Source organism: Metopolophium dirhodum, chromosome 6, assembly GCF_019925205.1.
Source record: "Metopolophium dirhodum isolate CAU chromosome 6, ASM1992520v1, whole genome shotgun sequence".
In the NCBI taxonomy this organism is placed as follows: domain Eukaryota; kingdom Metazoa; phylum Arthropoda; class Insecta; order Hemiptera; family Aphididae; genus Metopolophium; species Metopolophium dirhodum.
In genome coordinates, this window is record NC_083565.1 from 10,002,209 (window position 1) to 10,267,626 (window position 265,418).

Consider the following 265,418-nt stretch of genomic DNA (forward strand, 5'->3'; position numbering starts at 1 on the left):
ATTGATAAATGATAATCTGTTCAAAAAAATGAGCAATAATAACATATTTGCTTGCAACAATGGTTTAATAAAAAATAAAAATATTTTTACTTTATACATCACTTGACAAGCAAATATCAAAATATGACATACAAATAGCGTGCATTCAAATATGATTAAGGTTACAAAAAATATGTTATTGCCACTTGCCAGTAATAATATTATATTACATTTTACAAATTACTCTGATAATTTCTTTTCTTGGGTCTTAACCTACGGAGTTACTACGAAAGATTAAAAAAAATACCAAAAAAATAGACCTAAAAATATAAAGCGGGTAGAACACTGTTATTCATTTTAAATTGTTAAATAATATAATATTACATTTAAAAATTTTTATGCAGATAAATAACATTTTAAAAAGAATAATAATTGGCTTGTGAAAAATTCGTTAAATTTTAATAAAACTAAACACCTCATAATACTTAAAAATATAGAAATATATTATGATAGGGGTAATTGGAAACAATATTTTTTAAATTCCCAAATTGTATACAAATATTTGTTGTCAAAACAATTGTTGACGATATCTACTTTCTATTTTATTTATTAGAATATGTTGGTAATACAATAAACAATATACATTTTAATAAATATACATACTAAATGTATATTAAATGACACCATATCTAAAGATAATATTATAATATTATAGGTATTCTATATATTTAACTGGTTATACAATTTTGTATACAGGTCATAATTTTATTATAACAAATATATTTTATACATTTGTATACATCTTACTAATAAGAATTTACGCACCTATTAAGGCTTATAATGTAATGTATGTATATTATGATGGATATATTTAAATTATATACCTAATCATATTTATTTATAGGCGAATAAAAAGTTGAACCTGAATGTATATTTGAAGCCTTTCAAGCTATTCGATAGCTTTAATTAAAAAGTTGTTTTTTATAAGTAATAATCTATGTTGAGTTGACCAATAGAAGCATATAATGTGTGATAGTTGAATAAAAAGCATGACATTAAATAACTGAGAAAAGTAATGAAAGAAGCCATTCATTGATGACACTATCTGTTATGTAGTTAATTAATCATTATACTAGTTATAAATAATATAATAACTATAACATCGAATACGATTTAAGGTAAAGAGTACAATATTTAAGTACCTATTCAGTATTCTAATGACTTAATTTCTATTGATAGTGAACAGTACTGAGATAGAGATAAATTATTTTAGGCCGTGGGTGATATTGTGTTATGTATAATATAGCCGTGAAAAGGGGAAATAACGTGTTAATTAACGAAGAAAGATCAGAAAGAAATTTGGAATGATTTCTATGTACTATTAAAGGTATCATCCAAAATGCAATAATCGTCAAACGAATTTTGGTATCGAAAAAAAAAACCACGATATCCGAGCGAGCATGTCAGACAGACCTTTATTCATGTAGCGGGTCAACAATGAACTGAGTTTAAAAGTTAAGCAACTCATTTAACTATTACAATTTATCAATCCTTGAAAATGTATTATTTAAAACTAAAATAAATAATATTCTATCAAAAAGCGTAACTCCGTTGCTATATATAAAATAAAAATTAAATGAACAAACACTACAACGCTACTTTTTATCTAATGAACATTATTATTTGAATAATATTATTTTATTTATTACATAATAATATTATGTTAGCTTTAATTTTCAACTATTTATAAAATTGTTAAATTTAATGTTTATGATATAAAAATTCTACATGCCTAATATTATTATAATTTTCTGATGATTGCAGCATTGTGAAAAAATTAAACAGTACCAAGTCGTGTTTAAATAATTTGAACATTTGATTAAAATGGTATTTCAAAACAATATAGCTAGATATTATAACTATATTATACGTGTCACCACTCACCATGTTATGGTATATTCAATTTTAATGAATATAAATGTACTCCCTTTTGATATTTGATAGTACGAACGTATAAATATAATATAATAATATAGTACCTATACGCTCAACATTCTGGATCACAGTCAACAAATATCAAAAGCATGTAAGCCCATATAATATTAATTGACTGACGTTTTAAAGCAACACACTGCGTCGCATAGTTTGTGTAAGCATAAAATGTAATACGTACAATGTACATGCTGTACGTATATTTGTAATAAAATTATAACCATATAAAACGCATAGGTATAATTTATGATAGACTTTTTGTGTTGCAAGGTACATTCATGTTGTGATAATATTGGGTACATTGTAAAATATAATTATGATGGACCATGTAGTGAACAAATATAAAACACACCGTTTCGGTGAAATTTTTCTGGAATGCATTACAATTCATACTTATGACATTGCCTACAATACCCTACTATCATCATTATAAGGCATTGCGTATTGCGATATAGTTATAAATTAATTATTTCATTCACATTTTTTTTTTCATCCAAACAAAAATTGAGATTTCACACCGGGTGGGAAATTATTAAACCAATATCACATTTAATATACCTACCTAGCTTAGGTATCGATTATAACAATATGGTACAAACTATGTAATATGTATATATATTATATTTTTTGATACATAATATTAATCGATGTTTGCCGTCAAGATATTATTAAATAATATTGATTTACGTTTAAAATTAATTGTTTAGTTTTTTTTGGTTGTTGACAGTGTATAAGATACAGAGTACCTCTTACTTAAACATTTTTGTTGAAAATGTATACCTATAATTGTCATTTTGAATATAATATTATGAATATTGAATAATAATATTATTCTTGTAACGTTATTTGGACATGAAAAGTAATATTTCTAGAAATAATAAATAATTCAACCCATTATAATTAATAATAAGACCAGGTTACAATGCTTGACATGATTACATATTATTATTATTAATTTAATTTAATTCGATTATACAATTTTGAAAAAGGTAGTTTGTTTCAAGAAAATATTTCTCTGCTATATAAAATAAATTACTTTATTTAAGTAAACGTTATTGAGTTATAAATCATATAATTTTTATAGGTATGGATATTTTAATATTAATTTCATTCTACATATTATTATTATCTAAAACTTTGTTACCTCGATCAAATGATTAAAATAATCGATTCATATGACACATTTTTTAGGAGGTATACATATTATATAAATGTTTTGATTTGTTTTATTATCTATTCCTTGTCAAAAAAAAAAACAATTTATCAATTTATTATGGTGCATTTTTAGTACTTATATTATGTTCAATTATGCATAATTATTATTATCTACTATTAAATGTAAATTTTTTTATTAGAACTGATGAATCGTATAAAAAAGGTTAAGCTACAGGTTCTGAGTTTTTAAATATTATTCCATAAAGTTTACTGCGAAATCTAAAGCGAAAAAAATAATGATACGTTTCATAACAATATAATATGACGTTACAATAACACATATTGTATACATGAGTACATCTAATGTCTTATAGTGAATACAGGGTGATTATTTTATAATAAACACTCAATATCTCGATAAGTATAAATGTATTTAAAAAAATATTTTTTTTAACAGAATAGTTTTTTTTATAGTGTATTTGTTTTTTATAATGTTTTGAGATTTTGTTGTCATTTAAAAATTGATAACGATACAAAAAATATAATTTTTTACATTTTTTTGTATTAACTGTTCGTTGTGTAAAATGTATACTTTCAAAAACGTTAATATCTGATACAAGATAATGAAAGTTTACAGTTTAAATAGATATTACCCCAGTGTACTAAATTCCGTTAAGGAATCTTGTTAGTAGAATTTTTTGATTTTTTCCATATTAAACCCTTTTTTATTCAATTTTTTTCTCCACACGATACTACATTCTAATATAAGATACTTTTTTTTAATATGTAACATAACTGATTCTCTTTTCAATTTATTTAGTTGGTTGTATATTATTATATATTTAAACTTTTTTTCTTTTATTTTCAGCGAACGAGTAGTTTTTTTTATACGCAAATATTTATTTTATTTCACTTTCATATATTTTAAACAGTCGCTTTTATTTAATCAGGATTTTTTTTATATTCATTCAAACCAAATTACAGCAAGTGACGTACCTACATAATAGTGAAAACCCTAACCTAATCTATGGTGAATGATGAATAGATACTTATACGCCACACCATTACACTTTTTACTTATTGACTTCCACAAAATACGCCAGACAAGCACCAGAGAGACCCTACACGTCTTATAATATTATCGCACGACATTTATTATCACACGGTCATCAGTTAAGTCGTAGTCAAGACTGTAGTGAAGAAGAGTTAAATTTGTTTAGGACTGAATTCTTTAAAATTTGTTTAAAATAATATAACACTTTATAGCTGATGATGTTACGTTATAAACTTTATAAAATTAATTAATATTATATACGATTTGAGAAACAGTTATTACTTAAGAGTACCACGGCTATGTCACTGATTGAAAGGCAACCAGCCTAGAGGTAAGTATGACTATATTATTTTGTAAAAACAAATAGGTACTATCTACTCTTATTTATATGTTTTGATGGAAGCGATGTTAAAAGTGGTATGTGATGGTGTTTTGACTGTTTAGGTCTGATAATATGTTAAGTTAATTTATGCTGCATAGTGATATGTCGATAATATTATGTTAGTGCCACCGAAAATAATAATACAATTTATTTAATTGATGTTAATTATTTAACTATGTTGTTAAACCGTCCTTTATTTACTAGAATGATAATTATAATAATAATAATAACTTAAAATCGACGGACACATATAAACACACTGATTATTACCTATATTTATAGGTTTACCATACTAATTTGACGCTATAATATAAATTCTTTACGTAACATAATAATATAATTACTATTCATTAAAAAAACATTATATTTCGACACCATAATAATGTTATACATTTAAAACAATTATATTATTTTTTTCACAGGCTATAGATCATATTTAATCCTTGCACCTACTAGTTATTACACAATAATATTGTGAGTGTAATAATTTATATTACACTCACGTGTAGAATCGTGTTCCAAGTATATTATATTATAATATAGTAGGTATTAAATATTTAAATCTCCATCGCACCTACTTTGAATATTTACCTATATGTAACGTAGGTATTTTTATTATGGTAGAAACTTATTGTACCTATTTGCTTCAATAAATTAATTTGGTTTTGGCTGGAAATGTGATAACTGATATTGCAATAATATTAAATATACCTACATGATATCTGAATATGACGTTGATACCCTTAATAATTGATTTCAAATATTTATCTCAGTGTACATTTTCTTCGTCCATATATTAAGTTACATTTTGAAAGTATTGCCTTGGTAAAATGTACAAAATAGACTGTTTAGTTTCATTGAATAAGTTTTTCCAAAAGCATTTGAAGGATTGCAATGGTCTAACAGAGGATAAATCAATAAATTACGAATATGTTAAAAAAATTAATGTAAACGTAAACTAAACAAAATGTTATCAAACTAACTAATAAGCCAAACTCACATACATGTTTCAACAATTTTATAATATGTAAGGTTAAAAAAATTCTAAGACTAAGAAACAACAATCTCCGAAAGTTACTACCAAGTTTCAATATTATGATATGACAGTGATATTCTGTTTTAAATAAGTTAGGTCAATATTTGCATTTTGCACCAATACTAAAAATTCTAATTTGTTGAAATACTACTGTTCAAATTATACACTGTAATTATATTTTTGACGCGTAGACCAGATTGATAGTCTAATTAGTAATTTAATTTAAGTTTTAGTCTTGAAGACGTCTATAGTGGAGAAGCCCTTTATACAGATAATAATTGCAATTGTTTATTGAATAAAATGGGTTGAAAGAGACCATACATAAATTTAAATTAAAAAAGTAATTCCATCTTAAATACAATCATCCAGACTCATAAATATTCTCCTAATACAATATAAAATACTCCCTTTTTGTTTTTTCTCTTAACTTATCAGCCAATTTTACCAAATTACCATAAGCACTTCAAACCTATCATAAAACAATGAAGTATTTAAATTAATGATTAAAATTCTCTCTTATTTACTCATTTTATTCAACCAACTGAGTTTACAGAAATACGAATTAAAGTAGGTAATTTTCAATAACTAGTTACACCTTAAAAACATTCTTTGGACTTGAGAATTCCCTACTTTCCATAGTCTTGGATGACTACCGTGGTACCCGAAGTCCGTAATCATTTCATCTTAAACTAAGTAACTAAATATTTTGTTTTATTACAGCGGCCAATAATGGACTTTTGCAATAAAATTCACGTATTTTCGTACGCAGCAGATATATGCGAAACACGTTTACGATGTAGTTACACCCACAGCAAAGTGTCTTCAAAACGCTTTCGATGTATACTAAGTCGTATGGCTTTAGGTATTTGAAACGTCTTATGTCTTCAGAGTTGTTCAAGCAGTTGATTGGAAATTTAATTTACTCCTTCCCTGCATGTTGTTTTTCATATTTGCATACAAACTTGTGAATGTTATCTGTTACTAAAGATTAGTGTAGTGTATATAAACCCGTTGTGTTCCATCCTTTTCGACCTACCACCAATCAGATTTACTAAAGTTTGTTCAAGATTGATTTAAACTTGTGTCATATTATTATGCAATATAAAATATAGAGGAATCTGATCACCATGCCTGATTATAATATATACATAAAATATAAATACTGGGATATTATTTATTTATGAAAACAAATTGAAAAATAATTTTCTCAATAGGTACATCTGTTTTATTTCAATTGTCAACGTCCATAATAATATATTGACTCTAGTTAAATAAAGTGTACCATTAAACTTCATAACATTTGGTCGTGTTCTAGCAAACGTATTTTTTTTTTTTATTCAGAAATATTTAAAATACAGGAATATTAATTTTTTAATACTCGTCCGGATCATTTTACAGCCACGAAAAATACATGAAACTGTGCATTAAAACAAATGCCTCACATAAGCAGTACCGTTGTCGAATACACGAACGCTCTTAACTACGTCTTACAAAACACGACGTATTATTGTTACTATTATGTCCGAAAAATAAATTCTATTAAAAAAAAATAGCTGGCAACAAGTGGTTAATCGAGATCGTTTCTCACGGTAGTCGTAACTGCACGCAGTGACGGCATCGCGCGATTAAATAGAACACAAACCAGGTACATGCGCTGAGAAAACAACGAGTTTTAAAAGAAACAAACACGGTTTTGGATATATTTTCTTTTCTCGGACGTCCGTTTAAACTCAAATTGTTTTCATTTTGTTTGAGTTTTGTTTTAAACTGTTTTATCGTTGCTGCCGAAATCCAAAGAATTTAATTAAAACGTATTAATATCGGCCGCCCGATCATCGCGTTGCTATTTAAACGTGCCTATATCTACCTACGTATACCCAGTACCGCCGACAGATTGTCGTCAGCTTTCATTGGATAATAAATCGTTGAGTAAGTACACGCACATTGTTGCTATAAATTCATTATGTACAACCGCGAGGAATGTTTGCAAAACTTGTGCTCCGGCGGCGGCGGCGGCGGCGGCGGAGGCGGTGTTTTCGTCGTATACTTTAAGGCCCGATAAAACTTCCCGACGACAAATTCTAAACACGTTTAAAAATTAAGTTCGTTTATTATGTTGATTAAAACAAATTTGTTGTTTCGCTCGCGGTCGATGACATGTGTATTTCTGTATGTATGTGTCACTGAAATATTTAATATGGAATGCGAAGTAGCCGTATTATGCATTTCGAACTCGGGAAAACACGATGAAATGTTAATACTTAATATATTATATGTTATCCATGAAAACTGTTATCATCATCATAATATTAATGTTATTAAAATAAAACTGAAATGCATACGGCGGCTGACGTTTATAGGCACATCTTACGTATATTATGATAATTTATTTACATAGGACGTCCGGATTTCATAGTTCAGTGGTGTGTGTGAGTGTGTGCGCACGCGCATAAATTATACTCGCTCGGAGGACGGACGGAAGGGACAATAGTAAATAAATAGAAAAATAACCGAACGACGCGTCGAGGTGGTTATGGCTAGGGGTGTGGTGGACGCGATGTACCATATTATATATTTTGTACTTTGCGAGAGGAAAAACGGCGATAAACCATCGGTCTGAGAGGCGCACAGCCGTGCAGTGATGACGATGACGAGGAAGAGGAGGCGTGGGACGGGTTGGCGCATGCGTGCACAACCGCGTCCACCGCCTACTCCGGCAATGATCAAACGCCGCCGCCACCGCCGCCGCCAGCGAGAGACGCGAAGAGGGAATCGATCAATCGGCCCGGCGCGTTTTTCCGCTTCGATCGGCGACGTGTGGAAAATAATGCCGCCACTGAATATCTTCGACTGCCGCCACTGGCTAGGAGAGATAAATAATCAAGCCTAGTTTTTAATTGAGTTAAGTTAAGTTGATAGAAAATATTTTTAAAAGTTATTTATTTTTTTTTAACTCAGTTAAATTAAGAGTTATATGGAAACTTAAAATTAACATATTAATTTAAGTTAAGTTATTTATTTATTTATTAAATATAGCTAGTAGTATGGTTTAAAATAATAAAAAGTAAATGTTTATGCAACATTATTACATCAATAATAATATTGTATTATATTTATTATTTAATTATTTATAAATTATCCTAACTTAGATTTGATTAAATGTAACTCATTATTTATTTAGTTTATATCAATGAAAATCTGTCAAGTTAAAAATTAAGTTAATGAAAATTAAATTTTTAAAAGTTAAGTTAAAAAGTTAAAACAATTGAAACATATTGACTTAACTTTTAACCTGACTGCAACTTATTATTTTTTAACTCGGTCGTGACCCAGGCTTGAGGAGAATGCATTCATTATAATTTCACTGCCATGGGGCACACACGGAGCCTCCTCATTCACTTTCAACCATCGTCGTCGCGTCGCACGATCATTCTCGCATAATATTTCATTCTTTGTTTGAATATTAATTACGATGAGCATACATTCGACGCCCTAGGTATTTATTATTATACAATTTCGATTTCGTTCGTTTTTACCTGAGGTGGGAGTCTATCCAGCGATAAACCCACGTTATTCTACATTTACAGTGGACTGAAAACTCCATAGTATTGTAAACATTAAACATACATTAACAAATTGCAAACTTCATAATATTAGAAAATCGTATTTCCATCGAACCGTATTAAACACAAACGTGTAGGATGATGTTCTAAACGAATACAATATTTTATAAAACAACAAATCGCAGAATCTAAAAAACATATATTAATCCTTAAATATTATTCGTAAAATAATATATTATATTATTAATATTGTTGTTATTATTATTATATTCCGTTTGGAAGTGATTAACGATATTACGATAACCATTATTATATTATACCTTTGCAGCATATCCATGTATGATGTATATTTATTTATTTACCAAATAGTTTATAAAGCCGAGAATCCATACCTTGAATTGAACCGTCTATTTGATGCGTTTTGTTTATACCACTTTTTTTCACGAATTTCATGTTCAAAAATATTATTCTATGCTATAAATATTACGATTAACTCGACATTCGTTTTAATTACATTTTTCTGCATTTCATTAGTCACTGCTAAATTGTTCACTTTTAAATACGAATACATTGATTTGGCTAGTATAGCAGTAATATATCTGGTGATTTCATGATTTATTACTACACAAAGTGGCTGGAGGGTGTTGAATTACTGACGTGAAACAGTCTTTTTACCCATCAACCGCTAATCAACAAACAGGCCAAAACTAATTTACACTTAGCAACGAACGAATCACTTATTAACATCGCGTAGACGTATAGATTTTAGAGCTGAAAATACTCGTAGGACTAAAATTCGATACCTATATACTGTGTCCTCACACGTGCATCTCTATATGTGCTATTACGAGATTACTATTACCAAGAATCCACCTTATATAGATGGACTAGGTTGTAAAAATGTCCACAACCACTCCCGATTCTGTCACTGATTAGCTCTCCTCTCACAGCGACGAATCGAAAGGTCTCGTGGTGCAGGCATATTAATTTCTATGTTTACATATTAACAAACTATACTTATTACCAATTAGTATATTCAAGACGTATACTTATTTACAAATTGATTTATTTAAGTATAACTAGCGAATATAGAAATGGCTTATACATCCCGAGGCATTACCGATAAATATTTTTCTTTAATATCGGTAATTGGGGAACTACAACGGTGTACAGATAGTATTTGTTTGTATGAAAAAAATTTAATAGTAAATAAGGAAAGATACATAAAAAATTATATTGTTATTCATAAAAGTAAATAACTTAACTTAAGATAAAAAGGATAAAAAAAATAGTAAAAATGTTTTGTAACGAGAAATAAATGTATTATAATTTTAAGACGTTTATGGTTTTTAAATTAATGAATTTTCTTTGATAAAAAATAAGCTCTCTGTACATTTATATGTATATTTTAAGTTTTAGTAATACATAGGTTTAAGTGCTCACAACACTCCATCCAACTGGGTAAAAGCCAGTGGAAGTTTTGCGTGGTTCGTCTTACGATACGTTCAGAAATTACAGCGAGAAAATCGACTTCAGAGTTCAACTTTACTCGAACTCACACACACAGAATATGTAGTAGGTATGAGTTGTTGGAGTACGCCATTTATCGCGACCGATGCTCGGGGGCAATTAAATACTTCGTACGATATAGCCATCCGAGTACCCGAAAACTTGTTTCGTAAAAAAAAAAAATACTGAAACTGCAATATTACGGATAAGTTCAATTCGAGTTTCGGCCGACGTAAAAACGCATTAAAATGTAATTGTCTGGATACAATCGACGCATACATGCATTGTGCATAATATATAACGTATTTCAATAATAGGTGTAAAAAAAGTTTTTTTTTTAAATTATGCAGTGTTTTCTAATTTCAGTGACAAAAAATAAAAAAATAAATACTGTACTTAGATATATTATAAAGTATGAAAAGTATTTTCGACAAAACATCAGAGGAGATCAGAAAAACTGGGGGTGAAGAAGCTTATTGTGAATATAGAAATATAGACATAAAAAGGACTTCAGGACAGTCAATATTTCTGATGAAATGTATAAATCGAATCTTAAACAACGTTGTTACAGTATTCTAAGATATTTAAAATAGTTAAGCAAGTACGAATAATGTGGTTCCCTAGCCCCAAAGTATGGAACATTTAGATAAAAAAAAACGTAAACATTTTTTTTTAATTTCTTAAATTGCTTCTAATTTACATTTATGACCTAATTGAGATGGAGAACATAATAATATATTATTATTATTGAATTATAATTACAAATAGAATGCTCCAAAGTGCAATATAAGGATTTTAATGTATTTTTATCGATAAAGCAAGCACATGATAAAACATTAGATTTTGATTTGATATGTTAACGATGTTATTTAAGTTACATTTAAGTTTAAGTATAGAATCAAAAAAATACCTGGGTATTATATTAGAACCCAAAGTCCAATACTTCACCAATTATGACGTATTATAATAAAAGTTTGAAACCACTCTAGTTTTGGAAAATGTCACTATCAAACATATTGTTATTACACCATTCATAGACAGTATTTTTTATCGAATTAAATTTGCGTCTACTTGACAGGTCACTTGACAGAATATTTTGATATCATCGACAAACATTAATTTAGTGCGATTTAGAAAAATCATTTCATTAAGTAAAATAATAAATAATACTGGTGTTGAAGGCGAATTTTCGATCGACCGTTGAATCCGATCACCACCCCCTTCCCCTCCCCCACCATGAACGCCAAAACAACCGTTGGTTAAGGTTGTGCGTGTCTGTGCGTACAGATTTTACGCCGTACATTATTATTTATTGCCACCGGCACCGAAATCTGTATGGAATTCGCGTGCGAGAATAATATTATATACATAATATATATATATATATATATATATATATACACACAGAGTGAGAGAAACGAATAACAGCGATGGACGTGCATGTACGATCCCGACGATTGCAATGGACTTCACGCATACGGATCAATTTCAACAAAGCGTTTTGTCGATCGGTGATATAATATGCGTATAATAATATTATTATGTTACTACAATGCATAACGTTTTACCCGACATACTATATTATCGTGCACAACCCCCCGCCCCTCCCCCCTTTCGAAGATTAAATTATTTAAAGCTACAAGGGTTTGAGGATATAATGTATAAGAAATTAACAAGAAAAACACAGAGTGAGTGAGAGAGAGAGAGAGAGAGAGAGAGACATACACACACAGACAGACAGTGAGAGACAGCCAGACAGAGAGTGGAGAGAGAGTGAGTAAGTGAGTGAGAGAGATAGAGAGAGAGAGAGAGAGAGAGAGATAATATGTAAGAAGATGTACGATATTTTATAGTCAGGTCGATTTGTTAACGTGAGGCGTTTCTTGCCTTGTTGTCTGTACTGTATAGATATAGTTTGAGATACAGAACTGATGTGTGCTTTTATTTCTAAATTTTTTTCACAAAACAAATATAGTTTTTACACTTTCTTATCATTTTCCGAATGGGGTCAGGGGAATACTATATATAAATGGTTAAGCATCGTGTTCTGTGTAAAAATATTTATCTTGATATCTTCACTTATACGAAAACATTGAACCAATTAGTTTTGTTTTTGGAATATGTTGTACGCTGAAAAGGATAAATATAATAGTCACAAAAAATTAAGTGAGCATATTCTTATTGCCACATATAAACACAATGACTAACATAATATTGTGTTATTATATATTTGATATTTATATGTATACATCATACTCAAGAACACATAATTTGATCCTTTTGAATTGTATCCTCTTAATATTTGAAAACAATTTACATTATCATGCCAATATTGGGGGGGGGCGGAGTGGCCGAGTGGACTAAGGCGTCGGTTGTGACGTACACCGGCGCTGGTTCAAACCTCGATTCATGGGTGGCATTTTTCTTCGGGCAAGTCACGGTGTCCGGAGAACAAGTGCCGCCATCCCCCCACCCGGACTGGCAGATATCTACGGGTGCCCACTTGAAATTCTGCCAAAACTACACACACGTGTTTACCAACCAACAGTATCCTCCCCTACAAACAAACAAACAGCTAATGGCCATAGTTGGCGAGCTCGATGATCAATAATAATAATAATAAAAAAAAAAATATAATGCCAATATTGCATCATTTTTAACAAACTATTCTGTTAAATCTAAAAGAAAAAATTAAGAAATATGATTGATAAGAATACAAGACAGCTAGTGAGACACTGATCCTTTTGATACTGAAATTGAGAAAAACATTTTTGCCATAATGTTATAATTAGATTTATTTAAAATTAATTTTTAAGCGACAAAAAGAATAATTACGTGATTATAATTATTATTTATTCAAATACCTTTTATGAGATTCGTCCTAATCAAATTTATTGAATCTGTTGGCTGATTGTTGTTTTATTTTTAGTAACTGTCACAACCAAAATATGGAAACTATTATACAATAAGGCGTCCAAATTTAAACATTGTTCAAAATACACACGTTTTTTGAGATAAGTGGTTTATCAAAATAAAGTTAAACGTTTACCGATATAATACGATAACATTATTATTATATTATTATAAGAAAATAACGTATACGTTTTGCACGGCGTTTTGAATTGGCAATTTAGGGGCATTCGTGTGTAGAATGCAAATCTTTTGTATCATATTATATTATGTTGGATAGTAAGTAAGTTATTAAAATAATATTATTATGATATTATTTTCAATAGGAACTAAAAAATATGAACATTATAAAATATATAACAGTTTATATATTTTATATTTTTAATAAAAAAAAATCAATTTTGTATGGTTAAAAAAAAACTATTTCCCTCAAAATCAAATTGACCTTTATTTAATATTACCTAAAGTATTAAAATGTAATTTGTATGCCAAATCCCTAACCACAGTTATAAAACAGTTAACAAGACAAGTTCTAAGTGTAGCACCAAGTCAGTTATTAAAATCATGACACTTAACAATGAGGGTATAATTTATGAACGGGTCGTTAAGAAATTCGTTTTATATTCCGATAACTGCGTATATACTACACGTTGGACATTGGCGGGGGGTAGTTTGAGATTTTGTCACAGGGGGGGGGGGCGTAATAAAAAAGTTAAGACCCCCCCCCAAAAAAAAAAATAAATAAAATTGACATAATATGTACGTGATAACAACACAATTTTATTTACATAAGTACATAACAAAATCTAAATTACCTAAGGACGTAGATAAGATAAGAGTTAGTATGAAGTGATTAATAAGAAGACATGCGTGTGGACTGTAAAACGTAGTACAAAAAGTGTATGTCAGGAGAGCATCAACTGAAATGAAAAAGTTCAGCATTTTTTGTACTCTATATTATTAAAAAAGCATAGTAATTAAGCAATTTAAAGAATTTTTTTGTGGAGCCTTACAATAATGTATAAAAATCTAAAATTTGGTATTTGATACTCTACTCAATCTAATTCATACCAATTTAAAGCGTGAAAAATCTGCATTATAAATGCATTTTTTATACCTATAGGCAATAACAATAATTCAAATTTGTACACATTTATCGGCCCTCATTGGCCTGGAACTAAGTATGGAACAGTATGTTAATTAATTGGGAAGTAAATAGCTCCAATTCAAAATTTAATGCAGATATTCTAGTGCAGTTTTTGTTTAATGTAATATATGACTAATAGCCTCCATTTTACCAGCGCTAAACAAAACATTTTTAAAAATTCGAAAATAGCTTTTTTTATAGTTAGTTATTTATAATATAGAGACAAAAAATTATTTTGATATTTGTTGAATTTATAATGAATGAAGGCAACTTATATTTTCAAAAACACAACATAATATCGTAAGAATATATCGTTTTCAAACTTTAATAATTAATACTAATCCATTTGACTAGGATAAGCATTAATTCCGTTACAAAGATCACGGCCTTATAAAACTGACTTGTTGTACGTAGTAGTTCACAGTGGATATATTAAACAGTATAATAAAACAAAAATATAACATAAAAATAAAAATATTACACACAATTTCAACGAGTAGGTAGCGTGTTCTTTATTATACCTATTGAATAACCATTAGCATTAGTTATCAATGTGTGAAAACCAAACAATCTTACAATATTATGCTTAATTTTTTTAAATATCAATTACTTTCATTCATTTAAATTTCAATCAATTTCAAAATTGTTATTTTTCTCCATATTATATTAAAAAAAATAATTTTGAAAATGTCGTTAAACATTAATATACTTGTTAGATATGGAGGCAGCCAATGGAAACGCCTTTGCTATATCATATTCCACACAACAAAGCCAAACGTCGTATATGTATATTGACAATTTTTATTAGCTTTTATTTTCTTTCAGATCAAAGTAAAATTTGGTTCTTTTTTAAGTAACTCAACTTTCAAGATAGATTCATTATGGCAAACGTTTACAATAGCAAGAAGATAAGACTAAAACTGATTACGACATGGTTGTAAATTATATTTTTGCTTCCAAAATCAAAGGCCAATGTAAAAAATATTAAAGTTTATTGCTATTAAAAAAGAAAATAATATGGCGGTGAGCATGCTTGTTAAATCACCCTTGTATACTCCTGTATTTAATTATTTGGCACAGTTTTATTTACTTGCAACATTAAAACGTACTCCATACATAGTATTAACCATATCAACCATATTAAAACGTATATAGTTTCCATGACAATGGTCAATCACTGTTAAAATAACATCCGTCTTTCGTTTCACAAATGTTTAAAGATTGCTTACAGATTATTGTCTGAATTGATTACAAATAATATAATATGTTTATGATGAAAAATTCAATATCGGTTTCTATTTGACGTATTATTAATATAGAACGCCTTAATAGAATTGAAAAAACTACTAAGCCCCGCTATTGTATATATTTTAGAAAACGATTCTCACTAATTAATCTGTTTTTAAAACACTGTTTGATAAGAAGCCAGCGAACTAGGAAAATTTTAACAATAAAATGATTGATTTCTAAAATAGTTCAACTTTATCAAAGTAAAAATTTTTTTGAAAAAGGTGGGCAAGTGGTTGTCACTTTGCTGTGTAAGTTACAAGTTGGTCACTGTTATGGATGGTGTTAAATTTGAAATCAATGATATAATATCGTTGTATAAGAAAAACGATTCTGAGCGAAGACAATCATTCAGCCCATGATATTATATTGATGATGTTATTGTGAGTAAGTTAATTTATATATAACAAAATTAAGTGGAACCTTATTTTAAAGTTTCAATCCTTAGCTATAAAAATTTAACATTTTATAAATTTCTAACTACAAAATAATTTTTTAATTTTGTAATAATACTTAAAGTGCTTGTAAAAATAAATTGTGCGTATGTATTTTTAATATTTTTCAACTGCTACATTAACAATATATCAGGAGCATTGTATTACATTTTCACACTTTTTGACCCAACAAATAAAATTCCATTGACAATTTAGAAAAAAATATTAAGGAAATTTAAAATTGAAAATGTTCGCCAACGTTTTGTCGTCGCCGTGAAAATAATCCATAAAAGTTTCCGTTGTAATTATCGAGTTCAGATTAAATTGTATTTGACTTAACGGTATGTTCACAATATCAATATAATTGCGGGTGCATTGTACGACATCACGTGTGGTATATATTATAATCTCTTTCTGCACTCTCATTGTTTTGAGTTTTGGATATTATTTTTTATCCTGACATTGTTATTACCACATTTTTAAAGTTTCAACCATTGACATGACCTTCATGCCTTTTCAACGGTTAATTAAAATATAGTTTTTACCTCAAAAATTAATATTTAATAATATAATATATTAATATTTAATTTTAATAATATAATCATCAACAATCGATATGAATGAATTTTATTTATAAAGTATATTATAATCATTAGGTTTCTATATCTATTATTTCAATAGAACGAATTAAAGTTATGTATATTATTTTAACTCTGCTAGAATTCCGAAAATGATATTTTTGCAAGTCAAATTAATATTAATTGCGTTTGTTTATCCAAACGGTTTAGAATTAAAGTTGATACTGTTATAATAAAGTACTATTTCTCTGAAGTACCATCTTGTGTTAAAATATTTTGGCAATCTATACATGTAAGCAGCTGAATAGATTTTCTCGTCGAGGAACCACTTTTTCTACTCGTAAGACGTAATAACGTTGCAGACAACAATTGAATTTCACATATCTCCGTAACGTCTTCCTCAGTATACTCGGAATTTGAAATTGTCGTCTCACAACCAAAATGATAATAATATATGAATGAATACCCAACGATTGTGTCTAGACACTTATTTTTTGGGTATTTTTTCATTTCTAGTGTATGACTTAGAATGTCCGTTCGTTGGAAAAGAAGAGATCATATCAAATCGAATCGAGTTCAGTATTTTTGAAATAAAATAATTGAATATTCATTTGAACTGTCTGTATCTATCACAATGTGTAGCGCAGACAGTCACCACTGTAGGCGACGATGCCTATCGGACAATCAATTTTCGTATCCCAAGTAAACATTTGACCACAAACCCATAAATTATAATTATTATGATTGAATATGCGTGCGTAGAATAGTGCACCATCGTCACTATTATATTATAGGTATATGCAGTAGTCGTAGGTAAACTGTCTATCAAAAACTGTGACAAAAATAGTGAATAAATAACACTGTACGGCTACGTCAATAATATCGGTAAGTCATCAACTAAACGACCTCGTAATTCTAATTCGTTTTAGTTTATTTTCAGTAAAAATAAAAACAATCAATGTTTACTTAATGAAAAATAAATTATATTCAAAATACGCCATTGTAATATATTATATGACTTATAAAATTGACGCTCCGACTATTCTTGTATGATAAAACGTGACGACGGTAGCGCGACCCGGCGATCGTTTCCGAACTAGAGTTGTGTTTTCCGAGGAGATTATAAGAGAAAATTACAATTACAATAAAAAAATTCCCTAGCGACGGCTGTTAAACATAACGCGCATTATCACGCACCCGTTATCGTTTTACCAAATTCGATTCCGATAAACATTTTGCGCTTTTTTAATTTCTGACTGTTTTTCGGTTGAATTTAACTTTCAAATCGAACAATAGTTAACGAGCGAATATATTTATTTCCGAGAAAAATTCGTAAGAATCTTGTTGCTCTGGACAGCAAAATAATATAGTGTTATATAGTGATTGAAACATAATAATTTATAACATTAATGATTGAAACATAATAATTTATAACATATTATAGTTTGTCTGTAACAATTTAATAACTCCGTATCGTTATTATACAACGGCACAACGGAGAACAAATAACTCACTTTTACAATTTATTTATGAGGCTTCTGCAAATTTTGACTTTATATTATATACTTTCTGTTTTTTTTTTTTTGTATAGACATTTAAAGAAAACAAATCGCCTTTTGGGACATTAAAACTACTTCAATTTTCTTCAACAGCATTTTTCCTGGTAGAAAAGTGAGTCTAGTATCAAATAAAATTCAACAATGATATAATCTTTAAACGTGCCGTTTCTCCATATTGATAAGCGCAATATCTGAGCTTTGGGCCCATTGTACATTGTGCACTATATTATATCCTCTGTAATATGTCGTATTTGTATCTAATAAATAATAATAATTATAATAGCAGGGGTGCAAAATTTATTTACTTAGCGCCCCCCCCCCCCAGTATTAAATTCAGCGCCCTTATAATTTATTCCGTTTATGGTTAATTAGTACATGTTTTATTTTAATACATTAATAATAGTGTATACTGTTGTACAAATAGCCATTAATAATTATTAAATATTTTGTGATTATTGAGTGGTGGACGAAGTCGGTAGTTGAGCTTTAGACTTAGTGATATAAATGAGGGATTCAGCACAGCACTCCCAATTTTTCCAGTAAAATCTATTTTTGTCCATACCTAAGCCACGAGTCACTGTATACACATTACACGACGATCCTGGTCGGTTCATTTTTTTGTATATTATTACCAGTAAATATTCAATCACTAACCAATCAATTACAATCATAATCAAATAAGTCCGACCTGTCTGTTGCTACTGGTGGTACATTAAACAAAAAGTTATTCGTTTAAATCAATGATTTTCTGTCAAATTTGTTATTTTTATACATAAAAAAAAATAAAAATGATGATTCCTTCGAACATGAAACAGGTAGTGCACTACTGCCAATTTTTTATGGAGTATCCTTTGTCACTTAAATATCCACTCACAAAAATAACTATTACTTCAATATTTAATACTTTAACTGTGCACAAACAATTCAGTAAGATTGTTAATTTGGCTCTTGTGTCTATTAAATATCAAAACAAATGTTAGTCGACATAAAAAAATGTAACTTAAACCATAAGAATAAATTATTGCATTAAGTATAAAAATATAATTCCAAACTTTTTTTTTTGCTTGAAATCATATGCATGTAGTGAAAAAAGTTATCATTGCAGCTGTAGTAATAATGATGTATGTCCTAAAGGAAGCTTATTATACTTGTTGTTGCATATGGGTCTGATACTAAAAAACTTCTAACAACGGAGACAATAGTAGTCCGATAGTGTCGATCATACATGGCCATATTTTATTTTTCTGTCATTCCGAGAACTACATGTCGATTATTGGGACTTATCAGAGGAACTGGGAATCTCAATGAATGATTTTTACTGCTTTGCTTCCAGAGAGGAAAACAATAATTTTGGTTCCGGTGTGAGAATTAGAAAAATTAGAAAAACCAACAATTATATTTCGGTGAGTACCTATTTATGACTTTATGAGTACAGATTTTAACCAGTATTCGATGTACACGCGTCACTAGAAAACCAAATCAAATCAAAACGCCCAAAGTCATATGTTGAAATACCTTTACTGCTATCGACATTCAGTCTTCAGATTCTAAATTAATTAAATAAGGATTCCAGCTCCGATATTTTTAGTTCCAAAAGCTGTTTTATTCCGATTTTTTTACAATGTTTAAAATATCAAAAAACAATACGCTTATTTTATACCAATCGTGATGTTTGCCTTTTATCTATATGGAGTTTTCTCACAGCCAACAATTCAATGATATTTTATATTTGTGGATCGTAGCAATAACTGACATAAAGAGTCAGTTCCAAAATTGTAATTTTATTTCTCAGAAAAGAAAATCGTGTCTGAAGCGCGTTTAATATTTCATTGGTAAAAATCATAATGGTCAAGCGAGGCGGTAAAGTGCATCCGTTCGAATAATACATGAGTACTATTGTAATTTGTTTTATTATTGTATTTTAGACATTTTAATACCCACTGACAGCGCCTGATTTAGACATTTTGAGGCCCGGGACAAAAGAAAAAAAATGGACCTATTTTATAAATTTTAAATAAAGAGATAATTAGTAAATTAAATAATATTTGAATGTAGGTTGTAGACTGTACCTAGGTATAATACTATCAAATCTTATCTTTTTTTTTATAATTTCTTCTTACAATTTTTCTAGCCTTTTTGTTCTGAAAATACATCAATAACATTCTCGAAATTAATGTTCGCAGTGATGTAGTTTTTAATGGATAAGATTCCTAAAGGATCTAATATTATTTTCAACTTTTTAAATTTTTTAATTCTTCCTTCTTTTTTATTTTAATTTGCTTTTAGCTGAGCCACTGAAGTATTTTTAAGTATTATTATTTAAATGAAAATTACATCAATGTGACAATGTACTAACTAATAAAATAAATTAGGTACAAAAAAGCGGGCAAGTGGGTACGCTCTGCCAGTGGCGTGGCGAACTTCATTAACTTATGAGGCACAATAATTTATATTAGTAATTATAAATACTTATATATAAATAATTACTTATTTACGTAAATGGTAACTGAGAATGATTGGCTCAGTCTTACTGTCTTAGTGTATACTTAATAAATTATTTACTATATTTGAAATGCTCCTAGTCACCAGGAGGATACCCACCACCCTTAAAGCTGAGGCACGTGCCTCAAATAAAGTCCTTGGTCACGCCACTGCGCTCTGCTGTACATTGCGTGTATAGAAAAGTAACCACAAATCGTAAAGGATGTGTTAAATTTGAGTTCAATGATATAAAATAATTGTTTACGAAAAATGATTCCGAGCAAAGATGGTCAGTATATTTTATAATATTATTGTGATTAAAGTAATTTATCTTGCTATTAGGTAATAAAGGTAGCCATTAATGAATAATTTTAACAGCTCAAAAAAATTGTATTTGACTTTCCGGTAAACTTTTTTTTTTGATAATACGTAGGAAATAAGGTATAATTAACTTAAATTTTCAAATCTTTGATATTCATATAAAACATTTTTATTTACGCTCAATTTTTTTAATTTCCTCTTGCAACAATTCATGAGAACCTTGTATTACATTTTTAATTTGTACATGTTTGTTATTACAGCTCAGTAAAAAGTTTTTTTTTTATCAGTTAGTTGAACAAAACATATGCACTACCTGACTATTTTATACATAATAAATATATATATATGTATGTATTATAGTATCAATGTGACAATGTATGTATATGATCATAAATTATATATATATATATTATATATATATCTGTGTAAATCACGTTCAATCGATGATATTAAACACCTGTATCGTAAAATAATAGACCATCTTAATTTAAGTTTTTCTATCTTATATCTACACTTTTATACGACAGTGAAAATATAATTTATATATTTGTATTTTTGAATGCGTATACTTTTTTTGGTGTTATTCAAATTTAAGGATTATTTAAAATTAATAGAATTAAATCCAGTAGGTGGGCCCCCGATTCGCGTGGGCCCTGGACAAATATCCACAATGCCCTCGTGCAAATAAGGCCCTGCCCATTGAACCTTAGGTCGTTGGTATCTAAATATAATAATATGTATTATTGTCCGGGGCACAATGGGTAAGAGGTTTTGACGAAAAGTGGCCGTGACGTTTGTCGTATCAACAATTCGGACATTATGCTAATGTAGTAAGCAAAATATATTATAATATGGTATATATAATAACGAGGTCTATCAGTGTTTGTGACACATACGAACGTCGTCCGTCCGACTTGCCGTTACGTCAGCCGTACAGTAATATTATTATTATTATAACGAAATCATTGGAATTAATCCATTTCGGGGCGTATTATACGAATATAATATAATAGTGCCTACTTACCTGCGTAGCGGCTGTCCCCTGTGCGTTCTTCATCAGCTTGCTACGTCTAATGCCATCCAGTAACCAGGCTAATATAGTGAACATAACATTATTATATTATACGAGTGCGTCTCATCTCTGAAGCCTGACCAGCTGACTACGAAAACCACCACCGCTGACGCCACAACCACCATAGCGACCACCCCCATCGCCACAGTCACCGCCATTGCCACCACAATTGAATTATCGAAACTCTCGTCTTGTAGATCGGTGGTGCACAATCTATTTAGTACGCCACGACCCTCAACATCATTTTACGATAAATATATCGCGACCCCACTATTTATATCTTAATAATTTAATTTAATTTTTGGCAAACCCTCACTAACATTTCGCGACCTCCGGGCAGCACACAGTTGATGAAAAATACAATGACGGCTCAGCCTCAATATTGGTCATTTTTCGACCAGTATCATTATTAAAAATGTCGGTCACGTCTGTTGAAAACGAATCGAAATTCGTTCGGATCGATCAAGTGAACACGATAAAAAAAAGCAATGATAGTAGTTTTTAAAACAAAATAATAACCGTCCATTATGGATATTACCCGAAATAATGCTACGATGATAATTTATTCTGAAATGAACGATAATGTTTTATTAACGAACATTCTGTTTGTAACAATAAATGCCGATCGAAGCAAAATGCGATGCAGAGATAAAAAAAAAAAAGGAAAAAACAAACTTTCATAACCATTTATTATAATATGGGGAATATTATGTTGGTCTCAGTAGTTAGTTATCATACTATGTAACTGCATTAATGCGAGATTATGCACAATAATAAAAACGTTTGGTAATAAAAAACAAAAATATGGATACATTCCATACATTAGATACATTTCCGTTTTTTTCAATCGCAGTCACAAATAAAAATAAAAAAAAAATGGTGAACAATATTACACGTCATCTCTGTTAGGATTGTAGTAACGATGTTCCGGGTGAGTAAGTATCTTCAGAGATGGTTATCGGTGAAGGCACAAAATTATTTAAAGTGGCTAAGTTTGTGTGTGTGAGTGTGTGTGTGCCAAAATTAAATGAATGTTAAATAAATTAGTGCCATAGTAGTACAGGATTATGCTGCTAAACTTTAAGAGTACCTAAACAAGGCTCGTTAGTAACCTATTTTAGTTATATTATAACCATAGTATTAATTAAATGCGAATCGATAGCAATCTATATATATATACATTTTCGTTTCGAGTTTAAAAAGTTAATTATTATATCTTTTGAATAATTGAATGGCACATTATTATATATAAATAAAATGGGTCCAAATTTAAAGGTTTCACTAAATATTTTTATGGGAATGACCTAGTACAGTAAAAAAATGTAATCCCCAAATTTTCCTTGGTAATATGAAGTTCTAGCTTTTATAATTTAAAATTATTGGTATAATACTTAAAGATATTTTATATATTTACATTTTATCTAACTCATGGTAGGTACCTACTTGCTAATGAGTGACACATTGCGTTACAACCTTATTTCATTTAAATGAGAACCCCTTTTCTACTATAAATTTATGCCACCAATTGTCACTACTTAAATAGTTAAAAATTCCAAAAAAAAATAATTTGAACAAGTTCATTATTATATGGGGGGGCGGGGGGGGGGATAATGATTATCCATGGTTTTTGTGAATGTTCACCCTGTATACATAAATAAATGATAATATGCAATAATATAAATATTTAACATAACTTATATATTGTTTAAATTTATAATTAAATATTATTGCCTAATCACATATTTACATTGTAAATCTAATATCATTAATATTTAACCTTTTTGTTTTGTGTTCATATTGATAATAACATTACAAAATTTATTTTAATTTTTAGAAAAATTTAAGATAACAATATTTCTATATACTTATGTAAACTTTTTTTTACATTGAATAATCCCGATGTTGTTAACGTTTTGATTTTAGTTAAATTATAATAATTTCGAAATTGTGTACTGCAGGCTGCCTAGTTTTCATAAAGTGTATTGGATTTACTGTCGTAAAACAAGAATAATTACATTTATTGGTCAGAGTGATATGTATATTATGTTTTAATGCAGGCGGAAACAATATCAATATTTAAATTATCACAACATCGAGTCGACGGATTATTTTAGTTTTCAAACATGTATAACGATTGGATGTATCGTATAACATATTTTAAACACGATTTCGGAATTAAAAATAACGGTGGCCATTTTGAATTTTAAAATAAATATTGGGTACAAATTGTGCTTGATGAATGGTAACTAACAGTTTTTTTTTTTTATCACCATTGTTTCAAACTGCACATAGTACACAAATCCTATTTACATTGTTTTGTAGACGTTTGTACAATTTATCGAAACGAATAGATGAGAGTGATAAAAACATAATAATGTTAGGACAAACATTAAAACCTGCAATACATAAAATATGTTACTCGTCCGTATAATGTCCAGCGATAAAGTAAGTTTATATCGACTCTCGTCTGATAATATTAACACTGTTTAAGAGGCCATAACGAACGCCGTCGAATACTGTGCGCAGATAGTTTTATGGATGAGAATTTCAACCAAAAACAGTTAAACAACTCGCCGATTCCAATGTCCACCAAATTTACGACGTACGTTGGAAATCGCGTTGAAAAAATTTCGCACCAGTTCCAAGTATCAACATTTGATTGAGTGTCGAATCCCACTATCCTGGTGTAGATACTTGATCGAAAGTTATGTGTCGCATATTTTAATCTGTAACAAATAAATAAAAATTACAATACAGTATTATTTCAGAGGAAATCGTATCGTTATTAATTCAACACACAACAATAAACAGACGACGCTCTACGCACTACGGTATTAGTTTATAATAGTAGATTCATAATCTGCATTTTGAATTGAATGGCTGTTAATATTTTCTAGTTGATTCGAACATTATAATAAAATGTCAATGGTTTGTGCAAGTCGGTTGGTATACCGCAATAACGATTGTCTGCCACAAATACTACAATCGTTTTGTATTCCATCGTACATTTTGACACGACAAGACGACAACGCAAAATGCCCATCTTAAAGCCAACGCAGTTCAAATAAATTACGACTGAATGGAATTATCGTTTTCAGCGTGTAAATAATATAATAGGTAGTATTGTTTCACCGCGATATTAAGTGCAATTTAAGTGCATCGACTTGATTATTGGTACATTGTAGTAGCGATTTGTTGGTTCCCTCACGATGATTTGATTTCGAATTTAGAAAAAAAAATACATTGAGATGGATATTATAATAAAACATCTCAAATAATATTAATCATAATATTACTACCGTGGTTGACAGGGACACATTTGACTGTCACCATAATATGGACGTGACCAATACTCAAAATGCATGATATCTTTATTCACAAGTCACAACAGTTGGATATTTTCACTAAACTTTATTTGAAATTAGGAAATTACAGTTTTGAAAAAAAAAATAGATTACTAATTATTATTCCGTAATTCCTCTGATCCACCCCAATTTACTATACTGTCCAAAGCCCAGTGAATCACCTCGCCGTAGTTTCGACGTACCGATGATAATAATATACCTATTGTCACGTAATCATTATCGTACACAATTAAGATAACGAACGAAGAGATAAGATACGTTGATCGGGCCTATAACATGGTGTGTGTGTGTGTGTGTGTGTGGTGGGGGGGGGAGTCGTGGCCCGCGAGTGCGTAAACGAATTTTCGAGCGGGTTTTCCGGGGCTCGGAGGCGAGTTGAAGCACAGTGGAGGGGAGGAGTTGGTAGTTTGGGAAACTGCGTGTACGGCCGGAGGGCGCGATGGTGGCCGAGTACGGGTCTGCGCGCAGTCGGCACGACCCGCGGCGGCGGATCCTCAAAGTTTTCCCGCGCCCCTCTGCACCCACCCGCGACCGGGTGGCGCACACTGTACCCCTGCAGCCGCCTCGCGCTCTCGCGGCACCTGTTGACAACCCTCGGCGACACGCAAGGCCGCCGCTGGTGCTGGTGCTGCTGCCGCTGGTGCTGGTGCTGGTGCTGCCGCCGCTACCGCTGGTGCCACACTCCAGAGCCGCGGTTCCTGGCGAGTGGTGGTGATCCGTACGCGTGCCCACGCCACCGCAGCCGACGCACACGCGCACACACGTACAGGTGTCGTCGCCTATAACACTGGTGACGCGCACAAGCGCACGCCGTGCACCGCTATCGAGTCCGAAGTTCGCGTCCGACACCCCGTCGACCAGTGCCGCCGTCACGATTTCACAGAGGTAAGAGCACAGTTTTTTTTTTTTTTTTAAATATCGTTGCGCTCCGTCGGCAGTGGTTGTTTACTTCGACTGATGATGGCGCGTATATTTATTTTATTTTTTCGGGGGGGGGGGGGGGGGGGGGAGGTTGAAAATTGAACCATCATCTCACCACCTTTTGATTGATACACACACACACACACACATAATCATCGTCCACGCAGTATAGGTGCCGCGCGGTAAACCAAACAGCGTATCGTTCAAACGAAAATAAATCGAAAAGATGATTAGTTTCACGCGTCACCCCATTTCACTTGTCTAATGTCGAGAATTTATTTATATATGATGAAAAGGGGTGTTAGATACGCGAAATTGAACTGACCGGTCAATATCTATTTATCCCTTGTGACGAATCTGAATAATCGTGTTCATCTCGGTGTTTTTTTATTTTTATTTAAGCACTCAATTTCGGAACGGACTTTAGACAGCCCAATCATGTATGTACATGTGTATACAGTATAATAGTATGTAAAGTCAGTCATACATTGTGCATTGGAAACATGGAAAGTAATATCTACAATACTTACTGCAAAATGCAGGTTTATGACTGTTATTAACCCCGAATTACTTTTAGTATACCTAGTATTCAATGCAAAAAACTGACTTAAGTATATTATTATGAAAATATATTATTATTTTTTTTTTTTTTTGCTATTCAATACGTCGTTCTATATATGACGTATCAACAGAAAAAAAAAATAATATTTAAATAACTCATCGGCTAACAACAGTTTCTGTCAATGAAAGTGTATTATGAGCACAGTGAATGGTCCGATTCGTGGAAACATACTGTATATAAAGTTAAATTAATCATTTTGGAAATTGATTGAAATATATATTTCATTGTAGGTATAAGCTCGAGTAAGGAGTTAACAAAAAAAATATTATATACATACTGGTAACACACAATTAATAGTCACTAGTTACTAGTAAATGCATTCGAATACATTTGTCCAACCGCATAAATAATTGTTCGTTAATTTGCAATATGTGTCATAAAATATTGATATTGTCACACAGCTTATGTTTTTTTTAGTGTGGAACCTAACTGTCAAGTGAAAATTGTATGATGTAGCTGAAATAATTAAAAACGAGTTTGATTGTACTCCGTCATTTTTTGTTCTGCCCGAAATGGAATTGAAAAATAAAAACGACAACTAAAGAAAATAATAATAAACGAAAAAAATATTATAGCTATTTACTATTGTGATAATAATGTATTATTCATATAGCAATATATTATGTATATGTTTGTGAACAAGGTGATTCCTTATTAAACGCACTGCACACAGTTTCTCAATGAATTTAATGGGTTTTTTTTTTTTGTATACAGCAAAGTTCTTAATGCACTACGTTTTTGTATGAAGAAAGCGAGTATTGCTTTATCTCAAGGGAGTATTCTTAAGTTTTATATTTTCTTCCAATTGTATGCCAAATAATTACTTTTTTTTTTACAAAATAAAAATATGAAAAAAATAAATACATTTTCAATTTAAGATGCAAACCAGTCTTCAAGCCAGTCTTCTGTTTTTTGACCATAAATTTATTTACACTCATGGTGTGATTCTATATTTACAAGAAATTAAGTTGTATTAAAAAAAAAAAAATACTTCATTAATTATTACCTAATAACTTTTATTGGATATACCTAACCTATATATACCATACACCTAACTTTTCTTTTGTATACCAAACGTTCACGTTTACACAAAACCCATATTAGTGTTACAATTTACTGAACATGTAATCAAATTTAATGTTGCTATTCACCGTAACAGTATAGTTATCGTGACAAAATGAAACGGCCCGTAATACAATAATAATTATAAAGACAAAATTATCAATAGTTATTTGCATAATCAAGTTTTGGATATATTTCCGTGCTGCATTGATCACGCAACTTGTGTTTCCTCGTTAAATAATACTTAATATATTGCATAATATTTAATTTAAAAACTAAATTCAAACACGCGGGAATTTCATACTTATGGATTTAATATTTTAATGACTTATCATTATGGTAATTTATTTAAACAACAAGTTTTAGAAATTCACTAGGATAAACTAGCGCACCACGAAAGTAGTACCGATTGGTTGGTGCTAGTAAATCAACGCGGGTATACCCTTCCCATAAGTTATTATTTACGGCAAATAAATGTAATAATAAATAAAAAAAAAGGGGAAATATCAGTTTTTGGGTAAAGACAAACGCCATGCGCTGTATTTATCGACTGTGGTCCGAAAAAATGTAAGCCAGCGTGTAATAAATCTGTTATGGACATTGAATTCCTTAAGAGTTAAGACTAATCCTATTTACTTTTTAAGGAGAAATCTATAATAGTTTGCGATGAAGAATTTTTTGTATATTACTCTGTATATAGTTGTATAGAAAAGTTAAGGTCCCACAAAATATTTAGTACCTTTATATTTTATATTATATTTTATATTCATAAACATTTCACATAACGTTAACGCTCACGAAAGGTACCTAACCGTCTTTCGTCACCATAATGACATAATAATGATTTTTATACTCAGACATGATTTTTGCGACCTACCAATACCTTGTTTACTGTTGAAATACATGATAAATGAACGCGATTCCTTACGTTTAAATGTACACGTAGTTTACAAATCAAATCAGAATAGTGGAATAGTCACAAACTTTATGATAGTATCAACAAAAGCTAAGCAATATTGTTTAAAGATAATAATAATGTATCGTAATAATAACTGTTGAAATAATGAAATGGTAAAATACTTGTTGTATGCGGTATGCATACTATTGTAAATTGTGCAGTTTGTATGAACAATTAATTAATTGACATGTTATTCTGGTAAATATATTATATTTTAATGGAACTATTTATATTTTTTATATAACATAAAACTACCTAAACGCTATGTTAAAATAAAATAGAACTCCCCTTCCTGTAAATTTAAATTTCTACATAAAGAATACTTTGGACCTAAGCCCGAGTATGGGATGCATGAATTAATCTAATACATTTCAACCATTTCTCTGATCCGATCGTACAAAAATTTTAATCCACTTATACATTGAAACCTGCGTTGTATTCACGCATTTCAATTGACAATTTTCAGTAAATTGAATATGGCTTCAACTTTAATTAATATATCAAACTAAATAATTTTCCATAGGTACAACAATATATTATAAATGTGGTTATTAATTATTTCATTATGTTGTGTATGGAATTATAGTACGTACCATTATTCGCCTGGTTTGTGGCTTTTAGCGCAGTAACGCTTAAATTATGATTATATACATTGTGGTAGTATATTATTTTTTATTATTATATGCGTTAAGTTTTAAAAAATTATTTCAATTTATTTTAAATGTCATAATTTATGGTTGGAATAGTAAAAATACATTGGTATTTTAATCATACGTTACTGATATTATTAAAATAATGTTCGTTTCAAAATCGAGTAAAAATGAGTTATGATTAAAACTCGTATTAAAAAATTGCGTAATACCCTTCCACAATAACATCCAAGATGTATAAAATTATCGTAAAACGTTATAGTTTAATAATGACTCACATTTTTAGTGCTTCAATAAAGGGATGAAAGAAGTAGAAAGGTAGCATAATAATTATTTGTACCTATTTTAAATTTTTTTCGCATTCATTTTTTTTGATTACAATCTATTTTAATACATTTAGTGGCCAAGCAAAATAAAATATATAAACAGTTCGTGGTCGGCCAAGATTTTCTCGATCAACGCTTATAGAATTTGTTTATAGAAAATGCTGTTTTAGCGGTACTGTATAGTGCACGTCAGCCACTACGGTATTTTTTAGCCATAAAAAAAAATTAAAACAAAGTTTAGTACAATATATATATGAGTGACCATGTTTAATCGGACCTATTACGTACAGTTAGGTACCCATCTTCTGATTTCTGATACGTGACGACGTGCACGACTCGTATCTCTCTTTACGAGCTATGCATTTAGTATAATAATATTATATGTATATACTATGTGTGGACTAAATTGCGATTTAAAGATAAAACAACATTCGTTAGTTTTTAAAAACAAAATTTTAAATGTTTTACTTGCCTTATTTATATAAAATATTTGTATCTATTCACCAAACCAGCAGACGTGAGTCTGTTGCCTGTATGCCGTTTATAACAAGTATGAAATAATATTATATCAAAATAAATAAATCATGTATATAATATGTTTACATATGAATATAATTTTGGGCTGGATACGCGTTTTTTGTTTTACTGACCAATATTGTTCGTAAGGTTTTCGGTGTCGTGGTTAATTATTAACAAAAATATTATATTTATAATAATTCATAGAATTTCCTTGCAGAGGAAAAATGTTTAGTAGCGTGCTATGGTTATTTTTTATCTATGTCTCACCAATACTTCATATTATTATGAAACATGAATATTGAATGTACCTACTTGTTTTATATGCAGTGGTCAATGCGCATTAAGTTATTAAGCATTAATACCTGACTCACATGCATCTAATAGTAAGTAATGGTTTACAGCCAAACTTTATTAGAACATTTTTTATTCTACATGCTATTATTATAAGATATCATTCATGATCAAAACAGACATCATCCTATAGTTATTTATCCTAGTTTACCCGCTGGATTCTTTACTCCCATTAAGCTGTTTATATGCATTTGTTAATCCAGGCGATAGTGTTAATTCGATTTCATCAATCAAATTAAATAGTTAATGCGCGTCAGCCTAATGTGAATTAAAAAGGCGTTATATGCGCACCTGAATTCCGAATTAACTTAATGCACATTGATTTTAATGCGCAATGACGAGTGCAATAGTGCATTATAGTAGGTGCACTGTAATTTGTAGGTCAGTAGGTGGCAAGTATTGTAGTTTTGCATAAGAAATAAAAAAATAATAGACAATTATTAGTTAGGGTTTTTAAAAAAAAATTTTATATAAAAAATTCAAATAAAAATATAGAAAATAGAACGATAGCAAAATTAATGTTGTGCGTTAAAATAATAATCATAATATTGTAATTTTATTCGTTCGTATGTATGTGTATCCATAAAACACGTCATACTCATATTATGTAGTTTACAAAATATTATGCAGAACAATTTCATTAACCGAATTCATAAACTTTGTGGTGTTTCACAGAGTGTTATACACAACTTTTGATGCAAACTTAAAAAATAAACGTTATTCCACAAGTATAAAGTTTATGCGATTAAGTTTAGAATCCAAAAATCATAACGACAAGTATGCGATTTTATTACAAAACCATTCATTCCCCAATTTCTTGTACTACGCGTTTACACAGCAACAGCATTTTGTGACCATTCGGGCGTACTACAAATATCATGATGCATACAATCTAATTAAGTTAAATATAATTATTATTGGTAAAATTATAATACGTATGCTTGTGTTTTTCGTATCAAGCAGTTTTTTAAAAATAATGGTGTTGAAACCACGAAGAAATTATTGACAGACATTTATTTATAATGGTTTTTTGAACGAAGATAATATGATTTTCATCTCAAACCATCAGTTTTATTTAATTGTTTTTTTTTTCAAATCGTATTACCTACCTAAGGTACTTTAAAACAATTAAAAATTCTACTATGCAGTAATTCTGTTCCAAAGAAATGTTTACAGTAGAAATACGCATTTGTATTTTCTAATGGAGTTTAAAGAATGAATATAATTTTCTCCATGGCATATTTTATTCATTTTTCTAAGAATTTAACTGTCGCTGTCAAATAAAATAATAATATTAAACGGCGTTTATTTTTGAAAATGTGATACTTTTAAGCCGCACGTACGCAGTCGCGTGTCAATTGAAATACCATTCTCGTAAGAAAAAAAAACTGTGTAAACGCATTTATCATCGGTCTGAATAATATTAAAGACTTGGATAGGGAAATCTAATTTGTCTTAATGTCAAGCTGATTTACTGCACCATGGGCGAATAGGACTTCACAAGATGTGCGTGTGTGTGTGTGTGTGTGTGTGTGTGTGTTGTATAGTTCTAAAAATACGAATTCAACTTGAGCCTTGAGGTAATGTTCTATTTATCTATTTCTATTTCTTACAATTTTCATCTTGTCGTCTTCTCTATGTAATGATTGTTTTCTTTCCAATATTTTTCAAATATTTCACCCAATATTATATTCAACGAAAAGACACTATAAATAATTTAAGATTTACACACAAACATCGCAAACGGCAAGTTTATGTTAGGTAGGTGGTAATCAAGTAGCATGGTGTCATTATATATTATATACTTGGATTGTTTCGCACTTTTTAAATTAAATTACACTTTAAAATGCCCTACAGATCAACAAGTCCATTGAATCTACTGTCGTTGTAAAGTGCCATCTTGAATGCCATTGTTAGAACATTACTCTCGTATTCTATTATAAAATATAAAAACACACGGTAGGTTGGTATTTGAGGACCAGCTAATAAAGTAATGTCGATGTTCATTTCTTCATTCATCATAAGCTGCGTAGTACGCCATGGCTTTGAAATCTAACACGTATGTGAAAAAGTCCAAATTATTACGAAATGTTTGCCAAACAGAACTTTACAATCTGTCATGATACATTGGCAAAATATATAGTTGCATAACGTTTTTGTATATAAATACAATATTACTATATACTACAATGGTGTATGCGAATATTCTTAACTTTTAATAAGTCTCATTAGTCATTACGAATGTATGGTTCAGTACAAACCAGAAATGCATTTTTGCATAGCTATAACAATAATATTTGTAATTGCTGTTACAAAAACATTACCTAGTCGATAACAATAATAATATGAACAAAACGTGAAGATACGTAGGTATTCCTATAGGTATAGGCTTGACAACGTTTCAATAATCGTCCAGAAATGTTTGAATAAACAATATAAAATTTTAATAAATAATACAGCTAAAAAAAAAAAAAAAAATTAATGTCTCACATATCGCGACATATCGTTCGTATACATCCACACTGGTGATACACTATACGCAATGATAATCAATATTCCGTAAGTAATAAATTCAAAGTTTATTACGTCATGTTATATTTACATTTTGAGGTTTAGGTATATTTCGTCATCAACATAATAATAGCTTGTTAAAAACTGATTTCAAAACGTTTGGGCTTGCGACTTCGTTCGCGGTACCTATTGAGTATGTCTACCTGTAATTATTATAAAATTTTGTCAGCGCGGCTAAATCCACAGGAAGTATATTATAATAATAATATATTTATTATTCCGCCGCGCCGTACCGAAACATCACTGGGTCGATACAATTTCATATTAATTATTGCCGTTTTTATTTGCTATTGTTATTGTTTTATATTCTTCTTTTAATCATACAACAGTTATTATTTCCATTTCGCAGTGGTACCGTTTGCAGCGGTCGCGATGTTAGGGCGGTGCACAATAATTAGTCGTCGTCATGCCTTACGGGGGGGGGGGGGGGGGGGGGGTGTACCGCTGCAGATTGCGTCGTCGCGCGAACGTTTTCCGACAGTTTTCCGACAAGCTGCTGCTAGCATAGTACCTAACAACGCATCGGCACCTCCGAAAAATATTAATATTATCCCCAATGCTCGGTTTAATGTGCCCGACAATATTTCGCGTGAAAAAAACCTCCGTTACGTATATTATGGCACTCTGCTTAATGAGACCGCCCGGCGCAATGGCCGGTTTCCGAAAGTAAACGACGCGATATTATGTTAGGTATATATATTGTCGTATTATATATAGGTAGGTTATAATATTATAGTCGGCCGGGTAGGTGGGTGTATTATGCGATATCGGTCACGTCGCCGAATACGCTGGCCGGTTTTGGTTTCAATAACGATTCGTCGTCCCAAGACCCCTTTCGAAAAAAAATAAAAAACAAAAAATGTTGTTTTCGTGTTCAAAGCAAATATTGACTGTCAACCATTCAAATGGAGGCCTTCAATTACATCGGATGAATACGAAATACGTATATAACATAATATACATCGTTCCCATTCATGCATCAGAATCACGGGGGACTAACCGATGTTTCGATGTTCGGATTTGATGTACATATAAAAGAGCTTTGCGTACAAATAGTGTTGCAATTTGTTTTATCGAACACAACGAAGTTCGGTCTATAAATACAGGTTATTCGGGACGGCATAATAATTCGAAACGTTTTCGAAGAGCGGTTCGCGTTTTTTTATTGTTTTTTTTTTTTTTTTCATTATAACAGAACAAATCGTGTTTGATCGGTACAGTAAGTTTGTCGTGTTTGTTGTCGAATGGATTTAGTGTTCTTTTTGGAAAATAGAAAAATAATAATTTGTGCCTACTAATGTATATTTTGCTATGCATTTATTTTATGAGCTATATTATTATTTGTATAATATTATGATATAATTATCTGTTATAGATGAAAAAAAAACGCATGTTATCTTGCTGTGAGCTAAGCGTATCTAGCTTTAACAGTTCTTGGATAAATCAGGTTATAGGTACTAAAATAAACGTAAAATAATTAGAAGAAAAATTACATCTTTTTAGTACGAACATTACCTATTATTTATAAAGTTAATGATATAGTTAATATTAACTACTCTAAAAATGGTTACCATTGTAGAAAGTTAGTTTTTTAAACTTACTTTGTAAACATTTGGCAAACGATTCTGAAAACGTCTATTAACATAGTGGTATATTTTATGATTCTATTAACGATAACAAATTATACACAATAATGAACAAGTTATAATTTTAATTTTCTATTACTATTCATTCAAACTTCCTTTTCAAAGAGAAACAACTCTGGCTAAAGAGTCTCTAAAACTCTTCATTGGCTTTATTTCGGAATTCGAGCTACGTTTTTAACGATTTGAAACTTTTAATGAAAAGTTTAAACGCGTGTACGGAGATCCGATGAAATGCAGCGAAATTTCTACGAGCGCATTTAATTAATGGAATTTGGGACAGTACTATGTCAAAAACATTTCGAATTGTTGCCCAAATGTTCGATACTAAACAGTACAAATCCGTGTCAAATACGGACAGGTGTATTTCGTGCTTCCATTACGTACATAATACACGCGTTTATAAAAAGAATAACAATTGTAAATAACAAATCTAAATTTAATTAAACTCCGGTTTAGTGTTGTGTCCCTTCTGCTCTGGAGACCGGAAGAGAACCAATTAATTCGTCGGTTCACATGTCCTGGCTGACGGAAGACCCTTCGCTGGCAAATTGTGATTTTAATACTGTAGCACGAGGATTTTCTTTCCGGATAAGGTTAATTATTGCCATGTCCAAACTGATGGAAGGTCACACACATATATATATATATATAAATATAGTGTATAATATGTATACATGGTGTATGGGTTTTTAGTTTCTGGGAAACGATCGCGGACACGCAACTCCCTTTGGCCCAGTTTCTGAAATGTACACCAACTAATTACTCACGTAACCGGAACGGACAAAAGGGGTCAAATAATATACTTAAATTTTCTTATCTCGGATATTACATGTTTTGTTGATAAGCCTACCAAAGTCCAAAACCAACGATTTTTTTATATGACATTATCATTTGATCGGTTATTATGGAGTACCTAGGCATTCAGACTGCAATAACCATCATCAATCGGAATTTTAACTTGTGCGTGTTGGATTTTTTTTTTTTGAACAAATTGTTACTGTTTGCAATCATAATCGGTAGCCCGTGTGATTATTTTTGCTCGCATATAAGTCCCTCAACTACTTGTTTTTAACGAGACAACTTTTGACTATATTATACCAGATACCTACCACGCATGAATTGCATATTGTACATTTCGTTGTTCCGCATGAACACATATGGTTTTGTACAAATACACGAATATTGATGAAGGAGGTTGATGAATAAAAGGGAAAAGGGCTAAGGAGCGTTCGAAAATGACGTCATAAAAGGTCTTTGATGTCAAATCAATCTCTAACATACTTGTGTCTTACATAGGAACCCTTTTGTTTTCAATTTTCAGAAATGAACAAAGTATAAACATTGGTTATCCTCACAATGAATAGGCACCAAATTCATTTCTGGTAGAATTTGATAAAAATTATACGTTCTTATATCTGAAAAATATTTGTCAGTACATTTCGAGTTATGCAAGTTTATAAAATATTTACATTTTAAATAGTTAAATATAATATTTTGTAGGTACACAAAATAGTCAACAATTTCAGAATGGTGTAATTTTACGCTACACGTATTTATTTTTTTTTAAACTTTTAAAAGAAAAAAAGTTTAAAAGAAAAAAAAACTCAAGTTTTGCGTTTATTGAAAATGAATGTTTTTCCAGGGATTTGCGTCCCTATAAAATAACAATATAATAATCAGAAACAAGAGAACGTTAACATTTTAGATTTTGAGTGGGATGAATATTGGTGTTTTACAATGATGTTTTTTCATTATTTCATTTTTTTCGGTAGGAAGTGTACAAATTTCACGTTTCACATTTTCAGATATACGGTTGGTTTTTTTTTATAGATAAACGTTTACATAATAATATATAGTAATTATTCGTTTGGACTATGAAATTACTGAATAGACATTTTGAAGCTTTTCAGATTTTTCAATAACTTCTATATCGTTAAGACGGTCATCTGGTAGTGGTTACCGACCACCTCGAACCCAATAAAATGTCGCTTTAACGAGTGAAACTGACGTTCCGATTGATTGCATTTGTGGTGGTATTTACAATGGCAGGCCTTGCTGTAGTTTTACTTTTTATTTTTAATTATCATATCGTTGAAGATTGTTGGACTAACCATTACATCGTTTTTGGTTGGAGTTAAACTGTATTTATTTTTCATAATATATACTTAAGAATTATTTTGTTACCTAGCTAAAAATGTATTTAATTGTCTGCATAAAACAATGACGTACAAAGTGTACCTAATAAAAAACTTTGAGGTGTAAAATTTTGTTTACATTGATTTAGTAACATGATAATAGTTGGATATAGTTTACAGTTAATGTTTAAAATTCTGTAGTCAATGGCATGTTATTAGGGGCATATTATTATGATCTATAACGGTGTAGATATTATTTAATTACATGTTATTCTAAATAACCGGTATGGTTATCACACAATATTAAACAACATGGTATGTTCTTCGTGTGGCCATACATCAAGCAAATTAACTTATAACCTAAAAATATTAATTGTCCAACGAATATTAATAAAAATAATATGTATTACGTTTCATAAAAGAACACTTTAAATAGGAACACCTACTGTAATTTTGTACCGGACAAATCGGAGTGAATTAATATTATAGTTGCGTTATCTTCATATTAATCGCCCTTTTCTGCGCTTTAAATTAATACAACACAAAGTTTTGTTATTTTAAAAATAATCTTTAGCCTAATAAATCCTATTAATTGACATAAATTAATATCGTTTTATCCACACAAAGTTTTATCTTTAAGTATAATATGTTAGTACGGCGCTTATTCGGGCACCATGATTAACCATGAAACCGCCAAATGAATCGTCGGTATCCGTTATAAATGCCACGCATTATTTCCGTGCTTAAATATTTAGAACGCACGGCAATAACCATTACGGTTTTCGGTTCTAAGGTATTATACACAATAATACTATATCCGAGAGGTTTGACAACGATAAATTTGATATCTATGATAATTTGATCATGCGGCGCAATGACCGCGTGTACTATCGAATGGACACCAAGAATATTTTTCAAACATTAAAAATGGAAGATTAGTCGGTAAAATTTTGTTCGAGTTGATTTCTTCATCACGTCGTCGGATTTCACGACGGCAGCCGCTCTTTATATTTTCTAAATGGTACGTACTAACGATTTATTTTTCTCTCGACTGGTCGTAAATTAGCTGAAGCTGTAAAATATTCGGTTAACAATTATTTTGGTCACGGTCGTCTCGGATGTGCTTCGAATACACGTCTCGACCGGACGAGGATGGTCGTTGACAACGTTCGCATGATCTAAAATGAAAAATAAAAAATATAAACTAAATAAAAATTCAAATTTATTTTAATCGCTAAATCGAATAAGGCACGTCTTAAAGGGATATCATATTGGGTTTTCGTAATTTATTGATAGTCCAACGACATTCTACATAATATGATGTTACACAGTCTTATGAAATGGTTGGCTTACGGAAAAATACGCGATCCAAGATTATATTATAATATACGTTATTTATATATGTCGTTTAGCCCGTGGCGACCGAGGCGTAAACTCGAGTGAGTGAACTGTTATACAATTTGGGAAATCATTTTATATATTTTCATCTTCTTGCTGCAAATACTGTGAGCCAAATGTTTTCATTTATACGCAATATTATATATAGTATTACATTTGACAGCGCTTACCAGAATCGTATCCCAATATTGGTTTGTGTACGACGTCGCGATTACCAAACCGAAACAGTTCATCAAAATGAAATTCCACTACCTATTATATTATATTGGTAACACGTATATATTATTCGATATAAATAATTGATTTACTGTAAGTTTCCGTAATGTATCATAATATATCATAGTTTTAATTCACTCGACGTGTTTACTCGCTAAGGGTTAAACTGAAAAACGAGTAACTGTAAGTGATATGTACGCAGAGATAAAGTCCAATCAGTAATAAATTACCTCTTTCATCGTGTGACATAATAATATTATACTCAATGCGTATTGGAAATCGCTGTCATGCTGTAATAATAAGGGTTTCCTCTAATATCGACACCTTAAAATCGGCCGTGTTTGTGGCACGCGATCAAGAGTCGTTTTAAAATACTAATTGTTATTTTTTCATATGGAAAGGCGTTACACAACTACGTAACATACCTTCAATTGTGTATTTTCGGTTTATACCATCAATAAAAAAAATAAGTAATATTTCTTACGAGGAAAGTTGTATGTAACTGAACATATTGGATGCCATCAAAGATAGAACGTTGTTGTATCATATTACATTTTTTAATCGTTTCATGAATACTTTATATGAAAAAACTTGCAGAGTGGATGTTTAATTTAAGTTTCATAAAACATTAAAATAGTTGAGCGCAAAATCTTTTAATAACTATGAGTTGCATTTAAGTTCAAACGTTATGGCTTACGTTCAAAAGATATTTTAAATAGTTTACACTTAATTATTTTGATGTTTTGTTCCTTGATAACTACCTCTATTCGGAAAAGAGTAAAAACAACCGAAACTCGGACATTTTGAAAAATGATCTACCTCTACTGTAAAGCGATATTAAAACATAAAATAAAACTATATTACATCGAAAAGCCATTAAGTTTCACCCTCAACTCATAATGTACAACACGAATGACTCCGATGATTTTAAAATATAATTATAGTCACATAGGTTTTTGATTTTTAATTAAACACTGTTACACTACCTACATTAATTTGGATTATAATTTAATATAATATAAGTTATAAGTACACTCTACACACGTAATATTACAATGCAATGAAATTATTCAACTCAGCGTTTTGCGTTTGTGCCCACTTTTGGTGCTCTTTTAGTGAGCTAAAACTTTATAAACTCCCTCGATTCCTCTGGTGACAATATAGTTTTCTATACATAATGTTCCCTCATCATCACTTATCATCACCCATAAACGGGGCACAACCTTCTATAATTTCGACTGCTCTTGAATGAGATCGGTATGAAGTCATCCCGGCCCATTTACCTGTCGAAATAAGTCAAATTCATTTTTATTCCAAAATAATAATTTAGTTCACCGAATGCGATATAATTGTAATAGTATGAAGTCCTAGTATTGTACACTATTTTACAAATCGTGAATCGCAAATAATGTTTTCCACTTATAAAGACTTTAATATAATCATTAGGTTGGTAATGGGTATCGTGTTATATTATACAGTTTAAGTTTAAAATTTAAGGTTGTAGGGATGTCCAGGCACATGTGTTTTTGGAAGAATAGCTTAATTAATTTTCAATGAACATGTATTAAGTGCGGGAAATGGATTTAATTACATTTGGAACTCATATAAAGGATAAAACCCATTGTTTGAAATTAAAACTGTAAATACTATATTAATAGGTATATATTATATAAAAAAAAACATTTTGTTGTCTGCAGACAAAATTGCAATATATTCAGTACGAATAATAACTTTTGATCAAAAGGTTTAATACGGATAACTCGTTTATACATTTTTGTTATTTAATTTTTGAATTTCAAGTCAAATACAAATTCTTATTTATTCGTAAATATAAATGTTTGAAACTTAATAATGAAAAAGGTTAGGTAACGTTTTGAAGAGAAAGTCAATAGTGTGGAAAATATGACTATACTGTCATTAATCATCTAAAATGTTTGTTTTAATGTTTTAAATGGTATGGGTACTTTAAATTATGTTCCTGCACCCAAACTATACTTCGTTGTTTATATTTTAACCAATTACACCATATTAAAAATAGAATTTAACTGTCATCGATTGAATTATTTTATTTAGTAATTAAATATTCATACACACACACACACATCATTTAAAAATATAGATCGATAAACCATTATCGCTCAAAACTGTTTTTTATAATGAGCTATCGTTCAATTCAAAACATTAATCTGTATGCTTATTGTTGTTTAATTTTTTAGACGGTTGATTGTTAAAAAAAGGCTTACGTGTTTCATTGATTGCAAATTTGACATAGAGATTATACTTAAAATATGTCATTTTTAATATTGTCTACTCTTATATTTTTTCGAAGTACTTATTTTTTAATGTTTTAAAATATTTTTTATTTCACGTGTCAATTATTACAGATAACAATGTGTTATACAATGTATTATTATTAACTGTACAACATGTTTGGATAGCGCCAAGATATAATACTTTGTGGAACAACATTCAATGAATCAGGTTTATTTTGTATGTTCAAATTACCTACAATACGTCAATACGTCAATACGACAATACCTACTGACTTTTATATGCTTTATGTTTCCTAATGATGTATGTATGTGTTGTAATATTTTACTTTTATTAAAGATTGCGTATGACCGAATTATAACATAATATAGTGTACAATATTTTATAAATTCAGGGTTTTCAGTGTAACTATCTTCGCAGATAAGTTTTAGTTACAGCCAAAATATAATATGCTCATTAGTATTGGATAAATCGATAATAATATATTATATATGACGGTGAAAGAATCATTTGATTTAGAGACGTCAAAATGCTCCGATGAGTTCAGATAAATATAAAAATACCGTAGATCAGTATTTCAGTTAATTATTTTTATTTCACTGATCGGGTAGTGCGATATTTCGCCCGATGGGTAAGCGATAGAAATAAATCCAGAAAAACGAGTATTTGCACTCTCCTCTTGGAGCTTGGAAATAAATTCATTCTCAAATCATGGCGCATCAATCTTTCGATGGGTTGGACTAGAAAAAAATCCAATCGTCAGACACCCCTCAACCTTTATCCAACAACCAAACCCCAAAGGCACTGTTGTCCGATAGATTACAATTTATTTATATTGATGGCTAGGTATTTTTTAAGAATTTCAACAGCAAAAGTAATAAGAAAAAGCTTATTTTTCAAACTATCAATGGGCAATCAATTAGCAATAGCAAAATGGTATAGAAGATATTTGTATCGGTCATTCATTATTTCGAACAGCATCGAAACATGTTACAACAGTACACCACGTTAAATCTTAAAATGTAAGTACTAGGTACATTATCGGAGTGTACGTATGAATTTCGATTTCTGTAACTGAACGGAGAGGACGTGAATGTATTGGTTGTACCCAGTGTCAGGACTTATCTAGATAAATTATCCAGATAATAATTTTCTTATCTTTTATCTTATCTAGATAAATAAATATAAGTTATCTAAGTATTAATTTTAGATAAAAATTTAACTTATCTAGATAAATTTACAAGATAAATTTTTTGGAGAAAATTAGCTAGATCTGTTCGAAAATGTTTTATTTTTATTCTCATTATCTGAGGTACAACTTGTACGTAAAATAACATCCAGGGCTAAAAATATATGACGTTATTCTGAAAAGACTATAAATTATTCCTATTTAGTACTTATTACTTATTAGTAATTAATATTCTGTGCTCGGTTAATAATATATAATGTAATATACTAATTAATTTATGCAATTAGCCTATATTAGTATATTACTGTCGCAACAAATATGTCAAATTCCCAGAATTTTATAAATATTTTTAAACTATAATTAAAATACGAATAATAGAACAGATGGCAAGTTATAACCACCGCCGTCCCAAACAAAATTCCATAGAACATAATATTATTCATTGAGAAATAAAGATAAACCAGCCGTCTATTCTTTCCGTATTTGCAATGCGTCTGAAATTAATGACAATTGATAAGTCTGACGAGCAATACATGAGATGCTATTTATATATTTCGGGTTTTATGTTTTATATTATAAATCTATGGACTATAACCAATTTTAGTTGCACATGCCTTATAATAATAATTCACATTATTTCGTATACACAAATACACAATACTCGTAAATATCTTTTCAATGTTGTTAATTAATAATAGTACGTGACACGAAAAGTGACCACCTCACCACCCGCCCGGAAAGAACGGCCGTTAGCCATGGGTTCTCTTGTGTGTGTATTATTTTGTGTACTTACATGAAGGTATATATATTTTTTTAAATTAGTTGTTTTAATTTTAATTTCTAAAATTATCTGTTATTTAAATATTTATATAATTTTCTAGATAAAATATTTTTATCTTTTATCTTTTTGTTAGATGAATTTGATTTGTTTATATCTTCTATCTGTATCTTAGATAAAATTTAGCGTTGTTAATATCTTTATCTTTATCTAGATGATTTTTTTGTTATCTGTTCCTAACACTGGTTGTACCGTGCATTTCAACACCACACGGAGCTTTAAAATTGCGTCAATTTTCAACTTTGATGGTTAGGTGGTTTTGATGGTTTGGTGGTTTCTTTTAGAAAATTGGATATAGTTGGTAGACTTTCAGGAAGTCAAAAGTTTTAAATTCCCAGTACTTTTTAAAATAATACCCATGTTTTCTGCTACACTGGTTTTCGACTAATGTTTTTTTGTTGTAATTCAAAAACAAACAACCCCTGACAAATGAAACGTTAATAATATATTTTTATAGAATTTAAAAAGACATGAGATAATTTAAAAAAAAAAATTGGCTCTTTTATTTTTAGATATTTGAAATTGTCCATTTATTATTATTCTTTTTACGATTTTTTACGAAATCTTGGAAATGTAATAAACATTTTCTAACAAATTATTTTTACAGTAGTTTAAAGACTTCAAAAAAAAAAATCCACAGTTACAATTTTTTATAGATGTTTGAAGTTAGAAGAATTATAAATTATTTTATAGTTAAAAATTCATAGAATTGTAATATACTTGACATGTTATACAAGATTCGTCATAAGTTGTCTTAATTAAAAACTTATCTTTAATAACTAAAGCCAAATCCTTAGAAATAGAGACATAAATCTTTTTTTACATATTCAATGTTTTATCATTTAAATTAAATTTAACACACACACTATATTTACCTACACAATGACGATGTAAACTTTAACTTACTGTATTGCAGAACTATTTTCATGTTTTTTAAAAACATAATTTATTGTGTGATTCCTAGCATATTAAATATTTTATTTTTAAAAACGCACATATGGTACAAAGTAGAGACATTGACAGCTACATTATATAATGCATGGGATTTAAATTTTTCTCTGATAAACTTTACATTTTTTCACCTAAATTTATTAAAATAATAATACAGTAAAATGTTAATTATATTATATTTTCAATCCTCAATAGTTTATTATTTTATATAGTGTTATATATTTATGACCAAATACTGTTAACGATTTGTATTCAAATTGCTGAAATCATGCGCAGGAAATATAATTTATGTGAGATTGTAAAGCTGTACAATATACTATGCCATTATGGACAAGCATAAAATTATTATGCTTGAAATTTCTGTTTGTGTTTATTATAATTTACATATTCGTGCGTTTTATTTTTTATTTTCAAAACTCTAAATAATTCATAATAACAATAATAATAATAAATAAAACGTTCACAACTATTCAATCCGAACAATACAATATTATAAAATGTTTTATGTTCAAAATATAAGCACATAATACATTAGTACATTGCACTGTTCGTACCTATCGACGCTTTTTCTCCTGTAGAAATTAAACGAAAAACAATTAAAAAAGACAGAATCTACAGAAAGATATATTTATATTATATCTTGTCGCGACAATCTCTTGAATGACGCTCCATAATAGAATATTCATTTTGAATACAGTTTTCTGTTATTGTGCGTGTAAAAAAAATTGAACTTACTTTTTTCGAAAAGCTCATCATTACTTCGTATTTAAAATTGTTTTTGAGTCGTACCGCTGCCGTCCGCTGTGTCGTCCACTGCACCACAATATCATGGCTGTAATTAAATCGTATTTAACTGTCCCGGTGCACAATCGCCGACGCATAATGTCACGGGGACATTGCAGGGAACGCGGCCTTTGAAATAAAATACTTAAGGTGTGATAACGATTAATCGTAAACTATCGCCTCCAGACAACTCGTGAGACAATGGTAAGACGCGTTTTTATGGCAGACGCTTGTCCGTCGCTCATAATCTCGCGGTTAAACGTCTGTGCGATAAGCACCTATTGTTGTGATAATATATCCTTCCAGGCGACGTTTTCCCAAAATGCTAAATTTTAATCTCTGTCGTGTATACCATAAACATAATATTATAATCATATCGCGTAATATATTATAGCGACAACCACATCATTGTATTTTAATAAAAATATAACAACATGCACTTTTTCTTCGACTCGTAAAGACGATTTTCTTTCACGGTTACGATTGCCAGTTAAGGTAACATTATATTATATTGTGTGTTTCTCCAATAAAATGATATCATTAACTATCCGAACGTAATTTTTTTAATTGAATACTTCTTAGTGGCTTATGGAAAATGCGGAACCCAAGCAATTGGATTTAATTAATAACTTATTTTAGTTATTATATGAAAGGAAAACCTTATCTAACGATGATCTACTCCAAAACGTAATTTGTTTTGATAATATTATTGATTCAACCATGCATCACACAATTAAAATCATAAACAACGATTATAATCTACAACAATTAGGTCAAGTAAGTAGATTAAGAAACTTGAATAGAAGTTATAGAACCATGCAACCCCGCCTGACTCTGGGCCATGATCTATAAGATTAGCCCAACTAAATTATCTTGTGTTTTAAAGGATAGAACAGTAAAACAGCGATTATTCTTTATTAAAAATAAATAATATTTGAACTTTGAAGACATTCTTAAACAATAGGTTAGCATTACATTATGTACCTACTGCTTATTATGCTAAGGTAAAGTCAATAGATATTATATAAAAAAAAATATGTTTTTATAGTAAATTTGCAATATATTATTTTATAATGTATAAGTATAACATATATGCAATTATACAGTTTAAACATAAATTAATATGTTCTTACGAATTCGTCAATACTTACAAGTACAAATATTCTTAATCATTGACAGTTGAAATTTAAATCAACAAAAATCTTTGTTTCATGCGTCAGTGATCAACATAATACGTTTTTACTTGAACATTCGTTTTTTTGTTTTCGATGTATATTATATATATATATTGTCAGTTCCTCTGTTGAATTTATTTATAAAAGCTATCATGTACTATTAAAGACTTTGTAGTGAACAAGAGCATCTCTGAACATTCTGAAAAATACGATACATCACACCACCATTCGTGGTAATAATGACATTTTCCTGATCCACTCACACCGCAACGCATACCTACAACACCTTTATCCCAGAGTAAATGAAAAAAAATATTTATATATTTTTAATATGTATATTCATATATTTATTAATATTTGACTTTAGTCAACAATCTTTCCATCTATGAACAAATTTATTGCATCCGTAAATTATACAGAAGTGACGGCAGCTATTGTGGAGTATCAAATAGTTTGGTTATAGCTAGTTATTAGATAATAATACTCGTTTCAAAACAATAAAATATATTATATTATATTACAGAGATATTAAAATAGTAATATAATATACATGATTTTTTATTTTTTATTTCCTTGGAAAAAAGAAATCAATTTTATTTTAAATACAGTTATCATATGTACCTAGCTATAATTTAAGTGAAAATAAAAATGTGCAGTTTTTTAGAATTATCAATTATTTATTTATTTTTAATTCTGATAAAAATAGGAACATATTTTAAACAACGCTTGCATAACAAATATAACATTATGATGATACATTTTGCATTTAAAATAAATGCTGTAAAATATAATATATTATGTAAGATAGTAAAATAATGTTTTAGACATAAAAACAATCTTAAATTGTTAACGATATTAATTTTGGATATTAATTATTTTGGTCGATATAATTCATGGAGTAATTAATAATAATATAATAAAGCACTTAAGACGCATACATTTAATTTTAAAGTTAATGCAATGAAGTATTTTGTAGTTCAGCGCGAAACGTAATATCGTAAAGTATTAATAGTTGTAACTTCGGCGTGGTCCATCTGAGAAATAAAATCGTTATTACTATATAGATAATATCTGGATTAATGTCTGGCGGTAATCTTACCTCGAAACCTCACACATTAACGGTCTGTTGGTTAAACTACAACTGTGCAGCTACTCGGCGCTTCTCGAACAGAAGGTTTTCCTCGTTTTTTCATAGGGCGTTTATTGTTATTTCGTCGAGATTCCAATATCACCTCCATGTCATATTGCGTGTTTACCGTTTCGTCACACGCCACTCGTAACTAACGATAGGTTTTTCGCAGGAAAACAATATTGCATTTCGACCAATGGTATCATTTTCGATATTCGATTTCCCGCTGCGCGTTCGTATATTATGATAATGCAAGTATAGGGTACGCATTTTCGACAGACAAATTACGGAGTCGCGACGACCGTTACGACGCGGACATTTTTCCCAATACATTATACTTCGGGTCCCCCATTTGGAATTCTGTCAAACATGCAAGTGAATAATACGAAACGGATTCCCGAATAAATGTATTCCGTTTCGTTTTCCGTATATTATTATACCTCTCCATAATGATATAACACGCTGTACACTACTCGTGCGCACGCGCGTCACGTCCGAACCGACCGCCGTCGTCACGTCCGACCGACCGCCGTTGGCACCAGACGTAATATTATCTCGTCGAAACCATGTTCGTATTACATAATATTACAACAGCAGAATATAGTATAATATACAAAGTATTCGGACCCGAAACGAATAGCCCCCCGCCCCCCCCCCCCCCCCCCGTCATGGTGTACTCCCACCCCGCGGAGCTGCAGTGCGACTCGATTTTTGCACGACTAAATTATTATGACGTCATCGCGCCCTGTAATGATATAATATCATTACTATATGATAAGGGCTGGAAATTCGACGAGCCAAAACAAAAAAAAACCTATGAAGGTTCCCTATAAAAATTGCATTAATGTCCCATAAATGTAAAACAATTCGTGTACTTACTTATGAATATTAATGCTCTCACGAGAAACTATGATTATCAATAATCCGTACCGAAACGAACATCGTATAGCTAGAAAGTACCACCAGCAAAAAACAAAACGTGTAAACTGCGTTGAAATCCCACCCCTAATATTATGATAAACGATTTCGTGTTAGTTAAAAGGACAAAATGCACGCACGTCTCACACGTAGAGTCATCTTCGTTTTGTGCACGGCGATATTATTAATACGATAAAATTATCAAAGCGATATTATCTACAACCTATATGTTACGACAATTTATTATCATCATGTTAGATGGTCCGTGAGCTGCTTTTAAATTTTCTGGTAAATATCTCATGGAACACGATGGAATGATAACAATTATATTAAAATAATAATTATAATAATAAATGTAGTCGTTTAGTTCGTTTTGGTTCATCGTTCACGTGAATTGTATAACCGTATTATTAGTATTATAGTTATGTATTTTTTTTTTCGTCAAGACGTATTTCTCGCTAAACAATTGTTTATGAAACGATAGTGACCGTTTTTTTCGATGGGTAAAATTTAATTAAAAGTATACTTTATCTAAGCATAGAATTTAGTATTTAAATTAATTTGAAATAGATATTAGAATATTAGATAATAGTACAATACATTGTAAGAATTTTAACATATTTTAATAATTTAATGCTAATCTAAAACGTTTGATAAGATGAAAATTATCATTCTCTTCGTAGGGTTCCGCAATATAATAATTGGATGGGGTAAACCTCCTATTATAAACCATAAGATACATTTAGCTAAAATTATTTTAATTTCTAGAACGTTTAATTTATGTAAACTGTATTCAAAACATTTAAATTCAAGAGGATGAATTTTCTTTTAAAACAATTTATAAGTTTAAGGTACTAATTTTATTTCTTCAAATAAATTAACGCATTCAAAAACAGTGAGTTTTTATTTAGAGTTAACATCGAAAAATTACCACACTAAGTATGAAATGATCGTATCTCGGCATAATTTATTTTAATGCCAAATGTCAAAAATGTATAATATTTATATTGTTTTTGTTTACGCAGTGAGTGCATATTTTATAGTTTATACCGATCATAATCAAAATAAGAATATTGTATAATACATTAAGTTGTTATTCGAGTTTCAAAAACATAAATTAAAAATGTTGTCTATATCTATATAATTAATCGGTATGAAAACTGAAGAGTAACACGTAAGATAATTTTATACTATGCGTCCTAACGGAATTATTTAAATGAATTGTAACAAACGTACAGCAAAGTATTCAAAATTCCGAAATAAATAGTTCCTAAGTAGAATGTGTAGTAATTTTCAAGTGCCAGTAATCACCGTGCTGTACAAACGAAATTTGTATTTTTCACATCAATCAATTTATTATGAGAACGATAATATTGTTCATACGACCATTAATCCACCATGGCCGCATACGAATGGAATATTGTAAAAGTATCGTAGACCGATCATTTAGATATCTCTCTGAAACAGCGGCGCTGCCGGTTGTACAATAATTATTATATTTCTAACAAAATAATTCCGAATAGCAAATTATACAAAAACATACTCGTGAAATTGGTGGTGTTCAGCTTGTTAATTAATGCAATTGAAATGAAAACCAAATACATTTTTTATTTATAATTCTGAACATAATACGCTTTTTCGTGGGCGTTGATTGTAAACAAAAAAATAATTTTAAATACATAATATATTGTAAAAGCCATACATTTGTGGTTATTGCGACCAGACGTTTTATTGTGTTACATTTTACGTCCGTTATAAATGTTAAATTTTGATAAATCAAATCATAAAATATTAGTTTGAATATTTGAGACCATGTAGGTAATTTTATATTTATACCCACGTCAAACGAAACCGCTGTGGAACAAGTGTTTTGGACACGGGTTTGAGATTGATTGAAATGTTGGTGTTTGTCAGTGGTGGTTTGGGTTACACAAACATAAGTGCAAATGCCAAATGGGCCATTTCAAACCAATTAATCTTTGATCAAATGTGAACTTGGTGCTATTATTAGCATTTTGGGTATCTATTAATTGGCAATAATATTTTATATACTATTTATTTTGGAAATCGAAAAAATAGTCTGACTTGTATTCCTCTCGTCACATCAAAATACTAAAACTATTTAATATTATTTGTATTGATAACATTTTGCATAAATCGGATTGAGTCACTGGTGCGAAAACGTGCATTTTTTTTTCGATAAATTGAATATAATATTTTGTTTATCGAGAGAAAAAAACATTTTCACTGACCATTATAATAAAATAGTATAATATAATATACTCAATGATATTATGTAATGGTCTACGAAAACGGTATTTAATATAATTTTAGATTTAATGGGAAAAATAATATGTAAAGGTATTACAATGTTTTACGATTTTCACATGGTTTTAAAATAATTTTAAATTCCATTTGGCAACAGACCGGCATACCTAGACTATTCTTAAAGCTTTTAAAAAAAAAGATATACGCGAAACAATAACTGAGCGCATCAAACACCGGTGGCAAAATTCAAAATTTCAAACACGCGATGCGATCGCATCACATAATTAAAATAAAGAAAACAAAAAAATTACGTTCGTAATATTAATTGTGTATAATAATAATATGTAAAAACCGGAATGATTTAAAACCTTCTCCGCAACATTAACCATTCATGATGCAGTGCAGTATAATAATAATAATAATAATAATAATAGGAGATATAAAAATCACGGACATTATTATTTTGTATGTGTACATTATCATATCTCAGTATAATGCTGCAGAGTATATATAATATTATATCGACTATTTAAAGCATGATGTATATAGATTTGTGGAATTTGAATGAAATTCAGAACACAAAAGCTTTTTCTCTCCCTCTCGGTCGTCATCGACCACCACTTTATAGCGCCCATTGCATGATGTCATCATAATAATATTTGAATTCTAATACACCGTGTTAGCTGTAATAAAAATCATTGCATAATATTATAATAATAATACACGAGCCGTAAAAAATCAAAACACTCGCGATAATTAGTTGAATAGTTTGGAATTATTCGTGTCGCAGTCTATAATTTATTTATTATGGAACGTTTCTAAACGATCGTCAAATGCGCCATAAGACACTTGCGAAATGTTAGGTAAGTACCGCTTAAACAATGAAAATATGCAAATTCAGCCATAATAATTTATATACATAGTTTATGTTTTGGACATAAACATAATATATTATACTAGGTATGTGCAGTCGCGGGTTCGTGAATAAAAAAGGGTGCGCTGGACACGATAAATCGTTTTCGTGTAGCTATATTATTTGGAAAAAAAAAAAGCTCTACATTTATTTTGTTAAATATTGTCGACTCTACCTGCCTTCATGTTTGTATTCAACAGTGCGAATTTTAATATTTAATAATGACGACAAGGTGTAGTATACATATTATTATGACTGTTATATCAGACGTATCCATTAATGCTAATATATACACCGCATTCGACTTCGTCTTCCTGCTCGGTGCACGCACAAAAATGAGTCCGTCATTTACTCTATAACCCACAAATAATATAACGATTAATATAATATAGAAAATAGGGATTTCCCTGTATAACATAATATTCAACACTGCGGCTAAGCAGTAACCCCACGGAATCGAACGTGTTCGACCCGTTGCAGACTTCGTACAGTCCTCGTGGCACGGCAATGATGAATATATTATTATGTCAACGTTCTCAGCACTAAAAAAATTTTCATCGGTAAACCGTGGGTAGTGTGGGAAATAAGTTGCGGAAAAATGTATTTATTACGAACGAAAAAAACAAAATGGTGACAACGATTCCCATCACTGCAGCGCGTAAAAATAAAATACACAGCGACGAATAGCGAGTAGACTGAGGACACACTCCCTTTGTTGAATCATTTTAATGTTCATTTCACATTTCAAAAAAAAATAAATAATTAAACGTTTTATAAACAAAATACATTAAGCATATTATTATTAAAACATCATAAAACATTATACCTATATAATTTTTACTCAACACAACTTGTTATTATGTTTCAGGTTTTTGAAACATTGTACTTGACAGATTTATCAAGTTTATACTTCATTAGGTAAGTTTGTAAAACGAAATACAAAAATACACTTGTAATTAAAACTGATGTTATGGTAAAATCCAAGATGATTTAAATGACAAAGAAAATATTTTTTCCTGTTTTATTCAATAATTTGGCATTATTTTAATGTACATTTCTGCTTAAATATCTCAAAATTAATGATATCATTATAATAACATTAATAAATTATTAAATGCACAAGTTTGGTTATAATCAAAATTAAAATGTTTATTTTTCTCTGTAAAATTAAAAGTATGAAATACAAATCAGGAAACACTCTCTGCTGTATTTTAGGATTTCACTGTAGTTAGTAAGTCACTGTAATGGATTTGTTAAATTTAAATTCACCGATGATTAAATTTAAATGATAAAATTAATCACAGTGATTAAGAGAGGTGGTGTATAAAAAAGAAATTTTGCATAATATGTATATTCCCATATTTATAAATGGCTGTATTGTTGTATGACAAACTTATGATAAGAACCTTAAAACATACAATTACAATACATTTTCAAGTACCGCAGGTAATTAAAATTGAAAATTGTATGCATTTTTATTTGAAAAATAATTGCGAATAATTGCGAATTTGTATTCACACCAGAATAGATTTCTTCAACGTTGAAGCTCAAAGCAAATTAAACGTTACATCAGCCACACACACAAATTAAATGAATCGCGCATCGTTGTAAGACCAATACTACCTTCACTTAGAACATATTATTATTAATATTAAATAAAAATCAATAATATTTCCACAAAAAAAAAAACCCATAAAGATTAATTTTTAAATCGTATTATTTACACAATTATTTATGCGATATGGAATATATTTTATATTATATTATTTTGAAAATGTTAAAATGACCGTTTAATTTACCACAGACCGAAAATTTCAATTCAAACAATAATATTTTATCTCCTTGCAACCTATCATACATACGTAGACAATTTAGAATTAATTAACCCGTTGTGTATACGAGTAGGTATTTTTAGTAATGAATCTTTTTAATTTCCATTACTCCATGCAAATGTTATCTATTAATTAAATGTCATATTCTACTGAAGCTAATTCAATTAAAGTTTGACATTTAAATTACTTCTTTCTGGATTACATTTACATTTTAAATTAATAAAGTTCACAAACCTTACGGATTTTAGTGGATGATTAAATATTTATTTTTTTATATAATAGCATATTCGAACGCAAAAAAAAATAACGTAATATTGTAACGTCAAGTCGTATTACGTGGTTTATTATATATATATTATATATATATTTTTTTTTTTTATTAAATTATAAATATTCGCGGGTTTTTATATGTACACATATAATGAAGCCACAAACATTGTATTATAATGTTATAGCACAAGTCGTTAAAAAATTGTGTTATACTGTTATTACTTATTATTATTATTCAAAGGCAGCGTCCATTTATTATTTTTATAATAATTTTCTCTCTCTTGGAAACCCACACCCCATATAAGTACTACAAATTACAATTTAATATAAAATTATATTATTACAGTCGAATGCAGTCCAAATCGTGTAAGTGTATTCGATGGACTTTCTGATATTATATATTATATATTTTGTTTTGTATTTAAACGTGTGCCTGACCGTTTTTTTACTTTTTTTAATAATACAGTGTGTTTGTGAGATTTTATTGTGTTTGAATGAACATTTAAAAACAATTTGTTACACGTCGTCGTCTGTCTGTCGTATATCGTGATTTTTCCGTTTTGTGCAGCAGTGCACCGGTCTACGGCGACACACTATAATAATATATATTCGCACACGTACAGGTGTGTGTGTGTGTGTGTGTGTGTGTGTGTGTGTGTGTGTGTGTGTGTGTGTGTGAGTGAGCATGTGAAAAAAACCGAATTAATCTCCGCCATCTTTTGACCCGGAACCTTTAATGCGTTCGCGTCAGTTTCTGTCAGCCAAAATTTATGATGTCTTACCTCGTTCAGTCGGATACCGCGAAGGAAATGACGTTTTCTTATAAATGTCTCTGTCACCCCGTGTATATATACATTTTATACGTACCTACATCCTGGTTCGTATCCGTTTATCCTCCGGGCACGACTGCTCAACTATTACGTCTACAACGGTACTATACTATACATTATGTAGACGGCACACATAGCTACTGTAGGTGGCTACATACTGCACTGTGTTTCCGGACGTTTCGTCTTAACTTTAAAAAATAATTGATTTTTTAACTTTTTTTTTATTTCAACTAATTCAATTCAGTGACTGCTACTGAACAACCGTTTGTTTAATATCACGAATTCGAGATTAATATTGAATTGAGCTTACCCTGCAGATCACGTTACTGGTAAGCGGCGGTAAGTCTTGAAATTATAATTTCAATGAATAACGGATTTCCCTTAGATACCCGAAACTCCCGTTTTAATGTTTCACTGTAGTTGATTCCTGCTTAGCTTCCGTCTTCAGAATAAGTAACAAGATAGGTTTCTATTCCACTCCCTATCATTGTAACTAACATAGTTAGAGGTTTCTACGGAAAACCCATGAACTGTATTAGGGGTTATGGGTCGTCCCGGATGGAATCGTTCTGAATTTTGATGATTCTAAATAACGGCGTATATCTGATGGTGGAAATGGAAACATGTAATGCTCAATGTATAGATACCACACTATCGGTGACATGATAACAATATTATAGCCGTTTAAACTCAACAGATGATAATATTATAATAATGTAGTAGCAGACATTGTTTAATAGGAAAAAAAACTATTCTATTCCATTTGTCCGAAATAGCTTTGACAATTAATAATATAAATTATTATTTTAAACATTATAGCTTTCCGGGTGTGGGCATCCGTTCCCGGGTCTGTGTGCAATGTGTGCATATCATGGCGTGTATATTATGTAATAATGGACTGTTATGGGTAGAGTATTCTGACAACAATACTAGTATTATACCCGTATTACACGCATTTGATTGTGTGTTCGCGTGTTTTAACTGAAAAAAAATAATAATAAATATAATGCACAATATACATTATATACTTATAATATGCATTTTTAATGATAATTTTGACGTATACGTTAAGAGTTTGGAAATGATTTATGCTTTGCATTTAGGGGGTGTGAAGGGTAAACTGAGTATTTTATTTAAAATAATAAGGTTTAGTAGTGAATAACTATACGTTAAAAAAGTTGTTTTTTCAAAAAAAAAAATACAAAAAAAACCCTACTCTGTGAGTAAAATTTACTTAAGTGTCTTTATTTTTCATTTTAGTATTATTAAAATGCAGTTAGTGTACTCAGCGATTTAATAAATAACTTTTGTAAATAATACAGTTTGACATTCGAAACCAAAAAATCAGTGTACCGAAAATAGCATCAAGCACTTTAGATGGTTTTTTTTTATGATGAGTATCATACTATTATAAGCGGTCATATAATAGTACCTATACCTATTTGTACCAACTTCTAAGGCGAACTCTGTCTGCAGTTTGTGTTATCACATAGGTAGTTATTATCTACTTATACAGATTCAAGGAACAATTACCGCACGCATTTCGGCGATGAACTTTGGTCGTATAATAATTGTATTACCTAGGTAGATAAAATATGATATTGGTATTCTTAAATGCCGAATGCGCTCACTACAACTACAATAAATTACAATGTAACGTTAGGATTCTTCCGGGTGCCGATAGTCAGATATTTTACTTATTTTCACGACTTATTGACGTCAACCGAACGAATTGCGACGCGTTCGTTGGGCCATTCTCCTTAAAATGTTTGGCTCAACAACACCACCGACGTATGTGATTCGACCAGTGCGAACGCGCAGGGCTGGATCTAGACTTTCAGATGCCCGGGGCAAATGTTTTTTAGAAGTCTCTAGCAGTAAACAAAACCCAGTATCTAAGTAATTAAGGAAAAAAATAAAAAAAAGTTGCCAACTTGCACGTTATAACTACCCATATATCTACCTAAAAGTGTTTGCTTCAAGTGTGAAATACCGTTGTGGCGCTGTATACCTATCACAACTTTCAACATTAATTTAATGATATTAATATTATAATAAAAGTATTAAACCCTTGTAATTTAAAGAGTAAAGGTAAGTATATTAATCTCATAACATTTTATTTATTAAGTTTTTAAAATTAAACCTTCACACTGTTACATTAATAATAAATTATAATCACAGTTTAATTAAATTTATTACTTTCGATATACAGTAAATAGTACAATCGAAATGAGTTAAATCAAATTTGTTAAATATAAATACATTTTTATAAATTTGGTACTTTTCTTGATTTTTTCACTGCAAAGTCGTTTATAATTTCAACAAATGATAGAAAAAATCCGGTACATAACTTCATTAATATTTTTTTTTTAGATACAATTCCGGCATCCGGATGCTCCTCGAATATCAGCTGCCCGGGGCAAGTGCTTTTAGAGCCCTCCGTCAAATCTGACCTCGTTCGTGTATTATGAGCATAATATATTATCACGCTATCGTGTTATGTATATAATATTATAATTATATTATACATTTGTTCTTAAATTTATAATATTTTTAAATTTTGATTGTATATATAATATATTTTATTAAAATATACGGCTAGGGTGTGTTCATGGTATGCGTCTCGCGCCATGTTTTCGGTTTCCCCCAAAGAGATTTCCCGGGAAAACGCGGTACCTCGTCCCGTGCATTGTGTCATAATAATAAATTACAATGCACAATTTAGTGATTCGTCTTGGGCGCCATTTTGTCAAGGTGAATTTTTTGTATACATCCTAATATCAACTTAGTAATTTATATAATACATGACTCGTACGTTAAATAACGACTGGTTAGTGACTCGTATGTTGCGCGTGCGTAATATTACTGTTGTTCCTCGGTGCTTGAACTTAATATTATTATCTGCACGGACGGTGTTAGCCGAAGGAAATCGTTTTCCCAATAAAACAACTCTATGCTAATATCATCATGTTTATATTATTATTATTATTATTGTGATAGTGTTATAGTGTTGAATGTTCGGCCGCGTTTACCGATTATGTTTCCGAGTGCTCGATATTATATTGCTCGGGGGGCAACTATTTATACTACATAGCGGAGATTCGCGTATTTTAAAATTATTTTACACAATGTATATTTTGTTCTTGCCGACATTTATTATTGCTTGCCCGTTGTATTACTCGGTGTGTTTCGGTGCTTTCGAATGAATATCCACCACTAGGGCGTTTAAACTGTTAGCGCAAACGTTTTATTTCCCTTTAATTTTCGGTATTTTCAGCCGTCTGCCTTCCGAGTATCCGTTTCTGTTTGTCGAGCCAAACACATCATTTTCACAGTCGCCAAAAACATCACATGCCTATTGTATTCGAGGAATCATCTCTATTGTTTATGACATTCAGATTATATAGTTACTCTATGATATTATATTATTTATAGCACTGTCTATCATATTAATTTATATAAACCCGCAGGTGCCTATCGCGAATCAAATATAATATGCTTGATAATATGAAGTATAATAATATGTTTGGCATAGTGCCGAGTTGATATTATTTAACTGATAAAAATTATTAAACTATGAGTTGTGACTAATGTATTCATGTGTTCATAATATTTTTAACACAAATTATTATAATTAGTTAGGTACTGTATAAATATGTACCTAATAATATGTTTATTTTTGTATACTTGTGTACTGAGTTACGTCAATAATAAGTCCAACTTTTATTTATTAGTTTATTCAGTACCTAAGTTAATATTTTTGTTTGTAACAAATCGAGTAAATTGTCTCCACTCCGAATACAAATTTCATATATTGTAACAACTCGGAAAATTAAAATATTATATTTAGTACGTATTGGGTTTAAAATAATGCATTTTAATTCGCAACAGAATTTAGCGTCCATAATTTATTTATTGTATGTATTTTTTAAAAGAGAGCAAAAGTGCATATTATAATAATATTATATTATGCTGTTTGAAAACAAAGAAAACCACATTGTCTATATAATTTGTATTCAATCTGCTTATGTATATTATATTAAACTTTATACGACTAATGTTTAAATTATAATAATGACAATGTAATTTAAAATCATATATTATTATAATTTTTACTGAAACCAATAATAATAATAATAATAATATTTTTGTCATTATAAACTGAAAATGTATTTTTTGTAATCTGTCATTGGAGTTGTAATTGATTATTTTCATTAATAATTGTATCATATCGTTCAATTAATATTCTAGTATTGTGCAGATAACTTTGAGTTTTCATGTACCCTGTTTGGTATTAAAATAATAAATTATGACATGTAGGTATTAATTATTCTATATCATAAAATAAAATAAAACTATGTTTGAATTTGTTCATTAGTACCTATACATTGGATGTATTCCAGCGCAGTTTTATGTTGCATAATTATTGAAAACGTGTTTCATAGAACACCGAAATATGTTTAGATAATAATGGTATACGAGATAATTAATCATAGTAAATAATATTGTTGTTAACATAATATTTGTAATGATATTACAATATTGCATAATTAATAATGTCAAAGGTCTTAACATACAATAGAACCGTAGTTAGTGGGACATCAAAGCAGATTGAATACGGCTTATTATAATATAACATCACCCAGGTCTGACGACTATAATCAATTATGAGCGGCTGAACATTTAGCCGTGCCATTTGTCACCATAGCCCAATGATAGCGATACATTATAATGTGATGAACCCTTAAGATTGTAGCAGAGATAGCAGATAAAAACCTGGCGGCGACGATTTAAATAAATGTTAGAGTAGCTGATTACAATAATCTCAAAGTGTATACGCAACACTTAAATTGTTTACATGTAATTAATTAGTTGTTAAAACAATACATTTGAATCTTAAATCTATGCGTTCCAATATTCCTTTAACAGCTGCATTAAAAATACCATAGTGGGGCGTACGCGGAATAGTTATAAAATGTCATAAAATTATTGTTTTTAACGAGAATCTATACAAATATCTCATCCCATTCCCACTGCCAAGTGTCGAATATTATTTTTAAATTTCATATTTTTTTTTATATACTTATTTATACTGTACCTATACCTATCCGGCTATCTTGATTTTTAGAAGAAATACACTTTTTTTTTCAGAAATCTCAAAGCACTACAACTTTAATACGGAATCAGACCCGTATATTATATCGATCACCAACTTAACTTTTCTCGAAGCCATACCTACCCAGTACCCACCTACTTAAATATTTTATATTTCTTCGCGAATAACGTGATAAGCGTCTAGTATTGCACTACATATTTTTATAACATAATATTTATTATACATTTTATTAGTAATCTGGTATTATTGTTGACGTATTTGTATTAAATTCTTAAACGTTGATATTATAATACCGGATTATGTCCACTTTTCGATAACAATGCAGTCGAATCTCCACAATATTGTTGTGGCGCAAAATTTTTAAACGCCGATAGCTGATGCCTCCTGATACCCACTGATTAATTTACGACTGCGGTTTAACGATGATAATATTAATATGAAATTTCACGGATATATTTTGTAATACACATTAATATTACGGACAATGTTTTTTGGACAAAAGTTAAATTTATTTGTTAATACATACACTCGGTCATTGACAACGGACGTATGTTCAACAATTTGAAAACAACGATAACCATATATAATTTAGGGGAGGAAAAAAAGTAGCGTTCCAACAATATGGTGCGCCAGCGCGTACAAAACTTTGGTCCGGGGAATACCTAGTCCTTGGATTCCTGGGCTACTGTTTTGGTGCCTTGCTATTGAATGGCCTAAAAGATCAATAGATTTTCCACCACTTTACTTTTTCTCTGAGTTAATTTAAATAAAATAGTATACGAAACTCCAAGCCGAGGCATGAACATATTGAAACAATAAATATATAAAAATACTAAAAGTATCTTAGTCCCAATACCTATAGCTATTACTTATTTCAAAAAACAAAATGTAAATGTATTGAACGTTGTGCATTCGTTATTGAGTAATAATAAAAGTTCATTTATTTTTGATGATTAAAAAAAAAAATTAAGACAAAACTGTTTTAGAAAACTATTTCAATTTAACTCGTTGTTCAGTGTGACAAGACATTACCTATATAAGGTGTAAAAGAAAGACGTGACGAAAAAAAAAATATGGTACTTAAACGTATGACAAAAATTATTATAATTATATGATTAGTAAATAATTTAAGAAATATACTCATGTCAACAAATTCCCAAAAGAAATATTTTGAAAAAAGTTATTACGTTCCAAATTCATTTAATCAAAAAAATATTGATATTTTAAAAAATAAACTACTTGACTTAGATAAATGTTTTTACTATCAAAATTGTTCTTATAATCAGATTCACAAATTGGCTATTTTGAATATATCCAAAAAAATTTAAAACAAATTTAAAATTTTTTTTTTCAGTGTTAATAATTTTTTGTATGATAAATGTTAAGCGCAAATGACTATAAATTATACCTATATTATGTAAAAAAAAAAATTTGAAATATTGATTAGAACAAAAGTTATTCTAAAAGTTACATTTTGTATATTATCATATTAAAAATAATATTTATTATAATATTTATGTATTTATTAGTATATATTTAAAAAAAAAAAAACAGAAAAAAATACGTAAAAATGGACAATCGATAATTTACCTTCATCTTGTATAGTAATAAAAAATAAGCTTAGTTCGTGTATGGATAAAACGTATTACTGTGATAAATTGTACTTATCTGGTGCTTAATCAGATACCGGGTTTTTGTTTTTAAAATACTGTTGAGACAAATTAGATACTAATAAACTTAATTTGGTTTAGTAGCTTTAATTTAATTAATTAATTTACTTCAAGTAAGATCGTCGGAAGTAATAATAAATTAATTAAGCGAAATGTTCGAAAACAGTGAGAAATAAATATCACACTGATTCGATTTTAAAAATAGATTTTTGAATTAGAAAGAAAAAAATGTAAGTACATACATGAATTATTGGAGCGTTGTATAAATTTAAATTTTAAATTTAAAAAAAATAAAAATAGGTCATACGAACGAAAATCACGTGAGTATTCATTTATCAAGATTTACCTTTTTGTTCAAGGATAATTAAAAAAAAAAAACCCGGAGTTCAACAAAATAAGACTATTCAACTTTCCTAAAACCTAGTCATAAAGGTTTACGTGTATTGATGTGTCGACATATTAAAAATAATACAATACCAACGTTTCAAATGAGTTCTTATAGTTGATGCCTTGATGGTTCTACAAAAAGAATATTGTTATCTATGACCCATATTAAATATTTAGGTTTAATAGTAATTATTATTTTGTGCAATCCATACAATTAACGTTAAACTTTTACCTTGTATAATCTATCTATAATGTATAATCTTAGTTTTGATTTTCAACTAATATATGTTTTTTCAGAAAAAGAAAGGTCATTTTCTGAATACTTTAATGTAAAAACGCTGAACTATTAATTTGTTGTTAATAATCATTTATTATGTTTAGATAAGCAGTTATGTAGTGAGGACCCTCCCCCCTTCCACACAGTTGTATGTTGTCGTACTTCACTCTTCAACACTTCAAATGTCCATAAATATTATACTTAGTTCAATTATCGATACTAATGTATGAATATTTGCATAGACATATTCTACTTTAGTATGTAATAAAATCAAAATAGTGTTTGCAATTTAAAAATATGATAAAGCCGTAAATAAAAACATAGAAAAAACAACTAAGAAATCGATTTTGTTCTTTTTTTGTTGAACAAAATACATACCAACGAAGTACGTACTGTGACCTCATATTTTCAAATAGTTGTTGAATTAGTCAATTCCAAAGATTTAAAAATACTATAAACCAATAGATATCAAAAGTTTGATTTTTTTAAATTTTTTTTTTTTTATTAGGGTTAAGGCTTCGACTACTAGGTCATTAGCCTGTGGTATTGTAGGGGAGGGTACTGTTGATTTATTTACTCGTGTGTGTTTGTTTTGGCAGAATTTTTGATTTGGGCACCCGTAGGTATCTGCCATGCCCGGGTGGGGGATGGCGGCACTTGTTCTCCGGACACCGTGACTTGCCCGAAGAAAAATGCCGCCCGCGACCGAGGTATCGAACTCACCTCGGCCACTCCGTCCCCCCTTTTTTAATATTGTGTGGGTACATTTATTACATTTTAATTAATAACAAGATTTCTACAAAATATGATATCAACAAACCAAATTCCACTACAGTGTGTTATAACTTATAACTAAAACTTTTGTTAATTTAGACGGCGGAGTATTTGGGAATCGTTCGTTTTTACTAGAGCATAAACATCAAAAATATAAACGAGGAAGGATCTGTCACCAAATCTCCATCCCCTCCCCCCTAATACCCGTGTAAGGGTATACACTACTGATATTAGAACGGTAATAATGAAACATCGTATAATATAAAAGTATGTATTAGACTACTATAGAAAATATTACAGCAGCTATAATATATCGGTAATTTTTGTACTTCCCTATAAAATATACTATAATGCCCATTATAGTAAGATGACTGGATAACGAGTTGGTTGATGATTTGCAAAGTTCCTACTTTAGAACTAACACGTGAGAGTAACATTTTTTTTGCCCACTGTATGTGTTCTAAAATTATCTATAACTTACCCTACAGAATTACCGGGTTTGTTTATTATAATAATATAAAAACTATCATATTGGCAATATAATAATAAAATTACCATAATAAATTGATATTGTGTTTATTCATTTTAATCCACATCGATGAGGTCTGTTATACGCTTGTAAAAAGCGCGTCACCTCGTGTAAGGGAATAGTGTTGATTTGGGACGGATCAGCTTATAGAGTATAATCTATTGATTTGTTAGTTACAACATGTATACTATTCTGATTCTATTATTAATATTCAATAAACACCCTGGGTAAAACGGTATCTGTAAATCGTATACATTTAACAACACAATTTATTATTGATTGATTTGGTTGTTATTATTGATTATTATTGATATTTACTTCTTGTGTATAATATTATTCTTAATTCATACCAATCAACGAATGGGAAAAAAAAAGTACAATGCAATGCTAAGATGTTTGAATGATATGTAATTTTTCTATAAAAAATAATATAGTTGTTTTAAATTATAACATTTAACTAATACCCTTATACGCTTATAAGATTAATTTATTGCAAATCATTTAAATGAATACTTAATCGATAGATACCTAACCTACACGTCCCTATCTTTATTATGTAATACAAATTAAAAACATATTTTAATTCAAAATACAAATGTTTATAATAATTGCTATTGAAATGTTACAATATTGTAATCAAACATAATATCATATTTATATTAATGATTGTTTGTAATTGTTTAGTTACAACTTGTAGATACAACAGTTATTACGCATCTATTTTGAAAAAATAAGTGACTACAGACATATTAGAATTTAATGTCTTCCAAAAGTTATTAGCATTATACTTTTAATCATGTATAATTCAATTTATTTGTATTAAAATAAGGCCAAGTTTTGTTACAAGACATCCAAAATGATTTTAATTTCTTAACAAAATGTTAGTAAAACTATGTCATTAATCATGAAACCAATAAAATATTGAGAAAAGGTTAATACTCAGAAACCACAAGTATTAATTAATAACTTTATGTAGCTTATTAGTAAGTTATTAATTATTACGACGACAGTTCCCATATGTATAGCACAAATCGTAATAATCATTATTAATTTTATAGTTTTGTTACAATCAAGAACTATATAAAATGTATTTTATGCTAATTTTTTATTCACTTTTTATTTATATAAAAATCAAAGGCTACAGGTTACTTATGTGAAATGTATTAATTACTTCTATAATTAGTATTTATTAATTATAATATTAATAATAATTACTTTTATATAAATTAAAACACATTAAAGTACCTACCGACGATTCTATAAAAGATCCAAAAAACATCATTAAATGTATTTTATTTGTCAAATATAGGTAATGTAATATTTTCACATCAATTATTGTTTGTGTTTACAGTATAATAATATGAATGGCCAGTTTGAATATATATTATCACTTTTATCTTGATATCATTTGGTGTAATGATATTACTTTTATATTCATTTTAGATTTTGAGAATTACTTTAATCACAATAATATCATAAAATACTCTAAGTAATATTATAGACTGACAGAAACTTTTCGCTCAGAATCGTTTTTCGTACACAATGGTTTTATATAATTGAATTCAAATTTAGCACATTCATTACAGTGACTTGAGTGACTTCTCTAAAAACCTAATGTATGGCAGAGTGTTATCCACTTCCCGCTTTTTTTACTTTATACGTGTGTCCTAACCTAACCTTACCAAATATAAAGTCAAGATTTTACTTTATATGGTTTAAATAAACCATTTAGATATTAATTAGTAAATAAGTATATAGTTTTAAAAATAATATAAGTATTGTTATAATGTTGCCTATAAAAATTCTTCATTTCTACCGTAACTTTTTAGTGATTTAGGCTGAATGTTGATATAACGATTATTACATAGGTACAATTACCTAAATAATTATCTAAATCCAATGATTTTATTTTACATTAAACACCGCTCGTAAATGTGCCAAATACATTTTTTCTCTTCACAAATAAATCCAAACTATAGTAGATTAATAATTAACTAAGTAGGTACAACGTATTTAATTAATAAACATTTTATGAACTTAAGCTAAGTAAGATAATAGTTTAAAACTTTTGGCAAACCATTTTTATTATTTGTTCCTAAAAAACAGTACTCATTTTAACGAAAAGGTTATCATGCCCCCGACAGAGAATTGTTAATACATATACAATCCAATTTCTGTTTGTAACTTAAAAATGAATTTGGTTAATATTTGTAATGAAATCAGCTTTTTTTTGCTATAATATATTAAATAGTTTATTACCTAATTCATATCCCATACTATATTAATAACAAATATTGCATGCGTTATACGTAATAATTACTAAATAGTTATTATCAACAATAATAATTTAACATTTTTCAAATAATTTTAAATACATAATAAAAAACAAACATAATTTAATGTAGATTTTAATATAATTATATTGTTGGGTAATATTAAGTTATGAAAAATATAAATGAAAATCTGAAACACAAGAATGTAACTAACACATTGTGGTTTTTTTTATAATCTTATTGGAAACTTGGCATTTAAGTTATGTAGATAGAATAACTAGAAAATAAAACGAATTCATTTCAGAGAAAGAAACATAGAAAATGTTCTATAAATAGTTATTTAATTATTGTAAATTTTAAATAAATATTAACTACAAGCCAATAAATAATTATTAAATATTATTAAATATTAAAATACTTCAACAATACCTCAATCAATGTAATAACAACTAAATTAATGAAAATTATTGAAACCTAAACTATAGCACTTACACTAAATCATTGTGTTTAAAATATGTACCTATTCTTTAAAACAAGTTTTTCATTTTTATTATACATAAGTTATGTAACATAACAATTATAAACGTTCAAAACACTAAAAAAAAAATCTTTAGAATTCTTTAAATATTTGTATAATATTTTTAAATCAATACACTAGTGCAATTATTTTATGCCAGAAAAAAACGATTGAAAAATTATTTCAGTTTCTATAATACATATTATGTAAAATATAAGTATGTCAATCGGATCAACTAGTGTTGTGCTTATTATCGAAGAATTAATAACGTTGGTATATGTGATTGATATTTTTTCGCCGAAAAATGTCGTAAAACGTCACGAAAAAAAAGGTTATCAATTTGACGTAAAACATTTTTGGGATACCTGTAGCATGCCCAGAGAGGAAAGGGTAAATCGATTTTATAAGTCCGTCTTGGAATCGGGTGTTTTTGTACATTTTTTATTTCATTCGAGACATACGTCCTAACCATTACTGAGTACACAATGTTGGTTCGAAACGAAATAAAACTAATATGTATACGAAACACCGAAATATAGGTCATCGGACGGCCACATTGATAAGCGCGAATAAACATAAAATGGACTGTAAATTACATTTAACAACACACGCGCGTATTATAATACAGCTGTATAGATGCTTGCGTACCTACGAAAGTGAACCAACCGATTGTGTAGTTGTAGGAGGTCCGATTGTGACGCAGGTACCTACTATTATAATATCTATATTTATATGGTCATGATATATTAACTTTATTAAAACGGTATTATTGTGAAAGGCGAGTACGAAAATAAATCCAGCTAAATATATTTTCGTAAATTGCTCGGCTTCGGTGTTAGTATTAAAAAGCGGTTACCGAGCTGCACAACTATATCGATTCGATAACGCAAAATATATTTCATAATATGAAATTTGTTATTCGTCGATGTCATTTCTAGTACAAGGTCTCAATCCAAAGAAATATAAGAACAGTTTTGTGAATAGCATATTATATAACACGCTGAAGTAAACAAATAAACAACAATCAATTTAAAAATATAATTCTGACGAGTTTATGATGATTTTATTCACTATAAAACTATAATTTTTTCGAAAAGTCGTTGTTGACGTAATATTTTCGGATATCCTAGTCCTGCTGTCGTCAACTTTTTAACACTCAAAAATATGGACGACGATGTATACAACAATAATTGTCTTCTGTTATATTAATTATTCTATTGTACAGTTTAGTGGTGTTTATAATATTTACAATATTAAAACATTTAATTAATATTTTATTTTATTTAGCAGGTATACCTATTTAGTTAATTGTAATTTTATCGTTTCACGGTATTTTCTTTTATCGGTTTTTATTTTCTGGTCAATATAGTCTAAACTCTAAAGCACAATATTGTCTTTTTACGACCAAAATGAATCATTAAATGTATACGTAGGTACCTATACTAATGTACTTACTAAATGAATCACTAATTATTAAACACATTTATAAATTATAAGCAAACGGTTTCTTAACCAACCGTGGTAGAGATTATTAAGTGGTTCGCACAACGCGTGGAGGTATTCAATAAATTTATTTTAAATTACTATCGGAACTTTGATAACGACTCGTAATAAGAATAACTTACCGTAAAACCATGAATTAAAAACACGTCTACAAGTGATAAATGTTGTTTGAGTGCAGTGGGGTTATAAGTTTAATAGAGCAATTCCGTTATCCATTATCAGAAGTAAAACTCTAATCCATTTTCCGGGGCTCTAAAAACTTCTCAATCGCAAACCCTATTCCCATCACTAGGTCGCACTCGATCGGTATCTTGGCGCCTGGCTTTCACTTTTGCAATTGCTTTCTCGGCACCCATTATGGATACCTGAAAAATAGTTCTCAAGTCAAACGCACAAAGTGAAATTGTAACTATCGTCTTTTTTAACACTTTTCTTAAGTTTGGTTTCACGTCTGTCTGTGATCAAATCTTGCGCGCTCGATTTGAGGCACTTTTTGAAGATGAAAAATTCTGAAAATTGGTATAGACCTTGGTCTTGGATGACAATACAATAATCCGTTGTCATTTTGGGACATGGACCAAAAAAAAAAAAAAGGATTGTCCCCACGACGTCGCCGTAATATCTCTCGCAGATATTGAACTTGGGACAGAAACTATTCGTACAAGGTCAAGCGTACGTCATCATTAGTAGAGTTCGTAGCCTCGATGGACTACGTATCGAAGAATTGGACGCTTCAAAAATAACGGGCAAGACATTCTGTAACGTTGACGCTTTGGATGAAATCGACAGAATGAGACAACATCGTCCCAATATCTCGGAAGCAATTGTAAATGACGGACAATAAATTATAAGTACTGTCAAATAACAAAATATATAATACACATAATGGTCTCATAATGAAATTGTTAATATAAAAAAATTTCAATTGGTTGTGGCAAACAAAATAAATGTCTTGTCATTTCACGACCACATAAACTTATTTATTTATAAATAAATCATAATCACCAGTAGTTTGATTCTTTTTGTTTCACAAACATATTTCTTAAACGTTTAATAAAAATATTTACTTTCAACTAAAAAGTAGAAAATAAAAAATAAAAAAAAAAATTTTAAAAACACACTTTTCCATAAAAACATTTAAAAAAAAATTTTAAAAATTGCACTAAAAAGACAAAAATAATTCTCTGTACTTAAAAATAATGAAAAATTTATTGATGAAAAATTTAAAAGTGTGTGGTGCATCATACAAAACATTAAAAGCCGAGCTAAGTCTCACATACACTTCTTTGTTCAATCCTGTTTATAAGATAGTGACTGGCAGTATATGTCAAGTATAAGAGCAAAATAATGAAAAATTTACTGATGAAAAATTTAAAAGCCAAGGAAAGTCTCACATACACTTCTTTGTTCAATCATGTTTATAAGATAGTGACTGGGAATATATGTCAAGTGTATGAGCACCACACACTTTTAAATTTTTCATCAATAAATTTTTCATTATTTTTAAGTACAGAGAATTATTTTTGTCTTTTTAGTGCAATTTTTAAAATTTTTTTTTAAATGTTTTTATGGAAAAGTGTGTTTTTAAAATTTTTTTTTTTATTTTTTTTTAACACTTTTCTTAAGTTTGGTTTCACGTCTGTCTGTGATCAAATCTTGCGCGCTCGATTTGAGGCACTTTTTGAAGATGAAAAATTCTGAAAATTGGTATAGACCTTGGTCTTGGATGACAATACAATAATCCGTTGTCATTTTGGGACATGGACCAAAAAAAAAAAAAAGGATTGTCCCCACGACGTCGCCGTAATATCTCTCGCAGATATTGAACTTTCTCTCTTCCCCAAAAAAAACCGCAACCTCTTACGAAGCAAGTATAGGCGTGTCCTATCCATTATTATAATATCTATGGTAACAACGGTAATTATTACCAAATAACATTATACCGGTATTCTGATATAGGTACCGAAAACACCGGATACCGATATTCTTTAAACACTACAGTCAGCAGTGAAAATAAGAGCAACAGACTGTTCGTAACTTCATGTTCTTAATTATTTACTTTCAACTAAAAAGTAGAAAATAAAAAATAAAAAAAAAATTTTAAAAACACACTTTTCCATAAAAACATTTAAAAAAAAATTTTAAAAATTGCACTAAAAAGACAAAAATAATTCTCTGTACTTAAAAATAATGAAAAATTTATTGATGAAAAATTTAAAAGTGTGTGGTGCATCATACAAAACATTAAAAGCCGAGCTAAGTCTCACATACACTTCTTTGTTCAATCCTGTTTATAAGATAGTGACTGGGAATATATGTCAAGTGTATGAGCACCACACACTTTTAAATTTTTCATCAATAAATTTTTCATTATTTTTAAGTACAGAGAATTATTTTTGTCTTTTTAGTGCAATTTTTAAAATTTTTTTTTAAATGTTTTTATGGAAAAGTGTGTTTTTAAAATTTTTTTTTTATTTTTTATTCATATTATTGTCGCTGTATGAGGCAACACTTCTATCTCGTATTAACTAGAATATAAGTGTGATTTTGAATTATACAAACACAATGATTAAATTTATGATTATTGATTGCCAATGAATTAAAATATATATATTTATACATATTTCTTATCATTTTCTAAACTCGAAACTAAATATTTATTATTATTTGTATTTTGTAATGCATTACATTCAGTGTAAAACTCTCTCAAAACGTTTTACTTAGGTAATAAAATATTTAACAGTAAGAAACAATGAATATAATTTGAATTGATTCAAAATTCACATCAAACACAATATGGAAGATTATAATCACTATATATCCACTCCAAAACCAACGAGGGGGAGAACCTTACCCCTATGTCACCCCTTGCATACGCCACTGATTACATGGTTAGGTTTTTGGGCAAAACGATTAACGTTATAAATTATTCTAAAATATCTACTATAATGTGTCATTATATTTCTTGACAAAGATTCTATGGATTTTCATAAAACTTAAAAAAGTAATAATAACTAATAACGTATAATTTAAGTTTGAGTTTTAGATTACTTTACAACAAAGCTCAAACTTTACTATAGGAGCTCAAACATTGATGTTTGATTTATAAACATACATTTTAATTTTAATAATATAATAATTTTTAAAAGCTACTGATATTTTTTATCCTTTTAAAAATTCTATTTTAATCAATATAATATAATATTAATGATTACAGTTTTTAATAAAAGTGACTTGGTTTTAAAATACATAATTGATAATTTCTAGAGCCAGTGAAAAAAAAAGTTTAAGTATACTAAAAATAAAGTTGGTTTGATAAGAGTTCAACGCTAAGCGATTTGGACCGTGTTTTAAAGCATAAATTACACATTACACTTGATTGAAATCAATTATTTTAAAAACACATTTTAACGAACAGGATATAAAGTAATTTTTGGATAAATATTTTTTTAAATATAAACCATCATATTTACTTTAGCGAATATTTTATTTTCACAACGATGCCTTTTGGTCTTACTAGTGATGAAATGTTCATGAAAATTTTCAAAATGTTGAAAATTATGGAAATTTTATTATTTCTCATGTTAATTTCTTATCAAATAAATCCCTCGATTATGTTAAGAAAAATAAATCAAATCTTCAAGCTTACATCTCTAGGTCTCATCACCAGACATATTCATCTAAAACAGCTAACTAGGTATATTCATCGGTCAATTATACTCAGTCTTTTTTATATATAGAGTCGAATCTATACCTATATCAATTGCGTCGTGTTTATTACATAACTCTCTAATTCACAAATTAAAGAAAAAAAACAATTATTATCATTTAACTGACTCAAATTATACTATATCACATAATTGAATTGCATTTATCTTTTGACAATACCACACTATACAATGTCCCAGTTATCGATACCCTATTATAGGAGTTTTTTTTTTATTATTAGTTATTACTAATATAGAGTTTGCTTTTGTACTTAATAAAATTATATTAGAATTGATTTTGCTCTGAGAATCTCTTTAAATCACATGTTTTTTTATGTTTAATTAGTCAAATATTTAAAATTCCCTCAACAGTATACAATGTTATATTATTGTTCGATGGATGTTATTTTTATTTGAAATATTAATTAATGTAGTTTAAATAGTTTAATAGAAAAATTATGTCTATATTTAAATGTGACCTATGTTCTAATAATAAATAATGATACACATTAGGTAAACAGTTAACTAACTGAACTAACAATATTTATAATGTGTAAGTAGTAGTCCTAACAACATAGTGTGAAAAATAAAATTGCTCAACAAAAAATGTCAATATTGATTCTTTAACAACGTAGGTACCTATATATATATAGTATATATTTTCAGAACGTATGTAATCGGGATATACCGACGCAATATGCATACTTCGATGTATCATATATGTGAGATAGGTACCTACATAATATTCGAATTCAGTTTCCAATTCGTAAGCCACATCTGGTCGGATTCTTTCCAAAACTTTATTCCATCGAAACTCTTTACTGACTACACTGATATAATAAAATATTGGCATTAAGTGTAGGTATATACACGAAGTTTTTAATTTCGAACAAAAATATGTTTTGAAAATTAAAAGAGTTTACCGAAACCCCAGTTACGTATATTTTTCAATAATACAGTACCTACTCCATGAAATTTAAATTTCGTTTTAAAGTTTCTCGAATGTGTTATTTATGCTTGTTACTAAAAGTTAGAGATCGCTATTGCGTCATGATAATTATTTCTTTAAGGAGGTTACGTGACGTCTTACTTCAAATAAGAAAAAAAATAAACTGTAATACCTATAGGACACGAAAGTTTTTATGTGCACAAATGGAGAGTTATAACTTATAAACATAATATGCTTAGCAGAAAGTTCTTTAAAACATAATTTTACGATCATCAATATTACTATTGTTATTATTGTATACAAAATAATTTTTTGAATGAGAAAACAAAACTTTTTTTATACTTTCTTATTCATACAAAATAAGAAACAATAAATAAAATCTCGGTCTTAAAATTATACAGTTGGATAAATAAATATTGTATGTATCTTATAGATAGGTTTCGAGTAATATTATATTTTTTCGTACATACCTTACAGTATATAATATTACTCACCGATTGAAATGCGAAGGATAGTCTGCCAACTTTCCATTTCCTGAATAGTACCCCGAGGGATTGCTAAGGGTTTGATTCTTAAGCCACAGCGATTGACCTCCCATGTTTTCGTCGGCATGATCAATTTTATTACGTTTTTACTGGCGTACATAACCGAGGACCGAAGATAACAAATAATATTTTATTTATAGCCGACGAAAACAAGAAAACAATTTAATTCCTTTGTTTATAAAAATGCTCTTGGTCAGTTTTAGACAAATTTCCATTTACCCTTAGGAGCATTTCTCACGACGGTTTTATTTTTTTGTTGTTTTCTGTGAGTTAATTTAATCTCCGAATTTTTAAACGAGCGTTCAAGATGTTCCGTACTGAAACCGAACAAAATCAATAATACCCAAAGCGAATTACCGTTTTAATCCAGCTGATTAATGAATAACAAATGTAGCTATAAGTACATAATATTTATAAGTACTTTGTATTATGTTCATCTGGGATGAGTTTTTTCAAGTACGTATACCTAATGATTCATTAAAAATACGAAATGTATACATGTATTAATGTTCATCGGTAGGCGATGACAATATCATAAAATTATACAATATACTCGCTCTGATGACGATCGTTGATCTTTTCGTTGGCTTGGCCGCTTAGGCTTACATCTATTATAATATAACCAGAACCTTTGAATCGTGGGTAATGCGCGTGCATTTGCGGACGACAAATACATATATATAAATTGGTGACGATGAAAATTCGGCTTAGTCCAGACGTGGCGCCCAAAGTCCACCGTTTCGGTGAGATGCGGCGATAATATTACCTACCTACCTACCTACCTACCTACCATATATCATATTATTATAATACGATCATGATATTATCATACTGCAGATGGCGAGAAACATCGCGAGACGGAAGGGGCTGGAGTCGTAAATAATAGTATTACGGTCAGAATGATGTAATTATTCCGTCAGTGAAATAGTTGGTTTTATCTAAAGCGTGGTTCGGCCCCGAAACGTGTGGCGTTGGTCATTATTATAGAAGTCCGATAATAGTTGTCCGCGATACGAACCGCGTGCAGGTAGGTACCTAACCTACGTACGACGACGGTGGTTGTGGTGGTGTGGCGGACGAGGCCGGGCGGCATCTGCGGCTGTGCTCCCGGAAACGGACGTCATTCGGCCGAATTGATGTCCCGTCTCCGTTGCTAGTCCGCGATTCGACGTATCAGAGGTCGAGGAGCAGTCGTTATTAGTCTGTCGTTGAGCAATAGCGGTCTCGTAATGTTTTTTCTTATACACTCTCTCTCTCTCTCTCTCTCTCTTTAATTCTCTCTTTCTCTCTGCCTCGCCGGTCACGACGAAAAACCTTAATTTATTTCCAAATTAAAATACGGTTCTTTTAAAACGTAAATCGCGGTCGTTTCCGAGCCGCAACTATCAGCGTGCTATATATTATCAACGTTCTCGGTCCCGCCGTCCCTCACTCTCCCCTCTGGACACCCTGCACTCGGGATGCGAAACAATAATATTATACAGTGAATCGAGGAGATTGTCGCCCACCGGGATCAAGTCTCCGTTCGCAGTGATCGTTTAAGTACGATAAGACGTATACCGAAATAATAATATTATATGGTACGCAATCCTGACGACTGTTTAACTCACCGAAGGGCTATTTTCAGCTGGACACACGGTTCGGCGGCGGTGGCCCTGTGTTCAATATCTATTATTTTATACATTTTTCATGGCATGCGCTATATACAATATTATATTCGACTGTAGCCACCCATATACACCGACATATCATACTAATTGTTCGTACTTTTGTTTGACAAAACTGTTGCATGATTTGGGTTGCGTTATACTATTATTAAATTATTATTTATAACAGTTTCAATATAAAACGTCAATTTATAATTTAAGATATTAGAATATAGTATATTACACCTCGTTGTAGCGGCAGCTATTGGATATTTTTTTTAAGGCATGTCCAGAAACTATGGAGACTTTATTTTTTTTTTCTATAAATACAAATATTAATTAACAGACTATTGAAATTAATGCACTTTGAAATACTGCCACCCTGAAGCAATATAGATACACTGGTTCCAACTACAGTGTTGACATTTTTTGAAGCACCTCCGAATTTGTGTTTAAAATTATCGATTTGAGTTGTTCCCACATATTTTTTAATATTTTATTTATAACTTGGAATTTGTGTCAATCGACCATTATGTTTAGTATTTAGACGAAATAACATTAATAAATCACACGAAACCATGTCAGGTGAATCTGAAGAGGTGCAACAATCACTGTAATTTTTTTTATCCAAAATTTGAGCATTCTGCTCAGTTTTGTACTCCATTATTAAAATTTATATTAGATATAACGTGTTGATTTAAACGCCCATGATGATATACTGCAGTTTTATCTGTAATATTATCTTATATAATTTATACTTTATTTGGATATAAATTTAACGAATTTTTATAAATTGTGTATAAATTTAATAAGTACATAGGATCTCCATACTTTTTAAACACACCTCGTGTGATAATTCTTTAAAAATTGTTTATTTAACTAGAACAATCTTTCCTTTCCCTACATATTATAATCATCGATCCTATAAGGACTATACATAATTAGACACAATAACGTAAAACACACTATTTTTCCTATACTATTTTATGACCACCATTACGCGTAATCTTTGAAAATCTGTGATAATCTGTTTCAAAGTGTTATCTAAGTATATTTATTTCTATATGAAATAAAAATCACATTATTTCATTAGTATATCTACACATTTTCATCTGTAGGTACATGATTTTAGTTAAATGAAAAATTGATTGTGCCTGATATATGTTTCAAATAAACCAAAGTCGAATGACACATTTTCTATTATATACAATCATAATAATATATATACTAATGATGCAAAATGAAAATTATATAAAATTAATAAAGACCACTTGTATACTGTAATGTATACAAAGTATGTACTGTTTTGTATATATCCAACTATTTGAGCAAGGTACTTATAGAACCGTCGACTTATTAATAATCCGATTTAAAGGTCTAGAACTCTTCAATATAAATTGCTTATTAAGTTATACTCTACTGAACTCGGGGTTTGGTTTTATTGTAATTTGAATTTCAACATTACCTATACAAATGAATTATTCATTCACAATTTTATTGAACCATTATATTCTACAAATGTTTAATGTTTTTAAATTAAAATTTAGTTTGTAACTTAAGTTGTAACACGAAACTATTTTCCAAATAACTTACTATTTAAATAGTTAATTGTATCACGCATGCCTAACAAAACTGATCTATCATACTATCATAGTAATATACTTTATCAATAGCCATAATTATCGACGTCTAAGAAGTATTTACTATATAATTCAAGCAATAATTATACCTATGTATTTATCGGTTACTCGGCTCTAACAAACTTTTTCCTCGTCCTAACTTTTGCTAAAGTCTAAACGACGACGGAAGCGTCCAATACATTGAGATCGTTTTCTTTTAAGTGATTATTACCAGAATAATAGTGAAATCCTTTTAGCAAATTCTAAACGAATACACGCTCAATTATATTTACAAATCAAAAAAAAAACATTTTATTGCTGCTATTATATTATGTTTAAAAAAAAAATCAAATAATGTATGGCAAATTATGAGCTGCGCTTGACAGTGACTCCGCTTCGGATCGAACGACCTCCCCTCTACGCTGTAATTAGTAATTTTAAATCTCTTTGACTTTTGTACATGTTTTATACTAGTTTTAGTCGACCCTTTTATGTCGACCTAATCTCTCTATATTATTGTGTTTATATTTTCGTTTGTATAACTATGTCTGTGCATATTGTCTGATATCATTGTTCGTAATGTATATAATATACTACGCTATAATACGTATATAAACGTCAAGTCGCGTATTGGGGTTTTATAATACGTACAAACGCATAGACAATGAACATTGGCTTTGAAACTTTCTTGGTATTATTGTTGTCAATATAATCCCATTTAAATCGCACTTGTCTGTTTCGCATACATAATTATTATAGAGTTGCATCGCATTGTTTGATTTGCCTTTGCAAATGTATATTATTTTAACCGGATCAGTGTTTTCCGCTTTTGAGATTTATGAGTCCATTTCCAATTGGCAGTAGCTCACTTTGAAAATTTTTTTTTTTTATATTCATAGTTTTGAATGGTTAACACACTATTCGTCAAGTTTGTTTGCCTGTTAATGTTTTTTATAAATAAAGCACTGTAACTTCCTTGTTCAAAAATTAAAATCCTTTATGCGTGCCAGACGTGAAAGGTCGTTTGAAAACTTAAATTATGACGCAGCGAGGGAGAAAATGAAATTCCGTGTGGGAAGTCGGCGAAATATTTGAAAGCCTAGCTATTATCTTCTGAACGCCAAACTTTTTGTCGTATATATTTTATATATATATATATATTTAAATAATTCTGTTTCAGCTGAATAAAATTTCGATTTCTTTTAAGCCCAGACATTTAAATAAGACTGTATTTACATAAAATATTACATAGTATAAATCATGGATGCTTAACAAACATGTCGATAACAAATGATTTAAAGGCAACTTATGCACAAAATATGTTATAGTATAGTAGTTTTTTATCCGGAGTAGGTGGAAAATGGAAATACTCGTTTTAATCGTGGCCAATGAGATTAAGTATCGTGAAATAATTGCAACGTACATAGTTTAACGCAGATCTGAATAGATAAACAAGTAAGACTCAACTGTATATAGATACTAAAGTTTTAATTATATTGCACGGCGTTAGATTGCTAATTGGTTTCAAAAGTTAAGCTAACATCGCATGGCATAATAAATGTTAGTCCAATTTACGAGAATGTTAATTTGAAATGTATAAAAAAAAAATTGCTAGGTACACATACAGTTACGGAATGTTATCTTCTAATTACAACTTACATCTTATATAAGCGCGCTGCACACCATCTATCTCCTGATAAACTTTATATAACTGTTGGCTTTAGCTGCAGACGATAATTTTCTTATTGGGCGAACTTTTTAATAATATTTGGAATTCGCGTTATATAACTTTAATTTTTATATTTTTTACGGTAGAGTATTACTTCTTGGTATGCGGGAGCAGTGACAATATCATTATAAAAACTAAAGCGTATACAGATAAATCATACACTGTTCGCGGTGGAGCTAACTAAAAGTACCTATCCACGACAAATGATATTGGCCTAGTCGAGATAATAATTTGTGATGACAATAATTATTACAACGAAATGTTTTTATTTAAAAAAAAAACCGCAACTCCGTCTGTACAACAAACCACATTACAGCCATCGGACATTATTATATATAAGTGTTTCTTTATCGCGTAGCTGACAGCCGGAATGGTCGAGCGAATATTGGTCATATTATATTTCTAGTAATAAACGACGATGTTCGGATCGGGCTCATATTTTCGGGAATAATACCTTTACGCTTTGGTCGTTCAAGTACAGCCCGCGGCCGGAACAGGCGGAAACGTAAGTACACAAACGGCCAGAGTAAGTCGATCGGAACGAAACGGATATATTGTGACAGAAGTCGAAGGAAATCACATCGGGTTACGACGTTTATCGGAATAACAAGCCCCGCAAACACGAGTAATATATTTTTAACTCAGCGCGGAGTGAGTATACTATTAGTTTAACAACGATGTCGTGGTCTTTCGTTATACTGTATAATATATTGTATATATTTTTAGAGCGTGCAAACATGGGCGCTTGAAAAAATATCATTTTTTCGATCGCAAGGTTTCGAGTGCTCCAAATGTTTAACAATAATATTGTGCTCCGGTTCTACACAAATTGGATATCAAACACATTTCATACTACGCGTACGTAAATTGTTTTATTATATAATACGGTTGTAAGTTTCCCAGAAATTGTGAAATGCCGCAACAACGAAAAAAAAAAAAACGTTGACCAAGCGTGGAACTCGACGGTGGTGGTATTATATATTTATGGTTTGACGTCATATTATGTACATATATAGTGCTTCAAATGTTTTATAATAATGTTATGCCGCAATCCTATTCAATTTGGATATCAAAGACAATGTGTCATAATACGTTTACTTGTTGTAGGCCGTATACACACAGTTTTCATGGGATCCCAGAAATTGTGAAATACCACTGAAAAACATTGTCCAAGCGAGGAACTTGGCACGAGTATTATATTTTATGGGTTTGATGTCGGGGAGAGAATGAAGCCACCACATGCTATTCGTTGGTTGCTTTTATTTGTATTATTAATTCTAGTAAAGCCTTGGTAGTTTTCCCAGTAATCTGTAATTAAAATTCCCAATACTAGATTAATCAAAATTTATAGGATTCCAAGTATCACGGACTTAATTATTAGAATTAATATTTTAATGAGCATTCCCAGAGCTGCAACTAGGCATTTATCGGCCGTAGTACTTATAATTATATTATATTGTGGCCCAATCATACTTGAATTTTTAAATAATCAGTCTATTGTTGAAAGTTGTGGGCATAGGTATTAAAAATACAGCTGGACCCGTACAAATATTTCAGCAAATTAAATAGTAATACCTAATATTTTTTTTTTCAAAACCAAACTGTTTTGCACCACTAAGTATACTGTCGGAAGTCGTGGCACTGAGCATGCATTTTGAATTACAATGAAGTAATAAGGTGTAGGTATTTTCACGATTTTGTGATATGTACGAATCCTTGAAATATATTATTGTTTATGTTATATGTACCTACGAGGTGATATATTTATTGTAAGATACTCGTTGACTAAAGTTTTTGAAAATATCCCTTTTACATATTTTTAAATTGTTGCAAATCAATGTTTTCCACCAATTTTTAATTTATATCGTTATTATTTTAAAGTATTTAAATTACAACATACATTTTGATTTTATATTCTAAAGCAGAATAATATTTGGAATATTTTATTCTATAAAAATAAAATGTTGGACAAATAGTTAATTAGTTATAAGTATTTGCAGTTTTGATGAGCAAACTAGTAGACTATAACATTTCGCAGTGACCACTCCACTTCGCTCATCAAACTAAATATTTATAACTCATAAACTACTCATCCAAAATCGAATTTGTTATATCAAAGTACTCCAAAAAATATTCTGCTTTGAAAATGTATGTTGTCATTAAAATAAGTGAAACATTTTAGAAATTATAACGATGATAAAAGTAATAAATATAATGTTATTAAATACATTTTGTTTCTTAACAACATTTAACGTTGATATTTTTTGAAATAATGAGTGTGTTACGTTCAATAGACCACTTGGTATTGTAGGCATACTGCGGTGACTATTGGTAACACTGCTTGGTATCCCTCGCCGTCTTGACTGAGGACCTAATCTTTTTGTACTCACTCTCAGTTATGTCATGATTAAGTTATGTTATGTTATGATCATGTTATGTTGTGTAAAACAGTTAATTATGTTCAAACAATTACATTAATTATGATTTTATGCTTAAATATAAATCATTATATGATTAATGATTATTACTTCTTATAATAATCATGCCGAGAAAGAAGAAGCCTTCCTACAAACTCAGAAGTGGGATTCGAACCCACTATTAATATACCTAGTTTATTAATAAATTGTCTATAGTTATTTATTTTGACGAAGTATGACATTTCTTGGTTTAATACTTGACATTTTAATACGAGATTAGTACCATTACATTCTTCTTATTTTTTTAGTTTTTTTTTTTTAAATCCCGATAATCGTCAATCACATAATTTTGAGGTGTGTTCGAAGTGTGGAAAACGCGCCACATCAACACTCGAATAAACAGAGATCCGCTCAGAATCGTATTTCACACGCCATGATGGTTTATCATTGTTCTCGAACGTATAATAATAATAATAATACAAGTGCACTGGCTTTTACCGAGGTTAGCAAACCATGACAAGTGCCGACACTCTGCAGTCTCTGCAGAATCGCATTCATATACTTTTTTATTTTTTTTTTCGTACGCTTGAGAATATTTGATTCTCACTTCGGAAAGACAGAATAATAATAATATCGTCGTATAATAAAACAGCGAATAGTGTTTTGAAATCACACGATGGAATGCGTTATACACTACATAGCGTATAGTAAGCGAATGCAATGTATTTTGATTGTTTACCATATTATGTTTGGACGATTACGGTGCGATTAGATTTTCATTCAGAATCAATGGAGTAATTTTTTACCTTTAAATTATGCATGTATTTATGTAGGCAAACTACCGATGTGGTTTTGTAAAATAATACAATAAACACAACATAAATGATTTAACAAATCGACCTAAACATTTGTTTTAGTTGTATTATTTTCACGATACTCCTTAGTCCTTACGCATAATATTCAAAAATCATATACGTACGGAAAAATGAACTTAATATTGTTATAATATTATGAGATATTTAACGTCATCGAGGTATTCATTCTCGTTGGTTTAATAACCGTTGTAACGGCGACAACGAAAAAACTTTTGAATTGAATTATGAATTTAAATAAACCACCGACCCTTACCAAGTCATGAGATATGCGTATTCAACAGGTTGGCCGTAATAATAGTTTTGAAATGATAAATAATAATAATAATAGTGTTAGGCTCAGCATATTATTTCGTGTCTGTTTTGTTACTTGGGCATTCTTTGGAATTCAACGATGAATATCAACGGGCAACGGTTCATCGTGGGTTAAGACTTAAGAAACCAAAATGTGCGATCTTGATTCTTAAAAGTCCACTTTGTTATGCATATAGCCGTAAAGGTTAGGTAAATAATATGAATCTATAATTGAAGCACAAAACATTAATGCAGGTGTAATTTTATTAAAGAGCTAACAAGAAATAAAAGTTCTAAAATAAACACAATTTACAAAATGTATATTATTCTATAGTGCACTAAATAAACCTATACCCTATATAATTAATATAACCTATTGGTTCTTAATCATATATAGTGTCGCAACCTATGATAAAATAGTAATAACCAAGTTGTACTATCTCATAATATATATTTCATTGTGTCAATCGTGGGTACAATACTCATATGATAGTACAATATTATTAACACAAATATTGTCCATATATTAACAAAATAAATTATTTTATACACAATAGTAAAATCATAATATTGTTTTAGTATTAAAACCGCGTTACATCCCTCTTTTATATATCTGAATTTTGTTTCTCAGGTTAGAGAACAAAAAAGTTTTAACTAAGTAGAAGAAATATTATATTCACAACCAAAAGGTATTAACTGTAAATAAAATATATGGCTTAGTTTTCCTTAGTAAAAATTCAAGTTACAGCACTTAAAGCAGAACAACTTTGTTAATTTTTAGATTTGAAAATCAAAAAAATCTTTTTTCGCGGAATAATGTATAAGACTTTAAAATTCTATCATGAACAATTTGATATTTTGAGATTGCACCTTTTAGTTTTGAGCCCATGACATAATAATATAAAACTTCTGGTCGTTAATAAGACACACGTATTTAATAGTAACATATAGTCACGACTACGGTTTTACGGTGAAATTAGTTTTTCAAGAAAAAAAAAGAAAAACGTCGACGGTATCTAGTTTTCCGTGTACCCGACTCCCTCAACTATATGTCTATATCCGACAGTATTACATCCGATGACTTTCCGGAGGGCATTTCTGTCGTGCCCCGAAATCATATCTGATTTATGGCTCTCTGTGTATCTTACGACTTACGAGTGTTTTCGTCCATTTCACTAGCAGTCACTTTCATAATAATAATGCAATATCATAGTACCTCTCTTTTTCTAAGCGCCCCACCCCGCACGTCACTCACCACACTCGCCAAAAAAAACGAACTCTCCGGCCACGGGAAATCGTCACTGCACAAAAATAATAAATGTATAGACAAATGAATATAATACGCACATTCGGAGGTTTGCGTGGGAGTGATAATTAATAATTTGCATTCCGCAGTGACTTGGAAGGCGCAATTCCGGTCGTACCTACAAAGCCTTTTGAACAACGACGCTAAATGGTTACGTACTTATATACCAATGTGGTATAGCGTTCGCATACTATAATATTTTATACACAGCTATAGGTGCTCGCGTTCAAAGGTCGTTCAATAATTACCAAACAAAGCATTTGTCTGCAGATGATTAAACTGTTATTAGGTATCAACATAATATTATCACGCAAAGCGCTAATACGCATACAACAACTGTTATAATTATTAGTAGTAGTGTTTAATATTGATTAACACAATAACTACATACAGCAGCTTAATCTGGTCCGTTTCTGTAAATTACAAATCATTTTTATTCATAATCACAATAATTTATTAACGTTACCTACTTCATAGTCTTGTTAGGTGACGAGGCGAGGACCTAAATGAAGAATGAGGCCCAAAAATATTGATGTAGACACCTAATATCACGAATACATTATGTAATATTGGTCTAATATATAATTCTTGATATACTCTTGTATGTAGTATTATAGTCCAATAATAGTCTAAATCTATGTGATTATAGGCACGTATAGACTTAATACTAATTGTAGTAGTTATAATAATTGCAATGCTTTAGTTGCAATCACTGTCGTCCGCAGCGGTGACACGTACGAAGTCACATTGCAACGACCTCAATATATATATATAATCATATACTATTATATATTATATAGTTAAGTTATCCCACTTAAAATGCCCAAATTACATTTTAACACGTTTAATACTGTCATACAGCATTACGTTTCCAGTGTATTGTAAATAAGTAAGACATTAAATATTTTATTCAATGCGCATTTGACGCGTTCCGTGGTGCCATATCATTTTTTTTTTTTTTTTATTGATCTTAAGCCCGGCAACTGAGGCCATTAGCTATTTTTTTTTTTTTTATTGTAGGTTATTAAGTCGGTAGGGGGAACACGTGTGTGTTGGGTTTGGCAGAATTTTTGATTGGGCACCCGTAGGTATCTGCCATGCCCGGGTGGGGGATGGCGGCACTTGTTCTCCCGGACACCGTGACTTGCACGGAGAAAAATGCCACCCGGTGGTCGAGGATCGAACTCGGACCGGCTGTGCCGAATCCGTCGCGTTAGACCGCTCGGCCACCTCGTGCCCCGCCATATCATTTTATAATCCTACAAAAATACAAAATGTGTGTCGTTTTTACGCGAAAATAAAATCAGTAGAATAATCAATATAGTTTAAATTGTTCCACGCGTCCACGCGTCATATAAAATACATAAGGTACACCCACAATTTATCTACGATAATATATAGGTACTAACCATAAAAAAATCGTTTGGCATGCCCGAGTATTCATATTTTTACATGAAATCCGATCGAACCATGTTTGAGTCGTATTATATGATGTTTACTAATAATTACTAGAATACAATAAACTATAGTATGTACCTAGTTAACCAATAGGTAATTATAATATGATATAGTAATATTATAGACCATAGTAGATTTTATTTATTTTATTTTATTTCATAATTGTTATTCTAATCGCTGTTTTAGATTTGCTTAAAATACTGTCACTTACATAATTCCAAACAACTCCAATTGAATGGATATAATATTTTCCAATAAAAATTGATAAACTTAAAATAAAATCTATATGTACACACATCGACATATTGTTTTCAGTGAACTAATCGAATATAAAATTGTAAAATCTAGCTCTCTTTGAATAAATTACTACGTATTATTAACAAAAAACGATATTTATGATGAACGTGTAAAATATTTATTTATTGTTTTTTTATTTTAAATTAAGACTTGGACAACTGAGGTAATTAGCCTGTTACTGTAGGGGAGGGTACTCATGGTTTGAATACATATGTGTATGTGTGGCAAGGATTTACTGAAAATCCCGGAAAGTCACCCATCCGGGAACTAATGACAACGGCCGGTGCCGGTGCGTACACTCAGAGCACATTCGTGACTAAATGCAAATACCGAGCCACACTGCCACAGTAATACAGTAAAATATTTTATTTTCTCCCAAAATTTAAATATACGAGTAGTTGTAGAGCCACCACACAATAATTTACTGTGTTACAAATTATGACCGATTAGCAATAGTATTATGCTTATAAACTTATAACATTGTATGATATTATTTATTTATTTTTGAAAATATTAGTCGAATCCTATGGAAATTATTCATTGCACAATAATAATAATTATAGTTTGGATTTAATAATTCATTAAACCAAGTAAAACATTTTTTATTTTACGTTTGGGTTAAATTCGTATGGTTTTAAGAAAAAAATAATGTGACAACAAATAATCATTATTTTCCAGAGGTCTATAGAATTTGATTTAGACCACTATTTCTCAGTTCAGTCATATTATACTGGTTCGGGATTGTCATTGAAATGTGCACATATTTTGTGTGTATTGCAGTATACATGTGTATTGCATGCATATACGGATGATCTTCGGGATTCTATTCTTCGGGAATAGCGCCTCAAAAGAAGTGAATGCTTCAGACACTTTAAGTGTTGTTATTCTCGCATACAGATTTAAACAAAATAAACAAGGCTATTTTATTGTCTATTGTATGACATTTTTTCAGGTTTCCCTGAAATACCATTTTTTGCTACTTTGCATGCAATTGAAAACATTTTTGTTACTATACAGGGTCTCGGAGCTTATAATAGTATGTACATAGGTATGTACTACTACTACATACAAATAATATTGCTCGCGTTTAACTGTATGTCACTTTTGGGAATGTAGAAATTGTCCGTTTTCGAATTTTCTATAATAACACACTAAGAATTTGTTTTCCCCATTCTTCTTATTATTATTAATGTATATGTTAGCCGGATTTACCATCCAATTGTAGCAATATACCTACTGTTGTTGATTCATAATCTACAAAATATATTTCACAATAACCATAATATGCTATGCCCACCTATACATCCGTGTTCCGTAATATTATACTCATTCGAGTGTCAACTTAATTAAAATTTGAATTTAAATTATTTAGGTACTATAAGGTATTATTGTATTGTATTGTTTTGATTCCTCGACTTATAAACGTATAATAGGTATACTTTGTTTTTTCGTTTAACTTTAAATCAATGTCGTAACGTAATAGTGACAGCAAATTAAAACAAATCTAAAATCTTTCCGATCACGCGTTTTATGTTTTTAAGTGCAATTTTAATTCGATTGCATTTTTTTTCGGAGCTATCAGCTACGGACGGTTTTTAACACGCAGTTTATAATACGATTGTGTGATACTCATATTGATGAATATTACATTCACTTGTAAAAGCTCGGACTAGTAATAAATTTGATTAACGATCCACGTTCGTCATTTGTGATATTTTTTGCTGTTCACCAAATAAAATAAAATTGATTTGACATTTATTAAATATTTTTTTTTTTTGCGTTTGGAATTGTCAATTACTGACCGCAGTTTTTAGTTAAACCGAAACTCTTAATAAAAAATAATATACGCACGTGTTCAACAATACTTTAGACAACGAAAAAAACCTCTCTAACTTGGAGCCGTTCATCTATCACCAAACGTTAACGATTATTGATTTGATATACGTATGCCGGCAACCGTGCATTTAATGTAATTTTGTGGACACATGTAGGTATACTATAGTCATGAATAGATCTATAAACTAAATTTAATTCTGTAACCGTGCGTATAACACTGCAGTGTGTAACACATTATATCCATATTCGGTTAAGCTATATATGCTATTAAACAGAAATATATTGTATATTACGTAATGGGGCAGCGTCTACATGGATTGTATAAATACGCGTGTATACCTATATGTAACAGTTTTAGATAGTTACCTACTGTTGGCATATTTAAAATTTTAATTTAAATGTTCTTGAGTTATTATCCACGAAAAAAGAAATAAATCTTGATAAGAATAACAGTAATAAATAACGAGGTGAGCGTAAGACAGTTAAGAGTATTTTAATCCAATACCTACCTCGCTCCAACGTTGAACCAGGTCAAACAGTGTTTCATATGAAGGTATAAAATGTTTTAAACACAATTGAAACAAATGCACGTATATTTGTACTGTAGGTAGCTATAATAAATATAAACTCAAAATTGTTAAATCTACGGGAGTTGGAATTATTATGATTTCTACTTTTCATAGAGTGTTCTTAGACTATTATGATTACCTATACTCCTATATCAATAAATACATTTGTATAATATACTATAAGGTACACAATTATTTATTTATTATTTTGTATGGATTTTGTTAATTTGATCTTGCGGGCTATGTCCAGAATGTATTTAAAACGCCATAGAATAATATTTCTTTTAATTTTACTACGATATATTAATTAATAAAATATAGGTATATAAGCCACCTCCTATGCAATACGATAATACCATAACTACCTGTATACTAAACAAATAATGATATTTAAAATAATGTAGATGACTAAAGTTATGATTAAGGGCTTCGAAGCCGGTGAATTTTTTAGTACAAAAACTCGTCTTACAGGAAAAACTCTCACGCCCTATGTTTCATTAGCTTATTTTATTTAAAAGAAGAGAACATTTTGCAGGTTCTATAATCAAAGAAGCTACAATATGCATTTAAATAATGAACAATATTTGTTCTTTTTCAAACGTATTTTTGTACCACTATTTAAAGTAAAATGAAAATTCGGCCTTTGATCCGACCTAAAAATGTTTTCTTATTTTAAATAAAAAAAAAAAATTAACGAAATCCGACTACCCTACAGGGCGTGAGCGTTTTTCCTATGAAGTAATTTTCGTTGTTATAATACACCGTATCAACCTCCCTCCTCCTAAATAGGTATCGAACTGTAGATTAGAGGAGAAGTATTATAATAATACAATCAAATTAGTAACAAAATATAAATTTTCAAATTCTATAGAATTTCGGAAAATTGGAAAAACTCGCATCGACACCCTTTTAATAACCATTTTAAAGACGACTTCCGTTTTATTAATAATTAGAACATGGGCGAAAATATGTTTAACATTTAGTAGTATATGTTATCATTAACGAGGTTTGGTCTAAACTGAATTTTTTTTATCAAAATAAATATATGTGGGTGCTTGCAAATTGATTAGTATTACAACTGCAGTGTATAATAGTGATCGGGAAAAAGCCGGTGGTTATTTTCATGACAAAATAAAATAATTATCACACGTAGGTACCCATAAAGTTTGAAAGGTAAATTCTTAAGTATTCATGAGGCATCGTTTGTTGAGTTTCCTCTCCAAAAGTGATGCTTTCAAATTCATATCGATGATATTATTATATTAGTATATCTATTCCTAAGTGCATGGGTACCATCCTTTAATTCGTACTACAGTAGGTATTTTGGGACTTTTAGTTAGCTGTATAAAACGTATTGTTAAGCAACCGAGTAATATACGATTTCTTGACCATGGACGTAGGTTAGGTTAATAAAAATAAATAATAATTGTATTATGAATTTAAATATAAAATATTGTCACGATAAATTAGTAATTACCAAAGTCAATTTGAAATTTTAATTTATAAGCGTTCACATTTTTGAACATGACTTCTGTGTACATTTTAATCTGCTAACCAACAAAATGTGTACACCAAATTAGTAAATTAAATTGGTATTCATTGTATAGGAGTTACAAGTTAATAATTATAACGTAATTTTATTTATTTACTCACCAAATGTACAGAAAACGTGTGGCACAAATGCCATTAAAATTAATCAAGAATTTTCAGAATAATTGAGTACATGCAAAGCACTTTGCAGATTAATATTATATTATATATTATTAAACTCATATTTATTACATTAATATTAGAGATTAAATTAACCTATCTAAACTTTAAATAGTCTCATGTGTAAATCAAATTTCAAAGTTTTTAATCAGTTTGTTAAGCATTAGGTATACGTTTTAAAATGTAAAATAATACAACGCTGTATTCTTCAAAGTTTTAATTTATCTTTAAACCAGTAATTTATTATTACACATACAGGTATCTGGTATAGTCTTTATTATAAGAATGACGTTCCATAAAAATAATTTAATTTATCATCGTACAGTAATTAAATTAAGGTCAAATCAAATATTATTTATTTTATGCCAGTTTATATGAATAATTCAAACTCCTACGTCACTGACATTATGTAGGTTCTTGGAAAAACAGGTCATCAGCTGTGTAATTCATCAATTTATAAAATTATATAATATATATTTCTATGTTTACTAGTTCTTATTATTTCGATGGAAAACGTTATACATTCAAATTGTATTATTTTGCATTTTTATTGTACAGTTATTAATATGATTACAATAATTTACAATTCAATTTTAAATAAACAATTATACATTTTCAATTTTGTAATAACAATGGTGATTTATGGCATATGAAATAAAAAAACACTAAACTATGATAATTATCAGAATTCAATCTAAATGTAATAAAATCTTAAATGATAAATTATAAATAACTGACACTCATCTTGATATGTTTTGAATTTAATATATTATATTTTGATTGACTTTAAGCAATCGCTACTGAAGGATGCAAATTTTTAAAACTGTGGCTTCTACTTTCTATCATAAAGAAATTTTACAATCGGAAAATAGTGCATCTAGAATTATGAAGTTTATTACTGGAGGGAAGTTTTTCTGAGATCCGAAAATGATTGTTGGTAAAGTCTGTTTATGCTACTTGTATGAAAATCATAGTATATGTTTGCTAACATACAAATTGCTAATACAGATGTAATTAACGGTAGAGGAGAGGAAGGTTAACTTTGAACAACTGAATTATACACAATATAATATTATTGTACACGTCAATTAATATATTTTACTATACTAATTGTTAATCAAATATCTTACGGTTGAACAGCACATTTTATTTGATGAACGGGTAGGGGTAGGTGATTTCTCCGCTTGTATCCACCTTTGTTGCCATAGCTAAAAGGAGCAAATAGTTACAGATAATACTATAAAAACGGGTTGATACTTGATACTTTTTTAAAATTTAAAGTAATCATGTGAAAATATGGTTTGTCAAGAATTTTGGAATATTTTTTTTTTTTTTTTTTTTTTTTTTTTTTTTTTTTTTATTGGGTAACCCGCGGCAACATAGGCCATTGGGTGTGGGGAGGGCACTGTAGGTTTTATATTGGGTAGGTTTGGTAGGTTTTATATTGGGTAGGTTGGTACACGTGTGTGTTGTGTTTGGCAGAATTTCTAATGGGGCACCCGTAGGTTTCTGCCGTGCCCCGGGGTGGGGGGATGGCGGCACTTGTTCTCCGGACACCGTGACTTGCCCGAAGAAAAATGCCGCCCAGTGGCCGGGAGTCGAACCCGCGACTGCCAGCGCCGCAGTCGACGCGTTAGACCGCTCGGCCACCTCGTCCCCCTTGGAATATTTATATAAAAACAAATAGGTATTCATAAAGAGTACAATTATTACCTTGTGTTCTTTTTAAAACAAATTTAAAGTTACACATTTTTTCAAATGGGGTATACAAATATATTTATAATAATATAGTCGTATTTCATGGTAATGCCTACGCCTACCCAATTTTGACGTAATTCAAAGTTTAAATTGATGTCGTGTTACATTTTTAGAACTTGGCAATAAAAAATATTAACTGTCAACTCTATTATTATGTATGCCCAACACAAATCGATAAGCATTTCCCGTCTTTTAGATTAGTATTCTAAAATAAAATACCTATATTTTGACTATCTAGGTACTATTACTATTATCATTATGTAGGTATATTTATTCTTAGATGTATAAATACATTTTTCGCGAATAATAATTATAATGCTACCTATGTATTAAAAATATAAATCATGATAGGTATCCTCTATTTGATGTTTGAAGCAATTTATAGCACAAGAAAAATATTGAATTCGTTAAATAACCTTACGTCAGATGAAAATGCAATAACAGTTGTTATGCAGTTTTACTATTTATTATTAATTATTCGCGCGGCCATGTATTATTGAAATAAATGTTATATTAAATTATACACCTAATATGAAGAGGAGCGATGGTCATTGTTTTCATTATCCCAGCGGGAATCAAAAATATATCGGTAAACGGTGGTCCAAAGAGGCCGGGTGCAATATCGATTCAAAAACGGTTTAAATAGAACATTTCGTTACGACGGTCTGTTCTCGTGGGACTTAAACATCGCACACCTACATACACACGGCTATATCGTGCATTTTACATTTCGTACTGTACACATAGGCAGCCTACGTGTTTCGATATATATATATGAGCCGACATTGGCGTCTTGTACAACACAGCTGTTAAGACGCAAAACTTCGACGTTTTCTGCGGTGGTATATGGAACGAGATCGACCGAGATGGCCGCAGAAAGTTGTGCTCGCGCAACCGAACAATTATTTAACACCTCTCGAAGAAAATTCTTACCACTCCGCAAACGACTTGTCATTTCGCAAAGGTCGGTGACGCTCTCGGTAATTTATCCTCCGGAAAATAAATATATATTATGACGGAGGATCAACTCGCTCGGATCGTTCGTCATGGTAATATAATTCGTAGTGACTCGTTCAAGTGCATCGTTTTACACACAATATTTTATTTATGTATTTTTATTGTCGACATTTATTTTTACTCGAGCATTTTAATATTTTTTTTTTTCGCGTGAGTGCGTGACAAAACTATTGTTTTTTTTTTTATTTTTACACTAAAACCTTTTACCCTATAACTACCATGTGCTTTCGTTTTTTAATTTTTATTTATCACGTGTTTTTCTATCATAATACATTCTTTATTGTTATTTTTGTAACGATAAAATTCGTTTTGAAATTGTTTTTCCCAGCTTATGAAAAAAATTATTTTTACCTTTCGTAAATCATACCAAACTAATAATTATATAGAAGTTTAAAATGTTATATTTTTTAAGTCCAAGCATTAAATTACCCATTTTTTGGGTCACGAATTTTATCACCAAAAAGTTTTATTTTTTATTTTTACTTATTGTTCATTAAATAATAAATAACATACTTTGTTATAATATAGGTAGATACTTAATATGCATAAACAAACATGATATTATTTCAACACTTAAAATATTATTAAATTTAAATTACATAATACACCTCCAATTCAATAACTTGATTTATATGGTATTCGATTCGTTCTAAACAATTAGGAATTAGGATTCAAATTAGTATTTCCACCGTGATTTAAAAAACAGGGAGACGATCCTTATTGATTCTACTTATTTTTAGTTTTAATGCAAATATTCTTTATAGTCCCCTTTAGAAGGGTAGAATTATTAGTTCAATCAATGGTTTCAATCAACGTTGTTTGCATAATATATATAATATATTACTAATTCATTAAAAATATTTTGTTTATGTTTCCTATCAACGCTTTCCATTAAAATAATGTATTCTATTATTTGTTTTAATTTAATATATTCTCTTTTAAATTCGTTTATTTTTGAAATTTTAAATAGATATTAAATTCTAAATAATATTAACAGCTCAACTACATGTGTATTAATATTATTTAAATATTCTTAAAGAACACGTAGTCACAATAATACAATAAGTATTATAATTATTATAACAATACCATTGATTTAATTTATATTATCACTTTGAATTTTACACTGACCAAATATGTATTGAAGAAAAATAAGTCTTTTTTTTAAATTTTTCATTTACCTATTATAAATAAATTGTAATATTTGTAAAAATTGTGTTTGAACTCTATGCAATATATCTCTCGCAGACCCGTTATTGCACTTTGATGAGATGCGCCTACTTAAAGTGCCGGTATATGTTTTTGCAGAATCTCAAACGAGTAAACCGTAATATCATATCGTATTTTACCTCGTTAAAATGGTCATGAGATTCCGTTGGACTTCTTATTAAACGCTCAACGTAGAAAATTAAACGGTTTAAATAGGTAGACATCCACCGCCTGGGATTCGCAACAGTGTCTTGTACAACGTTCCTCTCCCCGAAACAATCTACATTAAATACGATGGGGTGGAAAAAAAATCGAGAAACAGTAAATTAAACGGCCTCGCGGGTATATAAAAAAAAAATCACGAAAAGTGTACTCGATTTATGTCCGTCTCGACTGATTTTCTTAGCATATAAACCCAAAACGTCGTGTAAAATAATAATCATACGTTCTTTCGAGAAACGTTTATTTAATATATGTACGTGGTCGTACTACGCGTGGGACGGGACGAGCGTCTGAGCTCGAGTGCAGTGCCTATCTATATACATACGTCTTATAAACAGTGTCGTTATAACGCGACGATAATCCGAAGGGCTGCAATTAAAACGCGCAAATTCGACGAGATTTTTGTTTTCGTCGTAGGTACTCACGAGAAAAACAGTAATATATAGACGATATTGCGTTTGAGCAACAGACCGTATCCGTTTCCGGTAATCGTTATCGTCGTAAACCATGTACATAATATTATTATGTCGATTGCCGACGCGATATTCAAATGATGTGTTCCCAACGGTATTGTGTAATAATAATAATGATAATAATATACTGTCGTTCGCACGTACCGACTCGGTGATGTCATGTGTAATTTAACCGCCGGTAAAATGTACACGTGTTGTACACACACCTAGGGTTCTAAATTTGAAATATTTCAAAATTGAAAATTTCACTGTTCTCGAAATATTTCAATGAAATTATGAAAAACATTTTTTCTTCTTTTAAACGTGTTCGGTTATAGATGATTAGAAACAATAAATTGATTACACGCTTAGAATTAAAGAAAAACATATTATTTTTATATTTGTATATTCTATATTATACAGTGCTGAAAAATATTCCTGGCATTATTTTGAGAATAAAAACATTTTTTTACATGAGTTATAAAATATTGTTGTATATCAGCGGTCCAAAAGATAATGGTTTGAAATAAAGTTGAAGTCAATTCCTACAATGAATAAAATAATAGTGTATTTTCAGTAATTATTATAAAGTGTACAATAGTCGTATAATATGTGTGTGCATGTGGCTGAGTGATGTGAAGGTGCTCTGGGCTCATTATTTAATACTTAGATCATATAGTATGTTATAACTTATAACTATCATAGATTTGTTAAACAACTTATAAATTATATGTAAATATGTTACATATAATAAACCAGCTTTTAAAAATATTCACTTAGAAGTTGACGACTAGGTATAAACTTTTAGGTATAATAAACATTTTATTTTTATTTTTCGTCAAAATAAAATATTTCATGAAATTTTAAAACCCTGCACACACCTATAGGATTCCACACCCTCCCGGCTGTATAACTACGCATTACATTTATTTGCGTGTATTATATTATGTCGACACGAGAATAATATTATACCACTAATCGGGGACTTCCAAATCAGCATACCCCCCTCCCCCACACACACACACATGCAGCATACGCGGTTTGCCGATAATTTCGCGGGATAACGTCACGAGCAGCTGCGGCGCCTGGCAGAAACGCTGTTACATAATATTTCTGCAGCAGACGATTATATTAATATTATAGTTGTTTGTAATAATTAATAACGATACGATATCAGCCGCGGTCGTATAATATAATATCAATTCATATGAGTGGTAGTCTTCGGTGTTTTAGCGGTGTTGCTGTGGGCGAGAATAGCGTGGTCGTTGTTCAATCGTACCTACAATTATTGTATAGTATCTACGAACGAAAAAAATGCGAATGTCTTCGAAATCCAGAGAAGTCTTATGCCCCGGCCCGATGACGGACGAATGCATCTTTCAACACCCCGGTTTCAATATAAATACCTAATTTATATTCTTCGAAAATTTAAGAATCTTCTTCCTCCAATAGTTATTTAGTATATTTTATAGGTGACCACAATAAACGACTGCTTTATTACAAGAATTTAACAACAGAAAATGTAAATAATATTTATTATTAGGAAGGTGCTGATAGGATAACGCAATAATGCAAATTTATAATCACTAACCTTAACAAACAATCATATGAAAATAACTGAACATATATTGTGGTTATACAATATGTCTTATTGTTACTTGTTGAATAAAATACACATATATGGTCTTATACTTACGATGATGTTAATAATATAAATTTAATAGAACGCAATTAAAAGCTCGGTATTTTTTAAATCCCAGGACTCAGATTTTAAAAAGCTCGGCCCCGGCTTATTAAAATAAAACCACGGTCGAGACCTTCAGTCAAATAATACTAAAATTCTCATTTAGACTTGTCCAAAAGTAAGTCTTAGTTTGATTTTTATGTGTCCGTTCTGACCCTAAGCACGTACTGGCTGGGTTCAGCCTTCGTAGGGGTCTTTTACAATATTATACAGTGGCGTAGTCGAGTGAACCGCACAATACAGTCGTCCCTGCGAGGTTGCTGAAATGTATTGTTTATTTTAACTTATGTTCGTCAACTACAGTATTGAGTGAATATACCAGAATAAACATTGCATTTGGCACAAACGCGATAATATTATGCTACAACAATAATAATATATAATATATTCACCAGTAGTTAATTAATATTGAAATCTATACACCGCCATTGCATTACGGTAAACAAAATATTATTATGTTATTTAAGTCATTCGCCCTTAAACGAACTACGAACGGGACGGCGAATAAGGGACGGGTTTTGCGGTGGTTGCCAAGGTTAGCTTATAATAGCACTTCCCTTGACACGTGTTGTTCTGTAAGAAATAATATTATTTACTGTCTGTTCAATCTGCGAAACTGCAATAATGATCCTATCACCTTCTATAATATGTACAGAGCCATTTACCAAATACGTCCATCCCTACACATTGTGAATTTCATTGTAAATGACAACCTCCCTTATTTACTGTAAAACGTTAAGTGGATGATTATTTTTGGAAATGTTGATGCATCCAAACCGTAAGTCGAACAAAAAAAAATATAGTATAGTTTCTGAGTTATTGACCTCGCGACCATATCTTAACTTTGGCGTACTCTGCAAACGTTTTTAAATAGTAAAATAACCGTTAAATGATTTTTAGAATATTACATACAATTATCTTGTTATAAAATATTAAATGTAGATATTGTAGCTACATACTGGATGGCCATCCTCCAATCGAATGTATTTAAACGTCATATTATTATAATTTAAAACCAAAAGTTCAATCTTATAGTAAAAAGTTGTGTCAATAACTAATCAATAACTATTTAGCAGGTACAGAGTGCAACTTCAGGCTGCAACAGATGATATTATTATCATACCACCTACTCCTGAAATGAATAATATAAGACATTGAAGAAAAGTAGGGAAATTATAACACTACGTGATAACTGTGCGAGTGTAACCGATTAGCTGTCCCAATACCACCGAGACCGCATGATGACAGATTGTACATCTGTACACGAAAATAAATAAATAATAATCAATAATCATTTCAGGAAAATTTAGGGACTATGCACAACAAACCATTAACCAATGGCTCAATATTGTTAGTGTTTACAAGACATTCCGTGTTTTTAATACCCGTACGTGTGCTTTACTGTCATCGTTACGGATTGGGCGGAAATGGTGCTCATAATGGTTGTCACCCGCCTATAACAAATAAAACTAAAAAACTTTAAATATCATACCTATCCGTACACGGGTATTACAATGTAAATATTAAATTTATGATTACGGTTTAAGTTCCGCGCACGGATCGGTCATTAATTTATATTTAGATATAGGTAATCATGCGATAACTTGATATAAAATATAATATAATGATTACACCGGATCCACTTTGCACGGCTTTACACAGCAGGCACCTGATTACTATAGGTTACCTACTGCATCGGTGACGACCACGGTGGTTTAACATTATGCTAATGGGTGTTCTAGTGTCGGAATAACATAAACCGTAAATGACGAACATCTATACGACTCCGCGCAGCGTGCTGTTGTTGTTGTTGTTGTTGTTGTTGTTTGGTTACCCTAAATGTTGCACATTGTTCGGCGGATACATCGTAAGCACCTATATATTATATAAAATATAAACTCGTAATAAAATATGTCTACCACGAAAATCATCGCTGAATTCATCCCAATAAAATTATTACAGAGTTTTCCCTCGGCTCGGTCTTTTATTGATGTTTTTGTTACATTTAAATAATTTCGTTTTCGTTTTCGTTTCGCCACAAAAACTTTCCCGTCGAAACTTTATCGTGAAAAATTAAGAGTTGATTGTTAAGCTTTTAATGTCACCGCCGCCGCCGTCACCGCCCCCGTTTACTTTCGACTGCGCCGGCGACAGTGTATATTAATTATTATATTAAATTGTTTTAAGCGCCCAAACGAAAATAGTTTTCGATTGTGCACAACTATTTAAATGCAACAGCGGTGTGACGATCCGAGGCCGATTGTTGGTTCTTAACAAGGATCACGGTCGTGCCGGTGTATCGGTTCTGAAGTTAGTTGGTTGCACTCGGGTGGTGTTAACATACTATAATATAGATACTGCGGTAAGAGTATAGATGGAAGAAAATCCAATCAGAGAAGGTACTATACAGAGCCCGGGTACCTAATGCGGTCAATGGACAATGAATATTAACACATATTTTGAAAAAAATCATCGATTCTTACCGCGACTTGTTTAATTTCATGGAAGGTTGAAAAACAATATTTGACTTGTGAATTATTATGAAAATTAATATTGATGTTGATTTTTGCAATAGTAAGAGTGTAAAGTAAGAGTGCGTCGTATAATATTTTCTCGTCGTATAATATTTTCTCGTCGTATTACATTTTTTCATCCCCAATGACGACTTGTCGGTTGAACGGTAAAAATGTAAAATATACGTCATATTAATATTACGAGTCTCGCATGTACGACTCGCTGAAATATTAAATTGACTTAGGTGCCTTTTTGTCGGTCGGAAAATCACCACTCTCGCCGAGCGGCACACTTCAGCCGCATAATTGGACCCCCGCCGTGACAGTTGTCGAATAACGCGCGCACAGTGTGTTCCGGGCACAAATTTTTCACTTCCGGAAACACTATAATATTTTATATCATATCATTATATTACGCTAGGCGGAAATGTTGTGCCGCCGCCGCCGCCACATTGACGTGCCACACGAGGTATATTGTTTCCGAGAGCCAACAGACTTGTCGCGTACACATCACGCCCCTGACCACGTTAGCGGTCGTAAAATGTCGTAAGTATATATGCGTCACAGCGCGTAGGTATATGTGCGTTTATTAAAGCGTATCAAAGACCCTATATTTTTTTACGGCTTATCTTGCGCGGCCTATTCTCCGCCGGGCTCGACCGAATATTTTATTACCACCCCCTACAATACGTACACCCCGCGCGACTAACTGTGCCTATCCATATATATCGCGCACACCGCTATATAATAATATATAGTGCTATATAATAATAATAAACAGTACGACTGCACTACACATACGCACCGGGCCGGCGTGCGGTTTTTATATTTTTTTTTTTTGTATCATCGCCATTGTTCAGACGCACATGTATACGTAATGCTAACGGCGGATAGAAATCTTGTGCGCCGTTGACCTCCATCGTGAAAATGTAGGTACCTATACTAAACTCGATGCGTATAACTTAACGCAGTCGTGTGTGCAAGCGTATTATATACGTATTATGTTTACGACGACACACTATACACGGGTGTCGACTGTATTACATAAGTACCCACACACACACACACTCACACATGCTGCGGACTTAATGTATATATGGATAAAACAGTCTTGCGGATTTCCGAGACGTGCACGGAGAGGACAACTGTACTGGGGACGTGACTCCTCCGGCAATAAATAATCCGTTAACTGCGGTGTGTTTGCCAAAAAGAAAAGGTTTTCCGAGACTTAGCCGCGCACTCAAATGTACCCGAATACATTTATAATATTATCACAATAGCTGTTGTACGGCCTTTCGGTTTTTTTAGTCACTATATCGAAACGACGTGCTTCAGTAGTGCAGTCGTTGGTCTGTTGGTTCTCGCCGTTCGTTCGGTAACGATCAGTGCACATTTTTCAAGCATCTACCCCATCAATATTAGTAAGCCCCAGTTAAATGCGTGCGAACCGTTCCGAACGCAATTTGTTTGTTGAACATGCCTAGTTTACATTAAGCTCATGAAATTATTGTGTATCAAGTTACAGCGAAGAAAATGATAAGTGAAACTCTTAAAAATTGACGAAAGACGATAGCTCAAAATCTTAGGGGAACCATTAAAGAACAGGGTAAGTTTAATTTTGAGAAAACGCAATATGAATCTTTAACTTGTAGTATAGGAATATGATAATATATGATACTTACATTCATTAGTACCCAGTAGGTGCAGTTGTAGGATCAACCCATTTAGAGACCCCTAGAGCTCTCTAGACATCTATACCCTAACCTTAGAGACACTCTAGAGACCAAGAATCATGCTCATATTATTGTTTTTTTCCCCATTTCAATAATATATTTTTAAGATAAATATTTGAAGTTCTAACTATATTTTATGTAACATTATGTTTATCATCAAGTATATATATATGTATGTCAAAACATTATACGATTTCGGATAAACTGAAAGATTGTTCATAGTACCTATTGTACTTGTTTTTCTCCATATCATTCTCAAAGCATCAATCTACAAATCTAAATTCTTTAAAGCATGGCCAGTCAATGGTCAAATATATTTTAGTAAAACCTGTCACAATCAGAACTTACCCTAGAATAAATAACACAATATTTTCTTAATATTCGTAGGTACCATAAACAACCTTTCTCAAAAACATTTGATAGTAATGAAGCGTAAATAATAATCGCTCCAAAATGTTGAATTCTTGTACAAATGTTTAAATTGCACATCTATTTTGTAAGCCCCAGTCATTTTATTTATTATATTTATAATATTATATATATATATGAGATATATACTAAAGTTCATTTTAAATTAAACAAGGACCTTCGTAATGGAAAGAACTTCTCTCGGTTTTCCTTTTATGTGTTACTTTAGGGATTAATAATATTTCCATTAATAAAATAACATGAATAGAATATTTATAATTCTGCGTAAGATGCTTATAGTTCAGAGCTTTTTATGAATTGAAATACAAAATTGACATTTCATAGTTAGTTGCCGAAAAATAAAAATAAAATATTTGAACATGATAATTTTATCTTTGCTTTGTCGCATTAATGAAGACGATACAAATAAATTGTATTTTATACTAATTTATTTCTCACTGCATTTAAAACAACGATTACGATTGCATTGTTTTCATAATAACGATATTACCTATCGTTATAATATTGTTGTACAGACTGTACAGACAGATATTTTATTGAAATACGAACATGATTGAAAATAATCTAAATGACGTATTATAGTTAAAATAGTAGGTTTATGGTAGAGGTGTTCCGGGTACCCGGCTATCGAGTCCAAACCGGGTACCCGGTATCATATTCAGTACCCGACTAATACTCGTTACCCGGCGAATTATTAAAAGATGACTTGGACAGTACCCGGTACCCGGTGTAAAGCTACATTTTTACCCTGGAATATACCCGGTACCCGGTTTAATAAAACCGGCACACCCGGGTTATTAATAAAAAAAAAAAATGTGTGCCCGCAATCGACCAAACGAAAATATTTTATAAAATTATAATAGTACTAGCCCCTCCGGCCACCATGCTAGTTGTTATGACTATAAATCGTTACGTAATTAATAATTATACGTTTACCGATAACGATTTAAAAATAGAGTTACCACGCACAGCGATTATAAATGTTGACAATTGACAATATTATCTTGTTTATCTAAAATCTACTATTTATAATCAATGGGTATAATATTATTAATATTTAATATTATATTGTTATGGGTTGTAGACTTGTAGCTTGTTAGTTGTTGCTTTATTTCTCAGTTGTCAGTTGGTTGTTCATACATAAATGTATAAAAGTGATTACTTCCTAGTGTCTACCTACGTCCTACTGGCTTACTGCTTATGAGTTGTGAGTGACGATTGATCACGAAAGTTGTATACAAGGTACGAAGTTCATACTATATAATATATAATTAATAATTATTATTTTAAAAAAAATTATTACCCGACTAGTACTCGAGACTCGGTTTTAATAAAAATTATTACTCGACCAGTACTCGAGACTAGGTTTTAACAGATATTGTTACTCGACAAATACTCGGTACCCGGTTTATAAGTAAAAACTGTACCCGGAACACCTCTAGTTTATGGTATGTATAGTGCCGCTGTCGGTATTCAATTCAATACAAAAGACAATATTTAGGAGTCATTGCAATATGTCATATCAATATCAATTGTATCGATATCGTTAAATACAACGACGGGGGAAAGTTTAAAACATAAATTCGGCGTGCCTGTCATGCGTGATCGAGGCGGTATAACCATTGCGGATTAATCGTTGATATTTTGATACTATAATAATATACTTGCACAGCTGAAACGCGAGTATAACGTAATATTTCAAACGTCAGTGCGTTAAGCCAGGGCTTTGTGCGAATGTATACACAGTGAGGGAAAACGAAAGAGTCGTGACAATAGAATGGGAGAAGATGATAGCCGCGCAATTATCTCGGTGCGAGACGCGAGTGGCATTGGCGGAGCGGGTAATATAATATAACGACTGTAATAGCAGTTTGAGATTAGCGAACAATACAGTTTTGGATTTTCCGTACGCGTATTGCAGGTGTACCTACGGAGTCCTAACTCCTAGGAGGAGATATTGACATTAAAACACCATCACTAAAAATAGTCTAGTCATGCCCGAGGCTTCCGCAGGGAAGTTTATAGAATATATAATGTTTTCTTTATTATACGGAAATAAACTCCAATTACGGTTTTTTTTTTTTTTTTTTGTTTAGAATCGTATTTCAATTTTAAATAAAATATAAATTCTAAATTTTAAGACTACAGACGTTTTATTGTTTCGAGAAAACGTTAAATCCTCTCGATACGCTCGTGTGTACTCTGTATACTGTGTTGTCTGTGTATGTCTACCTGCAAGACATAATATGGAGATAACTCGAGTTGTCTGTGAAATGGAAATTACCGACTGCGCAAAGGATAAAATACAATGTAATATTGTATGGAAACCAAAAGTATAACATTAACTTTGTCATAAAGTGGGTAGGAAAAAACTAATTTTACCAAGTACGATAAAATGTTGACACTGTAAGTACAATACTATCGTTAACTAAAAAAATGAGAAATTACGATTATTTTTAAATTGTCTTATTGTACAACGGCACTTGAACATTAAATATAGGTAGGTAAGCATAATAATATATTAAATTATCCACTAATCATATACATCGCGCTGAAAGGAAGTAAGGGTGGTACATTTTTTTCGGTTTTATTTAAACAAGTGATACTACGAGAAAAATGTCAACATTTTCTAACAGGACAGCAGGATGGTACTTTTTGAATCCATCGAAGAGGTTTTTCTACCTTTCTGAATTATTTATACTTGACTATTATTTAAAAATTGATGAATTTTAATTGCACGAAATAGATGAGTAAAATAATTATATACCTTAAATATATAGCCTAAACTGATTTTGCACGAGGGGCTAATAATTTATAGTTACGTCACGTGTCCACTACTTAAACCTGTATGCCTATAATATATTATTATGGTCATGCAACGTGTGGCTTGGGTTCTAAATTTTCAGTTTGCAACGCGGCAGGATAGGTGCGTGTCTGCAGCACTCGGCCAAAGAAGATGGGCGTGACCAAATTTTTTTCAGTATTCAATTAGTATTGTAATAAAAAAGGGCGTTATCCATTGTCAGTTTTTCATCGAAATTCTATAATTCCCATCACCGTCAGAACATTTTTTTTTTCGTAAAACGACTAAGATTTTTATGAAACGCAGAACGTATTGGGTAGGGTACTTATTGAGACTCTTAATGGTATGGATGTGGTATCACCGTTAACCGTAAAATGTTTTAATATATATTGTTAATAATTAATTTTTTTAAAGTGAAATTAACTTTCGGCGTGGCCGCTATAAAAGTCTGCTCTGTTTGCACTCGTGTGTCACCACGTCCTTCAATCCCTCCTACAGACACGATTGTAAGACATATACTTACGGCACTTTTAAATAGATACCGTATATCAATGACCTGTAGATGACAGACATCCGTCCAGAAAAAATCGTTTTAGTAAATAATTATTTCTAGGTCAAAGTGGGCAGCACGCGTGGTATCCATATACTTACCTATATATATATAAATATATATATATATTATGTAAAATGTACTTACGTTATATATAATACATACTATATATTATAGTATGTCGAACCGGAAGTACGGGGACGGGAATAATTCGCGTCAGACTTCCGGCTGCGGTGACGCGACATCGACGCGAACTTCCGGATTTGCGGAGACCTGCGTGGGCCTTGCGTCGTGGGGGCGATTTCCATTAGGATGTGCGACGGGAATTATAATGCCTTGTCCGAGGGGGTTCCCAGCGCGTGGCTTAGCACCACATACGGCAAAACGAGTGCAGAGCACGCATATTGTAGTGTTATTAAACGATTACGCAGCGGGAAAACGCTTTTACGGGAAATTTTCCGACAGACGGACTCGGCACATATTGTACTGACTAGCAAGCGGAAAATGTATAATGCGTCTTGTTACTGCGATAACGATGTATATTAGACGGGCCCGATGTAAGGAGCGATATTGTTGACCCCCCCTCCTATATTTTCACTTCCTCCTACGGGGGTAGAAAATAACCTACGATGATAAATTTGCCTCGGGCAAAGTTTTTTTGGGACGGAAAAAGTATCCTGGGCTTATCTTACCCCCGGGGATAGAAACATTTGAGGGTGGATATTAGAAACCTGCGGCGACACCACAGTATAGCAGCAGGAAACTCAGGTCTTTTTCTCGTCGAAGAACTAAATGACATTGCACGGCGCATAAACGATAAAGGGCATATTGACCGTCAGCTAAAGTTTCACAGAAAATAATAATAATAAAACGACCGGATCGGTTTAATTTGGACGAATATTATAGTGGCGTACCGATTAGCCGACAACTTGATTTAAAGACGGCCGATTTTCCAACACATTATAATATTATAGTTCAAAATTAACTATACCTACACTTACGTATTACTTAACAACTAAATTACAATTGAAAATGATGAATTTAATATTAGGTGGTCAATTATTTGTAAAAATCACGAGCACTAATCAAGTCAGATATCTTTGTCAAAAATTGTTTTAATCTCTTCTGCCGTGTTTCTGTTTCAAGGCGATCATCTTTCATCTAATATTAGATTCTAAACGGAGCGATAGATGTATTGATTTTACAATTACCTATTTGTTTATTTTTTAAATGTAATGCATAGTTCATCATAAGTTGTTGATAGCGGAATTAAAAAAAAAAGTAAACTGTAAATCTACAATAATTTTTATTAGTTTTTTAAATACTTTTTTTGATGAAATTAATTGCTAAAATTGATAAAATTTGCAAATTATTTTGTAGTTAGGAATTGATAATCATGGAAATTGTAATATTCATATACCTAAGGGCTTGGAAATTTAATACAAGGTCCTTCATATAAGTTGTTTTAGAAACTAAAAAAAAAGTTTAGCATAAAAGCACATACATTTTTTATGACTGATTGACTTTCGAATTCTTAAGACGTGTCATCCCTCAAGGTAGTCTTTGGTTCTTGCTCTGTCAGTACTCAGTACTATTGCAATTTCACATATTTTACATTATTTTAAATCATAACATTTCAAATTAAATATTATAAAGCACTCAACAAACTAACGGTGCAATGTTTACTAAGCAGGCACTAACTGAAAATAATATCATTGCGTTTTTTTCTTATTAACATATTGATTGCAGATTGTAACGTTGTAGATTTCCACACGAAAACGATTTCTGTGTCTATGTGATTACGATCTGTCGGCGAATCGGAACCTTTTTCACGTTGGCCAATGCCGCTGATTTATCAGGTGTCGGCGGATCGTTCCCAACCGAATATTATAACATTATATAAATATACGATGAAGTCGTCTTAACCCCCGTTGTATTATCATACGACCTATATAATATGTCACTGCGTTGCGTTGTGTACACACGTAATAATATACTATAATATCACTATTCACCATATTATAATATTATATAGCAATGGACGTAGTTGAGTTGTTAACATAGTGGCCTTCGTACAAAGTATAATGATATGTTGCGGATTCAAATTCGTGTGTGGATTTTGCACCTCGTGTACATAGTACAATATTATTGTTCTCGACTAGTTGCATAATATATTGCACTTTATTGTTGTACAGTAAACCCTTAATTATCCGAGGAATAGGGTGGTGCGGAATCCACGGATAGTCGAATTCCGCGGTTAACCCTCAAAACATGAATCGAAACAAAAATACTATTATTCTAATGATAAAACAATTATATTATGTAATATTACATAGTATTTAAAGACAATTAGATAAGTAGGTGCACACATAAGTAGTAACATTTACATTAATGTTTTTCTCGAATACATAATGTGTTGTACACAAACACTATTTGTAATACTGTATATAGTTCCGAGGTAAAAAATATGAGGTATAAATAGACCAAAAATCGAGAGTTGTTAAACTGAATGATACATTTAAATTAAAGATTCAATGTGTTTTACGAATATAATAATAATATAATGTTATAATATTACACTAATATTGAAGTTTTTCTGTCATACGTTTCTTCGTTAGAAATTTAAATACTATATAAGTTGTTATGATACTAAAAAAAACTTGCCTAAAAATGATTTAGTAAGAAGGGATACCCAGGAATTGGGCCACAATTAACCCTTTTTTAAAAAGGTATACGGAGTATTTGGGCCACCAAACTTGTATATTTCAAACAGGTATCCAGTGATTGGGACCACTATTTTAAACGACTTATTACTATTGAAATTTCGTTAGGCAGAAGAACTTCAAGCAAAATTGTATGTTAAAATAAGAAGTGTAAGAACATTATAAGCCAGGAAACTAACTTTAATTCGAAAGAATTATATCTCTAATGAAACTGCAAAATACGAATAACAGAAATAATTAAATCCGAACTTGTGAAATCTATATATCGCATCAAATAAAAACAACAATTGTATTTGTAAGTAATTGAAAAAAAAAAAATTAATAACTATTTGATTAATTGTGTGTAGGTTACTTAGTTTTATACATTTTTATATTAAAAAAAAAAAACAACAATTATAAAATAATATCGGTACTGTTATTAAATAAATGTTATACTACTTATACTTTATCCATACATTTTTGTTTTATACATTCATGGCCTATAACCTAAAAATATACAACATTTAATTTGTCGTCCTATACCTGTCAAAAAATGTAAACAAATATTGTATACGAAGCAGGTAGATTGTGGGGCCCAATTACCGACCGCCTGTAAAAACGCATGCAAAAAATAACACACAATAAAGTGATATATAATTTAGGAAAATTTTGGATGGTCATATGTCCTATCATAATATAACGATATACAAGTAATATTGGTATAATAATAGCACATATTATATTATTATTATGTTTACGGTATAATTCTACAATAAACAGGATTACTTCGATATGCGATAGTGGCGATGGTTTTTATATTCGTCGCCACTCGATACCGTGACAATATCACTATTGACACTTTTCAAACGCACCCTACATGAACACCGATGATTTCCCTAACATGTAATTATTGCAAATTACTATGTACGATTTTTGATTCCATTAAACGGTTTGAATTACTTTTGGAAAATAAAATAGCCGTGGAGAGTACCGTGGAGCCGTAGACCACCCTATAACCTTGTTCGTCCACCATTAAAATCAACGTAGGTACGCAGTTAATTATTTTGGTCGTAAATCTCCATTCACAAATTACAATACTTACTTTGACTGGTTGTAACCACAACTGATGTACACGGTGCTTACGGTTTTGTGCTTCAGCGTTTATACGGTAATTATTCGGCCGGGATATCAAGATATTTATTTGCTCGCTGCTATGTATTTCTTTACATTTACCCTGTTTACAATAATTGTAATTGTATTTATTTTTAAATTTCAACTACCATTGCTGCTATTTTTTTTTTAAAAAAAATACCAACGTCGTACAATTGAGTTTTAATCGAGAAATATATTAAGTAAATATAGCACAGACGTATTTACTGATATTTTATGCGCTGGTTAAATATTTGTTCATTTTTTCTGTAGTATTATACTGATAAATCATAATCGACGAAGCGTTTATTTTGGCGGAAAACAGTACATTTATTTTTTAAACATCAATACCGTATAAAATAATATTTTTAAACAAAACTGTCCAGGGTTAAAAATCGAATTACTGAAATTAAAATTGAATCGAACTCCGTTTGTTGACGATATATACACAATTAGTTTTATTACCTATTATTCCTAGCAAATGTTAATATTATTCATTTTGGTTCAGTCTTTATAATTAACAAATCGTTTGATAACAAATATGAAACAATTTTTTTGCAATAATCATATTATTTGCAATCTGTACGGAGTCTTTAATAAGAAAATTCGTTTATAGAAATCTAATAATAACCAGTTGGTAAAAATTATTTTATTTTATTCATTTTTATAAAAAACCATTTAAAATGTGATAAAAAGTAACACTAAACAAGTGGCCAAGAACACTTGAATGTTGATAGATTTTTCTGGTACAAACTTTCAAGTATCTAGTATTCTATAGTGCATATTTAGTTATTTAGTATTCTATAGTGCATATAAGTTATAAGTAATAAAGTCGTAAAATTTATTTTTCAATACAATAATATTCTTTTATATAAAAGTGTTCAGTTGTATTATTCTTGATATTATAAAAGGTTATCGTGACAAATGAATAGCAAAATAAGTACTTTTTTTATTTACAAAGTATTGATATAGAAATATAGTACATACCTATTGTAGGTTAAAAATTAATTTTAACATTAAAGAAGTTATAGGTTTCACGTAAATAGAGGAAAATGCATTAGTTCACGCGAAAATGACAATTTTATTTTATGGTTGACTTGTTTCAATTTCTTTAAAGTGTTCCTTTTTTCTCTTTTTTTATTCCAAACCTGCAGTGGGGTTCGCTTGACTTAATGGGACGAGGTGGTGATGAAACATTATAATTTAAACCCTAATTAGCTTTATTTTGTCCGAAGGGTTCACATGGTTTTGCAATAAACCCTATTTGTGTTAGGCAAACAATGTCGTACTTCACTATAATAGTAGTCTATTTTGTCAGACCTGTGGATTTATAAATTCCACTAAAAAGGATCATAGCCAAATAGGAATATTATTGTAGGATTGTCTTTTCTATTTAGGATGTCGTGCCCACACCTACGTTTTCTGCTGTCTCCATTGTCATCTCTGTCGTAGACAGGACAATAATATGCGTCTTTGTGATGGCTCGGGACTATTGAAGAAAGTACTTATAGCCCAAAGCTATATTTCTTGTTGCCTTAATGGACTACTGGCTTAATAATAATACTTCTTCTGTTTTTTTTTTTTTATTTCGATTCAATGTCCGTCAGTAAACCTTAGCAACATTACCAGAAAAAAAGAAACAATCAAGCCCTTTTTTTAAGATTTGTTCACGCTCTAATGGATTGACTTTTTAAATAAAAAAAAAAAAATCACAAGTTTAAAATATTAGCTACTCAATAGGACGCTGTTCTATATGTGATATGAATTTAAACGTCAGCACTTGCATCACACTCTTTTTAAAACAAACAGATTTTTTTTGTATACCCTATATATCAGAAAGACTGCTTTTTATTTCAACAACTATTAAACACTTAGACTTAATGAAAAATATTTTCAGAATAATCAATTTATCATTATTATAAAACAAATATTAACGTTTTAATATTTCTACTTGTCATTATAGCCCAGCATAATTATTTATGTTCTACTTATATGATTTCATCACAAACGTGGCGGTTGATAGTTGCTTTTACATAATATGTTTTGAGTTGCATTTTCATCGTTCGGAAAATATAATTATGCTATTCTTATTTTTATTGAAAATAAAATTATATTGAAAGTATAGTAGTCATTTACGAACTTCGCCTTTTGATCAATTTTAATTAATATTCAACTACCGTGGAGACTTTTTTTAAATTATAAAACTTATTAACACCAGAACAGGATGAAGTGCTAGCTTACTCCTAACGTAATAATTAATGGAAAATAAAACTGTGTTCATTAAATAAATATGTACTTTCTCACTATTATTTATTAAAATTCAATAAAAGTAAGAACGATCGTTCGTACATTTTGAAAGCTTAGTAGTTTGTACTGTGTAAGATGTGTCTTATACAATATTATATTATGGCCTCGGTCCGCGAGTCACACCATAAACCAATCGCTTAGACGCATAATCTGCCACTGATCGAACAGGCAAAAACGGAGATCCACATTAATAAAAGTCACACGAGAGTAATCCATTATAACAACTACTACAGAAACGGAGAGCACTAGAAAAATAAACTTTATATTAGATAATGTATATATACCTACGCATGCGCAATCCACATGTTAGTAGACAAAAACACGCAATAGGTATTAATAATGCATCACAGAGGACGGACTCATTATAATAGTTTAATAGTTGTTCACCTATATAACACCTATACAATAAATGTATTAATGTATCATGACGTTACAGCTGCCTCGGACATAATATTGAAAATATCGTAATTTATTGAGAGCATCTCTTCATTTTGTCGATCGTACATTCCTACATATTCAGAGCGTATTGTGTTCCGCAGCTAACTATCGTCAATATGTCATATTTTCGCTTTGTTTTTGTCAAACTGTACCTACTTGTTATGATGTAACATAAATGTGTTTCTAGTTCGATCCGACAGACAGTTACAGCATATCTGTCACCCCTCCTGGCCATAACGGTTCGAGTAAAACCAATATTGGTAATTCATTATTTTCAGTAAGCTTGTGCGTTTGTTTAAATATATTACTATCAGTTCGGGTTTTATTTTTTTCAATCCACAACGTCGTTCAGGTCGTACTATTCGAAGGTAGATTCGTGTGTAAATTATTTCAGCGTTGGTGTTTATAATGACATAATAATTGTTGATTATACAACAAAATAATATAATATACGTATAAGTAAATGTTCTGCGTTCGTAGGACTTATACACTCTCAATTTTTCAAGGACATAATAGTAAGTTATAGACTTTTTAAATTTTCAATTACTATTATGACGAGTTTAAATTATTTATTTTTTCTTCAACTATGTTCGTATTATATAAGATGTAAATAAATAAAAAAAACTGGAGAAAAGAAGTGACTGTAGAGGGTTTTCTATACATTTATTATGTAACCATCGAATTTAATTCGTTTTAGAGTAGGTCGCTGTAATGGATCTGTTAAATTTGAATTTAATAATTCAATATAGCATTGTTGCGATGAAAACCGTTTCTGAACATACACATTTTTTCACTACTTATGTCTATAAAATAAATATTCACTAAATTTTAAAATTCAATAATCTCACATTAAAAATTAATGTTGGTTTACGCTATACTTTTTTTATAAATTCTTCCAAGGAAAACTTAAGTGAAACTTTGTATTACATTTCATGTATAACAAATTATAACTTAATGCATTTTTACTACAAAATAATTATCAAATGTTTACAATATTGATGTATTTTGTCAACATTTGAAATCCAAACGCTTATAAAAAAAATTATGGTACAAGTTTAGTATTCTCGATATTTTTTTATTTCTATAGGAAAAACTTGTGATGACTCTTGTATTAAACTCTGTTAAGTTTTTACTAAAAAAAAATTGCTTTTTAGATATAACTCATAAATTATAAGCTAAAAAGTAGAAAATGTAAAATGTTTATAAATAGCTCAAAAAGATCCAATATTTTTTTACAATTGCAAAATGTGTATAAACAACAAATAAATATTTTTTGAACATTTCAAGAAAGTATTGGTTTTTTAATAACAAAAAACATAATTGATTTTGCGTAAATATTCCCGTTTTTCTTCTTTTTCCGATTATCTTGTTAAGTACTGGAAAATTTTTACTTTTGACCCCCTCCCGCCACCAAAACAAGTAATAACTATATAAAAATTTCTACCAGAAACCTCTCATAAAGTTGATGGATGGTGCATATGTTTTCAACTGTAAAATGTTTCTTCAAAAAAATCGATAAATGATACTTTGGTAACAAAATTTTCAAGAAAAATATGGACATTATCTGTAAAAAAAGGTGGTTAAAAATATTGATGTTTATTTTCTATACAAGACTTCCAAACAAAATAAAAAATATTTATACTGAACAACATAAGGCGTTTACCACACAATTATTAGTGGTTATGATAGAAGGGCGTTCAAGAATCTGAATTATAAAAGGGCGCGCACTACGACTACTATCACTTCAAATGATAATATAATTAACATATATTTAAGCATTTTAGTGATAAGCTTTATCAAATTATAAACATACCTACTATATGAATATAGAATATGAAGTTATATCCAGGATCAACCAATTTCGACGTTATAATTTTAAAAAAACACTATTTTGTTCCTCCTGAACAATTTAAATCGAAAATACACCAACCCATTTGCTCATCAGCAACATGATATTTGTGTTTACTTTCAATTTTAAATATTACGTTTCGGTATTGCTGAAATGATTCAATGGTACTATATATTATAATCACTTATCCACAATAGTATTGTTACTCCAAACTCGTATAAAATTACATACATTCTACTTTGATCGTAATATTTGTTTTTCCGTACATTCAGTACGCTTTGGAATTCGAATACACATTTGTTCAAGTCGAACTTGAATATATTTCATTATTTTACATCCAAGCGATGCCGTGATCATTACAAGTCGTATACTTAATACCTACTATTAAGACGTGTGACCTAGTTGAGACACTTTGTACTGAATTACATTCTAAGAGTACTTATACGTAATATTTCTATGTATTGCTCGTTTGATGGGATTCTGTGAAACCAACAAAATTGTTAATAATATTAATTAATACATTGTTACGAAAACATATTATTATACCTTCCGAAAATGTCGAGTAAAAATCTTAAATTCTCGAAGCTCCAAATATAATATGGCGTAACTATTGTTATAATATAATATAATATGGAGGTATTTGGCGGCTGTATGCGTCTTGTTGTTTTGTTTCGTCAGTATAGGTGGGTTAATAATATTATGTTGGTTTCGACGAAAATAATAATAATAGATCGCTGTCAATGCAAAAGTGTGTTAAACGATAATCCACACCGTGGAGTGCGCTGGTTAATTACCAGGTAGGTACTTCAGCCGTGCACGCAGTCAACATTGACGAGGTGAATTATTTTTCCAGGACCTCACGGGTCTTTGCTACGGGAAATATCGATTCGGAAAGGTTTTCGAAATATTATATGATAATATCATAATAAGCCATCTATAATAGCGTACGATCTCCGACCACCACATTTTAATGAATATCTAAATCATTACAACACGATCGATTTTGATTTGCATACATTCCATATTTTTCGTAACTCGCGTTTTTCACAATAATAATATTATTTGATTTGATGTATCGTTCTATATTTTTACGGCGACACACAATAATAATTGGTATATTAAATGACACAGTTAAACATATTAATATTATTGAAAATCCTTCGCGCTGAAATCGCACCAATCATATTTATAATCGCGGTAGGTAATTAATATCGATACAACTTATAGTGGGTACATACTGCGAAAGGAATAAAAGAAACGAACTTTGCAAAAAAAAAAAATGCCAAGCATAGGTATTCAATGCGTATAAACATCGGTGGTAATATATTTTTACGTTTCTTCGACACCCGCCAGGCCGCTTCTATGGTTCGTTCCGGTGGACCAAGGGTCAGCCGAAGACTCAAAAGCTCCGAGAGCTTACCGCGGGCGAGTGAAAATGCGTTAGTTTTGTAACGCACAAGGTCCTACGGAACTATATAATTATGGTCCGTCGATGCCGACCCGTCGGCCTTTGTAAGCGAACACATTTGTCGATCGCGGCTGTCGTTTTTAACGAAATAAAAAATAAGCCCACCGACACGGTCTGTTTATCATTATTACTTCTACCTATACATTCCAAGTACGTACAGACGTGTATAATTGAATCAGACACGTTGTACTGATTTCAAGTCATGTGAATAGTGGCGAACAGCTATACGCTTATGAGCTGCAATACTCTTGTTCTTTTATACACGGACATTTCGTTATTATATAATAAGTTTTCTAAGACCATAAACAATATTTACGGTGGGGATTTGCGGTGGCCGAATATAATATTTTTTTTGTTTTAAACGGCCAAAAATATCACTATCGCCCGGACCCCGGGAATCTTAAGTACGATTACCGTTCAATAACATAATTTAGGCCAGGGGTGCCCCAGCCTCTTCTATTCTAATTTTTTCCTGGATTGTAAAATAAAAATAAATTAAATAAATACAAATTTTTCTTCATGTTGACTGCCTATACGCCTCCCCAGAAATGTATACATCCCCCCCCCCCCCAGCACAGTGTGGGAAACACTGCTTTAGGCAATAGTCAGCCAGTATAGTGAATACGACCATAGAATATAATAGAGAAAAGACAGGCTGTAGGTAGGTACGGGCGACGTGCAGGTCTTGAATGCGATAATTTATTAGAGTTTGGCGACTTGTCTACATTTTAATCGTGTTCATGTTTTATACAGGTAAACGTAGAAACTATAGAAATCATATTATTATTTTCGCTTTTAATCGTTTGCGTACTCGCTTCGAAGACTCGGCGGGAAAGCGTACTTGACTATATTATTATATTTAAGGTTTTGACGTGGACGATTATGATTTTTCACCGACGACATCGTGACCATTTTTTACCTCGTAATCGAATATAATATTATGACGCACACCATTCGATCGAGCACACATACTTAGCACGTGATCATGGTGTATAGTGGATGTACACTGTATACTATTATATATTGTATAATATGCCTACTTCATGGTAAACGTTGTAAGCGGTTCACTGCGGTTGGCCAATAAAGTGCAATATTCATAATACACTTTAAATACAATTTACTTATTCACGTGAAAAAGGCGATTCGTACATAATTCAGTATAATATATTGCGTAACATAATATTCACGGTGCATTTTTGTCACGCATCCGTGCCTACCGACGGCATCGAAAGGTTCTTTTTACGACTTAGCCACGTGCTAATAATATTATATTTTGGTGCCTATGTATATTATTATGACAAACGCATAACAGTATAATACATTTATATAGAATTTACAACGGTCGGGTCGGTTGTAACGCCGATCGCCGCAGTTTTACTCTGTCGAAACGATTTTTTTGGAGAAACTTTTTTTTTTTTACACTATACGAACCTCGTTTCGGTGAACATTTTCGCATTTTAAACGCGCGTGGCGCGTCAGCCAGTCGAACCGCGGTGGTATATATTATGGTATATTATGGTTACAGGCCACCCGGCAATAGTGGTGAACGCTGATGTACGCCTCGTCGCGGTTCTCTATTACACAGTCGTACGGACCAGCCACCGCGAGGCAGACGTAATTTTGTACGTGTGAGGATGACGCGCACAACACACATGCGGTTTTATAGAGCGAAACTTCGATTTGCGGGGAAAAAAACGGCAGAATAAAGTCTAGCGGTTTTCATCCGTCCCCGTGTCGCGTGTCTCGTCGCGCGTGAGGCTGTTTAATAATAACACTCGGAAAACGTTTTCAGTGTGCAGAGTGTGCAGGTAATTATGCAAAATAGACGCCACCGGGTTGCGCATAATACGGACGGTAATAATAATTTTGTTTGCTCCGGATCGAGCCGAACCGTCGGTTATGGTAAAGGTATAATGGTGGGGGGGGGGGGGGGGAGCGGATTACGACGATAAAGTTTTGTGTGCGCGGTGGCGGCTACGAGAAAATTCTCCGTCACACTAAATAACCTGCATATACCTACTCTAGGTCAGTGTTTCTCAACCATTGTTCGGCGGCGCTAGAAGATTTGTTTCCATTTACACCTTTTTTTTTTTACAAAAAATAGTGTTCAAGTATTACACGGCACCCATGCTATATAGCTCTGAGCTACGGTATCCATCTTACATTTTCAAAACTGGTAAAGGAAATGTAACTTATCATAATGATAAACTATGCACAAAGAAAGGATAAAAAATAAGTTAGTAACCTGTCGACCGCGAAATAAATAAACATTGTTATTTAAAATGCTACGTTTTCGTTTATACTAAAATATGAAATTCTGTGAGTAATGTTATCAAGAAGAAAAACACGTTAGTGTCGAATAAGACGTCAAGAGTATTGGAAAACTCGGCTAGATGTAGACGTTGCACCTTTATGAAGTTGTCGAATGTGACTATATATAAAGGCATCCGGTGCTAATGTCATCTCAAAAATACACTCTCAGGGAATAATGATCCTGTCCTGCGGAATCAACTAAATATGTTGATTTTTTTTAAAATTAATAAACGGAAATTATTTACAAACATTATAATTTGTCTATAACAAAAAAAAAACAATTTTAGGCTTTTTTAAAAAATTATTTTATACCATTATTTGAAATTAAATAAAGTTCAATGCAGTCGCTGTAGAATGTAGAAAGTCTTCTTCTTTCAGATAGAACACAAAATTCCGATATCAAAATCCGACAAGTCTGGTGTTAGAGTTTTCCCTCCGAAGAATTGTTTGGTAGTAAAATACACCGTACCAACCCATGTAATGCCAAGGTATCGGGTAATAGATTAGCTATAGTAGAATAGTAGCATAAAATGAAGGTGGCTAACTAAAATATAATATCAAATTTTCAAATTGTATAGAATTTCGAGAAACCGCACCCGACTGTTTAAGCACTATATCGTTTCATAATATTATACTATTTTATGTATTCGTGTATAATATTATTGTATTCTGTTGTTGATTTGCATGCTATATACCTAATTTTAATATTCCGACGCACATTTTCCAAGAAATAACATAATACGTTAAACATAATTCTATGTATACATGCAAATATATTATTATATGCGATATGCCGATATGTATATTATGGTATACCGATGACTTGGCGTCGTACATGTTATCGCAATTTACAAAATTATTAGTATTATACAATTTAGGAAGATCGAACATAAAGACGTAAAGTTCCAATACTTGACTTTTTTTATTATAACAGTTTTATATATTTTAGAAACACGCCTATATAGGCTATAGCAGCTATTATAGGTACCTCCTATATTCGATAACAAATAGGATTCAATAAATATTTTGTTTTTGAAAAATATTGAATATTATTATATAAGTATGCACTGACTGATCCATCGGTATTATTTCTGTTTGTGTATGAAAAAAAAACAATTAACTGAACAGGCTATATCTATAAGCAATTGCGTATTTGAAACATTACGATATAATGACCCAAAATTACGAGTTGCGCACTTTATCAAATTTTTATGACTTTAAATAACGATTTGCATATTTTTTCTAAACTTGGTTCTTTATTCTTTGTTTAACCGATTGGTTTGATATTCTTGTACAAAGTAATAATATATTATGCTACGAATTCTTTCTCACGGTTCTCTAGAATTACATCGAAACGTTGCCAATTATTTTTGAGTATTAAGAGACTTTGTGTTCTATATTATTGTGTGTAATTTAACTTCAGAAAAAAACAAACTTTCCACTAAATTGTTGTATTAAACATGTCTCAGATAAGAACTTATTTTAATAATCTAATAATTAAATAATTCGTTTGACGTATGCGATGCAGACAATATTATTGCTGGCCTCCTTCAATTTGTTCGATCAAAACTCTCGAGTTGCAGTTCACTTTATCAATTAGCGTGCACCACATATTTTATAGGAAGTTTAATTTTGCAAAAACGTCATTATTGACCATCGGAGAAGATCAATCAAACATTTTTAATTATTATTACATAATTTTATTCGAGGCAAATTACTTACAACAAATGATTTAATTTAAACTTATAAGTATTACAATTTTATACTTTCATATTATTCTTTATGAAATATAGTACAATAAAACGACAGCTATAAGGGGTAAGAAACCATAAAAGCTTTGTTTGGTGATCGATTATCCGGGAAACCAAAAAGAAATTGTACCCATGGGCCATGACCAATTCACCGGATTTCAATTAATGCAAAATAATATTATACCTACCAAATTAAAAATTAAATAAATACATTTTGTTTTTATAAATTAAATATATATATTATGGTTGTATGTTTATATAATTTTATTAATCATTGATTCTATGCATCATCAAAATAGGGAAAACCTTAATATTTTAAACTGACTATGCATACGGACATTTATGTTTTAATATAAAAAAAACCGTTTTAACTAGAATACTCACTAATTTATAATTATTATTATCAAGACTTAAACATTCTTAAACGAAACAGCTTAAACAGTACGAGAGTTTTTAATTAGATACCTAGTAAACTAATGTAATTTAATATTTTCCGCTTTATTTATTCCGTGTAATATATTCATCGGATAATGCGAAAGAAGATGTTTGATTATGTGGTTTTTATAATTATCCGTACATCAAACAACTTGGTTGAACGGACTAAAAATTAATTGGGTACACATTTATAACACTATTATAGTTTGTATTCGGTGTTATACTATACTTACATAACACGCTAGTGTAAATACAAATAAGTACCTACCCATAAATATCAGAAAATATAATTCGTAATGTTAAGTTTGACACTTGACACTTTAATACAAGGTTACTCATCATAGCATAGTCACAACTGTATTTTATAAATATTCAAACTCATTAATCATTATTTATTTATATCAGTAAAAATATTTAAAAATGTTTAAATAGTTATATGATAAATCTCCGCTTAGAGTCGTAACTTTTAGGTTTATTTTTTGGGTGAGAAAATGTATCATAAAATTCAAATACACATAAAAAAAAAATAAACAATACATCACTATACTGCGCCTAAGCGAGCAAAACAGGATGGTAACCCCACACCTGGCCTGTATAGTAAAATCTGGTCCGGTTCCGGTTACCTATCTTGGTATAACATGCGAGAGCACATCTGCGAATAGTGAATACTCCACATAGTATTATTACTTATGTACGATGAGTTGGGTATTATTTTTTTTTTATTATCTCTTCTATAATATGCACTTTGTATTTACCATACTAAAACAACCCAAAACATAACAATAATTCTGGGATGGAAACGGTCTTAATGGACATAATTTTAAATATGTACTAACATTATACGTTATGTAGGTACCTATATACCCAATCGAATAGAATTATTTTACATTTGTTTTTTAAATAAAATATTAATTCAACACATCAATGAAACTCATAATCATGGAATTGTAAATGTTAAGTTCCATTGCCGGTCTTAGGCATAGATTTTTTTTTATTGTTCATGCGTTTAATTAATTATAGAGGGTAAGCATACACTCTTCACAACATAAATTGTTTTAAAATTACAGCCGACAAGATTTAATTTTGTAAACACTGTTATAACCGTATATGGGTGATTCATCTCGACCATAATTTGGCTAAAATAAATCAAGCGAAACAGCCCGGGTTGCGGTACAAGTTTTAAAATTGGTAAATATGTTTTATGCATTTTTATTGATTTCGATAGTAATTTCTACTACCATATTTATTCTGTATTTGAATCGATGAAGAAAAAAAAATTTATAAATATTTTATACATACTACAATATATATAATATCAATGAAAAAATAAAATAAAGTGTACGAAGATCAATAAAATATTTTTTAACAGAAAAGTTACATAAGTATGGTAATCTAAATAAATGGTTAAAACATAAGTTCACATTCAACTGGTAAAAACGTAAATTGTTTGTATTATGAGATTAAGAAATTGTTATAGATTATTAATTGGTGATAAAGAATAACAATTTAAATAATATATAATATTTATACCAAGGAATACGTGTTGATATTTCATCTATAAAAATGACTAGATATTAGAAATATGAAGTACCTAATATTACTATTAGATATAATATAATATATAAACATATATTGTACTCAAAATTATATTATATTTTACATTATTGTTGGGCGCTTGTACATATTTGGATAGTAGGTACGCTATCATTCCTACCAACTTCTAAATGTATTTGAATAACATTTATAGTTTGCAATTTTTTTCCATCATTTGGAGCTAAAAAAATATCTAATAATTCAATATTTGTCTGTTAAGCAAAAAATAAAGATAAAACAGATACTAAGGTTTTTAAAAATAAATATGTTTTATTTTGACGTTATTTATTTTTATTTTTTAAAACGCTGATGCAAGATGATTATTGCGAGTATGTTATATTTGTATACATTTTGATATTGAATTTTATACTAATAATAAATCATCGCATTCAAAAAATTGTTTTAATGTAACTACTATGTTTTTTCAAACAGATTTTGTAGTTTTTTTTTACACTTATAGAAACTTCTGGAGATATTAAATATTATGTTCTATTTAATGTACGAACCAGACTCGATTCAAAAACAGAATTGTTCCGTTTTCATTATTTTGTGTGATAATAAATTTTGTTTTTGGACAATTGAAAAGAAATTTTATAATTACAAATATAATATAAAAATGTAATTTTTTTGTGTGCTACGTTTATTACCAAATGCATTATCATTAAATATTAATTGTACTTTACAATTTATGTGTTTCTAAACATATAGTTTAATATTTTATCTTTGAGTGTTCTTTATATTTTAGATGTATTTATAATATATAACTTTAATGGTATTAGTTTATACTTAATATTAATTAACAATTATAAATTAACAATTAAGGTATTCAGATTTTTTTTTTTTGGGAGAATATTCAAATTGATTTTCAGGTTGTTACGAAGGGTATATCAAAATTGATTTTCGGATTAATACAAAAGATATACATCCTAAATAGTTCCTAGATTTTAAAATCTATTTCAATATTTCATCCAATTTTATACGGACTAGATATTGTTTACATTTTGTCAGTATATGGTTAAGCACTTGAACGTTGTCATTTTTACTATTTATCAGCAGAGATATTATTAGATAACCTGAACCAAGACGGAATTATAAAGTTGCATTTCCCCTATTTGTTTTACAAAAATTAAATTAACAACTCATTGAAATTTGAGATTTATTCAAAAAACTGTGGTACCAACCAATTTCGATCCGTATTATGTGCTAGTGTGCTACAAAAATATCTGGAATTGATTCGAATGTGTGCCACATAAAATATCGGGAACCAGAAGAGGAGTTTGTCTTCTTTTATGATATACAATTGGTAATAAAATATATACATTTTACCAATCACAAACCGTGATTTAAGTGTTATTATTTTTTCTATTATGGAGAAATGGAGAATGAATGAACAATATAATTATTATACAATTATTTAAAAATGAGAAAACATAATATTTAATCTTACCTAAAATAAAGAAAAGCCAGAGATAAGAAATATTTTATTTGTGTAAAAAAAAATTATACTCCCATTTACCCTATTAATTTAATAGTAAATCATATACATATTTTATATGTAATTTTTTAGATAATTGTTATTTCATATGAAAATGTGTTTTAGAACTGCTCAAAAAAACTTTTAAACCATATTTTAGATACCAACTAAAATAATTTAAAATGTATGAAAATTCATCACAAGTGTTTGTAATCTAATAAAATTCGTATTTGAAATTAATTTTCTCTTAAACATAAATAAATTATGAAGTACATATATATATTTTAATATTTCTATTATATTGGAATAATGTATTAATTATTATATAATCTAATTTCTAATTCACTTAAGTTTAAAGTAAAGTGAACATATAGTTCCAAAAAACGTTGAATTACAATATTAGTGCTTTCTAATTAAGTATTCGTATAAAACTTTATACTCACGGCTTATTTAATTAAAATTATAAATTAATATCTCAATTATTTGATTCGGTGTGCTAATCTCTTAATGAAATTTCCCCTTATTATGATTTCCTGTATTTATCGTACAAATGTATTTGTGATATTATTTGACTAAGTTGAAACAGTTATGATTGTAAATATGTGAAACTAGATTTGCTATTATCTATTATAGTTGTACACGACGTCTAGAGTACACAACATGTAAATAAAAATAACGAATAAATATCAACTATGCATTTCTTTTTTTCAGAATGAAGTGATACATACAAAATCGAACAAAATGAGCTTTTTTTCGTCCCTTCATCAAATAGTCACCAGTAGTGTGGCAAACTTGAACTTGAGTCCAAAGCGATTTTCGCTATCCAAAGAATCGGGACCAGATGGAGACGATGCGCCTGCAGCTGTGGTGGCTGCATCTACAGCCACGTCGAGTCGTTCAGCAAGTACAGGCAGCGTTAGCGGTATACCTCGAATCGTGACACCTCAAGGCAATGGTGGCAGTTGTGTCAGGTCATCGGGACCCAGGCGGACCGGGTCGTTCAGACAAATATCTCAGCCCAGGAATCCGATGGCTTTCTGCAGGCGTAGAAACTCGTGGCCAGAAATCGATCAAACCGCATCATCGGGGTAAGTGGTCAAAAAATATCAAATACAAAGCGCGTCATGATACCAACAACAAATGAAAGTATAATAATATTACAATGTATACATTTCAAACAAACGGTTCGATATGTCACTTCAAAAATGTTAACATTAAAAAATGAATTTGAAAAAACAGTGGGATACATATTTATATACTACCTTGGGTTGTTGTTGAAGTTTAATAGTATCAACATTTAAATAATTTATAGTATTATATTATGCGTACACGGTGTTCATCTTATAATCTCTAAATTCATTAGAATATTTTTATTTATTTTTACAACACGAGTCGAGAATACGAGAATATTACTGCCTATTGTCCATTTATTTTATTCTAAAATTAAATGTTTGTATTACGGTAATATTTTAAGGGTCGAATGCAATGTATTATTATATTATTACAATATATATATATGCGTAAAAGAATGTTACTCAAAATAATATTCAGTAGGTACAGAAATATGTTTAACAATAAATTACGTTTATTGATTAACCAAGAAAATGAATAGAAAGTGGATATGCGTTGAGTCTCGTTAGCCGACTCCACTGAATTATGTATTTCGTTCACCATTATTGTTTGTGTATGGAATACGTTTTTCGCATGTAACACATTATGACACGCATACAAAGATGAACGCAGTGAGTCGTTTTTAATGAATTTTTAATGTTATAGGTGTTTAATTGAAAAGTGTTTTGATACTCTCGCCCTATTTCTATTTCACTTTTATTGGGCGTTTGAATGTTTTCACGGCACAGATAATATATTATGTCAGGTTTTATTTCATTATGCGCATCGAATATATTATATCATCGATGTTTCTATGATTTACTATTTGGTTGGGTTGAATAAGATAATTTCAATGAAACCACTTTAAGATAATAATGATCTATTGAAATGTACACAACTGAAACAAACAGTCTTTGAGTGAATGATACATTACTACATTACCTATACGTTACCGACAGCCACGGACATTATAATCGCAATTCTCTGACACCATCTGAGTGAACCGTGATGTGAGACCGGTGATCTAAAATGTGTATTGATTTTATGAAAACAGCATAATATACCTTCTAGTTTTATGACACTTAGTTAACTCTTAGAGATTATACAACGATATGGATCGTGCTTTTCATTAATAATTGTTGAAGATTTTAGTCGATTTTTTTGAACTGATGATGCCACGTGGGACCGTCCAACTGTGTATTGTGTACATCGAGCCTGGTCAATATTTAGACGGTGATCACATAGATATCTGTAAATATAATAATTTAGTTTGCACTGCTAATTAAGTTTTTATGATACAATCGATGTACCGCCGATTAGTGTTTGCTTCTATATTTTATTTACGTACCCACTCGGCTACACGACTCTATAAATTAAAAACAATAAAAAAATGGTCTATTGTGGTTAGCTACATTATAATATACTCTCAATGTTGCAGATAAATTATAATATCTATAGGCATCAGTCATATTTTTATTCAAAATACTAGGGGAAACATCATCATTTCCAAAATAATCATCTGTCTTGATCACTTCACAACTTGGTGTAGGGTAGTGAAATATTCCACTTTTCCATACGTGAGACTTATCAAACACAAGTCAGTTAACCTGTCGGATGTGTTTGTATTATCAGTTTATACGTGGTATTGTATTTAATGGCATAGATGTTTATCATAATGTATGACATTTTGTTTTCAGGAATTCTATTTTCGTTAATGCCTTTAGTTTGATCAGATGTTTCTAAATGTTATTACAGTATGTGACAAGAGTAAGACGTTTACAAGCTCGAACAAAATAATATATTGAATATTATTTTTAATACGATATGTTGCATTTAATGTTGGATAGAGACTTCGAATATAGTTGAGTTTACGGAATGAATACAAAACTCATTCAATATTCACCCTATCAAATTACATATATACAATTGTTTAACATATTATGATTTTTATTTGATTATAATAACTATATAATAGTACTTAGCGTTATTTTTTTTCACCCAAGACCGATGGTTAAATCGATCTCGATAAAACGGTTTTATTTTATTTTTAATAAGCATTAATTATTATTTATTTCTCAAGGTATTCAAATGTCTAGAGGCTCATCTGTTTATAAGATTTCATTAAAAAGCTAGATATATTAGCTTTGTCAACCTTCTTAGAATATATATTGTTATTCGAGAATTTTTCCCGAATGTAATAAGTTAAATCTAACCTGAAGAATGTATCCTTTTATTTTAGACATTTAGAAGGTATTCATTATATTATTAACTTTAGCATATATTATTTGTTCCTCTTATTTTCTTATTCATTGTTTTAGTAATGTATGTGCAGCGACATTTTAGTCAAGTCGTTGTTGTAATTGAATTATTAGAACAAAAAATGTTGTCGGATGTATAAGTTTATTTATTTATTAAACTACCTCATAATATTATATTGAAGTAAGTTATAAAAATGTATATTCAGCACAGCCTACACATTATAACATTTGTACAACGTATGTGTTGACCAATAGTAAACAAATTATTTTGTATTTAGTTATATCTATTCATATATTTTGCAATAATTTATATTAGTATGTTTTGAAGTAAACGTATTTAATTGTATGTATTAAGAACAGAACACACATGTTATCTATCTTAGAAATTTGATTATTATTTTCTGTATAAGTATAATGACGTGATAATCGTTTAGAGTGTTTAGACAACGACGTATTTGTATTTTGTAGTTCTTTCAATTGCGTTCAATCAAGTAGAATATAATAAGTAAATGTTAAAAAATGCAAAGAGCTTTTGTTATAAATATAATGAAAACTAGCATTTTAAAATATGCCTAAAATGTACGAGCAAAATATTACTATAACTCCAATATTACTATTTACAAAGCAAGGCGTTAATACATTGCCTTGTGTAATTTTCAATGTTGACAAAGTCACTTTAAATTTTTAATACTTCACCCATTCACCACTTAGCCTTTTGTGTATTTAAAAATACATTCAACCAGTTAGTAAAAGTAAAGTTTAGTAATTACTGGATTAAATGTCATACTACAATTTAATGTAAAAAATAAAAACTATAACATTATTAAATCAACTAAAATACAAGTTTATATAAACCTATAAAGTACCAAGCACATTATTTGTGTTTAATTTGCAGTGTTAATAACTGTTATTTGATTTAATACTTCCATCTAACAGTGTTCATTATAATAACAATATTAAAATGAAAAATTATATATGTTTCAAAATATAATTTACATCATACCTGAGACTTTAATAATCAACATCACTCAAATTTTCTTCATTCTAGTTAGACAATACTTAATCTTCATTATAATTCCCTAGAACATCTACAAGGTGGTTTCAAATTCGTTATTATAAAGATTTTGATAAATGTGAATTATTTGAAAAATGGATGGAAACAAACGATTTATTTGAGTACAGAGAATTTGAATAACTTCTTTACGTGATATTGTTATACGGCATTACAACTTTAAACACCACTTCATGAAATCATATTTTATAAAAAAAAATATTAATTTTATTTCATCGCATTTCTACTAATTTAACTTGAATGTAATAAAAGTGATTTGAATAATATACATAAGTTAGTTCGTAATATTATGTAATTTCAGTAAACATATAACAAATAACAATTCTAAAACTTGATTTTTCTATACAGCAATTAATACAATACAAAATATGTAATATTTAATAAAACCATATTTTAAGTCATGACTTATTATGTTTTTATTACAAATCTATAATTCATAGAAATTTGAAACAATTTGCCATCATGTATATATTTATTCATATATACAATAACATTTAAAGAATATTTAGACTAATTGTGAGCTATTTATACTACAACCAAGTACCTATCACGTTTGTGTAACAACTCTTTGGTATTGAAGGTGTTAACTATTGATGATGAGGGTAAAAATATTTTGTATGAAATACTGAAATAGACCAGACATTTGACCTTATATTCATCAAGAAATATCCTAGGGATTTACACTGTTGAAATCAGAGACGCCTAAAAATGTCTAGAACAGCATCATGAATAATTTATTAAAGGGTAGTTCACGTATATTTCATTCTTATGAATTTTGACCTGGCCAGTATTAACTTTCATGAGTATGTTGTACATAACCGTTGGTAATCGAATGTACAAAAATATTATATAATATATAAATATAATTGACTTTTAATTTTTGAAGATTATAGACTATATACTATAGAGGAATATACCCAAATAATATAGATGGCAAATATGCCAATAATTACTTTTTCAAACGTTTCAAATTAGGCAACCTAACTATGAAGTTGAGTTCAAAAGTCATAGTCTTAATGTCGTTAATGAATTAAAGTAAAAACGTTTTTGTATACCTAAAAAAATTACCTACTTACCAAGTATTATGAAAAAAACATTAAAAAAAAATTAATTATGTCTTAGAAAATATCTGTAAGCAATATAGAACTAATTTCTGTTTTTGTTTTCATCATATTTTGCGTTTAATCATTTGTGTATTCTACTCGATCATATAGATTGAAATTGAAATTTTCCTATCATCATTTGTAGTTATTATAATTGATTCAATTTAAACCTTGATACCACGCACCTGTGAAAAGCGCAAAATATAAAAATGAGTTTATTTTATCGAAAAACTCGTTATTTGGAACAAAAATTACTTTCATAATCAGTGAGTTATTATCATTTAATATATTTAATTATTAGACAATGCACATTGCATACATATTACTCAAACTGCATATTCCTCCGGTAAAAAATAATATTGATGTCTTTCACTACTAAACTAAAAGTACGTGTATGCGTTTTAAGGTTTTAAAAGGTATCATAGAGTTTATCGACAGGAGAATTTATTTAAAAACAAAAGGATAGTTCGGAAAAAAAATATTTGTCAAAACGATTACATTGTTGCTTACTGTTTTTCGGCTTAGGAGGGAAGTATGACACTCGTAGTTGTCTATCCGTTCTACTTTTAAAACTATTCAATGTATTACTTCTCCTCTGAAAGGAAAAATGAAATAATTATGAATAGGTAGGCATATTTACTGTTTAGTTGTATAATAAATACAATGAATAATAAATTTGATTTATTATTTAAAAAGAATATAGAAGTTTTCAAATTATTTAAACTATGATTTTTATAAATCACAATTAATTTAATTTTAAATAAAACTAAAGAAGCATCATTATTAGTGTTTGCAAACTTAAAATTTTTAAATGTTTGTACCACTTTAGAAATGTCTTATGGTTATACAAACTTCTCTTTTTCAAACGAGTATTATATTATATTTTTTTTTTATAAATTTTTAAGCAATTTTTGTTTATGAAAATGTTGATGCACTAAATCGAAATTTGAAGGAGTAATTTCTAAGCTATTGAAATTTATGCACCGAGGATCATAGGAGCTGATAGCAATTAGTAGCTGATAGTAGTTTTAGAAAATATTGAGCTATAATGCTTTGGAAATTATAGAATTTATATAAATGCGAATGTCATAATTACTATATTTCATTTATTTTATTTATGATGTAAAACTGTCATTTATAATAATGTATTATTATCTTCAAACATAATATAGCCACATTTCTATTTAAAAACAAGTGAAGAGGGTAAAGGGAGTGTTTCCGTCGGTTTATACTTGAAGGTAAGAATTACCTACATAAGTAGGTACTTAGAATAGTTACTTATGAGCATTAGTTAGGTATATAAGTATAATATTATTATGCCTAGTTTGAGCGTTTTAAAGAATATTCTCGATTGTAAATTGTAATACAAATTACATGGGCAGTAAGAAATATATTTTTTAAAGACATTCTTAAAAACATATTATGTTTAAGATGAAATTTGTTCTTGTAGCTCAACTCGGATGGTAATTTATTTACTACATTGTACGTTTATATTTATAAAATGATTAAGATTCCACGAAATACTTTGACTAAAAGGAAAAATAAGTAAACTATTCAATACGAAATCAGTAATCTCTTTTATACTTTAGAAAAAATAAATATATTTTGTACATAAAAAAAATAGTGATTACCTGGGGTTCAGTTATAGAACCCTTGATATTATCTAGATTTTAATCGGCTAGGAAAAATTTAATTTATACTTAAAATTTAAATACAATCAGATAGTTATTATTAAAAAAAAATTAATTTCGTCTGGTTGGAAAAAAAGAATAAGAATAGTATAATAACGAGTTTTAATATCCACACAGAAATATGAAATCGATAGTGACGATATAAATGCACATTTCAATGTTGAAAATTCGAATATTACTTCCTGACGTTTAATTTCCTCAGCAGAAAAAGTACTTAAACATTTTAAATCTGATTCATTCGGAATTATTTGCAAAATAAGTGTCTAGAGAACAAATGAACTTCGTAATATTCGAAGTGGCACTTAAGCATTATTTGCACTTGCACATTTATGTTACCTACATTATTACTTAATCTTTCCACTATACTATTCATTTCTCCTGCAAACATGTAAGTATTTAATACTATTGTCTATATTTAATGAAAACTCGTTAGTTCTGTATAATATTCGACGAACACTTCATTTATTTTAAATCAATTGGAAAAAAAAAACTAAAAACATTAATACCAAAAAATTATTTAAAAAAATAAGAAAATTATACTTTTATTCAACTATAGTTATATTTCAACAGTGTATGTACCTATTTGTTTTATTTTTAATCCATTTTAATTCCTTGTTTGCAAAAAAAAGTATATTATATTGTGATGTGCCATCAATATTGACAACATAATACCGTATGTTTTTTATTTTATGAGACATTCATGTTATAATAAAATTTTTTTAAATTAAGCTGTGGTATTATTATTAATCATTATACTCTGATGTTTATATAGTAAATGTTAAGTGTATAAAGTGGAATACCTACGTCTCAAAACTCAAGACCCTGTACTTCATAAATCATATTTTTATTATTTAAAATTTGTTATTACAGACTTTTAAATTTCCTAAATTACGTATTTATGATGTAAATGTATATATTATTTTTATTATAATATACCTCGCATCGCATTACTGTTATTTTTCCATTGCCGTTTTTGTTGTCATTGTTTCTAATGCTGTTGTTTATTAATAAAAATATTTTTCTAAGTACCTACTCAGCGTTTTCAACGACTCCAGTTTTTAAATTAATTATTTCATAGTGAAGGGTATTATTTTTTGTTGTATGCAAAGTACAAATTATGCATATAAGAGTATAAAATAATGTAAAACGAGATTCTATTTACACAAATGTTTTGAAATTCCTTCCATAAAAAGTCCTTGCGATAAATGTATTCCTATAGGTATAAATATATTAATGATATTTATTTGACATCTTTCAATAAATATGATTGTTTCCGGGAGGGTGATGCTGGTGCTCCTCTTCGAATTACCGGTAAAGTTTGACGGAAATCACTATCTCAAACTACTTTTACCCATTGTGCAATAATTTCCTCCTAAATCTTTTAGCAAACTATTAAAAGTTTCAAGTTCTTTTGAATTTAAGACATTGCACACTCATCCAGTAACACTTTACATCATTGCAGTTCTTGACCGATAAATTCTACATTTCTTTGTTGTATCGTGAATTTGAAGTATTGCGCGACGGGCGTGCAATTTTCAACTGAGATTTTAATGTTCAGTCAGCTTAGCGACCATTCGTCTAATAATGAAAATACTATGCTCAATGGTACAATATTTAAATAAATTGTTCTTCAATCCAGAATTTCGGGCCAAAATACGAATATCAAAAGTATATTTCCAGCACCTGTCTGTTAATGGTTGAATGCTTCAGCTTAACGATCAATTTGTAAAAAATGTTACAGTTTACATTTTTAATTTAAAAATTATTTTTTATTTTCTAAACTAATAATAAATGGTTCGATTCAGCAAGTTTCATAATTTGAATTTACACTATGTGAATTTACAAGATTATTTCTACATTTTATTGAACTGAAGTATATTATATTAAAATAATATGCACATTTACTGTACCTATTTCATTACACGATTGTGTAGTAAATTTGTTATTTTTAAAGGTATTAAATTAAAAATAAATACATGAAGTAGGTACCTAGTACCTACCTAATTAATTATTTTCTATTTCTTTTTTTTTTTGTATTAATATATTATCAACTTTTGAATTTTGAACGACAATCTACATTTTAAATAATATTAAATATTGAAACGAAAATGTTTTTCTTAATTTTAAGCATACATTTAAATTTTAAATAAAGGGAGTTTAGTCAAGAGCCAACACGTGATATAAGCAACCTAATATAATTTAAAATGGTATATTGCATGTAGCAAGTAATAATACTATTTTAAATAATTATGAGTGTTCGTAGCAGCTATACGAATACATTGACACGAAAACATAAACATTAAATGATTGTATTTATAATACTGTTGCAATTATAAAAATAAAAATAAAAATGAATAATGTTACATAAACAATTGTTACGTGGTTTTGGGTTCCTTTAAATAAATACATTTTACTTTACGCAATTGTTTAGTAATAACCTTTTTCATTATTAGTTAATAAATATTATTAATTAAAATAATCCATTATATATCATTGTCTCAATAAAGAAAAATACATTCTAAACTTTTTGTTTGCAAACAAATTGTGTTATTACCTACCTGCAAAATATAATATTACATAATTGACAACTGTATATAATATAGTAAAGTAAATTATTTAACACAAATTGCATGTATATTAAAATTGATAAGTCGTAGATAAACAACATCTCACACATTTTATTTTTAAAATATTGCGTCATTAAATTATTTTTTATTCTGAAAGGTGTATACTGTATAGGCATAAATCAAATTTGGAATTGGTCCACTGAAACGGTATCATTTCGTAGTCTATTTTTAATTGTAACTAACTGTGTTTAGTTCCTAACTAAAATGCGTTTAAAATCTGTTTACACGAATTACAGATACAATTTCCACTCCAATAAAATTCAATGTGAAATCGTAACATATTATTATTATTAATAGTGCTCAAAAGTTTTCCTGACGAAAAAAAAAAATAATAATAATAATAATAAGTGCACGTCATTGTGGAAACCAATATTATACTGCCTTCGTTTCGTTCAGATTTTCCAACTATTATACATATGCATGATAATAAATCGCATTTGTAAATAAAAAAAAAACATACTGCATGCGTTCAAAAAAAGGAATACGATATTCACAATCATATGAACTCCTTTAAATAAATAAATAAATAAATCCCGTACCTCTATCAAATAAGTTTCTGGTCCCCGTGTCTAAAACATATAAGTACAGGGTGATATTTTAAGTTCGCTAAACACATTTGTATGATGTAAAGTTATGCAATCGTTCAGGTATTGATTTTCTAAATGTTAAGTATACCGACTTTAAGTCTACAAACATGGAATTTGATGACTTAAGATGTAACGTGACTATTTTATTGATTATTTTATGGAATCGTTGATTAGACGTTATTTATACGTATAATATACACAAATATAATATTACAACTTATACCATATTATGTATATATATATATAGAGAGAGAGAGAGGTTTGTAAAATTTAAGTTAAAGTTTAGTCACGTTATGATGCGGCTTCCGTCGGTTTTTGTGGGTATCTACATAATAAAAAATATGATTTAATAAATTTGTAATGCTATAATTTTACCGTGAAAAGTGGGTAAAAAAAATCACCCTATATATGTAAACTAAAAAAAAGTTTTATTATGTGAAACTTACAAGAGTTTGTTTAAAAAAAAAGATACACATTCAGTGACTGCAGTACCTCTATCGTTGCCATAAAAAAAAACACTACCTATACAATTATAGAATTTAGTTTAGGTACTTTTTACTACTAGCGTGCAGTTCGTATATGTAGATACATTTATCAGTGAAATCAGAGTTTTATTGCTATTACTCGTTTACACCTACAACTTGCGTATAATAATGTGTGCATGGTGCATGATCCTATAATATCACATTACAATAAATAATAATAATAATAATACTGTGGATTGGTGTGGCGCAGTGCGTACACTCAACTGCGGAAACGCACTGAGTGTACGTTAAGTCCGGCGTTGCTAGTTCCCGGATGGGTGACCAACCGGGATTTTTAGCAACGAATCCTTGACACACATACGAAAACGTGTTTTCAACCGTTCCTCCCCCTACTAACAACCTACAAACAAACAAAACAGCTAATGGCCTAATTTGCCGGCTCAAGCTCAATAAAAACAAATCAAAAAAAAAAAAATAATAATAATACTAATAGCAATCATCATCATCATCATAATAATAATAATGCATTAAACAAAAACCTCTGTGAATACCACAACAAACACTATGACATTATAATATTATACTAATTATTTGTTACTTATAAAGTTATAATATTAGCAAACCAACTAAATCTAAGTAAACATAATTATACTATTATAGATGTTACAAAATCAACGTACAGAATACAATTTGATGTAAAGTGAATTTCGGTCTTAATAGTTAACGTTTTATTAGATGTTGTTGCGTAAAACATTATTTTTTGATGAGTTTTTGAAATTTATAAGGTCATTAGTAATTAAATACCACTAGTGTTGTAGGTCCGTGGGTCCATGACATGTACGTCGGACACTACTGTTAAATACCTGTTAATAATCATCTGATGAATTATATATCCACCCTCATACTCACCCACGATGACTGACACCATTTCCATATCTATAACAATGTTATATTTCTTCTAGCTGCCTCCCAGTCACTTACGCCCTCGATGTATTGTTCTCCTCGTCTGCTTATAATCAAAATTGCCAGTATGAAACACCAGGGTTTAGTGATATGATGATATGTTCATTGTATTTCCTCGCTGAAGACGTTTAGTTGCAGATGCCGAGAAACGTAGTGTAAATAAGTACTAGATCTCGTTGCTGAAACAACATCCGTTTTGTTTCGATCTTATTTGCATATTCATGAGGGCCCTCTTCACTTCTCCATACCTATTATAATACACCCGCTGCTATTATATTATTGTTTGAACGTAATTATATCACCATTAACCTCAAGAAATAACCGGCGCTATACAATATTGACATAAACTCTGATCGTATTATTATAATTGTGATTTACGTTTTCAGTGATTAATACACGCTTCTATTATTTGGAGTCAGTATTCGACACAATACCTATACGATTACACAAACAATGGGAGAATTTCTCATGATTCCTATAAAATATTATAAAATATTATTATCAGTTAGTACTATTATTATCGTCGCTGTCGGCAATTTTAAAAAAAAGTTATGACGTCATTACGATATACACGATATAGTAAAAAATTGATAGTAGTAATAAAGAAAAAGAAAACCTAACAATATTCATGGACAATAAAATCATTTTTATACTATTCATAAAACCAACATAATAATAAAAGGTAATTTGAATTATATACAATTACAGTTGTAATTTTATGTATATATCATAAAAAAATAAAAAAAAAAATTTTAAAAACACACTTTTCCATAAAAACATTTAAAAAAAAATTTTAAAAATTGCACTAAAAAGACAAAAATAATTCTCTGTACTTAAAAATAATGAAAAATTTATTGATGAAAAATTTAAAAGTGTGTGGTGCTCATACACTTGACATATATTCCCAGTCACTATCTTATAAACATGATTGAACAAAGAAGTGTATGTGAGACTTTCCTTGGCTTTTAAATTTTTCATCAGTAAATTTTTCATTATTTTGCTCTTATACTTGACATATACTGCCAGTCACTATCTTATAAACAGGATTGAACAAAGAAGTGTATGTGAGACTTAGCTCGGCTTTTAATGTTTTGTATGATGCACCACACACTTTAAAATTTTTCATCAATAAATTTTTCATTATTTTTAAGTACAGAGAATTATTTTTGTCTTTTTAGTGCAATTTTTAAAATTTTTTTTTAAATGTTTTTATGGAAAAGTGTGTTTTTAAAATTTTTTTTTTTATTTTTTATTTTCTACTTTTTAGTTGAAAGTAATTTAAAAGCATGTATATCACCAAGCTCTCGATTTGTTTCAAGATTATTTTGAGAATTCCCAAGTACTTGTGAGCGTCGACCAAACTCTTCATAATATGCTTAGGTACTGTTTTGTAAAAGTTGGTTACCGATTTGTCGCATAACAGGTGCGACTCTTCTCTCTTCATTGTTTTTTGACCAAGCATAACTTAGCGGGTATTTGACTAACAGCCGGATTCATAGATGATACTTAGAATATTCTTAGATAAATCTAAGATATAAAATTAGATTCCTATTCATAGACATATTTTCTAAGAAAATTCTAAGAAAATTCTTAGAAAAAAGAAAATCTAAAATTCTAGATTTTTATTGGGTATTCATAGAATTTTCTAATAGCATAATTAATTTGAAACTAGGAAAATTCTAAGAAAATTCTTAGGTCAGTTGATAGCTACCTTGATGCTTATAATATATCAAATTTTTCGCATTTGAACTTCAAAAATCTAATAATTATTTAATAGTTAATAGTTAACTAATAACTGATATACATGTTCAATATGGATATGTACAATGATGACTTTTATTTTGATAATTTTTATATTGACAATTTTTATACTGTGCAAAAAATACCAAAAAGGTATATTAGAGACATGCAAAATCCCATTGAATTCTTTAACGACACACAGTTTTTTGAAAGGTTTCGATTTCCTAAATACATTGTTTTAGACATTTTATTGCCAATAGTGTTAAAAAATATAAAACCAGTAATCGATTTAAGAGGACTACCTATAAGTCCCATTATGAAACTTTTGACTGCACTAAGATTTTACGCTTCAGGATGTTATCAGGTATGACAAATCAATTTGAAATTATTACAATATTCTGCTAGTCCTGATACACTAATGTAGCTTTTTTAAATGAAGAGAGTGAATGGTGATATGTATGGAATAAGCCAACCTACTATAAGTCGCATAGTAAAAGAAATATCAACTGCACTGTGTCATTCACTACAAACCTGGGTTAAGTTTCCTAGCATTGAAAGTATTCCAGAAATAAAAAATCAATTTTATCAAATAGCCCAATTTCCTGGAGTTACAATGGTCATGGATTGTACACATATACAAATTAGCAGTCCAGGAGGTGAAAAATCAGAGTTTTATCGAAATAGAAAAGGCTGGATGTCCTTAAATGTCCAACTTATTGCAGGACCAAAGTTGCAAATTTTTGATGTTGTTGCTAGGTGGCCAGGATCAGCTCATGATTCTAGAATATTTGAAAATAGTAAAGCATGGAATATAATAAATCACGGGTGAGTTTTAAAATAATATATAATCATAGATATCAAACTAGTTAAATATGGTTTCAAGTATCTAGGATTATTCGTTATTGAATTATATTTCAAACATAGCTTAGCGATATATATATATATATATATATATATTTAAAACAGTTTTTTTAAACAATGCTGTAATAGTTAATATTAACTTCTATAAAATATCCTTTACAAATTACATTATAATTCATGAAAACATTATAGGTCTACTAATGGTAAATGTTTGGCTGATGGTGGTTATGCTCAAACAAGGTTTGTCTATACTCCACATCCGAATCCTCAAACAGCAGCAGAAAAAAAATATCAAAAATCTCATATTAAAACTAGGAATGTAATTGAAAGAGTCAATGGATTACTTAAGAGTCGGTTTCGATGCTTACAAAGGAAACTAGGAACACAGTTACAAACATCAACTAAAATAATTATTGCCTGTGTTATTTTGCATAATATTTGTATTCATTACAAATTTCAAAACATTATAGAAGACAATTTTGTTGAAAACCTTCAAACACCCACACAAATAAACTCCAATGATATAAGAGGTAGTTTAATCAGAGAAGAATTTATTGTTGGTAATTTTTCATAATGTCACAATATGATCATTATGATCAGTATTTTTAATTAAACAATTTAAAAGTAATATAACAACATGACCTATATTACAAAAGTATTTTTAAGAAATTAACATGTATGTTTTAATAAAATAATAAATATACAAATATGACTATCAGTCTTTTGAATTAAATAATATAAATTTAAACAATATAAACAATATAAAAGTAATATAGTGATATGACTTATATTATAAAAGTATGTTTAAGTAATTAACATGTATATTTTTAAAAAAGAATAATTAATATATAAACACGACTACCTGTCTTTTCTATTAAACAATATAAACTTAAACATTTTAAAAGTAATATAATAATATGACTTCTATTATAAAAGTATTTTTAAGTAACTAACATGACATATTTTTATAAATATAATCAGTTTTTTTAATTTTTATTATTATTAATTATCACAGTAAATCGTGGGAAATCATGTATAGGTACATTTATTTATTTTCATTAAGCTTCATTTTTTTATTTTTTATTTTTATGTCAAGTAATTCAAGTTTTTTTTCATAAACATTTACCTCTAAAGCATGAATTGTTTTATCTTGTTCAATTAAATTAATTTGTCTTTTAATCCTTAATTTAGCTTCATGGTTGAAACTTTCCAAACGTTTCTGTTCAAAGTCCTCTACAAAATACAGAATAATAATACAAATAATGATAGTTGGTCAATGGTCAGTGCTAGTATAGTTTATTATGGTTTTATATATCTAAGCCATCTAAGGTTTAAGCAGAAAGAACGTTATTGAATAAGTACTACTTTTCTAAAAAAACATAATATTTCAGGAAATATAATTTTAAATTTGTTGGATAGTTACTTAACAATAATATAATTACCATTTTTTTTCATCTTGTCACTATCCTTTTTTCCTGTTGAACATTCTTTTGGTAATGTAGGTGAAATGTTATTAGATGTTGAAGTGGTAGTTATAAAATAAACTGGTTGATCTGAAACTATTTTGTTTTCTATTGTTGTAGGTACACTGCAGTGTAATGGTATGTAATCACTATCCGGTGTGTCAATTAATTCAATATCAGTTATTTCATTTAAAAACTGGTCGGCTGGACAGTCATTAATAATTGGCTGACAAGATGGGCCTCCACCAGTTGTATATTGATGCCTTTTTGTGTCTCTTATTTCTGTCTTTCTACTTTGTTTGATATTGTCCCATTTTTTCTTAAGCTGGTCAGAAGAACGCTAAACATAAAATAAAATATCACATAATAGGAAAACTACTAAATAAATAAAATATTTGAAAAAATTATAGATGAATACAAATGTATCATATTATGATACTTACAGTAACATTTAATCCTGCGCTATTGAATTCATTAGCCAATGATTCCCAAGTATTTCTTTTGTCAGCTACTGTTGAATATTGTTTACCAACTTTTTCAAGTATAAATCTATGCTTATACACTAGCTCAGAAAGCAGTGACAATTCATCGGGTATAAAAGGTTTGTTTTTTGACTTTGACACGTCTTTTTCAGAAATACTTTTATCCATGTTTTAGTTAAAAGTATAAAGATTAAAGAATATAGGAACTAATAGTTAGGTAATAATAATAATTAATAATAATGTCAATTTATTGTCAAAATGTCAAATAACTGAAATAACATTTTAGGTGATAACAACAACAAATATGTTGATAACAATGCCATTGGCGTTTTCTTTTCCAAGTGATTAGTATATTCTTAATTAAAGTTTTTGAAACGACTTAGAAAAATCTAGACAAACATTTTAGCAGAGAATTATCTTTTTTTTTCTCTGAATACCTTCTTCAAAGATTATCTACGAATTTTCCTACAAAAGTTTTTTCTTAGAATTTACTAAGTACTTTCTATGAATCCGGCTGTAAGAGACCCCGGACCGAGGGGGATCTCAGCTTTTTAGGCCCCAGATGAATTTCCACCATTAGGGAACCAAAGCCCCCACCCCCCCACATTTTGAGTTAAGTATAAATCGGCGGGAATTCAAGTTAAAGACCTCGGGCTAAGGGGGAACGCCTCTTTAAGTTGAAGACTACAGTTTTCCGCTTTAGGGAACGGGGGCACCCCCTCCCCCCATTTTGGAAATTTTTTTTTGCTTGATTTAGGTCCGGGAGGCCACTACGATGTCCCCCGTCAAGGGGAAACTCTGGGTTTTGAGTTTTTGATAGGATTTAATGGGATTTTCTTAAATGTTGCTTTTTATTGATAAGGAGTTTGATAAGAAATTTAATTTACTTATTTTTCATTTTGGCAGCGGACAGATTGATCTAATCAACCACATCGGTAGAACATGAAGTTACGAACAGTCTGTTGCTCTTATTTTCACTGCTGACTGTAGTGTTTAAAGAATATCGGTATCCGGTGTTTTCGGTACCTATATCAGAATACCGGTATAATGTTATTTGGTAATAATTACCGTTGTTACCATAGATATTATAATAATGGATAGGACACGCCTATACTTGCTTCGTAAGAGGTTGCGGTTTTTTTTGGGGAAGAGAGAAAGTTCAATATCTGCGAGAGATATTACGGCGACGTCGTGGGGACAATCCTTTTTTTTTTTTTTTGGTCCATGTCCCAAAATGACAACGGATTATTGTATTGTCATCCAAGACCAAGGTCTATACCAATTTTCAGAATTATTCATCTTCAAAAAGTGCCTCAAATCGAGCGCGCAAGATTTGATCACAGACAGACGTGAAACCAAACTTAAGAAAAGTGTTAAAAAACCAACAGTATCTTTGTACTTGTAGATCATACTATTATTAATAAAATATCGTGTACTTTGTTAGCTACACATCTATGTATAGTTATCGCAGATTTATAATATGTGGAAACAAAATTATGTGGCATCTCAGAGATCTTTTATCTAGGTCGATAAAGAAAATTAGGTTGAAGTAGAATAATGTAGAAAATATACAAAAGCCAATGCGGTGCATATAAAATTTAAATACACCTTGATATAAAGTTTATATTATAAACAATACCGAATATGTACTGATAGTGAGATGAAGCTCTCTGCCTTGGGGGGAGGGCTTTAGTCTGCGTTTAGTCGATCCTTCTGGCTTCTGCAGTTGAGTGAAGTTTGATGTCGAATTTTTTATTAACCCTGATAAAAATAACTGATGCATTAAAACTATTTTATGATATGATAACGTAATCATTTTGTTAGAATGGAGAATGTTACAATTTTACACACACCTCTAACTGTATTATGAAATATCTAATATTTTTTTTTTTTTTTTTTAATTTATATTTTATCTCTGAAATATCTTTATATTTCTCCCCCATTGCAAGGGATGAAATAGTTAAATGAAAATTCGATCAAAAATTCTAAGCAAACGCTCATATTATATGTATAACCACGTATTTATACAAATCGTATAAGCCCCTTATAATACATGTATTGTATTCATGCTAAAACACGTATGTTAAATCATGTGACATTTTTCGTACCATCAATAAACTTAGACGTTGAATCATTTTACGTAAGTCGTTGTATGTGACGGGATTTTACAACTAGACACGTCACATTATGAGTATCTCGTTTTCCACGTAGAACGGCGTGATTATATAGCGTCCATACGTGTAGTATAAAATATGCTACAACACGTTTGATGAAAGCTTTCCACGGCCGTGATGCGCGTGTGATTACGACTGAGTATACCGTAACCTGGGTACGTCGTATTAGCAGTATGGTGTATGCACATATACTTCCGTACTGTAAGGCGTTTACGAAAATTAATATACCGTCACATTTCGTGCGATGGTGGATCGTTTTTCCGTCAAACACTGCGACATATTTTCACGTGTACCTTATACTACAACGGCGGCGTTAGTATAAGTCTTGGCATCTGACCAGCCACCCACCATTATTATTATTATTGTTAACTGTGCAGGCTCTATTACGCGGGGCAAAGTTTTAGTCGCCCGCGGTCGCGATAAACATATATTATTATCGTTATTATATACGCAACCGTCTTTGAACTATAACATTGTACGACGAGTCCATAAACGAGTGCGGTGGAAACAACGATATACTTCGTTCGGGGGCGATAAAGTTTTCTCGAGGATTTGGACGAGACGGTTCCGCCGTTTCGCGGGAAGGAATTCACGCCCGTCCCCACCTCGTCGCATCTCTCGGGGGGGGGGGGGGGGGCACGTTATATTATACTAGGTACGTATTGTGCAATGTACAATGCAAATAATGCAATACCATCATAGTGCATGTGTCTCCTCCGTCGCGAGAACCATTTACGCCGACGCGTTTAAATCGCGTTGTTTACAATAACGTTATATAGGTACCTACCATTAAACGGCGGCGGCTGTACTTCTTATGCACTTGTTGCAGCCGTGATCACATCGTCAACACCCAGCGCGGACGAGCGTTAACCGCGACGCCAATGATAATAATATTATTGTCGTTAATTAATAATATTAAACGAGGAATGGGAAATTTCGCAGACTGTACAATGGATTTCAAAGCACTGAAAAACATTGGAGAAATAAGCGTATAAAACAAGGTTAGAAATGACCTAAGCAATTATGCTTTTATTCGTCGCACTCGTGCATTGGACAATGATTTCGAGGGAAAAAAAAAGGTAGACAAATGTCAATCTCTTACCTGACAAAATTATATTCCGGTCACTTCTCCTTTCATATACATCCTAAAACCGTCGACCTGTTTGACCCGTGTTTTTAACCTTAACATTTGTCAAATTATATTATATCCAAAAAAGGTATGGCTTAACGAAAATTACATTTTTATCCAAAAAATAAAACTTAAATCAACTGAATTTAATAAATATTACAGTATGTAAACTTGAGTTGTTAGATAACTTAATTTGTATATTGTCTATATGGTATTATAATAGTACCGAATATTCGTCGTTTCAAATATTTGAAATACAGCGTTGAAGTAGATACCTACCTATATACTGTCGCATACAAGTGATTTATAATATGCATAGATAGTTTTATTAAAAGTCTATCTGGATATAAACTAAAATGTAAAAATTAGTTTTTCAGAACCTTTCCTTGTTTTGTATAACATCGTTGAGCGTAAATCCACAATAATTGTTTATGAGAGTTTGAAGTTAAAACTATGACGACATCGATCAACATCGTTAACATTATTGTATTCGTTTATTTATTATAAATTCACTTGTCAAGCCCTTTGTATAAATTATGAAACACATAACATAATACTTACAGATATACAAAATAATACTATTGAATACCTACTTAGTAACAAAATATATGAATATTTAAGAGTGGTCGATTGTGAATTTGAGCCTCTTTTTCCAATTTCATCATTCGCAAAACATGTTAATTACAATATTGTTGTATAATCTCCGGGATATTACGCGATTTGTAAAAAAAAAAATGAATAAGTATTCGCAACACGATATGACTTCTTGTTGACAGGAAGGCGTGTTGTAAACAGGAAAAAAAACAAAGTAGGTAGTCCATGATGCTGGAAAAAAAAGTGTGCTAAATTAAAAGTATGTATAAATAGTATATTAAAGTATGCATATCAACTTTAAAAGCTCAGCGAGTGTAATCCATTATTTTTTTACTGGGTACTAACTTCTAACTTAACAGCCATGCGTTCGATTACTGGAATTAATTATTTTCATTAACTTGCCCGACTTTGCCTATAGGTTAACCCACTCGATATGTATAGTTCCCACCTACCCGCCCACCTTATGCCGGCTTCGTTTCGGATACTCCGCCGACGGAGATTTGGTTTGGCGGAAGAGTCGCCATTGCGTACTCGGCAGTGGTGATAAACTTACCGTGGTACACAAACTGAATTCGTAATCGCCGAAATCCGGCTGTGCACAGTATATTATAATAGTTGTTTGGCGCGTGCGCGTTCATGGTGTCGCTAACAATGGAATACGTAATAATGTATAACAATTAAATACGAAATGATACAGACATAGAACGTGGATATACAATTCACACGTACGCGCATATTATTATTATACACAATATTAAGTCCCGACCTATTCGGTGCACACGCCACGCCCACAGACCGCAGACACGCGAGTACACTATATATATATATATATATAAACAAAGTGATATATATGTATACAAAGTTGGCGGGTGCGATGTAATATTTTACCCGCAAAGCTGACGGATGAAGACAAAGTATTAATACTCCGGCCTAATACTTCCAAACTCCTCTGCATCCCCTCCACGATACCGCCCTCGTCTATAATATTATACCGATCAATTCACCTGTATGCCGACGCAATTTTTTTTTTTTTTTAATAAAAGTCCATATAATATAATATTATGCTTACACAATATGATGTATGTTTAATACGCTGCAAGTATACCTATATAATATGCATTTATGACCGGCTTGCCAGTACACTCCGGTCAATATTATATACATACATACATACATATTATGACCGTGCACGTCGTATACTTGAGCGAACGTATAGTAGAAAATATATAATAATAAAATAATTATATTATAATCTAAAGATGATTATTATTATGGAAACGGTATAAAGGGGGCTTTTTCCCCGGCGAGACGTTCGCCGTGGGAGAAATCATTTCATTCTCGTCCGTCTCTCGTAGCGGTATCTAGACAATTACGATTTGCTCGGCATACACTAATATTCTCTGTCCGCGGTATTTGCAAACTTCATAATTTTATATAAAAGAAAACGACCAATATTACGCTATCGAGCGATTATACAAGAATAGCTGCTGTTGATAGTGGAGCCAGGCAATCGCAGAACTAAAACTCCGACGATATTCTGAATGCACAATAGAAAAAACAGACACTGACCTATACAACGTTTATATTTTCCATTATTCCGGTCGTCTTTTTACAGTTTATTCTGACCATGTTTTTTTATTTAAACTTATCGTTATTCAACTGTAGCCACTAGCTATAGTTAAATAAATAACAATTAATGTATATTACGGGGAAGCAGCAATCGGACCTCAGACCGATGTCATTAAGTTAATACGAATTTAAACAAAATGTTTTTTGAAAGGAAATAACAATATATTAAAACATATATTTATGTTATATTCGATAATAATGTGTAATTTGATGGGGGATAAGTATACAATGTCATATAGTTAATTTTTAAACTTTCAAAATAATGGTCAAGGTTTATTTCTGAGGTTATTTTTGGTTCATACTTCATGTCCATGTGAAAATAACCACTATAATATGTTTAAAGTTTACTATATAAGTTACCATTTTTAGATTCAAACTTTAAGAAGAGTCTATGGTTGACCAAATAGAATCCCTGCTCCCCCCCCCCTCAAGTTGTCAATAATTATAATATTTCCAACACACGTATTCCATGACGTGTTTATTACAAAATATATATAACAAATTAACTATATTATTATGTCACAACAAAATATGTATTTATTTTTGTTCACCATACACATAATGAACAGTACTCTAATGAATCAAATTCGACTTCTCTATGGTCGATGTAAACAACATTTTTGATATTTTTGAAATTACTGGAATAATTCAATGTTTATATTTTCAAACTAGGTTATTATTTTTACCATTTTTTAACGATCTTTAATTTTTCAACAGTGTACATGACACGGATGGTTCGTTTTTCGAGAAATATAGCAGCTTACAATGGAAATTGGATCAGAGACGATTGCAAATGATCAAAGACAGCCGGCAAGATGAGTGTCCTCCACCCGAACACAGCGTCGGAGTGATACCACCACCCGTTTCTAGTATTCAACCAAAAGAGGTAATTTGCTCATATATAACAATCGTATATTTTCATGCAAATCAAACAACTAGAGCGATAAGGGTTTGGTAAACTAAACAGTTTGTAGTATTAGTAGGGCTCTCAGGAATGTATAATATTCCAGTAAGAAAAAATTACGGTAAAAAAACACGATGTCGTATCGTATGTGCCAAAAGAGATGTTATATTCTTAAAAGAGCGTTACAATAATAACGGGTGCTCGTGGGTCAATATTTGTACAAACAACACAGACACGACGTGTTTTTGAGAGTGTTGATTTGAAATTGGCTGCAAATTGCAATGCACATTGATATTCGATACCAATAATAACAGCACGTCTTGGAAGCATTCAGGGCCTGTATTGGCTCTGGGGAAAAAAATGCGGTTTAAAAACGTGACGAAATTCTCTATACAAAACGTGAGTTGCCTTATTGTGCAAAACGTTAACATTGGATGTCTGTAGGAGCAACTACTTCAATACACATTAGGTTTTGTTTCGACAATTTGTTGTTCTGAACAATTAGCAAGCTACTGATAGGTACTAGCCGCTAGAAATAAAACGACTGTTTAAACGTAAAAAACAAACTCAAGTCCCCCATGGTCAAATAGGAATATGTTAATGTTGAAAGTAGGTACAAATTTAAAAAAAAAAATAAATACGAAAGACTATATTATTTTAGTGTATTACACATTTGTCAAAAATAAATGGGTACCCACCTCAAATAATATTTTATCGCTGAATCTCATCTTGGATAAATAAACAGCATGCAAAATGATTGTTATACTTTTATCTGTGTGTAGAAAAATATTTTTCTTATAAATCATTACTAGGTGGGTGCACATCTTAAAATGGCTAATGATCTACCGGATTAGTTAAAAGTTTTCTTCTTCGACGGATCAGAGGCGTTTCTCTGGATTTCACAAGAAAAAGCACTTTGGCGGGATCTGGTTTGACGTGTCGAAAAATATACACGAACGAATTAAAACGACGATGTGCTGTAAATGAAAAAATCTCTATTTTCACCATAATCACAATATACACGAATAACCTTATTTTGAGGTCTAGTACTTGAATATTACGAGTTAAGTGTGAACTATCCACTATAAACAACTTATAAAATGTGACAGTATTTTAAATCGCCTCTCATCTTTGGTTCCAGCGTGCAGATATGAGTTATTTTTATAACATATTTTCAGTTTTCACTGCAGCATTACGCATATATTAATACGTAGAATTACAGATAAATACATTTAAAATACAAGTTTTCTGGTGCTGAAATTAAACTAAACCATTGGGTACGAACAATTTAATATTTTCATTAACTTAATTAGTAGCAAGGTGATTTGAACTAAATTAATTATGACAACTAATGATTATGAAAAGAGTTTAAATTCCAACCTATATTAACAACCTTTTTCCTCTTCAACACTGCAGACTGCAGTTATTCAAAGTACGATTTTTTGAATTTTTAAATATATTTATACCTATTCAAAAACCATATTATATATTTAAAGAGAACATTTAAAATGCTTGAAATTTTTGTACTACTTAAAGAATGTCCTGACTCCTGATATAAACTTATATTTTTCAAATAATAACCTCTTTTACGTATTGTAAATTATCTATCGATTAATATTTCTGAAAGTCTTGACATATCAAAATCAAAATTCAAATTTGTAGTTTTTGAGTTTTTTTTTAATTATGGGTTCTAAAAAATTGGTCCATAGTAATTTGGGGGATATCGGGGCTATGCTGGGTTAAACATTTGAGTAACTAAAATTTATCTATCATCAATTCTAATTTGTAAAAATTGCACAAGTAGTACTTAAGAAGTATATAGAGTTTGAATAAATGGTATTTAAATACCTATATTTAAAAATTACAAAATTCAGAATGAGAATAGATTTGTTATTAAATGAAAAAATGAAGATGAGCAATGAGTTACTCAGTATATTATTTTCATCGTACATTAAAGTACTAAACAACAAATAAATATTGAATCTACTAAATATTTTATTCAGTTATTTTACGTTGTTACTAGTTTTAACAAACCAATATGATAAATTATTTTAATTATGTTTTCATCTAATTTACTATCTTGATTTACTGATAAGTACACATTATGTTTCTAATAATTTAAAACTTACTTATTCAAAAATCTATATTAACGTTTTATGCTTGTATATAAACCCAATCAGTTTCTAGTGAAAAATATGTACATTTTTTTTTTTTAATTTAACCGATTTAAAAAGTAAATGTTAAAGACATAAAATCTAAAACTTTTTTAACTATAAGATGCCGACTATAAATAATAATTAAAAACGATAAAAACAACACATTCAGGCAAACCCACAGACTGACATTTAACAGAAAATAATAAATCAAAAGTTTTGGTTCAATGTATTTGTGTTAGCTTTTGTTTATTGTTGTATAACTTAAAATTAAAGAAAATGTAAAATTAATTAGTTCAGTGGTATGAATGAAAGTTATTACATTTACTAGCATCTTAAAATTAAAAATTGAACACGAGTACCTAATGTTTTTTTTTGAATATTTTTTTTATTTAAACTTTGTGTGATAATACTAGTTTTGACAGTTAAAATATTAGGTTAAAAGTGAAATTTTGAAAATATAAATCATATACAATGGAAACCACTGTTTTTCGCAGTTTCGTTACCATATTGCACTGCAGTATATATACATATACATCGTTATGTATCATTGTATACCATCTTTTTGTATGTTTCACCATCGAATATTATTGTGAACATAATGTATACCAGTGCAACTATTACATAGTTGAAATACGTAGATATTATTTTGATTGCCAAAATATAACACACAAATTCAATTAAACTAACTACTGTCTTATTATTTGGTGTTTTATCATAGATGGAAAACTTATACATGGATGTTCTGTATACAATAAAGTACAAAGTTGGCGCTGATACAGAACTGAGTGCACATCGAGATCAACTATACGTTTACGCACAAAAAGCATTCGATGTCACACCCGAGCAGCATAGACGTTATATGGCCATCGTGCACGAGGAAAAAGTAATTTTTGTTTCTTTCTGCGTTATTTTGTTATTATTTTTGAATGGTATAACTTAACAATCGTGTTCGCGTTGAGAACACTAATTGCCACCGGAAAGTAGCACCCTACAGTCTGAACTTACTATCATTGACGAAATCTTCGATAAAAAAAAAAACCTCTGAAAACGAGGCATTTTAATTGGAGTGTAAAATGGGTACTAAATTCCCAAACGTACGTGCTTGGAATGGATTCCAAATTTTCTGAACAAAGCTTATAGTGCTTAAAAGCTTTTATTTTATTTTATGATTTAGTTCAAGACATTTATAAGGACTATTTGACGTTAGCTTTTTTATTGCATACACAAATTCATTACTATATACATTTCGTATGTAAAATAATTGATTTTATCCATAACAGTTATCGATTTTCGTTATTTTGTTTTATATTATAAGTTATAACTACATCGTATTAATCCATGTAGTAACATAATCTAATTAGCTATGGGGGGGGGGGTATACCCCGATTTTATCCAGTAGCCCCGCCTTTAAAGTTAGAGACCTTAAGTTAGGACTTAGGACTCCGAAAACTTTTGCATACTATATACAGCCTATGGGGGGATTGATCCCCTTGATCCCCCCCCCATAAATACGCCACTGCGTACACCTGTAACTATGTTAACTCTGCATTCAAATACCAAATTGGGCTGGACCACCTTCAAACAAAAACTACCTAAAATAATATTTAACGATTTACCTGCACGATTTTCGATTTGTCAATCAAACCACATCATATTTACTTAATGTATAACTTGTAAACTTTTGTTCAAAAAAAAAAAGAAGGAGTAAGGACAATATACCGGTCAGGGGGTTGATCATTAAGGCTATAGATTCACGGCTATAGTTCACGTTCATTTGTCACACCTAGTATTTTCAGCCCATGCCAAAATTATTTTAAATACCTACTTTTTTTAATCCACAATAGTTTATGCACCAATTAATACCTTTAATAGTAATAATTCTAAATATTTTTTTTTTCTTTTTTATTTGAAATAAGCAATTTGTACAATTTGCACAATAAGCTTATATGATATAAGTACATGATACGTGACAGGCGTGATTTAAGCAGCCACCCATTAGTGACTCTTGACTAATTGATTAATTATTTTAATTCATTTTTACTATAATTACATAATTTATATTATTTTTTTTGAGAGACGTTAGACATTAAAGTTTTGTAATAGGTCGCGGCATCACTTCCTTTTCAGTCTGCGGTTAGGATTTCCAGGTAATGTAAGGATAAAAAGATCGTTTATGAGAAGGTTAGGGTGTGAATGGAGTAATTCTAAATATGAATAATATACAATAAGTAACGATATTACAAAACAACATAAATACACAATTTGCTACTGTTATACGCGTCTCCATTATGATGTTTTTGACATTGTACATTACGTTGTTAGTTTGGTTGAGTACGTTTCTGTCAATATAATATTATAAATTTTCGAAAAACATATTTATACTTAAAATATTGTAGTAGGTATACTTTTAGTCATCACTCATCTGAAAAAGTAAATGTTGAACATTATTGCGTGATAGATGAATTGCCATCGTAATATCATAATCGTATTTATAGCAAGTTGTTTTCTTGGACTATAGAAGATTATTTGACAAGCTAGATAGGCCGTCCTGGGAATAAAAATATCAGTTTATACTATATAACATCACCTCGTTTGACCCTGACATTAATTGTTTAAATTTATGTGTTAATCCGTCCAAAATAATATTTTTGAATTTAAGGTTCTCGAAGCTCGAAATACAATAAAACTTATTATATAATTTTTTCCACAATAAATATAATACCACAGTAATAATATATGTGTAGGTACTTGCAATAATGTTATGATGTACCTATATTGTATATAATTTATTAAGCCAGGACAAGTGGGATGAAATTGCAATAATAATTGTGTATTTTTTTTATATGTGTTTGTATTATATTCGAATCAAAATATGCATTATACGCCTTTTCGAATTGATGGAACAGGAAACTGTCCACACGTAGTCTCTAGTATTTTATTGTAAGAGTCCGGTATATTTTGTACACGTTTAATGAGGGAATCTGAACTCCTGAGACACGAATCTTCAAATGTCCCCGTTTTCCCTATTATATAATATAGTATTATAGAGCTCAACACATCTCGTTATCGACTTTACGCGTTACCGCCACACCGTCAGAAAACCTTTTCGCCATCATTATTACGTTGAAAATGTACAAAAGATATTGTGTATTGTAATGACATTATTCTTATATTTTTCCTTTAACAATACATTTTGCTTTTTGTTCTTTAGCCTCCCATAGTGGTGCTTCATGTGACGGTGGTCGAAGCTGAAGGCCTGGAGGCGAAAGACGCTAATGGTAAGTTGGGAAATAAAAACTTAGATCGTATAACAGTACTCACCTTTCACGACCAAGTTGTTCCGGAAGTATGTTGATGACATAATGTGTGGATACACGCATGTGCGTGGTTCGGTGTACCCCATACCAGATACAATATGTCAGTATTGTGGAATGTGATTTAAAACAACAGACAGACATTAAAAATACGATTTAATTGCTAATTCAAATTCGGTTTGAATTACCTTTTTTTTTATTTTAATATTATCATAAGACGGCGCTTGGTTAGAAGACATCGGTACACGCCTAGTGTTTTTCAAATGCGTGACATGGAAATAGTATTCTTTCCGTAAAACTGAATTTCAATTAAAATGGTTTTTAGACATAATTTTACATTGATCCTTACATGTTCAATTACATTTTACATTAAAAAAGTATATTTATATACTATTTATATTTATATATTATATATTATATTTATATATATTTATACAGATAGGTAACGACATTTTAAATGTACCCCTTTGATCATCTGCTCACGAATTCAAAATATGTACAGCTCTATATTAAAGTCATTTAAATGTTATTTTTGTCACCTAAAATAAAAATATTTTCAGTATTTTCTTTTACAACCATATACAAAAATGGGCGTTGAAACGAGACTACTTGGAAAAATAATTTCCAGTTGGAATTTTGCTAAATAAGGGACATGGCTGTCTTATAATCATTATATTGTCCATATAATATAACTGTTATCATACACGTATGCGTATTCGAACTCGGAATATGCCTATTATATTATAAGGCAGTATTGGTATAAAAATTATAGAGTTTTCTAAAGAATAAATTAGTTAAGCCATTCTCGTCTGTGGTAAAAATACACTGTAACTGCATATACTACATCTACCATACAAACCACAAAAATAAATACTTAAAATTAGGTCATGTTTTGAACGATGCTATATTTAATATTCTTCATCCTAATCTCATTATGGTTTTAAGTTGTTATCAAACTTTCAAAGGAAGGGTTTGTTAGGATACCAACATTTAGCTCTTAGTTTACCTAACATATCATTAAATATAAAACTATTTAGAAGAAGCGAATTCCTAATATATATTTTACGCATACATTTGTTCTGCATCATGACGTCAATATTCGTAAAAAAATGTCTAGGTGATTCAGTGTTAATGATTAATTATTTTACGAACAAGATAACTTTTAAAAACCGTTTTATTAAAAAAAATTACTTCAATTAAAATAATTGTTTTATCGAATGCGATACTTAATCATTTTATTTCCAATTTATAAAAATAGTAATGTACTGATATTCTATGCAGTATTCCATGCATATATATTCTATGAGGTAAGCAAAGGAAGGTGGTCATATTATTCCTACCTGTATCTATATATCCTGTCAAGTTTTTAGATTCTGAGCGGAGCTATGAATATATTTGTTTTACAATAATGAGTATTTATTTATATTTTGTTTTCGGTCATCACATTTTGTAGGAGTAAAAAAGATGCAATCTTTAACTTTGATAGTAGTTTTCAGTAGAAAGTTTAGAAAATTAGATCTAGTTAGTAAGTTAAAAACTCCCAGTGCTTTTAAAAATAATCCAGAAAAACTAAAAAAGAATCATAGAAAAAAGAAATATTTACGCAACATCAGAGCTAAACTATATAATGCATTACCTAACATTTTTAGAATTTTTTTAGTTTTTCTAATATAAATGTTAAACAAAATTTCTTTAGTCAAAAAAGTTAACCACATTAGTTGAAATACTAAATGTTTATTTTGAAGCATTAAGTTTCAAGAGTAAGATTAATATTTTGTATATCCTTTGTCTGATGCAATGCCGTATAATATCAGTTTATCTCAATTCTAATTTTTGATGATAAATTATATTATATAAATTATAATAATATTTTCCTAATAAATAATTTTATTCTGAAATAATATTCACTTTTAAAATGACAGGTCGACTCACGGAATAACTTGGAGACCAGGATTTCCGATTTGTTGATTAAAATTTCACGACACTCACTTGGTATGAATGAAAGTTACAAAAAGTTTATCTGAGATAAATGAGTTAAAAAATAAAAGTGAAATGTAATGAGAAAAATTAACACAGTAAAAACCGTAATAAATGGGTTCGATCAAAAGCCAACGCAGTTTCATTGAAATAAAAGTCATGAAATTTAATTTTGTGTACAAGTGTATTTAGTAAAAAGGGGAAAATTTAATTTCCTGCATTTTTTGAAGCGTGTGATTAATGGACACTATCCCATTTCCTGTATAATCACAACTGTTACACGACTCCGGATCGAATTCTTACCTGATTAAATTCATCCAATTACAATAACAATTTATCTTTAATCTGTATGAGATAAATTTATATTGAGCCTCTTGTATAGTACAATTTATTCTACAAGAAAATATCTGGATAAGTTCGTTACACAAAAAATTATTTTGTAGAAGTTTTTTTAATACAAATATATTGTTATCTATTTATATTGTGTTATTTTTTTTTAGAAAAATGATCGTAAAATATTTTTTCGGCATAATATGTTATACTTAAAGCTATTTGTGATTTTTGAAATGTGTACCAATTTAAAAAAAAAAATTTTTATGATGCGAATATTGCTAAAAATTAAATTTGATAACATAAAAATTTAAAAGTTACAATCCAGCACGTGCAGTACCCACCCATGTACGATAAATCTTCAACAGTAATAAATTCACCTACAAAAAAATTGTTTTATTGATAACGTCCAAAACTATGATATAATAATAATAATAATAATAATAATAATATTATAGTAAGCATCCCATCAGTTTATATTAATTGTTGCCTGAAATGCATAACGTCTATTTTATAATATTATATTTGACGTCGGCGGTACATTGGTAAAAAGGTATTCACGAATTAAAATTGATTGATATTCCAATAAACTGTAATTCTTTTCACGCCGAAGGTCTAATACAATCTTGTATAATGCACGTCAAAAGATATCACCGCTCCGCTCCCCTCCCCTACCCCCCCCCCCCATCATTCCATATCACCACCCGTCGCCACTCCAACAGACTGACGATCTCATTTGCCAGGAATTCCATCTATACAGTTTTCTGCTACTTTAATATTTACGATGTAACGTACTTAACCGTTCCGCTCGAGCGTGATTGATTGACCCCAATGTCACGGCAGTGGCGTGGAAGGGACTTCAAGCATAGGTTGATAGAACACGCTAAACGCGTCTCGCCGTCAAGTCCGTGTTGACGTTTACGGTTTACGGTGACGGTGAAAACCGCTCACGATCAATTATTATTGGCATCATTTCCAACAGTGTTCTGTAATTATTTCAAGACGTGTGTGTGTGTGTGTACCTATATCTGAAAATTCTCGTCTCGTTAACAATGTGACGTATTATCGTTACTATTATTATTATTATTATTATTATTATTATAATTAATTACTCGAATCCCCGACAAAAATTATAGACATATCGTATTATGATTTAGGTATAAAAATAAACGTATTTATTGACAATGTTTACGTCATGGCGTGATTTTTAGTTAACACTTCACTCAAACATACACATTTTTCATAATCATAAAAAAATACAGTATAATACATTTGCATGTCATTTGTGTCGACGACTTGCCTACTATAAACATTATTTTATTGGGACATATTTCAAAGTCATCAGGACTCATGTGGAAACTTGTTCGTCTTATAAATAAAACAAAAATAAAGTGTTTGTTTTTCGAATTTGAAACATTTAAATAAATAGAGTTCACTGATCACATGTACAGAGAAATATACAAATGTAAACAATTGGCATTATACACCTCCATTTGTAAGGTCCTATGAATTGTTCCATATAAAACGATAACTGTCAAAAGGCCAATTATTTATTGCAATATTGTTCAGCGTCATTAGTCCCAATTATTTAAAGATATTTCATTCATATCTTTTCACAAACTTGAATGACAAGTTTTTAATTATTTCCAACTATGTTTATGCCTGCAATAAAAATACAATATTTTGATTAATTTTTAGTCTTAATGAAATACTTCCACTTTCCCTGAATCTAAATGTGTTGAATATTATTATACACTATACATAGGTAAACAATAAATAAATAACCTTAAAAGTTTTTTAAAACCAAACTATGAAACGCTGGTTAAAAAAATATATTATGTTCATAAAATAGTAAATATGTGGGAAACGTAAAATTAATAATAACTTTATGTTAATTTATATTAACTTTTAAAACTTTTAATGAGGATTTACATATTAAAATATAAAATCAACAAGATACCAATATCTACCTATATCTACTCATAATAATTATAATTTATATTGTAACCAAAATAGAGCCACATTGAGAACGGAAAAATGTATATTATGTTTATCATGTATTCCCTTCCTATCGTAGCCCCAATTTAATTTCCTTCTTAAAATCATCTAGCTTACTTATTTAACCACTTTTATAAATGATAAAATGTAAAATTATATATTACAGTTAACTGTTATGTATTAGTATTTTGTAATTTATTTTTATTTTTATTCATATGTTACAGATTCAACTGCTAAGGTTAACTATTAAACTTATCATTATTAACTCCAACTATTAGTTTACAAAAATGTTGTAACTATAATAAGGCAATTAAAAAAACAATTCATGTATTCATAAATATTTTTCTTAATATTCCGTCACTTGCATATTTTTTCAATGTTATATTTTTCTATAATGCTTGAGTACAGATATTTGTTGAGTAAATGCTTAACATACCAACATTCTCTAACAAATCAAACGAGACGGTTTTTACCCAAAAATGCTACTGCTATTGGTCGGTCGGTCGGTTATTCGATCGATATACACATATATTGTACATATTATATATTATAATAACATGTATACGTATATTTTAGTCGTTTTTGGATTGTATATTTTAAACATTCCACGAGACATCCGTTCCGGTCCAATGCAATAAACTATTTGATTTTCCATTATTCGGTCGTCGGTCGGTAATGTTCGGGGGAAGACGGAAAGAGATAAATAAATACAAACATAGAGGGGTAAAGACTGAAATGAAAAGTGGAATACAAAGTGAAAGAGAATGATAATAAAAAAAAATAATACTTATTTTGTTATATATTATATACGTTGCCACACTTTAAATCCAATAATTATGCATGCACAAGTACAGTACACAATATTTATTTAGGTGCCTAGCCAACATTAATACATTATACTATACTGTCGTGCATCTTGGTACATAATGTTAATTTATGATTGCGGAATTTCGTATTTTCAAACTCCTCATAGGCCAGCTATAGTTTATGGATATGGACAACGCGTATTATTGTAATGTTACCTGTATAATAATATAGATGCGTACACAATCACATTATTGCCTACATACTATTATAACCTGCTCCTTGTACGATAATATTATAATATGATTTGGGCTAGTTTGGTTGACCCGTTGGTTGTTGTCGTCAGGTTATAGCGATCCGTATTGTCTACTGGGACTGATGAGGAGAACAGACGAAACCGCCGCCCGGCTGGCCGAGGGTTCGGCTGAAGAATGTTCCACCGTACTATCGCCGGTCGCTCTCATGGCTGGCATTATCGGTGACGTACGATTTTTCAACGTGTCGCACACCACCGTCCGCCACCGCTCTGTGTAGTATAACTTAAGATCAAAATCTCAAAAATGACCCTGAGGTCTCTTTATCTCTCTCTCGTCGTCGTCCGCCCTTCCCATCCGTGTGTAAAATCCAAGCCATAACCCTCCCTCCCTCCCTCCCTCACCCCCCACCCCCCCCCCCCCCCCCGCCAACAATCCACGGATGAACCAATGTGCACCGAGTACAATAAGTTCGGAGCATACACCGGTGGTTTGTTTGATAGTTTTCCATCGTCTTCGCGTTATTTTTTTTAACATATTTTGATTTTTCGATTTTATATTTGACCAAAAAAAAAAAAAAAATCGCACACTCGTATACCCGATGTGTTAAAGCGATTTATCGGAACGCGCGAATTCGTTGGTTTAGGTCTGTTTGAAAAAGTGTGCATAACTATAGGTTGGACTTGACGAGACTTTTTGGAAAATTATACTCGGCGAATATTTTTTTCGAGTACCGTGATGTCCATGTATGTAGGTTAGGTTAGGTACCGCATCCCTTGCAATGTGCATTTAGATTACACGTGTACGTGTGGAAATTATTTTAACGAACTTTGAAATGGATGAAACAAAAATGCAGTCAAATTATGGATAAAAACGTTCGTGAAAACGCACCGGGAGTATAAAACAAAATGTAGGCACGTCGTACGTATACGTAGATATAAAACGAGTAATAATTTTTAAATTCTGAACAGGTGAATCATCCCAAGGGTTCTGTTTATGCATTTCAGTTGACCCTCGCGAATCGATTTTACTAATTTACAGGAATGTATACTACGTACGGTAATACATTTAAATAAAATACGTTTTAGATTTTCGGAAATAAAAATATCGCAGAACAATATGAATAAAGTTCAGAAAATAGTGATCGATAATAAGAGCATATCATTAATATGTATCTAATGTAAAAACATTTACTTCGAAAACTTTCTGGAAAAAAGTTATAACTTAACGACAAAATATAATATATTATGTCTATCAGCTTAAACTTTTCCAATAACTTATATTAATTATTACATCTTACTGTTTTTTGTTATTGACTTAACATTTCAGCTGACATCGCTTTATCGTTTGGATTTTATCCTTCGGGGATTTTAATTTTTAATTAGTTTTTTAGTTAACGATGACGTATTTTCTAGCATCAGTGTTTCGAAATCATTAATATTTAAGACCAAAGATGCAGTTTTTATCAACCTCGAGTATACAACCACAAAGTTTAGACAACTAAAAAAAAAAAAATTGTTTTTATAGATTTATCGGAAAATGAATATAACAATCTTATAGTATTGTATCCTTATAATACCAAAAAATCCTACAAATTTTAATCATAAACATGGTATTGTATTACAATATATTATCTTCAAGAAATTACTTTTATATATATTTTTAGTCGTTATTTTTAAATTGATTATACTTTAAATCACTCTGTCGTACAACACTTACATAAATCGATATAAATTAAAGTTTTCATTCAACGGGAATAAAATATAATGTAAATAGTAAATACAATATCGAAAGGTACGTTTTGATTAAACTTTCAAATGATTCTCGTACAGCGGTAGGTACAGCAACACAATTTCTGTGTTGAAATCTTGTATAAAAAATAAACTGAAATAACACTAATAAGTAACGACAATATGAAACTCGTTGGGTTACGGATTTCGAGATTTATTCGCGGATTGGCAGAGAACTGGGACGTACAAATTATAAGATGATAAAATCACAGGACGGTACTCTTGTAATATAATTAAATTCAACATTTTGAATTTGAATCGTCCTATGACTATAAATAAATGAGAGGTGCCGACGATTCACAAAATTTAATCATTCGTAAATAGAAGGTCGATGGTACGAAAGCGAGCGATGGGGGCGACGGCGATAATGATAATAATATAATTATAAATTATTCTATTGTCCACAACTCTCATACATTGGAGTAGTAGAACCTATAAAACTAAATATTTTGTTTTTTCGGTGTAGATGATATTATTATGATGGGGGCGGATGGAGATGAGAGGGCTAGAGAGTCTATAGAGACCGGAGGAGATAGGACGCGTAATTATTTACAATTCGCCACAAATCAGCGGAGGCACCGCCACCGGTGCTTAATGAATGATTTCGGGCGGCCGCAGATTATGCATCGGTGTTAATGGGTTTTCAATAGAATTGTGCCGTTAACGAGCACTCCGACGCAGCCGGCTTCGAAACGAATTTCGACTGATTAAATCCCCGGCGGACGGGGAAAACAAAAAAATAATAATAACAAAATAATAAAATTAATACAAACCTTCGTAAAATAAAAATGATCCATACACCTACACGGGGTTGAACGGACGATAGTATAGAATAATATTATTGTCGGAGCTCGTGACTGTCAAATTTCGGTTATTTATCGTCGAGCAACCAAAAATAAAAAATAAAAATGAATTGATTACAAAATGAAACAAAAAACTTTTTAAAAAAAAACTACACACAAACCGTTTATTGTTACCAATTCGCGATACGCACATTACACATTATACATATTTCATACTCGATTATAATAGCGTGTACGAATAAAATCATTTATTATTTCGTTTTCGAGTTACAATAATATAACTAATATACTAAAACAAATACATATGCTTTCAGCCGTGGCTGTTTCATAATGCTATAATATATCAATCGTATAGTGCAAGTCGAGTTTTAAACATTTTTATTACAAAAATAACCACGGACAAGCGCTGACTTTTTTTTCCAAGTAATTAGACGATATTGAACATGACGTATTAATTAGTTTCGTAAACACATCTTTCACAGTATAGTTATTTTCAATGCCATATTTGGGTGGATATTACCCCTGCATTGGGAGTTGGGTCTTGGTTTTTCATGTCTTTGTAAAATTGTATCTGCATAATAAACATAATAATTTATTAACAAATCATAATTCAATAAACTCAAGACTGGATGTTTTTATGAAAAAAAAAAAATTCAAGAACATATAATCATTTATTAGTTAATGCAGAGCTTTGGGGGGGGGGGGGGGGAAGGGAGATCCCTCTGTTCCGAGATGGTAACAAGTTGATATCAATTTATTTTGACCGCCCCTACCCCACCCTTGACCGCGATTCAGACACGGCCACTGCTACATTATACGATTTTTCTTTTTCGTCGTAATATTATGGTAAATATTTCATTTTGTTTTCTCATTGTCAAAAACACGCTACGCCGACAACAATAGATTATATTATTACTATATTATGATGTACGGACGAAGACAATGTTGCGCGTCACGACTCGCGAGTTACGAATATCATTGTCGTACTCAGATGACGTTATTCGTGGATCGGGGCCAGGCCACGCGGGTCGTGAGTTGTCTACTTGTCGTACTTTTCGATCGTTTGCTGTGGTGAAAAAAAAAAAAAATCGTTTACATACAGAATCAGAAGTTTGAAAACTTCCGCAGAGCACACAAAAGACGCCGCTCGCAAGTGAGTGTATTACGGTGATTTCTCCGTGTATGTACATTGCTGTGCACTGGCGCAGTCCTCTCCGCCGCGTTTCGTTCACATAATAATATTATGCCCTGTGAAGCTGGTCCGCGTCTGTGCGGCGCAAGCCAAATTGAATGAAAACTTTTCGGGAATGTCCGGACATTGTTCGGAAAACTATCAAACACCCGTGTTGTTATTTTCTCGCCACCGCAGTGTTTTCACACGAGTGTCGTCGTCGTCGTCGTATGTATTCGGGCGAGCTTATCACATGTTCGCCGACACATTGGTTCTCCCGGAGTATTGATTGGCGAGCCCCACCGCACGGTTAAACGTGGACAAGAATGATAACCGGAAACAAAAATACTCACCGCGAAATAACCATCGACCTCCTCCTCCTCTGGCCCGTATAGTAATAATATTATACGGTATCGTAATAATGCATTCGGCGTTGGTCGGATTAAATTGCCCGAAATATTTGCCCTCGCTCGTGGGCCAACAAATTACACTTGGTACCCAGGTATGGTCGCCACTTGCCAATCGTGGCGATTGAAATATTATTCCGGAATTCCCTCCCTTTTGAAATTCCAATCTCGTAACCAAGCGTCCCAGTGTTATAATAGGTACCTGTTTTTTTCCACACGATACACATTGCTATTGCAGTAATAAACAATATTGGAATATATTTTCATTGCGACGACTGCCCTGCAAGGCGTATAATATTATATTGTATGCAAATCAATACATGTATATTGTGTTATATTATCACCACCTGTTATAATAATGTGATTTTCGTAAGGAAGAAGAGCGGTTTCGGACGGAGGTAAGCAAAATAAAAAAATGCATCCCGTGGTGTAATGTTGTGGACTGTTGCAACTTCTCTACCTATAATTTTATATTTTCTATTTCTATCTCTCTATTTTTTATTATTTTACACATATTGTTATTTGTCATTGTATCATTTCTTCTTAATCGTCATTGTTGTTGTTATTTGTTTCACTACTTTTACGGCACTTTCTACTATAATATACCTATAGTTCAACAATAAACAAAATTAAAACGTTTATTCTTCTGATTTACTTCTTTACACTTGTTTTTGTGGTTTTTTCCTATACTATTCTATTTTATTTTATTATTGCTACATTTCTACTATTATTAATTTTACTTGATGAAAATTTGTATATTTTCTTCTTCTTCTTTTTGTAACATGCGTAGAGGCTATACGTATATGCCATATATGTATTTATTAAGTTTTTGCGTCTCTTTCTATTTTTCTATTATGATCATTAACATATAAAAACCTCGCTTTGTAGCACTCGCTCTTAAAAAAAAAAATTACCTTAACATATATACATATAATATATATTATATATAGATGAGCAGGAGTTTAATATTTTGTTTTGACGTGCGTGTGGATAGGGATTTTTACCGTAATTTTTTCCACTATATACTCCCCGCCGACATAAATTTAAACGTCAGGCGCTCGAAAGCCTGACTGGTTATTAACTTGTTTTTTTGATGATAAATGAGTTTTATTTTTATTTTTTGATGGTGATTAATTTAAAAAAAAATTGAACGTACACGACATCGCAGACAATATAATGGAAATTTACTTATAGTTAGTATCCTAATTAGTACAAATGTAGTGCAATCTACTTGGATATTAATTTCATTGCGAATAATATCATTATAATTTATAATCCGATTTAAAAACGATATTTTTTTCTTACCTTACGTACTTTTAAAACGAAAATTGAATTATGATGTTTTGGTGTTCTTAAAAATAAAACTTATGTTTGAAACGATATTTCAATTTTTCCAAAGTAAATATATTAAATGGTATATATTTTCTTTAGTAATTTGTTTCTGGACAAAAGTTTTATAAATTATTTTATTATTTTATTTACAACTTTCATCGTTTGGTAAAAATTTTTTTCCAAGCTACAGTCTTTCATTTATAACTGGTAAATAATTGTAATGCACTGTCAAAAATCACAAACATATAATTTAAAATCAATATATAATTGTACTTACGTAATTTTTATTAGATAGTGGGATTTTGACAATATAAATTATAAAATTTGATAGTTATCGCATATCATTTCGTTAGATGTTAGTTTTACATCATTCACAATAATATACGTTTCTTTAAAAATGTCTATTATAATATCATAATACTTGCATACAAGTGGATTTTTTAACAGTGTACTCTCGTTATTTAAAAAATATTTTTTTTAATTTACTTCCTGGAAAATTTAAGACACTTATACGGAATAGTTTATATTTCCCTTTTTTTTCTCGCCCTCAAACCAATATTTATTAAATATTTTAATCTGTAACAAAATATTTGTCTACAACTGTTGACACATTCGAGGATAGCTAGATTTCTTGGAGAGAATACAAAATACTTTTAAATACCTACAATCTACATAATAGGCACACCGTAATAAATAAACAAATTCCAAATAACACGTAAATTATACATTTTCATACGTTTTTTCATATGAAACCGTTGAAAATCAAACTGCTCTAACAGTTGTGTGTGTTTTAAACGATTTATAGTCTACTGTCATAGAAGTATCTGTCCAGGAAGGCAGGAATATTTGTGCAAACAATGCCGAACATAGAATATTGAACGTATAGTTTTTAATTAATAAACATTTAACTTTAAGGAAAAATGTAAAGATACCCGGTGAAGGCGTAAAATATATTATTGTAGTGCACCCGTCTAAACTTCAAACTCACCAATTTAAAATAACTTATTTAGATAAAAATTATTTTAAATTATATAAAATAATAATTTTTAATTCAGATATCTCATTTATACCCTAGAACATTTTTCTTATATAAGCACAACATTGCTTCACCATTTGGTCAAGGGTGAAATAATAAGGGAAATATAAAATATTAGAATTCGACTGCATCTTAAATTGTATAAGCGAGTTTTGAACAAATTAATACTTTTTGAAATAATGAGTAATTACTATTAAAACAATCGCCTTGCTGCATACTGCCACTAACTATAATAGCTTTAGACAAACATTGTTGAATAACACAATATTGTCTCCTTCCGCTATTTCTATTATTCATATTCTCTCGTCATCATAAAAACAACCATGTTTCTTATTCATTTTATTATTTATTTTTCAAATCATTATTTTTGGCACCCAGTTGCCCTCGCCGTATTGTTACTATTATTTCCTTTCAAACAATTTATCTATGGAAACATCATCATCCATCAGTCTTATGGTTTTACATGACATAGAAAATATAACATTTACAGGAGGTTGCAATCGTTGATGACAAAATCTCCACATTATACGTGGGAGGTGGGAAGGGTCGAAATAATATTCTATTAGTAAACGTACGATAAGCCTCCTCCTGGTTCGCCCCAAATAATATGGCAGTTTTCCGATAGACTTGGGTCACATACGCATATTATTCAACAAATAAATAGTAGCCAGCTAAATAATGTACGCAATTTGACTATCAGCACTCGTTGGATATAATATTGTATAAAATAATTTTTTTTCTATTCCATTATACACAAAAACTTCTGTAACCTTCAACCTATTATATTTTATTTTGCAGCGTATTTATATTGTTTATTTTATAAAGATTGATTTATTATTAGTTTGATTTTACATAGTTTTTAAGTTTTTGAATGTTTTAAAATGGTAAATATTGGTGATTTGATACACATACATTATATAATATTATATATTATTATGTATCCAAGCATGACATACTAAATTATTTAAATATTTTTTATTTTGTAAATATTTATATCAGCAATAAATAATAATTGGAAATGTGTTCACCATTTAAACTGCACCGTTCTTAGTCGTTACACAGTTAAATGACTAACTGTATACCAATACACTAACTGTATTAGTTTAAAAACGAATTATTGATAAATGTTTACTACTGACCGTTTTGCCGGTATTGGATTATAATTGGCATACAAATAAAAATAAACCTTTATTAAAAAGTAATGCGATTAACTCTATTTATAACCAGGCACGACCAAATAATTAGAAATGACGTCAGAAAACCGCATCGCAAGTCTTAGCGGCCGACGTCATGCCCCGAGTCTAATAAGTAATTCATTGGTATTTTAATCTGATGTTTATATGAAACACAGTGTATACGGTACGTACGCCGACTACTGTACCTATTATAGTATTATTTCTTAAGTCGGTTGTTTCTGGTGAGTTCGGTCCTACCGCCGCCCACCCACTGCCGACCTCGTTCGTAATAAATCGCATCGTCAATGGAATATCGCCAGCAATTAGACGCGATAGAACCGTAAAACGTTACGTTCCTGGGCCGAGCTGCGGCCCTTTAACTTTGACGACGATTTCGAGACGAATAATAAAATCGTGTACGATATATAAACGTAATAAATACCTGCGCACCCGTCGCCGATTACACTGTTGCGGTCGAGATATTAATTCCGGACAATGTTAACCTGCGACTTTAGATTCCGTCCGGATGCACGGCATTTCCGTGCCACCGCTGACCGCGGCTGTAGGTATATTATTATATTGTACATTCGTACGTTTCACACTGTGCGGACCTAACGCAATGGCACGGCACTTGGTATTATTTGCCCGGCGTATGTGTGTGTATATGTGTGTATAATTATTAGTGTAGGTAGCATTACGTGCATTCTGAAAATTATTCGCAGTTTGGACAGTATTCGTGTGGATCGTTTTCATATATCATATTATTCCGGTACAGTTTCGTCGAGTCGCGGTGTAGTCGTTATGCTGCAGCTGCCTGTGTTATAAATTGCAATTATTTTGTTTCTACTCCTGCACGCCCAAACGATGCTGCCCCCCCCCCCCCTTAAAAAAAAAAAAAAAAAAAACGCGGAAAAAAATATCGTCGACGATTTACACGCGCGCATTTAGGAGATTTCACCCGAAATTGTATGGACCGTTTGCGCGCACAAATTATAATTAATATGTTGGTTTAATTCAAACTACAATTTATTTAGTTTCGTGTATTTTATAGTACCTACACAAATACTAACTCATAGACACGATCGCTCATTAATGAGAATATTTTTTTTTTAATCCTGTTCACAATACGTTCGCGCAACTTTGTAATTTATATTTATATAATAATATTGTTATTAAACTATGTTGTAATAATATTATAACGCACAATGATATTATTATTCTTCTTCTTCGTCGTCGTCAGCTTAACGGTCCAGGACCAGCGCTACCATCAAAATCTCTCTACAATAATATTATTATACTTTATTGTAAAATATTTTATTTCATTATTTTACTTGTGCAAACGGTCTATAACGTGCGATAACGTTTCTGAAATGGGCGCAAACGCGACATGACCTTTTAAAAAATACGTGTGCTGGCGGCGGCGGACTGTCACACATTTTAGGGAAAATTTCGCGAAAACGGTTGACACGATGAAGAAAAAAACGTGTACGTACCTATACACACAACGCAGTTTATCTTCGATCGTTATGTCGCGGACAATACGAGCGTTCGCCGAACGTTAATCTTTTGAGTGCTCGGATTTGGTCCCGCAGAAAAGCGGTGCACATCGTTTGAGGCCGGTTTCCGCCGCTTTTTTTTTTATATACATATATATACTTAGGTTCGCGTGACTCGGCGAAAATGCCATTCGGCAACTATACGGCTGCTGCTGTCCGCGGGGAAGCGGTCGTCGAGATGTCGCGATCCGGCCAGCGTCGGATTACGTTGCGAAAAATAAAAAAAAAATTATAATAATAATCGAGTGTACGATATAGAATGAACCAGCCCTAATGCATATATATTCCTACGAGACAGAGTTGCGCGAACGTTTTTCGATGCAAAGTACCGCCGCCGCAGCGCCGAACGATTCGCGCGTCTCAGCAGCGTCGGTGGATTAATATAATATTTCGAAAAGTTGCGACAGCTCTCGACGTTTTACAAAAGTTTCAACGCTCCCGTCGGTTTGCGGTACACGTACTTATCTCTGTGTGTGTGTGTGTGTGTGTGTGTGTGTGTGTGTGTGTGTGTAAACGCACTGTGCGTTCAAATAACGGTTAAGATTTTCAGACTGTCAGCAAACTTCAAATCCGTTCGATTATAATAATATAATACAGTATAGACGGTGTAGCACTTGCAACCAAATAAAAAAAGTATCCAACACAACATTTAATTGGTAGGGAACATCAATATGTAATTTGAAACATTCTTACGTATGGTAAATATGATATTCTATTCAATACGATACACGTAAATTATATCTATTCAATCATTTAATTAAATTTTCCGAATTAAAATTCAATGTCCTCAAAACATATATTTCCCAGAGAGACGGGTTGTTTTCTTGGAGGCATACTACATAGTATGTACAATTTATATTACTATAATAGTATCTATGTATTATATTTTTGAACCTATAATATGCAATAATATGTGGTATGTACCTACCTATGTTATACGAAACGAACCACGTAAAAATACAAAACTGTTTGATACATGTACCTCCCCTTAAGTTATATATTATCAAATAGAATTACCTTGTATTAACTGTTTACAAATAATTAAGTATGACGGTCGATAGAAAAAACTAAAAAGTATTCATTCTATTTTTTGAATATTCCAAACCATTTTTATATTTTTATTTTAAGTATTTGATTAGGTATATTTTCTCTCCCGTTCTTGAACCGACAACATCGCGGGAATGCTTTTGCAGTACTTTCGCGACGCCAAATTTGATTAGCTATTTAGAACCATTTATTTATTTTTTTTTTTTTTGTAACATTACAATGGAAATTCTTAAATTCTAATATAATATTATTTATATACCAGGTATCTATATAAAATGTATCATTGCATTATTATAGCAGCTATTTTAAGTTTATGTAATTGTTATTCCTATTAAAATATTATTATACAATATAATTTTATAATTGATGGTGACTTTAATAATTAAGTTATTAAGTTCTTCTATGGGAGAGTAATAATGATAAAAACATTTTTACGATGTCTATTTTATTTCATTAAATTCATTAACTTTTACTCATCCAATCCTAGTCTGCATAGTGGCTTTTATGGTGCTTATAAATTATTAGTTATTAATATGTTAGTTACAATTAATGATGTTGAAATAAATATGCTTATATCACTAGATCCCAATCATAATTTTCAACGTTATACACTTAAACAATACCACACACAATTAAATACATAAAAAAGTTGTTACTACAGTAGAAGTTTTAGTTACTTACTAAGAAGTAATAAAATAAACTTATCCTAAAATAACGGTCATAAATTATTATATATAATATATATTTAAAATCAATTACGTACCGAAAATATGGCGCCGAAAAACGCGTTTAAAACGTCTTCACGACCATTCAACCCACCAACTAATACCACAGCTGACGTTTTATTATGACATTAACATTTTTAAAAAAACATTACTCATAAAACGTACACGTTCAAATGAGCTTAAACATTTAATTTATAATATCATTACATTCTAATAATATGCGCCGTCGATTGCCGTCCTCTGTGCAGAAATAAATCAAATGACCAATAATTTGTCATCATACATCACTTCTCGTCGTGTTCGTATATATTATTAACTTGGTCATACACAATCAGTCAACTGCAGACCGTCGTTGTTATCATCGCTGTAGGCCCCGGGGAACTTCACATTACAACACTATATGATTAAACGTCTGCGATTACGAAAACGACGAAACAATATTGATGACGATGCTTAACAAATGTTTACCCTCGCCGAGACGAATTATACAAATTGAAATGATAATTTTATTTCGACGTGTGCTTGATCGGTGCTATTATAATATATTGATTAATGTAATATTATAATATTATATCACAACACAGCACAGATAATAATAATGTTATTACTTCGTAGCGCCACCTCTTCGCAGTCACTCATTCACATAATATTATTCTCTATAACTCCAACGCGCCGCCGGTTGCTGAGATATAATTACCGTGTACTACCCAATATATTATATAGAATACTTTTCAATAATCATGTCCACGTGAAATTGAACACGGTTATTTGTTATTCGTTCGCTACATTAGGTACGAAAAACCAAGGTAAATAAATATCGGAGGGACATTCTTGCTGTACAGGAGACGCAACTACTATTATTATAATATTATAATATTATGATGGTGAATTTTACGAACACCAACGAATGGTTCGTGCACACCCCGCGAAGCAGTTTATCATCCATATTGTTGTGAATCTTTAAAAAAAAAAAAAAAAAATGTGAAGCGAACCACAGTGAAAAAAATCTCGTCCTTTTTTATGGAGATGTTAAGATATATGATTTCATAAACGGAAATTATTGAACACACATTCTACGCACAACGTATTAAATCATTCGTACGCGTATTGTAATACCTATATCGTAATGGAAGTCCCATAATGTTATGCTCCGTTAATATTGTCGTGAAAGCATTCCCACATTACCGAACGTACGTTTGTCGAGGGAAACTCCGTGACTAGATAGTCAATATTTAAAATACATAAATATCGAAACTCGAGCGCCATTGGCCAAAAATCATTTACACCGCCGCCCGTAAAGACCCCATAATATACATAATGTATATCGTCATTTGTTTAGACATTTTAGTCATGATGGCGTCCCTGCAGTCATATGAAAGACTAAGCACTGGTCACCCCCTCGTTAGTTATTACCGGTGAAAATAATTTAATAAAACACAATTCAGTGCGATAATAATAATTGTTTGTTTTCTCACCACTATCGTGGTTCTTTAATTATTGAATTTCACTCGTTATATAGTGAAATTCCGTTAAAACCCGAAATCAAAGTTGTGGTATAAAAGATGTTGGACTCTAAACTTTAAACTGAATAACATGTTGGTGATATATAAATTAAATCATAATATGTTAAATTAGGTTTGGTAAAACCCATGAGCATGGGTTTTCATCATGAATCATCCTTCAAGTTTTATTTTCTCTAGTTTAACATTAAAATATTATGCTTCTATTTATACTAGAATTTACTATTTAGATAGTATTCTTCATAATCAATGTTTATTTTTAAGATATTCACGCTATTAATTCAGCTTTCAAAGATTACCTCGTTCAGGGTACAACCGTGTGGGTTTTAAGTATTTCATTAGATAAAAATGAAAAATTATTTAACAAGAAACGTTTGTTCAAATTACTCCATAATTATCTTGTTGTTCCTAAGCTTATTGAACGATTATATTTTTTTTAATTGTCGTTTCATCCAATTCAATAAATAAAACCTTATTCTATATTTTAACTGCTTCCTATAAAATGGTGCATACAAAATTCACTCTTTTGAAATTACATATAGGTAGTATATTAAAATATTATAATCGTTTTAGAAATCGTAAGTCTTATTGTCGTCTTCAGTAAATATTTTATATACAAAAAATATATGCCATTATATTGAAACTATTCTCTTCTTCAAAATATATGGAAGTACAATATGTTTTCATTATTATATCAATATATAGACTCCACAATTTAAATTTTGCTACATCAGTCATTGGACGGACTCGGATAAAATACTGTTCAGTATCACGTCCTCTATTTTAACCGAAATTTGTTCTTTTACGTTGACGGAATAGTAAAATGACGTTTTATCGCATCTGCACCAAGTAGATTCTATTACAGGGTGATTCACCAAGCACGTATGTCCCACATTTTCCATAAACAATGCATCTATATAAATTCGGATTTTTATGTAATTTAAAGATAGTTTCCTGTAGTAATACATAATTATTTTTTTTCAAATGAGAACCACATTTTTTTATTTCAAAGTGTTAAGAAGATGACTTTTTTTGAAATGTTGACATTTCAAGTTTGAACAATTAGTTGCTGAGTCATTAAACTTTATGTAACTTTGTTGCCTTTTAAAAATAAATCATCTCCTTAACAGTTTACAATAAAAAAATAGTGGTTATCATTTGAATAACAGAAGTTTGGTCACCACAGGACACACTTAAACTGCATAAAAATCGAAATGTATGAAAATATGGTTCTTTTCTAAAAAATTCTAAAAATCAGAATTTAAATAAATGTATTATAAAAGGTAAAATATCGTGGGGGGGGAGGTGTATGCTTAGAAAATTACCCTATATATCATATACAGCTAGTTTGGAGGATACAAAGTAGATTATTAGGGTACGAAACGAGAAAGTTTGCATCAGTAAACGGACTATATTCTATAACACACACACACACACAGACATACACTTACACTGCACTCACGCAGTGGACCTAATACGGCTATTGTAGTGTATAACAATACACTATCTCGAAAAACAAATTCATCAACACGGCGGGTAGGGTGGACAAGTGGATTTATCCGGCATTAGGAGATGCTTCCATGTAATTCAACTAACCGTAATCGACGAGTTGTTCATTCCAATATGCTCACAAGAACTACTGACATAATACGTCTCGACGGTTATCCCAAAGGCTTAGCTTAAGGTGATAAGCACAAGCCAATCGGCAATTTGTTCTGAGCTATTTTTTTTTTATTTCGTTTTAAATATCATCCAAGAATATTCATTAACTCGAGATGAAATTACGCCGAGGCTTTTTCTTAATGTCGGAAATTCACGTATAACGTATAAACGATCTTAAATAATGTGATGTGTAGCCCCACTATTGTGCTCGTATTTTCAACATCGTATATGGTCACGAACAGTGTTGATAAATAACGGCGGCACGCATAAAAACTTTGTTTCTAATAATAAAACAAATAAAATAGATTTTAATGAAACCAAAAACTAGGTAAATTTTTAATAAAAATATTTAATTACCAAAACGCCTTAAAGATTTACAGTCTAATTAATTGTTTTGTAGGTACTTTATTTGTTGCAATAAAGCGAATACAAATATAAATCACAGTTTTCTAATTATTTATTAAAAATGTAACAGTGAAAAAAATAAAATTGTTTTGTATAGTTTCTTTTTTTTATTAAAAAAACGCAATAATTAAAAACAAAAAAAATCCCGGGAAAAAATCTTCGTTATCTGGAAAACCTTTAATAAGATTTTAAAACATAAGTTCGTAGACTCATGAATGCTTTAGAAATAATAATACTAAAAAGTAAAATTACATCTAACGTAAGACTAAAATAATATTATTATACTCAGGCATCAGCATCATCATATTTTAATAAATGAAAAGGTGGTCACGGAGAATTCTTTCACTTGGCTTTCAAATATAGCTATGGTAGTTTAATGCTATGTAACTTGAAATGTTTTCATAGTATTCATATTATGATATATCATTATTAGAGCGTATTATATCCGATGTTGACAAACAAGAAAAATCCAATGTTTACACGAAACGGATATAAATTATTGACACTGCAACATTGTTTGCTTTCTTATTTTCCCGACAGTCTCGACTCTCGAGCGATTAGCAGCGCCGTTAAGCTCGTCGACAATGGGCGGCGACCCGTATAATATAATTTATTAAGTCTTTAATCGTGCCACGAATGCAAGGGACGTGCACAACGCATAACTTTATAAATTCATTTGACCGTTAAATTCCGGACGTCGAAACAATGGTTATAATTTTTTTTATTATACACTACAAGTACTACCTACTCGAAACGCGGTCTCGTCCGGACAATCATAATCGATGAACATTACTGTAGAACGATCGTCAGAGAATTCATCGTCTGAATACACTCGCTCGTCGACATTTTTTTTATTCCACCGAACGCACATGATATTATCATACCTGTGCATTCCTGAAATACTCGAAAACTCAATTTATGTTCGAAAACACACACACACACGCACGCACGCGCACTCGTAATCGTTCGCTAGCATATTACTGGAGCTCACCCGCAGACTTTTATTATTATTTTTTTTCAAACATTTATTATTATTATATCGCACAACCTGTATTAAGTCCACGATGATAAGAGCAGGAGAAGTGCGGCGGGGAGACTTGTTGAAGAGGCCATCTCTTCGTTTGACGGAACCTCGGGTGGTCGACGACTTTTAATATAATATAATAATCATAATAATAATAATAATATGCGCCTGTTGAAACCTTCTTTCCGCACTCGGGACGACCCGCGGCTCGCAATTATAAAACACCTCCACCATCACCACCGCCGCCGCCACATCCGTACACACTAATGAGTTTATATTATAATATGCGGTACACACACATATATATACGCTGCGCATGCGACCGCCTAACCACTGGCACTTTGGCCGTGTTTGTCAAATGCGCCGAATATTTTTGACCGTATAAATAAGGCCCCGTACACACCGTTATAGCGTTCATCCCGAATTTGAAATCGTTAGGAGCAGTACTGACCTCGCCGAGAAAATAATATTCTGAAATATCATAATATCTCTTTTTAAAACATAGTCTTACCTCACGTCGGCTTACTGTCGTGTTTCAGAGCACATGCCGCCCGCCGTTGACGCACATTTTCGGCGAGTTTTCGACGCGATAACGTACGATTTCGATTGCGAATTCGTTCGCCAATATTATAGTACCGCGCGGTATTGATCGTGTTGCGATTACTTCGAATTAACTAAAAATTTAAAAAATTTAAATGTCTTAAAAAATGCAGCGTAGCAATCATTTACCGAAAAATGAGACGTTATAGCATTAACACAATATTATAATCTATACCGTGCATTTCAGTGTTGAGACACCTACCCCCCCCCCCCCGCTTTGTGCAACACAAATCACACAACACGCGCGTCTTATACGTCGTCATTGCCCAGTGGAATGCCCAAAATATAATGTTACAACGCCATGTGCCTACCACGGTATTGGTATCGTGAAAATGCATACTAGGTACCCGTAATAACAATATAGGTACGATAATATACGATGATATTGTCACCCGTGCTATTGTTTGCGTGATTTTCGCTGTGATTGACCGTCGTTATAATTGTTTCCGTATCACGTCTACAGGATTCAGCGACCCGTACTGCATGCTCGGTATCCAGCCGGGCATGGTGTCCCCGCAACCCGGAGCGGGTCTGCCGCCGTCGCCGGCCAACAGTCCGTCGCCGTACCAGCCACCGCTGTCGCCGCGGCCTGCGCACGCCACCGCCCGCACGCTGTCCGAGGGCGGAATCGACTTGCCGGACGGCCGTCACGACCATCACGACAAGCTCCGCAAACACCACAGGTTAGTTTGTATGTGCGCCCATATTATATCGGTGGTGGGGGGGGCCCGTTTTTTCGGGTCGCGTGACACAATTTTTTCGATTCGGGTGAGTTTTGAAAAGAATTTAAAAACGCGCGCGCCGGTAAACTGTAACAATGATGTGTTCGTGCGCGTGGGGGCACTCGTGAACGACATTTTCTCGGGGTGATGGGCCCCGCGTTTCAAAAAAAAAAATTACGTTCGGATATCAATTATTGTGTATTTCGTTATAGGCTCAGATAATGTTGTTATGTTTTCGTGAAACACGAGCACCGCCGTTAGCTTCAACCGACAATGTGTTTCTCTTCTGTTTCGTTACAAAATAATTCGCTGCGGGGGGGGACGAGGTGGCCGAGCGGTCTAACGCGTCGACTGCGGCGCTGGCAGTCGCGGGTTCGACTCCCGGCCACTGGGCGGCATTTTTCTTCGGGCAAGTCACGGTGTCCGGAGAACAAGTGCCGCCATCCCCCCACCCCGGGGCACGGCAGAAACCTACGGGTGCCCCATTAGAAATTCTGCCAAACACAACACACACGTGTACCAAGCTACCCAATATAAAACCTACCAAACCTACCCAATATAAAACCTACAGTACCCTCCCCACACCCAATGGCCTATGTTGCCGCGGGTTACTCAATAAAAAAAAAAAAAAAAAAAAAAAAAAAAATTCGCTGCGGAAAATAAACATCACATAATATTTAATAATAATAGTAATTTTATTATTATTACTATGCATACTTACGTGAATATTGAGTTTATTCGGAATGCGTAATTTTTACCAAAGTACAGAATATTAGTATTTCTGGTAACTTTTGTAATTATTGCTCACTTTATTTTTTAGAAATAATAAAGAATTGTATTCATTATTTTTTTTTCTCCTAATAAATTCGAGATTAAACAATGAAACACAAATATCTTTGAGTTCTGTTAAAATTTGGCCAACGTACCACTGACTACATTTGTTTGATATAACTCTTGAGAAAAACGACCCCTTCACTCCTCGCATTGATAACATTTTTTTTTAAACTATAAATTCTAAGCAGAACAAGTAATTGGCTCTACAATGATATCGAATATTATACATATTGTGCTCAATTTGTTTGTATACGCATATAGTAGGTATGGAAGTTCACATTTTGACGGAATTATACTTATATTATGTTATCTTAATGAAAAATAACGTTTTTTCCGCAATATATTCTAGTTATTTGGTTGTAATTCGAAAATATAAGCCGTAGGGACTTGAAACATTTTTCCATTTCGTAGGTATACTATTATTTTCAATAAACAATGACATTTACAAAACATATTTTAGATAATGTTTGCGGTTTATAACACAAACCTATCGTGATAGGGTAGGTCGCAATCGCGGCTGTATTGACTTATAATTATTATATGTCGTATGCCATAATTTTCATAAAATTTAACTCAACCCAGTTATTTAAGAAAATATTAATAATAATTTAAATATAGTGTAACATAAATTATCCTAAATTCTTATAAATACAATATTCTGATCCACCTGTCTCCGTCGATCGGAACCATTTTTTTCGTATTCATGATTTATCAATGAATTTAAAACGTAACACACCCATTAGGGTGACCGTTACCTACTCAATGACGAAGAACAACTGTAACCCTCGACTATACAGCAGATGGAGTTCTGAGCATTATGTAGTTCGTTGCTCGTTTTTGTTTCCGGCGTAATGACTATTGATATTATGACGTACACACGTTGACCGGCGTGATGTATAGGCAATATCGGTACACCCACGTGCAGGTGGCCCTGGAATGATATCCCTGGCCATTTAACATAAACGGATGGGAATATAATAGGCGTTGTGACGAAAATAACTCGATAAATGATTGTTATTAACATACCTAACGTATAAAGAAAATCATAAAATTATTATTTATCTCGCTCTTCGGGCAGAATTTATCGCCTTCGTTCGTACTCTTGCAGTTGTCGTGGCAACAGCGGCCAAACACCGTTTTAGCTCTGTACGGGTAATTTTTTTTTTTTTTAGCGATTCCGCATACTGTTTGGATAGTTTTCGTATTTTCGCTTGCGTATAGGTTTTACGAAGTTTTGTCGATGATTAACCGTATAATATGAGGGCCGGCGGGTATATTCGAAGTCTTTTAGACTACCGTGGGTTTATGGGCTTTCCATTCATCACTGCGTGTAATGTCGAACCTATATCAATTTCAGCTTGAATATTATAATCGATAGTTAAGTACCTCTACTGTGTTTTTCCGAACAATCTCCTCTTCGCCGTTACATGAAAACATCATATTATTATATCCAGGGTTCTAGGATCAGTTTTCTTTTCTTTTCTTTCATCATATCGGCTTGATCCCGACGTGGTTGCTGCCATCTTACCAACGCCACGCGTGATAACGTAACATGTATTTTTCTATTTCTCCAAAATATGGGTTACAATCTTTTTAAGATTCTGAGCGGAGCGAGGAAGCTAGTGGTTTTAAAATGGTGTTTATTTTTATTTTATTTTTTTTATTTTTATCCACATTAACAAAATGTTTACCAGAAGTAGTGCTCAATTTAAACATAATATACTATCTTATATTTCAGCAAATTGGATCAAGATGGTACTTTTGAAATGTCATTTTTTGATTCTCCCAATAGTTGTTAAATGCCATGGGAAAAACCACTGACAAACAAAATATTACGATAAACCGCTAAAAACGGGATTTTAATTTCTACAGCTTTGTTTATCACCATTATAGCAACGAATAAAAAATAATAATATTATAATATTAATTCAACTTACAGGCTATAATAAATAATCCAGACTGACAAACCGTCTCAGCTCAAAATCGTTTTTCTTATACAATGATATTATATCGTTGAGTTCAAGTTTAATACAATCCATTATACACTGACCTACTTGTAACGTACTGTACAGCAGAGCAATATCCACTTACCTGCTTTTTAAATACAATTCTTTGTGCAAGGACAAAAAAATTTAATCAAATTAAAAAATAAAATATATGTAGCCAGTGTGAATCTAATAAAAATTTCTTATACATATATATTATCTCAGGAGATATCACAATGGGTAAATCCTCGCGGACACTGTATATTATATTTTTGTTATACTTATAAAACTATTATCGCACATTAATTTCATCAACAACACTGTTCAATTACCTATATAAACTGGACATATCTGTTTGAATAAGCCGAGACACGTCTTGAAAGTACCTTCTGCTAAACAAAACTTTGATACAGCGTCAGTTTTAATCAATAATAATTGTCTTCTGGCATAATAAAATACTTGACTAACATAAATTGTGAATTATATTTTGTCCTTCAATAGCGAACCAGTGCGAACTCTATATAATAATGTGATCGTTGAATACCTCCACAGATCAATAGATCATATTATACATTATGATTTATAATAATCATTAGGAATTTTTTTTTTTTGTCAGCATAGGTAAGTATAACAAATAGCCGTATATTTCAGAGGTACTCTTACGCGAATAAGATAAACTTTACACAGTTAAACTTATCCATAAACACGGACTATAGATTTATATAATATGTGGAATTCTGATCACGTCAACTGATTATTATTGTTCTGCCGAACCACATAATAATGCAATATAATATTATGTTGGCTAATAAATGTACGAACGAGTTGCTGTTTAAAACGAATTGCGGTCGTCTGGATACAATCACTGCGTAAAACTGTTATTGAAACACAACAAATAATCAACGAAATGTATGTCCATTTTATAATACCACCGTAAAGTATCGTTATAAGGCGTGTAATACTGTATTGGGGGATTTAAAATGGCCAGGCGTGTTATAACCATAAATCCACTATAACCGTTTCCGGACATTGGGCCGCACTGAAAAATGCACGTACGCAAGTATAACAGAGAAGCCTATAAATGTTCTCCATTATATTATGGCCAATTTTCCGTTCTAACCGGATCCGTTTCGAAAACGATTTCCACAATAAGTATTGACGTTAATGCCGCCACTATAACGGGCACCCGAAAAAAAGGTTCGTCGAGATCGACTAGGTAGGTAGCTACCTATATATATCATGCCATTTAAACTGGACTCGAACGGGTATTTTTGCCCATATTTTTCACCGGTGTCCGAAAATTGTCCGTTACTCGTCGGAAGCCTGCAATGCCAACCGTTTCATATTAAACATCATGAATTCCAGAGGGTCGACCTATTTCACAATAAATCCGTTGTTTATTATTATAGCGCATAATGTAATTAATATGTAATATATATATAATATACGCGTTAAGACGATAATAATATAGTCCGTCGAATTTCGACGGAATCATCAAAAACAAGCCACGCCATTCACAGCAGTGTGAAAAACGTGCGGCAGGTATTATAACGTACAAGAGCATTTTCCTCCAATGCAAAATAGTTTGTACGTATAAATAATACGGGACCGTCCAAATCGGTACCCACAAAATTGGTCGGAATCGCGTAGGGGCGCAGAATATTTTTATTCGATTGCCACCATAGCTTATTGTTGTAATTGGAAATGTCGACGCATACATTTATAATTTGTTTACTATGACTCACTCTATAAATATAAAGTTCGCCGGAAGCATGTTTACGAGCGCAAAGCCCGTGACTTCAAGACACGTGTACTCGGAATACGCATATCACACGTGTATATTATACGCGTTATTTATGCTCGCGGCCCACTACACGACTCTCCCGAAACGCCATGGCATGTTATACATGTACGATCGACTATTGGTTTTGCGCTGATTGCCGGGAATCGTTCGCGAACGTGGCACCGTCCAAATACTTGCTTATCCGAGCAAACAACCCTCCGACGAGAACCAGAATCGAACACCAGCAATTTTCGTGAGCGTAGAAAATCCGAGTAAATAATAATAACAGACAGTGTGCAGTCTAAACGTTTGAAATCGAAAACGAAAAAAAATAAAACACTTCCCGGTACACCACCCCCTCCGCCCATCGCCCACACAACCCGCCACCGCCGAGCCCCCTTAGCGGCTTAGCCAACAACTACACCGCCGCTGCTACCCCCGTCGTACCCACAAGAAATTGCACCCGCATGTGGCCCAGACACACACACACACACACACACACACATACACACACTGGAGCCCACATCGTCGTCGCAGTAATGCGTCGTTCGTTTATAGATCCCATTTATAATACAAAAAGGCGCCGTCCAATATATAACGTCCCGAAGTCAAAACGTATAGTATTTCGAATCGTTCGACCGACAAATCATATTTCGCCGTATAAAAGTCAGACCACTTTTTATTTTTATTTTTTGATATTCGTTTCAATGTTTCATTATTGTTCTTTTCGTAAGAATACAGTTATAGGTACAGTACAAGCTATACCTATACCGCGTTTAAATCGATTTCGACTCGAAATTAACGTGTGTATTAAAGCGAGTACCAAGTCAGTAGGTGTTGTAATGTGACTTTATAATTTTCGTGTAAAATTGTATTCAAGTATAATTTTGTCGGTTTCGAGTACTCTCTACTGTGAATACAGTTTATATTATCCACGGTCTCAAACGTTGAATTACACAGTTGACTGATATTATATTGATTTTCTTATAATTTCAATCGTCTTTGTAATTATTAATATTCAATTAATTTAAACAATATCTTTAGAACATACGTAGACATAATAATACATTTGGCTACACGTGAAATTATATACAATATTTAAAGAAATAAAATTGTATACGTTTATAAAACTATGATTTTTATAAGCAGGAAATAAATAAAGAATCCTAAAATAGTTATGGCTATTTTTCATAATATGCTAAAAAAAATAGAGCGAGCATGTTAAAGATTGCTATTTTTTGCGTCTTTGTTACATTTTCCGACCTTTTTATTTGAAATGTTTGGTTGTGTTCAAAACTGTTTTATCCATAATGTTCATATAAGCTTACAACATTTTATTTTAATTTTCTATTATAAAAATATTATTTTAATTTCATCTGAATCTGATATCATTCTTTTAGACGTTCGCGAAAGTTTTAAGCGGTTCTTAAAAATTATCCTCATTTTTCGGTCGTATTCGTATCTGCTATTTTTTTATCTTTAATTTTTTTTTACCCTTTATTCACATTAAATATTTTATGTCTTTTAAATACCTTCTTAAAATTCATGAAACCGTCCATTTACAGTATTGCTTATGCCGCCACTTAAACATATTGTGTTGACTAGTCAGTCATTTGTTCTTTACTGTGCATATCATAGCTTCTTAACTGCAAGTTGTACGATTTTTCGTACATTTTTAAGCATTTGACTCTCCCTCAATGTAATAACGTGCATACCTATTGTTTACCTTTTTTTCACCAAATAAATATCGAAAGACATTGTTATTATTATTATTATTATTATTATTATTGTGCAATTACATAATAATATTTTTCTAATACACACAGACTCCACTCCTATTATTTCATTGAACGCCCGTATATTATATTGTGATAATTGTACAGGCTAGTTTTTCACAGTCCGCCACATTGTCAGAAAACAAATATCATTCAAGCTGAATAACATAAAATATTGTTTACAGTTGAGATACGGCAAAAACGTCAAGTCAATACAAAAAGAGATTTTATACTATCCGTTTGTTCTCCCCCACGAATACGCACCAAACACCGAAAAACCTATATCGCCCAGTTCGCAGCCACGACCGACACATAATCGTAATGTTTTTCCGATTTATTATGTAACGTATATTATGGAGTTAACGTCGGTAATACACCTATATCATATTTAAAAGGATTTTATTCCCTACACAGTTTGGCGCAGGTTTTTTATTTATTTATTTATTTTTTTTTTACAATAACATTTACAATATATACCGATAAAAGCACAATAGGTAGGTAAAATAGATTAATTATGAACATAAACAAATATAAACACGAATACATGATAGAAGGGGCATTAGTAAAATCTCTGATAAATAATATTAATTTTTCTTATAAATTTGCCGATTATTTGTTTTTTTTTTTTGTGAAATGATTTGTTATTATATTATGTGTTTTAAGGCGTCTCTGGGCAAATGTCTTTTAAACAATTTAAACTTTCTAGCGGAATTTCCTGAAGTAGTTAGAGCTTAGAGATGACATAGTTTGAAGATAAGAGGATATTTGTGGTTAGTAAGTTTGTTATAAAATATATTATAATATATTCATAGCAAGTTTTTGTTATGTGGTTATATGTAGGTCATTGTGTACATTTATGTTTGAGACATACCATGGGCATTCAATAATTAGCCATAAACTAATCACCTGTGAAGGCTTCCAGTTGGTGAATGTTGTACCTACGTTTTTGTATGGCCCCTGGTTTGAATGTCGTGTGTTTGCCACATTTTGTTTTAAAGATAAGTTTGGACTTAAGTATTTGGCGGAGAAGGCGAAGGCGTGAGTTCAATTGTTTTAAATTTTCTATGCTATGGTCTTTCCATGTGAGTCTTTGACAAAAATTTAATAAGGAAAAAAGTGATTCCATTCGAACCACAGCTGATACAAATATATTATAATTGTGCACATAAAAATTACATAACATAATATTACGTAGGACGTATATACTTACCCTGTCACGTGTTATTTTGTATTTTATGAATATTGTTTTCATCGGTTATCGTTTCACAGGTATCACAACCTTTCGGAAAATTGCAAATACCTATAACCGTTGAAGCTTAAAAATTAAAAATTTTCAGTTTTTTTCACATAATGACGTATTATTGTTTTGTTCATATCATCATATATCACACATTTTGTAAGCACAAAATTCCGCAGTCACTATAATTTATTATTATGATTAAATTGTTGTTTTATACATTAGCATTTCGTTTGTTTAATTTACGGTACTGTAACAATTATAATAGGCATAGTTAATGTTTATTGAAAACTCATATTTATACGCACGATATATAAGGGTTATACAAGTGTTGTACAAGTATTGGACGGGTAACCCACAATAATATAATATTTCGATTCCATTCACGGGTATTGTTAGGTATAACCACCTGTAATGTTGAATGCACGTATATACGACGCTGCATTATGTTTCGTAATTTATTTTTCCACTATTATTGGGTATATTGTAATAATTTATTGCAAAGTCTTGCAACCGAATTAACTGGAACCCGTAACACCCCTAAAAACCCTTAAAAAACCAAATACAAAAAAACCCATATAACACGAATGATTTTTTTTCATAACACCAGAATTAACCGAAACCCGAATAAATCATCTTGATTAACCCGAAACCCAAATTTTTTTTTTATTTTACAGACTTCATGTGATAATAATAGGTATGTAATTGTGTTAGTATTTTTTTGCGGTTAGTTTGATTTTGTATTTACCCGGTTACTCGATAATAATAAATTATCGACAGGAATAATTTTACAACCAGTTGGTTTTAATTATTAAATATTTCTCATTATCAATATATTATTTTAACATTTATACATACGCATCGTTATCCGTTAATTCTCTATTCATTCAGTAGCTAGTATGGTCTGTCAATAATATTTTATTAAATTAAATAATATTCTAAGCGATATCCTATAACCTGAACAATTTTGTACTTCACTAGTTTTTCAATTAAGTTTTTTCATATTTACTAAAATAATAATGGTAATGAGCATCCAAACATTTATTTAGATATTTTATCCTGATGCTTGAACGAATATACATCCAGCATCAGTAACCCGGTTTTTTGGGTTTATTATTAATGGTTTTTCAACGGAAACCGTAGTGAATAGAAGTGGGCAAAAATATGAAAACGGTAGAGATTTCATTAGATATGTGGATGAGCCAATACGGGATTCTTTTATTTAACCGTGAACTGTAAAAAATCTGAAAATATCATAGAAATATAGTCGTGTTATATCATATACCAGCTTATATATATATATTATATAAACCATCCGAAAACTAAATAAATAAGACCCCAGTTGTAAATCAATACTGTTTAGTTGTTATCACTATAATCATGCACTATCAATCATATAAAATACGCGTAGGGTAGACATATTACAGCACAACATTATTATTATTACCATTGCTATTGATATTTATGTTCGTTTTGATTAGTTTATAATAGCAAATACATGTAGTACCATAGTTTATAGTTTATAATATATCATGATATTTACTGTTTAGACATAGTTTTATTATTGTTATGTTATACTCTAGTTCTAGTACTCTATTCCAAGGTATATAAGTTCGTATAGTTTGCTTTAGCCGGAAAATTACAAACCGAGAAATTATCAAACGATAAGGTCCAATAATAAAAATCTAAAGACTATACATTTGTACGTATACATTCAAGGTCGATTATGGTGTGATTATAGTATTATGTGCAAGCTGTATCACAGCCTGCAAGAACTGATCAATATTCATTTAACGTTCGTGAACTTTAAACCGTATACACATTATGCTATTATGATAATATTTGTACTTATTGCGCTGTACCGTTTCAGCAAAATATTGAAACATGTACGGCCAAGTCCAATAAATAGGTTGCTATTATTTTCTAAGGTCGTAACGATAAATTTTAAATTTCAGTCGATATACTGCGCTATAATAATAGGAATAGCCAAGTATTGGTACCCACCGTACTAATAAATAATTTTACGGGATGAATTGAGTAAAACAGAGTACATTTTACGTTGAAAGTTAAAAGTTTTCGTATAATGTAATTACTTGGCAGTAATTTCTAATTACACATTATTTAACCAAATCCATTAACTTGTAAACCTATATAAACACAATATTTTCCATAAAATTTAAACGCTACATTTTAAGTCGTAATGGCATTATTAAGTTACAATGTTTTATAGACCTTGTTTATAAATGTTTAAATTATTAATATTACGTAGTATTAGCCTCATTAATGATGTTTCTCGGCTTAGTGAGATAGAGTTTTTTTAGTTTAGAACGGGTTTAGAATGATTTTTAAAAAAAAAACGCCAACTATTATACAATCGAATATTTTTCAATTTTTTTTGTCTCAGCGATTGTGTAAAATAACAAATTGTTCGCAATACACGTGTAGCTTCCTAATATATAGTCCTATAAGATTATACAACCACTACTATTGTTCTACAAAACAGATTTTATGTTCTTAAATTCCAAACGTGTAAAAATAAAATACCGAGCGGTCCACCAATTAGAAACAATAGTCAGAGTACCTACCGAAATATAATAAAAATAATAATACCAGTAAAACCAGTGAGGTACTACAATAAATTGTCTGTTGAAGAATTTACGTATGTCCAAACGACGTATATCATGATGATTGAAATTGCTGTGTCCTAATTAATTATATTATTTTTACAGGCTACTTCTGAAATTAGTTTTTTTTTTCAATAACAGAACGGATAAAAATTACTTTATCAATTATTGTTTTTTTTACAAATTGAGTATATATTTTTTATACATTATAATTATAATTATATAATATTATTATCACACGCAATAAGAAATAAAACTTTGTGTTTTTAGAAGAGTCAAAAGTTTATTGACGCAATTATTTCAATTAATATACTTTTAGTTCACTTTAATTACAGTATTATACAAAATTCAACTATAAAATAATATGAAAAATAATATTTGTCGACAGCCTTTTAATTCTTTATTAGAAAGTGATAAAAATAAACTTTTAAATGTACACTACTATTTTAAGAATTAACTTGTATTTTTTTATACTTGGTGGTCAATTCAAATATTTTTATTCATCATTTAAACATTACGAAATTCGACATTTAATTGTTTATATTATGGTTATTTTCCTTGAAAAAACTCACCGTTAATACGTGATGGATACTATAAATTTGTTGTAACAAAACAGTTTAACATCATATTATTATGGTGCAGAATTAATAACTCATTTATTGCATAATATTAATATTGTAAAATATCACTTTAGGTACACTGCTGCACTTATATTGCCTATACGTCGCGCCGTCTTACGTCATGACTTATTATTGTAGACAATATTATTATACGCGTTACTCATCAACGCCATATCGGAATAATATTGTTCTCTAGAGCGAACCACATCAGAAATTTAAATAATTATTAAAATTCCTAGTGAAACGACTGCTGGATGCGCTTCTTGGACGATGGGAAATATTAAGCACTAAAAGTATTGCTGAGTAGTGAGTGACCTGTATATCTTAATTTGTGGTATTATAGACATATAACGTCAGGATACAGCATAAACTGTAACTATAACAGAACTCTTGATTAATTGAATCGCAAACGCGATTAATGAAATAATGAAATGCGGAAGTGTTAAACATTAGTTTTCTTTTAAAGTTTATTTGAAAAAAAAAAAAAAACGAAATTTCGTAAACATAAATTCAAAAATTTAAAATAACTATAAATGTAAACTTTGTTTTATTAATTATTAAAAGTCTTTGGTAAACAAAAATTTGGATGTATACGAAGTAAACATCATCTGTAAAGTTGGTTTTATTTTATCAAAATTAAACACGGGAAAGAATACCATGTTTTTTTTCAATACAATTAAATTTAATAGATTTATCAGATTTGCATTTGTCAAGATTATAAATAATTTAAGCAAATAGTAATTAAAAGTTGATTTTCAATTGATGATAGGTATAGTTTAATCGATTTTATGCAATGGTACAATTTAGCATAAATTAACTTAATTAATAATAATATCAGACTGCAATACGTTATTAATCTTTAACTATTAATTTAATAATGTATAATCGGTATTGGATAGAAATCATCAATATATTTTAGAATTAGAACTTTAGAAGGATTAATACAATGTGTCGTTATAATAATATTAATGTAGGTACTGATATTTTATATATTATATAATATATATAAAATATATATTCATGCGTAACAAAATCAAGTGCATTTATTTTAGAATGTGTAAAAAATAAATTTAAATGATATTGATGATTTATAAAAATACATTATACTATTATGTAATTATTTTACGTAAGAAGGCGTATTATACAATTACACTACATATAGTAAGTACACGGATACTCCGATGAAAATGTGGTCAACGCAAATGTACGTGATGTATTTATACATTATAATATATATTATTTGTGTATACATTTAACCAAATTTTAAAATTTGTATAAATCATTTTTTTTTTTTACTTGAGCCCGGCAACTTTGGGCCATTAGCTATTGTAGGAAATATTATGGACTATGGTTGGTAGGGTTGGTACGGTAAGGTTTTTACGGGTTTTACACTAGGTAAGCAACACGTGTATGTGTGACAAGGTTTTTACTGCTACGAACCCAGGCGGTCGTCCATCCGGGAACTAGTAGCAGCGGACGTTACTTACTCTCAGTCACGTTGCGTGACAAAAAATAATTTATATGGATCTATTCCTAGCTAAAATATAATTATTTTCGAACAGTATTACAATATGATATTATACTATCATCTTGCGACAACAATCATTAACGTTGCATTTCAAATGGAATCGAGTCGCGATTTGACACTTAAACGCCGGAAAAAAATAACAGTACAGTAACACAGGCAAAAGGGATATTTCGCACCACACTCCGCGCTTGGAGATGTTATTAAAAACATACAACACATCATGACGTTGGAAATATTCGTCGGAATGAAATATTCCAGTCAGTATTGTCATCACACGGTTTTCTCATTGGAATACGACACTCGCGTCGGAGTGTCATGTTTCATCAGACGCATTACAATATTATTATTATCATTATCGTGTGTAAGTTTTTTTTTATGATATATCGTACGGTCCATTTTATTTCGACTGTGCCGCGACGGTCGAGGGGCGTCGTGACGCATGCGCACAGTATATAAGTATTTTATGACGTGTGTAATAATTTCAATGTAACGTTGTAACAAAATATTTTTGTGTGATACGTGCATGGATATGTACAGTGATAATGAAAACGCATGGTTCAAAAATGAAAACAAAATATTGTGCTTTATCGGTATACCAGTGCAGGGCGCCAACGCGTACCTATAGTTGCTATAATTGATGTATTCGGACATGACTGAAGATGTTGGTTAATCCCGTGTAAATAAAGGTCGCCACGGCTCTTATTCGAATGGTCGGATCAGACGTCGTCGACTTTATTTTGGTCTACTGTATAATAATATTATGATATACAAATAGATGTAGTAAACGAATGGATAGGACCAGTGACGTGTAACATAGGGTCCAAGTGCTCCTCAAGCAATGCCTTAAACATGGGTTGGGGTAGGTGCGTATCGATAGTAGGAAAATTGGACATTTCATCGGTAGGTAGAAAAATATTATGAGGGTTATATTATCATCAGAAATTATTTGAGCGGCACCAGTTTGTTTATATATAAATACACGCCACTGGATATGACTACGATTTCTCTGTAACCTACCTATAATTTTATATTAAGAATCCGAGGCCAGTGTACCGCGGCATGGTATATTGAACATACCACGGTAACTATAATAATATAACATTATAGAAGTTACAATATTGTATATAATTATACATTAGAAGTGGTATTGACAGTAAATATTCGTCTCGGTTGACCGCCATTTACTGTACAGTTTGTTTACTATCTTTAAACGTACATGCTGGCCCGCCGTTTGTCCGTGCTGGTTTGACGAGAAAACGGCAAAACCTCACCAGCCATTCTATATTATATAGTATTTACACCGTAGATATCATAAACGTTATATATCTTATAAGTTACCCAAAGGCGTGAAGGAGCCGCCCTCGCGACATATGGCTAAAGGTGTAAAAACCCCCGAGGGAATGGTCATATAACTCCCCGTCACACAGTGGTTAGTAATATCTTATAAGTTATAATAATATCTTTAAGTCCTACGAAATATATAGAGGTGTAGTATTTTATTATAATATAACGGCGTTTAGACATCGACTATCAACAACAGTGCCGAAAACTTTGAACGCCTGGACTATTGTGTGTAGGTACCCAGTTGAAACATTGTCGCAACCTAACCTAGGTAACCTAACCCGACGAATAAACGGGTTTTTAGCGCCATCGGCCGGGCCCGTTTCGATATCGTCGCAGAGTGAGCACCAATATAACTACGGTCGTGTACGCCGTCTGTGATGTCTAACACCCAACATCGTTAGGTAGGTACGTGAAATGTACACGTCAAATTATCATCCGTCCGACCGACCGGCGTCGCGTTATACGGAATAAAGCGTGTGATGTGCGTCGACCGAAACGTAATAGAAATATGTTGTAATAATATTAGGTTAATATTATGATGGAGGGCGGGTAGGTTAGGTACCCACCAAAGTCGGAAAACACATTTGCGTGATTAAACCGAATTTTCGCGAAACTTTGTCGTGTACCGTTAAAAAAAAAACTTGAAAATGAAAATAAAAAAAACGCCGACCTTATATTATTATTATACTGTCACCGTGCTAATTGCGTGTTTTTTTTTTTTTTATTTTTTTTTCTACCGCCGATGAAGTACCTATATACCTACGCCGCGTGTTGTGTGCGGTAAGAAACACGCGATCTTATATCACACGGTTTTCTTAAAAAATGTTTTAGAACTCTGCACGATTCGTTCGATGATATAAACTGTATATACGCACAGCACTCTGCATAACAGCGACAAACAAACAATATAACAACGACGACAAAACATCTAGGCACGTAAATGAATTACAGTTTTTTGTTTGTTCGTTTCGGAGCGTTGCGTGCTCGCGGCGTTTTACGGCAACATTTTAAGACTAACGAAGTATGTTTATTTAATGCAATAAAAATTATAATATCGTATAATATATTTGAGAAATATAAACACAAAAATAACCACCAGCTTTTTATTTTTGTGCGGCTTATAATTTCTATACCATAAACGGCCAAAGTTCTTGTGTTTTCAGTACTTTGAAATTACTAAACCTATTTATTTTTTCAACGTCAACGTAAAAAAAAATAATACGGTTAAAAAAAAAAACGTTTTTGTTCAAAGCATAAGAATAATAATATTGTCGCATTTTTAAATTAACATCATTATCCACGTGAAATTGTTATTCGATTATTATAACTTTTGAAAAAGTGAACAAGACATTCGCGGACATTTTAGATTTCGAAATCTTATAGCTGCTAAGGGAAGCGCTGTATTCGAAAAACGCTTGCCTGGATTTATGCACAAAGAAATAAACTCGATTTACTTTAGCATGCAAATATTTAGTTTTTAAAAATTCAAATGATGCGCAGATATGTACACGCATTAATGATACGTTAATGGTACATAAATTATAATGATATTGTAAACCAAACTGGATAATAAGTATACAGAATGCGTGTATTATACGTATTATATTAAACAGACAGTTTAAACGTCTAACGGGGCCTGTGTATTATACCTGGTATAATAATATTTATGAACGTTATCGGTAACGACTAACGACGTCCTTACGCATCGACCAAAAACGCGAAGATCATCAAACCGGCCGATACGCGTTTGTTGAGTGTTTTGATTGTGTTTCAGTTTTCGATTGAGTTTCAAGAGGAAAGAAAGGGGCGGCGGTTCCGGAGGTAGTGTTTACGGTTGTCGAGAACACCGGGACAGCATATCGGCAGTTCCCGCACGGTTCATCCAAGCAACCAGCGTACGCAGAGAGACACTCAATCCAAAATGGGGTGAAAATTTCATGTTGTAAGTATCGCACGAGCTCTGTGCATGATATACCTACGTATTTTTATCGTGGATATCGGTGATTTCTACGGTAAATTCGGTGTTTTCTATTTCAGTGACATCGATGACGTGACCAGCGACATCTTACACTTGGACATATGGTAAGATAAACGATGGTATTTATCGTTTTATCAATAATTACAATACATGTACAATATTATTTTCAGTAGAATTTCACATAATAATTGTGTTTTTAACATATAAATCCATTATACGATCATCATATTGTACTATATTTCGTAATACACATTGTTGTTTGAGCGCGTAGTATATTTTGTTTATCGACGTGTGGTGTGCAGGGACCACGACGACGAGTCTTCGGTGTTAGACGCTGTCAGCAAATTAAACGAAGTGAGGGGCGTCAAGGGCCTGGGGAGATTTTTCAAGCAGATCGCTCAGAGCGCTAGATCCGGTAGCCAGGACGATTTCCTGGGATGCATAAATATACCAATTCAAGTAACATTTATATAAAATATATATATTCAGGCTTAAGGCCGCGAGTCGCGTCGCCGCGCGTACATAAAGCTATAATCGGATGTTGTTATCGACGTAACAGGACGTGCCTTCCACGGGTCTAGACAAGTGGTATCAGCTAGAAGCCCGGTCGCAGCGGTCCAACATCCAAGGTAATATACGGCTGAAGCTGTGGTTGTCCACTCGAGAGGATCACGGCCAGGCAAGTACGCAAAATAATTTCGACAACTGGACCGACGTGCGTCGTAACGAAAGACTGTTGACCATATTCGCCGATTACGAGATGTCGCTGACAAAATCCGTGAGTATAATAATTTAATACTATGGAAATTCGGCGATTTTAGCACTCTGGTTATGTCCTACCGGATTTGCAGTACTAATATTATTATTGTTATTATTACAGAGTCTGTGGAACGGTGAACTCTGTCACGAGGCGACGAGCATACTTCATCAGCACGCCGTGCAGAGCGGAGTCTCCGAACTTCAATTGGCCGTGATAAGGTGGTTGGCCTTCAGCCACATACCGTCTATTGACCCACAGTTTCTCTTGAAACAGTTGTCTCAATTAGAAGCCGCTTGGGGAGAACAGACGTTAACCGTCGAAGAGGTCAGTGGTTGGCGGCAAACTTTTGTGTTAACACATCCGCACAAAAACGTTACCTGCAAACGATACATATATTTTTGTTAATTTACGCGACCACGTCGTCTGTATTGACATCCGATAAATATTTGAATTATTATTTTTAATTGGCCAAAAAACCGTATGACGTTATGTTACATTATCACAATACCTATACGTAGCTACGCCTAATATAATTTTTATATTTTTATCTAATTTAAATTAACTATGCTCTCAATTTAAAACTGATACGTAGTGATAACTCAATAGCATTGGACGATAACGACAATTATTTACAAAAGCTTTATGATTTCTTTTAGTTATACGAAATTTATGTCAACAGAGTAATTTTTTTCCAGGAGGACTGGCTGGCCGACTCTTTCAACGTTTTCTTAGACTATTCCATGCAACTGATTCGGAAATACCGTAAGCTCTTTCCACCGTACCATCACGTATCGATGAACCGCCTGGAGTACATTCTCAGGTAAACAACTAAAGAGGAAGTTATTTGTTTTTTTTTCAATAAACACTGATTATTCCGATTTGGATTAGACCTATATACCATGATTTTGAACATCATTTTTACGTAATAGCTGACGTGAAATTCTGGTGGTATTTTATATTACAGATGTTTGAGCCGACTGTCTTTGTCAAAAGCGTACGGTAAATGTTGTCCCTTCAACAAAGATATCCGCGGGGAAATTGGAAACGCGCTTAGACTTGGTACGAACGAGTGGTACGAAGAAAATAGAAAATTCATGGCCTCCGGACAGCACGATCCGGAAACACGACTCAAAGGATTCGTAAGATTAGTCACTTCCGTGTTGATTGATCTACAAAAAGGCGTGGAACACTATAACGTTCTATTTGAAAAGTAACTCGATTTTTCGTTATTATTGTTGTAGTTGCAGTCCAAACAGTACGTTTTAGATTCGATAAAAATTTCTTTATGATTTCAGTATAAATGGTGTGTTTTACTACGCGGCGATCTACAAACAACACGAAAAATTAGTAAGTACTTACAGACGGTATACGTTATAATTGAAGTTCTAATAATTCTTAATAGGCCGATCAATAATTCAGTTAGCAGTAACGAATGATATTATGTTTTCTCAGTTGGCAAAGGGATTTTCAAATCATTTGGACATAATCATAGAGGTACAAAGTATAACACGACCCCGTAAATGAATATTAGTGCCCTCGCAGTAGTATTCTCAGTGCTACAATTCCGTTGCCAATAAAATGATATTAATATGTGTTTTGCTATTAGGGACGAAGAATATCATTATGTGTTTGTTAGAAGTGTTTTGACGCTTTTTCCGATAATATATGAACATGTTGTGCCACTCGATATAATAATTATTATAGAGAGAGTTTTTTTTGAAAAATTGTTCATAGATTTTAGTTTTGAAAATATATTATGATGCGTATAGATGTTTGTGGATTTATATATATGTATAGAGTGATATTTAGTTGAGAATGTTATACATTTTGTTCATACTTAATTTGTTTCATTATTATTATTCTTTTTTTCTCTAATTACACGGTTCTATGATTTCAGTTGTCCAACGATCTGAGCCAAGAAATAGCTCCCATTTGCAAAAAAGTAAAAGGAGCCGATTTCGGTATGGACACACCGCTGTCTCCGACAAACTCCGAAACTGGGGAATCACTGTTTGAGCTGTATCTAGCGGTTCAAGAGTTTATCAGGTTTGTTTCGGGACACGAAAGTTTTTTTTATTCATTTATTTCGCTTTTAGTAATAAACTATGACAGCTCAACAGTTAAAAATCAAAAGTTAAAAACCGAAATCGTTATCAGGTACCGCGAGCATCTCAATGCGTCCGATTACCAAGGCCTGTCAACACAATGCTATTACCACTGGTTCGAACCAGCTTTGGAAAAGTGGCTGGACCTGGCCAAATTGAAAATCGTGCAACGTGCGAAAAAAGCACTAGAGTTAAGTATGATCTGCCAAGGCGAAATGATCGTAAAACACTCGACGTCCAGCAATGACGTGGTTACAGCGCTGTGCCATGTGAGTAAAATATATCAAAACTATACAACAACCTCGAGGCACTATGCGAGGTGGACATTTTTACAATTTTATTTATCTCGTATCGTGTTTACGCAGATGAAGGAATTCTGGAAACACCTCGCCTGGCCGGACCTGATCCAGTCGTACAATTTCGTACTGAAATTATTAGACGTAATGTTTTTTACTCTTTTAACTATAATATTATAATCCACACGAAACGTGAAGTTCAAAATTAGAAGAATAAAAATAATGTATACTTCGTTTTGCAGGCCATGTGCGATGCGGTCCTGTTTTACGCCCAACTGGTCCACCAAAGGCTAAAAGATTCTGGCTTTTACGATGACGTTTCGGCGTTCAAAACGTCTGACGAAGTACGTAAATCATAATACATCCAACGCACATGAGCGTCGTATTATTATACACACAACAAAAGTATTAACTATTTAAAAAAGTTGATGTTAAGTTACTTAATGTAACGAAATCAAATTCCCGTTATATTCCGGTAGGTATACTGCATATGATCTGCATATCATCCGAACCGAACTAACCTTATGAGTTAATTATAGTTTTATACGTTGTTTTCCATAATATATGAATCCGGTAGGTGTGAATAATATTTTGCTATGTAAAATTAAAAATCGTAAACATCAAATATTATACATTCGATAAAAAGTAAAGTAACTTTTATAAACTTTAAACACGACTCACATTTTCGTCTATGTCGGCTCGGCCTAACGAGTCGAAAAAACGAGTTGACTTGATCAGCCTTGGAAAACATGGATGTTCAATAGCATATCCGACTCGATAATAATAATATGTTCGTCAGTAATTCCCGTCGCGTTTCGTACAGGTGTGCGCCGCTCTTAACGATCTGGAATACGTGTGGCGGACCGTCGCATCGATGCCGGACGACCTGCACTTGGAAACCGTCGTGTCCGCGGTCGAGGCCACTGGCGAGGCCACTGCGGATCAGTGTCGGGCCGATGTCACATCACTACTGGATCCCGTGTTCAACCAGTACGGCACGTACTCTATGCTGATCGTCGGCCGGATCGCTGTCAGGGTGAGTGGTGTGTGGTGGGTGGCGCAGTGGCGTGGCGAGCATATTTAAAACCCTACGCAAAGTATTTAAACAATCACCTACCCACTAGGGGATAGTATATAGACTGCATTGTGTTATATAATCTAAAACTAGAATTTTTGTGATAGGACGTCGTCAATAATTTAGCACAAACAAAACACTATGATAATTAATCATACGCAAATTTTAATTTTTAAAAAAATAAAAATAAATTTCCAGGGCTAAACAATAATTGCATTAGGTAAACGCCGTTCACCACGCCACGGGCTGTGCGGCCGACGCAGTGGGTATCTGATTATTATTATTATCTATTTTTATGATATTTTTTATTTCTTACGTACGCGCCGCATGGGGGACTACGGAACCGTACAAATAATTAATAGTGTTCGAATTGGTTCCGAATAAAAAAGTACGGATCATATCATACAACTGTTGGAATAATTGGTCCCAACTTTCAATTTTATTACATGTAATATTATTAAGATCTAATGACGGGTTTTCACCGAAAATGGGGGCAGAATTCGGATATAATTTAGAACGAACTAACACACGTCGTCGCTGATCGTTTGACGGAAAATTTAATTCTGCACGTCCAAATATATTTTTATTAATTGAAAAAGATATCCAATGTGAGACATGTCTGAAAGCGTAAACATGAAAGCACACGACTTTAAGTCAAGGAAAACAGCTGAAAAGAAAAAGTTAATAAAATGTGTGAACAAAATAAATGAAACAATTGAATGACTGCAAAATTTCAACTTTTCAGTTCGTAAAAACTGTATGCGTAAATGTATACCACATACATTTTGTTTAAGTATAATTTATTTAAATTAACTTCGAATTTTTTCGATATCGGGTTGGACTATTATTATATGAATATTTTATTATTAGTAGACAGTAGTTATTATTAATCAATACGTATGAAACTAACTGCTTAAACTTCTGTATAAGTTAACTAGCGATGTAGACGTATCAACCATATTTAGGTATTCTATACACCCCTAAGTCTGCGTAAAATAGGAAGCAAACTATTTTTCGGTTGAACACACAGTACATTTTCAATTATATCTATAGTTGAATAAGTTAATTTTAACATGTCTGTATTATTTAAATCAAAGTTCACCGGAACCAATTCGTATGTATATTGTAAGCTCATAGTCTACCCGGAAACAAATTCGGTGGTTTGAAATTACTTTGGTAATTGGAAAACAACCCGTAGTAGCTTCCGTCGTAGAATATAGGTAAGCCTCCCCCCTCACAGGGCGTTCGAAATGATCGGAAACAGATATCCGTTCTAGTCATGAATATTATTAAAACGTTTCCGATCTTCTCTCGTGTGTTGCACGACCGAACTAATACTCACGACTTGTCACGCCCGACAGATGCAAGCGCCCCTGAAGAAGTGTATTTTCCACCTGGCGTGGTCGCCGGACACACTGCCGACAACCGACGCCATCGTACCGCTGCAGGAGTACCTGGACAGCCATCTGATCTCGCTCAACACAAACCTCATACCGAAAAACTTCCACAAGGTGTTGAACGGTGTGTGGGAGGTGACCGTCTACGAGCTGGGCCACCAGATGGACGGTGGCAGTGGCGACACGAAGATGTCCGGTTTCTACGAACGGCTGTACGAGGCCCTGGAACTGCTGGTGGAGTTCTTTCACGCCGAGGGAAACGGGCTTCCGCCGGAAATTTTGACCGGGAGTAAGTGTTGACCGCGGTCACATAACATAATTTTAAAACAAATTCCCCGTCCAAGATATAGGTGTAGTAGGCGCCTTATTAACAATCATATATCTGTAAATAAGATTACTTTTTAATATCTTATTACATATTATACGTTTTAGCAAGTGTGTTATCACGACAGAGGTGAGTCGTTACGAGATTTACTGATCGACGACCAAAACCAACGCGGTACTACATTATCATCATTTTATTACGATATCTTGCTTATTATTACATCCTTGATGGCTTTTAATATTTCAATAATGCCATTTTATTTTAAATATCATCAATATGTTATTGTTTATTTTTATACGTTTAAAATATACCAATAAGTGACTTAATAAACACGGTATAAATACCAATAAATACCAATTTTTTACTAAAAAAAATGTAAAACTGATGATAAATTAAATAGTATATTGTGTGGCAAGGGCGGGAAGTGAGCTATTTCAGTCGCGGCCGACGTTTCACCCAAGACTGAAATTGCCTCCCTGCACAAGCCACACGTACCTACTATTCTTTTTGTCCCGCCTCTGCGTTCACGCCGTCACGGCAAAGGTAATGCAGGCTGGGATCTACGCAACAACCAGACTATTCTACGAAAACAATATTTCATGAAACAAACGATTTGGTTATGCGTCATGCGTGGAGGTTATAATATGAATATAAGATGTAACCAAAAGCTTATGTTTCATGGGGACCGTGGTATAGATTTTAGTGTCTGGTTGTGCAGAGGATACGCGTGATATGTGGGCTCAGTACTTTTGGGGATTTCTATTTTAGCACCCGCGGCACTTTTGGGGATTCCCACTTTACCACCCAGCATTACAGGGATTCCCACTTTTCCGCCCGCTGAACGATAAAACGTCACTTTCAAACGCTTCAGCCGTCATCGAAAACTAAACATTCGGTGCAGGCGTGGCAAAAAAATATAATAATGGACGAGGACGCGTACAACAAAAATGTTCTGACTGCAAAATCTTATGACTATTTATAATTATTATCATACTACATAAGCGAGTAATTTTAAACGCACCAATCGTTTTCGACAGGCGTTTACAGGGCCGTGAAGCAGAGACTAAAACTGCACAAGACCGACACTGACACGTTGATCGAACTGTACTACGAAGATCGGTTGATGGAACAGCAGAGGGTGAAGGAAGCAAACTACGGTGTGCTGTCGGTGCGAGCGTACTACCATCACGATTCTCTGTGCGTAGAGGTGCTGAAAGCCCGTGACGTCATACCGCTAGACCCGAACGGTAATGGTGGTTGTAACCAATATTCACGTATAGGGAAATTTTCTTGGCATGCTACTAACACTAGTCTCTGATTTATGCTCAACTCTGAAACTTTTCACGTTTATTAAAATGTTGATCTTTTTTTAACCTGTTGAAAATCTATGTGTTTGAAATTTAAACACCGTATTTTCAAACATGTAGATTTTGATGACATTTGAAAAGTGCGTTGTTGCACAAACTTTAAAAATCAATTTTCCTACGATTCGTTGCTAACGGTTTATTTTCTAAATTTAAGTTTAAACTATTTTTCCTTTTGACGTAAAATATGTTCGCTAAGAACCGATGAGGTGGTCCGGAACGTATAAGACTTTTATTTCAGAAAACATTTATATTTTTAAAAAGATTTATTTTAGATAATAAAAGACATTAAATACAACACATTTATTGAAATACCACATATTTTTTTCTATTTATTAACGTTATAATTTTTTTTAAGTTTTTTACTCTTTTGAACGACAACATATGTTTTTTATTTCATATTCCTATTCAGAATATCATTCAGATTATTTCGTTCTAAGAAGTTCAAACTTTGGATAAGTGGCTTATAAGTTATTACTTAGAAGTAATTAAAGTGTCGATGAGTGGAGAAGTGGATTGATATTGTGTGCCTACGCCTGCACCGCTCCAATCAGCTCATTAAGTCTTTAACTACTTACAACTCATATAGCTACTCATCCATAAATTAAATTTTTATGCATCGAAGTACTCTAAAAATATTCTGTTTTTAAATAAGGAATTAAAAATAAATGTTTCCATGAAAAATTAATTTAAAAATAAAACAAAAAATAAATAAAAATTATTACGATAGAGATTTAAATTTTTTGAAGATGTTGTTATTCAACGACTTAAAATTATGTAAGAATAATTTTTCCAAAAATGTTAATAGCTTGTTTGAAATAACGATTGTCTTGCGTTAAATGGATCACCCGCTATGGATAATTTTAAAATTCCTGAAATCAGAATGTTAACAAACGCTCAATTTATATTTAAACTCGAAAATTTGACGAGCCTACATAAAGGTCGCCGCTGTTTTGTATAACGGTTCACACGTGCATTTCATATGGAACTAATCCCCCCCCTCCTTATAAATGCGTTGGTTACAGGTTTCAGCGACCCATTCGTCATCGTCGAGTTGCTACCCAAGTCCATGTTCCCGTACAGCGCGGAACAGTACACCGACGTGAAGAAGAAAACGCTGAATCCACTGTTTGACGAGTGTTTCGAATTGTGAGTGCCCCACTCAGTACTTTATAATATAGACTATCGGGGACTGGACAAGTATCATGGACCCGTAAACGAGACCAAAAATTTGACTAGTGGATATTATAATTTTCAATATTTAATGAATATTTTATTGGTTTTTTTTTTTTTTTTAATTTGAATAACTTCTCGTTTGAAATCAATGTTAAATATTATTACAGTATTCACTCACGATCGTCACAAATTGTAAAACCAATAATTTAAATTTTCTTAAAGACTTCTTATTTCTGTCTAACCGAAAAAAAAAACCATTAGTGTTCCAGTACCCGCGGTCTCGATACTATAATAATATTATATCGTCGGACACGACCTGTTAACGACGAATGACGATGACGGTTTTTGCGATGTTTCAGTGCCGTATCTATGGACCAGTGTCGTCACGAGTCCGCCATGATCCTGTTCACCGTCATGGATCACGACGTGATAACGTCCAACGATTTTGCAGGAGAATCGTTTCTGTCGCTCAACTCCATACCAGGCGTTCTCGCACCGCTTCCGCACGACATCAACGCCATCGACAGAGTCGACCTAATACTCATGCACCAACAGAACAAAGGTAAACAAAAAAAAACAAAGAGAAAAAAATTGCAAAGAGATATGTGGTATTCGTGGACGTGTTGTTACCGTTCAAAAAGTGGGACGCAGGTCTCAAAATCAGGACAATCCACTCCCCCTAAGGTTATCACCCCCATGATGATGACTGGAGATGACTCGCGATTCCGGGATGATAGTAATCTACGCAGTTTAGTGCTCGAATTGGGCGGCGAATAACCAAACTCAGGTCGACCTTTCGAGTGCAGATTCTGTTCACTCCTGTGGTACGAATTCATATCGGTCATGTTTACGTCTGTACCATACGGTCCGCAATGTTGCGAAATGTTCATACCCAACGAATTTTACACCGTCGATTACTTTTTATCCAACTGTTTCTGTTTCAAGCAATAGAGCGCTAACATGTATAAAAAAAAAAAAAACGTAAAGATGAAATTATTAATTCCCATTGAGTGCCCATCATAGAGTTATATATTTTTTTTAATTTTAAACGAAATTACATACTACACTGCTTTGTTCAGTGGTTCGTGTCCGGTGTCAGTTATACAGTTTAATATAATAATTCATTTTAGATCTTGAACACTGCTGTAATGTTTATAATATTATGTAATATAAAAACGACGATAAAAACCTGAAATTTAATATCTAGTTTTAAATAAAAATCATATTATATTTTATGTACGAAAAACAAAATATGTGTTCGCTGATAAAAAAAAAATATTCGAAATTGCCCGTAACATTATGACGCGCAAGGTACATAATGTTTAATACGGGTAATTATTGTCCTCATATTTATAAACTAAGTATACAGAATGATACACCAATAAGCACACTCGTCCCCCTTTAAAACGTGACTTTTTTAATAACTGCATCATCAAAGAAAACAAGGGCGATCGTGCCCGGTGAATTGCTCTGTATGGCGTCCTATTCGAACGATTGTTTTGAATTTATCATTGTGCGCCTGCAAATACTATAAACACTACGAACACCATTGCATTTATACAACATTTGATAATACGCTGCCCGTCGTTATGAAATTGTCTGATCGTCTGTTACTCGTTGTGTGTTTCCCGCCGTGTATAGGTCACCCGATACTTCACACCTTGGACGCCCGGCACGAAGACAAGGTTGCCCAGGACTTTGTGAAAAAGCAGAGGGTCCGCACCACCAACTCATGAGGCCCACAGTGTCTCATTACCGTGACAGCTCTTACAGGGTGTTGCGTCTCGGGCCTCGGCGAATCGCCCGAGTCTTGATCGCCAACCTCAACATCGACGCGTGCCACGTCTTCTGTTGCGCCGTGGCCGAAGTCCGACGAAAAAATAACGCTATTTTTTCAATATTATAAAACGATATGAATATATTATTACAATTACGACTAGTGAACCGCGGACGTGACGATAAAGAAAAAGATTTTAAAAATTTAACAAAAAAAAAAAAAAAACAAACAATTTCACGAATTTAATATATATTTCGTTCGCTAACCTCGTCATAAAAAAAATATATAATACTATTGTACATTACGATTTTATTGTTGTATAAAACTACGTGACAATATTATTATTATTATTATTATTATATGTTTACACGCGGATTTCGACGTTTATCGCTTGCTCTTCGGACATTTTTTTAATATTATTGCCTTCTAAACTATAATAATAATATGACGTGTTATCATTGTAATATACACTCGCAGTTCAGAACCTCTAACACTCGGGAATTCCGATAAGTTTCGAGAAAAACAATGTGTTACAATAATTATTGCTTATTCGAATAGAGTTGACGGAGCTGCGATGGTTCTATATAATATTATTATACGTTGCGCGTACAATATTCTTACAATTATTATTGTGCCTATTTATTATATTCAAACGTCAAACTCGATCCGAATAATTTAAATGTATAATATAAATAAATAATAACGATATTGTTATATTTTAGTTGACACGTTTAAATTATCAACTAGGACTAAAAGACAATCTATATATTGGTTTTTGATCGTGCCGAGATCACGATGATTAAAACACCACCATAATATTATTTTGAATATTATTATTATTACATACTTCTACAGTAGGTCTACTATCTATCGCCTAAACTTGCAAAAATAGTAATGTTCAATTTGTTTTCTCTCATTATATTATTATTATTATTATTATTATTATTATATTACAAACTATAATACGCATATATTTTGATTTCTATAATAATATAACATTATTGATATATTTAATAATAATAATAATATTATCATTATAATTATAACTGTAATAATATTATATGCAAAAAAATACAATATTACTGTAAGTTGTATTTTGGTAATTATAAAACATGCTGTAAATGTTTGCCGACCTAAAATGTATGACGACCAATTTTATTATTATATGATTACTCAGCTACAATATTATAAAAATATTATGTTATATTATATTATATTATATTATTATATTATACATGATACGATTATAGCATCATAATTTAACTACCATAAAATACTGTCCCGTACGTTCTAATTATTATTATATTTTATTAATATCAATACATGTATTGTGTATAACTCTTTTTCGGAAATTTTTACAAAATCAGGTAAAACAATATTAGGTTTTGCGTGAAATTTGTACATTGATTTTTTAACACACACCTAATATTAATATATGTTTATATAATATGATTTAACAATAAATTACGATATTAGATCTACACGGTTTTATATTTTATTAGTTCTGATGCAAGCCATATTTTACGATACTTTCTTTCTCGGCGAGAAAGTAATAAATTATCTCGAATGCTTACTTCAAAAACCCGTCCTGATGAGGTTTAGTCTCCGAAAATATGTTTTGGATGGATTTTTAAATTTCTGAAATAGGGTTTTTGATAACTTTTCGTACGTCTTATTGTAAATAGGTATTTAAACGCCCAGGCAGACCGACGTAATATTTTCTGCGAAAATCTGTTTGGAATATATTAATAAATTATATTATGAATCCGTCGTGTTAATGTATACAGGGTGCAACACAGAAATACCTGACAAAATATATAACTAACTTACGCTACGTATAACACATATATATTTTGTTTTAATGATCGATATTTGTAATTTTATTTTTTTGCTTTTGCGTTCGCCATTACATATTAATTATTATTTGCATAACATCGCGACAGTTTTTCCTGTTGTAACGATTCGAGACTCGACGTCTCGAATAATAAAACATATTATTATTATTATTATTATTTATTCGGGACACCGTTTGTCGGCGATCACCTTGTACACCGGTATTGCACTTTTACAGACGAAAGGGCGCTATAAAAATAACGCCTGTTTGATGATCGGGCTCTTATTATTATGACGTTTATATTATTGTGCACGGTGAACATAAATGGCGGTGTAGGGTCCGGGACACGGTGGTCGGACGAAATTAACTGACGACGAATCGACCGTGAAAAAAACAAAGACGAAAAATAATCCCCGAAAATGTCCGTACATCGTTGACGCGCGTGTGTGGGTGCAAGTACGGAGTAAGTATACGTGCATAACAATAATACTTTATCGAAATATATTATTTTATATTTACGAATGATAATACAAATAATAGTTCAAAAAACACGGATGATCAAAACTAAACATATTAATATTTATTCTAATAGTAATATTGTAAATAATACACATGTTTTAAATATACGTTGTATAATACTAGGTGCCTATATAATATTATAATATTATATTAAATTATGATAATAATACCATCATCTTAATATAGAATATAATGCTCATAAAATTGCCTACGAGCCTCATATATCAATTTATATCGCTCGTCCGAATACAAAATAATAATAATATTAAAAAAAAAAAAAAATAATACAGATGTTTAAAATGAACACGTATCAAATACAATTACATTTACTAGTCTATATAAGATGACGAATTAACTACAGTTAAGATTTACTTACGTGTAATAATAATAGTAGAGGAGCGGTGACATGAATAATATATAATATTATGCGTCGTCATCGGACAATACAACAATTGTTATGATAATGACAATTTATTTTTTTATTTATTTATAACATCGAACTTTGTTGACCAAGACTGAATACTGCTCTGAACAGCGGCCTTAATAACATCTCTGTACTATAAAATATAGTGTATATAGTGTTTAATATAATATTAAAATCTAATAATATTATGTCATACTATACTACGGTCGCGGACCAAAATGCACGCAATAGTATCATTTAAATCACGATTCAATTCAACCCGTCGTGGTTATTTTTACACGGTTTGGAACGTATTACGATTTTTATTCGATATAATATTATGAGTGGACGGACGGCGATTGCAGGCGATACGTCAAACGAGGGTATTCAACGAACGGTTGACCCATCGCCAAGGTGTCGGGTAAGAGAAAAAAAAAATCATTGTCAATCCTATATTATAAGATCCGACATAATAATGTAGATTATTTAGTTAGTACGATGGTTGAATTTTTGGCGGAAAGATGGCGGTGAGCTAACGGTGTATTTATAGTATAGACAAGTCAAAAAATCTTCGTTTTAGTGTCTCTCGACCGATGATTTTCTGTAGCACCGAATAGTGGTTTATGCATACTACATGAATAACCAAACGTAACATATAAACAGGGAATTTTTTCAACAGCAAACACTCGTCGTCTCAATCAACTTTCGTTTTTTTTTTCTCAACCTTAAGCCTTAAGGACAACAACGGAATTCGCAATGCATCGGTCGTCTCACGCTTGTTATTAAAATATTATAACGTTTCGATATTTTCATATAAAATTTAAAATATAGTTTTAAAATAAAAAAAATATTGACAATACACCAACATCGTAAAATCGTGAAAATGATTTGACTCGCTATTTTAGTGAAACACAAAACTATGCGCCTACCGAGACAATGTACGAATGTTTGCTGTTAAAATCGTCCTGTAGCCATCGTCCGTGCCACTTAAGCTGTTGGATACCAGCACGAGACAAGTGTTTCGTATAGGTAAGTTAAAAAAAAAAAAAAAGAATAATTTAAAAAACGAAAAACCATCGTGCAGGAATTGAATCGTGAATCAAGCGTCTATAACATGTGTAAGAGGGTTCCGTCGTAATGTAGAGGAAAAACAACTATTTACAAAGATTTGAAAAAATAATCGAATCTGATCGGACGACGGACGTCAGTGCAGCCGTCCCGAGTACGCCGACGAACCGGATGAAAACGACACGGGAAACTTGGACGGTTGACCGGTGCCGGTGTGGAGCCGACCGCTGCCGAACGCGTCCTGTTGCGCCGTCCTGTACTTGGACCCGATGGCCGCCTGCAGCCGGGACGTCAGGTAGCACAGGATCATGGCGGCGACGAACAGGAGACAGCCCAGGACCCCGGACAGGGCCAGGAACGTCCCGCAGTTGTTCTCGGACGCGGTCGCGGCACCGTGGTAGATGTCCTCGGGCATGATGACTGTGTACTCGATGTTCTCCTTGAACTTGGCGAAGTTAGTCGCGTTCCGGTCGTCGGCGGCCGACGTCTGCTGCTGCTGCAGCGCGGTCCCGTTCCCGGTGCCCGGCACGTGCCTCCTGCGCCTGCGCCCGTGTCCGGAAGGCTCGAACAAGTCCAAACAGTATTCCTGAAAATCGCGACCGTGGTTAATTGGTATTTATATTGATATAGCGTACATTATTTTCATTGACCAGGGTCCCGGAAACCCAAAATATTTTGAACCCCGCTGGACCGGCCAAACATCTTAGCTCGGGCGTTCCCCATACTTGTTTGCACGAAAAACATTGAACTCCCAAAACGCCGTCCAAAAACCCGATCCTACTATAGTTTACAGTGCATTAAGAGTTTATGACACTATAATACTTTGTGATAACGATATTACTAATTCGAAGAAGTGTCGTTAAAAACTACTTTCATATTACAGAGATATTCGCTGCAGACGAATACACAAGGAAGAGAAGACCATTCTTATTAAACAAAACTCAAACTGTTCGTTTATTGAAAAAAAAAAATGCTTGGTTGTGTTGATGATAGTTTCACCCAAAATGCAGAACAAAAAAACATTGAAACTGAACAATATTAAAAATATTTTACCAGAAATAGCTGTTTTTGTGTATCGTGTAAGCTAATCACAATAGTTCATAAGCAGGCTTGGATAAGTGAGCCCTCTTGTTTTTATAAATGTTCTGTGTTAGTATACTATAGAATTATTTAATTACAATACGATAACGAATCGAACAAAAATATAGAATATGGAAAATACACATTAGAATAATAAATAAACACTGAAATAAAATCCACGAAAAAGATATACCAACAAGAAATATTATAATAAACTATAGGGGGACGGAGTGGTCGAGCGGTCTAAGGCGTCGGTTGCGACGCAGCCGGCGCCGGTTCAATTCCTTGGTCATGGGCGGCATTTTTCTTCGGGCAAGTTACGGTGTCCGGAAAACATCCCCCACCCGTTCATGGCAGATACCTACGGGTGCCCAATCAAAAATTCTGCCAAACACAAACACTCACGTGTAAAAACCCACTACTTCAAAACCCTACTAACAGCTAATGGCCATAGATGCCAGGATGAATAAAAATAAAAAAATAAAAAAATAAACTATAACAGATAATATCCGACAGAATAATCATAAAAAAAACCGACTAGGTACGTAATATTATTATTGATAAGGATTCCTTGTTATAATTCGTGGTTTTATCCATGTAATAAAATTGTTATTCAACAATTAATTAAAAAGCAAAATGTCAGTGAAGAAAAAACCACTTCGATCAACACAAATACAATCGAACTACGAGAGTATTACGTAATATTATATAATATTATATTATTGTTAAAATGTGGTAATTTTCGAACGGACATGACATCCCCAGCGACGAGCAGACTTCACTAAAGTCGTCGTCGTCGTCGTCCACTCTCACCCTAGATTCCACCGCGGTGCGAAATCGTGTCGGTCGTTCAATTTTAACGGTTTTTCAATAACATATTATTATTGTGTCCGAACGCCAAACACACAGAAGCGAACCAGCCGCCCAGCGTGTGGCCGCCACTCGACGAAACGCTATTTACGCGAGACGACGCGACGCAAACCGAGTGGCAACTGTGTAATTTACGACGATCGTGTTGTGCGTATACACGCATTACAATAATATCAATAACATTATGCACGTATATTACAACCGGACGGACGTCAAGTGAAAAGTCGACTACGGCGACGTCCCGACGAAATCGTACAAGAAACCACAGACTGCACACACACACACACATACACACTCACATGCACACACACACACACGCACATCAGACGGATTGGAATCCGAAGGAGAAAATTAGTTACACGAGCAGATCGAGGAAGCGGCAGCGGATGCAGATGTACCTAACTCGTCCGTCCGCCGTAATAGGTGGCAGAAGGAGGAGGTGCCACTGAATTGTCGAGCTGGCTGCAAGCTCTCCACGCGCGGACGACGGTATAATGACAACACGCCATAATATATTATAATGCGATTCGCGTGCAGTTTCAGCCGCTTCGCCGAGACGTGTAAATATATACAAATACATTATAAATTATATGTTTACCTATACCGTGTTTACGGTACGACATCAAGTCCCGCGCGAGACCGCTAAGATAAACATTATAATACGATAACGTATTGTATTGCCATGGTGGACTTGACGCGTATTAATTATTATTATTAGTGTTTTTCACGTGTAGAAAAAATACATTTTAATCATACAAGTAGGTGAAATACAACCGTTAGGTTATTAACTTGGTAGAAATTTAAAACGAACAGGTTTTTTTATATAAAATCCGAACTTTGTGGTTTTTTACTCCAAATTTATCAGTTTGATTTTTTTTTAAGTATTAAGCCACTATATTCTCAGTCATTTTTCGCATGTACATTTTATGATATAGAGGGGGTGGGGCAAATTTGGATCCGGCCATTGAAACGCTATACAAGTCAATCGGGGCGAGTTTGGCTCTGATACCAATCGCATCGAGTTGGGCAGTGTCTCACCGGCTGACAGTCGTTGGCATCCATGCATGCTTTGATCTGCGAGTGAATCCACAACGTCGATCGCTCCTTCATGGTGCTCAACAGGAACGCCTCAAAGTCCAAAAACACTTCGTTGTGCCTTTCCCGGTACTTGGCCGGCTGGTGCGGGATGATTGTCGCGAAATCCCGATTCCGGCATCTACAGGTGTATGAAAAATAACAAAATAAAAACATGAACATTATTCACGGTCATAATGAAAAAATAACGCCATCGCACCGTCGTACAGGTACCATATTATTATTCGCCTTCTGTCGTATAGGTAGAGGTTTATAGGTTCCGCGCTGGTGAGCCCATCACTGGGTCACGGGCAATTTTGTGTTGTTTACGCGCGTCTAATAATAATATGTCTCCGTCATAATATAGTATCATAATAAGATATTTCGTCCCGATTCCCCGTGTGTGGTTTGTCCACGTAACATTGTAAACGTCGTTCGAAAATCGATAGTTGCATACAATAAAAGTTCCATATTACGAAGACTCGTGGCGCCAACAAAAAATGATTAATCTAGATTAAAAACTGTATTTCGGAAATTTAAAATTGTGCAATGGTTCTCAAAAAAAAATTTCAATAGATGGACATTTCAACGTGTTATGTTCATCGCCGTTGTACGTTGGTAGATATAATTATTATATTATGATAGGTATCAATTATAGTTCTAGGTATAACACTTTAACAGTATATACGCGTAATATTATGATGGTATAGTCACGCGCTATAAACCCAACAAGTCCTATTTGGTAATAATACGTATGTGTGACCCACCTAACGACGTATGCAACTTAAAGTCGACAGGAGATCGGAGAACGTATTATATTATTATACACAATATTATATCGGAAAATAAGAAAAGAAACACATCATGATAATTATAGTAAAGTATGGTTTTCAAATAAGGTGAGTAATAATTTTCTATAGTAATTTATTTAAAGTATATTTTTTAAATGTTATTGCCGAAAACCAGCGTATTTGCCAAGCACGATCACCCCTATTTTTTTTCATATAATAATGCATGTTTTTAAATCCTTAGATTTTTATCATCAGTCCTGTATATACAAATTTTTTTTTCCAAATGAGAATTAAACTTTTTACTGAAAAGTCAATAATGTTAAAGAGATATTTTTTTTTTTTAGTAGGTACACGAAGTTAAATAACTCAAAACTTTTCATTTCGAATTTCGATTAAAATATATATAATATCATCTAGTTATCAACAAACTGTAAAAATAGGTGGTCTCATTTGAAAAAAAAATAAGTTTGCGTCGGAAAGCAGGACAATTTATTATTTAACGGTATAGAAAATACTCTGTATATTGTAGTGTATGATATATAAATGTAAATGTATGTTAGTGTGTGGTAATTTGTCTCTCTCTGTTCGTTTATCTCGCCTCCTATCCACTCTCCACCCCTAGTAATAATGGCAACTCTGTTATTGTGTATTCATTTTATAACGGCGAGTCTTAACCCTGATGGAAAATTGGCGCCATCGGTCTAGAATCGTGGGCCGTGATTTATAAAACTTCTCCCGAAAGTTATTTGTATTCAGTGTTGGCGTAACTATTTCGGCTTTAATAATTTTTTTTTTTTGTTTGTTTATGTTAAAAACCGACGCCAACAACGATGGTCCACCGCACCGAATTAATAATTTCCGTTTGAAAAACGCTGTAGCCCATAGAATATACATCCATTATTAATATTATTATAATACGTCGCGTGTTCTAGTTATTAAAATATTAGTAAGAACGTCGTAAATTACCGTCATTATTATTTCACGAGAATAAAATGTGTACCGCTTCTGGTATGCGTGCAACGCTTTATGTGACGTCATTGTGAATTAAAATAAAACACCTCATATACTTCCAATGGAGTTTGTAGTCAGTGGCGGCGAAGGGGCTTAAGGTAGCCATATAATATGGAGTTGGAGTGGAAGATTAAAGGCGTATCGAAATATTCAAAGTATGAGATGTGCCTTCCGTTCAAAGAAACGTTTATCGATAGGTAATACAATTATATAGGGCAGAGTCAGTGAAATATTCATTAAAAAACAAAATATAATGTTCATTCGACTTTTTTGTAATATGCGTAAAAGGCGTAAGTACCCACCTAAACAAACGGTCGTTTTTAAATCAATTTAATGTACAAATCGTAGTAGAACAATTCAAGAGGAACCAAATACTCCACGTATTCACTGGCTTCACGTATTGCACACAATATAATATGTAATATGTACATATCGTCTTATGCAAATATGTACAGTGCGCATCTATTTACCAAAGTCACAATGAACTGTACTATGTTATTGTATTATACAACATAAATGATAAATATAAAAATTCAAAAAATATTTTTGATAACGGTAAACGGTCACTTTGTACGGTCCATTGTTCAAAATGTATAACGCGGACACTTTGTACGGTCGGGTAAAAAGGTACATTGCAGAACGCGGACACTTTGTACTATCATAACATAAAGTATATATATTATAAATATAAGTTATATACCTAAGTTAGCAAGTAAATAATACTATATATTATATATGACAAATTTTACTAAATTTTTGGACGGTTTTGCGAGCAATACAATTGGATGAATGTGGCAATAGACTTCATAAAAGACAAAAATCCTATACTGCTGGCAATAATAAACTATTTATTTAACAAACATCAAAAAAAGGAAATAACAAATATGGAATTTTTAAATTCCATATATTATACATGTAGTTTTTAAAGATTTTTTTAAATATTAAAGAATGGAAATTTTATATTTTATAGATCGTTAATTTTGACGAATTATTTCCATATTATAGGTAAAAAATTATATTTTATTTGTCATTATGACATATTTATACTGTACACATTTTTAATTTGCTTTAAACTAATATCTAATATTATAATACAATTAAGATTTATAATAATATTATTGTTTGTTTGATTATTTTGATCATTATTAATATACCATGAAACAATTTACTTTTTATTTTTAGTTTTTCTATTTTAATAATTTACATTATAATTTATAATATTATATATACTTACTACTTAGGTATATAACTTATATTTATGATATATATACTTTATGTATATAATAGTACAAAGTGTCCGCGTTCTTCAATGTACCTTTTTACCCGACCGTACAAAGTGTCCGCGTTTCGCACTTTTAATGCTCGACCGTACAAAGTGACCTAGAACCTTTGATAACAGTCCCGCATTGATATCGAATTTACGTGAAAATGTAATATTCTTTATTTATATCAATTTAATTCTTCAAATAAGGTATATCTCTCTATTATAAATTAAAATATACCAAAAAAAATATTGGAATTTTTGTATTTCAGTGAGTTTAGTTAAAATGGCAAAAACCGAATAATACAAAAAAAATCAATTTATTTAAAAATGATATAAATTACAGTTATGAGTTTAAAGTTGGGGTTGGCAAGCGTACTGAGCAAGGGACCAAGCCCCCTAGTATAATATTGTAATAACATTTAAATAATACATTTAGTTTATTATTAATTGGTCCTTTTTTTTATTTATAAAAATACAATCGATTTATACAGTTAATATCAATATGTTTCAGCAAACGGCGATTAATGATTTTATTAGTATTTGCATATTTTTGTGAAATTACTACAATAAATACATCAAAATAAGCCAACAATTATTGGTTTTGCGTAGGTATATACAATACAGTGAAGTTTAAATATTTTATATATTTTACCGACTTTTCAAGATTTTCTAGCAAAATATTATTTAGAATTGTTTTTATGAATATTGAACATTGGTAAAATTGTATAAATTTACGGTTATTTTTTTTTTTTTTTTGAGAGTAAAAAAAATTATGATATTTATTATAATTCTTCGAGTATTTCACGTTATTTGTTTTTTTTTTTATCTATTTTGAAATTCATTCTAAAATATCAAGTTTTTCAACTATTCAATCGTTTATCTACTTTTCTTTTAAGTTTTTTTTTTCATCACTAACAATATATTATGTAATGAAAATATGAGTTCACTGCTCTATATAGGTACTAACTCTAACTTCAGTAAAGACTAGTCGGTCGGTCTGTTTTTTTGTGAACACTTGTAATTTATTAATTTATGATATTATTGATATTATATTCGTTTATTTCATACACATTTAATTAAGTGCTATAAAATCATATCATTGACACTTACCCGTCTTTTACCAGAGCGACACTTCCAGATACGTGTGCGTTGTCAGGATCTGGAGACACGGACACTTCCATCAACTTGACAAACTTCCAAGCTAAACGGAAAACAAAGGTTAGTCGATCAATTATTGTTACAATCACACGATATATAATCAAATTGCAGTGCAATAATAATAGCAGGTTCCGCTCGTAAGGTTAAATAAATGGTAAATAAATTGCGCACACAGAATGAATTTGTTTAATGTATAAACTATAAACAAGTAAACAACTGTTATCGTTTCGAAAAGCATTGACTATTATTATGCATTTTTTTATCGTAAAATTTTTGTTAATTAAATGAAACTTTTAAATATTTATACCACCCTTGTTTTCTCAAAGACTCTGCAGCAAGATTGTGAAATTCAAAATATGAATTGTCGTTTAAAAATAGAGTTGTCAACACAGTTTATTACAAACATATAATGAGTGAACAAATCATGTATACACTTGTGAATAATAAAATAAGAATTTAAAAATAAATTTAATCTTTTAGGAATAAAACGTTTTACCTACCTACTTAAATATTCATTTTGATTAGTATGTATAATAATATGTGACATGCGTATATTATTATGTTATGATGTATGAAATTGCGTACAAGAACGCGAGCGATTTTCTTCTCGAATCGTGTACGTGCTATTTATTCCGATAAGTTATTCGTCAGGAGATCAATAATTAAAGCGATTTTACTATTATTATTATTATTATTATTATAAATATTATTATTGTTACTACACTCGTCAGAGGTGGTTTTTAACCGAATTAGGTACACGATGCGTTTACTTTCTATACAATAGCATAATTAATTTGACCGGGAAAAGTAACTCTCGATCGGCGCTGGTGGCCGCCGTATCATCCGATTAATAATATTAATATGCTAATTTGACGGATTATCGTGAGGCGTTTTCTTTTCTTTGTTGTTTTTTTTTTTTTTGTGTGTAATTTCCTGTAACGTCCACGGACGCGGTGGTGACATATTAATTTCGATCTTTGGGCTAGCTGTAGGTCATCATTCGGTACAATGTCGTCGTCCGAACTGTCGTATACAAAAAAAATATAAAAATCAAAAAATTGTTTGACGATAGATAAAATTGGTAACCTGCACTGTCGTTTTGCAGATTGATGCGCGAAATCATGGCTCGCTTGGTAGGCGGTAAGTTTGTATACCCAACACCGTGATTGTTGTCGTAACGATTTTCCGACATGACGAATAGCTGTACTAATGTGCGACGAGGACATAATAGGCAGAAGTGGCGTGGTTAACATAAGGTTTTAAATGGGACATATGCCCGAAACGGCCGGAGCTTTGTAAAAAAAAAAAACAATTTGAGAGGTGGGTTATGGTCAAAGTACCCACCTAAATATAATATTGTATGTCTATAATATAGTTTGATATGATAAAATAGTATTATATGAACATTTTCGATTGTTCGTAGCATACAAATATCTATAGGCCTATTAACTAAGTTAATAGGTCTATGCAAATATCAATTACCTCGACACTGATAATAGATAGGTGGTATGCGTATGCGTATGCGGTTTGCATACCACGGTAGCAACGGTTGGGGCACGGCTATCGTGTCGTGTGCCTACTATCGTGTTCTGATTGGCCGTTATAATGATGATAATATATCATGCACTCAGCATGCGATCCACTAGAACATTTCCAGAGTTGGACTGAGCCCACATTTTGGCCATGACACGACACGACACGACAGACGACGTAGCTGTGAATTCGGCTTAAGTCACCTGATATCACACTATCAGAGAACCTACTCCAAACTCTGTGATATATTATTTTAGACACCTGTAGCAAATGTCATAATAGTTCTAAAATCGTATACAGCGTACACATAAGCGACGCTAACATATTCGGAGCGCGCGTGACGATTTTATGCTTAGCGAGTTTTTATTAATTATATTTTATTGCTGGCTATAGTAGGTGTGTATACCATAATATTATGATGTTCACACTATTTGGACTTGAACCTCAGTTATCAATGACACGACTAGAAAATTAAAGATATGAAATCGAAATTTTTCCATTACCTAACCTGTGTGAGCTGGACACGTTTTGTGCTCACACCAGACTAATATTGTCTTGTGGAATTAAGACTTTTGCGTCATCAATCGAAATAATTAACTGTAATAACACATCGATGGTTGTCTGTGTTTTTTTTTTCATTAAAGCTCTATAGGTATAACATGAGGTAAGTAAACTAAATTCCTATTAAGTTGTCCTATTACGATTGTTGACAATACCTAATCAAATCTACATAAAACTAAGCCTAATATTATTTAAATCATCACAAAACGTTAGAATTGGCTTAAGCGTTCACTGTCAAACAAAACACTCTGTGCAGCGTATACATATTACACAAATATATGCCTATATTATAATATTATACATATTATATATACCTGAATGTGGGTTGATCCTGGCCCGGAGTTGAAGTTTGGTACCGATGGGTACAGCCTGGTCGACTGGCAGTTCGCTGTTGTGACTCAAGTTCGTCAATCGGGCCGGCGCTTCCTTGTACAATGCCACCTCGTACTCAAGTCTCCCGGGCGTCTCTTCCACGACTCCAGAAACTCGGGCACCATGCGGGCTGTGGGCAAACCGAACAATCCGTTAAGTCACACGATATCATACATTGGACCGCGTGTACACCGCAGGTATTGGATACCCAACAATTTGAAATTGTTTAAAAATAACCGTTCAAGCTTATTGAAATACGGTAAAATATTAAATCAAAGACCTATATAGGTAAATTTACCTACCTACTCTGTCCAGTGAGAGAACGCATCGCGCACCGACCAAAACTGGTTCCCCTACGCAACACCCTGCCACAGGGAACCGGTTTTGATAGCACGGCGACGCATGGGGATGCGCGGAATCGACGCGTTCTCTCGCTGGACAGAGTATACTTGAGATAATATTTAAACCTACAACGACAATCAAATTTACCTATACCTAACGAGTCATAATTATTTAAGTTTTTAGTTTTGTGACTGCCAACACAATATAATTGTGACAATGATGCGTGAGTACTCTAAATCATTCGTTGGCTATGCTTATAGGTGGCCTTCTGGTTTAAACCACTGTTATAATATAATATATATAAGTACTTATATATTATAGTTTTCGGCGCTATAATATTAAATCATATTATTATATACATTATATTATTATCATATTGACATTTGTCACGTCGGTATTTTACGGTACCGCGTGGAACGCGCGTTACGTACGTCAAAACATTTATTGTGTCCTGAAGCCAATCGGCAATCAAATAATAGAAAAATTTTCACACACACACACATACCATATATAATACATCGCATCTTTAGTGTGTCATCTTTCATAGGTGTGTGGCAATTGGGTCAGTAGGCGAAACGAGCGGGCGCGAAAGAGATGTCCACGGAGGAGGAAGCGAGCGCAGTACCGTGAAAATGTGAATTTAGGTTTTATTTTTTTTTTTCGCGATCACGTTCGTCTCGGCCATATTGTTTATTTAAATATCTTCTTCTTTAAATACGCACACGCTCGCGTACACACATAGACACAGACGAACACACGTACAGACACACATGTATCGCGTATTATATAGGACACGCAAATAATAATGATGATAATAATACGAATAATGATCGTTTTCTTTTCGCTTATTCCGCCGATATGTCTATATAGATGTCTCGCAGAAAAACTTATACAAACTCTCAATGTGTATTGTATTTATAGTAGGTGGTGGTGTCTGCGTACCCACACATAGATAAATTCCATTTAATAGTATAATTTGTTGTATGCTGCAGTGTATATATTATAAACAATAAACATAATAATATTATATCGATACACTGCACCACGTGGATGAATCGGATAAAAAAAATTGTCACCGTTTCTAAATTATGGCGAACAGATAAATAATGCCAAGAAAACGTCAATAATTGTTGTAAACAAAATCTTTTTTTTTTTTAATAGAATACGATATTTTATTATTTAGGTTTATATTATAATATAATATAATATGCATAGTTACGTCTTATCGCACAAAAATAAAGATTTTATTAGCCGTCGCGTTTGTTTGTAAAATATATGTTTCTGAAAAACAATTTTAGTTGACGCGCGTTTAATGCGATCACCGTACGTTTTTGAGGTTGTTAAAATATACCTAATTATTGTGATTGTATAAAAAAAAAATACAAATAAAAATAAAAAGCAATCGATGATTGTATAGCAACGAAATAAAGATGATCACTATAATATGATTTCAAATTATTTCCCTTAATATTAAATGATGTTTTTAGTTATTATTTTTTATTATTTTATCATGAACACTCAAGTATGTCTTTATTACTTTTTTATCAAACGTTTTTTTTTTTAATTTTTTTTTTTTTGACACAGAGTTTATTGAAGGGTTAGTAATTTGTTTTGGCTACTGTGTATAGTTGAACTTTTTTTATGTTCAGCTCCTTGCAGTTATGCAGGTTTTAAAATAATGATGTCTAAACAAAATGGGTAGATTTTAAACGTTAGCCAGGTTTTTGTTTTATGTCCAACTTACGTGACTGTTATCGTACCTAATACCTACAACTATAAATTATAAATAGCATAGAGTACCTAACTGAACAAGGATTATAATTATTTCTGTGAAGTCCAATAGTTTATTATTTTTTTGACATTGGAATTTTTTTTTCGAAACGTTATAAGACAACACTCATTTTTTATTAAACGCGTGAATTTCGAATTAATTTCCATTGGATAGTTTGGAATCGTGTGGGAAAAAAACGAAAACTATACTGTCGTATCAAAATATCGATTATGCATACGAATGATTATCACGTGCCTATATTATATGATCGTAAGACTCGATCGCTATAGAAGATTGTACGATAACCCATTACGTATTATACACCATATGGACAATTATTAATGCATTCATATTTAATACTTTGTAAAATTGTAACGGAAACGCCGACGAATGTTTACGGCTAAAAGTCGTTTTTGTTATCACCGTTGTCGCACGCGGTGTTCCAATAGGTACGTCTTTTACTCTTTGCTACACAATATCATATTATTATCACGGTCGAGATAAACTGGTGCACAAAATAATATAACTACATCAATCTTGATCCACAACTCGAAATCGTTATGGTCGCTGAGCGTCGAAATTTAATTTGATTAATGGCTGCACCGACGGTCGTATACGTTGTTATAAAGTCATTTAATATAACTATAGAGTGTTACAGTCATCGGCACCGTCTCGTCGTCGTCGTTATTATTATTATTATTATCATAGTCGTCGGCCGTCGTCATCATCATGAGTAGGTATATCGTTATTCGTAAGTATCGCAGTTGTTGTAGTCGTGGTTGTACACAATATTATATAGGTATATACCCAAACAAATACAACACACACACACACACACACACACACACACACACACACACGAACAAGATCGTCGTCACGGTGTGTACCGACCACAGTGTAAAGAATATACCGACAAACTTACTCTACATACGGGCCAGTAGCAACAGTAGTATTATTCAATAATAATAACAATGATAATAACAAAAGGAAAACGTAACGACCGGGACACAATAACCGAACTATTGATATCGGTCAGCGTGCAGGTACATATTATTATTATGTTCCTATGCGGAATACGCGCATAAGTGTAATACACGTATCTCATCGTATAATGATATGATATATAAACACAGCGCCCGTACTACACATTGCAACGAGACCGACTGTCCGGCGATACCGTTACGCCAATATATAGTCCGTTTCTACACTTTTCGTTCGATTTTTTTCCCGTCCAATTTCGTTTCGAACGATCTCGCCTATATTCTCGTCGCTCTTCTAATCTGTTTCACCGGCATTACGACGACACGGCATTACAACATCGTAGGCGAGAAATTCCCGAGTCCACAGGGTGATTTATCGAGGTCATCAACCCCCATTTTCCCATTTGATACACGACGAATTTATTCAAATTCTGAAATTTTGAAGTATACCTACTCGAACACCGCACTCCCAATTATTTAGATTTTTTGCCATTTAAGAAGTGCCCTGTAGCGGTATTAATTTTTTTTTTTAATGGAATTCGCCCTTTTTTCTATGATCTTTAGGCATTTTTAAAACTGTAATGGTTTAAATTAATTTTTGTTTTAACCCAGTAGCTTTTGAGTTATTTAACTTAGTGTACTAATAAGATCCACGGTAAAAGTGGTTTGAGTTTTGAAAGATATGGGGTTACATGATGTTTGAAAATAATGCTAATTACTAATTACTTAGTAATAAGGTATATATACCATATTATTTATCCATCAATATTTTATATTTTGTAAAAACTGTCTGAGGAGTGCCTCTAATATTAATTATGTACTAAAGTAGAAATATGAAATATTACATCTATAGTTACAATTTATAAATTTTTAAAACTACTTTTATGGACTATTATCCTAGATTACAATGACTCATTTAGATTTAGATACACCAACATCTTCAACAAAATTATATGTTTGATAATTTACAGTAAAAACGGTGGATTCTTATTTTCAAAAGACCATTGTATCACCCCACATGAAACTCCTCAAATGGTATGAGAAAAAACTAAATAATTGAAAATAATAATAAGTGGGTATACTTTAACTTCCAAAGATTTGAATTTGAGTAAATGTATTAATAAATGAAATAATAAGGATGATTTGGGGTGAACAGGCTTGGTAAGTAAATTGGTATATTAGTTATATTTTAGGTTTCGTGTCTGTGCGGTCATCAGATTTGCTCATAATATTATAGATGCCTGTACTGAGTAGGTACACTCCTTCTATAGTACCTATCTACTGCAGATTTCGGTTCGATAAAAACAAGAAACCGGAAATGAATTATTAACGATGTCATTGGTGGCATGTCTCATGGAAAACATTAACATAATATGTGTGTCTATGTCATCTAATGAATAGACTTTATTCAGCGTTTGTGGACACAACAAACGCGTCGTTTGGGGGGGGGGGGGTCTGTGTATGCATTTACACAATTTTTTTTGTAAAATTCCTTCTTTGACCAAAAATAAAACTAAGGCTCCGAATGTGATCTAAATCTGATATTGAATCAGTACTTTGCATTTTTTTTTTTTTAACTTTTTAAATAGGTACCTAGCTATATTTTTCCTGTTCAGATCCAGCCATTTCCAAATTACCAAGGGAAAATGTATCGTTAAATCGTGATGATAAGAATGTATATGATTACAACAATATGTATTTCTCATCAGAATATATAAAAAATAAATTGTACTTAATCTACAAAATACATTCCTATATTATAATTGCTTTTATATTTTTATATCTCATCAGTCATAACCTGTACCTGTAGGTACGTACATGCATTCAATTTTGGCACCAACGATTAAAAAACTGATATCACGTGCCTCCAGGTGCACAGCTCTCGTTATATATCGTTACGCGCTCACTCGGAGCTATTATAGATTTTACGACATTATAACAACATATACATAATATTATTATTATAATATAATATGGGTCGGTGTATACGCACTAAAATGGCATACCTGTGTACACGGCGTTTTTCACCGAATCTATTTAATTTCTCTTCGGTACGCTCGTCCGATATTCTACGACAGTGTGTTTCACTATATAAGGTTTTCGGCCATCGTTTTTTTCCTCCATGCGATACACCGCGCACTCGCGTGTGTTTTACACGCCTGTTCAAACCGTACACTATAACGAAATTCGCGTATTTTTCATATTTTTTTTTTTCAACACTCGAGCAATTAGATAAAGTCGTCAAACACACCTCGTGAGAATATGTAATAATATATTATAACTTCATAAGAATATGTGATGGGTTGACGCGTGTGCGGTATTTTTTTTTCAAAAAAAAAAAAATTTGCCAAACCACGTCGCGTCTCACGATTACGATGCCGCTGCCATTCTCTGCGAATAACCGCATGGCAGCGAAGCGGTCGCATCCAGCACGCGCGACCAACAAGGCCTATACCTACACCTGCGGCTATATGTTATATCCGACTTACCTTGCAAATTGTAATTATAATACTATATTATGTACGAGACGTTGTGCGGACTTACAAACTTCCGGCGAAACCGGCGGCTTTGTTCTCGATCACTGTCGGTTCTGGTGGTTTGCACATTATGATCAGCTCTTGGTCGGACATCATGACGACGCCGGGGAACTGCGGAAACCACACTCGGACGTGCACGAAACCCTGGAAAAACACGCGTACGGCGAAGGAAATATTAATACGACGTAAGTATAATATAGGTAGATATAGTTTTCAAAAAAAAAAACTATCGAGTTCGAGACCCGCGTGACATCGATTAATTCACCAATTCACGTATCTAATTTTATAACAATAGCATGGGCCTCCTATATATTATGGGGCTTTATTAGATATAAGTGTTTTAAGTTTAGATAAACCGGTGAGCCGTTAGCACCTATAATAGTGGTCTAACAGATTGTGGGATACCTAACCCTGACCCCTGAGGCAACTCACTCCGCTCATCGATAAAACTCAACATAATCATAACTTAAAACTCCGATTTTATACATCGAAGTACTTCAAAAAATACCCGGATTTATATTGTTTAAATTATAATCGAAAAAAAATTATTATTTTGTAACGACTTAAAACTGTGTAAAATGAATATTTTCATAAACCTTAATTGTTTTTGAAATAATTAGTGTTCTTTGATAAAAGAATCACCATGTTCACACAAATTTTTTTTTATTAATTATTGTACTTTGCATGTTGAACTTTTATAGTATTATCATTGACTATAAATACCAGATGCCTAACTTTATAACTGTTAATACTCGGTAATATATTTCTTGGATATTTAATTTGTAGTGAGTCTTTTTTCACGGTTGTTAACAGATAAAATTAACAGATGTAAATGCAATGTCTAAAAATGTCCTCAGCCTGTAGTAGCTCTATAATGTTAATAGAATTATAATTTATAATCGTCCCGCGCCGTTAAAGTTCACGCACGGGGTCGTCCAGATTCTGTGTCGCTAAAACCGGTAGAGATCATCATAATATAAAATTAAAATTATTTTATGCGATCTCCGCCAATTTCAATGCGATCTCGCACGACAAATCATAATATAATATACACGACATGATGAGCCACTGTATTTTCCCTATTTTTCCCGGAAAAATTGAAATGTGTAATATAATATTATATCATAACGATGTACAAAAATGTGTAACTTACGTTTCGCCTGAGCACGCCGCACCGCGTGAAGTCGGTGACCAACAGGTTGTACGTCAGCAGGGACACGTCCGACAAGTCGGGTCGTATCTGGCAGACAGGATCGATCAACGGGTCGACGGACCGGTCGTCGGCGAACAGCGGGTGCCCCTTGAACCCGTCGGGCTTCTTTAGCCGGGCGGATATCACGTCTTTGACTCCCAAAAGTGCTTTGCCCACCCTCAGCGAGTCCGTCGAAAACGAACACTGTATCTCGGACACTATACAAACACGGCAAAATAAAAACAAAATGTCACGCACGCGCATAAATAATATTATACTGATTTATTATTGATTATTAGTTAATTATTTATTAATGATTTCACGAACAACAAGATGATGATTTTTTTCGAGGAAAAATGGATGTTTTGTGCCGGGAAAAACGACTTTGTTCTGGAAAATATTGCTATGAGATTGATTTACGCGTCTTACGTGCAGTCGTCGCGGGTAGATATTTTTATCATATTGTGTTGTACTTATGGACGTTGGTTTACGTTTACCCGTGTATAATATGTGGCGACGCGTTTTTTGACGGAACGTTTAATGAACACTCAATATAATATTACTAATATAATATAACGATCGTGCGTCGACGATTCATCACATCGCTCGACCGACGTCCAATTATTGTTTTATTTTTCTTCACTTTCGTCGTACGATAAAGACATTATCGTTATTATCATTCGCGTGTTGTGCCGTCGAAACAGACACGCGGCAAACAATACACATTATTACACACTCGAAAACACGCACACCACAACCGTCGTCGGCGGAGGAAGATCTATTTAGAGACGAATACTATATAATACGACTGCCGCCAATAATTAGGTGCCGTTGAATCTAGACCGACGCCGACGCCTCAGCGTTTTTCGCACTCGTCTGGTCCGAATATTATGGTTCGGATTAAAAGTGCATTTAGCGTGAAACGTTTTCGTAGCGCCGACGACGACAATTTTATTATATACGCTGAGCACGTCGTCGTAGAAAATAAAAAACGTGTCATATATAGTAATACAGTATAATATTTTATGAAAACGAAATTAGGACGTTTCCGCGAATGGATCGAAAATCGAAATACAACGCGAAGACATTTTCAATTCCACTGCATCGTAATATGATTTCGGGCGGTGGTTTCCGGTTGGGTCAAAACTAGATATTCTGTAGGAAACGCGGGAAAATTCTAACGCCGGTTTAGCGGAGGATGGAACAAAATATAACGCCGTCAGTACGAATAAACGAACGAAACGTGCATGATCGTTATTTATAATATAAGCATACACTTACCATCGTAATCTTGAGTAGAAACCTCGTGTGTCTGAAAAATAAATAAAAAGATATTTAAATACTCTGATATAAATCGAATTACCGATAGTTCTAATACGTAAATTAATGTATAGAAAGTCAACCGCGGATATTGTAATTATTGGAAAACTCATTAGCTGTTTTCCCATTTTTAAAATTATCGTAATGTATTAAACACGAATCGATAAACAAATCGTCCATAATGGATGATTGATCCACTTTTACTGCGGACACATACCTATTATATAGGTATACACACAATAGTATCTATATATATTATATATATATATATATATATATATATATAACCATATCACACCGATAAACTTGACCGTAATGTCGTTGACTTCAGGCATCACACCTGATTGATTAACGTGAACGTTTCTCCATCGAAATACGAGTTAATGAAAACCCAAAAATAAAAAAAAATCGAGAGTACCTGCAATTTGTATATTATATATTATAATACTCCGATGACTATAACTATTAAAGTCGGTTATCTCTGGTCAGCAAGGCGAAAGACGAAAGATTTATTTTTTTTTCAATCTAGAGATTTAAACGACGTGTACACGTATTCGATGAATAAAACGTCCATTAAATGGAAAAAAAAAACCGATATTTATTGCGAATAATATAACAAGACGTTAAAATATCGATCTAGGTTTTTGTTACGCGGTTCGTTACATTTTAAATACAAAGAAAGTATGCTCTTCGGAGGCAACACAATTGCAAGTGTGGATTTGATTGAATAAACATTTAATTGTACTAAATAGGTTTAAGTATACTGTACGCGCGATACCTGCAGCAGCCGCAGAACAATCAGAACCACACTCGACAGTAATTGAAACGTATACGCGAACCTCTTCCGGGCTATGTGCGGTGTATAATATTGTAATACGTATGTAAAACATTTGACCGAGTTTCGTCCGACCCAAAATAATTATATTATACAACTCTGTGCACTTATCTGATACGTATATTATTGTTGCTATCATTTCGTTTGGCGAGGAGAACGCGTTTCGATTGCTAATCGCTGCGCGGATGCGGTGGTGGCTTATATTATACGAAAATCTGCGATTTGGGACACGTTCGTACCGCGGAGCGGACGATAGGAAATGTCACAAAACATTTCCCATGGAAAACGTCGTCTCCTGATAAAAATTGTTGTTGCGAGAGTAAAAAACAACGAAAATTAAAAAAAAAAATCGTGTCCTGCTTGTCGACGCGAGCGGCGGCGTAACGAGACGAAATCAAAAGGAAACTCTTCCGTCCTTTATACCGGTATACTTACCGCGTAATAATAACGACGATAATATTATATTTTATACCTACGCGTATCTCTGTGTCGATCGGTCGCGGCGGAAAACGTCGTCGGGTGGCGATACGTATCGCACACGAAAGGAACCCAACCGTGTGCTGTGTGTGTGTGTGTGTGTGTGTGTGTGCGTGTGTTTACGGCCTACGAAAAACCCACTCGGAGACGGAGTTTTTACCTACCCATTAATACGATTTATACGCGGCGGTGTATTATATATATATGTAACGTAACGGGACGCGATATCCGACGGGCGTAGGTATACACGCCATACATTATAATGGTAATAATATTATTATTTTTTTTTATAGACGATGAAAAAACCGAACGAGGTATGGCCGCACGACGAACGGAATCTATCGCTGGAGTTCCGAAGACGCGTGTACAGTTTTTCCGGGCACCGTATTTACAATATGTATTACGGGTATTATAATATCGTATATACAAGAATGATAACGATAACGATCGTTATTTATATATATATAAAGTCGAACAGTTTATGTATACACAGAGGTACTCGCGGCGTGCTGTGTGTGTGTGTGTGTGTAATATAATATCGTGGAGGTAAAACGATGATAATAATATTATATTATGGCCAATGATTTTTCCCGCGCGCCCGAATCGTGATTGGCGATATTTTTCCGTTTTCCTGTTTTCCGCGGCGTTCTATATATATGTTATATTATTGTTCGTACACACGCTGACACACATAACTGTTCCCGCGAAAAACAGCTCGATCATCCCTATATAGTGGTAAATACCTAGTGTAGGACCGGCGCGACCGTATATATACGTCATTGTTATAACAATAATATTTTGTGCACATATATATACGACTGTGGGCAATACGCGAGTTTCGTGAGAGCATAATGTAAGCATAATATATTATAAAGTGATACGCAAACTATATAAATGTATATAGCGTCGTGATCGTTTCTATATACGATCCACGTCTTTTCCCGTTCGTTTACGTCCGGTATTTTTGACGTTTTTTCGATTTTTGTACTCATCGATGGGTCGCGCGACGTTCTGGTTTTGGCTTTTTTTTTCTTACGTTTTCCATAAACCGCCGAGTAACGACTGTTCGTGTATATTATATACGCGCGTTACACCCGACGAGACGCGTACACGACGGATAATTTCCGACCAGTAGGGCGGCGGCGGCGGTGGCGGCGGCGGCGAACTCGGTCGACCAAAAATTCTTTGGTCCGCTGGATCAAAAATACGGTTCTTGTACGCGAGACGTATTCAGGGCGCGACGCAGACAACCATAATAATAATAATAACATACCGCGTATATGGTACACCATTCGACATGTCCAATGGTGGCGCCTCAATGTGCCTGTGCACAATATACAATATCCGTTGGTATACTTGATATTATATACCGCGTCCTGCAACTACAACAAGACAACTGGATGATGCGTATATTATTATACAGTGTGTGCGCGGCAATCGGTTTCTCGTTTTTTGTCGCGCGTTTCCTTTTTGTGCGGATCGTACATCGCCGGAGTATATTATTCGTAGTTATCCTGGTTGGCGAACGGACGTGATGGTGCGATAATATATTATGGTGGTTAACGACACTCTTGTACGCCTAACGCACTGCGGCTGTGTAGTATGGAAACATAATATGATATACCTACATAGTAAATCAAACGAATCGGTACGAATATCGAAAATAATCTACCGATAGAAAATCTTGCCACGAGAAAAAGAAAGAAAAAAAAACTACCTCCATATAAGCATAAACAAGTTCGTCGGCCACGAGATGACATAATAATATAAAAACAAAAAAACGTTTTTGCGCCCGCGGATAATTCATAATAATGGCTGATATTCGGATATTATATGGTACCTACAGCCCACGTGATCTTTATACTATAAGTATTTTTTTATTGAAAGATTATTTTCGATTTTCGTACTGATATTTTGTTTGATTTGCGCTATATTTTGTATTCTATTATATAGCAACGTGTAATATACAGTGTACTAGAGTTGTAAACTATATCACTGTCACGTACGCTCGCCAACTTTATTATGTAGGTACCTACATCGTCGACGACACGTATTATTATACGTATATTATTCTTACAATATTTAACTTGTTACATTACACTAATACGTATTACAAATTATAAGGCGATAATCGACCATTTCGTTCGGAAAATAATAATTAACGCACGCAATATTATATTATTTGATGTGCCGCGTGAATGCGAATTTGTACTCCTATACCAACAACACAATAACATTGTAGCGTTTATTTTTGTCTCTTTTTTTTCTAGAGAAAAGAAAAAGAATGAAACCATCACGTCTATGTTTTATTGTTGTTCATCATTGATTGTTGTACTTACGAAGTGTTGCAAGCACGTACTAAAGTGAAAAAAAAAACATTTAACTGTCGATTTGATCGTACATATAATATATATGATCAACATTTTAACGCGAAACGTTTTTATTTTTCAATCACTAGGTCGCGTGTCCCTTAGTATATTCTAAACAACACAAACATTTATATTATTATGTTTCATCATCAACAATTATATGTAGGTACATGGTCTCCGAAACTCGTTTAAACGGTCCGAACGTAGGTATATTTATTTTTTTCGATTTACACCGATCGTCTTTATCAACAACAACAACAACAACAACAACAACAACAAAATAACAAACCCAATGTCATACTTTACTTTCTTCTTCCGTCAAAGTAAACTTCACATTTTTGATTCCAGTTTAATTACCGAGATCGCAATTTTATAAATACGAGACGATGTGAGTATGCGACTCTAATAAAATATAGCAACGTCGCACGTGACGTCGCACGTTTGGAAATCAGTCTGTCGCTTTTACTCCATATCGGAGGATTATATTATACCCACTGAAATTCGACGAGCATAATATTTTTAGCGATGTTACACGGAATCGACGTATACATAATAGTATATCATTTTCTTAAGCTAATATAGCGGTCATCGAAGAAAATAAATTACTAAATCCGAACGATGTCACGTAAACATTATGATTTCATGATATTCTGACACCTGCGATCAGCCAGATGTATACTATTTATTTTCAAATAGTTAATAAAATATTTTATGTTTTGTTTCATTAGTATAGTCGTATAAAACTAGTTAAACCGTTGCATGCGGGACGAATAATGTCGAACGTGGTTCGCGACGAGCGACTCCGCAGTATAATAACTGTACAAGTCTACACATTGATATCGGAGTTACTTGATACGATTATAATATAATTGTATTTAATCGGACTTGATGTGAATAATTTAATTGAATCAACGTTGCCGTCACACCAAACTCACATTTTCAATATTGACGTAATAGTTAATTAATGAACAGTTCAAGTTTAGACGAGAGGAATAGATAATATCTTGTATAGTGTATAGAGCACTTCACCATCGGTCGTCTCAATTGAACTTAAACGCTTATAAATATTGATTCAACGTTTGATAATTATGCAAAATGGATTCTTACTTCATAAAAATATCTCGCTTATAACGATGTGAAATCATTGATAAAGTTTGTCCCAGAAATTGACATAGAAAATGAGCATTGAGCGTATCCGGTAAAGTGGATCATTCTGCAGTATACATCATAAATATTCATAATAAATCTAACTGCCTAGAAATTTGTGCGTCTATGCGTCATACTCTATAACAGTTATAAGTTATAACACATAATATTAGATTTGATTTTTTTTTTCTCTTTTCTTTTGTAACGAATTCTGTTATGATACACATCGTGTAATGTTAACGCCAAAAGAGGCTAAGCCCGTATAACTAATAAAATAAAATAAATAAAATATCATATCGTCCCGTCCAGGGACAAACCAAACTGATCAATTCATTATGATATGGTATACCGAAGCACAGCGATCGGCGATAGGGCCCCCACGCGGACAGGCGAAATCCAAAAACCTCTCGATCGCACTACTTTCGCGACACATATTATTATTATACTCATGTCGCGGTCCAGCCGACCGCGAAGCGTCATTGCCGAAATTCAATATCAAATTATTTTGATTGTTATATTTTATGATAACCGTCGCCATACACTATATTATTATCATCATCATCATATTATTATTATCGGTTTCTTCGCATTTGTTATTGGTATCTTGAATGAAATTGGGACGATAATCCCGCGTGTCGACGACGACGGTGTCATCGCAGCACATTATATATAATATATACTATTATAGTTAAACTACCAAAATACCAATATACATACTCTATACTATTATGCTAGTTGTTAATAGTATATAGTTGACACGTTTTAAAATTCGTGAAAATCACGAAAATTTGTAATTTTTTTAGTGAAAAATATTGCATAACATTTTTAATTAAATTTTAATAGTCAAGGCTTGAAAATTCAACACAAATCTACCCACAGTTTATTCTTGTATCGACCCGTGGCTTAAATATACAAGGTTATTGCACATAGCCTTTATTGTTATCAAACAAAAATAAAATGTCAGCGTAAGGGTACAGTCCATATCTCAGAATCTAGAAAATATCTAGAATATATCATAGTATAGCCAGTATAGGTCGTCCCCTTAAGTTGCCATTTAAATTCCTTGATGTGAAAAAATGATATAGTGGGTAGTACTATTGCAATAACTTTGTATATTTATAATAGTCGCATGCAGCAACTTAAAAGTGTCAAAAATACATACACATACAGTTTTTCAGACAGATATTTTTATAGACATTTTTAAGTTGCTTTGATTTTTTGCAAAATGTTAGATATTTTTTAAACGAAAAATATCGTTTTTAGTTATTTTGTTGTACCTTATCAAATTAAAAATAATATTGTTCACGTTGTATACAAACATATTAGTACCTAGATTAGAAAAAAAACTACCAGGAATGTATTATAGTTACCGCATAAACCATAAGCGTGTGAATACAATGACGATTTACATATTTTCGGGATTTGTAAAAAACGAAATTCAACATAAATATATACGCGGAGACAACCGATAACCTACGTTATATTATTTACATAATTTACACAGCAAGTAACTGCGATAGACCGAGTGAACCTATCGGTCCGGCATACGTATGTAATAATATACGTATCGATTCTAATATTCTATAATATATATTATATTTAATTCGAGTCCGGCGGAATCGACCCATACTGCAATATTATTATAATATTCAACGATTATTTATATCGCATAATTTATCGATCGTCCGTTTTATTTTATTTTTATTATTTTTTGCAAATCTAGCGGTGTCTTCTGCATTTTACCGGAAAACGATTGCACGCATAACCGCGTACGGAATGCCATAATGATATATGTACACGACATATACCTACATGTGCATCGTTTACGTACGCCAACGCAGCATGTGGACCGTATAGACGTAATATTATAATACAGAATATAGACGACAGCAATTTTCTGGTTTCGGAAACCGATACAGAAAGTCCTATACCTATATATATATGCAGATGTGTATGACACACTACACGACCAATGTTACAATGGCTGTATGTATATACAACCGATAAACGTCTACGCCCGCGAAACGGGTCGGCGGCAATCGCGTCGACATTATGTACATAATATTTTTTATCGATCGATGACGCGTTTACCGGATACATATTATTATGACAATATGCAGGTAATGTGTCGTATTGGTGGTAAAAAAATCGCCTCGTCCGCATTGCAGCGCGTGACCGGATAGAGATCAAAAATCAAATCGTCCTAATCGCGTGTGAAATGCGAGATGCATAAAAAAATATGCAAAAATGAATACGAGTTGCGTTCGGCGACAATGATAAAAAATAATATCTGTACGGGTTTTTAGTTTATTTACTTTATCGTATATATTATCTTGACGACATTATACACCTATAGTATACAAACACAATATTATTTCATATATTAAAAAAAAAAAAACAATTTACTATTGACAACAGACGAATAAAAAATGTCTGCGGAACGTAATGGATAAATAATATGAAAATATCCAAACAAGATGGCTTTAATTCGTTGACAAATAATTAGCATAGGTAAACATTTTTAATTAAAATAAAATTTATAAAAATAGTTATTTATAATATTATTGTGGCGCGGTGTTAACATTCAGTCACGAAACGTGTTATGAGTGTACGCACCTGCCGGTATCACTACTTCCCGGGTGGGTGACCACCCGGGTTTTTAGTGTCTAACCCATGTCCAAACTAACCACACCCTCCCCCACAGTAACAGGCTAATGACTTCAGTTGTCGAACACTTCATTAAAAAAAAAAAAAAAAATTATATATTATATGATTGTACCAGATACTTACATTTATAAGTTTTTATACTACCTATAATCATTGGATATTAATAAATTACATGCAATACGAATTTAAACAACATCAATAATTAAGCTTTGTCGACTAAACCATCTGCTACAACTCCTAATTCGGAAAAAGAAGCAAGGGAAATTTGACAATATTGTATTGTTTTGTATACATATACAAATCAGGCCTGAAATTCGTTTGTTTAATCTAAAAAAAATCGGTTGCACCCACGACAAAAAAAAAGCACTCGAATCGACCCGAATTTTAGTTTCGGCACGAAACTCGCGAATGCAGCCTAAATATTGAACACTGTTAGCTGATATTATGTTAAATCTTAAAGGCGAGACGTCGGCGGTCGTAATATTACCGGCGGAAAACGATAATAATAGTGCATGATATTATAGCCATGATTTTTCTAGGTATTATATTATATTAGTACCTATACGAGCGATATGCGTATAAAAAGTACCGGTGTGTATAATATAATATATTATCATAATATAAAATGTATAATATCGTTTATTTATTGTAATGCAATATTATTATGACGTGGTATCGTTCCCACGAATCCGGGTGATCGAAATGTGTAATATTCTCTCGCGCCCGCGGCATCGCTAATCCGACCGGAAAACGTCTGACGAGAAGATTGCCGTGCAACCATGTCAATACAATAATATTACGATTATTATTATTATTATTATTATGTATTATGTTGCACGCGCGTTTATTAAACTGTTCTTCGGAAAACGGCAATAGGTATGTGCTGTACACGTATAGGTACCGCAAATGTGAAATATTGCAGTTGGTGTAATCTGATGAAATGTGCACGGACTGTTTGCCCGACGCCAGAATTAATGAGTGCAGACTTTTTTCAAATCACACTTTTGGCTTTTCAAAAAAAAAAATGCATAGGTTGTCAAACGACACGTTACACGTCGCTGCGCTTAATATTACGTATAACGCCTCAAGTTTCGCTTTGTTATATTATTAGTTATTATTAATCGCAAACCACTGTTATTATTTTGGCAAAATATACTAAAACTGATCAAACACGCACTGTGTGTGTGTGTGTGTGTGTGTATGTGCTCGCGTAATAATAGAGCTGATAAAGAATAACAATTAATAATGTACAACTCTCGGTGCAACCGTCGCGCGCATACATTAATGCAGTTTTTCTCGAACGACCCGCGGCAGCTGCAATTAATCCTTTTCCAACGGTTCCGGTCACCCGTGAACAATAATATTTCATTCGCGTTTTTTGAAAATTACAATATTGTTACAACAGACATCGCGATATCATAGTATAATATAATACATTAATATATTGTTATGTTCTACTGCTCCGCGTATGTATTATAATATATTACGGGACCGGAGCTGTCGAAATTATCCTCAGCTGTACACGCTAATTAATCCAGTCGCGGATCCGGCCCATTTGCCGTTGTCCGCAACGCGCACATATAAGTTCATTATATTTTAGATATTATAATGCGTTTGAATAATATTATACGAGACCGACCGCGTGTCAAACATATTAATATTAAATATAAGGTAATATAACGCAATAATAATAATACCCGTGTATAGGTACATTATATTATTATTATTATTATTTATTATTATTGTACTGCGGCGCCGTCTCGCACAAAATAATATGTTGATTACGCTCTAATTACATAACTGTATTGTATCTGTGTAGTGTGTACCGTAGGGAGTCTCATCTGCTCTTCTCGCACCTGTTGCACTCGCGCCAATCGACCGATATAACACGCGATTTATAAGAAATCTATACAACAATAATATTTTATGTACACCCGTTTTACATCACGGCCTTACATTACAATATTATATTATAATAATATAGTCCTATAGCTGCGGTCGGATTTTTTTTCCGACGACTCGGTTTAACGATATTTAACTTACTGTATTACACACTTAAACATCATATATTTTGTATAAGTATTAAGGACGCCCATAGCTGTATAATAATGATAATAATATAATATAGTCATTCCGGTAAAAGAAAAAAAAACATAATTTTGATTCAGAGCATTATTGATTTTGACGGTCATTATATTATAATATATACATATATAATGCTTCGATGCAGGTATTCAAAACTCCAGTTAACATTATAATACCTGTATTATATCGATAATAACCGTAATTTTTGTTTGTGATACATTTATTTACTATTATAATTTATAATATATATTATATACAAATATAATATTATGTGTGTATGTGTAACGTTTCAAAACAAAAATCCCATACACACTACAATTATTGCCCGGGAATATAATAGGATTTCGTGAGTATTATTAACATATAGCGCGCTGGATTAATATTAAATTGTACATAATATTATAATTATTAGTCTTCATCTTCGTTTATGTTATAATGGACACATTTAACCGTTTTTGTATAAATTAAGTTTTTATATTATACACAAATTGTTATTTTATAATATGTTTATTGCAGGGTATTACGTTTTTTTTTTTTGTACTTGTTTTAGAACAATTCATTTTTTTGGTATAAAACTAAATTTATATATTTTGCTCAACATTTCGTTTTAATAAATAAAATACGTCACTCAGTTATTGAGGTTTAGCTCGTTAAAAATAATACTGACATTGATCTTGATAGTTATAACTATTCTCGTTCTCACAACTATTCAGAGCTTCCATCACTATAATGACATTTTTTAACTGCTCTGTCTATTTTTACTTTTTAGACCTAGTTTTTATAAAGGTATCTTATTTATTTTTACATTAAACTGAATGTTTTTATATATTTATTTATTTAATTTACTGGCAATCACGGTCACAATGTTGCCTTACGTTTACCTAATAATTTTTTTTTTTTAAAGAAATTTCACGTGGGTATCGCACAAATTTGTCATAAGAATCACACCCATTGTGTAAAACCACATTCAATATAGTTTCCATTATACGTATTAGATTAAGACACCGTAAGGGTTATAGTTCATCATTCATTTTTCATAGTTATTATTTTTCATTTACCGTATCCTTCGAAATTGGTTCACCGCAACCTGTCTAATTAAGAATACACTTATAACGATACACGCGTATCGTTGTTATCGAACATTACACTTTGTAAATAATGTTGTGTATATTATTATTATACAACATAGGAAATTGTTATATTATTGTATTATAATAGTGGTCATCATGAGTTACATGTTATATCGTTGTTTGTGTATTGCTGTATCATATTATAATTTATGCGTTCAATTCAATTAATTGTATGGCCGAAGAAATGCACCATTGTTTTAATGTCCAATAATAGTCTTAACAGATCGCATCGCGACGAATATTGTTATTGTAATATATTATATCGTATTGGGTTACATAAAATAATGTATAATGATAATTATAACAACGATAATAATATGTATACACACAGGCAAGTGGGTCTTGTGAACCGTTTAGCGCTCACCGATACCGATCGAAAAGACTTTAACGAACCGTTAAAAACGTACATAATATGCATGCGTGTATAAATGCACATTATAATAATATTATATAATGCTACACACGTCGATAACGTGGAAAGCAATGCAGAATCATTACCAATAACACCTTTCAATTAAATACTAATTATTTCCAGTGTTTTCCTATGTGTATTATAAACATTAAAAGTAATAGTTTCGTATTTTGGTCGCGATATCATATTATAACTTCTCGGAAAAACAAATAAATCCCAAGAATAATCACAAGTCGTTTAACCTAGTTTTTCAACCAGAACTGCAATTTTGCTCTATACGCTTCAAATATTGTGATTTTCATATTTTATTGAACTTTTAATCTTGTAAAAAAATATATTAAACCTGAATATTGTTTGGTGAGAGTGTGGGACACAATGATGAATGATGATAAACAACTATACACAAATATATATAGATATTATAATAATTAATAATTAATAATATAGGTATTCGGATAAACTCTCACACAAACAAGGCAAAAATTCTTCTTTTCTTAGCCAACTGATTAAATTAAATATTATTTTACATAATTACCTACGTTGCAAATGTTTTTATATAAAAAAAAAAAACTATAAGAACTAGTTTAAATAATATCCCAAAATTATTAAAAACGAACAACATTCATTGGAATATAATTTGAACTAATTTCTCTAATTGCGTAGAACAAATTGTTCTAGATTTTCAGATTCGTGTTAAATATTTTAATTTTCTATTACAATGGAAGTTGAAAAATCAGTTGTGGGAACGCAGATAATTGAAACGTCCAAACAATAATAACAAAACGATTAGTCCATATTCTTTAACCACAATTTAAATAAAGTTAAATTGTGTTGAGAACATATATTTTTATATTTATTAATTATGAACGCAATAATATTTGTGATACTCAAATCAATTTATATTCTACTCTTATTCACTCTATATAAAAATAAAAACGATCAATAACTGATGTTTAGTCTAATCGACGTGTATGATATGTACGTAGGTTTATCATTAGGTACTTTTAACTCTTAAGAACATTGAAACTCGAAATGGGCACAATAATATTATTGTTCTCATTAAATTGGACGTGCGTTTATGAGATTCAATAATTGGCTAAAAAACGAACAGACGAGATATTTTTTTTTGATTTACTGAAAGAAATGAGTTTGCTCGTTCGCCGGTAATCGATCGTAACTGGTCAATCTTTGCTGCATCCATCACTCACAAAAACTACAACAACAATCGCAAAAGCGGCTCGTATATTATTATATATACAATTTGGTCGATGTACCTGTATAATGATATATGTACGAATTTTCTCGATCGCAGGTAACCGATCGTAACCGGGCCGCGCAATCATTCGGCATACCGAGGCATACCTATACATCCAACACATTTCAAACACGCACTCCAATGCACGACGTCAACAGACTACCCGCGTAGTGCCGACGCAATCCGTGGTCGATCGGTGCACGCATAAAATGTCGGAAAAACGAAAACGTCCAATTTTGCACTCACCTTGAATACCGCCAACATCAGCAGGACGACGGCGCGAAAAGCGGTGCCATCCATTTTCGGGTGGGCGGCAGTGGTGGCGGAAAAAATACTCGAGCGGCGGTTGTTTCGGGGACGACAGGAAAACGAAAAAAAAATTCCACGACAGATATACGGGCTAAAAACGCAAATGTGTCAGCACTCGACAACGGAATGCTCGTCAGGCACCGTATGCTGCAGTGTTCTCGTACGACCGATCGCGTGAAATTCGTTCCCGATCGCGTGAAATTCGTTCGGTTCGAAGACGGGCGGGATTAGATTCAAATTTATCGTTCCCGATATTAAGACAATATTGTACAGGTAGCTGACGTGAAATACGTATTATAGTGTTTATCACAAGTGGTCAAACACGAAGTCCGCGGAGAAGACGACACGGGGGCGGCGAACGATCTCGACAACGGCGGTGTTTGCGGTTTGGGCGCGACGGACGTTGTGACGTGCGGAAGACGCGACCAACGGTGCCTTGTGCGAGCGTTTCGTCGCGACTCGGAAACGCGCGCGCGTGGTGTGGAGTGGTCGCTACCGCCGCCGCCGCCGCACTATCACCGCTGTCACGGGCCAGCGAATCAACGCGCGTTCCTGTTCGTCATTACTATATAATATTATTACTATAACTATTCACTAAAACCAAAACGATTACTATTACTATTGCCTATCTTCTTGTTTGCTGACGGTTGCAGCGGTCGTTGTCGTTGTCAAACAATAATATCAACGGCTAATAATTTATACGAGGATAAGACACCATCCCTACAGCCGATGTCCGATTCGTACGGCAAACTGTGATCGAACCACAGATATAATGATATTGTGTGTATTACAAATACCTGTTGATGTATGGATGTATTATACATTTATGTTGTGGCTGTACTGTTGGACGAGTCTGCTGTTTATATAGTTATTGTACGTACAGATATCTGTGGACCGAACAGTCTTTAAGTCACCGTAATGGTTATACTCGGCTGTGGTAGTCATTGATTTATGGTAAAGAAAAAAATGTTATCTGTAGATAATATATTGTAACATAATATGTCTCCCTGTAAATCCCCCAACTATCAACTTTGAGAGAGGTTTCTGCAGTTTCTGGTATTGAATTTAGTTTTTATTTTGGGATTCAATTTCCGATACATACAGGAAAAAAAAATTGTGATATTATTTGTAAAAAAATTGTTTGGTAATCATGGTTGTCATGGACCGTCTCAGGTTGGAATCGTTCTTTTATCGTATACAATGATTTAACATTTAATTCAAATTTAACACATCCATATTACTTACAGTGACCTACTCAATTATGAGGTATTTTTGATTGACGTATTTTTTTTATTGATATTCATTGTAGTAACTTATTTTTAGTACAGTGTATTGAAGTTATTATATTGTATTATTATTATTCACTACAATTATATACAAAGTATAATAGTGATTACTCTTCAAAAATAAATAATTACTAATTGTCTTTTGAAATCCTAATAGTAACTGAGATATTGATTGATTGGACATTAAGCGCAATACGTAGCAGAAGTGTACTTAATAAAAATCCTACAGTACTCTTCGAGGGGGGGACTTAGTCCCCCCAGTTCAAAATCTAATAATTAGTACTAATTTTTATATTCTGTGGTACTAAGCAATATGGTCTATGAGGAGGGGGGCTTGAGTCCCTCCCCAAAAAAAAATTTAGTCAATTTGCGCCTATGGTGCTAACTGCTTGACTGCTAGATATACACTGCGAGTTATTATTAAGAGATACGTCAAAAAGGATAACTGCCCTGCAGCTAAAACGTAAAACATAAATTTAGGTAGCAATAATAAGTAACTAATTCGGAGGATTTCAAGAAATATAAAATTTATAAAAAAACTAATTCGGCTTGAATTTTAAAAACAAATCTATGAAAGATTTATGAATAGGAACACTAATCGATAAAATAAAGACATTTAAATAATTGTTTCAATAGAACTGTCGCATGGTTATAAAAGTAGATTACGTTGAAAAAAAATAAAAATACTTGGTAACCTGTCAAATTATATTAAATATAATAATTATAAAAAACTGGAGAAGTCACTCTGCTGTATAGTAGGTATCGTGTGTACCTTTTCATTGAGTAGGTCACTGTAATGGATGTGTTAAATTTGAATTCCGTGATAAATCATTGTATAGGTACGAAAATACAGCCTATACTTCTAAAAATATTTTATAATGAATTTATATTGCTATATAAGTTATTTAGTTTTCTAATAGTATACGATAAGTTGAACTAATTTTTCCAAAAACAAATTGCGTATTATACTATATAATATTACTAGCTGTTATTACTTATTATTTTATAAATCAATACAGACATAAGTACAGTGATAGGTCCATGATATAAATATACTAAAATCTTAAATATTTTAAAAAATTTTAATTTGTTCATTAAATTAGGTATCTAATTGTAGAATATTTCAAATTTCTACAATTAATATTTTTTGAATTACAACGAAATATAAAAACAACTTATATTTAATTTCCAAAGCATGGGTATTTTAGTTAAAAATTTCCATAATTTTTAACTACAAAATAATTTATATTATATTATGTTAGTGATTTTGACAAATTTCGTCAATATTAAAATCTAAATAAAAAAAAAATGTCGATTGTTTATTTTAATATTTATTAATTGTGGACTGCGGTAATAACTTTATATTACGTTTTCAATGTTTTACTCACAAATAAAAGTTTTGTATTGCATAAATAAAAATATCAAAGCATTTATCTATTCACTAAAACAATATCTAACTATCTAAGATAAAAAAATTAAACATAAATCATTATAAAACCAATACATTCTTTACTCTGTTCAAAATCCCTTTTTTCCCTTTATTTTTATATACATAATCTGTATCTCAAGGGTACAATAAAAGTATTAGCTAAAATACAAAAACTAAATACATGAATAAACTTGATAAAAGTAGTGATGACCCAGTGATGTCACTTTTAAATGAAGTTTTCTGTACGGAATCTAAAATCTAAAATAATAGATATGGCAAAATTATTACTATAACAACTTATTATACACATAGGTATTCAAAACCCATCATGTGGCCTAAAGTGATAGAAACATTATTTTCCAAACAAAAACCGCACTTTTTAACTGTTTAATAATATTTGTTTTATAATTTTGTTGCTTCTAAATCAGAATTTGAACAAGTGGTTTTAGACTTCATCAACTTTATATTGTACCTACTAAGGTAGCCCACTGCTAAGATTAATAGTCCTTAATATTGTTTTTGAATAACATATAAGATAGATGTATAATCTAATACTTAACAATTAACACTTTAACCCACTGTTTAATTTAGTTGATATAATTAATATACCTAATACCCAAACAATTTTCACAAATTATACAATTTAGATCGATTGTTATGAAACACTTTAATTTTCATATGAACCTAGTCCCAATTAAACCAAATATTACCAAACCAATTGGCAATTTCGTACCATGGACTATATTAATTAAAAATTATATACATAAAATATGTGTTTTTGTAAATTGTAAAAAGATTGGTAATCTTTTTAAACGTCAATATGCCCGAGCTAGAAGCTGAAATACAAAATTGTTTTTTACGAATTTATTTATCTTTATTAAAGATCTATGATACTGACTATAGTAATACGAGCAAGTTTCACCTAACTACCTTATAATCGATTATCAAGTATGAATTATAACGATCCCGTTATTAGATATCCAATGTCCTGTGACATAATAAATCACTAAAATATATTTTTATGTCCAAAAACGCCGATTAGACATATTAAAAGGGGTGTATGATATTCAATTAAGCTATATTCCATACACTTAGAAATCTGCAGTGGTTTACTATACTATATATACTTAGTACTTATTATGGGTGTAACCAATTGTAAAAAAAAAATAAAATAATAATTATTATTACGCGCGGGCAGTTTGATATTAATATTTTGTCTTAAAACATAAAACAATTATATAATATAGTTTTGGATTACCTTATAACTTTTAAGGATTAAAATTAAATAGAACAAGGAAATAAGTTTAACGCAGTAAATGGATCAGTAATATATTTTTTATAATATATTGTATATAAATTATAAATAAACCTTTTTTTGGGAAATACTGTCGTTGACCAGTAAGTTAATAGCTATATAGCTTTCAGATAAAACTGTTTTTACACCAATCGCGCTCGATTTAATTTACTGTACATTTTACTATTTATTCGAGTAAAAAAATGGCCTCGATAATGAATATCCTATTTTCATATTGAATAAAAAATTGTACATTTAAAATGTATAATTGTAAAATTAAATCGTATACAACAAAAAATTGCAACTTATTTAGATTACAAATAAAACCTTATTTTTTTTTAAACCAGGTGGCAGTGTATTTTTGCATAACAAATCGGTGGCCACGTCATTCCAAATCTATATTATCCAATCTATTATAATATAATATCACACATATTTGGATTAATTAATTCTACAACTTGGTTTACATCAACAAATCGTATGGCACACACATTTAACACGTTGAGATAACGAACTATTTATCAGTTTAACACACAGGTTGTTTACACTTTTACATGTTGAATGTATTTAACTTTGGCATGGTGAAACATGTTTATTGTATTCAGGACACACATTGGTGTGATTCCGAAATTCAGCCCATGTTTGAGACGTTTTTCTTCATATTCTTACACAAATATTCTAAAACTTTTTGTTTATAAATTGAATATCCTGCTGAAAATACTCATCCAAAATTTGTCTTTACCATAAAATAGATTTATCGAAATAATTTATAACAGACGTCAACCAAACTGACCAAATAGGTACAATTACATAAAATATAATAATCAATTCAACTCATAAAAATATTGTTGCATTGGAAAGGTTTTTAAAAAACAAGAAATAATTAATTCTAGGACAATCAACAAACCCATTGACCCAAAATAATATAATATTATATAATATATTACTCGAAAATGGTACGTTTTCAGTTTTTTCACGTCACAACTAATCTATATATAATTTGAGGGTAATTTCCGGTATATCTTCCAGTAAGTGAAATATTTTAATGACTATATCATTTATCATACTGATTATTTGCGAAAAATGTCCACTTTGGAAAGAAATATTGTCAACTACCATGAGTGAGTACCACCTACTTATGTCTTATGTCCTACAATAATACAGCGTGATCCATTAACGCAAGACACTCGTTATTTAAAAAAGTATTAACATTTTTATTTTTGGAATATCAAAATTTTATAACATTTTAACAATAATTTTTATACCCCTATTATTTTAACACTTATTTTTGTAGGTCAATTTAGGTGTTACCATTTAAAAATCCAAAATTGAGAGGTACATGTTATAGTATTAAAAAAAAAATGTGAACATTTTAGAAATATTAATACTTTGTAGGTAGAATTCATTAATTTGAATATTTCCAAAAAAGTAGTGTTGAATGGATCATCCTGTATAATATATTTGTGAATATTTTGTTAATATATTATGATTCAGAGGATTATATCCGAATCTCGTGTGCTGATAGTAAACCTGCACAACTATATTGTGTTTACATAGTATTTAAAAAATGTCTGTCTCTATTTTCTGGACTCTTATGCTCATTTGAACTTATCTACAAGATCAAAAAAAAAACATTAATTGTTCGTTATTTTCATATATTCGTTTATAGAAGTACATTTTATAAGTACAAGTTAATTTTCATATCATGTTCTTTAAAATTTGAATTAGGTACTGATTGTCATTTAAAAATCGAAATTTGATAATAGCAAGGAAGGGGGGACAATAAATCGGAGTAAAAACAACTATGAACGATGAGACATTTTGGGAACACGGCTGTGTATATATTATATTATATATATATTTAACAAACAATGAACAGTCAAAATGGCCCAAAAAGTCACAACATTGCAAACCGTTTTCAGTGCGATATTGACGTTTGATTATAATTTATAATGCTAACTAAAGTCTTTGTGATTGAAAATAACAAGTCAATATGATAGGTAGCACACTAACACGTGAAAATATGAAAAACCGACGACATTGCACGGAAATATCATAGCTAAAAAACGTAGTAGGTACCTCATAATCTCATTCGTGCACCTCAAAATGCGCATTATTCCATACAGTTAATTCGTTCGCTATAAGTATTCATTCATTATAAACACAATAATTTTAAAACTATTTAAATACTAAAATACCCAATGTTGCCGTGGGGCATGATAAAAAAAACAAAATTTATTATGACATTATAATATTTAAATGCATCGGTTGAATAATTCATTTCATTCGCTTTTACATATTTCCATTTTTATCACAAGGCAATCCATCCATAGTATAATACTACGTATAGGTAGGGTTATAAATTATAATATTATCTGGTGGAAAAACTTATGTTATGTAATGTTATACCTACACCTAGGTATAATTATAGTTATTTATCGAACTCCGATTAATTGACGGTGATATTAAAACAGTAAATTATTTACCGAAAGGAGTGGATGATTTAATGCACATTTAAGCTTCATTGAATAAAATGAATACAATTTTTTACGCTATTTGTGAATATAATTATATGTAGGTAGGTACAGGTACTAAATATATGTTATTATTATAATAAATATATCACCTTTATATAAGACCTAGGTTATAGGTTTGGCGTATTGCGTTTAGTATCGATATAACGTTGCCGTCCGTCTAACATTCTTTGGCTCTTTTTCAGACCAGAGACCAAACAATGATAATATTATTATTATTATGCACCTACAATACCTACATCAAAACCCGTTGTCTTTTTGTCGAAAAAAAAGAAGTAGGAGGAGGTAAAAAATCTCGAGTAAGGTGCTAAAATAGATTAGTTCCATAACGTGTTAGCGGTGTTTATTTAATATGCAAATGAACTGTGGTGGCGAAATACGTGTGAAACAATTGTAATACTGCAACGTCGCGGCGCGTATACAAAATAACACGTACCGCTACCCGGCAAAATATGTAATGTCACTAACTGTGTGTGTGGTGTCCGGGTCGTTTTCTTTCTGTTCGAATGCCGTTCGTCTTTTTCCGTGTACATAATATATAATAGGAGTAATAAATGCGCGGCTTGTATATTATGTTATTAGCGCGTCTTCACGCTTATAGAGCTATATCCACTGTTTGTGTTTCGAAAAGCGTACGTGACGGTTTTATCCATACGTCGTTCTAACTTTTAACGAATATGTTATTACGACCACACATCCGGCACTTGGCGCACATTTACCCTGCAAATACAATATCGGTTTCCGTAAATGTATACAATTCAAGTCATTCAAGTCCGCACGAAAAAATTACCACAGAAACCCATTTTTACCCGCGGAAATTGAAACGCGGCGCTTCAGCCCCTCCCCTCCCCCCATTGGTAGTGCTGTGGCATAAATCGTGTGTAATAAAAGGCCAAGTACAAACCATATGATATTTCTGAAAACAGTTTTGAAAAAACATTTTGCGTATTATTAATTATTCGTAGAGGTTATTGAGGTTACGTGATATAGTAATAACAACCTAGCATAAAGTAACGGATATCAAATTCTGATATTTATTTTGATTAGCCCTCCCCCCACCCATTAAAAAATCCTTGGTACGCCACCGGGGTACTGAATAATGATGGTAACTGAGTATTATGGAGTGTACGGTGTACCCATGCAGGTTTCACGGACACCCGGTATATTATAGTTGCGCGATTATATGGCAATATTAAATGTGCGGAATGCGATAAAACTATACCTACTAGTCTGCAGGGGTATAGTACTACAACCTATTAAGGTAAATAATATATAATGCAAAATATACCCATATGTGTGCAGTCTTCGGAAAATAATTATCTCACCGCCTCTGGTGCCCTAAATAATTCATCGTGACCATTTGTTAAAAACAAAAACAGTTGCGGGGGAAAAAAACGTGACTACTCAGCGATCAGGAATCGCGTGAAAAAAAGCCTATGATTAACGACTCCGCGTTAATCGACTAATGTATAGGTACACATAATATTATACGGCTGCAGCAACAGCGACGGCGGCGTTGTTTTCGATCGGTTTATAATCGGATGATATATTTTTAATTCGCTGCGGCGGCGGGGCGAACGCGAGGCTCGATTACGGGTTTACGGTACTTTTCAGCTATAAATCTATATTAGGTATATCCATCGATAAAACGGAAATAAACCCCCAGCAAACACTAATATAATATAATATATATACATAATATTATATATATTACTTTACCGGAAAATCTTTATGTATAATATTATATGTATATATAAGACGTTTTATACGAGTCACATCGTGCAGATATCCGTTCTCGCAGGCCTGCGGTTAATCGGTCCGAAACGGATATTGTTTCGAGTATAATAATATTGTTAGCGCAAATGCGTCTTGTACGCCACTGCGATAACATTATATTTAACACGGGGTACAACAATAATATGATGTATATGTATATAATACACAATATACGGTCCGGGCCGTATCGGAACGCGCGGAAATCTCAGAGACTTGAACGCCCGAATCACTCGTCGGATCACCGGACACGATCGGGTCAAAGTTCTCGTGAATACCCGCACCCGCTCATCTGCAGCTGCACCTGCGACGCGTCTCGTTTGGCGTCCCCGCAAAAATGCGCTTACTGCAGTACGTTGTGCGATGACGTCTCGACAAGGTATAATAATAAGTAATAACACATAGGTATATAGGAAATAATACGCCATTGTTATTTTTCGGTACATCGAACACCACGACAACGCACAAAATGCGTTCTCGTGAATCCGTCGTGCGTTATATTGTACATATAATATTTGTTCGCGTGATGCACGCGTAGGTATATGTATATTATACAGTGTAACTGTGCAAAGGCTGCAGAAGACGAATCATAGTTGCCACGGGGGAACCATCGATACGACGACTCGACAAAACGATAATATATACGCGTATAGGTTAGTATAGGTATACGTGGCTATATGTTGCAGGTAATGTATAGGTAACGTTAGAATTTTAGAGAAAAAAAACACAACATTTTTACTCGAAGGGAATAAGTGAAGAATAAGGGAATACGTATGGCAGGTTCCTATTATTGGTTATACGCCACAATATATCATTTCATAGAGCACGCCATGAATTTTCTGAATTTTTTAATATACATATAGTAGGTATATATATTATATAATTGTACTACTCATACTCGTGGTCCATATTTTTAAATATTTACATAATATAATGTCCAGTGATTATAAAAATGTATGTTTTTGTTTTGATTTAGAGGTCCAAAAGGTCAAAGCTATTGATTTATTATTTCATTTATTCGTCTACCTATCTAAAAATACATATAGATATTATATATAGTTCTAAGAGTTGAGGTTCAGTGTGCGTTATCCATTGGACGGGGCCAATCAGTGGCAATGAACTGTGGAAATGAAAAGACGTTTTGCGCCGCATTGGTGTATACCTACATTGGTGCGTGTGCCCCTATTATATACTTTTGTTGTACTCAGGTACCTACGACACGCGTGTTTATCTATTTGCACGTATGTGTGAGTGCACCTATATTTACCATAGCTCATATTCGCATGTTAATATGATTATCGTGTTATTATTGTTATTATATGATTAGGTATACTTTATGGGCACAGTATACTACAGTGCAGGTACACAGTAGGTACACGTTATACAATGTATTGTTATGCAAATCGGGTAACGGAAAACCACGCGCGTGTGTGTTCGATTCGTGTCTAAGCCACGATTATCGCGCCCGAGAAAATCTCCTCGAGTGATTTTTCAAACTTAATATTATTTAGTCGTTTTTCAGCGGCTTGCATTATTGTTATTTCTCTCTCTCTCTCTCTCTCTTTCCTTATGATATCGCATTATAATACTTTTTTTTTTAAATCTACATAATAGTTTATTCGTCTGCACCTATAACAATAACATACAATATTCCAACATGTCAAATTAATGAGCGAAATTATTATCGTTTTAATCCAACATCATTTGGCAGACAGCGATTCACTTATACGAAATGACTGTATAGTGTTTAGGTGTACTATATATATATATAAATATCTGAACTTGAACTATTCTGAAATATACCTAATGTGATTTTCAAAAATAAAATTATCATTCGGTTCTTTAAAGGTAGTTAAGTAACTCATTATTATTTTATAAAACATGGTTCACACGAGAACAATACGAACACCATGTAAACCATGTTCTATGCGAAATATTTGCGAATCTATTAATACATTACGACAATACTAGCAATGTTGTCTATACATTTTTACATAATCTTCTCGGAAATAATTTTGTATAGAAATATAATATGAATATATGATAAAGCGTTTTTGCCGAATAATAGTCATTTATTTTTTTGCTTAGCGAATAGTCTTTAGAGTGTAGTTGATATTTGATTCTATACGCCCACGCCCGTGAGGATATACCTATTAGCCTTAGGTATAATTTTTGTTTGGGAAGATTATTTTTTCCCCGGCGGAATCCATAAGTTGTTTTTAGACTACCTGAACTGCCGGAATCGATATACCTTATCCCCTAGTATAAAAAGGTCTAGTGGAATCGATGAAACCCCTAGCCGTAGAAAGGGACTCGCCGCTTGGACAAAAACTGGTTTTTCGCCATTTTACCTATAAACTAAAAAAAATCAAAAAAATCATGAGATTAATGAAGATAAAATCTTGAAGTCAACATTTTTTACAAAAATAAACCCTATAAAATTGATTTCTACAGTTGTTTCAAATATAAAAATTTTAAAAATAACGTTTTTAACTTTTTACCAAAAAAATAAATTTAAAAAATAAAATATGTGTAGTCCTTGTCTCTGTAGGTCTCAGGAGATATCACAATGGATAAACCCTCACGGGACACTGTATAATTTATTGGGATTATAGAATCTCACTGTGATGAGACAATCTATTATCTTTTAAGTTAAGGATTACATTCTAATGAATCATACGAAAAACAATTCTGAGCGAAGACTTCCCGTCTCTGATGTGTCCCACCTCTATTTCTAAGGATATAATATGACCAAATTGCATAATTATATTATATAATAAAATATAGGTAAGTACTTGGTGTGGCGCGGTCTGTACACTCTACACTATAGAAACTCTCTGAGTGAACGCTTCGGCCGGTGTTTCTAGAACCCGGATGGGTGACCACCCGGGATTTTTAGCAACAAATCTTTGCCACACATACAAACAAGTTTCAACCAACCGTTCGTCCCCCTACAAACAACTTACAAACAAAAAAAAAACAGCTAATGGCCATAAATGCCGGGCTCAAGCTAAAAAAAAAAAAAATACAGGTAATAATTTTTATATCATATTATCATGAATTATATTACTGTTTTTAATTTATGAGTCGATACCGACGTACTTGAAAGTAGAACGATTTGATAAGTTTGTGATATAAAATGGTTGTAATTAATATACATTTTTTGAAAATTATTATTTTTGTCCAGAAAACAATATTATGTTTGCGTAATGAAAAAAAGTTTCAAATCCCTTATTTTTTTTTTAATTACAACATATTATAATATTTAACATTATTAGATGTAAAAATTGATATTTTTTGTTAAAATTAATACTTCTAAAGAAATGTTTGATACTTTTTAACTGTAGTAATAACCACTATATAATACCCATTTCACTGAGAGAAGCCTTTTGTATATCTATTTTATAAGCAACTATACGGATTCAATGTAAATATTTGGTGAACCTTTCAAGTATAAATCGGTGTCGCGTAAGTATTTTACCGTTTTCCTTAATTTATTTTTAGTTATTTCCAATTATTCAAAGTTCTTAAATTGTAAAAAAGGATTACAGGAAATAGTACTGAAAAATAGTGGAATCATTTAAATTTAATATAAAATTATTAAAAAATGTATTATAATATAAGACACACATATAATGATAAATCCAATACATTCATCGTACCACTGAGAATCTAACACAGACAATATACCCAATACCCATATAACAATATAATAAACCACAATGATTGTTTTCAGCCAATTACGTAAATGATACGTACGTAGGTATACCGTTTACACCAGTAGCGCATCCGGGGGTGTAGAGCCCAGCCCGGACCCCCACCCCCCCTGCTAATTTCATAGTATTTTATTTTATTATTTAAAGATTCCCTGACATTGTCATCAAAACTCATTGATATCTTATATATTAAATAACTGTGTTTATAATGTAATAAAATGTATGTATAATCAGGAGTGTTCCCAAGTACGGTATACTACACATTGTACGCCAATACTCTCAAGATATTGAGTATATATACTCAGGAATAGAATAGAACAGAAAAACAATAATAAAATACATTCCCCCCCTCCATTGAATAAATCCTGGTGGCACCACTGGTATACACGGTATATACCATATATCTATGTTGGTAAACGACGAGGTTTTCTTTATCGCGAATTGTCTCGCATACCTGTATAGATAAAATATAATTATGTATTTATCGGCATAGAAAATATAGGTTGTATATAATTGTATATTATGTATTAGAAAGAATCGTATACAATGCAGTCGTTTTACATGGCGTATTCAAACGCTTGAATCTAATGGACGAGCAAAGGACCTCAAATGGCACACCTATGTGCATATAATATCAGCAACTGTAGGTAGGTACCTATATAAAAGTGCATTCGCGACGCGCAAATAAGCAATAATAGTACTATATATAGCTAGCGATAATAATTAAGTGCCATTCCCATAACAGTATAAATGTATATTATTCTATGTACTCTCTATTGTAGATATTATTATGATACTATATAGGTAGGTATACATACTTTAATTTCTAGTACGGCGCGCGGCGTTGGGTTAACACGCTCGATGTCTCGTCGTCTCGACCATTTATTATATTATTATGTGTGGCAATTATAATAAATCATAATATTAGTATCACGTGTACTTTATTATCATGGTACAGCAACATAACATATTTCGTGAGTATTCGATTACCCAATGTGAAAAATAAAAACGACAGTCATAATCTGCGAATTCTATATAATATTATTATACTTATTACTTATAAATCGACGTCCTTGTAGAATATATTATATTATGTGAATAATAATAATTTTATTTCAACAATATACGTGTTGTGTTCTTGTGTATATATTTGTGTAGGCATGCGTCTTCACTGTATTATGTGCCTATTATATTATATGCCCTATATGTGTATACTATCATGATAAAAAAATATTATTGTAATATTAAATGTATTATTGTTATAATGATATTATTTCCACCAGGTGTCATTTGTTTAATATACTTTGGTATTACTTATTACTAAATAGTATATTATGAATTGAAAATTTGTATGTATTAGAAAGTGTTAGAAACTTAAAAATGGCTGCTTGCCTGCGTATAATGCATTTCCAACTCCACGGCAGAGGGTCGATGTTTTCGATCTCATTCTATTTTAACAATAATCACTATGGCTCATGAGTAATACTGTAAATGTAATTTTTCCTTGCCACTTAATCGGTTATAAAAATATTTATCTTTGAAAATATGAAAACTTATGTTTTTCAACCTCCATGTTTAGTGTTTACTTACGCATATTTAGGTGTGTGTGTCGTCTCGTGCAATGATTTTTTTTTCATTCAATGTATACCATCCAACACAGATAATAGAAAAAACTCTGTTTCCCGAAGTACATAAAATAGAAACACAAAATTATAATATCAACAACAATATATTATATTATATAGGTACATTAAAGTACAGTTTCGATTTTTAATGCATTCATTTCGTACCTGAACTTTTTTTTTATATTATTAAGGTAATAAACTCTCAAAAGATTATTGGCTTATAGAAAAATATATTAGCATGTAAATAATTTTAAAAACCAATTAGGATAGGTACAAGTGTAAATATGTTAGATTATATAAATTTGTATGATTTTGAAAGTTTTAAGAGAATATGCTTTGTTTGTCCAGGGCGTCCAGGCACAATGCTTCGTACAGATTTTTTCGAATTTATCGTATTGTTCTGATGTCTTCACGTTTGCAACAGTAAATTATAATATGTATTTAACGGAGAGGACTTGCTCACAAGTTAGGGATTGATTTGGAACCTGGACTCTTATGCCTGGACTTTTTCGGTATAGGTTCCTAATCTAACCTAGTAACTAAATATATAGTCACATAGTATATACTATAGTACATAATATGTACTATGTACGATGTACCTATCACCTATGTATGATATAGTAATATTATATATTATTCGGTGTTATTATTACTTACGTTTTATTTAAGGTTCGCCGATCACGCATGTGCAATATAATCAGGGAGCTGTGACTTATACATATGATTACGGCACTCTTAGATTGTGCTTATCCTCACAACTGACTCATCTCGTTTATAAGTAGGTATACCCGCGTATGAATAGGCGTGAAACGAATAAAATGTGATTTCAATTTTCTGTTCAATTATTTTTGAGTATTGTTTTTCATTTAATCTTCTTAAACTAATGAACATATATTCACATAACACAACATCCACGATCCACATGTCGACATAAGAAAGAGGTAACTCAAAAACAAAAACAAAAAAATTAATAATTGAGATATGACGTAACTCAATAGTAAATACTAAATTGTACGCATAGTAAAATTTATGTCAATCCACATAATTGAGTTATCTACAAGTAATAGAAGTTGTCCAAGTTTCAGTTAAATCAAAAAAATTTAAGAATAAGAATATTATGTGATTAAAACTTAAATATTTTGCATATGAACGATATGGTGTGCATGCCGGATATATATTATCAATAAAGACCGGATTTATATGTTTTTACATATCGTTACTGGGTGGGTCTATGCAGTCTTATGAGAGTAAAAAATGTGGATGGTTTGTTCAATTTTGAAAGCGTAGAAAAAAGTTTTTTTTGCATATTTGAGAATATTTCATGGGTTAGAGAATATTTAATCCATTTAGCATATATTGGAATATTTCATAAATTGTGAGAAAAAATTTGTATTTATTTTTAATTTTAATATTACGGTACCCAGAAAAAATTTTTTTGAACAGTTAGAATTTTTTTTTTTTTATCATTTCCAACTCTTACTAAAGTGTAATAATATTCCATTAGAATACGCAACTTTTAATACCTAATTAATACCTCACTATTATAATATAAAATTGAAAAAAAAAAATGTTTAAATGTATATTAAAGCAAATGATGATGTTTGTTGATTATTTTTGCATAGGTACTTTAGCATATTTTTTAAATTTTTAAGAGAATATAATGAGAATATTTGAAGGTTTTTTAGAGAATATTAGCATCATATTTTATGGTATTTTAAGAGAACATAAATCCGGTCTTTAATTATCAATAATACACCAATAATGGTGTCCGTTGTATTATCCGGTTTTAAACGGTTTTGATTTCCGGTGGCGCTACGCAATCGAATAGGGTTAGTGTAAAATAAACTCGTTTGAATCGATCGTTAAACGGGGTTCAGTATAACGGCGGTTTCGTACGGTGTCGGTGTATAAGATACCAAAAGTACATCGAAAGAAATGATACTTTTACTATGAATAATATTATATTATATAGGTACCTCTGCCTATACCGGCATAGTAAATCACGACAACGTATACGGATACGCGTGGAAGATCGATTAATGGTTCAGTTTTTTTTTTCGTTTATCATTTTTTTACGCGTCGACGATCGTCCGAAAAATAAACAAACATTATTATAACTCTAGTGACATAGTTTTTGTTCGCCGAAAAATAATCACTCGGATGACGTCGGATCGGCCGTTATAACAATATTTACACCCGGCGACAGCCCGTTGCGGACGATTAACCGACGTAAAAGTGCAAACCGATCGTTTGACCGTTTTTTTTTTTATTTTTCGGTGGCAAAAAATGCGTTTGGAATTTTTTTTCGACGTCAGCCGTCGGACATTACCGTTATTACGGCGGTACAACTATGTATATATTATTATTGTACATATTGTACGAATAGACTGTATTAGCCAGGTGGACGTCGTCCCGTTCATCATTCACGTGGTGCCCGAGTACTTATACGGAATATTATAAAATAAATAAGATCGTCGTATACACGGCGAAACCTCCCCTGACGGATACCTCTAGATAGTGGACACATCCGAATAGCAGACAACACTCAAGTGACCGAGAATGTCCCGTGTGTCCGGTATTTATAGGTTACATTGTATAATACTGGGCACGAGGTATAATATACACCATGCAATAATAGATAGGTACCAATTATAAATTATGCGAACGTATAATAATTTATTGGGTGACTGTGTATGAGTACCACCTGCCTATGATTAGTATGAACTATGAAATGTGAATAATTAAGTATTATGATTTTGTATTGAATCAATGTTCAAATATGGAATAATAGATATGAATAATGAATATTAAAGCATGCATAAAAATTACATAAGGTATACCTAGCTAAATACTTCAAATGAATATATTCATTATTATAGAAGCATAATATATTATGTGTTGGTTTTACTATACTGTATGGTTTTCTTTTTGCGCGATGTCACTTTATAGCAGAAAAAATGTATCAATTTTCCATTTTGAGGGTATTTAAACACGTGGTTAAATTTGGTAAATCTGGTTGCAAATAAGATCTAGAATGTACTTTGAGGTTTCAAAAATACAAAATGTTCAATACTTTTCATAGTTATCCAAAATTTTTTTAAAAAAATACGGAAACGGGAATATACTTTATAGTTTTATACCCAACACTAATTTTCGACATAATCGACTTTTTGTTGTTATACTAAAATTAATGTATTAGGATACTTGTATAGTAGATAGTAGATATAGTAAATTTAATATACCTGACATTTTCATCAAATATAATATGTAGGCATTTAGTATTTTCTAGAAATAATTTTCAAAATATTCTGGCTCTCATTGAATTATTTATAGACCTTTTAATTGATGCATTTTTATTTTGTTTTCTATAAATGTTTAAAAAAATATTCTGTCAAGAAAATTGAAAACAAGATTTGAGATACAAATTTTGAAAATTTTTAATGTTATTTGTGCAATAAAATACTTCATATTTTAATATTAATCTATAATAAGTAACATATTTCTAAGTACATTTTCAAACTAACTCTACTCTTAAAAATATATGATAGTAGTATTCAAAAATATATTTTTTACTGTTGAACCTAAATAAATAATATCGAAAAATATGTTTTACGCGTTACTGCGTTAAATTAATTTAATGCAATATTTTATGACAAAAATAATCTTGAAATCTAATTACAGATATTTTCAGATGGGCGTACTATTAAAATGTTTATTATAATTTATAGTATAATAGGTGCCTAAATTATTTTAGTATAATATATTATTATACTATTGGATATTGAATGTGTGATAATTTGATGTGCGCATTTTTAATGCGTTTTAATTATTTTTTTTACTACGTAGAAATAAAATAATATAAGAGAGAAAAAAAACTGAAAAAAAAAACGGGAAAAAAATGCAAAAAAATTGTTGAGGTCTCAACAAGGCTCTGGGGAGATTCGAACTCCCGATCTCCTGTTTACTAGACAGGCGCTTTAACCAACTAAGCCACAGCGCCGTTGGCATCAGTCGAGAAAATCGAGCAAACTTAAGTGTCGGATCCCACTATGCGTTCCGGTTTTGTTATATTGATTGCCGAAAGAATATATCCCAATTATGTATTCATCAAATATTATAGCTTTTATATTATGTTCGGGAAGTATTCTACAGACTATAATATAGTAGCTATGCAATATACTTACCAAATATATTATATTATATTAATATCAATAAACAATAAGTGTTAAACTGTTAACCTATTAGTTGTAATTGGTCGTAACAATTTGTTGGGTAATTTATTTTAGTTAATTTGACATCGCAATATCGCATAGAATCCTTACCTAAAATCATATTATAGGTTTTTCGTGATAACTAGAGCTAGATATGTACCCGAGTATGATATAGATTCGATAGGTACATAAAGTCTAGATTACAATTAATGTGCAAACAGAGCAAGCTCATAAATTTTTACATATTTGATATTTATGAGCATATAAATATTAATATAATACTATATTGATTATTTCTAGATTAAGTAGCATATATTTTATAAATGATAAGCATAATATTTAAAATTGTGAATATTATTATCAATTGACATCGTTAATTGTGTTATTAGTAAGACCCGTAGAAAATTATAAGATTTCCTAGATATTTATAAAAGCAAACCTACTGTTATTAGATTGTCAAAGGTCTTTCAAATTTTGAAATATTAGCAAAATATTATTGTTATACAGTGTGATATTGATACTTACAGTGCTTAACCTGCGTAAAATGTATAACTAGAATAGAATAGATCTGCAACTAATTTATTTATTTATTTTACATTCTTAATAGCCGTGTATTTTGCAATAAAGTAATTTTAAATACACATTCAAGAGTATAATATAATTTTTTTTTTGAATTAATATTTATCTTTTTTTTTACATACCTACGTATTTGTCGAATGAGTACCTAGGTATATATTTTATATATTTTAAGGCACATAATATTGCATATTTTGACATTTTGAAACTGATAAGACGTGATAACCAATGACATCGACGTAACGCGAGCTGTTGATGTTTGCAATTTTCGTGTTGTGAGTAGCATTTACACGGTTTAGGTAGGTACGTTTATATTAATTGTCAGCGTCGTAAAGTGCTCGTGGTACATGGAAATCGATGCGTATAATGCTGCACACTATAGTGAAATCGTGTCCGACACACACGCTTATCATAAACGGGCGATGCGTGTGCAACACAATGTATCGTATCACATACATAATATACTATGATGGCTACTCTTATTTTCCGCCGTTTACTCTACATTCGGGCGCGGAAAATTGCGGACCTGTTGTTTTTTCGGTCCGTCGGACGGGCCGCAGAGATCTCGATAATTGTAATAAACAATAATAATAATAATAATAATATGGAGAAAAAAAACCCCACACACGACACGTACGTGTGCATAGTATTGTAATATAATATAATATGTGTCGTTATTATTATAAACGGCCTATAATAACGTAACCTTGAACGGATTGAACGGCCGGCGTAACCGTCATCGTCGCCTGACCATCGCCGCCGCGCTCACGCACGAGATAAATCGCTGCGGATGACGACTACGCGATGCTCTTGATTTTTTTCCGTTCTCAATATTATACAGGGAATATTTTCGTTTTTGTTTATTGTGTCCGTCGCGTGTATTTATTATTGTGCGGGTACGTGGTACACGGTTTCAGTGAAAACATGACTAATTTGCCGCCACGATTATTTTCGCGTGCATTTTTAAATGTCCCGCAGACGTTCATTATAATATTATTATGTAGGTACATCACGTTTACGCCGAAATCGTTCCGAATCCGACTAAACGAAACTAACAGCGCACGCATTCACAATATATATATATATATATATAGGTACCTATAGATAGGTAAATACGCATACGAGTGCGTATGTATAAAGCTAAACGCTAATCGTTTTGCGAGCGAATAATTTCACGGCTAAATGTACGCAGGATAATTCCGAGTATAATCATACCTACGTGGTAGGCGTATTATAATGCAGTTGTACGTAGATTGTAGTGTGGTTGTTCGGTGTTCGTTTGGGTATATATATATAGTATTATTATCGTAGTTTGTCGCTCAAAAGAAAGTGTCTGTGCGTAATATAATAGACACGTGACGTCGCGCAGAATAAATAGACCGCCTTCACAGTCGTCAATTACGCGCCGTTGTTATTATCAGCACGCGATAAGGATTAATTTATTTCGAATTGAAATCCGTCTTGTGTCGCTGCAGATGTACCCATCTACATAATAATGTTTATGATACAGTTGAACGTATTCGTCCGAGCGTCACCTACAATAACGTGTAGCCCGGTATTATACCGTCGAATTCTAAAAAAAAAAATCTTTTCGTCCATCTGCAAACGTAGTGGCTGCAAATGTGCAATAATTATAATCAGAGATCGGACGAGGGGGTCCTGCAGCTAGTGGTCGGCTTAGGATTCATTAGCCCCGCCATTAGACGATGTTGACGTATTTTTTTACTACGGATTGTTATTATTACTTTTTTCTTGTGAATTTTCGGAAAAATATTAAGTCGGTGCCCGAAAATCTCCTGCCTGTGCACATGGCTTTACACCACTATCTGTACTAATCGTACATATAAAGATAACCATGTATAGACAATAGACGCACAAAACTCGGTTTTCGACTTTACACGTTTTGACATAATATACGAAAACACACCAGACGTGCGCCGGGGTACCAAACAGGCTCAAATTATACCGTCGAAAATTCATATCATTTAAAAACACTCAAATGATCCTTTTAACTTTATACTCTTTTTTAACACACAAAAAAACCTACGCTGAAAGATGGGCACCGTATATGTAAACAGACTCTGAAGGATTGCCGCCCATAACCATAAACCCGGTATCCAGGTCCAACCTATCTATATAATATTATATTATGTACGCGGCGAAGTACACAACGTAAACCAATTTACTCGTGAAATTATTACACTTAAACCTAAATTCTAAATAAGTCGACCCCATCATACCTGGGCATCGACGTACAATTCAATCATAATTATCTATATATATATCATTAACCAAAATGTACAAAACTAAATGTTTGATCCGCAACTATTATAATTAATTCGTATTCATATAATATAATATTATGCTACACGAGACTCTTTAATTTACGAGTTGATAATTACACAATATATCATGTACCAGACTACCTCCGATTTGTTAAATACTTATATGTTATACATTAAATACATTATAGGTAGGTTAGGTTAGGTTAGGTTATATAGATTATATATAGATGGGTATTTTAGGACATGTAGGTACATACCTGTAGCTTATAAGTTATTTATACGAATTCTGGACATTCGATGGGAGTGAAAAATCGCACAAACCCTGCAGCGGTTAACAGACAATAGTACCTATACACAAATGAATATCGCATATTCCTTTTGTGCACGTACGCGTTTAATAATGCACATAGGAAATGAATCGTAATTCAAACGTATTTTTTCAGATATTGTCATCATTTATTTTTATTGTTCGGCACATCTCCTCGTAAAATAATAATATGCATAGTAGGTTTATGTTTTATTGGTAACACAACAACGACGCGCGTACTTTCTTCGTGAAAATAAACATTCTTCTTATTGACAATGACAGCGCGTATATTATAATATTTCAGTACGTATTATGCCTATTTATACGTGTATAATATTATAATATAGAGTAAAAACTAGAATATATTATTTCATGGATGTCAGAAAATGACATTACTGTTGTACACATTTTACACGTATGCACGTATAATATGTAAATATTTTTTTTTTAAACGTCGTTTAAGCAAAATGTACATATGAATCAATTGTTGGCTGACGCTAATGGAACAGGGTTTTTTCTGCGTCCTCCGTGACTGCATCATAGAATACGAAAATGACATTATTATATCGTTTTTTTTTTTTTTTTAACTGTCCAATAATAATTACAACACTACCTGCTCACCCAATAAAATGAATACATTTTAGATACGACAGCTTATTTGGATTTTGGTGTTATAATATAAAAATGATTAAGGTTTGACTTTTGGTTCTTCGACATGGTACGACAAAGTAAATACGGCGTCGGTGAAAATCAGTACGCCTACTATTCATATTTAAAGACTTGGGAAAGACTACATAATATTATATTATATATCTACCTATATGTGGATTTAAAATAGTTATTCTATTCTATAATAGTATAATCAAAATTCAAAACTCAACACGGTACAATGGTACTTGATATTATATAGATATTATGTGGGACATGGGTTGGTCCACCGAAGCACTCGTCAGTTTTCGACCAAACTGCTGCAGTTCCTCAAATAGTCAAATGTGATCTAATATATTATATTAGATATAATATATCAAATATAATAATATAATAATTTATATATAATAGGTATCGGTATGACTCAACTATTCAACTCGTAATACATATGATGTCGTATAATAACGATAAAAATATATATACACAAGTATAGATTAATATTTATATAATATATAGGTACGTCGGTTTTCAAAATGAATCTTAATATTCTATAATATACGGAAACCAGTCACGTGTATACCTACATGCACCAAATCGTATACCGGCCTTTAACAATAATTATTTTGTATAATTTATTGTGTACACTCTTTAAGAATTATATGCGGCGTACCAGACGAAAATTATTTCGGTTCCGATATTCCCTCAAATAATATATTTTATATCATAATATATCTTTACCTAATATAACTTATAAGAACCTACTAATATTTGTCATGCTATACTAATATAGTAATATACTATAATATACTTAGGTACTTAAATTACCCTTTATCTACTCTACTTGTACCCATTTAGGTATTTAAATCACTCGTTTTGTTTTGTATTTTATGTCAATGTCAAACGTTCATTGCCGTGTTAAATAATAATAATAAAAATAATAACAAACAAAAAAACAGTCTTATTTTTATTATTATTGTTTTGTAAACTTGCTATGATAATTTCACGCAAACCTATCATTTTTCCCATTTTTTTTATGTCATCTGAACACAGATCACAAACAGGAAATCTATTTTGATCTCATTGTTCTGAGTAACCTGATTTGGTTTTACTCCGTATTTATTAAAGACGTCATTTTGATATTAATAATAATACATTGATACCGTTAAAAATTAAAAATATTTCATAATATATTGCATGTGAACTGCAAAAGTTTTGACGGTTACCTATACGAAATGTTTGGTAATAATATAACTACCTAGTTTGCAGTTTAGATGTACTATTTGTAAAATACGTTTTCGGTTAATAATAATTGACTGCAATTAATAATAAAAGTAGATAATATCAATTATTGATATTGTATTTTCCAACATCCGGTATCCGTGTGGATTTGTAGTAATTTTTGAAGAACAAGTACATTTCGCGACTACCTATTATAAATATAATAAGATAATAATAGGTTACAATGTTATATGCGTATTTTACATAGGTATAATAAAACTTATCCCGTTGTACTCTAATATATAGATAAATACAGAGTAGATCTACGACGGATGAGTTATCTACGAGAAGTAATTATCTAAAAACAACGGTTCCTACGACATTATTGAAAAATAGTCGATTAAAAAAAAAAATTAAAAATTCCATAAACGATTATCTTTTCAAGTTTACCTACTCAGTTAGCAAACTGTTTGTTGTGTAACACTAAACACCGTACGAATTGTTTAGCAAAAATATTTCAAAATGTGACATTTTAAAAACACAATAAGAAAACCCCGTTAGGTATACTATTAAATAAAACAGGTATATAGTAGTATAGATTTCAAGTCATTAAAATAAAGTTTGAAAAATAATTGATTCATTATTGGTATTATTATATATTCATCGCGACGATGTCATACTGAAACCGACCAAGTGTAAAAATTAAATATAAAAAATAGTATATTTTTAATATTGTGGTATCTGTACAATAATGGTAACGATTATTGTCTTATAGTTGGAAAAAATATATCTTCGAATTAAATTTATATTATCGTTTGCAAATAACTATAGTGTTCCCAAATGTTTACCACTTTACCACTTTGGTAGGTACTATTATTTGAGTACCTACGTAATTATTGTATAGGTATACTAATGAACCGTCCGAGTAACTGATAAATGATAATATAAACACTATAAACTGCACTATATATACGATGAGAGTTGACTAATTTTATAATTTTTGTGTACTCTCTATCTCTATCCATCAAAAATCACTGACGACACTGAGGAAATGTCAAAAACGCGCGTGGATACAGCATCCCTCATTACGTATTATACGTATACCTAATATAGAGATCAGTTACGCATTGGTCTCAGCGTTAGGTGTAATATTATAATTTATAATATCATGTACTGTTACGATTTACTGTTAAATAGTGATCAAATGACATGTCGCCGTGTCGGTCCCTTTTGTAAACAATTTCTACCGTGCTGTTATGCTAACATGGTGCATTGTTGACAGTTCAGTATAAATTAGTTTTAACTAATTTTATGTTTATAAATAATAAATGTACTATAATAGGTATATAATAATAGTCTATTTGTGTATAGCTGATTATAATATATTATGATTATGTATAGGTATGTACTTACATAACATATTAGTAAAAAAACTAAAATCTTAAAAATATGTTTGATTTCACTAGAATTTGTGAGGTAGGTAAACAACTATTATAGGTAACCTATAATAACGTGGACTCATAGGCGAAATTAGGGAAACACTTTATTCAGTTTTATCCATAGCCCCCCAGTTTTTTAATCATATTTTAGTTTAAAATATAAATGATCGGTGTCTGTGCTGTTGATACAATTCTAGCCCTCCCCCCCCCCAAAAAAAAAAAATGTCCCTTGTTGCGCCTATGAATATGGTAAATTAAATACACAAACAAAGCATAATAAATATTAATAATATACTAATATACTAATATAGGTATGTGCCTATGTTTATTTTAAATCTGTCAATATAATTTGCTAAAAATGTGATGGGTTTTTTATGTTATTTGCAGCAAACTTCAGGTCTGGTTCGTGTTATGAGTTAATATCACTAAGACACGCGCTTTATAAAAATTAATTTTGTTCTATATTATATTTATTAAATACGAATCCATTATGAACTGATGATCATTTTCAGAGGTGCCATAAGACTGAATAACTCTAACAAAACCTAAACACTCTTTGGGGCGTACGACTTGGACTTGGTCCACTTACTAGACCCCCCCCCCCCTTCCCCTAGTATTCGTGTCACACCTATTTCAGTAATGTCGGAATCCAATTTTAGGGGTAGCAACGACTGGACGAGGTGCACGACCTGCATGTCGTATATTATGCTGCTAACCTGTGGACAAGTCACGCACGCGCGGTGTGGGTACGATAAGTTACGGTCGTCGAGTCCTCGCCATAAGTATAGGTACCTATGCGTCAAACGTAATATTATTTTATATTGTTATATTATTGCGGTCGTCCAGGAATCCATTGGCGCGCCAGCAGCTGTGACTCGCGGGCGCAGTGAACAACGATCCGTGTCCTTATCGTCGCGAATGGATTCGCTATATATCAGAATAACAGCGTTTTGCAAAAAATATTTCCGATCGACCGACCGACAATATAATATTATATACATGGTGTATATCGAATGAAAACGTCAAATATTACACGTGTATTATGTAAGGAATAGCAGCGGTATATATTATATTGTTCTATGATACGATTATCGCGACATCCTGCTGCAAGGCGTATCCGCAGAGCGCGCGCGCGCATTATACCTCAAAACCGTTTTGTTACTAAAATTATCGCCGCGCGTCAGATGACAACTTTATAATATAAAGTAATGTACCTATATAAATAGGTACGTAACCGAATACCGGGTATATAGGTACAGTCGATGTATACGATTTATACGATTACGCGTGCAGCGTTTAAGCCCCGTCTGCGGACCGCGAGGTGTGTCGACGAAATCGCTTTTTTCCGGCGAGCGCGTCGTCTTCTGACTGCTTCTTGCTGCTGCTTTTCCAGGCTCCTCTCGACAGTTATATTATTATTGTTGTTGTTGTTGTTGTTGATGTTGTTTCGCACCTGCGAGAGACGTGTCGTCACATTACGCATGGTTATCGCGTTTATGGTTCAGCAGCAGCGGAGGACGACCTGTGATCTTCCAACGGGATAATTATACGATAGCGAGCATATCGTGGATTTAACGGTATAACGATCGCGGCCCGCGGGTATATTATTATATTTTATCATCGTTGCATCGTCGAAATTTAATCGCGTGAAACCGTTGTCGTTGTTCAGTCAAACCGTCCGCGTGCCATCTGTTAAGGTCGTGCGATTTGTCAACGAGTGACATTTTGCGTGTTTCGGAAATTTTCTTCCCGAATGATCGGTTAAAATATCCATTTAACTATAATGTTAAGTCAATACTTTTGGTATTTAAAAATGTTTCTATCCAGTTTGATATATTGGTAAGCGATAGGAATTAAGAAATAATACAGAAAAAAAAAATTGTTTACCAAAAACTATAATATATTATAATGTTGTGCGGCTGTTTTCGCATTAATAAGCATCTTAATATTAGACGAGCCTGCACGTATTTAGATGAAGAGTGCAACACACATTTCTCCAATCTAAAATTAAGACGTCTTATATTTTAGTGGCTTATTTTGTACGATTGGTAGAGATGGGTTTGGAAGGGGACGTCTATAAGTTCATTGCACCACTGAAATACTGGAAACAACAGTATAAGGATATACATATAAGAAACCTAGGAAAGGCAGTCTTGTAAAGTATTTGAATAAAAATATTTAATTACTATACATAGTATACCTACATTGACCCTAAGTACCTTAAATAACTTATAGCTTTAAATGATTTTCTCGAATCGTACAAACAGAGAAATTACCCCTTCCTCTCAAACGCATACAAAGTGGACACTGGTCTCTAGTCCCTACTGTACATAATAAATTTAAATTAACATTTAGTTGGAAGGCTGCGAATAAAAATAAGAACAATTAAAAAAAATCTAGGATTATAATAAAGCTTTCATCTATCTATCTCTCTTACCTATTTCAAGTGATAATTATTTACAAACACTAATAATATAACACGAAAATATATTACATACATCGTATGGGTATGATACCAACATGATGTCTAAAATATGGTGTGCGGTGTATAGGTGATTAAGGTAAGATGAGTTTTTCAAGCTCAGAGAACGACTTTGATACATGAACAAAGTGTTTTTAAATATCAGCCCCCTCTAAAATTATGGCAAATTTCCGCCTATGGCCTATGGTGGTTGTATCAAAATAATATATGCAATTCATAAGTGGTAGTACAATATTGCCATACGCGTTCGTCTAAAATAGTAAAATGTGTTAATAGTCTGTAATGCACGTCTAGTTTTAGTGGCACGGAGTACGGACGATATTTCTATTGTGTATATTTAAGGCGGATACGTACACAATCGGCGATCGATTCGCGACAACCTACTTAGTCCTCTCACCAAATAGAGTTTCGCTGTTATTTTTCGATTGGGCCCGATGATGATGATGATGATGATGATGATAATAATAATATTATGATTTATTACACACACATATTCGCGTGGTCTGTTGAAGGTACCCATTGCTATGGCCTGCAATGTCACCTGTTCGGTGGACTAATAATATAATATAGGACGCATCAATCGTGATTCAATACTTCAATGGTAAAAAATAATAATAATAATAATATAATATAATCGACGGACTACAATATAACCGATGGAATAAATCGAACAGTATTCGTATAGGTAGGTACATACAAAAGCGCCTCACTACATGGCAATAGCACGACAAGAGTACAAGACGATGTACGCGCGTCGTGTATATGATATTTTATACTTAAGATAGTTATAGGCACTACTGTACTATAAGGTAGGTACGTACTATATAGTTGTATCGGTATTTTGTGAGCACGTATATCTTTATAGTCGTTTAATCGGCATTTCGCCTGTAATTCGGTTTCTTGCTTTCTTCTTGCACTATAATTGTTTATAATAATAATAATAATAATAATAATAATAATAATAATAATAATAATATAATAACATAATACTTATAGATATTAATATAATAAATTAGGCATACCTAGTACATACATATACTGCAGAACTATAATTGCTATTTTTTTTTTTTAGGGCTGAATCTATTTACAATCAAATTATTCGAATTAAGCATTCCTTAAGACCTTCGAAAAAATTCAGATCGTAAAACGACTGATATTAAAAAAATATATACCTTATATATAACAGTTAGTTTAAAAAGGTATCCAAAATATTTTCCTGAAGTTTTTAGCAATGAATTTAATAACTACCTATTAAGTCAACGTCGTTATTATTAATTTGTAGTACCTAACGAACATAAAATGAAGAATATTTTACTAAACATACATAAAGTGTTTACTGATTTAACTGAGAATTTTCCAAATGTAAAATGGTTATTACCGTTTGTATAGGAATTAACTGCACTAGGTAGTGAATGATCTTGTTATCGATTAAAACTACTAAGAAATGTATTAGGATTTAAGATCTTAATTTTCACAGTATAATGTGCAACATCTTGTGCTAATAAGCATTGAAAGCGAATTTGTGAAATCTCTAGACTTCGGAGTTTTATTCGACATTTTCCAAAATATGAAAAAGCTAGAGATATAGAATTATGTATGGACGAAAATGACATACAATTTGACAGTTACAACGACTACTGAGTTTGATTTGATAACAATTATTTACTTAACTGGTATAATATTTTTTCAATTTGACTTGATTATTAAATAAAAGTTAAAATAAATTAGGACCATCTGACGCATTGCACCGCCCGCATAGTACTTATTCAGTAGTTCAGTATTTAGGTATACTTACTTAATTCGGCTCTGGTCATTGCGCCGGAAATCCCCGAAGAAACTGATGAAATCAATAGTATAATAATTATATTATTTTAAAATATATATATATAACGACTAACGAGGATGTATGTTTGCTTGGCGTCGATATTTTCGACACGTTTTTCGTGTTAACTCTGATGGTTTTCCCATTATATGTAGGTCTGTCGATGACGTTTGCAAAAACTTCTCGCGGTCATCACGTCGTCATCGTTTATGTCCACAAAATTGGAGAAATCTTCCACGGGAACATAATAGTAAATAGTAATGCGAGCAAACTAATAACATAGGTATACTTACATTAGTTACATTAAATATATCATACCTATATTATATTGAACAACATTTACACACGTTGTCGTATTTAATACAATCGATTCCTATATATATATATATATATATTATTATGTTTATTTATGTAGGTATTGTTGTAACCTGTAGTACCTAAGGTATACAATATGTACCTATACCTATGATACATAAACAGTATAATATATGTATGGTTGAACTGCAATCGACTATTACATTTGATGTATTTGCAGATACACCTCAATGAATTCCGCCGGAAACAAGGTTAAACTCAGAGAAATGTTGGTTTTTTTTCGTTTTCCTACACTCTCGTTCTATTGCGGGCATCCGATTTACTGTTCAATATCCTATACCAATACCATATACTGTTGTATGTATCACTGCACATTAACGGATTCTCGGCCACGTGAGCAGACAAACTCATCGGCCATCGCGACAATGCAATGCTATAAATATATGATAAGCCCACCTAGTATATATAATCAAAGGACAGGAATACGATTGAGATGAAGACCTCGTAGTCAATATACCTTTTTGATCGTTAAGATTGAGCTCAGTTCACACAACGTGGCAAAATAATAGGTATATTAACACGCAATAATCAATAATAATAATTTACACATCGTCACATCGATAACAACAATAATATATTAGTTTATTTTATATATATTTTATATTTATGACATGAATTTTTTAACATAACCAATTAAATTAATATAAGTTACTAACCGATTATTTTTTTAATACCACCTGTACCACTCATACCATCTTACATGTAGCGATTGTGCAAATTGATTTCATGTAAACAAAATAAAATTTAATAACAATAAGAGTACTACAAATTATATTATTTAAGTAAAATAAAAAATAAAAACGGCGTAAATAAACGGATATATAGATACGTCAAACATCACTATATATTCACCTGTATGTACTTTTTAATGTTATAAATTTAACTTTTATTTTATATTATATTTCCTTGCAAATGGTTTTTTTTAAAGTTATTATTCGTGTTCAATAATAACAATATTGTTTAAATCCTAAATTATACTACCAGACTATATTAAAAATGTATAACTAACCAATAGTTGCCGGTATCATTTTCATAAGTCTTTCATATTTCAAAACAATATCATTTACATTCTCATGCAGATATTAGATACATGCGTATCATATACGTATTATAATATAGGATCAATTATTACAAAAGAGGCAAAAACATTTACTGCGATAACCCCATTAAAATGCGATTATAATAATATGTTGTCTCAACACTCTTTTAACCTGGATTGAATTCATAAAGAGAAGCGATTATCAGCAACTCGTTATATTTTATAATAATATGAAACTGAAAGAATTGATTCATCTGAGTGCACGTCGCACGTCTGTGGGTTTACGGATGACTTATCGCACTCAACCACTCAACCATTAGGTTCATTTTTTTTTCTTAAAAAAAAAATTGGTTAAATAGTAAATCTTGACAATTATATTTTGGTATAAAGTATATTTTCGGTTATAATTGAACTATATCTCGTTTCAGATATGTATAGCCGCACACGTTTATTCAGCACACGTTCGAATTGCATATAGTACTATAGGTAGTAGGTCCAACTATTATACCAATTATTATACAATTTAATTGGATAATATCCGAAGTTGCCGGTTGTATTATGCAGTCAAAAATTCAAAAATGTTCCTTATAGGTTTGTTAAGTTTGAGCTAAAAGTGAATAATACATTAATACTTATATATAGGTACTATAAAATATAAATTATAATTGTGCGAATCTACAATAATTACATTATTATACATTTATAAAAAACAGTGCTAAGTACATACCTACTTATTTAAGTACCTAAGTTGGAAGAAACAATCAAACAAATACATAATAATAATATATTATATTATATATTTAATCAAGTCAATCATAATCCTTTCATATGACGAATATTTTATTAAATTAATATTACATCAGTATATCACATAGTTTTAGTGTTTCAACTAATACGTTACTTTTCATCAGTTGGACACTCGGACGTTACGTATCTTTTCAGTTGTGCAATGCTTATGATTTTATTTACGATCAAAAGTTAATACTATCTTATACGGTTATACGATTTTTGTTTGGTAACTGATGTTATTATAACTATACCTACCTATACAATGTTTTATAACTGATTATATTTTACACTCTGCAGTCCGCAATTAAATAACCATCATCTAACTCTGCAAAAATTAAATTTAATACAATACATTTAGCTATTGTATATACCTACTAATATACAACAACCATATAAAATATATTAAGTTATATTAGTTCAAAATGGTAATTATATGTTTAACTGTTTTTAACTGGTCACGGTATACGTATATATGGTACCTACATATTATTATATATTATACTAAATATAGGTATATCAATATCATACGCGTTTTAAAATGTAATCGCGAACCGTTGTGGCGTTGTTACAAATAAATAATAATAATATAATATATACAGCAAGTACCTATCCACCTAATACTGCAGTTGCGGGTACCAGGTACCTAACTGTTTAAATGAATAGATTATATTATAATTGTGTAATTACTGCAGTTTTAATCAAAATTCCGTTTATAATACTTTATGTATAGCTATAGCCGTAAACCTATGGACGTATATACATATATGATTTAGTTTTTCCAATTGGCTAATAATTGATTAAAATTTAACTCGATATATTTGTATACAGGTATTAAGGTATCCCGTTTAATCCATTAATTTTCCGATTGGATTATTTTTTCATAGATACAATATAGGTATACTAGATCGCCGACGTCTATGTATAGGTTTAATAATATAGAATTCGAATTATTCTCCGTGTCATTTGGTCTGATAATTCGTCGAGGTTTGGCGAAGCTAATAAATAGCGAAGCGTTGTTAGGAATTTGTTTGATATTCTGCAGTCGTGTGAATAATAACAATAATAATATTCAGACCAGCACACAGCTCAAACCGTACCTATGTACATAGATTGTACTCTATCTATGCCTATGCAGGAGGTAACACGAAATTATCCAGTGATTTATAATTGAATGTTAAATCACTTAATCTGGTATTAAATTATTAAGAATATGCGCGTCTGTATATGATAATATATTATACATATATGCAAATAGTTCCTGCGGATTATACTGTACCCACCTATTATATACCATTCATTGTATGATCGATTTGTTATTACCGTTTGAATGTCTTTCCCAAGTCACAGCGCAATATTATACGGTCTATCTATACACGACACGTAATAATAAACCATGTTATTTACACACTCGTATGGACGTTGTATTTAGGGCACTTATCGATTTCGCAGATTTTGTAGCGAATTTACCGGCTGTTGATTCAGCCGGACGCTATCCATATTAGTACCTGATGATTCCACGTACCTAGTCTCAAATTTAATATCATACATCAATAATATAATATATAAATATTTAATATTTTTTGACATCGTATCGTAGTGTGCGTACTCTGCGAGACAAAGTAATAAACGGTGTTCGTCTATTGCGCCGCGATTTTCTTAGACTGCAAATTGTATGAGTACCTACCGTTGAATTCATCACTAATTTAAACGGTATATACTGCATCTTCTGTGCCGGCCAATTTATCAGAAAATTAAATAGCAGGTCAAAGGTCATATAAGGTATAATATTTGTTAGTATTTATTTTTTATAAAACAGTCGTTAAAATTGATTACGCGGAATTGCCTTAAAGGTCATCATAACGCATGTGGCTAAATAATATAATCATATTATTTTAATGTAAGTGCTAAAATTAGCGTGACATAACGTCACGGCATTTGTGCGTTTATTTTATACTTAATTAATATTATAAAATTTCAACAAAATAACTAAAATTGTTATTCTTGGCTATTTAATATGTCATTTCGTCCAAATTTAAAGATAACATAACTATTAAAAAAAAACTATGTTTATATTTTTGAGGTATTTTGGTTACAGAATAACCTACTTACTAGGTGATTCCTCAAACACCTTAACTAAGTGGAACCTTGTTTTTTTTAAATGTTGTCAAAACTTTAAATACTTAAGTATTAAAAAAATGTGTGACCTTGTATTTTTAATATTTTTAACTGCTATTGTAACAATACATCAGAAGCCTTGTATTAAATGTTCACGCTTTTTGACCAACAAATAAAATTTTATCAACATTTATAGAAAAAAACTAAAAAAATTGAAAATTATATCAAGTATAGGAATTGATAAAATAAACATATAATGTAAATTTTAAGTGTCTACAGTTATTCATTTTTGAATTACATCAAAATAAGAAAATTGCTAGGTACTTGAGAAATCGTAATAAATATGAAACAATTATAATATTATATTACGTTATTGGATAATACGATGATATCAATTTATCTTATCGCGTATTTATGTATATCGCATATCGTAACCAGAAATTAAGATAATATATATATATATATATATATATACATGTATATCGTATATGCATATATTAATTCGTGATCGTAACCTTAATTATAAATCTTCGTTTTGTAATTATTATAATATATGTATAATAGCAATGAAATAAATGTAACGAGACCGCGAAGATGAGTTTGAATAACGCGTTCGGCCGCGGCGACCCGTTACCAGCTGTGCCGTGTCGGTCGGACGGTCAACGTGTGCGCGAGACCATTATAAAAATAATAACAAAAATAATATTACGATTTTACTGGTACAATATAAATATAACACAATAATTATTCTCATTATTACAAATTTTGTATTTATATTTCATACATATAAATAAGAATCTATATTCTATATGTATATAAATATAAAATGCAAAAAATGTTTGTACCCATGTCCTGAATAGTCCTAAACCGTTCATCTGATTGCGATGAAAGTTGGTACAGCTGTAGATTAGACCTTGGGGAAGAAAATAAGCTATATTTTAAATAAGAGGTC

At 31.4% G+C, this 265,418-nt stretch overlaps 3 protein-coding genes and 1 non-coding gene across 6 annotated transcripts; 1 reads left to right on the forward strand and 3 right to left on the reverse strand.

The window, feature by feature from the left end:
- The first annotated feature begins 26,478 nt into the window (after nucleotides 1-26,478).
- LOC132946068 (BAI1-associated protein 3) lies at nucleotides 26,479-197,370 on the forward strand. 3 transcript variants are annotated; one of them, XM_061015891.1, is made up of 27 exons: nucleotides 26,479-26,709; nucleotides 52,503-52,552; nucleotides 121,187-121,563; nucleotides 143,161-143,329; nucleotides 146,222-146,386; nucleotides 148,715-148,781; nucleotides 154,273-154,404; nucleotides 170,897-171,116; nucleotides 186,660-186,827; nucleotides 186,923-186,967; nucleotides 187,166-187,322; nucleotides 187,423-187,641; nucleotides 187,744-187,947; nucleotides 188,319-188,443; nucleotides 188,588-188,833; nucleotides 188,919-188,970; nucleotides 189,076-189,117; nucleotides 189,521-189,669; nucleotides 189,781-189,997; nucleotides 190,094-190,168; nucleotides 190,267-190,368; nucleotides 190,848-191,060; nucleotides 192,461-192,785; nucleotides 193,859-194,068; nucleotides 195,211-195,334; nucleotides 195,721-195,923; nucleotides 197,003-197,370. In XM_061015891.1, exons 3-27 carry the CDS (start codon nucleotides 121,217-121,219, stop codon nucleotides 197,095-197,097), a joined length of 4,071 nt encoding a protein of 1,356 aa, XP_060871874.1. In that variant the 5' UTR covers nucleotides 26,479-26,709; nucleotides 52,503-52,552; nucleotides 121,187-121,216; the 3' UTR covers nucleotides 197,098-197,370. The 3 variants fall into 3 exon arrangements, with proteins under 3 accessions (XP_060871874.1, XP_060871875.1, XP_060871876.1); XM_061015892.1 differs by lacking the exon at nucleotides 189,076-189,117; XM_061015893.1 differs by lacking the exon at nucleotides 154,273-154,404 and having other exon boundaries at nucleotides 26,480-26,709.
- On the reverse strand, nucleotides 135,806-137,178 carry LOC132946069 (myb/SANT-like DNA-binding domain-containing protein 3). Its single transcript, XM_061015894.1, has 3 exons — nucleotides 136,879-137,178; nucleotides 136,415-136,775; nucleotides 135,806-136,205 (listed from the first exon to the last, which is right to left on the reverse strand). Exons 1-3 carry the CDS (start codon nucleotides 137,083-137,085, stop codon nucleotides 136,018-136,020), a joined length of 756 nt encoding a protein of 251 aa, XP_060871877.1. The 5' UTR covers nucleotides 137,086-137,178; the 3' UTR covers nucleotides 135,806-136,017.
- A 2,157-nt stretch (nucleotides 197,371-199,527) lies between the features above and the next one.
- Nucleotides 199,528-231,976, reverse strand: LOC132947158 (uncharacterized). Its single transcript, XM_061017369.1, has 8 exons — nucleotides 231,441-231,976; nucleotides 218,780-218,810; nucleotides 217,460-217,716; nucleotides 216,314-216,450; nucleotides 210,619-210,806; nucleotides 208,163-208,253; nucleotides 203,951-204,128; nucleotides 199,528-201,548 (listed from the first exon to the last, which is right to left on the reverse strand). Exons 1-8 carry the CDS (start codon nucleotides 231,492-231,494, stop codon nucleotides 201,099-201,101), a joined length of 1,386 nt encoding a protein of 461 aa, XP_060873352.1. The 5' UTR covers nucleotides 231,495-231,976; the 3' UTR covers nucleotides 199,528-201,098.
- Nucleotides 231,977-249,086: 17,110 nt separating this feature from the next.
- Trnat-agu (transfer RNA threonine (anticodon AGU)) lies at nucleotides 249,087-249,160 on the reverse strand. The gene has a single exon. It is a non-coding gene; the product is annotated as a tRNA-Thr (tRNA).
- Between the last annotated feature and the right edge of the window lie 16,258 nt (nucleotides 249,161-265,418).

Coding starts and splice junctions, on each gene's coding strand:
- LOC132946068 (XM_061015891.1), top strand. CDS start 121,217: ATGAGCTTTTTTTCGTCCCTTCATCAAATAGTCACCAGTAGTGTGGCA. Junction 190,369..190,847: donor CGTTCAAAACGTCTGACGAA/GTACGTAAATCA, acceptor CGTTTCGTACAG/GTGTGCGCCGCTCTTAACGA. Junction 195,924..197,002: donor CATGCACCAACAGAACAAAG/GTAAACAAAAAA, acceptor CGCCGTGTATAG/GTCACCCGATACTTCACACC.
- LOC132946069 (XM_061015894.1), bottom strand. CDS start 137,085: ATGGATAAAAGTATTTCTGAAAAAGACGTGTCAAAGTCAAAAAACAAA. Junction 136,776..136,878: donor GCGCAGGATTAAATGTTACT/GTAAGTATCATA, acceptor TTTTATGTTTAG/CGTTCTTCTGACCAGCTTAA. Junction 136,206..136,414: donor TGACAAGATGAAAAAAAATG/GTAATTATATTA, acceptor TGTATTTTGTAG/AGGACTTTGAACAGAAACGT.
- LOC132947158 (XM_061017369.1), bottom strand. CDS start 231,494: ATGGATGGCACCGCTTTTCGCGCCGTCGTCCTGCTGATGTTGGCGGTA. Junction 204,129..208,162: donor GTCGCTCTGGTAAAAGACGG/GTAAGTGTCAAT, acceptor ATACACCTGTAG/ATGCCGGAATCGGGATTTCG. Junction 201,549..203,950: donor ATGCCAACGACTGTCAGCCG/GTGAGACACTGC, acceptor CGCGATTTTCAG/GAATACTGTTTGGACTTGTT.